Source organism: Lathamus discolor, chromosome 6, assembly GCF_037157495.1.
Source record: "Lathamus discolor isolate bLatDis1 chromosome 6, bLatDis1.hap1, whole genome shotgun sequence".
NCBI classification, from domain to species: domain Eukaryota; kingdom Metazoa; phylum Chordata; class Aves; order Psittaciformes; family Psittacidae; genus Lathamus; species Lathamus discolor.
The window spans coordinates 8,796,475-9,016,812 of NC_088889.1; the positions used below are offsets into that span (position 1 = coordinate 8,796,475).

Genomic DNA, 220,338 nt, shown 5'->3' on the forward strand with positions numbered 1-220,338 from the left:
CCCCCTGCCATGGGCAGGGCAGCTTTCACTAGAGCAGGTTGCTCCAAGCCCCGTCCAACCTGGCCTTGAGCACTGCCAGGGACGGGGCAGCCACAGCTTCTCTGGGCACCCTGTGCCAGCGCCTCAGCACCCTCACAGGGAGGAATTTCCTCCTAATGTCTAATCTCAATCTCCCCTCCTTCAGGTTAAAACCATTCCCCCTTGTCCTGTCACTACAGACCCTTATAAAAAGCCACTCTCCAGAATTCTTGTGGTAAGTTTCCAACTAGGTTCCAGTTTTTCTTGGTTTTGAAAAAGCTGGTGAAGGTTTACTCAGGGTAACAGTGCACACAAAATACATGCTTCGCTTTACCTTAATTCACAGTCCTCATAATGCTGAGATGCAAGGCTACGAGTGTCACATGTTTAAATATTCACACCTTTAATCAGAAACATTTCTCCTGCCAACCAAAAGCCTTGAAGACAACACTTGGGTCTTGAGAAGAGTTGGGCGAGTCCAAGGAGCAGGGAGGAAAAACCCAGGTGCTTGCCAAAAAACATCATAGAGATGACAAGGGATACAGTAATTCCTGGATGCTTAGAAGCTCACATTGACTGCTGTCAAGTACAGCGGCCTTAATGCAAGCAGCAGTGCTGTGAAAGAAGGAAGAGACCACAGGGAAACTCCAGAAGGCACGAAAGCAGGGTTTCAATGTTTTCCTCCCCTACCTCATTCTATCAGTGATGCTCACGAGCTGAGGAAGGAAGGAGTCATCGTTCCATACCAGAGTGCTGAACCACATCCTCATGCCTGGGATGCAAACGAAGTCCCTCACACGCCACTAGAAAAACATGATGTAAATAGAATTTGGTACAAAATGCCCGGAAGACCCATTAGCTTTGGAGTAACTTCACTTTCCTGAGGGATGAGGTGGGAGCTAAGAGGAGGGTGAAGATGGAGGAAACCCAGCTCATCATGCATGTCTCTGTTGTAGGCTTTGCAGAGGAGCAAATGCTGTTATACTTCACATGCAAACAGCATCCCTTTGGGTAGTGAGTTACCCAAGACCGGAAAATTTGTTTTTCCAGCCATTCCAGCAGAATTTTCCAAAGGATAGCAGGGAGTGCATCACCATCCCCTATTGAGCAGGAAGGAATGTGCCTGCAAGGGTCCCTCAGAGTTATAAGGTGTGTTTCAGGCTGAACAGTCAACAAGTAAGACAGAGGTAGAAGGAAGAAGCTGAGAAGCCTGTAAGCCTATCTGGGAGCAGAAACAAGCCAGCTTGCTCTACGGGGAGCAGGAGATCAGGACTGGCAGTGCAGTGGTCACAGGGCAGCATTTCCCAAATTACACTGATCCACATCCTGCCCCCAAGTGACTCTTAGCAATTTGTGCTCTTCCTCCTCCCAGCTGTGGCTGTCCCTGAGCTACAATCACAGTGCAGATCCCTGTTCCTTCTGCACCGAGCTGTTCCCACTGAGCTTTGTGTGCCTCCCCCACTGGGAAATGCTGTTAAAGGAAATACTTCAGGAATATGGGAATAAAGCAAGATACAGCCCTAGGCAAAGCTTTCTACAAACAGAACAGGAGGCAGCAAAGAGCAGATATCCAGTGGTGGGAAGGCACACAAAAGACGGGGAGAAGGCATGGGAGGAACACTACATTTGGACAGTGCAGTATTAGTATCCTGAATTGCAGACTTAAACAGCTCTAGGTGAAAACCCTCCTGCAGAAACCAGTTTATCTCCGCAGAACAGGATCTAGTGGCTGACTAAATGAGGATGACAACAGACTTTGACCGTTGACAGAAAGAGCAAACGGCTTGCAGGGTAATCAATCTCCCCTTGATTTAGATAAGGTGGACTCCAATTGATAACACAATAATTAAAAACAGATGTTAAAAGAATTCTGAAGGCACCATGAAACCGAAGAACCAAACCATTTGTAAGAAGTGGTTTAAGAGTTTGTGTGCCAGGGATAGCACAGTGACTGTACAGCCAAACAGAGGTACTCGAGCACAGTGTGATGCAAGTCCTTGTCTCATACACATGATTTTGAAGAGGAGTCGAGAGGATACTGGAGTGCTCTACTTTTATGTCATAATCCCACATGCTGGCTCTCACAACCTGTCTGTGCTGAGCAAGGACAAGCTTTTCCCTCACTTCTTCAATGCATCACTTGGCTTGGGACTTCTTCTCTCCCAGCTTTTTGCTTGGTTTTGCCATTCTCTAGGGTACTGACGATGAATCACAGGTAGAGAGAACATGTAGGGCAAACTGCTTGGGTGCTCATAATGGTACATTTTACCAGTGGCCTGGCTGGAATGTCCAGTCCACAAGCTTGAGGGTTAAATTCAGCATCCTTTTCCCCTGTCTCAAATACCCTGCAGTATTTGTTGAGAAAAGGTAATGGTTTTAATCACTTTTGCTTTCTGCAAAACTGCCACTGAAGTTTTTGGTCTTTAAGACTCAATTTTGTCACTGCTTGGTAAGACTCTATAACCGTGTGTGGCAGCAGGAAGAACGGGTGTTCCGGGGACCCTTCTGAACTAGACATCCCATGTAGGCTGAACTACAAAAATGTGTGTGAACGTGGAACAAAACAGCACCTTTTAGTCCCAACTTGTCAGATGACCTAAGAAAATTATCACTTTTAATCATCTTCAACAGTAGTATTATGCAGTGAACTGTATTTAACAACTTTGTAGTAATTGACAAGTAAAATGCTGTAATCAAATAGCAAGAGGAATACACGGCATGCCAAACATCCCCCAAACATACCAACATCTAGTTTACCATTCCAGCTTAAAACACAAACTCAGTTCATTCAATATTCTCTTTCTGCCACTAGCAAACACCTTGAGGTATTGCAGGAAAGTGACTTTCTGCCATCAATCGCTAAGACAAGCACACAACATGCAGTTGTAGTGAAAAGCTGCTCAGACTGAAACTCAGAACACCTTCAACGTGCATGTCCATTTTACTCACTTCAACATAAGTATTTCCCAGTGTTGATCACAAAACTACCTCCACTTCCTCCAAATAATTCCCCATCTTTATCTTTCTAGCAGTGATTCCTTCTTCAAATCAAGATATCAGAACAGCCATTGCATGAATTCTTCCTAATTCCTTGATTAATATCACAGAATCCCAGTTCTTCTATGATACATAGTACAAGGAATGAATCTGTTTAACTATTTACAGAAACTGAACTGGGTATGATCTAGCAGTTCATCCACTTCACTGCTGCATTAAATCTTCCTCAACTTTTGAGCCTGACACAAGCTTCACAAGCACTACATTTGTCACAACTTGTGATGCCATTTGGTATTTCTTTTGAAGACTAAATGACTTTGAATCTATTTTTATATCAGTTTTTAAAATATCAATATTTTAATCTTCCAAAAGAACAGCATGCAGCAGTACGTATTACATTTTTGCAATGTTTTTACCTTACCAATTCTTTTTTTCTCTTCTCCACTTTGGATTACAAATTGATGCCACTGTCCAGCAGCTTGAAAATCAAGACTGCACACAAAGAAGCCATTTCTACTCCCACTAAAAAAAATGAGGGGAAAACAAATGAACTGTAGAGAATGATGTCCCAAAACTATCAACTGTACTGAATTCAACCACTGTAGTTCAACTACTGCGTAATTACACACCTTACAACACTTGCTTCTGTTTTCTTGTGATGGGCTGCACACATACTCCAAAACACAAGACAATTGGTGAATACAGACATTTGATAAGGGTACAATTGTAACTGAAAGGTTACTAACATGATACCTGGAAGAATGTAGACACTAGAGCATTATAGTGAGCAGCACACACTTCCAGTTGCGTTTCCAGATGCGCACCCTCGGTGCTCTCTTCCCTAATCCTCTCATTCACACAGCTACATGCATAAAAAATGCAAAGACACCAATTTACATAAAATTATCTCACTCCATTTTATTTAAGATTTTCTTCTCCAGTTAGTAAAAGAAAGATGTGTCTCTCTTTATACATATGTACAAGTTCAGTTATAAAAATAGACAGCACATTCAAAGAGAAAAAAAGGCTTGGCATTTGTCTGATTCCCTCTAAATATCATATATACACGTGAATAAGAGGGGAAGGGGGAAGTCTTCATGAGTAAATTAAACATCAACTCCCCCTCACTTATCCCCTCCAAATCTGTTTAAAAATCAATCTAAGCTCAGTTCTGCTATTTTCAGGTGTGCAAATTAGAGGCAGAGCCAACAGGAAGCACTTGCTCCACACTGTAGGACGCCAGGCAAAGGATTTGGGGTTGGAAAAAATTATAATAATAAAAATAATAATGAAAACAAAACAAAAAAAAGTAATCTTCCACTGTCACAGCCCAGACCCGCAACTCAACTCACTTCTCTCTTAAGGGATGAAAGTGCCCCGGCAGAACAGCCTTTTCATTCAATGTGTCAGACAGAAGAACTGCCCCACACCTAAATCTCAGTGCAATGAAGACAACACTTACAGCAAAGCAGGGGACTACGGGGCGAGCTGTGCATTGAGAATGGAGAAGGAGCAACCAGAGACTGAGAACACAGATGGGCACTGTCAGAGCTGCCTTCTGTCAGCCTCATAGAACACAGCTACCGGTACCCGCACACTACAGTGAACTCAACCAAGCTAGTACGTGTGATGATCACAAAGATGAAGAGAAAACACACTGGAAGAATAGTCAGGATGGCTAGGATAAGAGACTTTTTCGCAGGATTTGGCTAGAAGGGGGAATGGCACAGTTCTCTATCTCTTTTTGTTGCTCCCCATGCAGCACTGCAAGCTGCAGAACCACTGCTATGGCTCGGTGTGAAGAGCAGCAGCAAACTCTTCCTCGGCACTTGAGCTCTCCATCTTCTCGGTATTTGTACAAATAGAACCTTACTTTGTTTCTGAGCTTTCAAGAGTTCTGCACACCTCAAAAGTGAGAGGAATCATTTTAAACACAAGCGTTTGTGCTGATAACTCTGAAATGCAAACCAAACCACTGGCAGCTTCTACTCTGTGAAGCAGAGGCAGTGCTGCTGCTCTTACCAGGCCTCCCGGTCTCCTCTGTATTCTGCAGTTCTGAGCCTTCTCCTGACAAATGGTACTGAAGAGAGACCACTCCCTGCAAACCCCCTGAGACACCTTCCATTGGATTTAGAACTTTTAAAGAACCCAGAGGCCCATGCTAGAAGAATACAAGATTTTTTTAATCACACATCATCTTCAGCTTAGCCCTCAGTTACCCCTGCATGTACATACTGACCAGCTGCCAGCATGGAATCATCTTGCAACTCTACAGGATACTCCAGGGGTTCAGATACTGATTTCATAAGATAAAACGAATGCTGGGTTCCACCTCAAGCTACAAGAGAGAAAGTACACTGGTGTGACTTCAAGCACACACAAAGCTGCAGGATATTGCATGGAGAAGCCAGATGCTTTCTTGGGAATCTGTGCCAGACGCATCAGTAAAACACAAACTGACACTCTCCCAGTTACCCCAGACTCCTCTCCCTCCTTCTTGCAGTGTCTGCAAAGATAGTTTTTTGGAATACAAATAATCAAAGTGCTCACATAAACCACCCACTCCAATTGTGCTTTGATTTTCTTTTCACACACGTGCTGGACAGCAACAAGGCATTCGTCTGCATGCCTTCAACTGGCAGGGTGGTCTACTCTGAAAGCCAACACAGTTCAGACAAGCTTTGGGGGTTCATTACTACTACCGACCACCTGAGGTGTGGGCACCTTTGCTTTGCTTCCGAATTGGAGTTTCTGATATGAGACTGCTGGCCAGGTTTAAGCTTTTGGGGGTCCCACACACAGTGTTTCCTTTGCTCAAATGGGAACTCAAAGGAGAAGAGGCGCTTGAAGGTCCAAAATCTGCAAGTCCAGAAGGCCGAATAATTGCTGTTTGCAGAGGGCTATTTGAGGACATGCCTAGTAATGGAAAAGAGAACCAAATTCCATGTGAGCATATATATTCCACTTATGATTCTTCCAACAACAAACAATATACTACCTGTCAGCCCTAAGACCACCATGAATACATGATTTATGAGAGTTTAATGAAGAGGTAAGTCCTTAAGATATAAACCGTCCTGCAGTCATACCCTGGGCCACCTGCAGCTGGTGTGAAGATGAAACTCCATCACCATGAGGTAGTGGAACCTGATGCTGTAACTTCAATGTAACAGCAGCGCAGGAAAGCCACAGCCATACCCATGGGATAAACATCACTATCCAATTTGTCTGGAAGAAAAACATTTGGTATGAGATAATTCAAGGGGCAGACAAAACTTCTGCAGGACTAGCCTCTCAAAGTCATCTGTGGTGAAACTGGCTATCCATTCACACCATTGCCATGTCACTTGTGTATTGCCCGGATCTCATAATATAATGGACAGGCAATACCAACAATACAGTGTTTTTTATCTATGTTTTGACAGGCTGTATACAACAGTCACCCCAAGTCATGTGGTTGGTTCTGCTGCCTCCCCTTCCCCACATACCTTTTGAGACACTGTACCCGTATGCTGCATACGCAGCTGCCGAGGCTGCTGCTGCTCCTGCTTTGGCTCCTGCCATTGCAGCTGCGCTTCCTGCTATTGACTTCCGGCTTCTGCCTTTTCCTGTGCCGCCTTTTGAGCCGCCGCTTGCACCTTTAGGACGACCCCGGCTTCGATTTGACTGGCCTCTCCCAGTGAGAGGAGTATCTTGCACTGAAACACCTTAAGAAGAAAAGAATGTTGTAACTGCTATAGTATTTCAGGTGACTCACAAATGAATACAGCATCATAACTACCTGCCATTGACATTAGTACTGCTCCTATCAACTGATACTTTTCATTTACATTAACAGGAACACTGTTAGCAAGCAGTGATCACATGAAAAGAAAGTATGTTTACATACTTCACTTTGTATGTATACAAAACTTCACTCTTCATTAACCACATTCTCACAAATTCCAAGTACTTATCATTATTATGAATCCAGTCCACAAACAGGTGGAGAATTCTGGGTTCTACTTCAGGAAGCGTTTTCTTACTTGAAGACAGATAGGAAGTTTCTTCCATTTGCTATCTCTACAGAAACTCACCAAAAACTAAGGTTCTACTCATGTCAGTGTAGAAAACCATGGTAGTTAAAAACATCCACCGTTATTTAGAATTACAGTTGCTCCAATCACCCACTGGAAATAGAAAACTAATTATTGGCTCAGCAGCAAATTTAACAAAAAGCTTAAAGATTAACAGCTCCGTGGCTGTCTGTAATTTGGTAGTATGAACATAACGTAAAGTGAGCCCTCTGTAACATGAGAACAAAGGACAACACTTTTAAGAATAACTGACACAGAAGAGAGGAAAGCACAGTGAATGAGACTATAAACACATTTCCTATCTCGTCAGAAGTAATTTCTCAATGAAGAGGCAATTTTTTTCCCCCATTCTTGTCAACCATGCATATACTCTGGTTAAAACACAGAAAATGTATCGCCTAGCCATATTACGTCGAGAGTACTGACCATTCACAGTATCTGAAACTGAGCCAGTAATGGAAGCAGGAGAGTTTGTTGCCCTTGACTGAGGTGCTGAAGAAGCTGGATCATCCACAATCACAAGCATATCACTACTGCTCTCATCGGGAGGGATAGAGCCCATATGTAATTCACTGCTGATGGATATCTAAATATGACAGAGAACAAGCTGTTAGCTTCTCAGGTTAGGAAAGGGCATGGTACAGTAATAAGATGATCTTTAAAAGACATGCAATCACAAGTAATTAACTGGTACTTCTGTTCTCTCTCATTTTCTCTATGTGAAGCTATATAATCTGCCTAATCACACCACACCCTCTATTTACATGCTGAGCAGCAGTAAAGACCTCCAGGAGCTATATCATTCCAATTCATGAAAGTACATGTTAAGAAGCAGGAGACTAATGGGCTCATCAGAGGTTTAAGGAAATTGCTGTTCAACTGTGCACCTTCAACTGCAAGAGGGAAAGCGATAGGATTCTTAACCTGCTATTACTGCTAAATAAAAAAACCTTGGTCAATAAGAGAACAATACAACTTAGGAGTCTTAATCAACATGGTATAAAAGAAAACGTATTTGCTGCCTAAACCAGTTTGCGATTCTTTACAAAAAAATGAAGTAAAATGTGTGCCACTGAGAATTTACAATTTAAATTCCAGAGGAAAAAAAAAACCCACAGTAATTCAGAACCAAGAAAGCAAAGAAGGCAGCAGAGGAGATGTAGATGAGACTAGCAAGGAGTACTTGCAAAGAAGCTGAACATCAAGCAGCTATTTGAGAGATACTGTTTAGTTCAGGAGCAGACAGACACTGTTCTTGCTATAGAAGGTGTTGGTATGGGAGAAGGCACATGGTTATAAATGTAAGCATGACAAAGGCAGGAAAAAAGGGAGAAAAAAGTAAGAAGTTTCCAGAACTGCAGATGGGAATGGAAAAATTCCAGTGGCTGAAAGGAAGGAGTCAGGGCATGAAGTCATTGTAAGAAAAGAGGGGCAGAGAGTGAATGAAGAGGGGAATAATGGAATGTCCAATAACACGAGGTGCTGTAAGACAACTTACTAGCAGCTATGTTTTCAGTATATTTCTTTCATTTCCATGGTTCACCTTTAAGACATTTCACTTCCTCACATACTCAAAGTTCTACACTAGCTAAAATAACAGAAAGTGAGAATCCTACAGGATGTAAGGCCACAACTGAGACAAAATGTGTTTAAAGCAGCAGTGAGTCTTACCTCACTGAAAGGGCTGGGCATGGCAGAGTCTACACTAATGAAGGAGTCATCCCCATCAGCAGACAGGTTGGAGTTATCAGCTGAGGGAACAAATGGGATCACAAGGTTCATGCCCTCTTTCTTTCTTTTCCCATCTAATTCATCTTCCTTCTTCTTCTGAAATAAGTAAAGCAATACCAGGTATGAAAAAGACAGCAAAACAGAAGAAAGAGAATAAGCAACCCAAAATCTCAACATCTAATGCAGTATTATAACTGAAGAAATGCCATGTCCAGAATTTCCCAAAAAAAGTTTCTGAAGGTCACAGTAACAGATGCCTTAAAGGCTCCTTCTTTAGATTTAAGTAGGGGGTGTTTTTATGTCATCCCCCCCCCCTCCCCCCCCCGCTTCATTTGTGTAATAGCTGGAATGATAGAGAATTACTATTAGAGAATTACTTTGATTTCTATTACCTTTTGGAGTGAGCTTGAAATTCTTTACCATTACACAACCAATTCTAATGATCTTTTTAAAACAAACTGACCTTCCTTTTTTCCACAGAAGCCACATGGCTATATGGGTTTTATCTGTGTTTGGTACTTCATGTGGTGTTTTTTGTCCTTGCAGAACAAAATCTGGATTAAGTCACCATTTTATGTGCCACAGAATGATCAGTTGATCACTTTGTTTTTTTCATGCATGAGTCCTCAAACTGTTTGTAAACTACTGGTAATCACTAGTGTTGGTTGGGTATGCAGTACTTCCTTAGTTTTCAAGTTGCTAATGATTAAAATACAGATAACTATGCATTATGTGTTTTGTAATATCCCTCTTCTGCAGAAGGAAGTGCCACAGACTGATGTTCAGTGGTGAAGGGAAGAAAGCTTTACTCTAATATTAGACTGCCTTTGCATAAAATGTTTCCAAACCACGTAACAGTGAGTCTGAAGCTCTTCTGGCTCTACCACTGACACAGGCAACCTTTTCGCATCAAAGTACCTTTTCAGCATATTTTTCCCTTTTACGTTTACGTTCCTTCACACGATTTGTTTCCTCTTGCTGTCGCTTCTCTTCTTGGCGCTGACGCACTGTCAGAAAACAAATGCAAAGTGGTTCACCACTGTAAAGATATTTCACATCCTTTTGTGAATCTTACAAGAAATTCCAGTTCTAACAGAACTGTGAATTAAAGTCAGCTGTATTAAAACTATTTGCATCCAGATTACTAAAAAGTCTTACAGTGAAATCCTTCTTTCAAGCAACATAAAACCATATATACAGCTTCAAAGGTATGATAAAATACAGCGTTTTTACTAGTACTATTCTTGTCATGACCTACATAATTCTTTTTAAAGCTCTGTCATTCAGGAACAATGTAATGATCCTGAATGAGTGCCAGTAAAAACTTTATCACATCATCATGTCTCTCTTGCACAACTTCATCTTTCAGCTCAGCAGTGATACGAAACCAGCTTGTACTAACAAGAGTTGGCAATACAAGAAGAGCCAGGAAACAGAAGTTGTTATCAGCAATACATGCATTTGTAAGAGATAAAAACACAGATTTCATAAGCTAATGAAGTGGAAGATGGAGTAAATGCTGCAACATGAATTTCACATACATTTCTTTTCTAGTTCCTCATCATCCAGCAGAAGGCTGACCACTTCTTTTGGCTTCAAGGTGTCAGGTTTGAAATTGCCACCTGAAATGACCATTCGTTGGATCTAGAAGGGAAAAAAAGGGAGGGAAAAAAAAGAAAAATAACTCACAAGAGCCATGAACCATTCTCACTACCGTTTACTGAAAGCCAGCCAAAAAAGGATGCCAGGACATCTGTGTAAGTCAGAATTGACTCAAATTCTCTTTTATACCAAAGTTAGTAGCAAAATTTCAGGGAAGATTAATTAAAAGTATAATTAAGAATATCAAATATGAGAAACAACCAAACTAGAAAGCAGAAAAAATTACATCCCTTGTGCAAAGTTTCACTTCTTCTAAAGCACAATGTACTAAACAACAAATTATAATAATAATAATATACTGAACAAAAAGAAAAATACCTGCGCAATATTCCTGTCAGGTCTATGTTACCAGGTCAATTTTTAAAGTAATCTGCACAGAGGATCATGCAGATCACATTCTTAAAGGGTACAACATTTTTAGTCACCTTGACTGAAAGCTAAATCTCATATTGGGTCAGTGTCTCAGTTTAAGGAATTCATTCAACCTCTATTACTGCGATGACATATATAAAGAAACCTCAAAGAGCTGTAACTTAACAAAGGAGAACAAGCTTTAGTGTAAGGAAATTGTGATGATTTGGATCACCAGCAAAAAAACTATGCTTATTTTTTCCAGGTTGGTGTCAGGTGACTCTAGTGCAGTATCCTAGAGAAAATGGCTAAGTCCCAACAAGGGAAATGTGAATGCATTCAGCTGGAGATGCTTCAGTTGCTGCAGCACCATGACCAGAATTTAATTAAAGCCAAAAGCTAAAAGAAACCTCATGTAGACAAAACATCTTCATGCTGTATACAGTATACCTGCTGTTACCAAAGAAAGTAAATCCGCTTAGATTTTTCTTGCCAATAAAGATTCACAAGGTTTCAGGTTTCTAATACACTTACTGCTTGATGCTGCAAGACACTGAGCTCTTCTGGCAACCCTCCCACCTCAAATGATTTTCACTTGATTACCTTCCAAATTTCTTTAAAAAATCAGCTGGGATATAACAGTTTAAAATGAGAGGAATAGGTAGCCCTGACACAGCAAAGATAGAAGGCTCTAGTCTTAAAGAAGCCCATGTCATTTTATTGCATCATAAGAAATAGCTTCATGAAGTCGTACTGTGAATGATTAGCTTCTTCCTAGTTCATACAATGCAGCTGCAGTGCTGCTGCATTAGGGACACAGGTTTACGTGAACAAGAACTTTTGGCTTCTGTCTCCCTACAGATACTTCTGTTTCTTACTCATTTTGATACCATTTCTGCAACTTCTTCTTCTTCCAGACCATTTCTTATTCCTACCTCACTTTTTTCCTTAGCCCTCTGTAAGATGCGCTCCTCAATGGTGCCTTTACATATCAACCTGTACACAGTGACTTGTTTGGTCTGACCCAGCCTGTGTGCCCGGTCCATGGCTTGCTGGTCTACTGTTGGGTTCCAATCGCTGTCATAGAAAATCACCTGCAAAACAACACCAGAACAGAAAGGATTAAATAAACCTACGCATTTAAAGCACCCTAAATAAATGAAAATCCAGTATCCTGATAAAACATACATTTCACAGAATTATCCCCCCTCTGCAGGCTGTAATAACTGAGTTTTGCCCAGTCCTATAAAGTCTTTTCCATTCCATTTCAGATAAATTCAAACTAATTGACACTGTAAATGTTTCAACTTCCACAGAATGTCTTCAATATCTTCTTCAACAAATCTGCTTCAGAGGCACAAAATTCCTATGTTTGCCACCACATTAAATCACTGTCATGTAATTAATTATAGGCTTGTCACACCATGAACCCATTTTAATGTTGCTTATCTTTAGAAAAAAAAAAAAAGCCCATCAAATTAGAATTTCACACAAAAGTAATACTTCAATTTATTTTTCTTTCAAACCTGGATAAAGTCTAGTCTAGCACTTCCGGCGCTTTTGCCACAAAAACCTGGAATGCCGCATTGCGTCCACATTGCCCTGTCATTCCAACAGTACTTTATACACAGGAAGCACGCAACCCAAAACCATTTAAAAATAAATTTGGACACCAAAGTATTGAGAAAGCTACAAAAACACAGAACTCGTGTTTTTGTAACAGCAATGCTCATGTGAGGAGCCTGCAGGAGCATGCCTGTGCTTCCATCTGTTTATTTCCTCTGCTGAAGCAACTTCAATCGAGACAACTTTTCAGGTCTGAAAACGCTACAGATACTTGCTTTCTTCTGATTTCTTGTAAGTGACAGGAAGATATGATGGGGTATTTTTAAAAAAGAATTATGCAATATTTTTGATTCAGAGTTCTTTGGCTTTGTGGGGCTAAAGACTACAGGCTCTCCTGGGGTCAAATCTGCATGCACACAAGCTATTGGGTTAGAAGAACAATAGCTGTTACTGCAAAGACGAATGGGTCATGTAAGTCAATATTCCTTCCCTAGTGATTAGTGACAACTGCTCCTGAGTGCAAATCCTTGCAATTCACCTAAATCCGTACGCCTTTACACCTTGGGTGAGTAAGGGGGAGGAGTAATTTATCCTTCCTAAGTAGCTGATACTCAGCTACAAAATACATTGTACTTTCAGAGGCATTGCTTCATTCTTCTGTGCACAGGATAAAGCATAACCCATACTTGTCCTACTGATTCCTTTGCAACTCAATCTTAGAGCAAACAGTCACACATGAAACAGCATTCACTGTATGAAAATGTCAAGTGCATCTGTAGACCCCTTCAGTCATCCCTCCTTTCTAGACTCTGGTACTAAAATATGTGTGGAGAACGAAGATACTTCCAAATACAACCCAAAACTGTGTACCATGTGTCCAGTATTCTATAACTTTATCATCAAGGTAATACTATATTGTAATTATGATCAAAGTAAGCGAGGTTATGCAATTTCATGATGTGGATGGCTGCACTGAAAATACTGAGCAGCACGGCTAAGAGTGCTGACTTTCATACAGAAAGACCAATTTTCCTGCATAAAAAGTGAGGCTGGGAGGCAGGACATGAGCAGCTTGGGAGGAATGGTGGCTGTAGGCATATGAGGCAGGGAAAGCAAAGAAATATTTATACTGAAAACTATACACTATATATATATAAATACTGGAGTACTGTGTACAGTTCTGGTGTCCTCAACATAAAAAGGACATGGAACTGTTGGAACAAGTCCAGAGGAGGCCATGGGGATGATCAGGGGCTGGAGCACCTTCCCTATGAAGACAGGCTGAGGAAGTTGGGGCTGTTCAGCCTGGAGAAGAGAAGGCTGCATGGAGACCTCATAGCAGCCTTCCAGTATCTGAAGAGGGGCTATAGGGATGCTGGGGAGGGACTCTTCATTAGGGACTGTAGTGGTAGGACAAGGGGTAACAGGTTAAAGCTTAACCAGGGGAAATTTTGATTGGATATAAGGAGGAAGTTCTTTACTCTAAGGGTGGTGAGGCACTAGAATGAGCCCAGGGAAGCTGTCAATGCTCCATCCCTGGCGGTGTTCAAGGGCAGGTTGGACAGAGCCTTGGGTGAGATGTGTCCTAGTGTGAGGTGTCCCTGCCCATGGCAGGGGGGTTGGAACTGGATGATCTTGAGGTCCTTTCCAACCCTAACTATTCTATGATTCTAAGACCTTTTAATTCTGTATTACTTTACCAAACTTCACTTACTGTATCTGCAGCTGTAAGGTTAATGCCCAAGCCTCCAGCTCTTGTGCTTAACAGGAACACAAAAATATCATTCCTATAGAGGAAAAAGATTTATATTGTGAGTGATAAACAAGAAATAATCACAGAAGTAAACTTTTTGGCTCACATAAAGTGATCAGGGCTACTTCTGTTACTTGAACACTTCAGAACATTATGTGCTGTTCATTCATGGTCAAGTAAAAAAAACTTATGAATGAGAGAAGTTAATCTACAAATCAGGACTGTTGGAACAGGCAAACATTCAATTTGCAATAGCATCTTATTAATCTCTATCAAAACAAACCAGGGCTTGTTTATCTTGCCTGAAACGGAAATTCAGATTTCATATGGACAAAGAACAATTCATTGTTTCACAGAACTGACCACTGTTGAAAAAATCTCGCCTGAACAATGCTCAATTGATAAGAAAGATAAATAAAAGTTGAAACTGTGTAGATGCAAGTTTTGTTCTAAATAGGGTGCTTTGAACAGAACAAACCAGGAGAGAGGTCTCTACAAAGGATGACCAAGTACTATTGAAAATTCAAGTGGTAACAGTGAAATCAGGATTTCCACAAAGGTTGTGAACCTCACTAGTGCAACTGGGGGGTCAGCAGTATTTAAAATCGTTAACCATAACCAGAACAACCAAATGGATCTGTGAACAGGTTGACACTAACAAAGCAGATGGTACCAGGAAGAAGTCCAAAGAGGATGACATACTGTACTTCAGCAGTGACAGAGCAAGGCCCTCTGCTTAAGAGAAGACACTCTGCAATGCCACGTCCCTTTGGTACCAGACTGTCCATATGCATATGGCAGTCCAAAATCTAAGAGTACAAAACTCCACCTTGACCTATGGACAGCTGGGAGGAACTGAAGCTGAGCTGTCAATCTCTAGACCTCAACTTGCAGGTACAAAGCCAAAGGAGCCAGCAGGTGCCTGCTCACAGTGTAGTTAATCCTTGGCCAGGAAATCTTTTCAATCTTGTAACAACAGTGAAACATGCAATACAGGCAGTCACCTGTAAAATCCTTCTGGAAATGCCATATGGGAAGGAAAGTGGATAGTGCTATAGACTAGGGGAACAAATTATCATTCCATAGCTACGTATTTTCTGCACCTTGCTAGGATATCCTGCAAGACAGTTTAGTCTCAGTCAGGCTTTTTTTCCTGGAAATATTTCTCATCGGTAAATAATGTATAAGAGGAACTTAACATTTTAATAGGAATCTTTGTTTAGACTGGCTGGCCTGTATTTCAAAGGGATTTCCTGTTGAAATGATTATTTTTCTTCATTTGTTCTATTCATTAATAAAAACACATTCTGTTCATTAATAAAAACAAATTTCTTCACTTCTCTTGGTTAAACGACCTTACAGGAAGAAGTGTCAGGATTCCAGGAGGAACCTGTTTCTGACATCTGGAAACAGGCAGAAAAATACTGCATGGTCCTCTCGCTTCAGGTATTTGGCATGCATTCTTTCCAAGTTTTACTGCTCTGAGGAGTTCACTAGAAGACTCATCACTGCAACATAGTCCTTCAGATCTTTAAGCCTGAAACGCTGTATACAGCTTCCCTCCTACTTTCAGCTATGATCCCTTGGGACCACTAACACAAGGAATATTCTCTAGTCTAAAATGTTGCTTTCACCCTGCAATAAACAACCATCTATGAACCTAACTCCTCTGAAAAAGAGAAGTTTTTAAAAGCTGACATCAACATCCAGGGAGGATAACCCTACTGTGAACTACCATACCAAAGTGACATTCTGTCAAGCCACTTTGCATGATTAAATGAAAACTTAATAACCATAAACTCTATCATTATAAATAATGTGCCCTAGTGGAGACAAAGTTATACTAAACTATATTAACTTCTAATAACATCATTACACACTTTTCTTTCTTGATGTGTTCATAAATGGATTGCAAGCATCCATTTTGGCTTACTAAATGAAAAGGTTTATAGCTTATCTTACTATCTAATAAAATCCCCATTTCACCACTTGTATATTAGTTTAAGGTTTCTTAATAAAACATGCTTGAATGGTTTGTTTTGCAGAAAAATAGGTCATTTTCAAAGCTCTAGCATACATGAGATTTTCAATCTCGTCTTCACAGTGTCAACTGTCAGGGTATATAATAACCAAAGAACATCTGCCTTTCTCCTGAGCTTCTTTATAAGCAACAGCATATTTGGAATGGCAAGAAGCACAGTAGGTGGGTACACTAAAATTGCTTCCAATACTGTTTCACTGATGACAAAATCCTAAACATCAATACCACTGACTACTGGTCAGCAAATCTCCTAGAAACTGCTTCACATGAGAGGCCTGTTTGATAACAGGAAAGATAATTTAAGTGCAAATTTCATCTATTTCCATTACATCTAATACCAGCTCTCTATGTACACACAATTTAGCACACGCTGTACAATACATTACCTGTTCTGAAAATCTGCTACCATGTCCCTTCGTTCAGAAATCTTTGAAGAACCATCCAATCTCATGTAAGTATGTTTCCTATAAACCATGTATTCCTGTGAAGGGGACACAGTAGAAAAATAGAGTTGCTCTTGAAACTACTCAATCTTCCAGAAAAACCCAATAAAACCAGAATTGCTAACTGAAAAACAAAAAAACACCCTAAATTTCATCAACATCAAATATTCATACAGAATATGATCTGACCCCTTATCACATGAACATAATGTGATTCTCACTGAAATTATGGACAACTTCATATAGGGGAAAGCAAACACATTGAGAAAAAACATAAACTTAAAAAGAATGAAATACACATCTGCATGAAGTAACACTACTTTATCCCTTTCTGTTGAAAGAAAGTAATTTTCCTCTTTGTATTTATATGTGCCATGTTCTAATGGCTGAATTAAGCAGCAGTTCTTCAGCTGAAGGCAAATCAAATAAAGATGGTCTTATAACTCTGTAAACAAGGTTTTGTGATCTCTGCCCTGCATAGATTAGGTTAGTATGATACCACAGCACTTACACTGACACAGCTAAAAGAAATAGGACATATTCTGTCCTTTCATATTCAAGTAGGCAGAGGAGATGTATTTTGATCTCTCGAGTAGTACAGCTACATCCTGGGCTCAGCAGTAGCAGTCATTTTTCTCCTTCTTAGCAGCTGGTGCAGTGCTACTGTATCTACTGCTATATAAATTTTGGAAGGATTTTCTTACAAACTGAGTCCTTACTTTATTTTTAGCTTGCTTAACTCCAGCTTGTTACATGGGTGGGAAGGAAATAAAACTTGCTAGGTGGCTTATCCAACAAATAAAGTTGAGCATTTAGGAGGTCAAATAGCAAAATGGTGTGCTCCCGAGCCTTTGAATGGAATGCTAACAGAAAACAGATTCCTTTTTCAGATCCAACCAAAACCTCAAACTTTGCTGTCTTCCACAAAAGCCCAGAGAAATAAAGGTATTTCTTTCTAACCACTGTAAGTATCACCAATAGGAAACCAAATTAATAGTTCTCCTACAAATGTCTCTTCAGACCAGCCCTTTAGTGGTATGGTTGCTAATCGAATAATCTTTTTTTTTTCCCCTTCTGAGGCAGACTGGCTGTATTTAAATAAAAACTAACGACTTAATTCCTAATTTCCTTCCTATTGTATAAGCCAGAGAACTATTATCAAGCTTTTGCACAGGATTAAGATGATAAAGGGAAACAGTAAAAGTCTGTGAAATTACAAGCAACATAAACAACATACAGTTATCGACTGTTCTCCCTCTTCCTTCCAACGAAAGGGCACATGAGCATCATATGAAAACACAAGGAAGCCGTTTAAAACCAGCAAAGAGTATAACTGAGCTATGCAACCCCTCTTGTACATTCTTCCCATAGCATCTGCTGTTGTACACGGCTGGAAGCATAACACTAGACTGGACCTTAGATCTAACTTTGTATGGCAGCTCTTATTTTTTCATATTAATGCATTTACTGTATATCCTTCAGTACAATTTTACGTCAGGTTTGCTGCATCCAAACGACAGTATTTTCTCCAAAACACTGTTGCTAAATTTGCATCTTCAGAATTTGTCTTCTACAGGCTACAGCTCTCCTACCTCCAGCAAGTCAATCATCCGTGTCATCTGGGAGTAGATGAGAACTCTGTGTCCTTGAGATTTCAGCCGTGTCAATAGAAGATCAAGAGCATGAAGTTTTCCACTGTCAGTGATCAGACTCTCTTTGTCTAAAAGAAATGGATGACAAGCAGGTAACTAATAAAGCCAGAATAGCTACATGCAGCAAGCTAACTTTTAAGTTTTCCCAGCACTTCACTGCATTATAATCCCTAAAGTAATGAGCTGTGATGAAAGAAACTGCAACACCCCTTCTGGCTGACACTTACAATCACACTGTTAACAATAACTTCTGTTTGCTAAGATGGGAGTATATGAATATACCCACATGGCAAAATTTCATCACAGATTGATTTTCTCATGAGTACAGACTCAATCTTTTTTTGGACAGCCATTTCCCTCATCTAAGGATTCTGACCACATCAACAACCACAACACGCCTTGACAGTTGAAGAATTTTTTTCCACTTCTCATGTTAAAATGCTGTCCTTTGGACATTCGCTGCTACCTGATGCTGAGCTTTGTATTCACCCTCAACAGATCTAGTTTCGAGATCAAACCCCTCACTAACATAGAAAGCGAAGGACAGGAACAGTTCTCTAGGGTGGTGAGGCACTGGAATGGGTTGCCGAGGGAGGTTGTGAATGCTCCATCCCTGGCAGTGTTCAAAGCCAGGTTGGACAGAGCCTTGGGTGACACGGTTTAGTGTGAGGTGTCCCTGCCCATGGCAGGGGGTTTGGAACTGGATGATCTTGAGGTCCTTTCCAACCCTAACGATTCTATGATTCTATGATTCACAGCACTGCCTTAACTCTTCTTTTTCCTCCCTGCCCTTTGCCTTTAAGAAAAAATAAAGATTGCCATCTAGAAACATTTCTTAAGTCACTTCAGATTTTATACTTTATGTCCTCTCTGTTTCAGCACTGCTCATGAAGTATTTTTCAGGAAGGAGATCTTCCTGTTTGTACATTCTGTACATAAACTTCAGTAAACAACACACTACCGCTGAAAGACGATAAAGAGACATTTTCTTCCAAAAAATTATCAGTTGGAAAGGCCACTGATGATTCTTTATTCTTTGGGATGTCTGATTTTAGGTTTACAGCCAAAACGGAAAGTTGACAACTGCAGATGGTGCAGGCTAGTACAGAACCCAAATATTTTCGACACGTCTAGCAGGTAACACTTCCGCACACTTCTTGTTGCACAGAATGAATTAACTCACGGGCTGAAGAAAATCCAGCTTTCTGGAAGGCAATTAACTGCCTTGCACAATATTCCAGCTACATTAAAAAGGTACATATAAAAATTAAATCATTCACCTGAACATTTTCATAGAGCTAAAACCAAGTCCATACTAGTGGAACAGAGGAGTACAGATCACACAACAGTGCTCCTACAAAGGGCTTATCAGCATGGCAGGCAATACGGTCCATGAGTACCCAAGTGCAGTGATGTGGCATAGAGGGCTAAGTTTGACTCTTGCAGGTACAACAAGGGCTTTGGTAAGAAAAGCAGGAATGTAGATGTTGCTCTATATTGAATTCAAAAGATCATTTTGAAATAATATGCCCAGGTTTAATACACCTTTCAGACAGGCTGTAAAAACTAGAAAACATTCAGAAAAAGTCCCCACTATTTCATTGTATTAAAAAGCTTTTCCTGCAGTAAGGAATTCAGAAACTTGGTTTGTTTCAATTTTTCAAAGGGCAAATGGCAATACTCAAGGTTCCTCTTTTGGACAAAGGTTTTTAACAACTGAAGTGAACTGTATACCAGCAGAGAAGAGCACAGTATCCAGTGACTTATTAGAGTGTAAAACCAAGGTAAACTTTCCTCTTATCCTTCTAACAGTGAAGAAAAACTAGTCAGGAACACTTTTATTCAGAAACATGGGAGACTCTTCATCACTTTAATATTTCAATCAATATTTCTTTCAAAAAACTCCTTTAGCTTATATATAAATAATGGACTTGATGCTGGAACTAGTAGGATCTACATTAGATGTCAGAAGGAGCCAACAATACTCCTTCCTGAAATTGAAGAAACTGAGATGTCAATAATGCTTAAAATTATCAGCTCTTCTATTTGCACTGTAAGTCAATGCTGTGAACTCTCTCTCCTGAAAGTTTAGATCCATGCTCCTGCAATTCACTAGCTAAGAATCCAAGACAAGAGAGCTCTGCTCTTTCTTGCTTGTCTGCCTATCCAGACAGACACTGTTTTTCCTCCAATTTGCTCTCCCTTCTGAGGGTGATCTTGTTGCTCTGCCAGGAGCAAGTGCCACCTCTTTGACTGAATCATTAGCAACCACCTCAGGGAATCCATCAACTCAGGAGCTAAGCCAAGGAGATACTGTAAAGAAAACTAGACCACAGCTCTGGATGGTATTTGTTCTAAGTGCAACATATTTCTAATGACACACTCATCTCTAGAGAAAGCTCAAATACATACTATTAACTATTGTTAATAGTTTCATGAATTCTTCTAAAGAAAAACAAGCTTAGAACTTAGGCAAGTAAGTAAAAATGGAAATTACTTGCAGTTGTTTGGTTTTAAAATACCAAAAAAACTCCAAGTCTGTGCAGTAGCAATGTTTACTCTATACAAAATGTTATTCTTTCCTTTAAATCCATAAAGCCACGGCATTCTTTTATTGTAATTGGTCAGCTTGGTGTTTCAGAATGAATTAAATTGAGTGAAGCAATATGGAAAGTCTAGATATACATGACAAACTAATATGATTATTAACCAAAAGCCATCTGACTGGAAGGAAATGGAGAACAAACAGGGTCTGTTCAAGTGTCAGTCTTGACTGGCTCAGATTAACATATTAGCAAGTTTCCAAAAGCAAAATGATGGTGTCTCTCACACAGGCATAAATAGGTAGAATTAAGTTTTGGTAACTGGAAATGATGGGTGTCCTTTGCTGCTGGCTCCTTAGGTCTCCATTGTGTAAGCTACTATTTTTAAATAGCAAGAAAATACAAATTACAAAGAAAATACAAAAGAACTTATTTGCAGATGGTCTTACAGTCTGAAAAGTTACCAACTTATTAACAGCTCATAATTTCTCCAATATCTCAGTGTCAGAGCAGACTGCACTGGTGAGAAAGTTGTGGGGTTTGGCTTTTTTTTATGGTTGGAAAGCAAAACAGAACTAACAACAACAACAAAAAAGATTTATCGTCTCTGGAAGAGAAAACCATTTGACTTTACCCTGGCATCTCTAAATGTGCTATCTTGATATCATTGCGTTTTGTAAGATCAAACAGTTTTGCATGCTTAAAGCCTGCCACCTAGTGCTTCAAAGGACAAATTCCGGGAAGTGGTAAGAGAAAATGTACTTTATTTATGCCATCTTCAGGAAACACTATGAGTATTCAAAAAAGAAAGTGTCTTCTACCTCTAGTTTCTATTTCTCATCCCCTTGTATCTTGGAGGACAAAAAAGGTGGTTTACTTCTATTTTTATATGGTATTTCCGAATTTTGCAATTCTACATTTTCCATTTTTAATGATTGGTGAAAAATTCTAACTACAATGTCTTTGGAGATATAGATATATGTAGATATATATATTTAATGTTGTTTTTCAATAGCATCAAAAGAGCTTTTGAAATTTGAAGCCAGTCAGGAGATAGAGGTCCTGGACTGCACGTGAAAAAACTCTCCCTAGGACGTAGTTTTTGGGTTCTTCAGCACTGCATGGAATAAACAAGAAAAGGGAACCAGGCCAAAAAGAAAGTAAGTGTCAAAGGATATTGTTTAGCTTTCAGTCTGAAATAAAAAGTCCCTGCACCTCCAGCTATGCAGGGATATGGACATAAATTATCTACATGGGGACGCAGGGGGATCCTACGGCCTGGGAAGAACAGTCACGAATGATTACGACTCAAAATAACCCTTGTCAGAAGCTCTGGCTGATGACTGTAGCTGGGCTCAGTGCTCTCTGGAGAATGAGAAAAAGTGCCTCTGGGCATGAAAATGCAGAGGAAAGAGAGATAAAGTCTGGGTTCCAGTTGACACCCCTGGTTCCCCTCCCGACAGTCTGCACGGCACAATGGGGTCAGTGAGGAGCTAGCTGACTCTCACAGTAAACAGCCAGTGAGGCCGGTGCTTTTTATCGATGCTAAAAGGACTCAGACACTTCCTGCCATTTAATCCAGGACCATTTTTCTTTCAAAGAACAGGAAAAGCCTCAAGAGATTCCCACAGTGATCGCAGCTGAGCCTGCTGCCAGGGTACTGGGAACACTGAGACTGGGAGAGGATAGATGAGGTTTTAGGAGAGAGATATCCCTTGGTTCTTCTTGCCACCCATTTACTGCAGACCTTCACACCACCCATTCCATATGACACTTGCTAGACGTAAGCCTTGTAAATGGTTCCTTCAGTGTATCAGTTGTTTTCTGTAATGCACTGTGCATGCTTCTGCACACACAAACACAGCTGTATGCAGTGGTATATGCCCTTTCCTTTCAGATTAAGTTTAGGTTTGAATGCTACCTTCCACCTAGCTAAAACACAGCTGAATGAAATTACTCTTCTTTAAATTCACTTGCAGTTCCAACATCTCCTAAATGCAGGCAGCTTTACATACACACTCATCCCAACCATCAAAGTCATGAGCTTACACTGAAGTCTTCTGAAGAGAATGCATCCCTCTCTCAATGCTACATCTGATACTTGCATTTCTCTGTGCATGCATCCACCTTAATTTATCCCTTCACTATTTCTCTCCTTTCGGCTACAACAATTCACTTCCTGTTCCCAAATAATGGATAATTCAAAGAATTCCTGAAAAAACTATAAAGTCATCAACTATCACTTAACACTATAGTCTAGTGAGAGCTCATGAAAAAGGGTTTCTCCATTACATAGGTACAAACACGCACGTGCTTCAAATGACTCCAAGTACTTATGAGGTACCTTCTTAAACCGGACTGTAGCAAGCAAAAGGCCATTTTCCTTCTACTGTACTAACTTCCCCTGCCAAACATCCTTGACCCAAAAGGGTCTGGGAATAACTTTGCATCTGGCAGTGTAAGCTGTTTTTCCTCTTGGCTATCTCTCAGATCTCTAGTACTTTCTGCAGAACTCTGCTCACTGCTCAGGACCATTTTCCAACAGCCAGAATGTGTCTGCCCCATGGAATTCAATGCAGTATTGGCAATCAAATTCTAGTAAATCTTGGATTACTTTAGTCTAATTCTAGGGGGGAAAAAAAAGACGTATATTTACAAGTACACTAGTACATTTTCCCCCGCTCAACCAGGAAATACGAGTAAGTCCTCTTTATTCCAACTGAAACTCCGTAAATCTCACACCACATGCCTTGCTGCCCAGGCCAATTTCTTCTAACTTGGTTCCCAAACCCATCCTTCTCACTGTACACTGTTACAAGTTGTTTTTATCTTTTCACTAGGAAGACCAACAAAAGATCTTTTAGGTCAATACAATGGCCTTCCAACACATTGAGAGGCAAGACATGACTGTTACTTTTCCTGCAATCTTCCTATCTCCAACCTCAAAACAGTATTTGGTTGTGAGAGAAGACTGCACTTCAGTAAGCAAATCCCTCTCTTTACAGTACTTTGGAGGCTAACATGCTAGGAGGGGTTTGTAAGCATTAGAAAAGTTTGTGTGAGGCTTTTTTAGTATCCATGGACAGCTTTATGCAGACAGAGGATGTGAAATCATGGTGTGTTTTAAGATACCAGGGTTAACTTTCACTCAGGAGGAAAAACAAACACATAAATACACAACCATCCCCTCATAAAGCCCATAACCAAGTGTAATTACCACCGAAGAACAGATGTCCTTATTTATCTCATCTCTGTTCCGTGACAACGTCCAAACTTACCTGGTATCCTGATAAAAGACCAGCCGTTCTGAGGCCTGATCCCTAACAGCCCTCCTGGATACTCTGGGAAGAACTGGGAGGATTGCTTCAGCCAGTCAGCTGCTAGCTCAGGGGCTCCATTGAGTACACACTGCTTTGCTTCCAGAGATCCTCCTTCCTTCAGTGCCCTGCGCTCGTATTCTGCACTTCGATCATTGCAGTAGAACTCCAGTGGCACAGCTGTTACCTACAAGTAAAATAATCATCAATATTCTTGTTCAGATTTCCTCTCATCCCTGGATCTCCAGTTCAGGTACCTTTCCACAGGATCAAATTTTAAGAATTAAAGAGTTACTGACATGTACAAATGGAAAAAATCTTAAGCTGGGCTTAAAATAAGCAAAGATGCAACACCTCCCCACACCACATAAAGTCCTGTGAACAACCAGGCACACACTACTTGCCTTTTGATAGCAATGCCTAATGCCAACTGCCACACAACTGGTAGAAAAGCTGAGAGGAAAAAGAACAGCATCCTTACTGCACCTTTCATTTTTGCCCTTCACAATCAAGTATTTACCTAGCAGAGATGAGACTTACGTATCGTCCTTAACAGAAACTCATGTGATAATTTAATTTTAGGAAGATACATAAATTAGAAAGGAAAACAAATGATCAGGGAAACAGCCCTATTTTGGAACAGCACATTTCTTGGGCTTGACAGCTGATCAGAACGGAAATGGGCCACAGGAACAGTGCCAGTGAGCACAGGGTGATCTTTTCCTTCTGGCTATTCTCCGAATTCCTTGCCCTATCACCTGCCTTAGTATATACAACCCAGCTGGACAGACCAGTGTTGCAAACACAGCAACTCCGATTTCATGCCATGCGAGCTATTCTGGAATGGCTCCATCATCACTTTAACTCCTTCTGCTCTGCCACATCCACCCAAAGCTGTACAGAATGTAGAAGGTGCATGTTAGCCGAACAGCTGTATGCCAATGACTGTAACATCCTCAGGTAAGGAGTCTGTTCCAGCAGACAGGGCTGTTCTTTGTACAATCCAGAGCTTTCTCTTACCTCACTCATACCAGGGCAAGGGACAACTTCAAGATACTGCAGTAATAAAAACCAAAAGCGGAACTGAGCCATGGTACACACCACAACAGCCTGGGTTTTAGTTTTGATACTTCACCAAGCAAATACACGTAGAACACTCTCACACAACTATAAATACACAACAGTTCACTTATCCAGCACAAGAATCATTCCAACAAAATGCAGATCACCAACTTCTATTTTTCCTGAATACAAATATGTTTTGGGCCAACGTTCTGGGGTGTTTACAAAAGCTGTTTATAAGCAACTTTAGACAAGCAAGCTGGTAGAAACTTTCACATAGTACCTAGAGACCTAATAATATGTTGAAACTCATCTAAAATTGCATCTAAACTTTAATATTAGACAAATTAACCTTACAGTACGGGCTTATAACAGAGAGAAGTTACAAACTTGCAATGCTTTGCAGGTTTCTTCACCAACATAGGAAGCAAAGGTATCATTACTTTAGAAGTCGTTGCTTTGATTTCAAAAGTAAAATAGGGAAAAAAGAAATCCATGTAAATCATGTAAGTTAAAAATACTGTCATGAATCCTAACAGTGTGTAAATGACATTACCTACGGGAATATGAAAAGCAATGTGACAAATGAAAATGAATGCAGGGAAAATCAAGCTTGCAAAAGTTTTCACATTATAAAAAAGGAAGCGGATCTGTGTTGGAAAAAATAGTATGGGGGTCTTCAGGTTTTGATAGGGAACAGTAAGCAGTGGAGTTTCTACACAATTGAGTAGGGGTGGAAATTAGTGTGATAATGGAACAATTGAAACATTAAACATTAAAAGAAGTATCTTTTTATTGCAGATTAAAAGTTTTCATGTATTTGGAGGGGTTTTAATTTTTTGTTCCAGCTTACTCTAGCATGACATAATTAACTGCTACATACTAAGAATAATAGATATGCAGCATTATATCATGCAAATGAAGTTATTTTAATGACTTAACTAAATGATAAGCAATAAAATAGTTTAAATACCACCAGTTTTAAATACTGTACTTCAGAGCGGTAAGGTAAAGGGAGCAACCCATACCTCAGGACATACTGCCCGATACCTTAGATGCTGGCTGCACCTCTCTGAATATTTACCAGCTAACCCTAAGTAAAGGGTATTGAACAAGATCTTCTGGCTGGAAGCTGTGGTTCTGTCCTGTTTTACAGGAGCTCTGTGGAATAGATTAATCTCACAGAGACTTCTCTTTGCAAGAGCCAAACAATTGTTTAAACAGATTCATGAGCACAACTACAGTACATATTGAAATAAAACTAAAAAGCCAGACAAAATCTTAGCAATAATGGTAAAGCCACTGCTTTGGAAAAAGCCAAGAGCTATTTTTAAACCAGTCTGGCTTATATGTCTATACATACAGCCCCGCAAAGTGAAACAGTCTGTGTTAACACTTTGTACACATTTCCATCACTCAAAATAGACTTTTAGGCTATCTTGCACTGTTATCTGCAGTCAAAGCATTGGACTGATTTTTGGGGAAGATGGCAAAATCTCTCAATTCAAACATGCAGCCCCAGCTCTCTCGGGCCTGTCTCCATAGCAGGGGTGCTCCATCCCTCTGAGCATCTTCGTGGCCTCCTCTGGACTTGCTCCAATAGGTCCACATCCCTCTTGTGTTGGGGGCCCCAGAGTTGGATGCAGGACTGCAGGTAGGGTGTCACAAGAGCAGAGGAGAGGGGGAAGAATTACCTCCCTCGACCTGCTGGGCACACTTCTTGTGATAAAGCCCACCATACAGTTGTCTTTCTGAGCTGCAAGCACACACTGCATCTGTTGAAACTAAACAATACTGCTTGAAACTGAATTAGTCAGCTTCCTGACCAGAATACAAAATCCACCCTCCAAGCTATATGTACCCCAGAAAATTGCCTGCACAGAAAGAAAACTATGACACTGACTCGCTCCTCACCATCCCATAGCTGCTACATAAACATGTGCTCCTATTTCTATCATTCACTCCATTAACTTCCCAAAATTCATCACAGGTCAAATGACAACAGAAGGCTATAGTTTCTGAGAACATATGTGCCCTTTCTGCTGCTTCAGGTCTTCTGCACTCCTGCCAAAAGTTTCTAACAAGCGTAAAATTAAGCCTTTGTATTCCTAGAAACAAAAAGCCATACTTCCACTTAAACACCAGCCAAGCCAAAACAAGTAACTTTTATTCACAAGAATAAATATTAGAGACGATCTCTCCTTGCCCTTCCCCTCCCCTTCATATGTAGCCTTCTAAGCCCCTTCTCCTCCCTTCCTGATGTAGGGGGAAGTATTCCACATATTCTTCATCTGTAATGCAAATTTAGGTACAAAGAGTGACAAAACAAAGGAATCTGAAGGAGAAGTGGCTTTCACAAATTACTCTGGAAATAACTGCTTGTTCTTGAACCAGGTAATCATGGAATCATAGAATGGTTTGTGTTGGAAGGGACCTTGAAGCTCATCCAGTTCCAACCCCTGTCACGGGCAGGGACACCTTCCACCAGACCAGGTTGCTTAAAGCTCCATCCAACCTGGCCCTGAACACTTCCAAGGACAGGAATATGTTGTGACCCAGAGGTGATGTGTGACTTTGAGAAGTTCAGTTTGGATTCCTGCCCCCTGGAGCTGCAGGCACAGATGAATTCAGCTCAAGCAACAGCATGTAGGTAATAAGCACAGTCTTACTTGCCATCTACCCTTCTCCAGATGCATACGTATAATTGCACGTGGGCCCATTTGATCAAGCCTACAGCAATAACATCAACAGTGAGTAAAGAATGTAACATCTGTACAGTCTGCTAATAAAAGTATGTTTTGCCCAATTTTGTCAAAATCCAACAACATGGAATTCAGTATCCATAGACTTCAGAAGGTCTCTTGTGTCAGCCCAGGAAATTACAGCTAAAGTAATTTCAAAATTCAATTGATAGGCGATGGACAATCCCAAGCAGTACCACTTAATATCCAAAAGATTTAGAAAATGCCAATTCAAGTAATTCTTACACAGTACAATTTGGTGTTTCCTTTCTGGCACGTAAGCTGATGCAATGAGAGAAAAATAACATCCTTTTCAAAAAAGCATTGCTCCTCAGCTCCCTTTTGTCATCAGTGTTGACCAAACAATCACCCCATTCTGTTCATAGCATACCTTCATCTCCCTCTTAGATTACTGGGGAACAATCTACTTAACCTCTTCTGTAATTTTACTGCTTTTGGTACTAGGAGAGAAAGTGAAATCTTATGTATCTCAGAACAGCTCCTGTGAGGTACATCTCAGAACTCTCCTTTTCCCTTCAGGGCACATTACAGTCATTTCCCCTACAAAAAAAACTACTATTGAATACAGTAGCAAAAGGATATCCTCACAACAGTTTTACCCAACCAAAAGAAGTAATAGATCATCCTGTTCCTAAGACACAATTCTAACAAGATTTAAAACACAATAGAAAATACATAATTTACAACTTAACTTGGGACTTACCCGTGGACTGGCTATGCACAGGAAGGACGGCAGCTCAGTCACCTGGCAGCACCGTACACATGAGGTAGCTGATCTCCTTCGATGTATGACATGATCCGAATAGCCAGTAACTGCTTTACAGTGGCTGCTGAACACAAGGTTCTGAAAACAAAATTAAAACTAGCAAGTTACTATGTCTATAAAGAAATACTCCTCTTAAATACTGTGACTGCCCATGAGAAAGACAGACAACCACTGACCAAGTATTTCTCTTTGTAAAAGGGAACTACACATCTTTTGCTGTGAGAATGGATAAGATGTTTGTGTAATTATCAGACCATCCAAATCCTGAAACAGTTGAAATCAAAATAGTCTGTACCAATACCTGCATTTATGCCCAGCTGGAACCAGAAACAAGTTTTAGGCTCTTTGAACCTTTTGACCTTAGCTTTTATAATGAAGGAAGGACAGGCACATTCTAGGCCTGCCCCTCAAGCTGTTTTCAAGGTAATCCTTGATGTATTCTGAAGTATAAGCAAAATGAAATTTAGAAGAGTAAAAAAATAAGATTCTAAATGACACTAGTCTGGTACCCTTGGACTTTCATCTTTTCCAACCTTTTCTGTGCAAAACAGCTCTGAATCTTAACCTGAGAACTTTCAAGATGGTTACTCATACACATAAGCACACCCATGTATAAATCCTGGAACTTGCCACATGTGTATCAATATCCTTTTGGTAGAGAAAAATGTACTGATTCAGAAGTGGGGGCATTGAGATGCCACAGCATTAAAAAAAAAAAGGAGAATTTTGAAGATGCTTAACCCCACACAGAAAAATATCAGAAAACTAAATTTTCTAGAGCAGGTTGCTCCAAGCCCTGTCCACAACTTGGCCTTGAACACTGCCAGGGATGGGGCAGCCACAGCTTCAGCACCCTCACAGGGAAGGATTTCTTCCTAATATCTCATCTCAATCTCCCCTCTGTCAGGTTAAAGCCATTCCCCCTTGTCCTGTCACTACAGGCCCTTGTGAAAAGTCCCTCTCCAGATTTCTTGTGGGCCCCTTTTAGGTACTGAAGACTGTTGTAAGTCCTCCCCTAAGCCCTCTCCAGGCTGAAGAAGCCCAACTCTCTCAGCCTGTCTTCATAGAAGAGGGTCTCCAGCCGCTGATCATTATGTATTATCATTACGTATAATTGTTTCTTAAAGCACGCAGGGCATTCTTCTGCATACTACAGGAAACAAGCAACAATTTTAATCACGTAAGAGGCATACCTCTCACTGATCACAGGATGTGCCCTCCTGGCATTTCTAGCAGTTCACTTAAGTAAAATGTGACTAGTATCTAAAGCTTTGGCATTGCTCTGCCCCAGTTCCTAATGCACCAAAATCAGCTGCAAGCTACTTTCACTTTACAGAGCCTTTCAATTTCCTAAAATCCCAGTGTCTGAAGTTCTATACAATAGGGTATATGACAGAAGCAGACACCTTGTCTATAATGTTATACATTTGATATATGCATTCCTCCATATTAAGAAAAACAAACTAAAACTATCCACAGCAGCAGTTTATTATGGATCATGCATTCTGGGCCCTTTCCACTTCCGTAAGTAAATTCACTGGGCAAGATGCAGGCGGCTAGCATGTGTAATTCGGAACCTGCTGACAAGGGAGAAATATACTCTTACAGTACATATGTGCTAGCACCATCTATGAAATACAGTCACTCCTAGCATGTAAGTGGGTCTTTCAGTTGCTACCAGTATGACTCGTGGTGTGGAGGTGGCAAAAATAAAGTGCGTATGCTCTGACTGAGTATCTGCTCCTCCATATAGAAGGCGAGTGCAGAAAGAGCTGACAATAGCCTTTCACTGACACACAGCAGGGCTAAAAAGCACAAGTCAAAGCTTGGGCCACACTGTATATGTGATCCCGAAAGCAGGCTTTACTTAGCTGGCAATTCTTCATCAGTAATGCTGGCTTAACAGAACTGCTTCACATGTTCACTCCCGTCCCCGCAGAGCCCCTTCTTGTTGACCTAGCTGTTTGCACTCCTTAAGATGCTGATCAAGATGAAAACAAATCCTTGCCCCTCCACTCCAAGTTAGTTTTGTGATCTGTTTCACCACCTGGTAAAACAGGCTGTGTGCTGAAACAGCAGAGTGGGAAATACAAGGCTGGGAGTACCTGGCTGTGGGCAACAGATGTGAATGGTGGCTTCTTCATCTGAGGACCAGAAGTGGTGACAACAAAGCACCAGCACTGCTGCTGAAAAGGGGGGAAATCCCTTTCATGACATCTGTGCCACTTCTTGCCCAAGTTTTATCATCTGCCTGTCCCTCCAGAAGCCTATTTAACTACACATGTAACCAAAGAACCAATTCAACAGGCATGAAAACAGTAAGTTTTCTGAGGTTGGCGCATACAGGATGTGACAGTGCAAGCCCACATCAGTGAAGGCAGGATTCAGCAGCTGGGAGTAAAGAAAGTACAGCAAGGATCAGAAGGGAAGAGTGACTTCCTTCCCAGTGACTTCCTTCCCAGCAACAGCAGGCTAGTATGTGGAGTCAGACCAACTGCCTTTGAGCTAAGCAAAGGCCCACTCACTGGGTGTACAACTCATTTTACAAAGAGGAATCAGCATTGCATGCAGTCACAAGAGCTTTCCAGTAAGTCTTACAACACCAAGTGCTGGCATACTGATTGTGGCCCTGGTCATGAGAGGAGTCTATTAACTATTTCCTGGAAAGCAAGAATACAAGAAATGGCTAACAAAGTGTAATCCCAAACTTATGCAAGTTTGTTATTTAATTCTCTTTTGGAAAACAATATCAAAGAGCCATCAAAGACGACTTTAGCCCTATTAGAAGTGCCCAGGAAGAAACATAAAGGAAAACTTCCAAGAAGGTATCAAAAATAAGTGAAAAATATTACTTTTGCATATATAGAGTATTAGATGTAGGTCTTGTACACGGGCATTAATCTGGTTTTCAGTGCTATGCTTCCTGTGTACAAATTATGAGCAGGTCACAAGAAACATCCCTCTCTGAATTCCCTGATATACGCAGCAGTTAAGTATTCATGAACAGAGCAGACACCAGATACAACAGGGACAGCGGAAACCAGTCACATACATGGAAAAGACTGGGTAAGGTTACAGAACTGAACACAGCCACAGCCTTGAAATGGATCCTATGCCTTAATACAACAAAGCCAAGAACTCAAGAGGATTGTTAAAAAGTAAGACGTACACATCTACTACAACTGTGCAATCCAAAGGAAGTATTGGAAGAGGCTCTTCCATACTGCAGAGCTCCAAGTAAATATGGGTGATTGCTACCAGCATCTTAAGCTCATTAACAATCCTACCTAATAGAAAGAAAATCAGGAAAGCAAAGGATAGAAGAGTTCAATTCAACAGATCAGATTTTACATTAATTTAAATAGAATCATAGATTAGTTAGGGCTGGAAAGGACCTTAAGATTATCTAGCTCCAACCCCCTGCCATGGGCAGGGACACCTCACACTAAACCATGTCACCCAAAATCAATGGATACAAATTAATACACATCTTCTGGAGGTGCTGAATAAGGGGAATGAAGAGACCTCACACTTCTGTGTTTATGTGAAGAAACTCATACTATATTTAGACAGATGTTACCTCAATTTCTGAAAGATCCATTAAAAATAAATGTGGGGTTTTGTCTACTGACTTATTTTCATGGTTTGTTTCTTGTATCGGAAATGCTGATCTGAGCAGTTAAGAAAAGCCTTTCCAGATTTATACCATTTCCTTTTTCCTCTGCTTCTCCCCCTCCTCACTCCCTACAAGTTACTATCTTATGAAACCCTAGAGAAAGCCTCAGGGAATTCTACATTGAAAGTTTCTCAGATCTGGGCTAAGACGAAAACAGTGAGTTCATTTTCACCCATGATGCTGCTCGCTGCTAAAAGGCACGTAAAAGGCAGCTTGTTCTTCACCCTTTTTCTTTTTTAAGAGGTTCTACATATAAGCTCTGAAAACAAAATCCTGCAAATACAGGTTATTTTCAATTTACTTCAGGTGGTAATTTGTCTAATGTGCAGGTTAGAAAATGGATCTAAAGAATCTGTCATAACTGTAAGGCTAAATGTCTTTAGATTTATTGGGGTTATCACCAATGCGCTGTATTGCACAAACTGATGAATTCTGCTTCTCAGCTGGCTGTTTTCTCTGTAAAAGGTAGTAGTTATACTAGTCACTAGTTACACATAGTCACAGCACTGGGACCTCTGAGGCACAAAGAATGACTTCCTCAAAGGACAGAAATTATTTGGAGAAATCAAATTATATGTTTAAGTCATGCTAGGTTGTGGCACATGTGGGACTGTAGCCTACCTATATGCTTTACATTTAATTTTTAATATTAAAACCTACATGTGCACATTCCATATTTCCTATTTAATGTCTTTAACATTAACTCACCTTCTGTTCTCTAAGAAAATTTAACAACTTAAATTTTTTAGTATTTATACACACTAACCCAAAGGGTATATAAAGATCTGTATCTTTCTACATACGTAAAAATGAATGCTACCTTTTATAAGGGCATACAACTTTTTATACCATCTTCTACTCTTTTACTGTTAGGCTGCAACATTTATGATGCCACACAAGTTCTCTTTAACCATACCAAGGAAACAACAAAGCTACAGTGCAGTTTTAGAGATAAGTATTACACAGTCACTATACCAACTGCTGAATGTAATCCCAAAAAGCTAACTGAAAGCAAATTCATACAGCACAGACATTTTATCGAGCTAGACATGGAAACATGGAATATTTGAACACCAGCACAGCCAGAGTTAACTGGCATACATGCTCAGTTGGCTTGCTCTTTGTTTGATAACTAGGAGGACTCATTTTGTTGGCTTTGCTGTTAACGCTGCAAAACATGACACCAAGTCCAAGGTTGGTTTCCTACTGCATATGCGTCTTCAATTTCAACTTCCTCTACATGCTATTCAATTGAATTCTGGCTATCTCCTTTCCCCTTCCAGACCCATGAACAGAAGCAATATTCCCTAGAGAAATTTGGCACAATCTGTTTCAGAAGAGGTTTTTTTACTGCATATCTGTTAACTGCCCCAGATGCTTTCCTGACTCTGTGCTAGCACTTTTGTGAACTTATTTCCCAGTGAAACAAATCAATGGAGCTATAACCTAACTCAGGAAATCAACAGCAATTTAGTCATAAAAAGACAAAACCTTCACACACATCCCAGGCAAAAGATTAGAGTATACGACCTTGCATTACACAGTAAGATGAAAACATCTGGAGTCTCTCAGCCAGCAGCAGAAGCAGATTTCGGAGAAAGAGACCACTGACAATACTTGTCCACCAACTCTGAAACACTGCTAGGCTGAAGTCTCTGCTTTCCCCAGTGCTGCAATAATGTACCGAATTTGATCTCTTTCAGTCAGAAACCAAGCACCTTACATGTAGAAAACATTACAAAACTCTTAAGCTGACACGTAGAATCCATCCCTGATATGTCATGAGTCTAGTTCTGCTGCTTCAGTAGCATTTTTAAGACTTCTAATTCAACTGATTTATTCTTTATAGAAGTTTTGAAATGCGGCACCACATGGGAGGAAGATAGTAGTTAAAATTACTTCTCTGTTCAGCTCTCTGAACCTTATTAACTGTATCTAATAAAACAGATAATAATATCATCCTGCTTCCAAGTTTGTTTTCCCCAGTTGTATAAGGACAGAAAGGTTTAAATAATTTGTCACTCATGAGGATTGGCTACTTGCCTCCACAGCACAAAAATGTTGCTTACCTGCAGCAAAGTGCAGCTGTGCAAGTTAGGGAAAGACAGCGGGAAATTTACATCAAGCAAGAAATCCCTGTTCCTCAGAAAACATGACCCCTGCTGTTTCTCTCCTTCAGTTTCCATCCAGGAGCGCATGTGATGGAGCCTGTAGGATGCTTTCAGAGACAGGAAGAGAGCTAGCCACCTGAAACAGAACACAGTACATACATTCATTCACTGCTTTGTGAAAGAAAGGCTTGAGGACATTTACAGAATAGCTATTTGATCATAGAATCATAGAATAGTTAGGGTTATGGAAAGGACCGCAAGATCATCCAGTTCCAACCCCCCTGCCATGGGCAGGGACACCTCACACTAAACCATCCCACACAAGGCTTCATCCAACCTGGCCTTGAACACTGCCAGGGATGGGGCACTCACAACCTCCCTGGGCAACCCATTCCAGTGCCTCACCACCCTAACAGTAAAGAACTTCCTCCTTATATCCAATCTAAACTTCCCCTGTTTAAGTTTTAACCCGTTACCCCTTGTCCTGTCACTACAGTCCCTGACACAGAGTCTCTCCCCAGCATCCCTATAGGCCCCCTTCAGGTACTGGAAGGCTGCTATGAGGTCTCCATGCAGCCTTCTCTTCTCCAGCCTGAACAGCCCCAACTTTCTCAGCCTGTCTTCATACGGGAGGTGCTCCAGTTCCCTGATCATCCTCGTGGCCTCCTCTGGACTTGTTCCAACAGTTCCATGTCCCTTTTATGTTGAGGACACCAGAACTGCACACAATGCTCCAGGTGAGGTCTCACAAGAGCAGAGTAGAGGGGCAGGATCACGTCTTTTGACCTGCTGGTCACGCTCCTTTTGATGCAGCCCAGGATACGGTTGGCTTTCTGGGCTGTAAGTGCACACTGAAGCCGGCTCATGTTCATTTTCTCATCGACCAGCACCCCCAAGTCCTGCAAATGTTTCTTTCAGAACATCAGGCTTACAGTGTCCTGACTTAAAAGAAATATTTTTTGCTAGACATTTTCCAATTACATTACTCTTTATTTTTTCCTAAGGTGGCTTAGGTGAAGTGATTAAAGCAGAAGAAACTTCAAAGCACTTGTTTGAAAGGCTTGAGTCCGAGTTAGCCACTGCTACTTAAAACTGCACCTTGATTTCTCTGTTAATTGCTCCATATATAAATTATTCATAACCTCCATAATGAATGCAGTATTTATAATACAGATCACTCAGACAGGTCCACAGAAACTGTCCACAGAAACTGGATTTATGTTACTGAAACACAACAAGAAACACTAGTCCCAAATAGCCACAATAAAAGAATATTAGCCCTAAGCAAAACACATTTATTAATAAAGACTTGCTCTTAATCTCAGATTTCTTACAGGCACTATCTAACATCAGTCAGAGTACTGTCCATTGCATACACTGTAAATTAAACATAGAGTTCACAATGCTAAAATTCCATTATCCTAAGCTTATGCCTTGGAATTCCATTACATATTAAAACCAGGTATGTGGAAAACAGACAACACGGTTTGCAGCTGAAGAACAACTGTCACAGCACAAGTGTATTCCGTGTGTGTTAAAACACACGCTCAAGAGCAATTGGTAACCACTGCAATAAACTGGCCTTCAGAAGTCTGAATTTCGCACTTGCTAATGTCAGCAACCTACAGTATGGTAAATAAACTCTTCTGTGTCCCTTTGGCAGTCTTGTGTATTTACAGTGTCAAATCTTTGTAACAGAGGTTTTCTTTTGACAGAGGCATACAAATCACCTTGCATAATGGTGCCTGTAATATTAGGTAACAATAGACAAATGGTAATATTAAGAAGCATAGAAAATGCATGTTTACAGAGATGCCTCTGACATCACCTTTGCTTTGCCTACAATTACTAAAGGGGAAAAAAACACCCAGAAAAGTTGTCCTCACCTGGCTAAATGTCCCTGATTCATGAGGTTTGCCATTTCCGCTGGAGAGACATCAATAAACCGGAGGAAAGAAAAACAGCTTTCTTCGTTGATGCCTACATCACAGAAATACTAAAGTTAGGTCAACACATTTCACAGACACTCAGCTGAAAACAATAAACTTACTCCATCAATTCAAGATACGCATTCTCTCACATATGACAAATCTAGGTGACTAAAGAGAGGATCATAATTTAACCTGGATCTTTTAGAAATACTGGAAATTTAATCTGAACCACTGCTGGCTGATCCCAAGTTCAGTTCATTTTCCAGTCTGGTCAAGAGAAAGGCATTTACCAAGACAGAAACCCCATTCTAGGCCAGAAAATCACGCAGCCAGTAGAGACATCGATTTCATTTTGTAAGAACAGACAGGTAGTGTGCACATCTGCGAATCCAAACACGTATCTACCAGACAGCTGACCAGAACATGCACATCTCAGGATGTCTGCCAAACATGCTCCCACTCACCCAGCCAGCCAGCCAAACAGGTTGGAAAGAGACGTAGGAATCCATAGCGGAATGTGCGTATGGGGAAAAGGATGTAACAGGTATGGTGGGGATGAGGGAAACACTGCAGTGAAGGGTAGGGAGCAGAAGAGATACCTTCCACTGTTAATAAAGAAAGCCTTTCAGGACCACCCATGCACACTGCGTATCCCCAATACCATTTGTATCTTTTTTAATTTCTACATAAAAACTATATTGCCAAACTTATTTTCCTTTAATGGCATGTCAAAAAGGGTCCCCAAGGAAAAGCCTCTCTCGTGAGACCCCGTTGGAGTACTGTGTGCAGTTCTGGTGTCCTCGACATAAAAAGGACATGGAACTGTTGGAATAAGTCCAGAGGAGGCCACGAGGATAATCAGGGGACTGGAGCACCTCCCGTATGAAGACAGGCTGAGGAAGTTGGGGCTGTTCAGCCTGGAGAAGAGAAGCTGCGTGGAGACATCAGAGCAGCCTTCCAGTATCTAAAGGGGACTACAAGGATGCTGGGGAACGACTCTCCACTAGGGACTGTAGTGACAGGACAAGGGGTAACGGGTCCAAACTTAAACAGGAGAAGTTCAGGATAGATATATAGAAGTTCTTTACTGTGAAGGTAGTGAGGCACTGGAATGGGTTGCCCAAGGAAGTTGTGAATGCTCCAGCCCTGGCAGTATTCAAGGCCAGGCTGGACAGAATCTTGCGTGACATGGTCTAGTGTGTGGTGTCCCTGCCATGGCATGGAGGTTGAAACTAGATTATCTTAAGGTCCTTTCCAACCCTAACTATTCTATGATTCTATGATGATTCTATGAATACCAAAACAAGCAGAAAACAGGATAATCAGCAAGATATACTGAAGTTAAAGTTACAGAGAAGCAGAGACTCCTATAGCTGCATCTGGTTCTTCATACTTGTAAAGGGTTTTGCATAACTGAACAGGGCCATACTAAGAGATTTCAGCATAGTAATGCAGCCATTATCTCTCTTGGTTTCCTCTCCCAGTTTTTCCCACTCTTACAGTCTGTCAGTCCTTCTCACTGACTAAGTTACATCACATGCAAGTGTGCACCCCCATTTGCTTCCCAGCACTGTAAACCTACCCTTCCTATGGAAGAGAGACTGCTGGATGTGGTCTGGTGCAAATGGCGAAAGTGAAACCCGTAACCACCTGAAAATGAAAGCAACAAAACCAAGTAAAATCACTAAGGTGTTAACACATACAGTGTTCAATTACACAATCCGCAGAAAATGCAGAGTAACCATTCAGTTCTCCACTGTAAGTATTTCAGCACTCTAGACAACTGGAATTGTATGGAAGTAAGAGAAAAGCATCATCAGCCCACAGGCACTATTGTTAATTTGGAGCCGAGACACGCCATCGCTCTGGAATTGCATTATACAGCGTAGAACAGTTAGTCTCATCTTCAAACATGGCTTTCTCATCTCTGCCCTGAGCACTCCTCAAAGCTGAATGCATACAAAATAAAGCAAGAACTGACACAGTTGGACAAAACAGGAAACTGCAGGCAGGCAGCTTCTATTCATCCCAAGTAAGCATTAAAAGCTGTCAAGGCATTAGTAGATGCAGAAGATATACCATGTCACAGACAAGCAGATACTGATAGCTTCCTTAAACATGAAAACTCATTGAAGTGAAACCAGGGCTTTTGGTTTTGTATTTTAAAGAATTCTTTTAAAGCCTAATTCTATTACACATCATCAGCAACAACTCTGAATTCCTCTTCCTGACTTTCGTATTCAAAGGGATCTTTGATAATCAGGATTCCACCAAGGGTAAGAATCAGGTATCAGATGCTTAACAGCTGAATGAACAAAAGAAAACTAGGAATGCATTGCTTGGCCAATGTACGATAACATACACCAGGTAAAGGAGTTAATTAGCACTTACAAAACTAAAATAAATCTAAGTAATAATATTAAATATGCTACACTGGAGAGGAAGTGGAATAGGCTTGCCTGTCCCGTGAGTGGTTGAAGACCCTGATCTGTCCATGACGGTAGATAAACTTTGAAATCTGGTATGGCTTTAGGGAGATGTGAAATGGAGACCAAGTTTCTTGTCGCTCAAACAGCTCTGGGTGATTACACACCTGTAAGAAAGAGAGCAAGTCAAACACTGGGAGGAATGAATTTAGTCAGGTACAGCATTTACATCCCAAATCAATACAACTATTGATCACTATAGTGTTGCACAGCTATTTTAGTGTATCTACCAAAATCTGAATACAGTATCATATTTTCCCTGTTCATGTAACAGCTGTTGCCTCTTCTTCCAAAGTGAATGATTTACACACAGTTTGGAAGCAAACCAGTTAGCAGATGCATGCACCATTTGGCTAAAGCTCTCCTACCCCAACATCATGCTGCACTGCATCAGAAACACAACTGAACTGCATTCAAATTTGCTTGCCTATGCCAGAATTTTTTTATATGGTGCTTTCTAGAAGCCATATTTTAGTTCTGTGCTAATGAATGATTATTCCTTTTAAAATAGCCTTACCTTCCTGAACTGCATGACTAGATTCATGAGACTACTAGTTGTGGTCTGTGCTTGCTGAGTAGTGCCCATTGAGGACTGCAAGAGGTCATCAATAGAGATTTTGTTTTTCAGGGCTTGGTACAACAGCTTCTGTCGACTTGTCTGCTGGCAGTACATAAGAATTTCAATCTGAAAAATAGTAATTAAAATTTAGCCTTTCGCGTCTCTGAAATGGAAGATGAACCACATCAGTACACACAAAGCAGAGAGAAATATATCTTAAGGAAAACATAACTTTCCCCAAAAATACACATATAGGTGGCTACATTCACAGCTAATTCAGGATCCAACCTAGGAAAGTTTAGGTAATGATGTAGGAGACAGAACTTTGAAAGCATGTGAGCACAACTAAGTAAACAGATTCAGAAGAAGCTCTGAAAATATCAGATCTGCAGCTGATCGGCTTAAAATCTGACCTCAATTCTACTATCCTACCGCTAAAATGCTACCCATTTAGAGCCGTCTTCAACATGTGTCAGGAGCCCATGACAGTGACAGATGCATCACATAATAACAGTATCTGTGGGAAGCTCTAGTTCTGAAATTAGTAAGAGCATCACAGCCACGTAGATGTCTCTTAACCAGTGGTCCCATAACCTGGGGACATGTTGACTACAGGATAGTCTACTACAGTATTTTTAACACCCACATGAAATTAAGAGACTAACAAGAGGGAAGAGTATGATGTTGACACTATGCGTTTCTTGCTCTGTAGAGACAAGCCAAAAAAACCCCTAAATCCATGCTAAACCCTTCACAAAGACAACTGGTGATGTTTATCACTCAATCACTGCTGTACCAATCTCCTTCACCTCAATTAGTGATATTTCTGTCAACTTAATCAGGCTTAAAGGTTTCTATTTGTAACCATTAACAAAAGGTTTTCTCTAGAAGAAAAGTTTATTAATTAGGGATTCTTCAGTTACATTCACATCTAATGAGACTGCTGGGATGTGGCGCCAGAAACCGAAGGTCTGTGAAATGTCTACAATCAAACTTCAGGTATGCAGGCTGCCAAATGAGTTTGCAAAAACCAAATCAGAGAACAGAGCTATGACAATGACATTGAAATACTCATTCCAGATAAATACTTTTTCTCACCTTATCTGACAGCTCATTTTCCACATCCTTCTTGATTCTTCTCAACATGAAAGGCTTCAGGATCATGTGCAAGCGAGATAGCTGGTCTAAAATAAAGGGAATGAGGAACAAGGAACAATTACTTCAAAGGAGAAAACTATATGGTGCTCTGCTACAAATTAAGTCCCTTACTCCATACAGCACATGAGTCCTTACACCACTGAGCTGGTATTTCTCTCTTGGTATTTCTTTTTCCAAATGAATGCTGTGCTACACTGTTTGACTTATGAATCTGAAGATCTGCATCAAAGAATGAAGTTCTAAAGCATTTTTTATGTTCTATATTCCTCTGGGGTGAGCAATATGGGCTTAAATTTATCATTGACTATTAGTGCAAAAGAAAGTTTCAGATGAGACATTGCTAAGTCACAAAAAGAGACCATTACAGTTTTGAATCTCACCCACCAAAATTATAGCATCACAAGAACAGGGCATGCCGCACTGACAGACAACTGCAGTCTTTACTATAACCTGTAAGAACAAAACCTCTGGGTACTTGAGAACTCTTAAAGCCTTTACTTTGTGACAAGTTCCAATTGTGCTGTGTTCTACTCCAATTACATATCAACTATCTTACTCAGCTAGATTTTTCTATCCCCTAAAATTTGCTGTTAAGATTTCTGCCCCCCTCCAATTTTTTTTGCTTTTCTTCTGCAGCACAAAAGGTGTTTGGTGCTTTGAGTTGCAGATACTTATAATATTTGTTTTCCTCTGTTTGGGAAGGAAGAATACTGGAGACAGGCAGCAAATCAACATTTTCACTAGAAGTTTTTCTATTCATTGCACAAGCTACATTACAGTCAGAAACACAAAACTTGTGCATAAACTGTGGACAACAATCCTTAACATTCCAGTCCCATTATGCACCCACTAATTTAGATGATGTTTCTCATACAAAAAATGAGAGATAAAGTTTAACCATTAGCAGTTGGGAAAGGTAACAGATTTTTTTACATAAAAATTACTGCAGTTACACCCGGCACTCACTCTCATCAATGGCAGACTTGTTCTCTGCATGACTCTCTATGTCCTTGGAAAACCACTCATTGAACTCTTCATGGGAATCAAACAGCGTTGGCATGATAAAATGCAGTAGGGCCCACAGCTAAAAGGAGAGGAGAAAGCAACAGATCAGCAAAAGTCATGCTACTGTGGGCAAGGTAACCGAGGATGTCAAGCCCTTGCAAGTGTTTATGAGCAAAATCACTTTACTAGAGCACAAGACATGGCAAAATTAAAAAAAAACCTAGCTGCATCCTCTTCTTCCTCACCCTCCTGACAAATGCCAGATATATCAACAAGACACCATTAAGAAGCAGTGAGAAACACACTACAGTGATTTCGGCCAACTGAAGGAAAAGCCACAAGAATTAGATTTCATCCTGAAATCTAGGTATTCCTCACCACCAGCTATCTTCAGTTTCATTTTTATTTGGATGTGTGGCACATTTCTGTATTTTCCCTCCCAGAGCTGCTCCCATGTTTGTTTGGCAGTGGTTTGCCATAATCACACAAATGCAACAGGTTTCTCAACTGTTCACATATATATTTAGTGTATATTCTTGTTATAAAGAGAAGTCCACTCCTGTGAGCTCCTGCATACCTCAGCCATCGTGTTCTGGATTGGTGTCCCAGTCAACAACAATCTGTTTCGACACTGGAACTGTAGTAGGATCTTCCAACGAACACTGACGAATAAAATTAAGAAAGATCATTAAAACTGATTTTTGTAGAAAGACATGAAACAAAGTATTTTAAGACCAATTGCTTCCAGTGACCTTGCCAAATGATTTTTGGAGGTCACTTGGTAAAACTATCACAGCTACTCCCCAGTCTTTCGAAAGACAATTACAGGAAGAAGGAGCCTTTAACCAATTATAAAGATACATGCATAATGTATTCTATTTTTCTAAGTGTCTTTTTACTTTTTTTTTAATACAAGTGCTTGGATATTAATAAGATCTTATGATCTGAATAATTAACTTCCAGAAAGAAACAGTTATCATAAATCAGAATGTCATGTATTTGTCAGACTTTACAACACTGATTGTATACTGTGGCAGGAATGCGGAGCTGTATGTTACAGTCCTCTTAGAAGGGCAGTTTCCAGAGAACGCTGAAGAAACAGACTTTGGTCAGAGTGAGTCTGCATCTAAAGCAATCTTCAACTTACTGTGTACAGTGGCAACTTGGACAAAGGTTATGGGAAAGCAATTACAGAAGCAAAGACGGACAAATCCATTACTTGAAAACAAATAGAAAACTTTCTGGCATCGAGTCTTATGACAAAGCTTGGGCTTTACTGCAGCCAACAGTATTCACAGGGCTCTGACCTTCATTTGTGCCTGGAAGTGCCACTGAAGAAGGAATCAAAATAATGCATTTAATGGAGCCAATATAAGCAATTTATGCTAAAGACTGTGGACTGTTCAGTAGGCAGAATTCTGAGAGTAGTCAGGAAAGAAGGTGAACAGAAAGAAGCATTTCACACTGTTCTGTTTAACTGTCCTGTACTCCATGCAAGCTTCTCCTCCACAATTACTTTTTAATTACATTTTACATATTTGGAGAAGGAAAATCTAAATGCAAAGAACTACTGGATTAATCCAGTGACAGAGAATTATACCGATACTTAAGCAGATTAGACAAAGGGTGTCAATTTTAACTTTATCAACTTATGGAATCCTGATGCTTTTGCGATATTCCTTCAAGAGGCTGATACAGAGGGCAGACTTTATTTCCAGTTAATTTATTACCTGGAGCTACTCTTGAGTGCTTGTGCTTCATCCAGTACCATATATTGCCACTTCACTCGCTGGAAATACTTCACATCCTGTACTACTAGCTGGTAACTGGTAATCACCACGTGGAAAGGAGCATCCTGAGTATACAATGTCTTCTATAAACACAAAATAAGAAACAAACATCAACATAAGGTAAATACATTGTAAATAGTTTGTGCACTGATTTCACGTTTGTGCACTGAAATTTCAGGCTTCTGTTTCATAATCTTTTCTCATTATTACTGCATTTTCCCCCAGCTGACTTTTTAAATTAACTACAGCACAGTTAATCAACTGGTGGATCTGGACTTCAGCCCATTACTCCCTGAACAATTTCAGATGCTTCTTAATGTGCCAGACAAGACCCAGGCACTGAACCCTACAAAACTGCTGTTAAATCAGGAACAATCTGACAGGCCTGCAGGGATGCTTGACTTGGGCATCCTGAGTTAGGTTACTCAAATAGAATGAACAGTCCTTGACACTGAAACTTCCTGCTTTATTTACAGAGCTCTAGTTTCTTCAGCTGAACTCCATACTACTGTATGGAGCCCTGTACAGTACTCCAGCACAAGAGAAGCCTTCTACCTTATTATCTTAATGAAAATACTACTCCGTAGATGAAGAAACAGAACTGGGTTGAAACAGAACACATTGTTCAACTTGGTGGCATGTAGCAACAGTTTCTGGTTTACTCTGAACAAATAACAAAGATGGCCAAAGTGCACAGATATGCTGGTATTACCTGACTCCAGAACTTCCTGATCACCTTCCTGTCATGGGGATTTCCCCAATAAGGGAGCACCTGGAAGAGTACAAAAGCAGAAAGACATTATTTCCAAATAAAGACATACATCCTCTAGATTTTTATACTGTGTATTCTACAGAACGAGAAGACACATCTCTTCCAAACAATGAAAAGTGATCTATCTTTATTAATAGAGAGAAAATTGGAAAGCACTTAAAAATACTTAGAAACAAGGCACTCCAGGCAAAGGCATCCAGCAACTTATGCCTAATGTAACGACTAGATCAAGGTATGCTGAGAATCTAAATGCCCAGTAGCATGTTACACCTTCTAGTCAGGCTTTTCTAAGAATTAAAAATGATACTTTGCTTATGGCAGAAAATGGTCTGCCCTCAACTGCTACAGTTAACCCTTACAGGACTAGTGAGCTCGTTCTCCTGTTTAACATTCCTCACTGTTCTCTTGTTTGTATTTCAGAACTGACCCCCAAAATCCGAGATAAAACATCTGGTCTCGACATATTTAATATAACAATTTTTAAAAAGTGAACATTACTGCCAAAGAAATCTGTCAATCTATTTAGAGCTCAACATTTCATGTGCCCTTATTACTCAGAACGTTTTTGCAGTGCCCTGAAACCAGTTACTGATTAATGATGTTGTACTGCCATCGTCTGTCTGATGACAGTACTACACTCAACCAAGACTGAAAGTGTTTCTGAGATTGCGAAACCTCTTACACATCACAGAATCACAGAATCCCAAGGGTTGGAAGGGACCTAAAAAGATCATCTAGTCCAACCCCCCTGCAAGAGCAGGGTAACCTACAGTACATCACACAGGAACTTGTCCAGGAGGGCCTTGAATATCTCCAGTGTAGGAGACTCCACAACCCCCCTGGGCAACCTGTTCCAGTGCTCTGTCACTCTTACAGTAAAGAAGTTCTTCCTGATGTTAACGTGGAACTTCCTATGCTCCAGTTTACACCCATTGCCCCTTGTCCTATCACTGGATATCACTGAAAAAAGCCTAGCTCCATCATCCTGACACCCACCCTTTACATATTTGTAAACATTGATGAGGTCACCCCTCAGTCTCCTCTTTTGCAAGCTAAAGAGACCCAGCTCCCTCAGCCTCTCCTCATAAGGGAGATGTTCCACTCCCTTAATCATCTTTGTGACATCTCCATCCTTCAACAGGCCAACTCCAAATTTCAAAGTGTCTTTTGCTGAATGTTCTTCCAGCTGTTCTGAAATAAGGATGCTAATAAAGAAGCAAACTAATCAAAAAGTGATCTGCCTTTAAGCTTACATATTCTGCCACAGACCTGAATAAATTAATTCATCATGATTTACTACAAGCATAACTGACTTCACACTTCTGAAGCAGGAGCAGAACTGTTGAAAAAGACTGATCAAAGTTTTAAACATGTGACAATCATAAGTTTAGAAACCTTTCTAAAGCATGTTCTGTTCGATGGCTGAGGTAAACAATACTATGCAATAAACCCAAAGAAGAGCTATATGCAGAAAAAGTTAAATTTTTAAAGTCAAAAAAGGGAAACTTATCCTTTCACAACCACCATGACTACATTTTTTATATTTTTTCTGTATTTCATTCACAAGGAGGAAAAAGCATAAACAACTGCTTGTCTATTCTGTATGATGAACTGATTAAAGGAAATGAGAAAGTAAGTAGGCAGAATGGCCAACTGCTCTAATGCTTCCACTCCAATGTTTTTAATCAGGGCCCCTATTATTCTGGACTATGCAAATACATAAAAGGATTATTTTTAGGCAAAGAACTCAGGAGAACAAAACAGTTTGCTTTTAAGAAAACAGAACCTTCTTGCACATTCTCCTTACCTTAAATTTAGGTACAAATCTGGCAAACTCCTGGTGCCAGTTGTTAAGAGTAGAGGCAGGTGAAATTATTAAAAAAGGTCCCCAAATGTTCTCTCTCTGGAATGCACACATAAATTAAATTTAACATAAAATTTAAGGAAAAAATGCATCCACAACTTAATTGAGGCGAAGGGATACAGCGACAGTTTGGTAACAGCTTTACAACAACTAAATGACGGCGGCTGCATAAAAGATGGAAATATATGCAACAGCAAAAATTCCTCCCAGCACAGCAGGTTATTATTAGCACATAGTACAATCAAATAGAGCAGATCTAATGTTTAACTAAGTATATTTCGTAACAGCAAATCTGTTCCCACAGTAATCTCCTTTGTGTCCAAGAGTTGCCACCTTCACATTACTAACAATCCCTGGCATTTTAGGAAGGAAAAGAACTTCAGGTGGCATTGGAAAGCTTTGCTCCATTACATCACATGAGAATGCCTCCTGGTGAATAACAAAGTTGATCCATTCACATATTGGTAGTTAGAAGCCACTTGCATAACTGAGAGCCAGAAAAAGTAAAAGCCCTGTATAGGCTTCCAAAAATCTCAGGTTGCTGTGCAACAGGGAGACAAGCCTATCTGTTATCCCTTTCATACAGATGAGCTCCAGAGCCTCTGGCTCTGTACAGCCTTCCAGTATTCTGGTTGATAGTGCCAGTGAACTGGTATCAAAAGGAACATAAATGCATGTAACTGTTGTTTGGTCACTACTGCAGCTACTTCTGGTCTGAGTATCACTTAGCTGGTATCTCCTATTTAAGACAAGTGACTAGATCCCAATCCTTTTTTCATTTAAATAAAGAATGTCTATTTCTCCACGACAAAGCAAGCTCCTGTTGCTTTTGCTGTTTTGTTTGTCTGCCCTGGAACAGAAGAATCACTATGTTTCCCAAAAAGACCCACCCACTGAAATATGGAACCACACTACCATGAAGCTCAGAATTTGGGCTTCATTTCCACAAGTCTCTCTGATTTGTAGAACTTGGTGAACCGTCAAGTGTATAACCTGTTCCCTCATCACACTTTCACATTCAGTGTAAGTGAAAAGATACTGCTCTGTGAATAAATGAAAAATTTTATTTATATATACATTTATATATAAACATATGCACACCCCCACACCAACTTCAAAGGCTCCACTTTAGAACAAAGGGATTTATCCCTTTTAACACACTTAAGCTTTATAATCTAGAACACATTGTCAACTGTGAAAAGTATGCATCTTCCATCAGGAATAAGCCACAATCCACCTACCTCTGCCAAATGTGCAAGGAGAGCAATACTTTGTACTGTTTTACCCAGACCCATCTCATCTGCCAGGATTCCATTGATGCCCTGCAAAAGAACCATAAATTAACACTTTCATCTTACTGCTTTTACTTGTTTCCTAAATAATCAAGAATACTAGTATGTGGCTTACACTATATTTCCCTTTCTTCTACAGACATTACAGATTGAGTACAGCAGATCTGTTTTTAAACCCAGTAAATCTTTTTGACCAAGTTTACTCTAATGACTAATAACCCTAAAAGTGTAAAACATTTGCAAGATGTACTAAGATACCTGCTCATATAGGTTGGCCAGCCAATTCATGCCTTTTAGTTGGTAACCTTTCAGTTTTCCATTGAAAATGGTAGGCTGTGGAATATCTTCTCCTGCTCGGATGGATGGGTTTGCTAAACTGTAGCTCTCTCCAAAGCCAGTACCGGACTTGTTAGCTGCCCGTAAAGCAGCTGCCCGACTCTCCTTTGCATCTTCATCAAATGATCTGGTCTAAACAGCAAGAGGAAAGCATGCGTAAGATGATGAACATATGTCAAGAAACTATAGTAAAAGGCTTTACATTTCACATTACGAATAGGATGTCTGCCAGAAACTAAGAGAAAACAAGCCTGTTCCTAAAGCCCAAGTATTTATACTCTGGGTTTCTACCTATTTAGCACAGAAAGTGGCGAAAGAATTAAATTCAGATCTGACACCCAGGATTCAACTTGACCTGGCTGCTACGAAAGATCCTGGTTCTGTGGCCTCTACCAATCACTCTGCTTTCTCTTCTACTTCACAGATACAAAAAACACATACCCGGGCCTGATGAATCTGGTAAGCATCCTCAGCATTCTTCAGAGCTTGAGCCTTGTAATAGTTACTGTCTGAAAACAACATCTCCAAGTTAGAGCTCTGCAGCAACAGCCTCCCCAATTTACACAAATTCCAGTAATTATAATAGTGCTTCTTACACAGAAGGATTTTACACTTGAAATTGTAAATTTGTACAATCATGTGGGGAGTACAGTAAATTTCAGAAGAGTGCACAGGAAGTATTGTAGATGAATCACTTACCATAATCTTCTTGGGTGATGTTGACTACTACTCCTCCGCCAATATCAATCTGCCTTTGGGTAGAGCTGTCTTCCAGTTTGCGCAGGATTTCCTCCTGTATTCCATCATGTCCCATATCTCGTTTACGACTCATAAAGTGGGCATATAATTCAGTTTGTGTGATGAGGAAGTTAAGTTTTCGCTGCTGTCTCTTAGCCTAGGAGAAGAATCACAGAATAGTTAGGGTTGGAAAGGACCTTAAGATCATCTAGTTCTACCCCCCCTGCCATGGGCAGGGATGCCTCACACTAGACCATGTCACCCAAGGCTCTGTCCAAACTGGCCTTGAACACTGCCAGGGATGGAGCATTCACCACTTCTCTGGGCAACCCATTCCAGGGCCTCACCACCCTCACAGTAAAGAACTTCTCATTGCACATAAAAACACTGACCACCACCATAAACATCTATATTAAAATATGAAATTGCTGTGAATTCAAAGCTCTTTTAAATTCAGTAATCATGGCAAACACCACCATAATTTAACAAAAGAAAGTTTAAAAGATGTGTTCACACTGAAAAATTTAAAGATTGACAAAAATAAAGAGGATTTTAGTTGTCCAAAGTGAAACAACTGAACAGTTAAAAAAATACTGTCGTGACAACCTAACTCCAACACTCTGTTATTTACCAGTAAAGAGAATTACGATAAAATACATGAAATACATCAGTAGGTAATACAGTTCAGATATTACCCTTGTTTTGTGTTCAGCAAGACAAGAGAACTGTTCATTCTTAGGTTTTGATTAAAAACTGCTATAGTTTGAAGTTGTCTATTAATCTAGCTCAGCTCCATCTCACTCACTTGTGAAGAATTTACACAGTTTGAAGGCTTTATTTCTTACCATCCCTAGCTAACATTTGATGAATTACAAGTTTTAAGATAGCAGAAGAAATGTGTGGAATACCACTGAAACAGAACAAATAACAAATTCACTGGCTGAATATAGGAATTCAAATTGTCCAGTTACTTCTGTGTCTCCTCAACAGATTAATTATCAGCAATCTGTTGGTTTGCTGTACCTCTCTCATCTCCTCATCCAGCTTGCGTTGCTCCAGAGCCTCTTTCTCAGCTCGTTTGCGATGTTCTTTTTCCACCTTTTCATACTTTTTCCAATAGAGAAGCATCTCCTTGGTAAGACGACGTGCTCGTGGTAGAGTTTCCTTACAGTTCTTCTGGGCCTGGATAGCAGCTCGGCGTACCTCCCTCATGCACTGATGGGCAAGCTAGAGAGAAACAACATTTTTGAAACAGTGGTAAAATGGGCAGCTTTTAAAGAAAGCCCATGATAAATGCCACCAAATGTAATCATAACCAAGTCCGATCCTTCAGTAATGCTTCCGAAATGACATGAGAGACAGGGAACTTCCAAAAACCTACCAGGATGGTTGAGAAGACAAAACCTGAAGACAGTTTTAGCATGGTGTGATGCTTAAAGGACTGATCTAGGGGGAGGTCCTTGGAAAAAGACTCGAGAGAGAGTTCAAGGCCTGCCTGCAACTCTGACTCAGCTATTCTAGACACTTTTGTGGTTCATTTCTCACTGTTCTAATAAGGCTGCTGCAGTTTTGGTGGAACACAATCCCATTCATATAAATACACTGAAAAGTATGAGAGTATCCTGTATTTTTCCTACCATCTTATAAAGAAGCACAATACAGTGTAATTTTTCATTCTAGTATAAACCAATCGATGCATTGTCATAATGGTCAAGGTTGCTTGGTTTGTTTGTGACAGGGTTTTTGTTTCCTCCACTAAAATTTGCACATCACCAATTCTAACACACAGGTTTCAAACGATCAAAGAAAATGAAAACAAAGGGGAAAAAAAGTGGAATTTCAAAGCCTCGAAGTCTGCTGCATCACTCACTTGCTAAAATGCAATTTGTGATACCTACAAATACAATAAAATCACAGGCTGTTTGCAAAGACAACACAAAGGAATCCAATCTCTGCTAGCTAAGGAGACCCATAAGAGAGAACCTACCTACAGCAAAGTTTCTTTCATATATACATGCAGGTTCTGTTTTCTGCATGTCTTACACAGAAAATGCTCCCTTTTTCCATTTTATATATACATTACAAAAAATTTTCTGCATCATCTCGTTTCTGATGATTCTTAGCCACACATTTAATTACCTTTTCATTAGCCATATAAATGAATCAGACACTTGAGCGTAACACTTGAAAACTGCACTGAAAGCCATCACCAAGTGTTCTTAAAGTAAAGCTTTCTAGGTAGAAACAATGACACTTCTCAGAGAAGGCTCTGATGAGGAATGAGATTAATTCCTTTTGAAATCACTTAAGCACAGAATCGTTCTATTTTTAATCTTATCTCCTATATATCTTTATGTAAATTAACACATTTAATATTCCAAGAGCTCCTTTGATTTAATCAAGAATGCTTAAACCAGCAAATTCTAGCTAGTGGATAGATGGGCAGTTCAGAAGCCAAGAGAGTGGACCAAAATCATTAATTTATTGTGTTAAAGATCACTAAATTAAAGATGTACAAACCAATATTACAAAAGCAAAAAAACATCTCATGAAAGAAACTCCTGTTGCTTGTTTCATCTGTTGCTTATGAAACATGCCAAAACAATACATCTAAAAAATGAAAAACCTTATACTAAATGACATACAGTGCTTCCTCCTATACTGCCCTGCTAGTAGAGTCAGTATTGTAAGAAAGAGAAGAAACATACAGAGGTTACAGTTTGCTTACTACAACCAGTACAAATAACAGTATACAGCTAAAAAGCACTTACCTTTTTGCTGTTGGTTAGGAAAAGGTTGCGGGCTGATGCTTTTTGTTTGTATGCCTGTAGAAAAATACAAACCATCTTAAAATTAGTTAAAGGGCAATGGCTTCACAGTGTTTTAAAAGATCACCATGCAGACTACAGCAGATACACATGCCACACTACTACAATTGGGTACAGGTACTGTGACCATTTTTAATTTCACTGAAACAGCTTTTCACCCTTCTGTATTCCAATTCCTGAAGGAAGCATGTAAAACATCTTCTTTTTCAGGACTGCTCCTTTAGTTACTACTATTGCAAAGTAGGGTTCTACTTTTCCACAGTTATCACTGAAGTAATCAAAAATTTCCACTGTCTTCCAAATACGTTTAGGCTTAATGGAGATCCTATGCTCCTTACATGATCAAAATCAGTGTTTTGAAACAATAAGGTCTATCACACTGCCTGGCTATCCTTTGCCTGGCTTCATAAGGGATGATACAGCCATCACTCATATTCAATTTCCTAGGATTCAGTCTGTTAACTGTGAACTCCAAAAAGCAGGTTCAAAGGTCCACTATGATCACATCTCAGAAAACCAGTGACACTGAACCCAGCTTTCTACTTCAAATGTGCCTGAAGCTCCTTATGTAAATAATACACTTTTCCCTAGACTGTTTCTGAAATAAGTTTCAAAAAACACACACGCTATTATGACTGAAACACTCCTTTCCTGAACTTCATGTAAACCTAGACACTCTTGCTCTGTGTTGCTATCCTGTAGACCAGTAGGAGTACCTGCTAGAGTCTACTGTGCTTTTCATAGAAAAGGGCTGAATAATGAAAGCTGTGGCAAAGCACCGCATGATCCACTTAAACATCACTGGACATAAGAAATTTGAACTACACTTTGCTTACAGATTATAGAGTATCAGTTTGGTCATTAAAGACCACCAGAAAAATAATCTCTTATTTCACTCTGTTTTTCCAAGTGTCAACTCCCCACTAAGCTTATTTTCTATTTCACTTTCTTGCTGTCATCATTGATTCCAGTGCCATCAGCCACTCTCACCTTTGGCAACTCCTTTTTAACGATGCTAAGCCACACTTTCCGCCGACGTGCATTAAGTTGCTCAATACTCAAATGCTTTTTCTTGGACCCAGGTGGTGGTGTATCTTGAGAAAACTTAGCAAAAACTTTGGTCTGGTGATGGTGGCATCGTGGTGACTCCTCTGAAGAGAGTTCTTCATCCCGTCTCCTCTTTTTCTTTACTTTTTTCAACTTGCCTGCATGGCAGCAATGATCATAAAATAAAATTTCTGTTTTGGGGATACATTTAAGTCAGGTATCTTTCCTGAATAAACTATTTTAGATGATTTATGCATGGAACCAACAAGAAAGCCAAACTGGTACCATCAATTTATCATATTAGGTATTTTCTCATTATTTTATAATACAAATATCTTCCTCTTTAATAAATAAAATGGTGAAATGTAATTTTTCCATCCAGGAAAATATGCTTTAGGAGCTAAAATGTCTGGGACCTGATGCAGTGATGCTTTGAGGTTAAACTGTACTTAGAAGACATGTAAAGGTCAGACATTTAAAGATAACAGCCATTAGCATTTGGAAGGATAAATCTCAAACTGAACTTCTCAGCAGCTGAAAGAGATAGGCATGTTATCATGTATTACAGATACCAGCTTTCAGAGGAAACTATTACTGGTATCAGATACTAAAAATATTCTTTGTGAGTATGCAAAGTCACTGATGCTGCAAGATTAGTGCAGGACAAGAAAAAAATACACAGTTAAAGGAACTTGCAGAAAGATAGGAAGGAAGGAAGCCTTAAACAGTCCCATTAAAACACAACTCAAACTGAAGTACTTGCACTAGAGAGGATTCACCTTACACTGACAGTTCACAGCCTTCTCTTCCTGCTTCCTTACAGATTTACAGCTGCTGCCAGCTCAATCAAGAAAGGAAGCTTGTAGTTCTCAGCAAACATGCAACTGCGAAGCTCCAGCTGAGAGGTTACAGAAGTAATTCTATTTGAACTCATACTGGACACCAGTTCTGAGTTCCCTCTGATTTCCAGAAAACACTTCCTATCATTTCTTGTTCACTAGAATTACGTATTCAGGAATAAAGGCAGCAGGTACTGGATGAGTTCTTAACATTTTCAAGGAACTATTTTGTTTTCAAACAACTCTGAGTAAAGGGGCAATGCTACACAATGGTCCATATGGATTCTGAAGCAAAGAATAAAGCTGTAAGGTACTTACTGAATAATTTCTTTCACTCTAGATTTGGAGGTCTACAAAGAAAATCTAAAGCTCTGAATTCTCAAATCACACTCTTTTTTTTCTCCCTAGCTTTCTAGAAGCCAGAAGATAGAGCACAGTATTTTCTAAAGATTTTCTTTGACAGAACTGGGTACCTCCATGCAAAACCCAAAAGTTTTGAACATATTATTTGAATAAATATTCAAAGGAAATAATGCAGTGAAGAAGTTTGATCACAACTGCCATTTAAAAACACAAGGTAAATGGCTTTACCTTTTAATTTTTTCTCTTCTTTAAACTTCTTTTTCTTGGGCCCTAGCAGGTGGCGCTGCTGCTCATAGTAAGGATCATGTGTGGACAGCAGTCCTGCACTGTAGTACTGATATTGCTGCAACTGAAAGTGGATGCAAATGAGCACAGTAATGGAAAACAGATATAGCAGATAACAGAGATAGCAGGTAAACAAGTCCAGATCTTGATCATAAATAAAAGATCAGAAAACACATTTCTCCATATTCAGCATCATTATCAAGGATCATACAGTGTCCAAAGCAAAACTACTCTCAGAAGTGGCCTCCAAGTTCTACACAGGGCGCGAAGCCAACCCAGTTAAATAAAATGGGAAGAACAGGCAGTGAATCTTACACTTTCCAAAGATACTGCTCTTCCTCTTCCATAGGGGTGCTGCCCAGCAAGATAGCACATTACATGAAGTGGTCCAATTATAGACCTTCTATTTATTTTGCTTGCATTCCCAAATTACATATGTGTTCTATTTTACCATTTCAAAGAATAAGTTTAGATTAAAAAATCTTTTCTTTTAAAAGATTTCCACAATGACAAATAACTTGGACGTTCAGACTGTCAAGTAAAAACAGTTGCCCCAGCATTTTTTTCCCCACATTATTAAAAAAGTCAGTATATTACAAGCATTATTCAACTAAAACATTAAAGAACTATATACAGGTTACCTATAAACAGGCAAGCTAAAGACAGTACAGGTCAGAAAGTAATCACTTAAAACCTAAGCATACCATTAAGTTAATAAAAGAAGCTAACACAATCTGGGTTTAGAACGTAACAAGTAAACAAAGGAAAGAAGCACACAGAAACAAAGACCTGGATGGGAAAATATTTCTTTGCTCTTCTGGAGGAGTTTCAAAAGAATATGAAATAAGATGACAAATTTTCATTTCAGGCACATCCTCTTAAGAGGACTTCCTCCATCTGAGACTACTTTCTGGTGCAATTCAAAATAGCAATGAAAATGGTTACTGCAAAAGTCCTTACAATTTGAAGAAATATGCTACAAAATCAAAATAGTCATAGAATTTGGCCTAATATTAAGACAGAAATGTGGCAGCCTATTTTCTTATAGGAAGGGAAAAAAGAGACTATAAGAAGGAAATCCAAAATAAAAAAGGTTAAGAAAGAAAAAAAGTCAAGCAAAATCCCAACGAATGACAGAAAACAGTAAGAAATACAGTTCCTAGGTTTCTTTCAAGAATGTAAACATCACCTTACTACTCATCACCTCAACAATGATCCAAGTATATTGCTTTAAGTTTAAATACACAATTTTAGTCTTAAACAGCAGCTACTGCCTGTATCAGAACTTAAGCACAGCACTTCACTTTTCATATATGTTATCCAAATTTTGCATTCTAGCACCCTGTTTTTGATCTACTGTCTGGGACACAGCACTGTGGAAGCTACACATAACGCATGTGCCAGTACCAGCTACATAAATTGACAGATTCTCAGCATAAGGCATCAACAGCTTTTCAGTCTATGTAATTAATTAAATAACACTTGTCTGAAACTGATGATAGATTGTTCTAGTCTAACAAACAACAGGATGTTTTCCACAAAATAATATGGGTTTTGATAAAAATGTAAGAGCAGCTAAAATAATGCAGTTAAAGAGAGAATAAAAATTAAGGAAATTTAAAAAATCTGGATTTTTACCTCTTTGTCTTTGCTATATTTACTTTGATGCAGTTTCTTATATTTGTGTAATCGCAGCATATCGTGAAGTTCCTCCCTTGAAAGGGAAAATTCTTCATCCTCCTCGCCATCCTCATCACTCAGTGAATCTGTGTCACTGGAGTCATCACTCAAAAGGATACTCTAACAAGAACAAACAAAAACTAACTTAATAATCACAAGTCCCTATAATGAATTGTGTATTTATGTTAAGCACTATTGAGCCTTTACCTAATAAACGGCTGTGGGTCTGACCCAACAACAGTACTTAGCATTTACAAAGTGTCTTCCATCTGAAACACCTCAAATGGAAAACAGTTTTCTGAGGTACAGCCCTGTGAAGCTGCAAATACAATATACATTTTCTGATCTGTGGGGAGTTCTCTGTTAGTTTGGTGATAGCTGCATGATTTTAGAATCTACTTTGTGGTTTTAGAAAAGCAGCAGCGAGGAAAGTCATGATAGCAGTAAGGGCATTTTGTGATGCATGGCTCCAGGTGCTTTCCTACCCCATTTGTAGCCTGTCCTGCTATTCTACCACTTCCCTCCTGCATTAGTTGCAGCAGGTTTGGCTCTTGTCTGACCTCTTGGCAACCTGCTTTCGGTAAATAAAGAATGCTACAGTACAGTGAAAAAGCAAGGATGGCACAAAGCCACCATTCCACACTCTCCTTCCTTCCCCATTTGGACCTTGCACTGAGTTAATCTTAGACACAAATGTTCAGCCAAGTCCCAAGGTCTGTTTAATATATTTCATAATAGATAATTTTAATTTGGACAGTGTACTAATATTACTTCAAGTTTCTGAATGCATACGCATTGTGAAATCAAACTACAATGCTGCTGCTCACCCAAACTGAAATGCCAACTCTCCATTTTGCTACACGATGAAAATGAAAGCTTCCAGTTTACAGAGACTATAATTCTATTTCGCTCTACCCAATATCTAATATGATATTTATTATGAACTATCACATACTCTCTTTCAGTTTCCAAGGTAAGAAGCCTCTGTAGAATGTATTTTTTGCTTTGGGAAGTGTTTTTTTCTTAATGTTAAAAAATACAAAGTAAAAAAAAAAAAAAAAAAAAACCAAAATCCCCATTCCTTTCTTTTTAGCAACGGACACTAACTCCAGTTACCTCCAAATAAATAGAGCAGCAAACAAGCAGCGAATATAGAACGAGACTAGAGAATTCATTTGGAGCCCTCTTTTCAGCAACACAAAATATTACCACATCTTTTTATCAGCTTATGACTCTTACAGTGTGAGATTTTGCATCAACTAACTTGCATCACATGGGCTAGGGCAGCTCTTAAAGCACATTAGTCTAGCTTTCTGTGGTCTCAGTAGGACATTTAAAATCAAATGGACTACTGAGATAAGAACAAACTTGCTGGATTTGAAAAATTAATTTGTGATAATGTACTGACTAGTGCTCAGTGTATATTCTTGTTGCTCTTTGCTTGTTTACGTGTTTCTACATCATGACCTACATCAAATGACAAAATGGAATTACTTATCACTGTTTACAGTGTGTTGACTGGAACTCTACTCACAGATTTCATAATAGCGGCATTTCTCTTCAGTGCTCTTACCTTCAGCCACTTTCTGCTTTTCTTCAGTTTGGAAAAGTTATACAGGCTTCCTTTTTCAGACTTTGGTTCTGTTTAGAGAAAAAATAAAGTTGTTAAGAAATAATGCTTAATGTTTTTCCCTACTTACCCCAAGGAAAACAGAGATTCAATCTAGTGCTTGTGTACCTGGCTGCAGCACTCCATTCAGGGAATGCGTGTTCAGCAGCCCAGAATTCCCTGCTCCAGAAGACTCCCCAAGCAAAGAGTTTGAAGGCTCTTCCTTAACTTGCATCATGGGATCCCCAGACTGAGGCAGCAAAGGATTGTCATCCAATCCATCTTCACTTTCATCACTGCAAGAAGACAGTCAATATGGTGACAATGAAAGAAAAATACTCAAAAGAGGTGCCCACACAACTTTCTTACATGTGGCCATTTTTCTAAAGGTTTGAGAATTGAGGCAGCTTCAGATCTGGTTTCATACATTAGAAATATTGCTAGTAATAATTTTCTGTTAACCCTTCAGCAGTAGTTAATCATCAGACCAGCCTGGCTATGCTACTAACCTGCACCTTCAGTCTTTAACTAGGCACCTACTTTGAGAAGCATGAACTCTACAGTTCCAAAACACTGACGAATTAAATGTAAACTGTCTTGGGACAGAAACATACCCTGATGACTAACTTCTCATTGCTACAACTTACCTACACATAAATTCTACATCTGACAACAATCTTCGCATTTCACCTATGGCTACAGGCCGTGCCCTTAAAAAATCAACTTTGTGCTTCTCCATACTACATTTTGCAGACAAAAAAAAGTTTTGACCACTCAACTATAACAAAGAGCTTTGAAACATCATGCTAATTTGTACACAAGCTGGCAATACACTGCATTATCAGCATGAGCTAAGACGGCACAGTCCAAAATCATTGAAGAAGAGTTTATAATGAACAAATCAGTACTAAATCCTTAATACGATGTTGTCTGGAAACAATATCATAAAAATGTTTGCCTTTTCATGGTATTCCCAAGGGAAAATGGAAAAGGTCTTGGTACCTGGATATACTCCTGTTAAAGATGGCAGAGGTCTGTCGTAAAAACTGATCCAGTTGCAGAGCTTTCTCCAGATACTGCAGATAAAGGGGTTTTGCCAGCTCTGAGCAGCTGCCATCCTTCCTGGCACCCAGCTCCGAGGCCATAGAACAAACTTCTCCTCATGCACAGGTGCCTCTGAACACACAGCTGTTAAGAAGAAACAACAACCATCACCACCACCTCCTCCAAAATGGACCAACTTGGTGAGCAGGCAAATCTACGGCATACCACACCAAATGCTAGTACTTCCAGTAAACATAACCAAGGTAGTTCTGGGCAAAAAGCTTAGGCTGCTGTTAATAGGTATATTAAACAAACAGAAATTCACACTAAACTTTTCGCCACAATATTACCATAGTCAAAAACTAGATTATTAGTTTTCTGTTTCATGTCTTCATGGATGCTGTTTGACAGGACCGAGCACTGCACTGACCTAGTAGTGAAATAAAAATTCAAAGTCCAATGAAGCCAGTCCTCGAATATCCAAAGTAAACTTCTACCACTACTAAAGACAGCATGTGTCCCTGCCCATGGCAGGGGGGTGGAACTAGATGATCTTAAGGTCCTTTCCAACCCTAACTATTCTATGATTCTATGTTTCACTCTGAATAGAGGGCAGCAACGTACCATGGAAATTGAATGAAAGCAAATAAATTATTATTCTGAAGTTGAATCATATATATAACCTTACTCCACAAAGGAATAATTACTGAAAATACTGATTCTGCCATTCAGTTCATAGCTGTAGTCTACAAAATACCAACAGGACTTCTCCTTTATTTTAAAGCAATTGTACTCTTAGAGCACTCAAAAGTGTTACCTGCTTACAAACGAGCTACAAATACTTGACCAAAACCCCCCACAATTCTAAAATTCAGCTGTTATCTTTACTAAATTAAAAACAACATATAATTAGCAATTTATTACATACTTTGATATTTACAAATTTAGAACCTATTTTAGCTTTAAGGTTTTTTTCAACTAGGAAAAATAGCCTGATTTTTATTTTCCCTTTGTTCTCAGGATTTTAGATTCTTAAAGAGACACATCCCCTCTGCAATATTTGCATAATACATACTTTAAAAACAAGGCTATCAAAACATTTTATTGCTTTGTCAACTGCAGTTTTATTTTCCTTCAACTACAAAAGATGTCATAACAACTGTTACAGTAATAGCTGTCAACTGGAATTTTATTTTCTTCAATCACAAAAGATGCCATAATTGTCATAACAGTGAGAAAGATCATTTTAAATTCCTTCCAAAGTCACAGTTGTTACCATGTAAATGAAAGTACTGTCAATATCCTAAATATTATAATATTTACTAATAAATAAATGCCTTAAGCTTTTTCTTCTGGTGGAAGACAAGAATAAAAGCAGTCAGCTTTTGAAAGACCTGAATTAATTGTTCTTCTGAAGGATTCTTCTGGTTTCTAACAATTCTTAAGAATACTACGAAACCTGAAGCAAATCTCACGTTAATTTCATGTGAAGCATTTTATATTTCATCAATTATTAAACTGTTAATGACTAAATTGTTTTAAGCTTATGGAAGTGAAAACTCAAGTTGAGCATCTGGCCTTCAAATTTGCTCACTCTTCATGTATACAGTCTGAAAAACAACATCTGATTTTTTCCAAGTCTTTTATCCTCAAAAATGATAGAACAGATTCAGAACTTATAGTTACAAAACCTGTGATAAGTGACTACTGCCTTGAGACTCTTGGCTGTGGCTGAACAAGAACAAATCTTAGTATTCCTTCATAAACACCCAACCTTAACATCTTTATCCATACAGAATAAATCAACGTGCCAGAAATGGTTAGAGGGACAAGAGCACTCATTTAAAAATTGTTTTTAAACTGAAGCTATGTAGGTTCAGTCTTCTACATAGATCTTTGTACTCTGCTCTTGTGAGACCTCACCTGGAGCACTGTGTGCAGTTCTGGTGTCCTCAACATAAAAGGGACATGGAACTGTTGGAACAAGTCCAGAGGAGGCCACGAGGATGATCAGGGGACTGGAGCACCTCCCGTATGAAGACAGGCTGAGAAAGTTGGGCTGTACAGCCTGGAGAAGAGAAGGCTGCGTGGAGACCTCACAGCAGCCTTCCAGTACCTGAAGGGGGCCTATAGGGATGCTGGGGAGGGACTCTTCGTCAGGGACTGTAGTGACAGGACAAGGGGTAACGGGTTCAAACTTAAACAGGGGAAGTTTAGATTGGATATAAGGAGGAAATTCTTTCCTGTGAGGGTGGTGAGACACTGGAATCAGTTGCCCAGAGAGGTTGTGAGTGCTCCATCCCTGGCAGTGTTCAAGGCCAGGTTGGATGAAACCTTGTGTGAGATAGTTTAGTGTGAGGTGTCCCTGCCCATGGCAGGGGGGTTGGAACTAGATGATCATGAGGTCCTTTCCAACCCTAACTATTCTATGATTCTATGATAGTAATGACATGATTGATCTCTGTTAGCAAACACTCTACTTCCAGCAGAAGTTAACAGAGAAGCACCTCAAAGCTTTCCCTATGATAAGGGTATCAAGAATAATGTTTAGCAGGAAACTTTCATCTACATACATGGTATTTCTTAACAGCCATCTGGAAAAAAAACCCAAACCCAAACCCACCCTGTCCTCCAAGAGACAAGGCCATGAAGAAAGTAAAGAGGTTAGAAAACATGAAACACGCATCTCTGATGGAAGAAATCATTCATGAGGAGATAGAAAAGGACACCCAGAGGGTGAAAGTGGCTTTCCTCCGGATCACCAATGAAAATGATACACATTATAAGCACAGGAATCAACCCCTGGTATCATATCAGTACAGTGACCTCTTTTACTATTCCATTTCAAAATGTATCCGTCAACAAGAGCATGTGTTATGTTAACAGGGTGTTATTTTACTTCCCCAGCCAAAATGTCACATGTGACCATTGTTCAACGGTTTTACTCAGAACCACAAGGCACCTTTCACCTGGCTGCTCTTTGCAGAAAATTGCTGTCCCAAAACACAGTGTTTACTGGCACTGTCTGTCCTCGAGACATTGCAGGAAAGAATTGTGCCCCAAGGAGCACCAAGTACACAGGACCTTATTTGGATTCAACAGACCAAATGTACTCTTTTGCCCTCCCCAGTGATCCCTGCCTTTACAGACACATGTAAGCTTAACAGCAAAATAAAGGAAAAGAATTACAATAGATTTGAGGTCAAGTTTTTAATTGCAGGACAGCAAATAGGCCAGAGACAAAACAAACACAGTTATATTCCTGATCTAAAATGAGTAACTGGATGCTTTTCCAGCTGCCCACGACACACTCGCCTAAGTGCTGGTCTACATGGATCTACCAGTCTGCTGTATCAGCTGCACCACACAGGCAATGGTGCTCATCTGTCTCCATGCTCATACAGTTTAGGAGATAACCCAAGCAGAAGATTATTTCTTTACTCACGAGATATAAATGATCTCAGGAAAAGAAGATGCTTTCAGATGTGTCCAGTAATTGGAAAACTAAGATATTTTCTCAGGAGTGGGTCATTGCTACTGCAGAGCTCCTAGGCAAATATGAAAGCAAGGGAAAACACCCTCTGCAATGACTGCAGCAACTGTAAAGCCTTGGTTTCCATTTCATATCTTAACATCTTATACCCCCTCATTGTGTACACTATGCTAAGTGTGGACATGTGGTATGTGGTACATGCTAAGTACCTGTCTCATCCATAATCTTTTCAGATACCTATGTTCTTAAATATTACTTTCCAAATCAGGAAACCTTACATTTCCACATTTAATAACATTCTCCTTGTCCTGATACAGTGCAAACACTCTGCATTTCACCCTTAGAAGAAGACATGTTTTTGCTTGTCTTCGTATTTTAGTTGTCCCATAAGGCTGCTGTATATACAAAGTTAATTATTCTTGTCCTCAAAACAGTTACTCCTCTCTGTGTAACACCTACCAAATAAACAAATAATCACAGAAGAACTTAACAATATTCTTAAGTGGATTAACAATGCCCCAAACAAATTTAACAGGTTACACAGGCATACTGAAGGGAGAATAGCTCAGCCACTGAATTCAGCCTCTCATTTATTTATATGCTAACAATCACACAGGGCTTCTCTGCTGATCAAAGTAATAACATGGAAAGGTAATTGAGAGATACTTCTTTATTCTCTGTTCTTTTGTTCTCATTCTAGGTTTTAAAACCCAAAGATTTCAAATGGCAAAAAAACTGCTTGAATACTGAAGCAAGAGAAGATGGGAGCAAACAAGCCAGAGGCACAAAACAGCCCAACCCACTACAGCAGGTAACAGTGTTGAGAACATCACCAAGGCACTGCTTGAGGGGATTTACATGGTTATTACTACTTCATTCCATTTTTCTTTGTCATTTATGCAATGTATCTATCCTTTTGCATACTCAGTTTAACGAATATTGCAGAAATACAGATTTTCAGTATGTATTCACTGCTGACAGTAACAGTTAGGTGAACACTTGTATGTTGCAGCTGGTAAAGTGACTGGATGCTGCAGAGTAATCCTTCTGCCATCAGGACTTCCTTATACACATACACCAATTTTAATGTTACCTTTCAGTAGTTATTTGCTTTCTCTCTTCATCTCTCCAAGAGTTGTAACAGTTTAGAAAATTGGCATTTGGAAATAAATAGTTGCTGCACTGCCTCGCTAGCACCTTGAATCCTGTAACATTCTTATTTAATCAGTAGCTCCCACTGAAACCATTTCATTGCATCATGTGGCCCTTTGAATTATTAAAAGCACAGGTAAAATATCAGCAGGATCTAAGTTTAGTTATATATATATATATATATACACACTAGCTTTATACAAATATCTTCTGTAAAAATACGTATTTTTTAAAGATGTAAGTTCAGCTCTGATGAAGCCTTCCTTATCCTGTTTTAAATCACCCTGCTTAATTCAATGTTAATGTAGGTGTAGGGTTTCTTCACACACTGTTTTCTCAAGTCTGTGCATTATAGTCTAGTCAGTAAGTAAACACCCAGCACTGGAGAAGAATTCTCCAAGGCCCTCCTCAGAGAGCAGAGTTTTATAACAAGGTTTCCAAGTTTCATACCCATGGACCTGCTCCACCCAAACAGCAAAACCACCACTCTCATGAACAGCCTAGCTTTCAAAGTAGGTTTTTCCCATTTAAACAAATATCTACTGTCTCTTTCTGAATGAAGTCCAACAACTATTTGCTACTGATATCAATTTATAGGAGAAGCCCCATGAAGTGGCAAGCGCACAGTTCTGCACTTGTGCCTAGCTGCATGTCAGAAAGGACCTCTTGTACAGCTGCTTGAAATAATACTTTTTCTTCCAGAAGTCTCTTGGTTTTCTCCTTTTTTCCTTCAGTTACTGGCATCTCTACAACTCAGGTAAGGCCCTTCTCTTTATGACTAACACTAACATCAAACATGGTAAGTAATGGTAGCAACTGCACTCCAAGCTGAGGGGACATGCACACACACAAGCGGCCATGAAGGTAAAAGGCACAACACACCAGCTCATTCATAGTACTTCTTCTCAGGTACATACCCATGACAAACATGAGGCAAATCACAGAGATAAAACAAACTCAGCCTCACCTGCCACACTTGAAGTGCATGTAGATGAAGTGTTACCAGCTCACAGATGAGTACTCTTGTTCAAATGCTGCAGCCCACAAAAGCAATCTCCTACCTCTGCTCCATCAACACATTTAAGCACACTGGCACAACATTCACACGGACAAAAACCTTAAATCCCAGTTGACACATGGAAAGTACGTATTCCTCGTATCTCTATCTACAGCACTGAAAGGGTCATCCATAAAGTAGGATTAAAAACTGGGAGCAAGAATACAACCTTCTACGCTATCTTAATTCCCTCACAATTATAGCAGTTTCCTGGGAGTTTTGTGCTTTGCATTTTGACACCAACTTACTAAGAAAGATTTTTCAAACTGATATGAACACCTAAGATACTTTTCTTTAGGAAAGTTACAACTGAGACATACAACTCTCATCAAAATAGCAGAATGCTGTAAGAATTTCCTGAAGTAACATCTCCAGAGTAACCCCTGACACAAACATACACAGATTTAGTCAAGATCTATACAGAAAACTTACATTAATACAGTAGTATAAGGTAGGTATAATTTTGTCAGATTTCTTTATAAGCATATAATCTCTAATACAGACAACTGTGGCATAAAAAACCTGAAGAGCTATCCTGCTTGGAGGAGAATCACACACTCTTCTTTCCCTGTCCCATTTTAGCTTGCTTTGAGCAATGTAAAGTTACACTGAAACCCTTTGTCCAGAGTACACTATATGCCGGGTCTGAAAGCAAAACACAATACCCATATAATGGGGTTTATGGCAGTGACTTAAACAGAACTTTCATACATAAGAAATTATTGCTTTAAAAAAAGCAGATAGGAGAGTATTTAAACCTAAAGCCCTTAGATTCCACTACTCAGGCTGAATGAATAAATGTTCATACAACTGTGAGTTCACATCATTTCTGTTCAAACTTAAGAAGCTTTAAGTGCTTTTCTAAGTAATGAAATCTAGTTAAAACTAGATACTGTCCTATATATAGTACTTCACAGTTTTGCGTTTGTGGTAAGGCTATATATTGTTTTCCAAGGAATGAGAACATTACATGGATCTCTGTTCCACCTTTTAGCTAATTTTAAATACAGAGAAGAGCCTGTGGGACACAGATGCTGAATTTTCTGGTTGCTGAAATAACTGTCACAGACAGGGCCTGATTTATTATTAAAAAAAGTAAAAAAAAAAAAAAAAAAAAAAAAAGTTATTTGGTTCTACAAAAAAAAAGTCAGAAGTATATACATAAGTGTACAACAGAATGCCTTAAAACACACGCAATGCAGCAGCTGGCATGCCACAGCTTTGCTTCCATATTTAAACTAGCAGAAAAACAAACCTAACCATTTATTTGTTCAATTAGAGTAAGTCTGGTCCCAAAAGAGCAGTAAACATCATTTACAGAGACCTCTGACAATGCCTCCATACTCTGTTCTACAAACCAGCACCAACTGTTACCCTCACCCACTGCCATTGCTTCACTCCTCCTCTCTGTGTACACCACGCAGAAACTGCACAGTTGGTTTCGGTTTTGTTTGGTTTTCATTCCCTCCGCCCCCAACCACAAAAAGGGAACTACGTCCAAGAAAGCTCTGAGAGGATCACTTTCTTCCTGCCATCTAGAACACTACCCAGCTTTTAATTTAGCTTGTCAAAGAGCACACTTGTTACAGAATTTACAGATTATGTTATACCTACAAAACTTCCTCATTTTAAGAAATCATAAATTCATAGAATGGCTGGGGTTGGAAGGGATCTTAAAGCTCGTCCTGTCCAAACCCCCTGACACAGGCAAGCACCTTCCACTAGACCAGGTCGCTCTAAGCCCCATCCAACTTGGCCTTGAACACTGACAGGAATAGGGCAGCCACAGCTTCTCTGGACACCCTGTGCCAGTGCCTCAGCACCCTCATAGTGAATAATTTTTTCCTTATATCTAATCTTAATCCCCCCTCTGTCAGGTTAAAGCCATTCCCCCTTGTCCTGTCACTACAGGCCCTTGTAAAAAGTCCCTCTCCAGATTCCTTTGCAGCCCCCTTTAGGTACTGGAAGACTTGTAAGGTCTCCCCAGAGACTTCTCTTCTCCAGGCTTAACTAGCCCAGCGCCCTCAGCTTGTGTCCAGAGCAGAGCTGCTCCAGCCCTCAGAGCATCTTTGTGGCCTCCCCTGGACTCACTCCAACAGCTCCATGTCCCTCTTGTGTTGGGGCCCCAGAGCTGGAGGATGCAGGAGGATCGCCCCAGGGCAGAGTGACAGGATCACCTCCCTCAATCTGCTGCTCACGCTGCAGCCCAGCACACGGTTGGTTTCTGAGCTGTAAGCACACACTGCTGGCTCATGTTGAGATTCTCAGAGACCAACACCCCCAAGTCATTCTCCTCGGAGCTGCTCTCAATCCAGTCTCTAGCTAGTCTGCAGCTGTGTTTGGGATTGCCCCCACCCACGTGCAATCCTTGTCCCTGCTGAACTTCATGAGGTTTGCACTGGTTTGCAAGGCAGTGTTTTAAGCAACTTTATAATGCATGTGCAAGAGAGACTAGAGGTGAATCACAGTGAATATCCTTAAACTCTGAGAAAAGTTCTGTATCTTGGCAGCCTCTGGATGTCATGACCTACTCCTATAGATAAAGGAATGACAACACAAATCTGATTCGTGTATCAGTCACATCCAGGCGTACGAGATGCGGTGTATATATCCATAGAGTAGATCTGTTCGTATCAAAGAACTTGAATTCTAGTAACGCGCATAAGAGACATTTCAGTATAAAAAAAGGAACTTGACTTGCACCATTTTCTTCATGAAAGATGAAAATAACCTAAAGGAATTTCGTATTATCACCTACAACAGTAAGGAGCAGGAGTCTTACCACACAAGATCAGCAACAGTCAGAATGTACTAAGTTAAATAATGGTAATTAAACCAGAAACTGTATCAGGCTGCGTGTCTGCAGTGAATCAGGAGTGACTTTCTTTACAGCGTGGCTCTGAAGAGGTGTTTTCTAGCGCACACAAACACTAAACCACGTCTCAGGTGGACTCTTGTCTAGGAAGCGACGTCCCCAGCAGCGGCCCCGCTTCGCCACGCAGCACGCCCCCGCTCTCCACTCGGAGCTCCAGGCCTCCCCCGGGCAGGGCGCCCCCGAGTTCCAGCAGCAGCGTCGCACCGGGCCTTGTCGGCAGAGGGCAGGTACAGGCCGAAGGCCGCAGCCTACACCTCCGCGCCCGGCCCAAGGGCGGCCGGAGGGTCCCAAAGCGGCGGTGGAGCCGGAAGGACGCGGCGCGCAGCAACCGCCGCCCGCGCCGCCGCGCCACCCCCCCCGCGGCCCCGGCCCGTTCCCCTCCGAGCCCGCGTCCGTCGTTCCCCCCCCCCCCCCCCTTCCGCCCCCCCCGCGCACGCGCCACCGCCCGCCGAGCGCACGTGCGCCCGCAGGTGCACGGCGGCGCCCCCGCCTCCCCCCCCCCCCCCCCCCCGCCCGGTCCCGCCGTTCACCCCCGCACCCTCCCTCCGCCGTGTGTTGGGGGAGTCCCGGAGGCCGCCCCGGTGCGGGCGGCGGCTCCTGCGGCGCTATATCGGGGCGCACCCGGCGGGCAGGGCGGGGAAGGGGCCTGTCTCTTTAAGAAGAGGCCCGGCTGCCACGGCCGCGGCTTGGCGGAGAGAGGGGGGGTGGGGGGTGTGGTGGGTGTGAAGCCGCGGCCTTGCCCCGGCGGGGCCCCGCTACCGCCTCTCGTCGCCCCGTCCCGTCGTGTCCTCGCCCGGTCGCCCCGGTGGCTCACCTGTGTGGCGGGCCCGGCCGCGGCGCGGCGGCGGCGGCGGGGGGCCGGGGGTGTCTCCTGGGCTCGCTCCCCCGCTCGCTCCCCCCGGCCTCTCGAGCCGCGTTGCCGGGGCTGGCGCTGCCTGTGTGCTGCCGCGGGGCGCTCTCGACTCCTGCCTCGCCAAGATGGCGCCCGCGCTGCTGCTGAGGAGGAGGCGGCGGCTGCGGGCGCTGGGACGGCGGCGGCGGCCACTTTCGCTCACTGAGAGGAGAGGAGCAGGGACACGGGGAGCCATGGCGGGGGGGAGGAGAGGCGCCATGCCCAGGCCTGAACAATCGATCCCCGCACACCTCCCCGCCACCCCGGCCCCGAGCGCCGGCCCGGAGGCTCCGCTCGCTTCGCCGCAGCCGCCGCGCGGGTCCCGTGCCCGCACTGCGGGAAACGTCCCTACACGGAGCCCGCGGGGGGCCAGCTTCCATCGATGCGCTCCTGAGAGCGATTGGTAGAGTCTGCAAGTGACGGAAATTGCCGAAGGGACTCGGCCGAAGAGGCCGGGTGAGCTAGCGAGTCTCGCGCGAGGCGGGGGGATGTGTACCGGAAGCGATGCGCTCTCGCCCTTGAGGCGCCGGAAGGGCGGTGGGGCGCGGAGGGAGCGGGGCTGGCATGGCGGGCCCTCAGCCCCCTCCCCGGGGCTGCTTCCTGCGGGCTCACCGCTCCCCGCCGCGGCAGGACTGTCACCGGGTCCTCAGCCCCGCGGGGGCAGGCCCGGAGCTGCCCTATCGGCCCGGCCGGGAGCGTGGCGGGGCAGGAGGTGGCATGTGCCCGGCCGCCACCGCGCCTGAGGGAGGGCTGAGGCGCGGACGGCGCTGGGGAGCGTAGGATCATCGAATCAGTCGGTTTGGGAAAGGCTTGCAAGACCATCAAGTCCGACCGTTACCCCAGCACTGCCAAGGCCACCACTAACCCATGGCACTGCAGGCCTCATCTACACGGGTTTTGAACAGTTCCAGGGGCGGTGGCTCCACCACTGCCCTGGGCAGCCTGTTCCAGTGCCTGAGCGCCTTTTGGGTGAGAAACTGCGCCTCATCTCCAGTCTAAACTTCCCCTGGTGCAACTTGAGGCTGTTTCCTCTTGGCCTATCGTTACTTGGCAGAAGAGACCAACCCCAACCTCCCTACAGCCTCCCGTCAGGCAGTTGTAGAGAGTGAGGAGGTTGCCCTTCTCTAGCCTAAACCTCCCAGGTTCAGTCCTTCCTCTTAAGGCTGGTGCTCCAGCCCCTTCTCTGGACCCACTCCAGCAACTCATTATAATGTCTTGTAAGAGTAGGGCACAATCATGGTTAACGTTACCATGGGCAGAAAGGGGGTACGTGGTAGAGGGAAGCTCCTTTTACCACATCCCCTTTGCCATGCATGAAGAATTGTGTCAGAGGAGTCTGGGACAAAATAGGTCTGAAAGGGAACTGTGAGGACACTTTGCTTACATGGCAGTGGGGCTAGTTGGTGTGGAGCAAAGCTTCTTCCCAACCCCAGCCAGTAGTGCACTTGAAGTTAATCATTAAATGAATGATTAAGCCAGATCACTTACTGCCTGAAGATAGAAATTTCTACTTTGTGACTAAGCTCTGTGTCATCCCAGCACAAACAGTAGCTACTACCGATACCAGGAAACAAAAATAAGGCCATGGCTATTGCCCCAGCAAAGCTTCACTACAGAGTTGCACTTAACTAGTCATGGTACTTACATCCCTAACTACTACCAGATTGATTGTAGAAGATTGATCAGAAGTGTACACGATTTTGTCACGTTATGAACAAACTTAAGAGAACTGAGTGCTAGCACTGAGCAGCATGAGAAGGTCTTACGGAGTGTTACAAAACAAAAGAACTAAAACCAGGCCTTTCTCTCCTTTAAGAAAATGGTCACTTTTAATCTTGTGCATTAATGAGCAATCACTCAATTCCAATATATTTCTTTATGCCATTCCCAAAAGAGAACTAGGCAAAGCCACAGCTATGTGTACCCAGGCAGGTTTTGCTACTTAAAGCAAGACAGTGGCACAGATTCAGTGATGCTGTCCAATTCCTGTCTGGAAATCCTTATTCCATCATAATATGGTTCCAGCTAGAGATTTGCTTCTTGGAAGAAGCTGAGAATGCAGCTCAGTCTCTCACTGAGAATGGAGCCTTCAGCAATTCGTTTGTTTCCTGCAGAGAGGCACTCTAGACCACTCTTCTACATTCCAAACCTGACACCTTCACATCCTTACTCCTCTTCCCTCCCTCCTTCCATTGTCTGATACATCACAGTTTCCTCTCTCTCTCTCCTAATAAGAGTGGGTGGCCCCAGATGATTTCAGTTGTGGGAATACAGCGTAAGTGCTCTTGAGCAGTCTGGCTCTGAAGAGCCTGTATGGGGTATCGTGCCGTACCTTGCTGCTTTGTGATAGCACTTCACTGCTTGGAAGAACCTTGCTCCAGATGAATGCGAAGACCTCCAGTGCTGGAGAAGGGCTCAATCCACCGCCAGCATCTCCTCACAGACCAAATGAAACACAGGCTCAATCTCCAAATTAAAAGTTGTAGGACAAACTCTTTTCAAACCTGTTTTTATTCTAAAGTGAACTGAGACAATGGAACTGTACACTTTGATTACAGAATACTGTTAAGGGTTTAAAAACAAATGTAGAAAAATGTACTGACAAAGAGCAAACCCTGGAAGTTATACCAATTTTTCTGACACTCCTTGTAGTAAGCAAGTATTTTCAAAGAAGAGACATATTTAAATACTGCTGGTCTAAGTACTGTCTTTGAAGAGGAAAAATAAACCAAATCAAAACAAAACCCACCAAAAAAACTAAGGCACATTTCCGCTAACATTATTCAAGAGAAATTAACACAGATCAGAAGCATCTGGTCACAACAGTTTACATCCAAAGAAAACCATCTCAAATAGACTTTATATGTACTCACACACAGCCATCGTATCCCTTGCAACCTGGTGTCATTACTAGTACCACACGTGCAGATTGCTCTGGGGCTGCAGTCTGGTGGGGACAGTGACTGTCATCTCTTCCCTCTTCCACTCTTCCTTATTTTATGTTGCTCACCAGTGTTCACCAATACTCACAAGCCACAACCCTGAGAACAAAACCTTCTTTATACTGCAGGGGTTCCCCACCCTGTCTGAAGCATCTGAATGGCAAAACATGCCGTATTTTTAATGTATTTAAATACATAACTGTGTATAAGTTCATTTCAAAACCACAGAAGTTTCAACAATCTTGTGCTTGCAAGTCAAATACAGGAATATGCCCCTTTCCCCTTCCTCCCCCCCAAAATAATTCCAAGACTCAGGCATGGCCTACATTAGTTATGTGACAGAATACCCATTGGAAGAGCTTTACTTTTGGTAATACCAGTGTTGTGGTTTAACAAAACAAGGGTACTGGAAATAAACTGGTTTTGCCTTGATATCTAATTTTACTTTGGGGGGGAGAGGGTGCTATTTGTTAAAACTAATTTAACTGCTTCCTCTCCCTCCCCCTTTACACACACTTGTCTATCTCCATACCACATTAGTGTTACAGTCTTACCCAGAGGAGTTTGATAGAGCAGTGCTGACAGACAACACTCTCCTGTAACCTTCAGTGGGAAGCTTCTTTTCCCAACCTAAAATAATTCTGACTTGGCAGAAAAGTCCTTTTGATTAGTATAACCTTGGTTTTGCCAGCACAGTAGTTCATTAGGGTGTGATCTTTTTCACTCTATGTTGTACACCTGTGCCAAGAGACTTATCTGTATGGAAACCAAGCCCACATGGGATGGCCAGAAGGTTTTTTAATCTTTCCAAGCCAACTCTTTCTAATCTCAATGAACAGGCCTCTTACAACCTCCCCTGTTTACATGTCTGGATTGAATAAGAGTTTTTACATGCCTACAACAGGCAACGAAAGAACCAATACAATTTAAGACATTGGTCTGATAAAGCAAGAAAACCAAAAGTCACTGTTTTAAAAATCAAAAATAGCTCTTGAAAAAGTGGATCTCAAAAGTAAACCCAGAGAAGAAGAGCAAGACACAGAAGGAATTTCCTTCAAAAGAAAGACTATTATTTCCATTCAACAATGGGTTTACCCATCATTGTAAAGAGGAACTTTGTTTGACCCTTCTGCTTGGGGGATAGCCCCTTTTTTCATTTGGATGTCTTCAAACACCCAGTTTAAGCCTATCAAGTCACTTGTTCAGCCAGCTTGAGGCCGGCTTAAGGTTCTTTCAAAGATTTACCTCTTTATTTTGATTTTTCAAGCTTCTCTTGACAAAGTACATCCCGATTGTAGAAGGATGCAAGATGGGACACCCCTTTATTTGTGGGAGAGTGATCTGTCTCTGTAGTTTCCATCCTCCTGTGGGTTGTTTCTCTTTTTGAATTCCATGGGAGCTGGTCTGACCAAAAGACCATCCTTGTTCATTTTGTAGTTTCTGACTGCTCTCTCTTTTCGCAGTGCCTGGATATCTAAGAGCTGACGCAGCTCCTTTGGCAGCTCCATGCAAGTGGGCTGATAAGGAAACAGGAAAAGAAAGAGAAAAGAAGTAAAATCAGTACATATGCCTACACATGCTCTACTTCTGTTAGTACCAGATAAGATCTCCCTCTGTAATTAGCCAATGAAACAGAACAATCATCTCTTAATAGATCTGGAATATTATACCAACTACCTGCTTACACAAACAATACCTCAGGGGGAAAAAAAGTCGTCCGTCCCCCCCCCCCTTTCTTTTAAGGGCAACCTAAAGGGAAAAATATTAGACTTGCATTTATTGTTTACTCCTTTATTATGAAGATCTTCAAGATTTAAGTAATAATTCACATATGGGGGGTGTTAGATGTCTCCTGAGAAACCTTTTGCACAATGAAGTTGTTGTAAACCCCCGAAAGAGGCATAACCAGTTCATGTTTCCTTGTAGGAAAGCTTTCCCAGCTTTTCATTTAAAACTACAGTATTCTATCCTAAGGGTAAAAGAAAACCTTTTGTAGAAGAAGCCAACATAGTTAACAGATCATTGAAACAGCTGCTTAGGAAGTATGTAAAAAAAGACACACTCCTTGATTTGGTCCTGAGCAGGGCATGGGATATTTTTCAAGATACTGCATTCAAAGATCTGCTCCTCAACAAGGACTGCAGTGCTGACCATCTTTGTAGGAACAGCAAAATCCACAATTGTGAACAGCTGTAGAAAGGGGAATTACACAAATAAGGAAGCTTGATAAAAAAATAATACGAGGCAGCCAAGCAAATTCAATCCTAGCAGGTAGCATGGAGACAACTTCAGGACAACATACAAGCAGCATAGGGTAAATGTGACCTAACAGCAAAAAAAAAAAAAAAACACAGAAAAAGTGAAAAGAAATTGGCAGGACTACAGATTAGGGGAATAGAGACTAAGAAGTCAGCATCCTTCAGGAAAGTAAAGCCCCATCCAAGTGAAGAAAATAGTAAGGATGAAGTTACAGAAGATAACCAAAGGGTGAGCCAGAATAACTTTATTAATATTTAACAAAAATATAACAACTAATAAATAAAGCACAAAATGTCAACCATTGCTGCAGGGTCAAGCAATGATCAGAATACAAAAGCAGCGCAATAAAAACCTGAACAACAGAAGCTGAAAAAGCTGAACTAGTAACTATCGTATCTTATCTTGTCTGAAATCTGCCTTGATACCCAGGGATTGGAAGATAGTAAATGTTTAGAGAAGGTCCCAGGAAAGATACAGGAAGTAGCATAATGGTAAGTCAGAAATCTATATGAGCATACTGGTAGAAACACTAAGAACAGAATGAGTGGATACACAGATATAATGCACTGGAAAAGACTTACCAGAGCATTTGTAAATGGAAGACGTTGCCTCACAAAACGTGCATCTAGAAGTGTGCACAGATCCAGAGGAAGGCTAAATAATTCGGGCAGGACTACAGAAAACCAGCAGACCAAGCGCTTGAAAACACCCCACCTTCAGTTCTGTTTAACCAGGAGAATGTGCATCCAGCTTCCTAACTGCTACAGTATCTTACAGTGAGAGGTAATCCATGCCCTAAACCATTTAAAGTGAAGTTGTATGGCCATAAAGATAAGCATATGTTGTGTGCAGTCCCACGTCACCTGCCAACCAGGAAAATTCCTGGTTCAGACACCTGATTATATTTAGACACAGAGGACAAAGTTTATGCCATCACATGTCATGAAGGTGTTAGCTGGTTATTATACACTGCACCACACCTCATCTGCTGCAGCTTTACCTTAAGTGCATTGGGAAATCAAGCATCAACTCCGCTGCACACGGGTGTTGTTTTCTCTCTGTTTTGTTTTTTTTTCCTTAAAACAGATTTAGCTGAACTCAGACATGCAAAGGATTCCCTTAAAGTTAACTTTCATTGCTTATCCAGTGAAGAAACTGAAGTAACAGACCAGATTTAACTAAACCAAACTCCATATTTGGAGTTTGAACATGTATGGCAAGCAGATTTTCAATGAGATAGAAGATACTTTCATTAGTGTGATCTTCTCACACTTTCATTAGTGTGATCTTCTCACACTTTCATTAGTGTGGTCTTCTCACAAGATACAGAAACAATGATTAATAGGGAAATGATGCTGAAAATGGCTACTTTTACTATCCACACTACAAGATTTCTAAAGCAACTGCAGGAAGTATGATTATCAGATGTGGTACCAAACAGATCTTAAGAATGCCATTTGAAATGCTCAGGATCAGATTAATTCCTTGGCTAATCTTATGGAATAAATGGATTTACAGAAGGTCTGACTTCAGCAACCTGAGTACCACTTACAGAACTTCTACAAATAGCCCAATGCAAACCAGAATTTGTACGCTTTTCACTTTAACAGACTGTTCTTTTTCCTGTGTCATACCTACTTTTGCATGCGTTCCACATGGGAAATGCAGATGTCAAGCTAATTTTTTTCCATGAACTATGAACAGCTTCTTTTTTTTTTTTTCCTTTTGGCAGCTCTCCTCTAAAAAGAAAAGGTTTTCAAATATGACCTCTTCTCTGCCTTCTATGAAGCAACTATGACCTCTTGTGGTTATCTAAACTAATCTAAATCCTTAGTAACGGAATTTACTGCTCTGAGCCCTTAAGTAATTCCCAAAGGATTCAAGTCTATGCTTGAGTGCTTTGGTAAATGAGGGCAAAGAAGAAAACAGTTTCTTTCAATGAAGGTAAACCTGCATTCTTTTTTCCTAATACATATTTTGAGCCATTTACAACTGCAAAAATGAGGCAGTAACAAGATTCGATCAGGTTAGTTCAGTCTCAGTGATGAATGAGGATGTCTGACCATTCACTTTTCACCCAAATTTAATGCCAGCAGTGTCTTACATAGTTATTGCAAGCCCCAAGATTACTTCATTGAGAAGACAGAAAACCCCCACACCAATAGCACTGCTTCTTTCCATCAGTGCAAGTAATCATCTCCTTTATCATCACCACCACCTCCCCCATATTAAAAATTAACAAGCAATTACACAAGAGTCACTCCAAGGTGTCTGGACATGCAGCACTACTGGTTCTGTGTAACCAACGATGAAAAGTAATTGATTTTATTTATTTTTTAAGATAACACAGTTGAGAATAAATTACAAAGACAAAATAACTCAGAGATGCTTCCACAGAAATAAAAATCTTTGGCCAACAAGAGATAACATTACTGAGAAACAGCCAGTATATGAGAAATAGCTCCGCAGTAAAGATAACAGAATAGGACAAAAACAGAACAAGATTTGGGGACTAAATGTTACTACCAAAACAAAACAACTCCAGCAGCTCCAGGCACCAACATTTCACAACTGCCTATCCCTCTTCATGCCCTTCACACATACATGGTCCCTGTTGAGCTCAGAGGTTCTTAGCCTGAGATGAGAGTGAACAGAGGGCACGTGCCCATGCCCATGCCTTAACACCTGCAGGTCACCATCCACAATACCCTGTGCTAATGGACATAAAATGCAGCTAAGTAGATACAGACATCATCACATTTGCTGCTGCACACAGGAAATGAGCTATGTGGCATCAAGTAGGGTGCGCAGTTGAAGAAAAGGAAGCTGCTGTAGCTAGATCCTCCAGAGTGCATCCATCAAAGACTTGGATCAACTCACTAACTAGAGACACAAGCAAAGATTTACCTACCTTTGTGCTCCAAAGGTGATCTCCAGACCCAGAGCGATAAGTATTCAAGTAATCATGTACTACAGCTGTTAAGTCAGACATCAAGTTCTCCATTAGAGATGAGTGAAGCAGCAAAAGGTGCATAGCCTTCAGAGCAAGTGCTTTAAGCAGCGAAGGTGGAAAGGGTCTCAGGAACCATATGTCAGGATTTTCCTGTGTTTCCCAATGCAAATGAAAACAGTTATTCAAGTAGCAAAAAACAGAGCAAAGCTTTTCATCACACTCTTCTGCAGTTTACAACACATCTCCCAGTGCTGATCCCTATTTTAAGTGCTACTGAATGCTTGCAGCTTCCAAGGCCATCTACGTACAAAGCCTGCGTATGTTAGAAAACAGGGAGTTTGGGAGGTGGTATTGCTTCCTTAAGAAAAAAACCACCAACAAACCAAAACCCAACACACACCTATTAGAGCATTTAATACTAAATTCTCTCTCACCCATCTGAAACAAGGCTGGATTCCTAAGAGCTGAGCTGAAAGATCTAAAGGGAAAAACCCTCCCATTAAGGAAGCCAGGGAAGCAGCTGGGGATAGTGTCTTCAGCCATCACAACTGAAACCAGAACAATATGAAAATAAGTCCCAGTTAAGCACTGCAAGAGTGATTTACACTGGTGTACTTACTACATACATATTACATGGTCATTTTCCACTTCTAGTCTTCAGACCAATAGAAGGATTTGGTCTGGTAAACTAATGAAGGCTCAGATTTGCCATACAGAATTCTCTACATTGAGGTTTTGAGAGTCACTATTATAGTTCCAAAACTTACATAAAATTAAAAGATGTGTTCAAATTAGAGGTTTCACTGAGTAGCTGTTGGAGCAATAGTGATTAACATTTAATCCAGGCTTTTGAGAAAGGTTTTGAGTCTATGACCAGGCAATGTAAAACCACACAGATTTACTCAGGAAGTTACAAGGCCAGTGTGAAAGGAGAAAAAAAATGATCTGGTAGGAAAGAAAATAGTTTCTATTCAGAAAAGAAATCCTGCATATATAGTGGGGTCTCTTGTTTGCTCCTCTCATGCTATGGGCATTTGTATAGAGGCATCTGAGCCGAGCTCCAAATGAAGCCGGCTCATTGGCTGGAGTAGCTGGAATATCTCCAGATTGCTCCAAGTATTTATTATAGGTGTTGGCAACTGACTGGGTGTGTTGGGATGGAATGATGTCCCCCTCCCCCAACATATCTAGTTTAAAGCATCCTTGACCAGTCTAGCAAGCCTCCCGCCAAAAACACTCTTCATCAGACCAGCTCCACCAGCCCCCAGTAGACCTGGCCTACAAACTTGGGTCCCGTGTTCAAGACACCCAAACCCCTGACTATGACACCACCCTTCTAACCATTTATTAACCTGGCCAATCCTCGTAGCTTTTTTAAGGTACTCCCCTGTATCCTGGAGAATTGATGAAAAGACAATCTGAGCTCCAGAGCCCCTAACCACCTCTCCCAGGGCTCTGTAGTCCTTCTTTATGTTCTCCAGGCTACTACTATCTATATCACTAGCACCCACATGGATCACTAGAAGTGGGTAATAGTCCATGGGACTTACTAGAGCAGGCAGCCTCTCTGCAACGTAAGTATACTTATGCAATGTAAGTATACTCATGAAGTATCTAGTTCCCATATTTCGTAGCTTCCTTGGAACTCTGTCTCCTGCCCCCCATCCCAGAAAAGCAATTAAAAACCCAGCAAAAGAGATGCCACAACTGGCACTGGCATATTTATATATTATTTAACTAATTTGATACCCTTCTATGATACCCTCTAATGGATGAAGGGAAGGCAGCAAATGTAGTTTTTCTGGATTTTAGTAAGGCTTTTAATACTGTCCCTCAGAGCATCCGTCTGCACAAGTTGCCCAAGTGAATATCCTGGTTTCAGCTGGGATAGAGTTAATTTTCTTCCTAGTAGCCAGTACAGTGCTGTGTTCTGGCTTTGGTCTGAGAGCAATGCTGATTACACACTGATGGTTTAGTTGTTGCTCAGTAGCACTTACCCTGATCAAGGACTTTTCAGTCTCTCATGCTGTGCCAGTGAGGGGCACAAGAAGCCAGGAGGAAGTAGAGAGGACACCTGACCCAAACTAGCCAAAGGGGTATCCCATACCACAGAACATCATGCCCAGTGTATAAACTGTGGGGAATTGGCTGGAAAGGGCTAACTGTTGCTCAGGGACAGGCTGGGCATCGGTCAGAGGAGGTGAGCAATTGTACTGTTCAACACATTTTTCTTGGGGAGGTGAACTGTGGCAAGTTCAATACATTTATCAATGATCTGGATGAAGGCGTTGAGTGCACTATTAGCAAGTTTGCTGACAATACCAAAGTGGGAGGGGTCAGACAGACTGGAGCATTGGACTATGATTAATGGGCTAAAATTTTAACTAGTCAAAATGTCAGATTTTTCATTTAGGATGGATAACACTGGTGTGTTATCCTAAAGGATTTCTCCAAGTTCTGTTGCAATATGAAAGAAATTTTAGGGTAAAATGCAGCTGCTACTTCTAGAAAGGACTGCAGTTAACATGCACAGAATCTACCCTACAGTAGTTCCCCAGGCAACCCTGTGACCTTGGCATATGCCAAGGTAAACTGAATAGAGAGTGGAGCAGAGTGAAGACATCGCAGCCAGGCTCTGTTACACTCCAGATAGTGAAGAGACCATGTACTGATAAGGCACCTCACAAACAAGGATTGTCAAGTGAGAGATTTTCACAAATGTGTATGACTAGAGCCACTGGAGCTCCATGGCATCTATCTACACTCTATAATCACATAGTTAAAATTCCATAGGTGTTTAGTTAAGAAACTGAAATTTGCATTACTGTGGAAGAGCCTGAACAGATGACAATGGCCTCTTAATGGGTCAGGAGACCTGAGAAACAACAGTGATTTATGAGAACTGATAGCTGGAGAGGCTTTGGCCTTGTGGGCAGACTAGGAAAAACAAGACCGAAGAAAAACAGAACTGAGGAAAATAAAACTGAGAAAAACAAGCTTAATGAACCTCTAATCAAGAAAAGACCATCCTTGAAGTCTGCTACATCCTGACAACATCTGGACAATTGTCAAAATACGTTTTTCATGAGTGAGGAGAAACATGATTAAATGTCATTCTGGTGAACTATCCCCCTTATAATTTTGTTTCAATACAAAAATCACATCTAGAGGTTAAAAGACCCCTGCCCAGGTTGGGAGAGCCTCCCCTGACCATACATAGCTAGGCATTAGTTATGTACTCCTTATGCAAATTAGTTGACCAATTAAGGATTGTGTAATCCTTATGCAAATTAGTTGTCCAATTGGTAAATGGTGGAAGGGTTACAGGCAGTTACTTATTTGAATTAAACTATATAAATATGCAAAACTAGGGGGAGGTGATTATCTGCTGCATTCAGCATTGGTGCAGCCTCACCTGGAGTTTTGTGTGCAGTTCTGGGCCTCACAATTTAAGAATCTTAGAATCACAGAATGGTTTTGGGTTGGAAGGGACCTTTAAGCTCATCCAGTTCCAACCCCAGCCACGTGCAGGGACACCTTCCACTAGAGCAGGTTGTTCCAAGCCCCGTCCAACCTGGCCTTGAACACTGCCAGAGATGGGGCAGCCACAACAAAAGAAGGATGTGAAGGTTCCTGAATGCATCCAAAGGAAAGCAACAAAGCTCGTGAAAGGGCTGGAAGGAATATACTATTAAGCAGTGGCCTGTGGGCTTGTCTAGCTTGGAGAAAAGGAGGCTGAGAGGTGACCTCACTGCTCTTTACAGCTTCCTGAGGAGGGGAAGTGGAGGGGGAGGTGCTGATCTCATCTCCCTGGTATCCAGGGATATGACACGTGGGAATTGTTCAAAGCTTCACCAGGGGAGGTTTAGACTGGACATTAGGAAGCATTTCTTTACCGAGAGAGTGGTCAAACACTGCAACAAGCTTCTTAGAGAGGTGGTCAATGCCCCAAGTCTATTAGAGTTCAAAAGGCATTTGGCATTAATAACATGCTTTAACTTGGTCAGCCCTGAATAGGGAGTTGGACTGCAAGAATCAAACAATTCTTGTACATCCCTTGCAATTGAAATAGTCTATTTATCAAGCTTATGTTCCCTAAATCTTAGGAGCTCATGGCCCATTAAATTTTCCTTTGCTTGTCCCCATCCAAAAGATTAACAAAACCAAAGACAATAGAGAATAATGATTTGGCAAATGCTGCTGAACTGCACAGGCAAGAAAAAATTCACCAGTCTCATTTTTTCATTCTAAGAGTGCTGGCAATAAAAGCTTCCCCTTTCCTTACTTGACTTGGGATTCATTTTAACCAACTTGTTCTGTTGTTTCAAAATTCACCAAATACATTAAGATATATTTTACCCAAGTTATATATATCCTCTGTTGTATAACAAGAACCTCTATTTGTGGTTCTTCAATACCTCAGTTTCAAATGAGCTATTAGAAAATACCAGCATAAGCACTGATGCCAACTAAAGCTTGCATGTCTCCCAAGCCAGTGTTAAACAATGTCCTTAACCACAGCTATCAGACCACTGCATAGTACCATGTGCTTAAAAACACCCAACAAACATCTCAAGATGGGAAAAACACAGCTCACAGTTGAGTCTTCACTCAATCACTCACTGAAGCCATCTGCTGCCTGCAGTTCATGATGGCATCCCATTTGGAAGGTATCTTCAAGTGCTCCATCAAACACTCCTCTAACATGTAGACACGGTGTGGAAGAAAGCCACCTGTTTCCATTGAGAACTGCAGAACATCAGCAACCTGTGATGAGAGAGATCAATATGCCATGACCAGTGTCTGTTAACCTGAAGCAAAGAATGTGGAAGTTTTACAGTGGGAATGCATATTAGAAGTACTGCAAAAAAATTAATCCTGTTTTTGACTGCATATAGATGCACATCTAGTAAACTGACTCCTTTGGCAGCACCCACTCAGCCCCTGCAATAGTGACCACAGAATTGTAACTGGCCTTTTCTGGGCTCCTATAGTAATAAGAAATTCCAAGACCCATTCCTAACTTGTCTATAAGATCTTGCAGGTGAGAGGGAATCTCTTCATGTTCAGTACCAAAGGCAAACAAGCTGGTATGATTTATTAATGACTAAAGCTGCCTCTGAGACATCAGCTAAATAGCTAACTGCTGCTTTCTCTGGAGAGAAGCCATGTATTTGCCAAGCTTATTAGAAGAAAGTGCTAAGCCAATCCATTCACTGAATTTCCAAGGAATAAAAGATTTTATGAAGGTACTATGAAGAAATGCAAAATGTAAAAGTGTCACAAGTAGAACAATCAATTTTGGACTAAGGAAAGAAATGTTGGACCTCCTATGCTCTGTGATAGGGCAGAGAATCTAGGGCTGCCTATATTTCTGCTGGGCTGACTACACTGCTGCAGTCCAAAGAAGTCTAAAACCACCAGGTGAAAAGGGGCAGGAAACACACCTGGGGAAAGAATCTGCAACAATTCAAACTGATGAGTTAACTGAAGAGAAGAAAATGGAGAAGGCCCAGGAAAAAGCTGGACTTCACTGGATTATAAACACAATCAACCATGTCAAGAAGAAGTCTCTATCACTCATTACTGAACAGTCCTTTATATTGTACTTCTGACCACTAATACTTTCTCTGGCTTTTCACTCTCAGTGGCAAAATGCAGATGAAGAGAAACCTCAAGAAAGACCTTCTCAAAGCAAGAAGTTAATTTTATTCCAAGTCAAACTAAAGATGATGTTCAAATTTATGGAAAGGTATTCCACTCTTCTAGATGGTTAGAGAGAGCATTTCTAGTAAAAAAAAAAAAAACAAACATCAACACTTTCCAGACAAGGAGAAAAAAGACTTAAATATTTAAACAAAAGTGAAAGCATCTTTGTGATCAATATTTATAAAAATACTCATCTGAATGAACAAGGTTATAGAATAAACTTGCCCACAATGAAAATAGAGTTTTAGCTTTCACTGTGAAGTTTCGTCCAAAGTCACTGCATGCTCATGGTTTGGATTCAAGGACAGAAAAATTACAGCACACTAAAAAGTAGTGCATGTGGAATCAGTGACTTCTTCACTTGTATGTTTCATGATTGAACCTTGCATGGACCTCTGTCTCATGGAAAATCTATAGCTACCAAATTTTCCTTACTCTTTCAGCACACGCCTCTAGGAAGAATTGTACTATTTCCCTTGGTAGTACACAGATTTGCAAACAACAGCATTTTACAAAAGGCAGTGATTTCAGAGTCTGGGAATGCTCTAGTCTCATGATGCAGGGTAGAAGTGTCCCAGAAGGCCATGTTAGGGATGCAAGCACTGACAACAGCCAGTTGCCTGGTCACTACGTGGCTTTTTAGGCTGCTGTAACCCAACAAGGTTCATGCCCCTTCTCCCTCCCAGGCAGTCAAATGTGAAATGGCAGTACCAGACTTCCACAAACATTATAATTCAAAGTTAGTTCAACAGGTGATGCTCAAGTACTATAAGAACATCAAAGGGGCAGACAGTGAACTTCAGAAACCTTTCACTGTCATCATCTACATGTCAATTATATTAGGTTACTTACTGCAAGGAATAAACAGTTGCAGCAACTGGCCAAAACCAGGGATAAGTAACACTTTTCAAATGATGCAGGTGGGATCCCATCTGCACTACAGTTTTTCATTCCATTGCTCTGTTTCTTAGAGTCTCACTTGTGCACACAGCCTGTTCCAATTTTAACAACACTAGGAAGCTGTCTCTAAGAAGCACTTCAAAAAGACCATCTGTGAGAGTTTGCTCAGAGGTATCTTCCAGTTACTTGGTCCAGCAGTAGAAGACAAGACAGCTTAATTCCACAGTATCAGGTACACTGCAGGGGAGCCACAACCAGACTACTTCACTAGCTTACTAACATCAGAAGTAGGATTCAGGCCAATGAATCAGAGTAATTGAATCTAAGTCTAGAGATTATCACTGCAAGGAAATCACGCATGTCAGCTTATACAAGACAGCAGAACAATGAGTGCAATTCTGTGTACTTTGGACATGAGGTTGGATAGCTCTGGTTAGTTATTTCCACTGATCCAGTTACATTCTAGCCAGTCCAGTTGAGAGCATTGGTGGGAATTTTCACCCCTACACTTTTCATGCAGTCAAGACTTAACAATGATACTGACTGATATTTCATCTGTAATGGAATAACATAATTTTTGGTGGCAAAAAGCCTAAGATCAGCAAGGGACTGAAAGAAACCTCTGCTCTATAAAGTTTACTACATAGCCTAGATTAGGGCCTTGAAGTGCTACTATATGCAGTCATATCTATGACATGAAAAGTCAGTATATACCCGAGGACAAGTCATACATAAATGCGTGCAACATATCCTTATCAACTGGAAAGATCATAGCCATGATGTTATTTTTTTTCCTCTAATTCTCCTGTTAGTCACACATTAACTACCACAACTTCCAGGGCCTGCACCAGCAAAAACAGACTTTTGTGGTAACCTGGCCTGTTCTCTCACTTTAACCACTGCTTTTATTATCAGGTGCTTGCAAGTGCTGGATACCTGTAGCCTGAATCTGCTTCTACATCTGAAAGGTGTAGAAAGAGTAACAAAGAATATAAAGCAAAAGCTGACCTGGCTTCTGTTTAAGTCACAGTAGCCTCAGATTGTGCCAAATCTAAGCAAGACCAGCTAATACATCTTAACCCCCCTCCCCCATCAAACTTGCTGCTAATATTACATATTAACTATTTTTTAAAATGGGCCTACAAAAGACTAACACCATCATCCTTGCCTGCTGGTTCTTTTTAGCTAGAAAAAAAACACTACAGTTACATGGCTCCACAACTGTCACATTCTAGTAATGTTAAATCTTCTCTGAGAGAATGCCCTAAACAAGGCGGAAGTTTCTCCTGTTGCAACTTTTGTTCCCAACCAGAATATTCTGAGGGTACCTGTGTATCAAAGACGTTGAAGAGGAGAACACCATACTGGTGGAAAAGGCAGTCTGAGATCCAGCGGCAATCATGCATGACCTGAAGCAAGAATGAGCTGTCAGGCAAACCCGTGTCCAACTGCAGCTTTTTTGGTGCAGCTAGATCATTACGGATGTATATGACCTCTACCACCACAAACATCCTTACTCACCCCTTACCTTCAAGATGTTTTTATCTTCCAGCAACATTTGTAATCCATTTTTGAAAGCCTGTGGTCCCAGAAGGAAGATATCAAATAGAAAAATGCGTCTCTTTGATGCTATCTAAAACAAATTCAGTTGCAGAGAAAATGAGTGAGGGACAGAACAACAAAGGATGTGAAAGTAGAAGAAAGTGTACTGTTACCCACAAGCCATAACTCCTGCATAGAGGTTGTTGGGGAGATCAGGTTTAGTTTCCTTAATGCTAATTCATAGACAAGTCTTGCTTTTTCCAGAGATGCTCAGAGACTCGCAATAGAAAGAATGTGCCTGTAGTCTATTATACAAGTTAAATACAGCATTCTGAGACATATAAAGAGCAAACACTATGCACAGTACTTAAAATAAATTCCTACACCTATTATGGTGACATTCTTAAAGAAACCACTTCCAACAAAATTCTTGTGCCCATGACATTCCTTTCATTGTCAAAGACCACTACCAAGAAAATAAAGAACATAATTTTCCATCCTAGCATTTGAAACAGGATCTAAAATTTAGGTTTTGCCTATGTTCAGATTCATAATAGTTTCATAAAGGCTGTCATTTGAAAGTGATTTAGCCATACCAAAGCAATCATTTTGTGGACATTTCTGCATAAACAAGTTAAGTTTGAAGGATGAACTCCTGGACAAGTTTTTTGTTTGACTAAACACTCACTTTAAAACCTATTTAAATATAAACTAAGACAATTTTAAGCTAACATATTAAGCTACTCCCCTTTCAGTCCCTTTCTTTTCAGATATTGATAATATTGCAGCTAATTAAGATACATGCATCTTTAGATGGATTTTACTCCTTCAATTACATTGGTGTTGTGATTAGGCCTTGCAGTTTTTCAACAGCTGTACTAGTATAATACCTCTACCTGTGTACACGTTTATAAAGATGGCAAACCAAATATGCTACTCTGCTATATACAAATGTATATAGTACATACAAGTTTAGTAATTTGCTTATTGCCTTATAATGGCCTAATTCTTTCCATAACAGGTATTTTACTAAATGCCTGATCTGTCTTGAAGAACATCATATCTAAAAACATTCACATAAGTCTTAAGCACAGGCTAATCCCCAGATCTTTCTCAGTTATGCCTTCGTTTAGTGGCACATATTGGGAAATACCTGCCTCTTACCTCAAGCCATGAGAGTTTTCCGTAACGACACAAATTAACACCTTCTGCTCCTATACTGACCACACACTGCTGTTTTAGGTGCAGCACCTAATGAAAAAAAAGCCGGGGTAAAGTAAGTAGTGCGAGAGAATGACAGAGGGGCAAATTGTAAACCTAGTACTTTCACAGACATAAAAGGTCTTCAGACAATTAAGATAAAGCCATGTGTAACACACAAGTAAAAAGCATAAACAGAAAGTAAAAAATCAGCTTCTTTTTCAAGTGACAGTTCATTTCCTCTGTAAGAAGAGAAAGCTCTTCCTGTGGCAAAGTGCTTCTTCCTCTGTATGTGCAACAGATTTACCATACTAAGAGCCCAACTCCCAACTGATGTTACTGCAAGACAAAAATGGCATGGAGGACCATAGCATTGCCAGTACACTTCAGGATCTAAAAAATGTTATTAAACAGAATAAAAATATCTGTCATTGGCAATGAGTTTGGAAACAAAACCTTTCTACCACATCTGCTTATGGCATACATGATTTAAGAAACAAGTCCAGGCATGTCTGAAGTTCCAAACACCTACAAAAACAATGCAATCAATTCCCTCTCCAAATGCCAACAAGTCCTCATGTTGTTCTCTTCCTAAGCAAAATAATTACATAGTAATAGTGACCCTTCACCTCAGTTACTGGTGATACAGTCTAAAAAATGGCAACCAACACACACTGATGCAGATTCACAATCACCCACTGCAAACTCACATTCGCTTCCTCCTTCCACCATCTACACACACTTTAAAAGTATTTTGATGCCACCAGAGATACCATTTCTACTTGACTTAAAGAAGCCAGTTACTACCTATTGCTCAAATTTCACTACAGTCTGCAAAAGTGATTTCCAGCATAAGAGGTGCTGAAAGCAGTGCTCACAATCCTGTCACCTAATGGAACTGAACAGGCTTAGAAGTCATATATGCTGCATAACAGCTTTTATCAATACTTACTGCTGGGCCAAATTTCTCTTGGAAAGAATCAATAACTGTGTACTCCACATTCTCTTCTTCCTTCTTCTCTAAAAGGAAGAAAAAAGAAATCATTAGATGCTTCCTCTACTCGAGGGAACTTTGCACAGGGTATGTACTTCAGGTGTATAATCACAGAATCACAGAATCACAGAATCCCAAGGGTTGGAAGGGACCTAAAAAGATCATCTAGTCCAACCCCCCTGCAAGAGCAGGGTAACCTACAGTACATCACACAGGAACTTGTCCAGGCGGGCCTTGAATATCTCCAGTGTAGGAGACTCCACAACCCCCCTGGGCAGCCTGTTCCAGTGCTCTGTCACTCTTACAGTAAAGAAGTTCTTCCTGATGTTAACGTGGAACTTCCTATGCTCCAGTTTACACCCATTGCCCCTTGTCCTACCACTGGATATCACTGAAAAAAGCCTAGCTCCATCATCCTGACACCTACCCTTCACATATTTGTAAACATTGATGAGGTCACCCCTCAGTCTCCTCTTTTGCAAGCTAAAGAGACCCAGCTCCCTCAGCCTCTCCTCATAAGGGAGATGTTCCACTCCCTTAATCATCTTTGTGGCTCTGCGCTGGACTCCTTCAAGCAATTCCCTGTCCTTCTTGAACAGAGGGGCCCAGAACTGGACGCAATATTCCAGATGCGGCCTCACCAAGGCTGAGTAGAGGGGGAGGAGAACCTCTCTTGACCTACTAACCACTCCCTTTCTAATGCACCCTAAGATGCCATTCACTCTCCTAGTTTAGCTGTTTGGATATTTTCCCCCTCTGCCTCCTGAACACACCCAAAGAGGTTACTGAACCATCTGATTCAGATATGTACAGTCTAGAGCATGACCCAAAATTCTGGTTTTTGACACAAAGACTGGCTGTTTAGAAGTGAGTTGCAGCATTACTTCTTGTTTTTATGCTGCATAAAGGAAACAAAAAAGTTTCCATTTAAAAAATTACATCTGGGGGTTTTGGGGGGTTGTTTTTTTTGTTTTTTTTTTTTTGAAGAAGGACCTAATTCCCAGGCTTGTCCAGGGAAGGAAAAAAATTAGAACAAAGACAAAACCAACAGACAGTGCCACATAGAACACAGGTAGCTAAGTGGCAAGGAGTTAGAGAGAATTTAATCCAGATTTTAGTATTTTAAACACCTGCTTTACAATGTCTAATGAACAGGCAAAGAAGGAGTCTCTTAAAAGATTCTCCCTTCTCCTTAGGTAAGTTGGAAACGTTAATAATAAACTCTAAAATAATAGTAAATTTAATGATGATAAGAACAAATGTTCAAAAGCTCCCCCAGATCACATTGACCCTTGCTTATTTTCTGCCCCACTACTCAGGTAAATGCAGCTGACCTTCCTTCAGCCTATGTGGGTCTTGCACTCTTATCACAGCTCTATGAGAACAGAAGGAGCTGATCACGTTTTGCGTCTGTACATGTATATTTGTATACAGCAGGAAGCACACAACAAAATCAATGCAATCACATGACAGCCAGCACAAAACCAAAGAGCAGTAGTCTTAGTGAGCATTGAGTTACCTATCATGCCACATACATTTCAGGAACAAGTCTAAGATTAAAATAATCACGAGAGGAATGCTTACTGGCTAAAGCACTTTGATTTCCCCAAAAGTTGTGCTGCTCAGCCACTTCTACAGTTGATGACAGCTACAGGATAAACATTCTAGGAAGCAGATGAGTTTCCTTCTGATATTGTGAACATTTCTGCAGGCAAAGAGCATGTCTGCCAATAAAAAGCTCTGTACCTATCTTTCCGTGACCACTGTACTTTCAGAACACATCCTGTTCTAGTACAGGCAAACCAAGAGATGACAGCCTCTGGGAAAGATGTTGTCTGACACAGACTAACTGCATTGCTTGACTAATATCCACATTACCTGAGAGGGAGCATTTTACCCTGTTAGAGGCTCCGAGTTGGCTCTCTACAGAAACAGGAGAACTACATGATCCACAACCTACTGGTCCTGTGTCTGCTTGTTTGTTCCCTTCAACAGCTGAAGTGCACCTGCATGAACAAGGCAACCATACATAGAGCAGATGTCAAAACATTGCACATTCCACCAGCATGGACATTTTAATAAAGAAAATTATTTCTTCCACTGCCATCTGCTTGTGACCAGACAATGAGCTGCTGCATATGATGCAATGTCCTTGTCCAGTGTGCATGGTTCATAAAGATCTTGAAGCTACCCAACAATAAGCTTATCTTGCACAAAATGGCCTTTATTTCTCATAAAATTTCATATTTATTCTGAAAGTAAAAGGTGAAAGCAGAACCCAAATAGATGTTTACTGTTAAGGTCAGCAATGGTTTCAAGGGAAGAGAGTTCCTGAACTGACTACAAGAACCACACAATTTAAATATTTGTGAGTCTATCACACTGAATCAGTAATATTTGATCCATTAATTACTGTAATTGAAGGGTTATTTTACAAGTTCACCAATACATAAAGCACTTATATCTGAAATTTTATTGTAATTGAATGGGAGTTATTAAATTATATAATTTTCATTATATTGATATAAACCCATCCCATTATTATTACAGAGCTCAAATTATACATATATATTTCAGTAGAATAAAAAATTAAAAAAGCCTTTCTGATGAGCCTTCATATATAGCTGAAGAATCTTCTACCTAAAAATGTATATTTAAAGGATTATCACAGAAATCTAATTCTGAGGTGACCATATTCAAGTATGTGTGAATGCAGGCTTACTTAACAGGGAGAAAGAAGACAGCAGCAAACAAGAAGATTGCTGCTAATCGAATTCTATGTGCCTTTTAACTATATTTTAAGGACTATTCAGTAGACAACACTTAATTCCTACTTCTTTTAATAGAAAGAATAAACTATTCAAATGTGCTCTTATGAGAAGACTCAAACCAAAGCCGTCTAGGAGCATGGGTCAGGAGGAGTCTGAACCATATTTTTACCAGCTTCCCAAAGTCACATTTATATATGATTTGAGAGCATCCGTGTAAGTCTAACCTTCCCTGTGCAATTGTCCTGGAACTGTTCCATCACAGAAGAACTGATTATGGGAAATCCTCCCTGAAACCACAAGCTGACAAGGAAACAAACTAAGCAAATTCTTCTACACTGGAGGTCTTCCACTAACCACCTCTGTAAAGCAGAGAAATACAAACTTAGCACAGGTGAGTCTGAACATCAGTATTATGCTAAATACAAGTGGTGGCTCCCTTAGCAAGTGCATCCCACCTCTTCTGCTACCACGAAAGGAAGGAAACTCTTCAACATACTCGGAGAACACTGTTGTTCCTTTCCCTGAATCTGGCTCATCCAGCGGTTCCACTGCAATAGAAAAAAACAATTTATACTGTAGTGCTGACAAGCACTTGTTATCTCCCCCTCCAAAAAAAGGGAACCATAACTGATACTTACCACCACAGGACATGGCCATACATGCAAAAAAAAAAAAAACCCAATAAACTGAACTCAAAGTATAGTTTAAATGGTTTAAAAATCACTCTGATGTACAAATCTATATAAAATAACTTCCATGGATAGCCTAGGCAAGGTGCATTACAGAATACTACCAGTTAAAACCAAGACTAATGGTTTAGCATCTCACCAAACAAAGTCAGTATCAAACAACAAATAATTACTTGAAAGACTACAATATTACTTTGAAGGTACAAGAAAAAAGGTAGAATGGAGTCAGTTAATCACTTGGTAAGTCCAGTCACTGCTTTCTAGCTACTTTCCCCTCAGAACTTTGCTCTTTATCCCCAGATAAAGGCAGATGTCAACAGAAACACACAGGACTTTCATACACTGAAACGTTTTTCTTAACGAATTCCATATTCTTATCACTAGTGAACCACAAAAAGAGGTTCAGATAAATAGACCATTTAATAGGGATGCTTTTGCTTGTGTAAGTAAAAAGAACTTTAAGCAACTTCACTTGCCAGCAGCACATTAATGAAAGTCTTGCATGTATAAGAACATACACAATGAATGTAACTTGCCTTCAGGATATAAACATGGGATGCGTTCATCTCAACTGATTACCTTCAGAGGGGTTACTTTTATTAGTGGTCTTGTTGGATTTTATTAATTATTTAACTAATAAGCTTTAGCGCAGTACCGTCACTAGACCTTAGAATCATAGAGTCATAGAATCATTAGGGCTGGAAAGGACCTTAAGATCATCTAGTTCTAAACCCCCTGCCATGGGCAGGGACACCTCACACTAAACCATCTCACACAAGGCTCTGACCAACCTGGACTTGAACACTGCCAGGGATGGAGCATTCACAACTTCCTTGGGCAACCCATTCCAGTGCCTCACCACCCTTACAGTAAAGAACTTCTTCCTTATATCCAATCTAAACTTCCCCTGTTTTAACCTGTTACCCCTTGTCCTGTCACTACAGTCCCTAATGAATAGTCCCTCGCCAGCATCCCTATAGGCCCCCTTCAGGTACTGGAAGGCTGCTATGAGGTCTCCATGCAGCCTTCTGCAGGCTAAACAGCCCCAGTTCTCTCAGCCTACCTTCATACAGGAGGTGCTCCAGCCCCTGATCATCCTCGTGGCCTCCTCTGGACTTGTTTCAACAGTTCCATGTCCTTTTTATGTTGAAGACACCAGAACTGCATGCAATACTCCAGGTGAGGTTTCACAAGAGCAGAGCAGAGGGGCAGGATCACCTCCTTTGACCTGCTGGTCACACTCCTTTTGATGCAGCCCAGGATGCGGTTGGCTTTCTGGGCTGCGAGCTCACACTGAAGCTGGCTCATGTTCATTTTCTCATCGACCAGCACCCCCAAGTCCTTCTCTGCAGGGCCGCTCTGAATCTCTTCTCTGCCCAACCTGTAGATGTGCCTGGGATTGCTCTCATTCAGGTGTAGGACCTTGCACTTGTCATGGTTGAACTTCATGAGGTTGGCATCAGCCCACCTCACAAGCATGTCAAGGTCCCTCTGGATGGCATCCCTTCCCTCCAGCGTATCAACAGAACCACACAGCTGGGTGTCATCAGCAAACTTGCTGAGGGCGCACTCAATCCCACTGCCCATGTCACCGACAAAGACTTTGAACAAGACCGGTCCCAACACAGATCCCTGAGGGACACCACTCGTTACCTTCACAGAGTTGGGAATGACTATTACAACTGGGGGACAAAAGTAGTGTAGTTTATATAACACTCGAATTCCTACTGATTTTAGAAGAGAGATGTGCAACTGAAGAATTCAGTGACCAAACAGTGGATTTAAATGAACTAAGAGCATGCACAATTCCTGTGCCCCAAAATGCAGTAAGAGAAGCCTCACCATTTATTATTTCAGGGCTAAAAAAAAACTTTATTCCTGGACTGCTTCTGCCAGTTTCCAAGTTCTTAACTGAAATGACAAAAAGACATACATCAAGTTCCACTTCCACTGTTTGGGAGCAGCTTATCATTTGCAAAGCAAAGCAAGAACACAGGACCGGGTAATACTATTAACTACGGAAAACAAACAAAAACAAGCAAATCAATAAATGAGCTGTTTTCTGCATCAGCTCTCCCAGTCTACAGAAAGTTTCTGTAGAAACACTGCATCGAGCAGGACACAGCTCAGGGCTGCTACAGCCGCACAGCCTCACACCTGAGCTCACAGGCAGCTGCTACCAATTCCTACTTCAGGCTTCGTTTACCCCAACGCTGAGACTTCCCGTGCCACAGCAGCGCCCTCCCCTCCGCGGCCAGGCTCAAAGCACGGGGCCCGCCCGCGTTTCCTTCATCCCCCTCCTCTCCTCACTCAGGCGGCCCAAGGCACCCTAAGGGCGGGCGAAGCACGGCCCTGCCCATACGCCGCGGCCGGCCCCGACCTGTCCGCAAGAGGAGGCTCCGGTCGGGGTTCACGTGGTGCAGCACCCCTTGGAAGACACCACATTTTAAGGTGACTTTAACGACCCTGCCCAGCAGAGGAGTGAAGGCCTCGCTGCTGAGGGCCATGGCGCAGCCCGAGCCGGCGCAGCAGCAACTCCCCCGGCAGGCCGCCAACAACACCAAGCGCTGCCCTGCCTGAGGTACCACACCGAGACCACGCCCCGGGGGCGGGACCGTCGTAGCCCACAGCCAATCACAGAGGGGAAGCGTGCGTTGGCCGCGCGTGCTGCGCGCGTGCGTGCGGGTGCCCGTCGTCGGCCGGCAGAGGGGCGGGGTGAGGCGGGCGGCGAGGGCCGGGCCGGGCTGGGCCCGGCTGGACGCGGCGGGCGGGGCGATAAGAGTCGGTGCGGGCTGCCCTTCCGCCTCAGTACAGCTGGGCGGCAGCGGCGGGGCCCGGGGTGGGGCGGCTGTGGTATCGCTGTTCCCGTTCGGCTACGTAACTCTGCCCGCTGCGGAGCTCGGCCCTTCCCGTACCCTGCGGCGGTGATGGGTTCCCGGGCGTCCACGCTGCTGCGGGACGAGGAGATCGAGGAGATCAAGAAGGAGACGGGCTGTGAGTGCTGGGCCGGGAGGTGCGGTGGGGGCTGGGCACCTGGAGCGGTCTGTCCGCCCCGTCGCGGCTGCGCGCCGAGCCCTGCCCGGGGCGGTTGGCGCTCCGCGGCGGGGAAGGCGAGCGCAGCCGCTGCGTTCACGGCTGGGCAGTGCCTGGTCCCGGCTGGCCCCGGACCAGTGCTTGGCTGTTCTCTGCTGCTGCGGGCGGGCATGTGGTGGAGGTCTGCGGCAACCTGGGAAGCGGCTCTTGGTTCGCCTGGTCGCCGCGTAGGAGCGTCCCTCGGGGGCTGACAGGAGGGCAGCTCCTCCGGTCTGCCGCTCGCTCGGGGTTGGCAGCGGCCGTTAGCTGTAAATACTGTTGTTGTCGTTTAGGGTGCTCCTCGGCTGTGCTGGACACGGCAGGGCCAACTGCGGAGGCTGGTGTTGTTTGGCGCACTAGAACGCGAAAGCTGCTGTCACCCAGCCCGCCGGGATCTGCGAGTCCCTTCGGGTTCTAGATGTGCTTGGAGCTGTAGGGGAGAGGGAGCCATCGCTGTGTGACCGGTTGTTCAACGGCAGCGAGATCCGGGTGGGGAGGGAGAGAAGAGGTGCTCCTGGTGTCCGCAGTATTGCGTTCGGTCAGAGATAACTCGTTGGGGTTTTGAAGAGTTCTCAGTTTCTGGTGCTGGAGTTTCTCTCCAGCAGCTGCTTTTAGCCTGAGAAGGGTCTCATAATATAGTGCTTTTTTTCCAAATGCTATTTGTTGCATAGGTTGTCACGAAAGTTACCTTAAGGGTATTCAGAATGAATGCTGAGTGACATTTAAAGCATAAAGGAGGTAACGCAACTTGTGAAAGTTGTGTGTACTTAACTAAAAGAAGTGAGAATCCCTGTGGGAGTCAACAACTGGGAGAGCATGATTGAATCAGGATTGCAGTGTATAGCTGCTTTACCTTGTAGTTTCTGATCGAGTTGTTCTCAGTAAATATGAAGTACCTTAGAAAATCAGTGTTGTTAATTTGGCCGATAGAATGGTTGCCTGTCTGAGTATTAGCAAAGACTGAATGATAATAAATGGAGGGTGTCCTTCTAACTGGGGGGAGAGGGGAGGTAGTAAATCATATGTATAGTTCTGCTGTGTCCCTCCCCTCTCAGGTAAATAAGGTCTTCCTAGATGAAACCTTTTTCCTGCTTGTGCTTGTTGATCTGTTCCTGCTACATGAAAATATCTCCTTCAGTTTTCTTTCAAACAGAAATGGCGTTATGTATTCCTTTTAGGTGATAGTTTATTTGTGTCAGGAAAACAAGTGGCTACAGAAAAGGAGTGGAAGAAAATGAAGACAGTACTGGCTAACGTAATGGATAGCTGAGCGAGTTAACATAGCTTCCATGAGCCTTTTTCCATCTGTCAAGAGAACCTTCTCCAGGAAGGCTGTGATAAACAAGTAGTAATATCCAAGTGTGCTTATCCAGCAAGAACTTACTGTTTGGTGGTTGTGAGTGTTTTTATTTTTTAATCATAAAGGTAGCATCCCCTTATTTAGAAATATGCTTTAAGAACCAACCCCCACATCTGGAATGTTCTTCCAAAAGGCTTCACTCTTTGCCTTGTGCCCATAGTTGATTCATTGTCAGTGGTGTTTCATTCCTAGAGTTTTACTTGCATGGTAGTTAAATAAATACCACTGAGATGGCTGTATAGGCATTCTAAGCAATAAAACAACTCAGCTCTAGTTGGCCTCTCATGTCGTCAAAGTGGGGAGCTTAACACTGTGATGAGTTGGGCTTCAGCTTTGTGGCCTGTATTTTGTATTACTCCATTTTGTAAGTCAGATCACTTTGTTAATCAAGCATTGCTAACCTGAGTCATGCTTGTTGTCTCTAACCTTATCAAATATGTATTTTATTTTTTCCCCCAGCCTGTAACCAGAGTTTAAGAATGTGATTTTCCTCTGCCTCTTATACTTCTCTAGGTAGATGGAAAATTCCACCAAGCTCTTAGCACTGTTATACACTTCACATGGGTGCAAATATTTATGCAAGGTACAAGGTAGGGGGAAAACCCCAGGATGCTGGCTTATCTGGAGCAAAGTTCATGGGGAGAATGCCAAGTTAGTGTTATTGACTGGAATATCCTGTGGTTTGTTAGAAACTTGATGCTGATGATACGTTACCTACTAGTGAGTTTGAGAAAGGAACCTCTTACATATGAAACAAACTGGCAGTACATGTCCATCCTGAACCCATGCTGTTCCTAAGGGTTACTTTTTTTTGGCCTCCTTACTATGAAACATGAGTCCATCAGTTCATCTGGGGTAAGTATTAAGTACTGAACAGAACACTTAACCAATTTGGTTGAGTAGAAGGGACCTTGGTGGGGTAGCAGTACAGGTAAAATAGTGTTTCAGTTATCTTTGAGCCTTAAGCTTTGATTTTAAGAAGCTGTCATAAATTGCAGATTTTTTTTTTTTCCTCTGATGGTCGTCAGGGAATGACAAAGTCTTTATTTTGTATGAGAAGGCTCTGAAAAGTGTCTAGTGATGCAGCTTTCATGAGAGATGAGAGCCAAAAAGGAAGCCATGAAAGAATACAGTGGGGGATCTGAATCATCTTCCTTTCTTTATAGCGATGATGTGCTTTTTGTCTAGTATGAGATAAACAAAAGCATTTCTTCTTCTGTCAAGAGTTACGTACTATTTATCACATACTAGCTGTTATGGAGGTGTTACAGAAATGGAGTTGCTGACATTAGTTTGAAATGGTACCTAAGCAGAATTTTCATCACCCTCTGTTTCCAGGAAGAAGTTGGGAGCACAGGGCTTCTTACTCCAGGCTATTCTGTTTTCACCATCAGTAGTTGTTATGGCATATCATATCTAAAATACTTAATCAGAAATGCAGAAGTCTTTACAATACTGGTGCCTGCTGTTTAGTGTGTTTCTTAACTTGCAATTGTGGAGTGTTGGCTTAGGTGGAGCTGATCAAATTACCCAACCTTGTGCAAAGAGTGAAAGTTGCAGAGGAGACAACGGAAGAGGAAAAATAAGCCTCACACAGTTGCTGGCAGGTCACCCTAAAGGAGGGAACAGCTGAACCTAAATAAATAGACTGGAAAAAGAACAAACCTGGGGGAAAGAAGAGAACCTAATAAAATGCCTCAGTTGTCACAGATCAACCGACTGCTGTGCAACCTGTTCCCATATAAATTTTACCAAGCAATTTTACCAAGTATTGTACATGTGCTGGTGAAGGCTTTTAAAACAACTGAATCTGCAAATGGCACAAGCTGCTACTTGAACATTGTTGAAAAATCACATCTTCACTGAGTAAACATTAACATTCATTTCAGTCTTATTTATTAACTTCATCCAAAGAGGCTCTGAAAAGCCAAGATCTTCTGCAGGGCATTCTTTCAGCATTAAAGGAATTCACGTTCTAGATAGGTTTAACCTGCTCCCATCATGGGATATCATCTAATGATCCAAGATATCTTGCATCTTGGGTTGTCTAATATCTTGGTAATGTTGACAGCATCAAGCTAAATTTAATACTGGCTTTGAAATTTGTGTTCAAATTGCAAACTTAGGTCTGCAATTACTTTCTGCTTTCTTTGTGTCCTAACCCCTTCTCAAACTTGTTTAGAAACAGGCTTTTTAATTTTTAACTCAAAGTCCTAGAAGCTTGGAAATTACTTTAGTGAACCCCCAAATGAGCAAACTGCTTAAATTCAGGCAGTCCAGTCAAAGAGGAAGAATGATCAGGTGTACAATCTCTCTGTCCATTCACTAGATGCAGGGAGACAGAGTACACTTTCCATCTTTAGGTGGAAAAAGACAACAGGAGTAGAAATAAGACAACAGGAGCAGAGATAAGTGAGAGAAGGAAAGATACTACAGCAGAGGCCTGCAGTGTCCTTTAGTGGAGGCTGTGTCCATATTATTTCTAGCTGTAGAAGAATTAAGGGAAACAGAGTGGAACTGTGACTCAAACACCTTTTCTTTTTTGTAATCAGTAGTTGCCATTACTGACTCAGATAACCAAGGGATGTTGGAGACCAAAAATATGAATGGGTAGAAGGCAAAGTTAGACAAATTTTTTAGGCTCATTTGTGGATTTTTGAATACTAAGATGCAATTTACAGCTCATAAAGTCACTGCTGATTGCAATGTGCTTCCAATAGAACTTGTTTTGTGTGATCTGTTTTTGAATGCAGCTTCTGGCAACAGTAGCTCAGTGTAATGAGATCTGATTGAGGAATGGTTCTGATGAGGAATCATTGCCATGCTAATTTGTATTTCTTTCTTTTTTTTTTTTTTCTCCTTCAGTCTCCCACAGTCAAATCACGCGCTTGTACAGTCGCTTCACCAGCCTTGACAAAGGAGAAAATGGCACTCTTAGGTGGGTATCTACCAATTCAGCTGTCCTTGCACTGACATATTACATATCTGTAATGGTGGCTTTGCCATTGCAGGATGCCTGCATGTTTTCCTCGTAGAGTGAATCAGTGAGGCTATTATAACAGATTCTTTCATGCCTACTGTCTACATGGATGTTCACATTTGTTCTCTTTTATGAAAGGTCAAGAGAAATCCCGTTGTTGAATTTAGGTGCTCTAAATACCAATTGTCTTTGCCGTAGTGCTGAAAGTTTGTAGCAGTTAATACAAGAAAAGTCAGATTTGGCATTCAAGGAATTGCAACAAATGTTCAGAAATGTTAAACCGCATTTTAGATCGTTATTTCTTACCTTTCTTTATATGTTGCTTCTAATAATTATTACAAGAATGATTCCACTATGTCATCTTCATCCTGGCTTTCATATAAAAAGATCATTTATATTTTTGGGAGCATGGGCTCTTAAATTGTTTCGGATACCCAGTGTCCTTTAACACTACTTTGATCTGCAAGCCATTTACTGTTGTTAACTTTACACCTCTTGTTAAACACCCATGTCTATTAGTATGCTCAAGAATAAAAAGAGCTGGAGCTGGGACCGAGTCACTGTGAATAAGCAAATAGATGTTTTGTTCTTTAAAACAGTAGTGCAGGATATTCCAAGGCCTTTGAAGTATTTGTCTTCTGTGTACAATTTGAAAACTACAGAAGTGGACTGGTTTCTTACAGCTTAATCAACTAAATAAAGATGAGGCTTCAACTTTTTCTGCAAAACATTTTTCACTTTGGACTGACTCTACTGGAAAGAATATTCTCAACTGAAGGGTAAACTAGTGGGATGACTGCCTGTTAAAATACATCTCTACCTGTGGCCTTTGTTCTGTAGCCTTTTCCACTCTGGTTATTGTACTGTGTGTTGATATTGCCTTGCTCTTTATTTAATGAACTAATTATGAATTCTGATTGTATTAAATTGCTTATTAGTCTTCTCCTGTGATGTTGCCTATGAATTGCGTAGTACTATGGAAACATGAGAAATTAGAGCTGTCAGTGATTGCACCAGTGAGCAATTTTGCAGCCAAGATAGTTGTTCTAAGACCATACTGCCTCTGGAAGTCTGTTGCTTTTCTATGTTGATGGTGGTATTCAAGGCTTATCTTTGGAAACTAACCTACAGCATTGAAAACTTGCCAAAAATACTGCAGAACCAGTGCACAGGGAAGCTGGAGAGAACACAGGAGAGAGTAGGAAGGGGAAAGGGACTTTAATATGAGGTCTGGCTGGAATAGAGATAATTTCTTTCATAGCAACTCTATTCCAGTCTTAAACCAGTAAACATAGATTCAGGGGTTGCCTGGGGTTTTGAATGTGATTGTAGGATGCACTATAAACCTATAAAAGCTATGTGTAAAGCGACAATCACTGCTTAGCAAGTGAAGGTAACAAGTTGTAAGATACACTGGTTTTGGCAGGACTACTGACTTACTGTAATTTCCTTTCCTGAAGGAAATGCGCAGCTCCTTCTGGTGCCACAAATTGCTAACTTCTCACTTAACATTTAAATAACTGGTTGTGGAATTGTGCTGTAAACAGGACTACTGAGTATTTCTGGTTAAAAATACTTTATCTCCCTTTTGGCTTGTGTAGTGCTTTTTAAGTATTTTTAAGCTGGCTGGCTCCAGTGACTGGAACTGTGGCTGTGCTGTAAATGTCTGGACTGCATAGCTGAAGGGATGACAGAGTCGATTGTGGGTGTGGAAACAGTTGGGGTGGGATGGGCAGGAACTCCTTAAGCCCATTCTGTCACCAAAGCCAATGTATCACGGAAACTGTAGCATTGGCTAATTGGCAATTGTGACATACAGATCAGCTGATGATACTGTAGGTAAGGTTAATACTATTTACGTCCCACTATTATATTACTTGAAAAAGAGCACTAACAGCCTCTTCAAACTTTGTATGTGGGTTTAGTCTTCACTGATGATAGCTGAACACTAGTCTAGTACAGTTTGAACCTAGCACACATTATTCCTAAACTCTCGTCTCCAACTTTAAACTCGCCTATTGAGCCTATAAAGTTTGTGTAAACTTCAAAGTGATTGTACTCGGTTTACGTAAGAGGAGTAATTAATTAAATATGCTGTGAATGTCTGTTGCACAATGCTTAGTTTCATAGTGTTATGGATGAGAAGCTGGACTTCTATTGTTGATAATCACGTGGTACTTGGGAAAGGAAATGAAGTTTGTTTGGAAAATCCCAGTAACTGTGCAAATTGTGATACCTTAACTTGCAGTCTTGGCCTCCCAGCATAGCCTGTTCCCAAACGTGCCTGACAGTGGCATTCAAGTTTTGAAACCTGCCCCAGCACCCACAATATGTGGAAACCATTAAGTAATAGAAAACTACTTCCTGAAAAAAAAACAATGAGGGTAGAGTAAGAACTGTAGCTTGGAAGATTGTAAATGTTAGTTTCTGAAACGCTGATCAAAGAGAATGCACTACTCTGAGGCAAGTGAGATGAAGTTACCACTTGCTTACTAGCAGCAAACAGTTTGGAAGGCATGTCTTCTGTTTGTTTCCTGTGAGCAAGAACAACTGTTTCCGTAGGGATGACTTACAGATCAGACATGACAGAAGTCACTCATGTGACTGATCAGGAAATGAAGTGGTAGGCGGTTCTTTATGGCATGAAATAAATCTTTAAATGTGTACCACTGTTCTGAAGAAGGGGTTTGGATCATAAAATGTTAGGGTACTGGAACAGTGTGTACTTCCATTCCTTTCCTCTAGCACTTCTATTTTGCATATGGTTTGTTTTCTTTCCATTGCTTTACTTTCCCTTAGCTCTAGGTAGCCCTACCCTTCTCATCCCTTTTGAGGGAACAGTACTCTGCTACTATTTAGAAGTAAAAAGGGTGAACAACCAGAAATACTGGAATAAGAGTCTAGTAGGTTTCTTGCAGCCTTTGGGGTAAGGCAGAGCCACCTTTACAGTAGGGATCTGCTGTGTGCTTTGGAGGATATAGTCATGCTTAGAAATACTTGCCTGTTTTAGAATGTACAAATTCCTTACTGCAAAGTATGTCTAAATATGAATGCACTGACATGTATATATAAGTGGTTTGCCTTCATAATGATAGCATGTAGTTAAAGGTTGCTCTGCATGTTACATTTAGGCAAGGATTTAATAGAAGCCAGATTCCTGGAAAGGTATTTTAGAAGAGCCTTGTTTCTATGGCACGTGAATGCGGAAGAAATAGAGGGCATCTCATTTCCTGTAAGCTCCAGCCTCAGCCAGGTGAAGTCGGTCCCTAATGACTGCAGGAATCCTTAGTTTATAAAGTGCAGAATAACTTGCCTCATGCATTCATTTACTTTTATGGCTGTTACAGCTATTCCAATTACAACACTTGCTCAGTAATGTGCTCTTAATAAGCAAAAATGGTCTACTGCAATCCTGATAATGACAAGACAAATAGATTTGAAACCTGGGGAATTGGTTGTGGTTAATTGTTAATCTCCTGTTAGAAAGCAGAATAACTGGAGGCTGAAATGCCAAGTGTAAATTGAGGCTGTATATCAAAAAGTAGTGATATTCAAGTAAAAAATTCTGAAGCATTAGGAGTTTGCTTTAAATGACAGAGAGGGCAGCTGCTGCTTTTAGCTTGTAAATGTTAGCATTGATGCTGAGCTCCTGTTGGTAAAATATTGTTACTAGGACACAGGCTTTCCACATCACTGCATCTTCTGCCTAAATGGCTAATGCATACTTTGCCTTTCAATTATAGCTTAAAATGCAGCAGTCCTGAAGGGGCTGGTAACAAGTTGATCATGTTATACTGATGGTAACTTTGCCTATTACACATAATTCAGACCTGGCCAGAGCAGAAGTTTGCTTAAATAGCATAGACACACAGTCAGGTCGCTCTGTTAAGAGGTCAAACAGTTTACCCATGTTGCAAACAGATTTAATATAATTGGGACTCCCAGCAGCACTGTGGTGTGACCGGGTGCAAGGTGTGCTTTAGAATGCATTTAAAACTAGAACATTTTGCTTCTTTGCCTTTCCCAGCCCAGACTAGTAATCAGGTTTGCCAGTTCCTTCTTTTCCCCTGTGTTTTAAAATGACAGCATTACAAAAGGCCAGTATACTTAAAAGTAATAGCAAAACCTCTTTGTGTTCACTTTGCCAGTTTTTTTGGTGTAATGACATCATGAATCAAATCTTGTTGCCAATTCATTTGTTTTCAAAAGTAGCAGACATTTAGTAACAAAGTTTGAGACTTTGACCCAAACTTCAAAACCAGCGGAACCGTATTTGACTTGAAGGCAATTGCTGATATTTCAGGAGATTGGGCAGGAAATGTCAAGTTACACATCCAGACAGAATTGTTTGGGTTATTTTTTAGGCTCACCCCAATTGCTGTTATGTTTGAAATTAAAAATATAAATTATTATGGAGTACACCTTGTACTGACTGATAAATTGGTGCACTCTGTCACAGAAAAGACAAGGCGGGGTGGGGGGAGGACCCAAACATGTTGACCACAGTATTCACTAAGACACACTTGGTGCATCTGTTTTGGTCACATCAACGTTGTCTCACTTTCCTGCCAGTGACTTTCTATTAGTTTGAAAGAAAAGAAAAATCAGTGCAGTTCTAGGAATAGAATGAACCCTGTGTTCATGTCACAGTGATCTAAAATGTGTTGATATCAATACAGCTCCTAACAACATCCAGATCAGAAGAAGCTATAAGAATGTAAGCATAGCTGTGCTTATACTGTACTGTCTACATACAATCGTGAGCAGAGAAGGGAATGGCTGGCAAAAGTATTGAGTATTTGCAGTGTACTGGTGAAGTTACATCTGGTGTACAGGCCCCTGTCAAAGTCTAAATTTTCTGCTTTAAAATAGGAGTGCTGCTTGGTTGAATCTAAAATCTGAAATTTGGCACTTATAATAAGGTATAAAGTTGTGCATAAATGAGAATTTCTATTAGAATATGCAAATCACCTGTGGTATGTTTGGAGGAGTATGGTATTGTCCCAGGCTCTGGACTAGGGCAGTCTGGACAATGCAAACTCAAATGAATCGGTACCAAAATACTTACTAAAATATATATTATTTTCATTTTGAAGCCATATTTTCCTTCAAAGCCATTTCAGAAGCTTTATGTTGCAAACTAGTTGGCATCTTACAAGGAAGTTTTCTAGCACAAATAACATCTGAGAAGCACTGTTAATGTGGTAAATGAGCACTGGTGGTCTGTAATGTAATACAGCCTCGACGTTGTCTTTTGTGCCATTAGTTGTAGAGAAAATGAGATTTAAAGAGTTACACCTTAAAACCCACCAAGTGTCTGGCTGTGACAATAGAGCCCAGTGGATGTTTTACTATGAATTCTCTTCAAGTAACTTTTTCTCCTCTGACTTCAACTTAACGCAGTCATCTTGTGTTTCTTGTTTTACTCAGCCGGGAAGACTTCCAGCGAATTCCAGAGCTTGCTATCAATCCACTGGGAGACAGAATTATCAATGCCTTCTTTCCAGAAGGGTGAGTTCTAACAGACTAGGCACAAAATGTGTAGTTCATCAGAAGTTCCAATGGGACTGAAATGCTGATAAATTAAAGCACAGATTTTGCATTTACTAATAATTGAACACCTCAAACTTGTAATGAAATGCGTGTTGGTATATTGTTTCCTCAGCATGTTTGTATTCTGTAATGAGAAACACCAACCTTACAAGTCTTCTGTGTGCTTTGTTAGATGACAAACTCAGGTTTCATGTCAGTTTTCTGCTCTTGCTGTGCTGCTAAACACTTAAAAAGCAAGTATGGGGCATGTATTTACTTTGGTTCTTAAAGCAGATTTATAGCAATGCTATTTTATGCTAAGTAGTATTGCAATTGCTATTCAGTTTCACTTTTCACCTTTTAGCCTCTAGGTATACCCTTGTTATTAGATCAGCTTTTTTGTTTTCAGTTTTTGATAACATTTAAGGCCTAGCTTATGGCACTTCTAACACAAATCCAAAGAGATTATCAAATTTGCAGTACTCTCTCTCTCTCTGTTTTACCTCTCTAGATTGTTCTATGCAATCTGCTCCTGTTCTTGAACACATTTGCCATTACTGATTCATGAAGATTGGGGTGACTAATCAAGTCATAATATAAGCTAATACCAGGCAGACTTTCCTGAATAGAAAGCAGGAGTCATGGAAAGTAGTTAGATAGCTGGTTCCCACAGTGTTAGAGAACTGTTTGTCAGAGCAGTGAGCAATGGCTACCCCACAAACATGAGCCAAGTGTGACAATAAAGTTGGCAGGGGCAATGTACTTAATGACAAAGGGCACAGCACCTGAACAAGAAAAGCAGAGCGGCTCCAGAGACTTGTCAGGTTGGCCAACAGTCCAGTGGTTGCCAGACAAGTTGACTGGGGTTCAGATCAGTAAGATATACTGCCAGACTTGGGCACAACTGCAGGATAGTTCAGGCAAGGTCCAAAGGTGAGGGCTTGAGCTTAAACAGAGCTTGCAGACAGGGACTGGGGAGTCCTCAACAAGACTTCTCACAGCTTCTTTTTTTTATACATCATACTTCATAACAGCGTGATCCCAGGTTGGAACTGCACTGTATCAGAGCTGGGTTTGAGCATAGGCAGTCAAACACTGGAGGGGTGGAAGAGTCTGCATGGTCTTGATGCTTTAGACATTCATACTCTACTGAAATATAGAACCCATATAAGCTATGCTAAAACTTACCTGCTATAATGCTTATGCAGAGAGGACCAGGTGAATTTCCGTGGATTCATGAGGACACTAGCTCACTTTCGACCTATAGAAGATAATGAAAAGAGCAAAGACCAGAATGGACCAGAACCACTGAACAGCCGAAGTAACAAGCTCCACTGTAAGAAATGTGAACCTTCCTATAGGAGCAATTATTTTTCCCTTTTTCTGTGAAGGGAGTAAAGGGCTTGGGGTCTTCTGTACAGCTGTTTGCTGTGGAAGGATATAGAATTACAGAATAGTTAGGGTTGGAAAGGACCTTAAGATCATCTAGTTCCAACCCCCCTGCCATGGGCAGGGACACCTCCCACTAAACCATGTCACCCAAGGCTCTGTCCAACCTGGCCTTGAACACTGCCAGGGATGGAGCATTCACAACTTCCCTGAGCAACCCATTCCAGTGCCTCACCAGAAAAGAAATTCTTCCTTATACCCAATCTAAACTTTCCCTGTTTAAGTTTTAACATGATTAAATGGCTTGCATGCAGAGCTATTAGAGATTTAGAAGCACCATCCTGTACATGGTCTTTTCTGCCATTTTCTCCAGTCTTCCATATAATTCAAGGCTTTTTCCGTACCTTCAGCTGAGTAATTTCTTGAGTGTTTGGATGACTGCCTACAGTATATGATCAGACTGCTCTTGCTCACTAATCAAAGTTGGCAACAGGCCTCAGAGCACTTAAAATTTCTGTCTTATCTCATGCAGAATATAGTCAAAGAGAATTAATGGTAATGTAAAAATGGTTCGCTCTGAGGCTGAAGTACTGAAGGTATCTTAGTGGTAATTATACTTCCATGACTTGGGGCTTTGAAGAAATACCTCTGCAAGCAGAGTGCTTCTGAAAGTACTCTTACTGAGCACTTCACTAAGATTTTTCACTTCTTGGCAGTAATTTTATTCTTGAATGCAGTAATAACACTTTTATGGAACTGAAAATGAATTTTTATGGGGAATTGAAATGCTAAGCTAATTGTCTTAAAATAACTTGGGAGCACTTTTATATATATATATAAAAATATATTGTTACAAGAAAAATAATAGCATTTGAATTAAACTGCTCATTCTTTTCTTCCCTGTAGTTGCTTTTCGGTTATATGATCTAGATAAAGATGACAAGATTTCCAGGGATGAGCTTCTTCAGGTAAATAGCACAGGGCTGCTTTGAATGACTCCATCCTGACCTTCTGTATGACTACTCACTTCATTCTAAATGCCTGTGGAGTTACAACAGTCTTCTCAAAAGAACTCCTGAAGGAATTTGGTGACTAAAGTCTCATACCATATCTCAAGCTTTAAACCAGAGATAAGCAATTAATCTCATTTGGTAGCCTACGCTGTTCTTTCAGACTGGGAATGCTAGACTCACATTTAAACCAGAGTGTTAGGCTAAGCAGATCCTATTGGAAATGATACCTTAATATCCAACAAATACACTAAGCCCCTTAAGAACTACCTTGTAATCTAACAGGACTTCACAGGGATAGTCACTGAGGTGGATTAGGTTGTTTTGCTGATCCTCTGTGCATCCTCTCAAGAGAATAAAACTTCTTGAAATTGCAGCAAAGGTAATCGAAGTTCATCAGTGCTGCATATATACATGAAACTAGGCTTCAGCTAGGAGTAATTACATGCTACTAATCCTGGGAAGTAGACATGGCAATTTGTGGTTCCTGCTGTAGGACAAGGATTTGCTTTTGACTGAAACTGCCCTCTGTCTGTGCAGGAAATACTAATTGTAAAGAATAACAGCAGTTATTGTTTGATACTTAAAAGCTTCCTGTAGGCAAGTATCTCAAACAGCAGATACTTGATTAAATGTTGGTATGTTTTGTGGGGAAAAATATGGACAAAAGCATTGGAACAAAATGTCCTCATTCCTAGTTCCAAAAGCTTTCTCGTACTCTACCTCATCTGCTGTCTTGTGAAAAGGGAGGAGTCTTTGTCGAAGGTGGCTACAAAAGGAAACTGTCTTTCCTGAAAGCAGTGATGTACAGAGGACAAATAGAAGTCTATCTAGAAATGACTTCCATGAAAATCCTCCAGGGCTGTTCTTGTAGGGTGTTACTTTGACAGGGTACACAAGAGAAATAGCCCTAAGAATACTTCTGTTCCTATATCAATAATGGTTATTTTATTTGCATTAAAAAAATTAGTAATCTGGGGACTTCTGTATGTTTCAGGTATTACGGATGATGGTTGGTGTAAATATTTCAGATGAGCAGCTGGGCAGCATTGCTGACAGGACAATCCAGGAAGCAGATCAAGATGGAGATAGTGCCATCTCCTTTGCAGAGTTTGTAAAGGTTGGTAGACTACATTGTTAATGACTAAAGGAAACTGCTCAGTAATGGGCAAGTCATTCAGACTTAAATGCAAATGGAAATTGAAAGGAAGTTATTCAAATAGTCCTGCCTGAATTTGGGCAAAGCAAGCTTTCTGCTAGCTCTTTTTCTTCCTATCTTCATCAGGACCCTTTTTTTTTTTTTTTTTATTGTCAGGATACTAATAATTAGTCCATATGTTTCTTCATGCTCTTACATAAAGAAACATATGCTGTAGCTCTTGCAAGCTATGGCACTGAATATACTGCAGAATTCTCGCTTTTTGCAACCACTTCTTTCTACAGAAGTAGCCTGACTATCACAGTTACAACACAGTTGTTCTGCTCTACTTGTGCTGATCAGTTTTCACTTGTAGATTTTTATCTGTTAGCAAAACAACTAATACTAGCATTCAAGTTCCTAGCTCTAGTCCTTTGAATTACATCTTTTGTTAGTCAGAAGTAGGTAATAGTAAGGAGCTATTATATAGTCAGTGGAGAAAGCTGTCCTATAGCAGAACAATTCAACTACCTAATGGGATGGCATTGACAAGAGGAACCAGACTTATCTTGTAGGTGGAGAAGAGGCAACAGAAACAAGTTGGAACATAGGAAATTCTGGTTAGCTATGAGGAAGACTTTACTAAGAGGGGATGATCATCATAGCTGCTGAAAATGTAGAACCTCCTTCCTGGAGAAACTTAACTGAACAAGGCCCAAAGCAGCCTGATCTAGCTGGGTCTGCTTTATGTAAGAGTTGAGGGAGTTGGATTAAAAAACCTCAATAGGACTTTTCAAATTTAAGTTACTCTAATCTTGGAACAGTGAAGTCTAATGCCTGAAACAGCCTGGAGCAGGCTGTCTCTGTACCTCTGTGTTAATAGCAATTCAGAAAATGAAGTTGTCAGTTTTACAATTATCTGTGTTAGTGATGCTGTGCTCTTGACTTTAGCTGTTCATTGACTGCTCATGCCCCTTTCTCTGCTCCATTCTTCCTTCTGTTTCCTGCCTGTGCATTCCCACACAATCTAATTTTGGGAATCCAAGCCTTCCTGGGCTTTTGGCAGACTGAAACTGCATTAGTTATGTGGTGGTTGACAGCCTTTGTCCAGCTTTAATGGCTGAAGTTTCTTTCCTTGGAATGACCTTAGTCCAGAATGAAAAACAGCAGTCTGTAGATGAAAGACTAGCATGCCAAATTGAAGACATCCCACGTTCCTGCCCACTTCCTCTACGCTAGGGTAAGAAACCTTGTAGGAGAGAAGTATGTACAGTAACTTAAGTAGCTGTTTCTGACTTTTATTGCAGGTTTTGGAGAAAGTGGATGTAGAGCAGAAAATGAGCATTCGATTTCTTCACTGATGGATGGAGAGCCTGTTCCTTTCTACCCCTACTGTATAAGTAGAACTTCATTTTCTCCTTAGCACCTTCACCCAGAGCGTTGCTACTGGTGCATATACACTACATCTCCAACCCCTCCCTGATTTGTTCTACCAATGTGAACATTCCCTGTGCATCAGGAACAAAGGGAAATGGCTGCCATGCAACTTGGAAAGGAGCATTTTTTTAATATTTTCCTTCAAATTTTTTTTAAAATCCTTTCTCCCTTGCCTCCTCCTGCACTACTGTTTCAGCAAAAATGCCTCTCCTTATGTACTGCTGTTTAATCTACAAACTGCTTCTTCTGAGCTCTGAATCAGAATGGAAAATGGGAACATGCCACAGAAATGCCCTCTGAAACATTTTGGAGACAAGCATCTACTCGAATCCTAGGTGCAGTGATAACAATTCACTTTTTGCTTCCAGTAGCAATACCGCATTACAACTGCCTTTCCTGCCTGTCGTCCCCCCCCCCCCCTTCCCATTTGGCTCTTTACATGCAGATTTGTTTCTTCCAAGTCTGTCTTTTACTTGAGGACTTCTCAATTTCTATGGCTTCATTGTACAACTAGCATTGAATGCATGATGGTAGCCTAGTGTACTTTAAAGTGCTGTGAATAGATTTTATTCTTTGAAGGATGAATTCACAGGGACAATAGGAGAATCTGTGGCAGAGACAGGCTGTGATGTCCTCAAAAAGAATAGGAATTCTGCACTAAGTTGCTTAAATTGTTCCAGTAGCACATGCAGAAACTTGGTTTTGTCCTTGACAGCCACTGGACCATGAAGTAACCTCTCCAGGTTACTTTGCTCTAGGATCCCTCCTCCCATCAGGGTTGTTTTGCCTCTGGAAGTGTAAACTTGTTTACCAGTGTACATAATGCAAGAAAAGTAGTCATGCCAAAATCTGGATTTGCAGCTCTGTCATTGCCCCTGGAAATGGTGTGAAGTGGGTTGGTTTTTTTGTTTGTTTTTTTTTTTTTTTTTTTTTTTTGATTTTGTTTTTTTCTTTTAATCATGGTGGCCTATAAATAATTATTTACGTTTTCCAGTATGGAAGTCCTGGTGTGTTAGATTTGTGTTGAGGGTAGAGGCTGTATTTATGAGAGCTCTGGCTTTCATAAATACGTAATTTGTTCTTTCCCAAATTATAATATATGTTCTTTCCCAAATTATAGTCTTATCCCAAATATTTTAGGATTTATTTCTACATAAATCTCTTAGCAAGTGTAAGATGATTTAATGCTGATAATGTAGTGCTAAAAGTTCAGGTGGTAAAGATCATTGAAGATTCAATAGTTCCGTAATTTTCTGTGGCTGTATTGGCAAATGATCTCATCCAGTTCACCTGAAGCATCCTACAGTCTGGGAGAGCCTTCTAATAAAACCAAAAAACCCGGGAGCTTCTTTGTTGAAGAATTGGTGTTATAACTGCTTCTCTATGTCATGTATTAACATTTCTATAAATACTTCCCAGTCTCCAACTACTCTCAAATGTGCATTTCCTTCTTTCTCAGTTCCTTTAACCATCACTTGTGTTAAAGAATAGCATGCAAGTGTCTGAAGGGTTTTTGATTTGTTTTAAGGAACAGAAAAGTGAAATGTTGCACTTCATTGTTTTGAAGAGTGCAGCACAATTCCAGGAAAAAAATGTACGTTAAAAACTTCTACTCTGGATGAGAGAGGAACATTATAGTTCTATAACAGTGTCATGTAAAATAAGAATTAACAATGTGAAAAGACTGAAAAGTTAAGTGTATTTTGGCTTTGTGATTTGCTTAACAATAGGTATTGCTCTTTTCTGGCTATATAGTTGTAACCTACGGTTGTGCCTTATTGTCCCAGTGAGACTGGAAATTGTATTTATCAATCCATAAATAAACCTTCCACTGTATAAACCCTATTCCCCCCCACCTATTCCTATGCTTTAATGATTAGAGAAGTTAAATACCAGTAGAGTGGTGCTAGCAGGCCTTACAAATCAATTTCTTATCAATAAGCTTATTTTCAGAATATTAATGATCCTTTGGCTGGCTGGTAGAGTGGAGGAAACTAGTGCAAAACGTGAACCCCAGAAGAGAGGGCACGCACCCATACTGCTGCACTGTGGATCATGTAACAATGGGAGCTTTACACCTCTCCATGGTTCCAAGCTAGGCTTTCTTTTTTAACCCTCTCCACAATGTTGTAGCATTGTTCTAATTAAAGGGTATAACAACAGTAACGATGTCTGTCTTTACAAGTCCCCACTTTAGACATCAGGTATTCTTGCTAATGTGCTTTAGGGTGAAAACTAATACGAGTTTTAGAGTTGAGATCTGCAATTTGTTAAAGTTGCTCAAAACTAAGCTATACATAAAATTTCCACAACAGTTGTACTTTGCTTGTAGAAATTAAGTCTGCTTAGGATAAAGGTCATCTGTGAAGCTTAAAGTCTGGAAGAGGAATAAGATTATCCTTATGGGTAAGTGTGGCATGAGGTCTGTGCAAAACAAAATACCGTATTCAGTACAGCATTTGACTCATGAAAACCAGGACTAAAAATAATGTTAGCTTCCGTAAGCTTACAATGGAAAATTACTTTCCAAGTCTGCTTTCAGTTCTTTTAATTGCCAACTTAGACAGAGCCTTGGGTGACATGGTCAAGGTTGAGAGGTGCCTGTGCCCATGGCAGGGGGACTGGAATGAGATGATCTTAAGGTCCTTTCCAACTCAAACTATTCTGTGATGCTGTAAGTGTGTGGATATAATACTGAAGTTGGGAGCAGTGTTTCATTATAAGCTGGCAGTCTGCACTGAAACACTACTTGGTAGCAAAGTGCGCATTAAATGGATTAAGATTTCAACTGAAAGGGCTTGTAGTAGCTGTCTGTGATGAATCACGGTGAGACGGGGGTGTTTCTCTAGAGTTTTCTGAATGGGTAAGTACTCCTTCACGCGGTTCAACGCAGCCACCCTTCAGTCTGCAGTGTAAAATTACCCCTGCTTAACGAACAGAGAACAATAGGTTCTGCCGCTGGCACAGACCCTGGCGCTCTCAATGAAGGCTGTCGTTCAGGCACCCGACAGCCGCGGGCGCCGCTGGGTCCGCCGGGAAGCGGCCTGGGGCACGTTGCTGCGCAGTGAGATGGAGGAAGGGCGAGCGGGCCGTGCCTGCGGGCCAGCAGCGCAGGGGCTGTGCTGGACATGGATCCCTTGCCTCGAGTGCCGGCCGGCACCGTGGGCGGGCGGGTGCTGGCAGAGCTGCCAGCCTGGGACCCCCGCAACCCCTCCGCCCTCCTGCCCGCCCGCCCGGCCGGGCCGCGGCCCCTCGCCCCGGGAGCGGCTCCTTTAAATCCGCCTGGAGGTCACCGCAGGCTTCGCTCGGACCGGCCCTGCTCGCGGGGCTCGAGCCAATCCTTTTCCAGGTGTGTGCGCTCCCCGGGGCCAATCAGAAAGGAGAGCCTTGGAGGCGGGAGGCCAGCCGCCGTGATGGACGGCTGTGGTGGCCAATCACTGCCCAAACTGGACGGCTGAGGCGTACGTACAGCACCCAATAGGCTTGCGGCTGAGTAGGCGGGCCCGGCGTAGCCGGGCGCTGCGAGCCACCCGCCCGGTGGCCGCGGTGAGGAGGGGAAGATGGCGGAGTGAGAGGGAGAGGCGAGGAGGCCGGGGCCGGCGGCGGCCCCGCGGCCCGGGCCGCCCTCAGGTGAGTGCGGCGGGGAACAACGGCGACCTTCGGCGCGGAGCCGCACCCAGCCCGGTGCCCGCTGCCCCGCTCCCTGATTGGGCCGGGTCCGGGTGCCCGCGCGCCCGCCTTCCCGTCCTGCTCCGTGATTGGGCTGGGCCTGGACACGTTCGCGCCCGCCGCTTCCTGAGGTGGGTGCCGCTCGCCGCCCGGTGCCGCGGCCCCAGGCCGGGCCGGTGAGCGCAGCTGCGCGCCCGTCCGTCCGCCCGCCCGCCCGCCCGCCTGCCTCCCTCACCTGGCAGCGCGGCCTCCGTGCCGGGGAGAGGGGGGGTTCGAGTGTGTGCGTGTCCGTGTGGTGACGGCGGCTGCGGCGGGGCGCGGCGGGGGGAACGTGCCCCTTCGACCCGGCCGCCGGCTTGAAAAGTGCGAGTAAGTTCGGAGCTGGGGCGAGGCCGTGAGCGGGCGGGCTGGCGGCAGTGCGGGGCTCTGGCAGATGGCTGGGAGGGAAGAGCCTGCCTCCCGCACGGCAGAACGTCCGGACTAGCTGGGAGCAGCCGGAACGCGCTTTCGACGAGCAGCTGCCGCTGACAGCGAGCGTGCAGACGAGAACCCAAAATGTAGCATCCGAAATTAGCCTGTTTGTCTCCGGCTGCAAGCATAGCGCTGGGTACAGTTTCTCTTCAGTTATCGTTGTTATTCCTGGGATTTGTGTGCTGGATGGATTTGGATAATTTGAACAGTTTTATCCTTCTTCTCTGATGTCTTTATGCTATAGTGACACAGGCATGCACAAAGGGGGTGGCTTCTAAGTGGTTTGACAAAATCAGAACGTGCAAGTGGTCTGCAACGCAATATAGAGAACATAGAAGGATTAATTGTAGCCTTATGAAGTCGAGTGATTGTTGATAGTGAGATAAAAAAGACTTTGCATGTGATGAAACATATAAAACCAGTGTCTCCTTTCCGTGTTAGTAACGTGCAGATCAGGTATGCCCTGAATTTTTCAAAACTGTTGGAGGTATTTTGTAATACGGAATGGAACTTGGTTTCAGTTAAAAAAGGAGGGGAGGCTTCTTACTAAAAGAATTACTTTCACTATCCTGAAATTCCTGATGGGCTGTACTTGATAACAAATCTTTAAATCTCGAGTTTGTAATAGAGTTTGAAGTGACTCCATTTTCAACGTGCATATCAGGTAGAAGTAAGAAATGGAAGTGGTTAAATGAGAAGCATGGTTTTAGATCTTGTGGGGCTGTGGCATTGTCGTACATAATGTAATAATGAATTAGTTTTTTGTAACTGGTGAAATAACTCAAAAGAAATACAGTAAGCATATTTGACACAACCAGTTCCAAAAGCAGTAGCTGCTTATGAGAAAAATTTCCTAGGGTATGTTTTACCAGTTTCATGGGCTGTATTATTCACACAGTAACAGTAATAGCAGCTTATGAGCAGCATAACATTAAGGCACAATATGCTGCTGCTGATGAATATTCCTACGTATACATGTCTGTGTATGAATTGGTAAGATATACCAGGGGGTTTGCCTTTGGCATATTGCATATAAAGATATTTCTGCTTCATGTTATCATTAAAAGAATAATAACCAATCAACTTTCTTTCAGAGGAAGCTGTACGCTATTTTTGCAGTAAGTAAATTCAGTTGGATTAATATTTGTTCTTAAATGCTTTGAATTCACAAGAGCTGCAAGAAGTAGCTTAGAAAGACAAAACAACAAAAATATAAAGAGTTTCCTGTTACCCTGGTCTGTGTCAGATCAGCTCTCTCCACTGCTTTACAGTCTTGCCCATAGTGCTGTGCGTCTGCAGTGTGAAGATTTGCACGAATAGGGTGGGCATCTTATGCTGGTGACCCGTCGTTCAAGGGTGTCAAAAACCGTTGGCCTATGTAGGGTAAAAATTCTGACCGAACCTGTGAAGACTCTGGAGTATCTCTTGAGTGCCTCCCACGTTCATTCTTAAAAGCTAGAAAAGGACCAGTGTTTGAAGCCAGCCCTGACATGCAGACGGTTATGTGAATGCAAGATGTGAGGACTCGTGCAGTCTTAAAGAGAAAATGATGATATCCCTAAAATAGGATGTGAAGGATGTTTCTTTACCTGAACAGTGTTCAAGGAGCATGTTACTACAGTGTGTGTGTCATGGGATAGGAGGCTCAGCTGTAAAACCGCCTTTCCTGTTTTCTCTGCCACTGTAAGAAGTACTGTTCAATTTTGTACTGTCAGTGTAACAGTTATCCATTGGAAACCTCATAGGGAGGGAAGGTGGTTTCATTAAAAATATAAAGCAAAGTATAGCACTCACTTAGGCTTGAAGTCTCCTGAGTGGCAGAATGTGTGCTATGCCCAAGATGTCTGTCCAGCAGACCAGCACCACAGCAGGGGTGTTCAAGCTGTGTGCCCAGTGGTCTGGTGCTGCATTGTTCATGTCCAGATGCTAAGTCTGAGTTCCCTTACAGAGGACAAGGGAAATCAGCTGGCAGGTCCTTATGTTTTCTGGCCTCTTCCTAGGCTGGCCACTATTCTAGGTTTCAGATATGTCTTTGTGTACTGTCCTGGGTTGAGCAGCAGCAGTCATTTTTCTCTTTCTTAGGAGCTAGTACAGTGCTGTGTTTTGATCTTTTGGCCTTGGAACAGTGGTGATAATGCCGATGTTTTCAGTTGCTGCTCGAATGTTTGGTCTGGCCAAGGACTTTCTGAGCCTCATGCTCTGCCAGGGAGGAGGGGAGGCTGGGAGGAAGCAGAGACAGGACACCTGACCCAAACTGACCAAAGAGGTATTCCATACCACAGCACGTCATGCCCAGGATGTAACTTGGAGTGACCCGGAAGGGGTAGGGGGACGGCAGGGTTGGAGGAGGTATCGGTCAGTGCTCGGCTGGGGGGAGTGGGGCGAGTTATTGGTCAACTGGTGTTGAGGTGTTGTATTCTTTCCTCTTGTTATTTCCTTTATCATTATTATCATTGGTGGTAGCAGCAGTGGTTTGTGTTATACCTTAGTTACTAAACTGTTCTTATCTCAGCCCGTGGGATTTGCATTCTTTTCGATTCTCCTCTCCGTCCCTCCAGGAGCAGGGGGAGGGCAAGAAGGGGGGGAGTGAGTGAACGAGGTTTGTGGTTGGGTTTAAACCACGACAGTTCCCTTTTGAAGGTGATAGTGGTCTCTGTCTCTAACATCCTGCTGGTGTCTACCATCCAGATCTGGTGTCTTCTGAAATTGCAGGGGGATGTGCTGGGATCTTGATGACCTGCTAACCTGGGTGTTGTTAACAAAAGTGCTTTTGAGAGCCCTATACCTGTTCTATGTTCCTTCTGGTGCCCCCACACTCAGGCACTCCTGTTCTTAATGGGGCTGGAGCACCTCCTGTATGAAGACAGCCTGAGAAAATTTGGACACTTCAGACTGGAGAAGAGAAAGCTGAGTGGAGACCTCATAGCAGCCTTCCAGTGTCTGAAGGGGGTCTATAAGGATGTTGGCAGAGGGACTCTTCGTCAGGGACTGTAGTGATAGGACAAGGGGGTAAACAGGAGAGGTTCAGGTTAGATATAAGGAAGGCTCTTTCTCAAGTCACACCAGTCTTAGCATTTCTATTATACTTCTCTTCTTTGGGTTTAGGTGGCTTGTTAAAAGTTAACTAGAAAGTGGAAGGAGCACAGAGGCAGCTAATTTTTTTTGCAGGACTGTAAGTTACTTCTGTTGTATTTTGTGCTTCTAATTCAAGCTTTTATCATTATCAGCTTTTCAGGTTAAATTTGACCCTTTTTAAGCCATGGGAGAGATCTTAGTGGAGTTGTGGTCTGTAGCACTAATTTTGCTTTTTGTATCTTCACATATCACCACAGTTAATTTTTAAGTTTTTGTGCCTTGGTCTTTTTACCTAAACCTGTTTCTAGATCTTTCCTTCCTCACATACTTCTCAGGCTGTAGGGAAGAGATTATCTTCTATGTCCCTGTTAATACTGCTTATCTCCTGGAGCATTTGCATGTGTGGGAGAGAAAGATAGTATTTTGGAAAGTTGGATTTGTTGGATCTGAGTTTCTGCTTACCAGTATAATTAAAACTAAGGGTACCTTAAAAAGTAGTGTGTGGGGTGGGGTGAAACTTAGTAGCATAATTGTAAGCTGTTGATTTTAGTATAGTTTCCAATTAAATGTACTGATTATGTCAGAACATTGAGTGTTTTTCCTCTTTTCTCTTTTCTCCCTTGGTGCATTGATCAGAGAACATGTGGATCTATCCCAAAAGACAAATGCTGCAGTTTTGGTGGTAAATTTATTTATGAGATACTTTGTCTCTTTTTTTGGCTTTGAAATTCCTGGAGTTAAGTTGCTTGTATCCAAGAAGTTGTCTATCTGAACGTGAGATTTGAAGTTCATGGAAACTTAGCCTTTAGTTATGGTAGTTAAAAAAAAAAAAAAGCATAAATGGGCAGTAGGCCAAAACTTAATAAAAATAAAACTTTCTGAATTCTTATCATAACAAGATTAATGTAATTTATTTTTTAGTTATATGATAATAATATAATTGAATTTTCATAAATATTTCATGTCCTGGTTCAATTGATAGTATGTTCAGTAAGGTATGAAACAAGAAAAATAGTTCTTTTTTTTTTTTAGTTCATAATTTCGATTAGCTTTTAAGTCTAGAGTTGATCTTGTCACGCTCACTTTCAGTGCCTGCTAATTTTCAGTAGCCTTGATTTATATCCAGCTGCGTTTGCAAGTTCTGTTGGTACGAGTGTGAACTCTGCTCCCACACAAGCTATGAAAGTCTGACAGAAAGCATATCAAGCAGAGCAGTTAAAACCCAGGGCATGCGAAGGCAGTGAACTTGTTATAATGAAAATTAAAAATAAAGTAGATTAAAGCCAGCTAAAATTCAGCATTGGATAAATCATTCCTTTGTATGAGTTGCTTTAAGTGTCATCTCCTGCTTTCTTATAATAAGCCTTACTATAGTATTTAGGTAATTCAGAGCTTTAGAATAAGTGAAAGACAACCCAACTTTTCAAAGATTGGCCTTGGGAATTGTTCCTGTTCCGATAGGTAAGTTTGGGGAGTTCCTGATAACTGTTCCTTATCAAATTAATTGGCTTGTGAATCCTTTGCTGTTTGTTCCTCAACCTCTCAAAGCCAAATAGTGCTTGGCAGGGGCTTGAGGGAGGATTTGAGTAGGAAGGGTCAGAAGTGATGAGAATCGAATAACTACCCTGAAATACAGGGCTAGGGGTTATCTCTGGATTTTCTGAAGGCATAGGGCCCTGATACTTGCAGAAAGGCTGTGTTTTGCAGAAGGTGCTTTGGTGAGGATACTGGGAAGTTTTAATAACGTAATTACTGTGTGATGAAATAGCTCTGCCTGTAGCGATCCATTATTCTTGCAGTTAGGTTGTCTGCTCAGCATCCTGGAGAACAGTCATTAGGCTTCCTTGCTACAGTGGCTTGTTATTAATGTGAAAGAATTTCCTGCCTTACTGGAGTCAGAAATTGTGTCTAAGTTCCTATGAAATGTGTGTCTGTTGATGGTAGCTTACCATAACAAGGGCATTTATCTTCAGAATATGCACAATTAAAAAGTTAATTTGGTAGTGGTGTATACTTCATGCTCCCGAGTCAGTGGAGCATGGGCTGTGCTGTTCTCAGTAAATAGAAAACAAGAAATTCCAGGGATAAAGGGAGTTTGGTACTGTGTAAACTACATTCTCTGGAATGAATGGCAGACATGATTTCATTCTGGGGAGCAGAATGGTTTCTGATCAAAAGCCTTTGAGGCATGTGCACCTGGAATACTGCGCTGAGTTCTGGGCCCCTCATTAAAAGAAAGACATTGAGATGCTGGAACAGGTCCAAAAAAGGACCATGGAGCTGGTGAAGGGTCTGGAGCACAACTCTCTGATGGGAAGTGGCTGAGGGACCTGGGGTTGTTCAATCTGGAGAAGAGAAGGCTCAGGGGGGACCTTACCACTCCTTGCAACTGCCTGAAAGGAGGTTGGAGTGAGGTGGGGCTCCATCTTTTCTCCCAAGTAACAAGTGATAGGACAAGAGGAAATGGCTTCAAGGTGCACCAGGGGAAGCTGAGATTGGACATTAGGAACTATTTCTTCACTAAGAGTGTGATCAGACATTGGAACAGGCTGCCCAGGGCAGTGGTGGCATCACCATCCCTGGAAGTGTTCAAAACCCATGTAGATGAGGCCCTCACTGACATGGTTTAGTGGTGGACTTGGCAGTCCTGGGGTAATAGTTGGACTTAATGATCTTAAAGGTCTTTTCCAACCCAGCTGGTTCTGTGATTCTGTATGCTGCCCCTCAGCCTGTTCTTAATTCAAGTTTGCTGTCTTGGGTCTTCCATGCTTGGGCCCAGTTCACTCCACCATCCTTTCCCTTAACTAAAGGAAGGGGGTGGCTATGATAATTTGAAAAGTAACGTCAACATTTTTTTCTGTAGAACGTTTGAAAACATCAACTGGTTCCTGGAAGGCGCGGCTAATCTTTTGTGTCTGTGCACATAATCATGTATGAATTGAATAGCTTCCTAGATGCAAATTTAATCTCATTTGTTCATCTCTCTCTAGGCTCAATGAAGAGAATGTGGATTGATCAAAAATAATGGTGAGTAAAGCCAGAGGTACTAAGTATCAGGTACTAAACTTGTCAAGTTTGTTGGTTGGTTTAGGGTTTTTTAGGCTTTGGGGGTTTTGTTTCGGTTTTTCTTGTGTTTCTGTCCGAAGAAGTCAGTCATTGGTATTTTAATATTTCATAGCACACTTTCAGAGAAGTGGAATGTTGCCACAGTGCCACCTTTCAGCTTGGCCTTCACTTGAAAGAACCTTGATTTATCATATATTCTAACAGGAATAAAGGCTTTAAGGTTAGACAGTTCCTGTCCCATGATGTCCTTTTGCTCTGCTAATAGACACCAGTTGTGTAACTGTATTAACTTGGAGTAGTTATCTTAAAAGTTTTATTTCTTAAACAGTAGGACTAAAAGAATGATAACACAGATGTCAGTTCTAAAATAGAAAGAAGTGCATTCAAAATGTCTAAGGTTGAGCAACAACCTGTGGAGTTTTATGTATTTTATTTTTCCATTGAGTGAAATAAAGATATTTTGGTAGTTAAGGTGTGTAACAGTGCTATATTCTGTTCTCAACTCTGCCACAAACTTCTGGCATGTTTTCTTGCAGCTCTCCAGGTCTGTTTTCCTCCATCTTCATAACAAGAATAAGACTTTCCCAGCAGTGTGATGGTGAAGCTCATGATCAGCTGAAATATTTGAGTGCCTCAGAGAGAATGTGATGGTGATATGTGCTCTATTTCCATTTCGTGATCTACTTGCCACTTTTAACATAGGAGTTGAAAATTGTCATGGGAAGATTATTTCTGAACTTGATCAACTAAAGGGTTAAGGTAATTAGAATAAGATAAGAAATACAGACAGAGAAGAGAGGAATGGGTTAGAAAATATGCTGTATCCTCATGTTCTTGTATGGAGAAAGAGAAACCAAAAGAAAAAATTCTCTTTCACATCTCTCATTGTAGTACAGGAGAATGATAATAAATATACCTGGCACTGGAGCACATGCCCGTTTCCTTCCAACCCAGGCTGGCATCAAACTTAATGCAAGAAAACAAAAATCATGTCTTGACAGCTACTGTGACTCAGTGGTACCAGGTGGGTGTCACTGTGAAGGGCCAGGAGATCAGGGACAAGATGAGTTAGGGTTACTAGTACCTAGTCTGTGTGATTTTCCAACTGTCATTTAGTGGTTTTTTTTTCTCTACAGCGCTGTCAGTTTTGTGGTTAGCTAGGGGATAGTTTATGGTGTTTCTTTGAATTGTGACCTGCCATAGGAGAACATACTTTGCGTATGCAGTGTGCTACCCCGACATTGTGACGCTGTGTGTTGGAGGCACATCTAAGGAGCCCTGTACCTAATTAACAGTGGTATATTTTTGGATGCATTGCTCCTGAGTGAGCATAGATTTCAGCGTTTCTGTAGCATTTCCTTAGCCAGTTTATGGAGATCTACAGTTACGTAAAAATTCTTAGAGCAAGGGATTATTGCAGTTTGGGAAGCCAGCTAATTTTGTCCATTAGTATCAGGCTTTTAAAGTAATAAACCAGTAGGCATGTTAATGTTGAATGTATTTTATTCTGATTGCTAAACTACCCCTCTTTTTTATTTTGGGATTCCAGATTCTCTCCTGACATTCAAGAAGGTGGTCCTGTTGCTTGCTTGTGGGCTGTGAAGTGTTGATGTTTCTCTTCTAGCAAGCAAAAACCTGTCCTTCACTTCCATGGAGCTGAACGAACAAAGATCTCTTCACTTCCTGTTTCAACCATCTCACCCAACATTTGAGTCACCAGATGACTTCTCCCACAGAAGTACCCCATCATTTTATCACAACTCAAAAGCAGAGTAACAGAAGTCAGCATTTGTTTCCCTGAAGAAATGTCCTCTGTGCAAGCTCTTCATCCAGCTTTTGGCATTCTGTTTTAAAATAAGAAATATTTTGTAATCAGGTGCAAGTGGAAGCTAGTATTCTTCACTGATACCTCCTTCATTTTAGGAAGGTTAAGTACTTCACTGTGTCATATTGGAAGTCCTAGCAGATAAAGTGTCTGCATGCATTGCTGTGTCAAGCTGTCTTGATATACTTAAAAAAATGCAGTAGGAAAAACAGAACGTATTTTCTGCTCTGACATGAGGAAGAAACTTACCAAGCAGTTGGAGACGTCCCATACAGGTATTTTCTAGTCCAGGACCCAGGCTTGACTTTGGAGATAGATGTCTTTGATGTCATCTTGCATAAAGCAGCTAGTGCAGAGGAGCAAATGCAGAATTACCTTGTCTATAGCGTGTAAATGCATTGACTAAGTCTGTGATCAAAATGTATATTTGCCTGTCTAAACCTGATGTAGGTGCTGGATATGAAGAGCTTTCACCAGAAGGAGAAATTACTCTGCACCATTTAATTTTTGGCAAAGGAAAGTGAAGCTTTAAAGGCCTCTGGGGTAACAGAATAATGATTAGGTTTATGTTAAATCATTCCCACCTTTGTCTTTTCATGACCCCTTAGCAGCAAAAGGAAGAAACCCAGGAACATGTGGTAGAAGAGATGGGGCAGAACTTCTTTCTTTATTAAAGAAATTAACTTCTGGTGGGATAGAAGAGACCAGAGAGGTAAAGTTGCAGTTTATCCACTTGACTTCCTTGGCACAATTTGAGCTTTCGATACTTCTGTGACTGAGAACTGATGTGACCTGTGTGTTACCATCTTTAAGGTAGAAACAGGCCCAAGAGAACAGGCTGTTACCATGTAAGAGGGGTGATTTGAGAGAGAAGAAATACTTAGGATGGGCCTTTTTTGGTTCCTCTTATTCTTTCCCAAACTAAGACACAGTCTGTTGTTCTTACGTTTACACAAGGTTCTTTGTCTCCATCGTTTGTGAATTATATAGGATGTTTTCTGTCATTCTGAGATGGGAGTGTATGTTGGTTATGTGCTCCCTGCTGTGGTATTCTATATGGGAAGTAAGATTTCTCGGCAAAAAAACCCACGACTGGGATATGTATTCTGTTCCACTTCAAATCTGAAGCTCTTCTTAGTGCACCTTATTCCAAGCTTGTGATTTAGCAAATGTGACTTACTAGCTTAAAGCAGTATTTTCAAATCTGGATCAAATAAAGGTATATAAGTTCTGTTAATAGGTTTTAGGAGATGGTAGAATCATTGGGGGTGGGGGTGGTGTTTTAGATTTCTTCTTTTCTTCTGTTTTTGCTTTTAGAAAACTGCTGGAGAGAGTCGGACATCCTGAAAATGGCTGACAAAGCCAACAACTGAAATCCTTAAATCTTAATGATGGATTGCAAGGGCAGTATTCTGATACTTAAAATGTAGTCACATTTTATGGGACCAAGTTCCATAGCAGAGTAAGGGCAAGTGCTGATGTTGATCCTCCTTTTCAGAGTTAAGTCTGTGTTTAGACTTGCATTGTAACAATACAATGTAACGACGGCTTTCCCATTTGTTGTTTCCATGAAGAAAAGAGCAGACATGAAAGTGGTGGGCAAGACACCACCTATCAAAGTAATGCCAACTGTAATGAGCACTAAAATTTTGTGTAACATTGCAATGAGCTATTTGATCACAGTCATGTTGATCTTGATGAGGCAACCACCAGCTTGGCCTGACTGCTTTTAGAAATGTATGATTGCTGAATGTGGTCTGAATTTTCTGCCATTGGAGGCCACTAGAAAAGCACACTTCCTTTTAAGGCCTCCTTAGGTTGAAACCAATGGGATTTAAAGTAGATGTCTGTAGAAGCAGGATCCATCTCTAAGTGATGGAAAATACTGTCAATATCGTAGGATTGTAAGTGGTTGGGAGGTATCTGGTGTAAAAAAAACCCAGCTGATTTTTAGGTTTGGGAATTTCCTTTTCTTCCTTCTGGTGTTAGGGCTAGCAGTTGTTTCTTGCATAACTTGATGGCAAAATAATCGGGGAACAGGAAGGTACTTTTGTTTCCCGTGAACATGTACAAAAACAAAGCACTTGTCCGGCTGGAGAGTAGCCACTTTAAGCTCTTTGATTTATTTTTCCATAGAAATAATCCTCGCCATTTTGTAACCCTGCATTGTAACAAAAAATAGAATTGCTGACTTTTCCTGGCTCTTCTCCATGGCAATGTAACATTAGTTTTCAAGTTTCATTTTAGAACAGAATATTTCTAGCGGGGCTAAGGATCTGTGGCTTTCACAGAAGTAATACCCATGCATGCCCAGAAGAGCCCCACTGCCATACATTTCTGGCCAGCACCTTACCTAACTGCTGTGTTGGGAAATGCTGCCTCAGCCTACTTTTTATTGTTCCACTTTTTTTTTCTCTGTTGGTTGGAAATCTTCCCATGTGAAACATGACAAGAACAAGGGGCAAGTGCAATAGAACATATATATATACATATATATATTTTAATACTTGTGGACAAAATGATGTTACAAGTTGTTTGAAAACAACAAAATCACCAATGTCTTCCATTTTGAGATGTGTATAGTTCCATAAGCATTAGTGCTTTGTAGCAAACTGTAGTGCCATGTTAGGATCAGTGCATGAGCCTAGTAGTATTTTTACAATCTGAGTGACAAATTTATTAATAAACAGTGATAATAATGTAATTAACAATAGAAAGGATACAATAGAAATGTCACAAACGTGGTCTAAACATGCAGTATCCTCCCTTTGACAATGGCAACGCTATCTTCAGGAATGAAATGCCTTTACCTAATGGGCTTCATAGAATCATAGTTGACTTTGTGCTTTTAGTCTGTCTGTTCAACTGCAATAGTAAGCTGCTGTATGTAGGCATCCAGGATTCTCATCTCTTATTGGTGGGATTCTTTTTAGTCTTTGTTTAAGGTGTTTTCTTCCATGTGCAGCTTTTACAATTTTATTATTACCCATCCTGTTATAGACTCAAAAGTATGAATATGTTGATGAGTTTATGTGCATTTTGTGCACATCCCTGCTACTGTGAGATCATCTACAATATCTCTTGAGTAATTTTTTTCTTCAGTTATGACTATATAATCGTTATAACTAGTTAAACATTAACCTCATTATATAATAAGTTGATATTTGCAAAATGCTATCTGCATAATGAAAGTAGAAGGCTTGTATCCATCATTGCAGGAATGGGGAACCTTTCTTGACTGAAGTCCTGTTGAATTATTTAGTACCTGTGGTGGATCCTGCATTTACATACATTGTAATAAAAGAGATTGTATTAAGGTCAAGGGCTGTTGAAAAACAGCACTGCAGACTGTATCTGTGCAGCAGGCTATTTCAAGCCTATGGGTCAGAGATTCCCCACCCCTGTATTACTGAGAAATCAGTATCGTGTATTTTAGGTAACTTCTAGTGTTGCTTTCCAGCTCTAAGCTCAATTTTAATAATTTCTGTCTCTCCCTCTGCTTTTTTCAGAAGAAAAGTTTAGACCAGGGGAGGTCCAACTGATTTTGCTGTCAATGGGCAGCTTGGAGTGGTATGATTCCAGATGTGCAATGCTCTGTGGATGGCATCCTCTGATTTCCTAGGAGAAAGTCTTTTATTTGGTGACAGTATTGCTCTTCACCCATTTCTATCTTTTACAAGAACAAAATTCTCCTTCAACTTAGAGAGGATACTGCATCTTTTTTTCCTGAGACCTGCCTGTAAATGGCCTTTAGGGGGAGGGAGGGAATGGGTAGCTTGGTTTTGATAAGATGTATCTCTAAAGTGATTAATCAAGAAGCATGTTCTTTGTTGCAGAAACAGTAACCGGGCAGACTTAATGTATGTAACAGGGAAAGCAAACAAATAGAAACCCCTAAGCAACCAACCCTCTGCATCTAATTGATTTCCAAGAAAATTGGTCGGGGGGCCATTTACAGCAGTGCTCTGGGAACCTTTGCTGAGAGTTAGGTTCAGTTTTCTATGGAAGTAGCTGTACCATTAAATATAGTAGTTTAGTGCTTGGGAGAATCAATTGAAAAATACCTCTGAAACTGGAATGCAAAATAGCACAGTATGTAGGGGGAAGAATCCCTGATGCAAACAAAGCCATAAGATGATTTAATAAGAAAATAGAACTTTAGTAGCAATAACTGTTTTGCATGTGATAGTAAATAACTTGCATTAGCAAGACTGTACAGTAGAATAAGTGGGTAATAACCAAATAAGTTTGTGGCGCTCTGTGCTGCAGGGAGTTGCGTGAAGAGTCTCTACCTGAGAACATGGGTGAATTCCTCTTCTGTTCCTCTCATTGGAGGGAATTTAGCACTTGAATACTTTGTTAATGAACCTGATGCATATATATGTATAAAAAAACAAAAAAGCTCTGTGACAGATCTGAAGCACTGCAGTGCGTGCTGGGGAAGAGCAGACAGTTCTTTTTGAGAGGATAGCTGAAGTTTTCCTCTAGTTTTTTCTCTTTTGTAGCCTAGCACTTCTGTTTCTCTGAGAAGCTAAACCCTTCCAAATACTAGAGTGTGATGAGAACCTGATTCTGAAGTTAAAAGCTTTTATTGTGGGAAGTACTTTTTGTTCTCTTTGCTTAAAAAGACCAATCTGAGATGGTCTTTAAATAAGAAATTAGAGAACACTTGACACTCAAAGCATTTGTTACAGGCCCAGAACAACTGTAGAGGTCTAAAAACGTTGCTTTACAGGAAAATAATTTTAGCCTTGCTAAACACTGTTTGAAACCATAATTGATTTCTTTTGATGCCTGAAGTTTTACAGAGGCAAGTACTGTGGAGCCTCTGGTAAAGGGTTATTGATCTACAGCTGTAGCCTCTGCACCCAGCAGATATTTCCTGTCAAAGGGTTACGTAAAAGAGCCACAGGAGTTCGAAAATGTTCATAGTTGATGCTGCTTTCAGTGCAGATAGGTGCAGAGACAGCATGGCCTAACAGATAGTAACTCTGTTCAGAACACATTATTACATCAGAGGTTTGAATCTATCTGTCTGGATTTCTTCTAGGAAGCTGAGGGAATTTGAAGCCTAACTTCCAGCTGAAAGGAAGCTTCTAGTGTTCTGAAATTATGGAGGTGAAGCCCTTTGGCTCTTCCGAAGTTGAGAATGGCACTGTGAGGGCTGTGAGCACTTTTGCAGTATAAAGTAACCAAGATAAGCATGAGAATGTCTAAATTAAGTGTTGGATAATCTGGAATATGTGTATGAAAAGCTAATTGATCTGGGAGGTTGTAATCCACTTAAATTCCAGCTAATGAATTATTGATCAAATTGGCAGCTGCCCATAGGGGACTTTAATTTGATTGTTATCTGCTTACATTAGAGAAATTATAAATTTATTCTGGTCTGTGGTCAGCAAATACATTTCCATGATAATGAAAATATGGTCATGCTCCTGTTTCAGAAGTATGAACTTTGTGGCTGAATAGAATTCAAGGGTTTCTTCATTCAGAGAAGCATAAGGAGAGTGAGGTAAAGAATCAAGACTGCTGTAGCCAGGCAAACTATCTGCATATTCTTCCCAGATCAGCCTTATTATAGTGGTATGTAGTCTGTTGTCTACTAGACTAGAAATCACTGTTCACAGCAGCAAAAGGAATCTCTTTGCCTTTCAACTCTTGTACTATGGCATGACTTTTGCTCCAACCCCCTTTGGTACCCCACACTGCAATGTGGCTGCATCTAGCACTTTCATTTAGTTTTAGAAGCAGTGTAATAAAGGTGTAATGACCAGTGCTGACATGCCTTTTCGCAGAGCTAAGCCCAGCTGATTACAAGTGCGTGCTGTTTCCACCTCCATTAGTGCTGCCACAGAAGGTCTAGCCAGAACTTGTGTTGGGAATTGCGCCTTCAGGAATTACACCTTCTGCAAGTGAGGATAATTGTCAAATTCAGGACAAAAGAGAAAGTCTTGCAAAGGCTCCTTGATAGTGAGAAGAAATTGTACAGAGCTTCAGGACACTGACATGTTACACAAGGGTTACACTGTCAAGAGCTCGCACTGGTTTTTGGGCAGGAAAAGGAAAAATATGGAAGAACAGTTTCTGATGGATAATCAGGCTTGGAAATAACTGCTTCCTGCATCCCTAGGAAACTGGCTGGTCTTCCTCCAATACCAAGGTTCCTGCTTGCTGTTCAGGTAGAGCTGCATAATGGCAGTTCAGGTTAGATTCCATTTCATTTCTTTTACTGAATGATCTAGCATTGTGCCCATGTAGTGCTTTGACTGGCAGACACACAAAGGCCAACAGTTGAACCAGGGTGTCTCGTTTAACAGTGCGGAACACCAACAATGGATTCTTATGTCTCTTCCCTTTCAGTCTGCTCTATACTTTCTCCTGAGTTTTGGAGAAGGTGTCAATGTTCATGATGTAGGCAGGGTGTGTTTCTGTGTCTGAGCCTATGTACCAGGTCGTAATATAGACAGGTTCCCTATGGCTTTACAACATCTAAAGGTAAAGAGTAATTTAGTGTTTATTGTGTCCTATGTAAATCCTGTGTGCTTCTCTCCACTTCCCCTCCAAGTGAGTGTGCTTGAAGGTCAAATTAAAGGTGTCTAGTTCATAATGCCTTGGGCATGAAGAACTGCATGGAGAAACTGAAGGCAAGTGGCACAGGCCCGCAAACCAAATCTTAGAGCTAGTATTCTAATTATGCATGATTCAAAATGTCTAGTGTAACGTAGTTATTACCAGTAAATTGAGATATGCATTTATACATAATGAAGCAATAGGAATTAATATACCAATAGCTTGAACTTCCTGCTTTGATTCTCAGATTTTGGGTTTTTTGGTTTTTAGAGAATGTGCTGCCCTTTTAGAGAAAGGGGCAGAATGTATAGGTAGGGACAGAAGCATGGCACCAAAACTGTAAATCAGGAACTAGGATCAGCAGAACTCGCCTTTATAACCTCTTGTCTGGTTCAAAGTAGTGTCCTGAGCATGTAAAAAGCAGGGCATGGACTAAGCATGTTTAGGGGCGAGATGAGGTTTCTCACCTGCTGCAGCTGTAGCAAGGCAAAGGGTGCAGAGTTTCTTACAAGGTGCAGGGGGGAGCAACTGGTGGGGAAAAAACAACCAACAAGCAAACAAGTAATGGAAATCACAGATTCAAATTGAGTGTAGTATTTACCAGAGAGTAGATAATAAACTTGCTTGTGGTGAGAGAAATTATTTGAAGACTGAAATTAATAAGCACAGTACATACATTTCAGGTGTTGAATAGCTTTTTAATAGACAGTATTTTCAGGTAACTCTCTAGCCACATAGGCAGCTGTACTGAAGCATACTAGTACCGGCCAGCAATAATGGCACCTGCAGGAATGAACCCGAAAATACTGGTAATCTTCTTGTATAGTTTTTAAGTTCTTTAAAGAGATTTTTAAAAGCAGTAACTGAGATTTGAGCACTGAAGGTCTTTCTCTTCTGCAACACAGGTTGCAATAGTGTTGTTTTTCCTTTATTTCACTTACTAAATAAAAGGGAATTTGGGTGCCATCTTTCTGTAGGCTTTTAGTGTGTTCTCTGAAATACTTCCCCAGTCCTTCAGTGGACAGTGAAGTGAATTTCTGCTGGCAGTTTGAAAATAACCTAGACCATGTGGCATAGCCTATGTCACTAATACTTTTCCAAGTTTAACCTTGTATTCAGACATGTAGAATACTAGCTTTTAGTGCTGATTTCCATACTTCTAGCTTAGCTTGATTTTGTAGGTGGGCTTAACTTGTGCAGAACACTTCTCCATGTAGAGGGGCACAGTCTTCTTAAATAGAAAGTGTCTTGGAGGAAGAAATTGTGTGTCAAGTTAACTCCTGTTCATGCTTCATAGCCAACCATCCACAAAGCACCGTGATTTGGGTTAGAATGGGGGTTGTGTTTTTCTTATGAATGCTCTTTTTAGACTTAGAAGAATTGCCAAATGAAGCTAGGAATGTTCTAAGAGAAGAAGACTATTTTATGGCATCAGAAGTTAGACTAAATGAAATCCTTTGAGCCAACTTCTTCAAGCAAAAAGGGAATTTGTAGAACAAGTTTAGCTCAGCGGTTAACCATGGTCACCTAGTTTTTAGTGGGTATTCTTTAGAACACTTTGCATGCTTTTAAACTTTCATGTTTTCTTTGGTGTGGTGAGTAAGCAGTTGTATCCTTTGTTAATGCTTATTCCCCTCAACATAAAACCTGGGAATAAGCTACTTTAGGATGTCAGTGAAGATGATCTCCTTTTCAAAAGCATGGTACAACAGCAAAGGAGAAGTATTAGTGTTAGATTCTTCAAGATTACTTTAGTACTTAAAGAACAAACTAGAAAATACTTCTTATGTTGAACTTCTGATGCTGTGCTCACATGGGTTAGTAATTATTGGTGTCGCTAGGAACTATGTATTCCCGTTGCACATGTTTTACATGGTAACAGTGAAAGAATGTCTCCCTGCAAAATCTGATGTTTTTCCAAAAGGCAGCTTGCTTTTATATCTATGCATCTTTGAGGATTTCAAGATAAGATTTTATTCTTTTGACACTGTAAAGAGGAACTGTTTAAAAATGAACTTGGAAACTCTGCACCTGTATACAAATTTTTTAGCAATAAAGCAGCACAGGCTGAGAATGCACTGAAACCTGGATGTGTCATTTGTTCAGAAGATAAATTAACCAACTTGCTACACAGTGTGCTTCTGAGATGTGTTTGTACTTGCACCTTTGTGCAAACCCAGCAATTTGGGCTGAACCTACACAGGCTGCGTATCTGCTGTGGGTCCAGCTGTCCCAGCAGACCTCGGGCACAAGAGCCTCATGACTTCTTGGAAGGCAGATAAAGTTACTCCGCTCATACTAAGATGGGCAACGTATCAGTTCAAGCTGTAAGGGCTTTTAGATGACTGCAGAAGGCTTCTTGCTTGCACAGACTGGCTACATTAATAAGCCCTCTAGAAAACTTCCATTTATGTGGATTGTTTGTTGTTTTGGCAACTCCATGTCTGAATAGTTCCTCCTATGGCTGGCATCTCACAACCTGCAGGGAGGCACAACTTCCCCTTGCAGTTTGTGTCGAAATGCTGTAACACAGCAGGACACCAGCTCAGGACTGTGCTGAAGAAGCCATTGGCTCCTAACCCTGTTACAACCTTTCCAAGACCTGTTACAGATTGCTAACCCTTAAGCTAGTTTGTGAAAGATTTTCAGTATGACTGTTACTTCAGTAGCATGTTCAAACACCTTTGTTTTATTTTCCATTTGGTCTTGTCTTCAGATTCCAGAGAAGATAGCTCTTGGTGAGGCCTGACTTGTTCTCTAAGTGGTTGTATTCACTTAGAGAATCCATCCCTTCAAAGCCAGACCAGCCTGCATTTAAAGCTGGAATGCATTTCTCAAGATGCCTGGTTAGTGGAGATTAGGTCCTACACTAAAATAGGAACAACAAATATTCACTGATCAACCACAGATTAAAAGGAGCTTGAATCTGGGACAGGCTGTGGGACCAAATGCTGAATCTTTCAGGAATAAGTTTATAAGCATCACTTTGAATTACTGAAGAGAATTAATTTAAGTGAATGGTACTGCTTTAGCAACTTAAACCTATGTATTTTGATCTGTGGCTTACTTAAAATGCTGTTGGAACACTGCTGCTGTGAATGTCAGCAGGTACACCAGGCAACAGTGCCAACAAAACCCACATCATTTGACAAATAGACATGAAGGACCATGGCTTGACTCGCCAGGGTCCTCCCAGTACCAAAGATTAATCTAGTTTAAAAATTTCCCAGCTATTATTTAGCACATGCTCATTATTTGTTTAAATTCATGCTATGTAATGTAATATGAGGAACCATTAATGTAATGCTTCATAATGAACCAGGACCCAGCAAGATAAACTGATGGGTTTTTCTGCAAACATAATCTAAGGAAAAGAAGTGGGTTTGTGACTCATGATGCATCAATGATCTGCACAAAATACATCTCTGAATTTCAGCTTTTATTTACAAATTCTTTTCTTTGCAGCTGTAAATACTAAAACCCAAAGTAACTGACAGCTTTCTTTTCCTTTTAGGGGAGGACACTTAGCTAAATGAAGCAAGACAGTTTAGCAGTATCATACACAGTACAGCTGTAAAGTATACAGCAAGGAACTGTCTCAATGTGGAAACCAGATTGAAAGGGCAAAAGGGAGGAGGCCCATTGTCAATGGATGGAATAACAAAAGGGCTGTCACTTGGAAAGTAACACAAAGGTGAAGTTCTACAATGGAAAGCATCTACCTGAGATGCTTGCACAAAATGAGCTTAAGTCACAAGACCTTAGTTAAAGACCACCAGGCCCTTAACCATAATGCAATGCAGAAGACAGTAAACAACACTACTGTAAGGATGTCTTTGTTCTTAATAATAAAATAATCAAATACAACAAATCCAAGCTGTACATTCACACATGTGGAGACAACTCTTACGAACAACATTCAAGTGACGGGTTCAGGATAGAGCTCATTTTAGAGAAGTTACCATTTGTCATTACGGACAATGAAGCAGATGTCACAAGAGTGTAACATTTACTTTGAGTAGGTACTTTTGCTATCCTGAACTTAGCTGTTGTTGAAAAGCGCTGTATTTCCGCATTTACGCACATCAAATTTGTAAAACTAACAATAAAATCATTTACATAGCATACAGTAGTAGAATTTAACAGAGAGTACCCCTCTTCTCTCTGCAGAATGGCTGATGGTATTCCAAGTTATTGCTTCATCAGAACGAACTGAGACAATATGAACTCTGAATGAAAAAGCAGAAGCAATGTAGGTACTGGCTGGCCACCTGAAGCCTCTGAGGTGCTTTACCGTAAGTTTTGTCCTCTCTGCTCCAAGGCCACTACAAGAGTTATTTCACAAATACAACAATTAAGACCATGAAATACAGGGAGTACTGACAGTAGCAGCGAAGGGGAGTGCAATCTGCCAGTCATATATGGAAGCAGAAGTAAGGGGATGAAAAATTGCATCACTAAAATTAATGAAATAAATACAGTCCTCTCTAGACTACTACATACAACTACTAAATTTTATGGAAGGTTTAAAGCATCAGTCCTTTAGGCAACAAAAGGGAGAGAAAACTGACCTTTAATTTTCCAAATACCAAGAACTGGGGTTAAAGATACTCTGCCATGAAACCAACGGGTGTTCCTTCTTTTCCATCAAATTACTTTCTAGATGTTTGGAAAGAAGCAGCACCCATTAAAAACAGAGAGAAATACTGGTGGCTGGCACATGTATTGCCCTTGAATATGAAATCCAAAAATTTGTGCTCCAGCCAGCATTGTGCCACTTGGTGCAGATTCATGCACCAAGCACTCTGCAGCTTCTAGGCCATGCTAGCTTGCTCTTTTTGCAGGCCACACACAGAAGCAAGTCTAAAAGAACTCATCAGGAGACCCTTTAGTAGTGCCTCACATACCAGATGTGGCTAATGGCAGCAGCTGGCTGCCATTAACACAGTATCTCTGTGAAAGGGTAGGACAAGAACTTTAGCTCTCCATAAGAATGTTCAGTTTATAATAGCTCCTCTTGAATATCATCTTCTTAGTATGTTTTGTATGTTGTGGAAACCTAATTTTTGTATTTCAAAGCCTGGTTTTTCCCCTGAAGTCATGAGAGAGAATCACTCTTATACTGTCTTGGAGAGCGATGTGATGCACAGGTGAGCTATTCATTTTTCCAAGCATATCTTCAGGATGTCAGATTTTCAGGTGTTCCTCTTAGACTGAAGGGATGCACTTAAGCATCAGTTCTTTCTGTGCAGAGGTAACATGACAGGTCAGCCCTCAAAGCTGTTCCGGTGCATTAGTTCATCATAAGGAATAAACTCAGCAGAGATGCAGAAACAACTCCAGCAGTTCTTGAAATGGTATATTAGCTGACCCTCACTATTGCATATCCTGGCAGTAGTCCAGCTGCATCTGATGCAGGGCTCTGCCTTACTGCTCATTGTTTTTCTCCTCCAGTTCCTTCAGCATCTTCATCAGTGATTCTACGCGCGTGTGGCTCTCCACAAGCTTTTCCTTCAGCTAGAAAAAAAAGAGAGAACTAAGAGTATTCAGACTACAGAGAAATATCCTAACACTGGATCTCTGAATGATCTGCACCCCACTTGCAGTGGTTGAAGAGCAGTTGACTTTCAAGACAGAAAATTACACTGGGCTTTAATCTCTGTACTGCGTGTCTAGTACAGCCAAAACCGGCACCCAAATCAGGCCTGTGCTACAGGGAGACAGATGAATGTGTGGCAGCACAGCACTTCCAGGGATGTATAGAAATATTCAAGGAGACAGACTTGCTGGAACCTTTTTACAATCAATCCAATATTCCCTAACTCTTGTTTTTACACAGCCAGAGACCTTCTTTGACAATATGAGGACAGACTGTTTCATCATTAGCTTAGGAAAACAGGTGGACAGTCCTTCAAAAATGCCATTTCCAGAGCCCGGAGTTTAAGTTAACACATCAAAAGCACAAGAAGAAAAACCTGCTGACATTGCGTCTCAAAAAGCAAAGACCAGAGTCTTGCTCTTGTTCTACTCAACAAGCAAACTCCCCACAGTTACATGAGTTGTGTTTGCAATCAAGTACTACTGTTGTTTTACTTCAGAATAATGTGTCTCAACTTTAAAAGTCTTGCCTAGATAGAATTTTTACATTTCAGCCTCACTTGACCTATAAAAACACTCATCTTACAGTCAGACACTGGAAGATGACTTTAAAGAGGGCAAAACTTAAGAAATGCCATGGGCCCGTTTCCATGCTTAGAACAGAAGCTAAAAAGGAACAAGTTAATGTGAATACTAAATACATGTGAATACTGGATACACTGTCTGTCTCCTACACACAGTAACTCTGAGCTATGGGACAGACAATTTACTAAGACAACAACTAACCACGTTACAGAAAAACACATCCAATTTAAACACGTCTTTTCAAAGTACAGAGATGAAAGGATAACACACTTTGGAAGAAAATAGCTAGAACTGAATATGGTTCTAGAAGTGGTTCTAGAAAATGTTTTGCATGTCTTACACATTTAAGTCAGTCACTGTGTTATAAGTCAGCATTTCCTCCATCTTGTGCACTTAAAAAGTAATTGTATCAATGTTTTTGGACTTATCTAAAAAAATATTTTTTTTATATTTTCCATACAAATTAATGTATAAACTTTACTTTCTGCAGTCGTTCCCATAAGGTCTCAGAAGGAAAAATCATCTTAGAAGCTTCTACTATGATTTGGGATTTCAAGAGGTAACTGGAAAACAAAAGGAGAAACAACACCAAGAAAAGCAGTTAAAACACCCATAGTTGAATTTAAATCATAGAATGGTTTGGGTTGGAAAGGACCTTAAGATCATCCAGTTCCAACCCCCCCACCATGAACAGGGACACCTCACACTAAACCATGTCACCCAAGGCTCTGTCCAACCCAGCCTTGAACACCGCCAGGGATGGAGCACTCACAGCTTCCCTGGGCAGCCCATTCCAGTGCCTCACCACCCTCACGGTAAAGAAATTCTTCCTTATATGTCATGGTTTAAGCCCAGCTGGTAACTCAGAACCACGCAGCAGTCCAGTACCACGCAAGAACAGTCCAGTAACTAAGGTATAACACAAACCACTACTGCTACCACCAATAATAATAATGAAAAGGGAAATAACAAGGGAAGAGAATACAACCGCTAACCCTAACCCAGCCTGACCTGAGCAGCGATCTGGGCCTTCCCGGTAACTGCCCCCCGTTTATATACTGGGCATGATGTGCTGTGGTATGGAATACCTCTTTGGCTAGTTTGGGTCAGGTGTCCTGTCTCTGCTTCCTCCCGGCTTCCCCTCCTCCCTGGCAGAGCATGAGGCTCAGAAAGTCCTTGGTCAGACTAAACATTACTGAGCAGCAACTAAAAACATTGGTGTTATCAGCGCTGTTCCCAGGCTAAAAGTCAAAAACACAGCGCTGCACCAGCTACTAAGAAGGAGAAAAACGACTGCTACTGCTGAACCCAGGACAGTATCTAACCTGAGCTTCCCCTGTGTAAGTTTTAACCCGTTACCCCTTGTCCTGTCACTACAGTCCCTGATGAGGAGTCCCTCCCCAGCATCCCTATAGGCCCCCTTTCAGATACTGGAAGGCTGCTCTGAGGTCTCCACGCAGCCTTCTCTTCTCCAGGCTGAACAGCCCCAACTTCCTCAGCCTGTCTTCATACGGGAGGTGCTCCAGTCCCCTGATCATCCTCGTGGCCTCCTCTGGACTTGTTCCAGCAGTTCCATGTCCTTTTTATGTTGAGGACACCAGAACTGCACACAATGCTCCAGGTGAGGTCTCACGAGAGCAGAGTAGAGGGGCAGGATCACCTCCTTCGACCTGCTGGTCACGCTCCTTTTAATGCAGCACAGGATATGGTTGGCTTTCTGGGCTGCGAGCGCACACTGAAGCTGGCTCATGTTCATTTTCTCATCGACCAACACCCCCAAGTCCTTCTCTGCAGGGCCGCTCTGAATCTCTTCTCTGCCCAACCTGTAGCTGTGCCTGGGATTGCTCCGACCCAGGTGTAGATCCTTGCACTTGGCATGGTTAAACTTCATGAGGTTTAGATGGATTATTTAACATTATTTTAAAGCAGATACAAAGTTGTTGCCAAAAGAAGTCAATGCACTATGAAAAGATTAAAAACATAACAATGGTTTTACTTGGAAATCATAAAATCCTCTCATCACCAAGTATAAGTAATTTACATTTACTATTGTCAAGTCCTCAGGCTATCACCTTACGTTAGCTTAGTGAATCTGTAAGTGAAGGAGATTTCAGTCTTGCAAGCACCTAAATTTAAACCTCAATGTTACATGAGGCCACTGAAGTCAAATGGAGTCAGGCCAACACCAACAATTAAAAATAGAGGCTATTAAAACCCCACATCAATGCACTCGGTCAAAAGGAGCTGTAGATTAGTTGTACACCCTGTTGTAATGACTGACAAACTGCCACGAAATCACGGGCCATAAGAACAGAGCATGCTCACCAGAGGATGCTGTCCTTGAATAAACAGAAGAAGCCTCGAAGATACGCCAGCTTCTTGGAGGCAGAATAAAGAATGACGCCCACGGTCAAGCCACACGACTGACAGGTCAATGTGTTGTAAGCACTAAAAGGAGCAAGGGGAAAACAGTATTAAACAGAAGCCTCTGAAACCATAGATAGAGCACGCTTGGGAGAGGAGAGCAAACCTGCAGTTCTATTGGGACAACAAACCGAGGCATAATAACGCTTTCTCCTTAAGGAGACACAACATACAAAAAGAACATGAATGTAAAACGTTTGGGCATGTTGTGCAAGAAATAATCTGTGTAATAAATGAAGTTGCAATTAAGGGAGAATATAGATGTCTTATTATCACAGAGTGGTTTAGGCTATAGTACTCAAACAAGATTTAAGGGGTAAAACAACACCTATGCCAGATCATAGATGTGGCATTTCCTCCCGATACAGCAGATTATTGCCTCATGCAGAGAGAGGAAGAAAAAAAAAGGAAAAATTAAAAAGCAAGTCGTATATTTTAAAAGTTCCTGGGCCCTATAATTAGTAAAATAACCTTTAATGCCATGTAAACAAACTACGGGTTCTGTAAGTCCTCAGGTGTCACTTATAACCTTTGCTTCAGACTCATCCCAGTTACCAAGCCTGTTGCTAACTGTAGGCTTGTGAGCAGAGCAGTAGAAGTTAATAATATTCAGTGTGTGTATATATATACACACTATGCTTTTTTATACATATATATATATAAAACATAGTGTGTGTGTGTGTGTGTATATACATATATATACATAAAACAACGAACAACCAAACCCCGAAGAGAGATGCTTTCATCTCGGTAACAGACCTTCCAGGGGAGAAGAGCCCCCCAGGCCAGGCTGCCTGCTCAAACGCTCCTCTCCACCAAGGACAGCAGCGAAACTTCTGATTTTGACCACACGAAAGCCGCACCTTCGGAAGCTCCCTCGCTCCGCAATGGGTGAAGCACGGCTACGGGCGGCGCTCCGCACCTCACCCATCCCGCAGCACACCCCAGCCCGCTCAACGCCCCGCGGCGGCAGCTCCCGGCAGGCCGGTGCCCGGAGGAAGCAGTAGGCGAGCTACGCACCACCCGAGCAGGGGTCCCTCCAGGCCGATCGTGAGCGAGTCCTCCCAGATCACGTCCTTTGTAACTCCTGAGGGGAAAGACGGACCCTTGACACCCGCACCCCCCGCACCCCCCGCTCCCTCAGAGGCCCCCCGCCCGAGGCGGGCACTGACTGTAGCAGACGAGGAGGCCGAGCCGCCCGTCCTCGAGCACGCAGAGCTGCAGCGAGTCGCTCAGCACCGCCCAGCAGCCGCGGCACTGGAACACGGCGCACGGCTCCAGCAGCGGCCCCTGCCGCTCCGGCAGCGGCACCAGCTCCGCTGGCTGCGGCGAGGAAGGCGGCGAGACCCGGACCGGCGCGGCTGCTAGGGGCGGCGGCTGCCGCTCCACCACGATGGCACCGCCGGGCTGCGAGTCCTGCAGCAGCTCCTGCAGCTGCCGCCGCACCGCCATCGTCCCCCGCCTCGCGTTCGAGCAGCGAGCCCGCCGTCCCGATTGGAGCGCGCTTCACGAGTCCGCGCTGCCATTGGTTACTGCTTGCGTCAATCCTCACCGCCTGAGACTATTGGGAAGTGCGCCGCGCCGGGTCATTCCGCCTCCCAATCACGTCTGGGGAGGGCGGGGCTTCCTTGCGCCTTGGCGAGCCTATCGCGTTTGAACACTCAAAGCACTCCCCGATAGCCAGGCCGCTATTGGCGGTTTCCCTGCCCTTAGTCCCAACCCCTTTTCCTCACCCAGCCAATGGCATGGCGCGGAGGGCCAGTTCGAACGGCGGGGGCGGGCCGAGGGGCGGTGCGTCCGTTGGGCGCGAGGTTTGAAGCGCGGCGGTTGGGGCGGCGGGCGGTCGTTGCGCGGCCATGGCGCCGTCCCCGCTGCGGCTCGAAGCGATGAAGTACGCCGAGCTCCAGCGGATCGCAAAGGCCGCCGGGCTCAAGGCCAACCTGCGGGTAAGGGCGGCGGCAGCACTCCTGAGCGGGCGAGAGAGGCGGCGACGGGGCGCTCCGGGGTCTCGCTCTCCCCCTAAAGAGCGAGCCCGGCCGGGAGCTGAGGGGAGCGGCTGCGGTGCGGGGAGCGCCCCGTCCCCGCGGGCGTTGTGCCTGTTTTGGGTACGGCACTGGCGGGGTCGCTGCCCGGGCCCGCGGGAGCGGGGGGAGCTTCGCGCTGGAGCGTCCCTGCTCCCTGGAAGAAGGTCCCGGCCGCTGGCTCCCTCCGCGGGGTGAGGAGCTGTGCCCCGGTGCCCTTCTGACGGGCACAGCCCCACAGGAACAGCTGCTTGTGCGGGCTCCGTCTAACTGGGGGGATTTAGGAGGGGACGCGCGGCCCTGCCCATGGGCTGGCGCATTGCGAGGCTCACCCGCGGCAGGCGGCTGTGTTTTGGGTTCATTTTGTTTGCTTAAGACTCGGAAGAACAGCGACACCAGGGTGCCGTGAGGGACGAGGCTGTGTGCGTGCGTTTGTTTGCCGGCTGTGGTTAAGAGCGAGGGATTTAAGCGCTCACCGGTGTTTCTTCTCCAGAGCCACAGGGTGATGCCCGTGCCCTGCCCTCGCCTGGTGGGTACCTCACCCGCGGCAGTCACTGCTGCACTGCCGCGGCGAGAAGACATAGAGCCTCAAAGAAAGAGGATCCTTGTCCGCTGCAGTGGACAAGGGGGCTCATTGTGCTGCCAGGACAAAGGCTTCACCCAGGGGTTTTAGCTCTGGGGGCTGGAACTGGATGATCTTAAGGTCCTTTCCAGCCCTAACTATTCTATGACTTTGTTCTTGAGACTCTAGTTCTGGTTTGATTTTATGCTGATCTTTCCCAAGTGTCTTTCATACCCTAAAATATCAGCAGAACGGTTTTGTTGTATTTTACTGCTGTTACTGTTGAATAGATGCAAGGGGTGAGAAGAAGAATGCTTTGCACGTACTTTGGGTGAGAAAGCAGTTTGTGCGGATATTTGGTACATGCTCGGTTACGCAGTGCTGCTAAAACCAGTCTCATTCATCCCTGAATAATTAAACTTCCTGGAAACCAGGCAACCAGGAAGAAAGCTGGGTAGGGAAAACCCGTGTCTCTGTGGAGAATATGCTACGTATTTATCTGAGGCCTTAAGCACTTTCTTTCATTGAGAATCACGGAATGGTTTTGGTTGGAAGGGACCTTAAAGATCACCTAGTTCCAACCCTCTGCCACAGGCAGGGACACAATTTCACTGACTTGGATGAAGCTGTAGTCTTCCATTGGATTCAGGAACCGTTCTGCTTGTTTGCTGGATCAATTGATAGGACACTGGTTGGGTTTATGCAGTGTTTTGTTTGATGATTCAATGCGGTATTTGGTTCATATGTTGTCTTGGTTTCTCTCCAGGCAGACAAACTGTTGAAAGCACTGAAGCAACACTTTGATGGAACAAAGGAAGAAAGTGCAAGTATGGTAAGGGATGATAAATAGGCCGCTCTTATTAAAAGATAGATCTAACCGTGACTAGTAGAACAGGGCACGTACTGAATGTTAATTTTTACCATGATAAGAACTGTAATAAAAATACCTTTTTTCTTCACGGTGCTTTTAGTTTAATACACTCTGGTACTGATGGGAACAGATGTGCTGATGTTAGCTTTAAGTGGCCTCCTATCTACCCAAAGCTGATTTCCTTTCAGCTGCCAAAATGAACAATGTATTTTTCAGCATGAGTACAAAGTTATTCTCTGTGAAAACCAACATTTACATTTCCATGGAGCAGATATTAACTCTTACCTTTGTGACTGCAGGTGGTAGTCAGTACCAAACATAAACATATCTTACTCGTTTTACACGCCTAGATTAAAGGGATTAGATATTCATTGGAAAGCGTTTTGCATTGACTAGAGTTTACTTACACTGACACTATAATGAGAGTGATACAACTGTGATGTCTCCTTTGTCTCTTCATGTATTGGTTTCTCTTTTAAGTTTTCTCTTCTGTAAACTGATTTATTTCATTGGCTATGGTGATGGCTTTTAAGTTTATGATAGCAAGTAAATTGGTATTTGCTTTTTCTAAAATACACCTCTAAGTGCTTCCTTTAAAAATCTTTTTTTAAAGGTTTGAGGAGCTGGTAGAATCCTTGTGAGCTTATTCTTAACTATAACAAGTATGGATGTGCCTCTGAGTATTCCTTTTGGTGAAGAGCATTCCACAGAAACATGAATCTGGGAGGGTCACAGCATCCTGCAGCCAGGTTTTAAATATGAAGTATTAGTCTTGTAGACTCCTACTAAAATGCTCTATATAATAAAGTGACTCTTAAGCCTTCTTTTTAAAGCCTTCAAAAAATAGGCTTTGATATTTAGGGAAGTCTAGATAGTGCCAATTTCTTTATCACTACACTGTTAGATGCATGCTACTGTTTTTCCTCTATATGAAATACTTCTAATAATAACAGAATGGAAACTGTCTCTTTGGAGTATCTAACTGATGTTTGTGTCAGATGTTCCACATTACAGTATTTTTCTGACACAGGACTCTGAAAAAAGTGTGCCTAGTCTCATCAAATCAGATGAACTGAACAATGAGGAGGAAATGATGCCTGATTCAGTGGCCTTTATTACAAGAAGATGTGGTAAAGAAAAGAAAGTAACCAGAAAAAAGAGGAACTCCACTGAGGATACTAACACCAGTGAGGAAAATGCAGAGCTTTCTCATGAGAAAGAGGTGATTCACATTGCTTGGCTTTGTGTGCTGACTGTCCCCTTCCCCCAACATGATGTAAACTCTCTTGATTTTTTTCCTACCACCATATAGCAGGTGGTATAAATGTTATATATGTGTGTCTGTGTGTGTATATACATGACTTTTGTATGCAAATATTCTGGTACTGGCTTTCTGTACCTTGTAGTACTGATTTTTGTCTATCTTGACTGTGCTATTCTATAATGAACAGGGACTACTTGCTAGTCACAGAAGTAAATTAAATTCCTCTAAGAAAGAAGTGATATTCCACACCCTTCACTATTCATTACAGTGTTCTAAACATTAGACTAGTTTCAGAATTTACCTAAAAATAAAGCTGTTCTCTCTTTATATAGAAAAAGATTCATCAGGAATTGGATGATTGCCTAAACCTCACAATTTTTAACTCCCACTCCTCTCAGTGGGTCTTTATTCATGGGTTGTATGGCTGAGGGAGGGGAAGATTCAGTGTGAGATGGGGTGGAACTGTTTTCTTTTAGCATTACATGCAATTAGTGGGTAACTAAGAACCATGTGAAAGAACTTCCTGATTTAGAATGAGAGAAAGGAAATAAGAAATGAGGAGTGTTAGTCTGTTAGTGCTAGACTTGTACAGTAACCAGAGCTACGATAGTAAAAAGTAACATAGCCAGGGAATTAATTTTTACTTGCAAACAATTAAGTTTGTCAATAAAGGTAATTTTACACTAACATGTTAGAGCTGTGCAGGTAAAAGCTTTCTAATATAGTTCTGTTAAGTAACAGGGTAAGTATTTCACAGGTTAATTCAGGTTGGACTTCAGAAAGTCTCTTGCTCAGCCTCCCAGTCAAAGCAGGGTCAACTATGAGGTTAGACCACAATACTTAAGGCTTTATCTAATCTAATATAGAAAACCTCTAAGGATGGAGCCTGTTCCACTGACTGCTTTCAGAACAACAGCTCTTCTTTATATCCAGCTGGAACAAAGTATTTAAATCAAGTATGTTTAAACTGCAGGTGCATTTGGAAATGAAAGAAAATGAGGTGCCTCGGGGTGAGCAAGGAAAGGGACAGAAGGTATTACAAACTGAGGAACAAGTAGCTAAAAAGAGAGCTACTGAGAGCACAGGGATGGGTACCGCTCAGAAAGAACGGCCAAAGAGGACTTCTACTAAAATTGCTGGAGGTGAATGTAAGTAGGAAATTCCAAAAAGGAAGCTTAATGATTTGTACTACTTGAAATGTACCCTTGGTTATTTTGTTGTGCAAAGAATCTGCAAAGATTGCTGTGGCCTGTCTGGTGATCAGCACCTTATCTGAGGAGACCAGGAAAAAGATAATGATTTTTGTCTGATCTTACTGCCTCAGGTGATGCTCTTCAGGCTGGAGGGAAGATCCCTGTATATGCAGGCCGTGCATCTAGGTCTGGGAAAAAAGGAATGAAAGCTACTACACCAAGTAAGCCACCCTACCATCTTTAGAAATAGATGTGCTGTCTGTGTGTGAATGGTTTTTTACAACCCAAGTTCTATTTCTGTCTGAAGAAGAAACCAATTTCTCTTTAAAAAGCAAGGAAAGAAAGAAAGGTCTCAACAGTTACACTTTAAGGTTTATCTGCCAACTTGTAAGTTCATAGTAGTAAATGACTCACATATATGTTATAAAACTGGTTATCAACCACTTAGGTGTCTTTTGGATCTAATTCATGATTATCAAAACCGCAAAGAGCAGGAAGATGTGCTGTTACACCTTTCACTTTATAAGCACCATCTTTGGGCTGCATTGCTGTGTTATTAGCTCACTTTCATCACTTCATAAAATACATTAGTTCGTTTAAAGTATGGAAGTATCTGTATTTTTTCTTTAATTGAAGAATGTGGGGGTTGGGCCAGATGATCTTTAAAGGTCTCTTGCACTCCAAACCACTCTGTGATTCTGTAATTCTCCAGAGCACGCACCAGCTCTCTGGCGATGTAGCTGGTGGATTCTATTTCATACTGTTTAGTTACCTGGGTATACCTGACCTTCAATTAGAGGGTTACGTTATATTTTTCTGTATCAGATATGTGACTCTTCTTTTTGGAACTTCTTAGACTTTAGGAAGTTGCATGAGGCTCACTTCAAGAAAATGGAATCAATTGCTGACTACATTGAGAGGAAAAAGAAAATTATTGAAACCTGCAGCAGTTCTCTCAATGATGTCAAGGTAAGTGACAGAACTGGAAGATACACGTTGTTCCCCTATCCATTGATTTCCAGAGTCTCCCTGTAAAAGCCTTGTAGAGTCTCTTTAGAGGAGTAAGTACATGCAGTGTAATGTGATGGTCAGTGAAGTTTAACTGCAGTCCTATATAACTAGTTATAGATAGCTGTTATGTAGTCATAAGTTTATAGATATTAAGTGTATGGTTATAGTTACAGAAACCAACAAGTAACTTGTCAGTTTTGAGTAAAACCTAATTCTGTCACGATTACTGTCTTGGAGCTTTTGTTTGCAACTGTCTGAATTGCTGCAGAGTCTAACCAAGGGGGTGGGTTGTTTTTCAGAGTAGGAGCTTAATATTAAAGTTCCTCCTTTGTGCCTTAAAGCACCATTGTCCAATGACTGCGTATAACTGTCTTTTAAAATACATGTGTGATACGTTGCTCTCTGTAGCCTTGATTCTCAGTGCTTCTATTTTACACCTGCATGGGTGAAAGCTGCTAACGGGCCTCTGAGAGTGTCAGTAACGTATCAATGAAGATATGAATAAATATGTCAATGGACATGGAATCATAGGATTGGTTAGGTTATAAAAGACCTTTAAGATCATGAAGTCCAACCCTTAACCTTGCACTGCCAAGTCCTTATCGAAACAGTAAACACTGAAACTCCTGAACTACATTTCTCTTTCTAAGCTGCGCATTGTAAAAACGTATGCTTAAGACAAATGACTCTTGGCAGGTGCTGACCAAAAAATCAAGTAACTTAAGAGCATCAGAAAAAGGCACTCCTTTCAGCACTTCGAAGGTATGTGTTTTCAGATCAGTTTTATTAAAGTACTTATGTTTTAAAGAAAGGGGAAAACTGAGCAGACTGTGTCTATCTGATTCACTATTGTCCCTTCCTCTTAGCTGCTTTTCTGATAAACGTTTAGCAGTCTGCTAACTCGGGATTTGCTTTTCCCTAGAAACAAGCCAGCAGCAAAACGTTCTTATTCAGCCCAAATCCAGAAAGAGGCAGAATCTCCACCACCTGCACCCCCAGTAACCGCTGTCACTCACCACGCAGTTCTCTGAACACCGGTCGGAGTATTTTATCCAAGAAATCATCATTTAACCCTTCTGTCCTTTCAACAACCAAAATGAACGTCAGGTAAAAAGAACAAACCAAACCCATCAATGAGTTATTTGGTGTGATAAGCATGAAACAATTAATGCTGTGACTTCAGTTCATTACTTCTGTTCCAAGCATTACCTACATGAGACTAATTCTGGTTACTAATGTTCAGCCCAGCTTTAACCAGGTTAAACCAGCCCTACTGTGCTGTTACAACCATGTTTCTTCATTTTGACTTATGGCAGAGGAATCTTGCACCTCTTTCAGCTTTCAGTTTCCTGAACCAACCGAGCCTAATTATTTTTCTTAATGTGTTTTCTCTCTTGTCAGGCAAGCTAATCATCTTTTATATCTGAATTCCTAATATTACTTCCTGCTATTAATGATGGCTCATAACTTGAAAATTGCCAGTGAAGTTTTTAATGTGGTTTATGCAGAAGCTGTGAATATCTGTTATACTTTCTACCTGTAAGAAAAATAGAACACAGGACCTTCTGTGTTCTGTCATGTTGCTTCTATTCCTTGTAGATTACTAACTTTATTAATAACTTCCAGGTTCTCAGAAGCCACAAAAGATAATGAGCACAAACGCTCCCTTACCAAGACTCCATCTAGAATGTCTCCATACCTGCAGATATGCACACCTGAGAGCCACAGGAGCTGCAAATCAGCAAGTCAGAAAACCAGTGTAGGAAATGCAAGAAATAACGATTCGACTGCAGCAAAGGGTAAAGGCGAGGGTATTTGGCTCTTTCAGGTCAAGACTTTTCTTTTACTGAATTACTATAATTTTTTTATAATCTAATGTCATGTAGACCTAGGGTTTAATTTAATTCCTCATTTACGACTGATTCTTTAGGAACTGCCTTAGTTTCTTTACCAAGCAAGTTAGGTGCTAAGACTTAAACATATGGTACTAGCTACCTAAAGAAAAGGGGATAAAAATAATCTTGCAGGGATTTTAGGGGCTATGTAGCTAAAGGTTTGTTTAACAGGCACAAGGAGATCCTGTGTGTGGCAAGAGTTGCCCCTGATGCCTTTCAGAGGTCTTGGCCTCCTTGTGGGTTTGATATGTACCAGGCTTCTAGCTGTGTTTTAAGACAACCTATTATTATCAGCCTTACCAACCCTGAGTAACTCAGGAACTAAATCTCTGTGAGAAAAAGCAGAAGCTTAATTGTTACAGATTTCTGCACTAGCACAGGTCTGCTACCTAACCACTGATGTACCACAGGTACATCGGCACAGGTCAGGAACCCAGAGTTGCCTGTCTTGCTGTATGACAATACTGACCTTTTTTAGGGGGAAAGAAAACTCCCACTGCTGATAAAGCTGGTGTGTTCTAAAACACTTCCTGTTTTAATGGAGAAAAACACTTGGTTCCAAATAGTCACAGAGGCTGGCAAACACAATTTGTTCTGAAGGACTAGAAAAATATGTGGAGGTATACGTGCAGGGGGTTGGAATGAGATAATCTTAGAGGCCCTTTCCAACCCAAGCCATTCTATGATTCTATTGTACAGCATAATTGGAGCAAAAGGGCTAACACTCTACAACTCTTACTCTCTCCAGACCTGAAAGCTGCCATTTCAAGTGAGCTGTACTTGTGCAACTCTGTTGTGAGAGGTAGCAGATGGTATCATTTAGTGGCTCTTTGGTCTTGATACTTATAAGGTGGTCTTCACACATTCTTTCTGACTTCCTATGTCAGTGATGCTCTTGCTACTATAATGAAGTAAGGTATTATCTTGATGCCTTTTGTAGCTGTCACCCCCTTCAAGTTTTCAGCTCACCCTGCAGAACCCACAAGCGCCAAGAAGATGTTTGATCTCAAAGCAAGTCTCTCAAGGCCACTTCGGTATCAGCCGCATAAAGGTACTACGATCCTTTGCAGTTTGTGTTGGTTACATCCCTTCTACTCAGCTGCCTAAAAGGCATTCACACAAACCATGACAATGAAGTTTTCAGTCTCTTTTCCCCATCCTTTTCCCTTTCTCTCTGGGTTCCCACATAGTTTGTGGACTAACATTAGATTTCTACTTAACATATGCTATAAGAGCCTCCCTACTGAAGCAGTAACCTTTATGACCAAAAGCCCATAAGAACAAACATCCTTGTATTCCATTGTGTGTACAGGAAACATTCCTCACACAATTAAGGTTATTTTTAGGTTAGTTTATTAAAGCATACTGTTGCGTGAGAAGCTTAACTTTGTGTGCTGAGTGTTGCTTTTAAGCACAGATAGCTGCTACTACTGGTATGGAATGAGCAGGTGAAAGTGATAGTACAGCTGAAGAGGTCTTTCATCTTCAGAGTTGACCAGCAAAAAGCACTCTAGCAAGTATAAAACTCACAACAAGAAGTAAAGCACACAACTACAAAACTAGTGATTCAATAGTATCTTTTTTTTTTTTTCCCCCTGAACTTGCAGGACGACTAAAACCTTGGGGAGAATCTAAAGAAAATACTGTTCCAAATAAGCCTGGCCGCAACATTTCTTCATGTAAGAAAGACTACAAACAGCCCCACCTTCAGACAAGGTTAGTACACCACTGGCTTTGCATGAATATTGTTAAAATAATATGGTGACTCCTTTGTCTTTTTAGGATTTAAATATGCAAAGAAAGCTTTTGTATTAAAGTGATCTTTGCCTCCAGTAGTCTGGTATCAGGGAGGCCAACAAAGAGGGCAGCTCCGAATCTGACAGACTCTTATTCTATGAATGCTACTGCCTCTAAGGTTTGAAGGTTTGCCTTCCCCTTGGAAGAAGCTGTGAATACTGATGTGCTGTTACCTTGAATGTTAGACCTGTATATCTAAGCAGAAGTCTTTGCTTCAGTGTCTGAAATCAGTCCAAACCAGTACCGCTCTGCCTGCTATTGGCAAATGCAGCACACTGGCTTAATGGATGCTAGGCCTTGGTCAGATTCCTTTGGCTGCTTGTGTGTCTGCCTTAACATAATTTCATGTGGTCTGTCTCTTTCCCCTTCAGGGAAGAAAGGCGGGAGAAACATGAGCGAGAGAGAAAGAAGAAAAAGGCTAAGGTTCTTGAAAATCGCAGAGGAATATCTGTGGATTAGGAGGAATAAGAAATATCTAAGGTATCACTGTAAATACTAGTCCTGTCATGTAAATACATGTGCTGTGTGTGTAGTTCAGCTTGCTATTAGCTAGTAGAATCCAGAGAGCACTGAATAAGACTTCAAAGTGCATCTGAGCGTGATGTTTCAGTGATCAACTCCGATGAGATGAGAGTTCTAAACTTTAAGGAGCTTAGAACTATCTCTAGTTGCCTCATGTTTTCATTTAATCAAAAACATGTTAAAGGAGAAAATGTAAGTGGGGGTAAAAGAAGATGCTCAAGAAGTCTCCTTGCAACGTAGGCCAGACTTCACCTGAATGCATGTTACTGCTAGATGCATGCTTTGGATAGCAAGCTTCAAGGTGTTCCATTGGCAAACTACAATTAATTCAATTGCCCCTTTCTCCAAATCAATCCTCCAATCCTGTGACAACAGTGACAGCAATTATTCAGTGTTTCTCATTGCCTATGAGGTAGTAGGGAATTTCCAAGAGCTAAAACATGCAGCTTCTCATAGTTTCCAGCATAATCGTTAACACAGTGTATTAAAGTCACAACTGAAAGCGGGCTTTACAAATGACCAGTGGGATACTTTGAATGGTCTATGTTGTTTTGTTCCTTTCTGTGCTAAATAGCAGCTGTTAACAGAATTCTTCTGCTTTTCATCTCTCTGATGCTTAAAAGAGGTTACAGTAGTATTGAGGCACATTCAGTATGTTAGACTTAAAAGCCTTTATTTTTACCTTTAAAAAATACATAGAGCTGTCTGGATTTATGATAGAACTGGAAAGGTACTTAAGCAGTTTTAATCTCAGCTACACCTCTGTGCCAATAATTCTCAGTGAATTCAGTGTCCTATTGAACATATACTGAAATGTCAAGAACAAGCAATTGTTCGTTTTTAAAAAACTTTATGTGGAGAATAAATGTTTTGTACATATTGTTTATCACTTATTCTATCATCTAATGTACTATGTGTAACTACCCCCTTAGTGTAGCACTAGTCCTGTTCACACTTTTTTACTACTCAACTTCTTTTTGTGACAAGTTTTCCTTACCACTGAGCCTGCCTATGACTTTTTATGAAAGCACTTTGTGATTTCATAAAGCATTTTGTTTGTCCTGGTAGCTTTAGAAATGACAACTAACACTCCTGCTTCGATGCAAGGGGAAAATAATAGTACAAGACACTGCTTCAGCTTGCCTTTATGGTGGCCTCTTCCATATAAAATATAGGTATGTTTAGTATTTGTCAGGTATACTTAAGGTCACTGCAGGAGAGCTGAGTGCTTCAATTAGACAAGTTTATGATGAGTGAAGTGGAACAATTTGCAGTTGTACTTTGAAGTGGTTGCCAGGTCACCAAAACCAGACTTCTCAGAAAGAGGAAGGCATTAAACCTCTGTGCCACCAGCTGCAGCTCTAACTTCTCCCAGTATAGGCATGTGAAGTTAATTGCTCACATCAGAAACATAAAGACTCTTAGAAATACAATCTATAGCTCCCTGAGGAGACAACAGGGATGGGGGCTTCCCCTAACCCCTCCATGGAGCACTACTTCTGTTCAGCTGTAGGATCATCATCACCAGCTTTAAATAGGAGGGCAAGCCTGCTGTGGAGCTTCAATTTTGGCAGGGGCAGCTTTTTCTTAGTTATTCAGAGAAGCCAAAGCTGAAGGCTGAAGTACTTTTGCCTCTTCCACTTTTGGGGCTGTTCTCTGTACATTTCACCACTGAGTCCCACACTTAAGCCCCATCCCTCAGGGTATTAATTCTCCTCGTACTTTTTCCGGTTTAAAACTAGTGGATACAAGTGTTTCACAATGCCCACAAACCACAGAATGTAGAAAATAAAATTGTGAAAGAAAAAACAAACAAAAAAAGAACTACAAGAAGCTTGTGAAATACTTTTATTTCTGTTAAAGTCCGGACAAAAGCTAGAACTTACCCAGTCACCAGTTCCTACTGGGTCACCTTCTCCTCAGGCTGTATTCCAGTCCATGCATGTAGAGTCTCTCCAGGATCCTGCATCTGGCAGCTTGAAGACGCCAAAAGTGTCACTGTAATGTTTACTTAGAATCTTCAAGCTGTGATAAGCCACGCCTTCAGAAATGTTTTATAGAAATAAAGCAGCTGAAGGATGTCCCAAAAGCCACCTGCCCAGCTTAGAGTGGAGGATTCTTTTCATATGTTTCATAGGCAAATTCTTCTGTATGAGCTCTATCATTCAGCAGGCCAATAAAATCAATTTCCAACTGGAATGGACCATTTACTTTATCTCCAATAGTGAATCCCAGGGTACTAATCTAATGAAAAGATACATGCATTAGAACAGTATGTATAACATTACAAGCAAACACAGTTGTATCTACCACATTTGTATTTTACAGTTCATGGCCATCTACTTCATACTGGTATCTGTTCAAAGTGCAGCAGCATTTCTTAAGGCTTGAACATTTCACGGTTGTGTTTCCACGCAGCTCCCAGTGGGACAGTACTTCACACCTGCCTTTCTACTGCTGTGTAAAGCCCTGTATTAGAGATAGCCTGAGCCTAAAGCAACGCTGCAGTTTTTATCCTTCAAGGTTTGTGTGTGGCCAGGTTCATCATGACTGGGTGTACAAACACATTTTCATACAGTCTGTTACAATCTTTCATGAGGTGGAAACGGTGTAACAGAGGATGGAGGGGAATGTCAGCTCTGGATCAAGTCCTATACCCGATATAGCGCGGAAGTGCACCACATCAGACGTTTTAAAACGCACAAGTCTTTGTTACCAAATTTTACATTAAGACACGGTTCTTAGGCACTCTTTCCCAATTAGAATAAGATTCTTAAGAACATTCCTTATTCCTTTCCCCTAATGTTCTCCCCCACAACTATTAAATAACAGAAGCCACCTGAACTCCCTGCTCTGCATAGTCTATTCACCTGCAAGCCTGCAACAGATTGGCTATTTCCTGACTATTTCTGCTTAAGAATGCCTTTCCTGGTTCCTGGGAAAACATAACAGCAGTACAATGAGGGACCAAGGCATGTTATCAACATTTCTTTGATGCCTTCACACCACTTCCCTATTTTCAGGTTTCTTTAACATATATTTGTACAACTGCACTTAATATTTCACAGTAAAACCTGTGCATATATTATTAAACATAAGGCAACAAGGAATGAAAATTAAGTAGAGGATGCTTAGCTCAAGCACTGTTCTGTCCCTGTAACTCCAGGTAAATATGCTTAGCACCCCACATATGACTTGGTTTTCATTTACATTTTGAACGAATCTATATTTCAAATCCTGATAAAGTCTTCAGTGTCTTTATTTAAACACAGGCCTTTTATAACAGCTTTCTTCCAAACACCTATTTTAGTTTTAGTTGATCCACCCTCCTCACATCATCCACACTTTCCTCCTACAGCCTCAGCTTCCGGATTAGAACAGATTTCTGTCAATCACTGAATTGCCCTCAAAGTTTTCCCAATTTGTTTGCTTTTGTACTTTTGTTACACAATTAGGAACCAAATGCAACATTATCATAGAATCATAGAATGGTTTGGGTTGGAAAGGACTTCGAGATCACCTAGTTCCAACCCCTTGCCATAGGCAGGGACACCTCATACTAAACCATGGCACCCAAGGCTCTGTCCAACCTGGCCTTTGAACACTACCAGGGATGGAACATTTAACTAACACAATTCAAGTAATGGGTGTTTTATTTTCTCCCCATGTATATTTCTAATGTGTGTTTTCCTGATGGTAGTCACTGGACATTAAGCTGCCCTCAATTACATAGAGGGGAGTCACTGAATTTTAAGAGATAAACACTATTTTCCAATGTCTCCCATGAATCAGGAAATTAGTTTACTTATTTGCAGAGAGCAAATAAAAAACACCACATTTATTTAATACTTAGACTAGTATTAACGCCTGGAAAACTAAAAAAGAGCCTATAAATCTATCCATTTACTAATCACCATCAAGGGCACATCCTCAAATAAAATGTCATGCCAGTATTCTATTGGGAAGCACATTTACAGTACTTCTACAGCCCAGTGCCAAGTGGCATTTGAGATTTCTCAGTCACTTTGATCATTCCTCAAAAGAATCTTACTAATCTTTTTCTTTCAAAAGCCAAGTGAGCTGTTTCTTGGTTATACAGATCTCTTGAAAATATTTTTGGAGCTCCTTTGAAGTAAATTGACACTGCTATCACAAAGTAGGATAATGTAAATGCAAAGATGAGCATACAGGGGAAAGTACTTTATAACAAGAGGCCTTTCATTTTCAAATTCACAAATATTAAAGGATTCGTAAATTATATCATGACAATATAATCTTAAACACCATTTCAGACAGACAAAGGCTATAGAAAACTTGCCTTGTCTAGCCAGATAGGATGCTGGTCATCCTGGACTCTTCCCCGACTGGAGATGAAGAATTTGGAGAATGGAATCTGACAGAAACAAACCAAACACAGACTTTAGTGTCACAAATACATAAAACAAAAGGCTTAAGAAAAAATTAAAAGCCTGCCTTAAGTAAATGAAGTAATGCTACATGTGGTCCCAACACTAGCAGGTACATGGAGCAGTGGGCCGCATTAAACCATTCAACCATGCCAAGTGCAAGGTCCTACACCTGGGTCAGAGCAATCCCAGGCACAGCTACAGGTTGGGCAAAGAAGAGATTCAGAGCAGCCCTGTGGAGAGCTTCGGGGTGCTGGTCGATGAGAAAATGAATATGAGCCGGCTTCAGTGTGCGCTCGCAGCCCAGAAAGCCAACCGTATCCTGGGCTGCATCAAAAGGAGCGTGACCAGCAGGTCGAAGGAGGTGATCCTGCCCCTCTACTCTGCTCTCCTGAGACCTCACCTGGAGCATTGTGTGCAGTTCTGGTGTCCTCAACATAAAAAGGACATGGAACTGCTGGAACAAGTCCAGAGGAGGCCACGAGGATGATCAGGGGACTGGAGCACCTCCTGTATGAAGACAGGCTGAGGAAGTTGGGGCTGTTCAGCCTGGAGAAGAGAAGGCTGCATGGAGACCTCATAGCAGCCTTCCAGTACCTGAAGGGGGCCTACAGGGATGCTGGGGAGGGACTCTTCATCAGGGACTGTAGTGACAGGACAAGGGGTAATGGGTTAAAACTTAAACAGGGGAAGTTTAGATTGGATATAAGGAGGAAATTCTTTCCTGTGAGGGTGGTGAGGCACTGGAATGGGTTGCCCAGGGAGGTTGTGAATGCTCCACCCCTGGTGGTATTCAAGGCCAGGTTGGATGAAGCCTTGGGTGGGATAGTTTAGTGTGAGGTGTCCCTGTCCATGGCAGGGGGGTTGGAACTGGATGATCTTGAGGTCCTTTCCAACCCTAACTATTCTATGATAAACCCTTCACTGACCACCCACAGGCAGCCACTGGGTTTGTAGTCATCATGCAGGGTTGTTACCCTGTGAGGACACAAGGAGAGGCTGCAGCACAGAAGCTGCTGCTCACATCCAGAGTATCCCCTTCCAGCATCGACAACATAAAATGGAAGTTAAAAAATCTAGCACATACATGTGTTGACAGCTCATCTGTATCCAAGTTGCCTATTTCAGAGTGCAAACTTCATACTGAGACATCAGTATTCTAGGGTAAGCTGTTCAGAGTAACCTAAAAGCACTATGAATGCAGTGGGAGCAAGAAAGAGGAGGGGCTTTGATAACAGGTAGGGAACAAGAGGGTTGGCTGATGAGGAGAGGAAGACACGCAAGCCAGCAACACCACTCCTGACTCCTCACCTGTGAAAGAGTGGGCTGTTCTTACATGACTGGATACGGTATTATGAAGCACTTGGTGCCAGTGCATAAGGGTGTGCAAACCCCCTCAACACTGCCAGCAGCAGATTATAGACATTCCCCAATTTTGATCAGAAAAGAGCCAAAATTCCCACAAACATGTCACAGATTCAAAGGCCAAGAATGACAAACCGCACCGAGTCTGACTGACTCCAGGAAGTCAGTGGGTTTAGCAAATTGTGTCACAGGGTCCAAATCCTACCCCAGCCTATGTCCATTTGTACTACATGGTTATCGCAGAGCATGCTCATGGCAACACCTGCTAAGCTTCAATAGCAGCATTGATTCCATCACCCCAGTAATAGCTCTAGCAGGTGTTCCACAAAGTGGGTCAAATCTTTAGTACAGTTTGTAAGGTGTGCCCTCCCACAGCCCAGCATGGGGAACTCCCAGGCCAAAGGCATGTGCCAGTTGCACAAGGATCCATAATAAACAGCAATACCAACAAGCTGTGACTGTGGAAAGAATTCCCCTTCCAGGGAGCCAGGACCCCAGGAGAGTCTCGTTAGTTTGAAGACTCGTTAATTCACCTTTATTTCCTCCCAATACGGGCCACCGCGGGTGAACATGAAGTAGTTGTAGAGGTCTTCCTTTTGGTGAGAGAAGTAAGGGTCTGTGTAAATGTTCACCATCCAGGGTCTGCCATCACCACGCACACGTAAATACAGACTGTTGAAGTTTGACCAGTCGTGATACTTCTTCCTAGCAAAAGATCCCTACAAATTATTAAGAAATAAAATTACTCCTCCTTAATAAAAGGAAACAATGAAGAACAGAGCACTACTGCTTTTAACACTGCCCTTGTTATAATGTCAAATAGCATCCACTGCGACACAGTGAAAACTGGGATACTCTTACATCATACCAGCTGCTGATCTCTCTGAATTTCCTTCAGCACTGTATCAGAGCACACAAGTAGCAGTATTACCACTCTGCTGACTCCTGCTTTAACTATAAACCACAATCTTGTAACGATCAGAGATTAGACTCCCTTCCTAGGGCCAAAATCCCTAACAGGCAAATACACAAACACTACCATGATGGATCAGTAGTGACGCAGTTCATTAAGTTTAACGGTCTGTGGTCAGTACTAGATTATTCAGAGGTGATTACAGGACATAGAAGAAGTGAGATAATTTATCCCCCATGATAACTTTTCCTACTGAAGACTGATATAAGCACTGGAAGCACTTAATGCTCTCCAACACTTTATGTCATTAACTGTGCATAATAATTGCAAACATGTCTAATTATTTTCCCCCCTAAGATCTTAAAAGTCCCAATGTTATGATTTGCACACATGCAGATCCAAGAGTCTTCAGAGAGTTTCACTGAAGTCATCTGGAGCTATGAAAGGCAGGGGTCAGGGCTATTCTTGACCAGAATTGCTTAAACCAAGTCAAAATGAGCACCAAAACCTCAAAGGTTTCCCCTTTATTTTACAGAACTACTACAGTTACCTATCAGCCGTTCTATCAACCCACCATATAGGTAATAGGATGAGTAGATCACCAATAATACAAACAATAATAAATACATTAACATAACACCTGTGGCCATTTGATTTTACAGTTTTGTCAGATTTGAGCCTTTTTACTTAAGAAAAGCCTTTGTATTTATGTTTTTACCATCTGATTTTAAACCACATTATAAAGATGGACTGATACACTCCACTGCTTCAGAATCAGGAGGTTACAGTCAGTCACCTGTGCTCAAGACCATGGCAAGATTCAACTTGCTGTTCCATTCCTCTGACACAATGTCACCATTTTAACCAGTGTTCATCTGCTTCTCGTTTGCCCATTGATCTTGATCGCTCATATTCTCTGCACTTCAAGATTCTGGCCCAGAAAAGATTTTACCTGTCTACCTGTGCCAAGTCACAAACAACAGAACAGACTAAAAACTTAAGCACTTTATACACAGAGTCTAAATGTTCCTTTTCTCTTAAAAGTGCTTATATATAATAAAACAAGCAGTATCAATAATAAACACATCCATTTCTGGTTCTATTTTCCCCAATTCTGGGCTATCAAAGATTTGCCTCTGGCTTTTTACGATGTGCATTAGGAACCACGCCTTTAAAAAGTATGTTTCAAAGCCGTATTCTCTTTCTGGGAGAAAAAAAGATGAGCTCTTTCACCTAAACCACGTTTGATGAATATACCAAGTTAAACCCCAGAAAATTTTTCCTTATGACACATTCTTCAAAGTTAGACATCTATTAAGCAAACCAATTTTGGATATAAATTTCGTTACAGGTCCTTCATTTGCAAGGAGACTACAAACAGGGCTGTCTGATTGAGTGGTGCCCTATTGTGCATAAGCAAACAATCAAACATTCCTTTTCTAAGACAGGAAAAGAAATTCCAAGACAAAGTTTCAGTTCCTACCAGGTCAGAGGATACAGCAGCAATTACATCCCTGAAGAAATATTTAATACCCTTGAAATGGACCAGTTCCAACTTCAGCGAACAACGACCCAGTTGCTGTCACTTGGATTGCACAGACATGCCCTGGGATTCAATAACAGAAGCTATGCAAACACAAGGCTGTACTTACCACTAGTGGTTTAGATCTCATACTACAATATCCGCTGTATTTTGTCTCCCCATCACGAGGTACTTCTGTATTGAGGATTCCGTGCAGCAGGGCAGTCTGGTTATTCCTACCCAATCTGAGGTAAACTTCACTTTTCCCTCCAATCTCTACATCAGATGAAATAACCCATTTATTTAAATCTTCTTCGCCCCGAAACTCCCACACCACCCTTGTCTGTTCCACCATGTAATGGGCTAATGACTGGCCTCCAGGTCCAACTAAGTGATCTTCGGTCTCCTTCTTCAGCATGCTTAGCTGGGTCTTTAAGACTTCAATGCTCTTCTTAAAACTGAGATCCACATTTTGCCAAGTTGTTTTTTTCTCAGGCTGTGACCCTGGCCTCCTGTAGCTGCTGTATGATTTTGACACGGAATCACCGAGAAGAGGTCCAAGTAAGGGCTGCAAAGCTTTGTGCCTATAGCATCTCCCACAAAAGTAAGCGTTGTACAGCAACGTGGCAGCCAGAGCCATATTGGTACACTTGAAGAATTCACTTCCAGTAAGGCAGTTAACAGGTTTGAAACTGAAATTGAAAACAACAAAACTAGTATCCAGAACTACCTTAGTTTATCCCCACCTTTAATGAAAAAGAGAAAGATTTAAAAATTCCACATGGGATGCTTGTAAAACTGTTTAATTTTTAAAACAGATACTAACTAGAAATCTGAGCCACTGGAAAAGGGAATAACATCAAGTATTACACTTCCTTAAAGTTCTAGTTTACTTAATGATTTCCACCCTATGTGTTCCCCTCTCCCTGTGATATGATACCCATGCAAATAAGAAAAACTGAGTAAAATAGTTCAAATAAAACTGAAAATAGGAAAAAAGGCATTCCCATTTACCCTTTTACTGTAAGTTTAGGTATTATAAGTAACATCAGCAAAGATAACCTCAAGAAGAAGGTTTCTGAGAGATGCCATCTATATAGCTATAAAATAGCATTCCCTGCAAGGAAATCACAAATTCACAACAGATAGAGCCTGTTGCTGTCTGGACCATAACAACAGTCTCATCTGACAGTCATGGATGACAAAGGTTTTGACATATGAAGTCCTACAGCAGTATATGCAGTCCTATATACTCCTTTCTTAAGTCATCCAGCCCTTTCCTCCCTCGATGCATCTGGCTTGGGATCACAGAGGCCTGTAGAGACCAAATAAATTCACAGAATCACAGACTGGTTTGGGTTGGAAGTGACCTCAAAGCTCATCCAGTTCCAACCCCCTGCCATGGGAAGGGACATCTTCCACTAGACCAGGTTGCTCCAAGCACAAGGGGGTTGGAAAGAGATGATCTTAAGGTCCTTTTCAACTCAAACCATTTTATGATTAGAATCATAGACTAGTTAGGGTTGGAAAGGCTCTTAAGATCATCTAATGATTCTATGAAAGACGTAAAAAAGCACTGACTCACCCTTGCTTTCTTCCCCCTCCTCGCCCCCCAGGTACCATGAAGACGAAAATGGGACATTTTAATACACTTCTGCCCGCTTTTCGTCCCTATGCAACATTCTACCAGCACCGATCCACCACGCAGCAGTGCCAAACCTCACCTTCCAACGACGACCCCCCTCACCCCTCACAGCACCCCCCGAGCAGCCTGAGCACCGGGCTCAGCTCCCGCCCCCCGAAGAGCGGAGGCAAAGCCAACAGACGGCAGTAAGTAATAACGGCCTCACCACAAACGCAACCACCTCAAACCCCGCTCCGTGACCGACTCCCCAGCGCTGAGGTAACAGCGGGTCGCACCGCTTCCGGGCCCGGCGGGGCAACACGTACCACCCCGCTCAAGTTCCGCCGGCAGCTGTAGACACCGAGCTCCCCACCCCGACCGCGGAGGGGAAGTATTCCTTCGGAGACGCCGCTGCTCCGTGCAGGCTGTTAAAGTGCTCGCAGTGCTGCAAACCCACCCCGAGGGGGAAAGGGCACGGACTAAGCGGCGGCAGCGGTCTATGCCCCCCACACCCCTCGCCCCTCTCAAAGGGGCAGCCCCGCCTTTCTCCCCACCCTTCTTCCCGCCCCGGCGCGGTGCGCATGCGTGGTGCCCTTTGTGTCCCGGGCGGGCGGGCGGCGCGGGGCAGGCCGGGCCGCTGCGAGCGCCGCCGCGCCGCCGCTGCCGCCGAGGGCGGGGAGGGTGGGAGGTAGTGAGGCGGAACAACCGGCTCCGCCATGGTGAAGAAGCGGAAAGGCCGCGTCCTTATCGACTCCGATACTGAGGATAGCGGTAGCGAGGAGAACCTAGATCAGGTGCGCGGGGCAGGCCCGGCCCGAACGCGGGGCCTGAGATCTCCGGGCCCAAGCAGGGCTTGGTGCCACCATCCCTCCCTCGTTCCCTCGCTCCCGCCCGGGGGCCGAGAGCAGCCGTCCTTCTCCTCAGCCCCATGAGGGACCCCGCGGGAAAGAGGCCCGTTCTCCTCCGCCGGATCCCTGGCGGGTTTCGGGGGGAGGGGGTGCTCTCCGTAGCTAGGCCCGGTGCTTGCAGGAGGGCGGGACGGAGGGGGCGATGCTCTGCAGCGGTTCAGGCCCGAAGAAGGGGGGAAGCGAGGCCCGGCTGCCGTCACCCCTCGGGTAGTGGGGGAAGAGGCCCAAAGGGCTGGGCAACTTTTCAGTGCTGCTTTGGCGCGGCAGGAGAGCAGCGTGTCATACCAGGTCCCTGCGTCCCGGTGAGCCCCTCGGGGCAGGCGTGTGCCCGGGGGGGTGGTTAATGCGTGTTCAGTGCTCCCTTCCTCAGTCTTGGAGCCTGAGCTCTATTGGTGGCAAACTGCACAGAGTTATGAGCCTGCATATACAGTCACATAATATATGTACCATCACATGTTACAAGAAGTATTTACTTGTAAAGGCATCTCGGATTGGAAGTGCTACTTCTGGTGTCAGTTCATAGAATCATAGAATGGTTAGTGTTGGACGGGACATTAAGATCATCCAGTTCCAACATGCCTCACACTAGACCATGTTGCCCAAGGCTTTGTCCAGCCTAGCCAGGGATGGAGCATTTACCATTTCTATGGGCAACCTATTATGAGGTTTAACCCTTACAGACCTTCAAAGGGTGTGCCTTCCTCTTTGGAAGGAGCTGCTTTCAAAGACTTATCTCTCTGTGTATGAGGTGTTGATGATGCAATTCAAATGGTAAATAAAGACATTATAGGTGAATAGTGTTACAGCCTGTATGACAGGGCTTGTTCCAAGAAGTTTGGCTGGTTAAATATGCTGAAGCCTACATGTCAGACATAATTTATGTGCTGGACCTTCAGGGTTTTCAATATAGAAACTGTTGCTAAGTTGCAATAAAAAAGCCTTCCCAAACACTTAAAAATAGTTTTGCAGCTCGAAGCTTCAGAAAAGTCAAATTGGAGGCTCTGTCAGACAAATACACTGGAGCAGAGCATGCCCTGATGTTGATCTTGCATGCCTCTAGAGTCTAGAGCTGCCAGCATCTCACCACTGGTATATTAGTTTGGTAGTTTCTTCAGAGCTTGAAAATAGAAGAGTTGGACTAGCTCTAGTGTAGATCAGGCAATCGGAGTGATGGTGGCAGGAATAAACTCATAGTTCTGCTTTTGTGCCATCCTTTACTGGAAGCATGCATCTGCAGCTGTACCTGAGTACCTGAGGTTCTTCCTCCTCCGCTGAGCTGTTTGTAGTAACTCTAACAGCAGGGATACTTAGGTGCAAGAGTGAAGATTAGGTAGAAGGGAAGCAATGATTTTGTGGTATAGTTGAAAGATGAGAGTATATGACTGAGGCCCCTGTAAGTTAAATGTTTGACAGCTTCCCTCAGAGATCTAGGCTTTTTAAATCCATGGGGCCTTTCTAATATAGTATCTCAGTAAACAGAACAGGGGTAGAAAGAAGGAAAATTGCTTGAAATAAAAGTAGTGGTAAATATGCTAAAATACCGTCCAGGGAGAAGATAATCTGGGTTGAAGGACTGCCTAGAGACAGTTGTGAGAGAATTTCTGGAAAAGTTTGTAGAAAACATCAGGAGCTTCCTAAACGGTAGTTTTACAGATGTGCTCTGATATTGCATGCCTTCTTCAGAGAAAGGCTTGTAAAATGCCAACACCAAAGGCAGGTTTCTTTGTTGGTGAGTAGCCTAGGCCATGAGTTTCTGCAGTGTTTATGTTCTCATTCGAGGTACTAAATTCTAATCTGTTTGGAGATAGTCTTCCAGTTGTGAAACTAGTGCAAACAGATCTAGTGTTGACTTCCCAATGCTGCAGAAGTTGGTGTGACTGTATTTCTACGCACAGCTAAGGTTCAGCCCCAGAGCAATGTTTTTAAGAATAAATTATGTCATGGACTACAAAGACAGTACTGCAGCTTCAGAAATGGTTGTTTTATACTGCTGTTTCTGTCATCTGAACAAGGTATGATCAGCAGATTATGAGATTATTTGAGAGCCCTTTAGTTCTTCGGGCTGGTGTGTGTTCCCTTTGAAAGTGCTTCCTTTAGAAGAGAGCAGCTCTACTTAGTCTCAGAGAGTTTGATCTTGACGCCTGCCCTGTGTCTGTCCAAGGCTTTAAGTGCATTCTGTGGTATGTAGGGACAGTGAAAAGGATTTGAACAGGCTGACAAATATTATCAGCCATGACATTGTGGTGATTTCGCTTTTAAATTGTTTAATTGCAAACATCTCTTACTTAGCAGAAGGAGCTGCTTTCTAGTGGGATTTGGCTTTTTGGTTAATGCTGCACAACTGTAGGTCAGGCGTTTTTGAATTATTATTCAATCCAAATAAAACAGATCTGGACATGGCTTTGAAAGTAATCTGGTTTATGTCATAGAATCATAGAATAGTTAGGGTTGTAAAGGACCTTAAGATCATCTAGTTTCGACCCCCCCACCATGGACGAGGACTCCTGACATGGTTTAAGCCCAGCCAGTAACTCAGAACCATGCAGCCGCTTGCTCACTCCGCCCCTTCTTCCTTCCCCAAGGTGGGGCAAGACAAGAGACTTTTCCCACTTATTCCAGACTGCCTTCCCAGAGAGCCAAATAGTTAGGCTTAAACCATGGCAACTCACACTGTACCATGTTGCCTAAGGCTCTGTCCAGCGTGGCCTTCGACACTGCCAGGGATGGTGCATTTGCTACTTTGGGCAGCCTGTGCCAGTGCCTCACCACCCTCAATGTCATTTATACTAAGAGGTTAATTATGGTAGTATATTACAGCATTATTTACTTATTACAGCTTGTTATCCTCAAAATCCTTTTGTAGCATCCAGTAGTATTAAAATCGTGTTTGTGTGTATATATATATGTTTGTGAAACACAAGCAGACTGTCCCTTTGTCAGTGGGGATAATCCTGTTGCTGGGATGTGCTCAAATATCACAGAGAAGGTGCATATGTTCTGACCTGGATTGGTAAAACTGATTGCAATGTTTTAAACTAAGTGTGGTTTTCCACACCAGGAACTCTTGTCGTTGGCCAAACGGAAGCGTAGTGACTCTGAAGAAAAGGAGCCACCTGTGAGCAAACCTACAGCATCTTCAGACTCGGAGACGTCAGACAGTGATGATGAGGTGAGTTTGTCATGTTATCAGTGAAATTGCCATGGGTTAGTTGTCTGCTTGTACCTAAGCAATGAAGGTGTATTATACAGTGTATTTAGCCCACTGACTTCATAAAGTGGGACTGGCCATCAGTGGCACTGATGGAGATTCATTAAGCACAGAGGATGTGTACTCAGAAATACTTTATTTATTTATTTATTTATTTAATTTTCATTCATATGCAATGAATTGTAACTGCATGCAAAATAGGCTGTGTGTCTGTAGAAAAGATGACTGCCTGTTTAATCCCATGTTCATATGATCTGAATGGTCTGGTGATTTACCTGCTTGAAACTAGGGTTTTTCCTGTGTAAAGCTTGGGGTTGAAGTAGCCATGACCTGCTTGCTTGGGGTTGAAGCAGCAGCGAAACTGCTGAAGTTGGACTCTGAATTAAGGGAGAGAGGTTCTCAGCTTTAGAAGAGAGGTTCCTTCCTCAGGGAAGAAAAGGGTCAAGGCAGGTGGTACTGTTTTACGCGTGGTAAAAATCTTCTGTTTAGTTGCTTTGATCTCCAAGAAGTCGGCTGTGAACTGGCTTGTCTGGTCACGTGAACATGCAAGAGTGTGTTTTTATTGGCATTTTTTAAGAAAGCAAGGCAAGGAAGAGTTTAGCATTACTTTGTTCTAGGGTTTAGTAAATTCCTTGTATAGTGGTGCTTATCTGCTAGATCTGGTTTTATTATGTTTTCTTGGTACTCTAGAGCTGGTTAAAAGTCTCTGCTTTCATCTGTAAAGGAAAATGGAAATAGACTTATTAAAACAGAGGAACTGACAAACAGGTCATGCAGGTATTTGAATAAAACCACTCTCTTGAAGGCTTACAAATGTCTTTTGCAAGGTTTCCGCACATGCAGTGAGGTCATTTATACATCTGTTCTTAAAAATTCATCAGGCAGCTGTTAGAGGTGGATTTTCTTCCCCTGAAACTACAGAAAATGACTACTGTCATTGTGACAACTTGAAGACCAATAGGGTGGGCCAGTGAGAAACTAGTAACTATTATGCATTTGATACTGTAGCAGAGTTCTGCCAGTAAGTGTAGAGAATGTGCATTAATTCTCTTCCTGAGGCATTTTTGGAATAAATATACTTGGAATTCTTGTTTCCTTCAATCCTTTTCTTGTTTTTTAAAACGTGACTCTTTTATCTAATATATGCTTAAGACTTAAGAAAAGATAAAATTCCGACTGGACTGGGTATGTTAGATTTGCTATTAGGTGACTGCTCAGACTGTCACGGTGCATGTTCAGATTTGCTGGCGTGCAGCTTAGTTATTCTAAGCTGTGTGGAGACCAGCTTGACTGGAAAAGTAGACTTAGGTGTGGAAAGTATGTCAGTGATAAAGCCTTCTGTGTTTATCTCTGAAAACTGACAGAATAAATAATATTCGAGTTATTTTTTAGCTTGTGTAACTACAAGACCTCCCTTTTCATTTATGTTGAATATGATAATGTATCTCTTCGCAGATTTGCACAGACTTGCAGATGCAGTAGTATCTCTGTTGCACCACGTGCATTTGATACTCTTTCTAATCTGTGTATAATTTCTAATTGATACTCTGTTCTTTCTGACCTCCATGCAGCGAGAGGAAAAGATTTAGAGAAGAGGTAATTAGGACACTTGTTTCTATTCCTGTGCCTGAAATATGAATTCTGAACTGCTGCTTGTCACAGCAGGCTGAGACAGACTAGGTTATAGCAGTTCTGCTTCTGCCAGTCATTCAGTTGTTTTCATCCCTAGGCTTGACTACACAACTCCTGCTGGACTACTTTGGTTTTATCAGAGTTCTTGTGGTTGGTCTGAGGTTTGGTCAACCCTGGAGGCTGGGAGAGGGGGTCTGAAAATTGAAACTGTCTTGCTGGACTTCCTGCAAGATGAGGACCTTGAGGCAAAAGCATGGAAATGTTACCTTGGGCAAATGTCCTTAATCATATCCATGTGTTTCCACACAGGTTTTGTAGTGTGTGCATCCTTTTTGCTTCCTACACTACGCATTCCAGGATAGTTGCATTGGATAGTTGCATCAGATAGTTGTACCAGAAAGAGCCTAAATCTCTGCTTCAGGGGCAAATGCTGCTCTTCTGCCTTTTATTAAAAGGGAGAATGTTTGTGGGTGTAGGGGAGAGAAATTGCATTTTGAATGACAGAATAACAGCATGTACAAACAATGCCACGTCTATACAATGGTGCCCAAGTGATTTCAGTAGACCTTTAACGTTATATTTCGTGTGTCTTGGTGAGAATGCACTTTGTGACAGCTGTTATCCACATCAGGTATTGATGTGGATCTCAGTTTCTGTAACCCTCTAAGGACCAATGCGGTTTGAATCGAATTACTTAGCCAAGGGAGTGAAGGTGAATTGAAGGCAATGAAATAGGAAGGATGCTCTGGACCATCATCTGGTGTGTCTGTGGAACATGCATGACTGAATTGACTATGAACTGTTATTCAGAGAACTAATACCAATGACTGCAGGGCTTTGCAATAAGAAGTGCTACGTTTACAAAGAGATACACTAAGCCAGATGCAGATGTGAAGGTAGACAGCTCCTTTATCTGTGGAGCAACATGTGGCTGTGACTACTCAAGAGGTCACCATCCCAAACTGTTAGCCTGCTGGCATGTAACCAGTTTGGTGTTGGCCTTGTTACTGTTTGGGCTACTGTGCTAGAGGTGTATGTTGTGTCCACAAAGTACCCTCGTTGCTTATTGAAGACATTGTGTGGATGGTGTTCTTTAGTTGCAGTGGGTTAATTCTGGGTTCTTGCTCTTCGTTTTACCCTGGCGTTGTTGTTTTCAATACAACAATTCTTTCTGTGGCATGGTGAAGCCTGGATGACTTCTGCAACAACTTCACTACCATCAGTGTAGGTTAGACAATGCTGTAAGAGCTCCTGTTTTGTTTCTCCTGAAAGGTTTGTTGTTAGCAGTGCTGCCGTAAGTCTGTGCGTCCTTTTACACTCGTCCTAATGTGGTGCAGGGTTTGGTTGTGCCTTTTAACAGCTCTAGGGCAACAGCAGAGGATAATTCCAGGACAAGAAAAGTTCTATCAAGAATGCTTGGTACTAGAGTGAAGTTTAGCAAGGAATATCTATTTATGCCTTTATTTGCAAAAGTGCAGATTCAGTAGGAGATGGCATAGCTGAAGATCTTGTCAATGGGACAGAGGAGGAAGTGATCAGTGGTCATGCAGCTAGTGGGGAAATCAGACTCGAATAGGGGCCTTTTGCTCCTGTTATGAAGAAATGACTTGGAAGTTTCGGTCTACTTACTGCACTTCAAATTAGTAAACCACAGATTAGCAGAAAACTGCGTATGTTCCTTCTGCTTTGGGGGTGTCTTTTGTGGATCTGTAGAGATTATGATGCTGAATGTCTTTCCCTTTCCCCAATGTGTGCTTTTATTCCATAATACTGCTTTAATTAGACCTTCAAGAACAAGTGGGTTCTCCAGTCCTGTGAGGCCTTTGCCATACATTTTTTTAAGCTTAGGAAATTTGAAACGGGCTGTGCTTTAATCTTCTTACACACAGCCCTCCAGCATTACAGGCTGTGTGCTTTGTAAATTTGACTCTTCTTGGAAACAGTTTCCTTCAGCTGTTAATGGGTGCAATAGCAAAGCTTTCCTTAAGGAAGAGAGGTGCTGTCGCTTCCCCCACCCCAAACAAAGTGCAAATTTGAATAGTGCAGGCTCACTGTATGGAGGCTGGAATGTCCAGAGTAGCAACGTGAACCAGCTGTGGACAAAATAGGTGCAAAATTTGGTCTGCAAGTAGCTTCTTAAAATTGCAAACTAGCATGGGGATAGCTTCAGGGGTTATGTGTTATGATTTATGTGTCATGAGAGTCTGCAGAAGCTCTCAAGTGGAGCAGGTTGCTCCAGAAATAGACTCATGAAAGTATTGCAATTGCATATGTGATTTTGTTTAAATTTTTTTGCTAAATGAACTTTTTCTTATACCCAGGGAGCAGTTCTTGCTGAGGCAAATCCAGTCATAAGCAGCCTTCCAGTATCTGAAGGGGGCCTATAGGGATGCTGGGGATGGACTATTCATTAGGGACTGTAGTGACAGGACAAAGGGTAAAGGGCTCAAACTTAAACAGGGGAAGTTTAGATTGGATATAAGGAAGAAGTTCTTTACTGTTAGGGTAGTGAGGCACTGGAATGGGTTGCCCAGGGAGGCTGTGAATGCTCCATCCCTGGCGGTGTTCAAGGCCAGGTTGGACGAAGCCTTGAGTGGCATGGTTTAGTATGAGGTGACCCTGCCCATGGCAGGGGGTTGGAACTAGATGATCTTGAGGTCCTTTCCAGCCCTAACTGTTCTATGATTGTATGATTCTATAAGGCACTAATACGTAGAGAAGTCATCAAGCTTTTGTTAGTCCGGATGATGCTTGCTGGCTGGTGATATTAGAGCTATGCAAGGCGCTCACTGGCCAAGTGTTTTATGGCTGTTGCCATCTCCAGCTGTTTGACCCAGGCTTCCTAAATAAAACACTGTATGTTTTCTTAGCCAGTGGTATCTCCAAGTTTGTTTTGATTATGGAGAGTGTTTCTGCATTGGCATTCGGTATATACCACCTCAGTGTTGTCACTCAGCAGTTCATGCCATTTTTTGCAGTACCTGGACCTCATAAAATACTTCCAGGGCAAATGCTAATTTTGCAGTTTAAACTGAATTTATAGCTATTATAGGTTTCTTCTTTTGTTTGGTTATTTGTGTCTGGTCTTTTTTGCTGGTGTGTTTTTGTTTGTTTGTTTTTTCCATAGTTACCTTTCTGTGAGCTCCTTTGAGTGTTACTCAGGTGGAGGGTGGATCAAGTGTCTGATGATATTTTGGTGCATGAAGCTTTCTTTCAGCCAGCTCTTTGAAAAACCTCTTCTGTGTTTTCAGAAGTTGTTCCCTTTATTTTATATAATCATAAAATGGTTTGGGTTGAAAGGGACCTTTAAGCTTATCCAGTTCCAACCGCCTGCCATGGACAGGGTCACCTTCCACTAGACCAGGTTGCTCCAAGCCCCCTCCAACCTGGCATTGCACACTTCCTCTGCTAATCTTTGTGATGATCCTCTTGACTCGCTCCAGCAGGTCCACATCCTTCTTACTTTGGGGGCCCCAGAACTGCATGCAGTACTCCAGGTGGGAGCAGAGTAGAGGACGAGAATTCCCTTCTGGTCATGCTTTCCCTTCTGGTCATGCTCCTTTTGATGCAGCCCAGCACACAGTTTGTAGCTGGGCTGTGAGTGCATGCTGCTGCATCATGTTACCTGCCAGCGAACACCCCCAAGTCGTCCACAGGGCTAGTGTCAGTTCATTCTCCACCCAGCCTGTGTTTGTGCTTGGGATTGCCCCAAACCACGTGCAGGACCTTGCTTGTGGCCTTGTCGAACTTTGTGAGGTTTGTGCTGGCACACCTCTCCAGCCTATCCAGGTTGTTCTGGATGATATCCCTTCCCTTCAGTGTGTTGACTGCACCACACAGCTTTGTGTCATCAGCAGACCTGCTGAGAGTGCCCTCGATCCCACTGTCCCTCGTCGCTGACAAAGGTGTTGAACAGCACTGGTCCCAATACCAACCCCCAAGGAATGCCACTTATAACAAGTCTCCACCCCCAGTCTCCAACATCGATCTGTTGACCACAACCCTTTGAGTGTGACCTTCCAGCTAATTCCTTATCCACTGAGTGGTCCATCTGTTAAATCTGTGCATCTCCAGTTTAGAGACAGGGATGTTGTGGGGAACAGTTGTCAAATGGCAATATTACTGTCTTTCCATTTTGGTTTTAACATCTTGAGTCTCCTATTTGTGTTTAAAATGGTCTTATAAATCTCCTAATTGCTCGGCTGTTGTCACTGTGAAGGTGTTCGAGGTGTCAGAATGACCAGTGCAGACCCTGAAGGGCAGGAAAAGTAATGGAACTTTTTATTTAGCATTTAGTTTTAATAGTGGTGGTAGAGACAATTTTCCTCTTTGTAGCCCTTGGAGTGCTGTCTCCAGAGCTCTCCCGACTTTGAGAAACCCTGAGGACAGCAGATGCTGCCTTATCTTCATATCTGTGCTGTTTCCTGGTGTCTTCAGACAGGCTGAAACTGCAGTTTGATGACTTGCCTGGAGGACTGCCTTTTGTTTTCCCGGTGTGAATGGAGGAGAATGTCTGAAAGTTTGTAAGCTGGGCTAACTTTATGTACCTTGGTACTCTTAAACTGTATTCTTGTCATGGCCTGTAAGTTTATCTGGCGTAGGAAAGGAGCACATTCATAGGGGACCTGTTGTGCTTTTGAAGTCATGGCTTCTAAGTTGCTTTTTGCTTACAGAAGCAATATCCAGGAGGGAAGGGTGTTGCAGTGACAGGCTGCCAACCTTGGTTGTACATCTTTCTGGTTTGATGTAAAAGGGGAAAAAAAAGGGGCAAGGAAAATACTTATTTTCAAAATAAAATCTCAGTGGATAATGGATTTAGTCACTGTGTTTCTCTATTCACACAGTACCTGCCTGAGCAGCGGGGGGCAAAACAGTTCCACTGCCTTCTGTACTCTGAGCTCACTTTTAGTTTTTTCTCTCCTTTTCTTTTCCCTCGGCCTCATTTCATCTCCTTAGTGAAAATATGTTCCAGGTTTGCTGAGCTATAAATGGTTTTTTTTCAATCATTTTGTGTAGTTGCTTTTGTAGAAGCTGATTTCTAAATCTGGCAAATTTCTAACGTGGTGGAGTTTAGTTGTTGCTTTTGGCAGTCCATTCTGGGTACTGTGGCTTAACTTGGACTTCTTAGAATCACAGAATCATTGAAGTTGGAAAAGGCCTTTAAGATCATTGATTCCAACCATTTCTTGGGGGAAACATGCAAGCTGTTAGCACTGTGAACCTTGAAAGAAGAGGAGGATTTGAAATGCTCTTCTGGCTACTTTCTGTGACTGAACCATAAAGCTCTGTTGTTCGATAGTACTAAACAATAAGCAGAAAGCCACGTTGCAGCACACTTCTGCATGGGGTTATTAACTTGCTGTGTCTGGAACCATGGAGGGTTCCAGATGGTGGCTAAGGAGGCAGCAGTGAATAGAGGAGCTGTTATGGGAAGCATGTGAGAAGTGTTGACTGGCTGTGCCTGACTGGAACACGGAAGAGGGAATCTGGAGAAGCTGCAGTAGAAGGCATATTTTGCTCATTGTTTGCAATTTGAGATGCATGGAGTAAAGGGGAACAGAGCAAACAAGTGCTTCTGACTAACTGTGTGTGTTTTTACTAGATGTTACATGCAAATATGTCGTTGCCTTTGTGATTTCCACTGGTTTGTCAGAACTTGAGGAAGGGGCTCAAGACTCTGGATTGGACTGCAGGTTGCCATGCAGTTCATGCCTTTCCAGTGTTGTCATGTTCATGTTTTCCCATGTGTTGTGTCCTGTCCCCTCCCCAGCCTGCAAATCTCTGTTAATCTTCCTCTGCTGTTGGCTAATCTCTCTCAGAACAATACAGAGTGGTCATTCAGTATCCAGATGACAACTGATGTTTCTTGAGCCTGCAGAGTGATTTGTAAACCTAAAAGAGTATCATGCCAGCCATGTCCTTCACTGATTTATTTGCCCGTAAAGCTTGCTCAAACCCTTGTCTGGTCCTGTAGTGGTACCAGAAATGACCAGGCATTCATGAGAGATTGGGGTAGCTAAATAACCCCTGAGGCACATGAGTTGGATGAGGAAAAATTTGGCTGACAGCGCTGAAACTAGGAGGTGACGACCAGTTATTATGACTTAAAAGGCATAGAGGTCACTTGCATAAACAAGCGAGATGAAGTGTAACCTTCAGGGTGAAATTGAAACCAAAGCAAAATACTCTAAATTAGGGCAGGGTTTTTCTTTGTTACTTGTTTTTTGTCCTAGAGGTTGTCACACAGCTTTCTCTTCAGTCCTGGCTTCTTGGACCCAGCCTCTCTCCACAATTCCACTTGTAAGTTAAAGACTGAGAACAGTGATCTGTAATACATGTATCTACAGCTATTAAACATTCTATTGACAACTGAAGTCACACTGGTTTTATCTGATCTTAACTTCTTTCATCTCAGCATGACCTCTCGAGGTCTTGATAGAACTGTCGTGTATGTTATGGTTTTCCCTGTGCTTCCTTCTTGCTGTACAGCATGCTGACACAAGGTATAATTCAGTGTTAAAACACTGAAAAGAAGTGGCAGAACTCTGGGAAGGAGACACTTCTGCTTCCCTGGGTCAGAGGGCTCTGCTCTTCACTGCTAAATGCTCCCTTTCTCACTGGTGTGTTCTCAGTGGTGTGCTGACAGGAGGTGAGCTCTGGAACAAATAGCGCTCTTCTGTAATACCTGGGAGATGTATTCTTTAACATTGAGGTTTCAGCAGATTCAGGTGAAGTACGAGCTCATTCTTAACTGATTTACTTGGGCATGAACTAGGAATGTTATTAGGCAGCAGTATTGTAACACTGAACAAGTAAAGCTTCAATGTGGAATCTAACAGAGACTTGAATGCAAGGTCAGGCTATATGAAGTCAGGTGCTTTCTGTGTGGTTTCTCACCTGTTGTATGGACCATAGCAGGCTGGGGTAACTGCATAGGGTGTGGATTGCAATAAGGGCTCACCACTGAGTAGCTGTACTTCCGCCTCAGAAAAGAAAACTGCCTGGTCTTTGGCTGACACTTCTGAATACAGAGCTGGGGCTTAAGGATGATTATGAAGCAGTTGGCAATGTGGAAGGCACAAGGCTGGCTGTGAGAGTAATCAAACCGAAGGAAATTCTAAAGGTAGTAGGTCAGGTAGTAGCCTCTACCTACTTGGATGAGTTTCATTTAGAGAGTTTGAACACCAGGGCTCTCTGAAGATGGTGCCTAATCAGGTAGAAATCATCAGATTTGATGGGATGATTACTGCCTGCAGAAATTGACTTGATTCATCCCCTAGGAGAGGGTGAATAGATGAGAAGGCTGAAATTTGTGTTCACCTGAGATCCAATCTAGAGATTTCTTTTTTGTTCCTTTCCCCAGTTGGAGTAGTTTTGATCTCAAGGTCTCAGTTATGTAAAGAAACATTTGCTCACTTGAATTAGGAATATATTTTTGTAGTAGACTGCATGGTTGTGATGTGCATGAAAGATGGGAGTAATATACAGGTACAAAGAGGGTAACAGTTTAAATATATATATATTTAGAAAGAAACTGTTTTATCCCTGAAGGTCTTATGCCTGAAGAATTTCTAGGAGAGGTAGTGAGGTGCAAAATACTGTGAAGCCTTAAAATAATACACAGGCAGTCATTACAGGCTCTGTTCCCTTCTGGCTTTACCCAGTTAGTTGGGACCATGCAGAAATTCTGATAAGAAATCACACTGTAAGGTAAATAGTTCTCATCCTGGGACTTTGGGATTTAAAGTTGCTATTTGTGTGTGTGGTGGGATAAGTCTTGTACTTGGAAACTGAAGTCTAAATTAATTGAAGATATAGTATTAAGAGAAAATCAAGACTTGACATTTGGTTGTTTTTTTCTCAACTTCTGTGATTCTGATATGATGCTGGCTTGTGTACATAGATACAGGCAGTGGCATTACCATCTGTGGGCGAGTGTGCTGCTGGGTTCTTGCATGAAAATACAGGTGCTGTGTACTTTTGGTAAAACTGAGATTTTTGCAGAGTGCCATGTATAACTGGTGTGCCTGCGTGAAATCTCTTAAATATCATGAGACCCCACTTGGAGCACTGTGTGCAGTTCTGGTGTTCTTAATATATGGAGGACATGGAGCTCTTGGAGCAAGTCCAGTGGAGGCCACAAGGATGATCAGGGGTTTGAGCACCTCCTGTATGAAGACAGGCTGAGAAAGTTGGGGCTGTCCAGCCTAGAGAAGAGAAGGCTGCGTGGAGACCTCATAGCAGCCTTCCAGTATCTGCAGAGGGGCTATAGGGTTGCTGGGGAGAGACTCTTCATGGGGGACAGTGATAGGACAGGGGGTGATGGGTTTAAACTTAAACAGGGGAAGTTCAGGTTAGATATGAGGAAAAGGTTCTTTACTGTGAGGGTGGTGTGGCACTGGAACAGGTTACCCAAAGAAGTGGTAAATGCTCCATCCCTGGCAGTGTTCAAGGCCAGGCTGGACAGAGCCTTGGGTGACATGATCTAGTGTGAGGCATCCCTGCCCATGGCAGAGGGCTCAAAACAGGTGATCTTAAGGTCCTTTCCAATCCAAACCATTCTATCATTCTATGAATACCATGCTCTTGAAGAAACTAGTTTTGGAAACACATCTGTTGCTTCTCTTGAATAGTAGTAAACTGAAGCTAATCTTTACAAATGCAGTTGATCACTTGTTTAAAATCATTTTCCTAGGAAAATATTTTCCATACCTCTTTTCTCCTGGTGGATATTGCAGACTCTGAAGTCTTAATTTTTGTTTTTTAGTTTTAAAAAATAAAACTTTTAACTTTTTTTAAACTATTTAGTTTTAGTTTAGTCTTAAGTTTTGCTGTTTAGAGGAGTGTCCTACCAACTCTTGGCTTGCATTGATAGCTGTTTTTTAAGAGAAACACAAAACTACTCAACACTCCACATCCCCCAAACTTCAAAGAACCTTTTAAATGCTTTAATTTGAAAAGTTTCCTATCTTTTGCCTTTTATTTTTTTTCCCCCTGTGTGATTGATTTGTCACTGTCAGGTCACTGTTTCTCAGTTGTTTTTACTCCACTGTTTTTGGGGAGGGAGAAGAGTTCATGTCTCATGACCCCTTTCTTGGTTCTTTCCTTGCAGTGGACTGTTGGAGGTTCTAAAAACAAGAAAAAAGGCAAAGCGGGTAAGGCAGAGAAGAAAGGAATCATGAAGAAGCAGACGAACAAAGCTGCCTCTTCAGGCAGCTCAGATAAAGACAGCTCTGCTGAGAGTTCGGCACCTGAAGAGGGTAAGATAACACATGTGCATCTACTTACAGTATGAAGTCACCCCTTTGTGCACACTGAAGACTAATGTTAAATGATGAAGTTAAAGACTGTCTTCAAAGAGTTTTCTTTTTGTTACTGGTAATCTGGATGACTCTTAAACTTGCCATGGTTTGAAGTGCATATATTTCAGTATAGCATTGTTGTAAGCACTCTGTTACAACTGCCACACTAAATACTGTTTCAGCTGAAGGATGTATAATGTGTCTCACCACTTGACTTTCTCCTGGAAAATTCTTTTTTTCCTTCTAGCATGTCCCATCTGTCGTGTGGGTAGCGTTTTCTTTTATTCCCATTGACGTATTTTTCCTCTCCAAACTTCTTGTAATGACAGAGGGTATGGTGCTGCACAATGCAAATAGCTTATCTTGCATGCGTTTGCTCTGGATTGGAATTCTTGCACATTTACACTGACATGGAAGAAGAAAAATCATTAGTATGACTTTGTCAGAATATTTTTTAACATAAGTATTGAATCTTTTCAAATGCTGGGCAGAATTCCTGTGTTCTTTCCTGTTTTCATCATGATCATGAAGGTTTGCAGGGTGTTAGTTGCAATTTCAGTTGATACAAAAAAACCCGGGAAAGTTGAGAAAGTATATGAAGGAGCCTACAGTTTTAAGTATATTAAGCACAGTGGAGACAGACCAAAGCATGAAGTGATTGAAGGGGGTATATATCAGCACTTACAAGTCAAGTGTTTTCACAGTGTAAGCTTGCAAAGCTGGGAGTTTCCAGAAATACTGAGACCAGAATGAAAGTAAGAGAAAGAATCCTAATGCCTGCTTTTGCCACTTGGTGCAATGTAGTAAATTAACTGAAATAATCAAAGCACCTGGACTTGGATCAAATTTAAAGGTGGTGTTACCCTGTATTCCTGGGGAATCAGCTGTTTCTTAAGCCTAGCTGGGAGGGCTTGTTACAGCAGTGAGGCATCATAGCCTTGCCAGTCCCGAGGGTAACGTGTTTGAACTTTATCTTCTGATGTAGCGACTTGTAGTGTTGCAGTCTTCAAACAACAAATTTTAGTTTCTCAGATTGCTGTAACTGGGAGCACTGATGGTGATTAATAGTGGGATTTGAGGTGCACACATGCACTTAAAGTTATGGATGTATAAGCAATTTCTCAGGGACATAAGCATATCGGCATAGAATTCTAAACTTAAGTCCCTGACACACCAGCTAAAAGGCTTCCTGAAATTTGCTTGTTCTGTTAAGAATTTTTACTTACAACCCAGTTTGTGTTCACATGTAATACCACTAACTTTATCATTTTTTATCATGCATATCTTACAGTAATAAAGTATTTCTTTGTCAGGGACTGTAGTGACAGGACAAGGGGTAATGGGTTAAAACTTAAACAGGGGAAGTTTAGATTGGATATAAGGAGGAAATTCTTTCCTGTTAGGGTGGTGAGACACTGGAATCGGTTGCCCAGGGAGGTTGTGAGTGCTCCATCACTGGCGGTGTTCAAGGCCAGGTTGGATGAAGCCTTCTGTTGGATGGTTTAGTGAGAGGTGTTCCTGTCCATGGCAGGGGGGTTGGAACTGGATGATCTTGAGGTCCTTTCCAACCCTAACTATTCTATGATTCTCTGATTCCCTCCTGGGTTTAGTTTTCATATTAAGCCTGGAGAAGGGAAGCTCTGTAGTGACTTCATAGCAGCCTTTCAGTGTCTGAAAGGGGCCTACAAAATGCTGGAGAGGGACTCTTCATCAGGGACTGTAGTGATAGGACAAGGGGTGATGGGTTTAAGCTTAAACAGGGGAAGTTCAGGTTAGGTATAAGGAAGAAGTTCTTTGCTGTGAGGGTGGTGAGGCACTAGAACAGGCTGCCCGAAGAAGTGGTAAATGCTCCATCCCTGGCAGTGTTCAAGGCCAGGCTGGACAGAGCCTTGGGCAACATGGTCTAGGGCGAGGCATACCTGTCCATGGCAGGGGTGTTGGAAGCAGATGATCTTAAGGTCCTTTCCAATCTTAACTATTCTTTGATTCTATGATATGTATGCTTTCAGTATAGTGGAGGAGGAGTGTAAAATTTATTTTTGGTATTCTTTGCTAACATGCTATGGTGGAGTGCTTGGGCTTGCTCCAGTTGAATCTTGCTGCCTTGTATTTTTGTTTTAGGAGAAGTCTCTGACTCAGAAAGCAATAGCTCCTCATCTAGCTCAGATTCAGATTCTTCATCAGAAGATGAGGAATTCCATGATGGCTATGGAGAAGATCTGATGGGAGATGAAGAAGACCGAGCTCGTCTGGAACAAATGACAGAAAAGGAGAGAGAGCAGGAGCTGTTTAACCGGATAGAGAAGAGAGAAGTGCTAAAAAGAAGGTGAATTTTATATCTGTTGATATCTGACAGCAGATTCATACAGGCTGTATGGAGACTGCTCTCAGTTTTTGGGTCCAAGCATTCAGCACTATAAAGTGAATTAAGATTCATTGTAGGGTGGGGTTTTTTTTGGCATAAACTGTCCTTGTAGCAAGTTGAGAAGGACACAGCAAGAATTCTGTATGTTCTTGTAAAAGTCAGCGTCTGAAAGTTACTGTTGTAGCCGTATTGCTGCATTTTAAAACGGGAAAAAATGAAAACCCAGGCGACTACAGACCAGTCAGTCTGACCTCAGTGCCTGGCAAGATCATGGAGCAGATCTGCCTCGAAACTATGCTGAAGCAAATGAGTAGTAAAGGGGTGATTTGTGACAGCCAACGTGCCTTCGCTTTGGGCAAATGGTGTCTGGCAAATTTGGTGGCCTTCTACAATGGCTACTATAGCATTGGTTCATAAGGGATTGGTTGGATGGTCACACTCAAAGAGTTATGGTCAATGGCTCTATGTCCAAGTGAGTGTTCCTCAGGGGTCTGTTTTGGGACTGGCGCTATTCAACATCTTTGCTGGCAACTTGGACAGTGGGATTGAGTGCACCCACAGCAGGTTTGCTGATGACACCAAGCTGTGTGGTGTGGTTGACACCAGAGGGAAGGGATGCCATCCAGGGCGACCCTGATGGGCTTGAGAGGGAGGCCCATGCAAACCTTATGAAGTTCAGTAAGGCCAAGTACAAGGTCCTGCATGTGGGTCAGGGCAGTCCCAGGCACAACTACAGGCAGGTGGAGATTGAATTGAGAGCAGCCCTGGGGAGGACTTGGGGGTGTTGCAGTTTCCTTGTAGTAAAAGTATTTTTCTTTCCATGTGTCTGAAATGATAACTTTGGCACATGTAGGGCAAGTTTTCTCCAGTTGCTTCTCTCTTCAGTGACTTCCCTCTTTCCTCACTTGCTGAGAAATTTCTGTAGAGGACTGACATCTGAGTAAATCTTGTCGATACAAGCTACAGTCAGACCATTTGTCCAGGCCGTAGTTAGTTAAAGCCCTGCCTGCCTGTGGTTTTAATACAGCTTTCAACGTCTTCTCTAGTCTGCTGCTATCCTCAAAGGGATCAGAATAAGTGAAAGATTGGATTTAGATCATGTAGAAGGGCACCATATTTTTTCACTTCGTTCACTATTCCATGGTAACTCAATGTCTGTCTTTTAGAATGAACACTGGAAAATACTTGATACAAACAAGCTTGAGTTGCTGATTGAATATTAAACAAGTTTGCCCTATTCTCTGTAAAGGGGCTGGCAGGTAGAAAGAACTAAGGAGGGGGGTGGTAGTTATTTAACTCTGTGGTAAGTTGGATCTTTGAAAATGCTGTCTAGCTTTTTGTATGTACATTGCGCTGTGAGTTCATTTGGATTACAGCAGGCACTGTGATACAGTGCCTGTGCCTTGTATAATGTGCTTCATGTTAAAGTCATAAAGGGCAATGAATTCATCTGGCACTTCAGTTTCTTGTCTACAAAATCCAGGTATTAAGGACTGAAGAAGAATGGACTGTGTAATATTCATGTGGATAACACATTTTGAATTTCAGTTATTGGAAGTTAAGTAATCTTTCTTCTTGTGTTTGTCTGTATGCACACTTCACTAAAGCAGTGACCAGTTCATGGTGCAGTGGCATCTCAGTCACAGGACAATTCTAGTGAAATCACTACTCCTCTGAATACAGTGGCTGAAAATAATATTTCAGGGTGAAATATTTCATGAAGGTAGAAATGGTAGTCCTTATATTGGACTAAGAAGCTGCCCAAGTCTCACTGGAATGTAGCTACTGAAGGAGGACTCACTGTGACTTCTTTGCAGTCATTCTTATACAGACCGGTACTAGTAGAAAGCTGGAGTTTAAGCACTGAAAAAGTTAGCATGATAGTGGCTTTAAACACCCACACTTTTAGCTGTTGAGATGCAAATGATGCAAAATAGCCAATTGTTTTTAGAGTTGGAGGCAACATGCAATGGTCACTACACTGGAGAAGATGGAGTAAGGACAGATTTCTGGGGAGTAGCCATTACTATGTGGTTTCATCAGCGCTAAAGGTTAGCTGCCTGTTGTCTGCACTTTTCTGTCCTCAGCTTTTCTTCGCCTTATTTTTCTTGGGGAAGGAAGGGGATGGGAATAGGGGCAGGATAGTGTTAAAGGGTTATCCACCTGGGGCAAGCAATGGAAGAGTTCCTTACAGCCTACTAACAACTTAAGCTGTGATAACATCTGAGTGGTACTTTGCTCACTCAGGGAGAGAGCATTCTATTATACATTCTTTTTGTTTCAATATCTGCCACTAGGTTTGAAATCAAGAAGAAACTAAAAACGGCAAAAAAGAAAGAAAAGAAAGAGAAAAAGAAAAAGCAAGAGGAAGAGCAGGAGAAGAAAAAACTCACACAGATCCAGGAATCCCAGGTAGGAAATAAAATTGTCCTTAGTAACAAACCTTTTTCCCCTGGCAATAGGAGATAGGATGCTGCCTCTCTCTGCCCCTAATGTTTCCCCTTAATGTCAAGCAGTGTGGTAAGCAGGTCAGAATTTAGTTCATTTATATGCTCAAGCTATCTTTAGCCTTTCCAGTTCATCTAAAGAAATTAACATCTTTGGTCTGCTGAGGGGTGCACTGGTAACTCCTTGTAATGAAAAATGAAAAGTTGCAGCTGTATCTAAGAGTTGCTGTGGTAGTCCTTCCATATGAGAACAGGAGAGCAACCTTTTGCAGTTCCTTTAGCCAAAGTTGTCATTCAGTCTGAAACATTACATGCTGTCTTTCTTGCAAGTGAAAGCTTCAGAGAACAGGCCAGACAATGATGAGCTGTTGTCTTAATTACTTTGCATGCACATACAATGGAAAGACTGCTTATTTTCTGCAGGTAGGGGTGTCAAGAAAAAGCTTGAAAGCTAGGAGGAGCAGAAGGAGTTCTATAGTTCATCCACCTCCAGTAGAAAGAGGATAATGCCAGTTGTGGGATTGAGGTTTCTGTAATAGAACTGTAGTTTCAACTGGCTGAATTGGCTGTGGTTTCAAATGGTTAAGACCATGACCTCAGCTATTTATAGAGTCTGGGCAGATAGGCTCCCAGAATGGGATGGGTTTCACCTGACTTTAGCCATCTAAGAACTAGTTGCTTATTTGCACTTGTTGCCTCTGTGCAATGGAGGAGGGCACCTCCAGCTGGTAGTTCACTCCATCTAGTGAAATAGATGTTTGTCACTTAGGTAAAATTAGGTGAAATGAGTTTTCCATTATGCACGTGTTAAGTGGGGTGAATCTCATCTCTTTACCCTCTCAACTCCATATGTATATATATGTGTATACAGTTATGTAGTCCCTTATGTAATACACAATGTGTAGATGTGTATACACATATGCATATGTAGAAGGATCTTTGCAGAGTTCTTTTACAGTGCCTTTTAGGAATTACTTTGACTTACCTCAAATGACTGTCTCTTATGCTTGTTATAAAAACTACTTCCGGTGCTACCTGGTATTCCAGGTAGACCCATTAGAAACTGAAAAGATTAGAGGATTTACGGCATTCAAGATTTGGATCCATACTGCAGACTTTACACACGACTTTATTTCTGCTTTAAATATTTTTTAACACAACTTTTCTCTTTGCAACTGAATGAGAACAAGTGTCTTGATTAGACGAGAATCAAGACTTGGAAGAATATTCACCCAGGTTTTCCTCATTACTTGTTGCAGAATTACTTCCATTTTATTTCTCTAGTTCTTTTTTAACTTTAAGTAGGAGTTTTGAGACTAAAACTTGGTGGCAGAGACATTGAAGTGTAAATATGTTCATTGAAGTAGAAAAAAGAAATATTCTTAAGATTGATTTCACTCTCCATAGCCTCTAAAAATGAACTTTGGGAAAAAAACTATTTCAAAATGGAGCTTTTGAAGTGTGCAAACAGTCTTTGTTTTAATGCATTTCAATTTGTGGATTGCACTTGGTGTTGAGGGATCTTCTGTGCATATTTTTAGGTCATGTCACATAACAAAGAGCGGCGATCAAAGCGGGATGAGAAGCTAGACAAGAAATCTCAGGCAATGGAGGAACTAAAGGCAGAAAGAGAGAAAAGGAAGAACAGAACAGGTATGAAAGTGTGTTGCTGTTGCTACAATTTTGAAGGTGTTATTACAGCTTTCTGAAAGTGCTACGTCCTGTCTCTAGTTAATACAACAGCCCTACACCTTGTAGTCAATGAATTGTGTCTGTGTTTTCCTTGGTCTCTTGCTCAGCATGATAACCTTGGGTATTGTTTGGGTATCACTGATGCTGTGTTTCTCTGCCTCGCCCCTCTCTGGAATGGTCTGAAAAGAAAGCAGACTTTCATTGCAGTCCATTGAATGGCACTTAGTAATGTTTATTTCATGGATTTGAAGTGGTTGCTTAGTTTCTGTTATTTAATCTTTAACCATCCAAACTGTGCTTAGGGTACTTTTGCTGCCTTGTCTACATTTGCTTGTTTCTTCACTGGTACATCATCTTGTCAGTCTTGCCAGACTTTTGATTTAACCTTTTTTATTACTCTGCTGGGTGTTATTGTGGTCCTCTCCAAACATGAGATTTTTTTTTCCTCGCAAAATAACAATGAGTTGTCTGATCATAATAGTTTTATCTTGTATATCCAGCTGTTACGCCCATCTTGTATCACTATGTGCAGTCAAGTTGGAAGACTGAAGATAAGTGCAGCTGAAATTTACGATGCTTTAAAATAGTTCGATTTCTCTCTTTGAATGTCTAATATGGAGTGCTTAGTTTACTAGTGGATTTGAACATGCGGCACTTGGATCCAGTGTAAAATAAACAGCTGCCTGCCTCTTTTTTTCTGTTTTAAAAACAATAAGATTTCAGATCTAAGAGGAAGCTTTCATAAAAAATTTACAGCTTATTTTTCCTTACTCTCTGTCCTCCTTAACCCAGCTGAATTGCTTGCAAAAAAACAGCCATTAAAAACCAGTGAAGTATACTCTGATGATGAAGAGGAGGAGGAGGATGATAAATCTAGTGAGAAAAGTGATCGCTCGTCCAGATCGTCATCTTCTGATGAAGAGGAAGAGTAAGTAGTAAACACTACACTTGTAAGTGTATATTCATAAAAAGATCTACTTCATGTAGACACATGCTGTTGTAGAGGATTGTCTGGGGGCAGTTCAGTGTCTCTAAAGTGGTTTTGGGTACACTTGCATTGCTCAGATTTCGAGTCCTTGGCTTCTACATAATGGTGTATGGGACTGATTTACTCTGAACAAGCTTGCAACTGCAGTTCCCTGCTGTTACCTTGAGCCCCATTTACACTGTTGTTTACAGATGTGTTTAATCCTAGAGCTGAGCAGCTGCAGAACCCTGGCATACTAGCAGGGTAGAGATGTGTGCTAGCTTATCTTAAAGCATTGGCCTATAAACTGCATTGGTGTTTGAGTCTGCTTTGTGGTATCAGAGATAACAAGTCTGGGACTTCACATTAATCCGTTCTCATGAATGCTAAATTCACATACCTACAGTCAACTAGTGCATGATAAATCCTTCCTTTGACTAGCAATTTACGTAGTTATTACTCATACTGCACCTAGCTCAGACCCCTCTTCTGGTGATTATGCCTCTACTTTCTTTTCTTTATTCTTTCTCACCTTTCCCATATCAGGAAAGAAGAAATTCCTCCTAAGTCCCAGCCAGTGTCCTTGCCTGAAGAGCTGAACCGAGTGCGGTTATCGCGACACAAGCTGGAGCGCTGGTGTCATATGCCCTTCTTTGCCAAGACAGTCACTGGCTGTTTTGTCCGAATTGGCATTGGAAATCACAATAGCAAACCTGTTTATCGGGTGAGTTTACTTCCAAGGGATTTAGTTCTTTTCGTAAGACTGTAATGTAATATTTGCAGCTTTGCAACTCTTGGGTGCCTGTGATTGTTTGAATAATTGCTATAAAAAGATTGATTAAAATAAGAAAATGTAGTTGCTGCTGCTGAAGTGGAGGAGACCAGCTAGGTGAAGAGAGAGATTTAGTGGGAGAGACAGAGCACTGACAAAGCCTGTTCTTCCAGCTTTGGTTCATGCTGTCTTGTCTCATCATTTGTGTTGCAAACAAGAGTTCAGGAGTCTGCTTTGACCAAGTAAGGATGAGTAACATTTACACCTTATTTCTGGGAATGTTCCCAAGTTATTGTCTGGTTTCAGTTCTTTTTACAAAGTGTTTCTACTACATCAGTGTGCCTCAGAAGAGAGCGTGATTGAGAACACAGTTTTGATTTTCTGTTTCATTGCTGTAACTGCACAATCATAGGATGCAATAATTAAAATCGCATTATAAGAAGTCCCTAGAGGAGCTGTGTTTAGTATATGAGCAGCATTGGTGTGTTTCATTTGGGACGTACGCTAACCCAAACCTATGTTAATTGAAAAGGAAATAGAAAAAGTAGAAAAGTGAACACCATTTGGTCAGGAAGGCAGAACTGAAAGATGAAAAAACTACATCAGGCACCCAGATGATATAATTTGTCAATTCAAAGGTGATACATGCATTCAGATGCAACTAATTCTTCAGTACCTGATAATGTACACTGAAGAATCTTGCTTTCCTTGATCTAGTTAGAATTGTTAGATTAAGGTTTTTGATCTCTCATGAAAATGCTTGGATATGCCAGATATATTCCAGGACACAAAAAAACCCCTCTTTGTTTATTTTACTCTGTGATACAGGTTGCTGAAATAACTGGTGTGGTAGAGACCGCAAAGGTTTATCAGCTTGGTGGTACCCGGACAAACAAAGGACTACAGTTGAGGTAAGATACCAAAGTAATCCTCATCAGTTTGTGAATCAGTGTCCTCTCCGTGCCATAGTGTGTGGTTTGGAGATGAGAGCTAAAAAGCAGACTGGACCATATCACAACATCTACTGCCAGAATATTGGGGTTTGGTTGATTGATTTGTTTGTTTTTCCCCTTGGGCATGATGGAAATAATGAGAAAAAAAGAAAAAGCTCATGCAGGGACTTGTGTTTGTGTTGGCATCTGAGCAGTTTGTACCTCTTGAGCTTCACAGTGACTCGTATCTTTGTCTCTGCTGCTGTTATCAGATGTGAGAAAATACATATCATTTAAAGGCATACATGATTGGGTCTGGGATACGTGTTACAACATAGAATATACTTTGGAGGGAAGAAGTTCATTGGTTTTCTTGGTTGTTCTTACGGCCATTTGTCACGGTCTGACTGGATAAAGTGTCAGACCTAGTGTCAGAAATGTTTTGTTTGTGATCCCCAGAGTGAAATAAAGACACAGGTGAGGTCAAGTACCATAATTGATCAGTTGGTTTATTATAAAAAGAGATAAAAAGTTGATGATGATGATGGTTATTATTAAAAAGAGATAGGACAGATCTGGGAAAAAGGATAGAAATTGAGCAAGAATTCGGAGTGCAGAGGCGTAGTCACCACTGGGTATCCAGTGGCGTCCTGAGGGTCTGTAGTTATCTTCAGTGGTGTGGGTGTCAGCCAGGGTCAGTAGTTGTCATTGGTGGTGGGTGACCACAAGGGTCCGTATTCATCATCAGAGGTGTGTGAGGATCATGGCAATTACCTTTTTCCCCTTTTATTATGTGTAGGGGGGAGTACCTCTGTTCTTAATGATCACGTGCATCCAGTTTTGCTGGTCTTGCAGCCAGCTCTTCAACTGCAGTCCCTGGGACAATGGACAGGGGAGTCTTACCTCAACTCCTTCCACCCATCTCTCAGGCAACGGATAGTGTGGAGTCCCATCTCAGCTTCTCATACCAATCTTTGAGACAATGGACAGTGGAGTCTGATTTCAGTTCAGTCTCTTACATCCTCATAAGAATCATGAGGTGAAGGTTAACAGTTAAAATACAAAACATCCTGTAAGACAAAAAGACATTAACCATTGGGGAGAAACAGGAAGGCATGTGGAGAATGTCTTGTCTAAATCCAGCGTGATGACATTCAGTAACTTCTTAGGCTACCTCAGGAGAGAGCCCCATGCTTTGAGTGAAATTTACACCATGACAACTAGTTTTAGTATTGCTAGTAGCAGTATAGTAGTGGTAGTTAGGTGGCAGTGCCAAAAGCAGTGCTCCACAGAAAATGTTCAGTGATTTCGGGCTTTTGCTTGACCAACAAAGGAAAAATTAGGTAAGGGCTGGCTCCAGCATTGTGTAATTCATTACTGCTTAAAGGTTACTTCTACTGCTCCAAACATGAAAGAGCTTTGTGTTTCTGAAGATCATGCCATGGACCACCAAATATAAGGTTTAGGTGTGAGAGAGATCTGTTTGTTTCCTCTTGAGGGTTTTACTGCCACAACTCCACAACTGTTTCCTGCAGCCTCAATGTCTGTATTCCTTTGAATTACTACAAATAGCTGATCTATGCTCCTGACCTGTTGCTGACCTGACTGAAGTCAGGAGTAGATAACATGTGAGCCACAAGGGTAGCCTAAGCATCTAGTTTTGGGCTTCTTGAGTCAGTTTACACCTATAGATCCAAGATCACAGCCCTGCACCATCAGAGAGGGTGTTATTACTTTCTTGTTGCAGGCATGGCAGTGATTCACGTGTGTTTCGTTTGGAGTTTGTCTCAAATCAGGAATTTACTGAAAGTGAGTTTATGAAGTGGAAAGAAGCGGTAAGTTTGCCAGACTTTAGTTGCTTCTTAGCAGCCTTTTGCCAAGAATATTTAGTAGAAAGTAACCTCTTTGTCTCTTGTGTGTAGATGTTCTCTGCTGGGATGCAGCTACCCACATTAGATGAGATAAACAAGAAGGAAGTGTCCATCAAAGAAGCTCTCAACTACAAGTTTAATGATCAGGACATTGAGGAGGTAAACAGTGCGTTGTAGTGAGGCTATGGCAGTGCTTATAGGTGACAGGAACTCATAGAGTAGAGCACTAGCTGTTACAAAGCAAAATGATCATAGTATTTGCTCCCTAAGAAGACGATAAAAGGCTCGAAATGAAGTTGCATAACTGAACAGAGTGGCTCCAGCTGTTGTTTGGTGCTCACTCCTGTTTTGCTTCATCCTTTGTGCCCTGGTACCTCCTCTTGAACTTCTGTTGCAGAGCTCTGAACTCCTAACCTGAGTATGGAAATTTAGTTCTCAAGTTCTGGAAAGCTGACAGCTAACATGCATTTATTGCAGTTTCTGCAGTTTAATACTTGCTTAATACTGACCAGTAAAAGATTTTTGTAGGCTGTAAGTAGGGGTAATGGGGGTGTAACTCATTACCAAGTCACAGATTTAAAAATGTAGCAGAGAGAGCATGAGTAAAAATTCAGTGGCAGTAAGTACGTTTCTAAAGTGATATTGATCTACTGCTTCTAGTGTCCCAAGTACTGAAATAGACATTTCATATTTGCATCTTCTTGTTTCCTCTGCATCTTACAGATTGTGAAAGAGAAGGAAAGGTTCAGAAAAGCACCTCCAAATTACGCAATGAAGAAAACTCAGCTGTTAAAGGAGAAGGTGAGAGATGAGATGATGCCTGCAAGCTTAATGCAGTCTTTGATTTTGAAGAACTCATGAAGAGCTCATCTGGATTTTGGCAGTAGTCAGCAGTAAGCTTGACTTTAACTCTGCAGCTAAAAGGTGGATCTCAAGGTTCATTGATGAGTTCAGACCACTTAGAACCCAGTTAAAGCTATTGCATTTTTTTTTCCTAAGGGCAATTGCCAACAATTATAGCTGGCTCTTTTTGTGTCCTTTAAACAAGAAGGTCTTAAGCTGCTTTAGAAACCTCTTCCTTTTTATTCTTTTTCCCCCAGAGTACCCCATTTGGAAGTCCATTTCCTATACTTTTAAAAATAGGGGAAGAAAAAAAGTCACGTTAAATTTTTACACCCCTTTTACTCAGGGGTGACCGAATTGTCAGTTTATATTGCAAAGAATACATTGCCAAAAGATTTACTTGCCACTGAACTGTTTTACATGTAGACCTCCTGTTACAAATAGACCTAATAGTCCTGAGAAGCCGAAGCTGAGAAGTCAAGAAAACAAAGTCTTCAGTACCTCTGAAGACAGGCATTAACTATTTGTGCAGTCCTTTTACAAGACATTCGTGTATAATGTACAGTAAAAAACAAAGAGTTTGTCTTAATCCTTAGTTTTACATTTTCTGGTTTAACCGTATTGTTTGGTCATCATTTTACTATGCACAAATATGTAAATGGTTAGTTTTCCATTGCAGAAAGGTGCAGTTACTGCTTGTGGTCACCAGGTGGCATAATAAGCTGATGTTGTTGGTCTGGTGGTGGAGCAGGGGATTCTCCAACTCCCTGAACGAAGTGGCGATTCACAGCTGCAGAAATGATAACTCTTTTCCTGAGCGGGAAAGTAGTGATGTTAAATCATCCAGCTGACTTGCCCTCCTCATGCTGGGACTGGTGTTCGTGTGCCTTCCTTTGTTTAAGGGGTTTCAAAGGTTTTCAGAGTTCTTCAGAGTAAGAAGTCCTGTTTTGCCTTCAGCTGTAAGGAGTGTTTAGCTCTTTGTTTTATTCTTACCATGCAGGTTAGAGCATTTGCAGCTGGAATAGGGTTAGCTGCCTGATCCATGGGTCTATCCCTTGTTTCTCTGACTAGCTCTGAGGTAAGGAGTAGTGCCTAATGAGTTACTATTTGATTGAAGGCTATGGCTGAGGACTTGGGGGACCAAGATAAAGCCAAACAGATTCAAGATCAGCTTAATGAACTTGAAGAGAGAGCAGAGGCCCTGGATCGTCAACGAACAAAAAACATTTCAGCAATCAGGTAAGAAGCAGATATTGCAAACTTCCTTTCTTAAATTATATCAGTCAAAATACACAGAGAAACTAATGCAGTAGTGAATCAATGGTCAGATTTTGTCTCTTCTTTCCTGTACAATATATTCATGAAAGGTGTATCATGATGGCTCTATTAGTGTTTGCTTGTCTCTTGTCATTCAGTTAAAACTGTTAAAGATGTAAATCCTCTTCCACGTACTCCAGATAGCAGTTGTGTTGCAATAAGAGTAATTTGTGATCAGGATGAAGCTGCAAGGGTGCTATCAGGCGTTTTGTTGTGTAGGGATTGATAAATGACAGTCACTTTATTTTTCTTTCCCCCTACCCTCTTTTTTTTTCCCTTTCTGCAGTTACATCAACCAGAGAAATAGAGAATGGAATATCGTTGAGTCTGAGAAGGCTCTTGTGGTAAGTAGTGCTGAATTAATACTTCTGTACAAGTAGAGATGAAATGATGCAAAGGAGGATGATTGCATGGTGAAGTTACTAATTTTTCTAATGATCTGTAAACTCTTTCATGTAGGCAGATGACATGATTTTAAAGCAGACTGCTTTCTCCTTTTGATCAACTCAATTATCAGCAGATTACTGACTAATAATGACATAGTGCATTTTATCTGGGAAAGAAGTCAGAAAGGAGACTTCAGAGAATAAAAGTAAAGGAAATATGCAGTTCTCTGCAATGACACTTCTAATAAGTTAAAAATAAGCTTGTTTAGCAAATCCTGAGAGTTGTGCACCTATTTGGTATGTTATATTCAACAAGGACAGTTTTGCCCTGTGAAGCATAGGACAGTAAGTGTGTTCAAATCTTTCCAATCTAATGCTGTTGCTGGTTTTCCTCTGATCTTGATATTATGGGTAGCTGATGAATGCTTGCATGGGCAGGGTGCTGTGGGATGATTTGCAAGGGTACAAGCAGCTAACTGAAAAACCATGTGCTTTTTCTTCTTCAGGCTGAAAGTCATAGCATGAAAAACCAACAGATGGACCCCTTTACTAGGCGACAATGCAAGCCCACAATAGTGTCTAACGTGAGTGCAATACTTAACGTGCAATTGAGACAATTTGCAGAGAAACAGAAACCAATGTAATACAGAGAGCAGGCAGGAAAATGTTTGTATTCATTTCCATCTGTGCTATATGCTATCAATGCTCCAGATGCCAGGGTGAGATACAGTTGAGTGAGATCCTGGTTTCACTATCCCCAAAGAAGGAAAAGGTACTATTTTTTAATGCAAAGTGAGAAGGACATGGGTGATGTGGGTGTGTACACAGGGAAGCAGCTGTGGCTTAGACTTTTGTCTAGTCAGTTCTTATATATAGAATTACTCAGATTAGTTAGCTCTGGGGAGACAGCTTGCTTCAGATGTGAGTTTCACTTTTTGTTAGTTGAAACTTTCCTGAAAGATCTGTGAAATGAGAGGATACCAGGCATTTTGAGCCTGTGATGGATAAAATAGTTCAACACAAACTTCCCCCCTAACACTGTTGCAAAACCTGCTACAGCAGTCTAGCTGTATAAAAGGTGGTCAGCTCCTGCTTCTACATAATCTGACTTTGTTGAGGCTTGTTCTGGAATAGTATATGGTTTTGATATCGGTACTTAAAGAAGAACTGGTCAGGTTGGTTCTCATCTGTCTCCATAAACTGGCAAGGGAATAGAAAAGGAATCTTACTGCAGGGTTTGAATTCAATAGTCATTTCTGAAACAATTCTTTATTAGAAAAGAATCATAACTGAGTAATTTTATTATGGTAGACAACTGTTATGTAAAGAAAATAGGCTTCTAAAGATTTTTTTTTTCCCAGTAGCCAGAACTGGAAGCTGAATGCAAATGCACCTAGTATTAAGAGTGGTCATGGCAGCAAACCATATCAACAAGAAAAGTTTTTCTCATTTTCTCATAGAAAGACTTCCCGAAGAATAGCTTTTAGTTTGTTACATTAAACAGATATCAGGATGATTTCGGTTGTGTCTCAGATCTTGAAGATTGGGCTAACTGATCTACAGCCTCTTATGGTTCTAGATTCATAGATGTGAGCCCTGTTTTAACAAAATGACAGTCTAGGTTTTGTGGATTTAAATACAGTGATTTTTTTTTTCCTTCTTTCTCTCTCATTTTTTGTTTTCTGTTTTCCCCTCTGCAGTCCAGAGATCCTGCTGTCCAAGCTGCCATTCTTGCCCAGCTTAATGCAAAATATGGGTCTGGTGTATTACCAGATGCTCCAAAGGACATGAGTAAGGCAAGTTTCCATTTTTGTCTGTGTTAAATTTCTCCCCCATCATCATTTTTCTCTAGAAGCCTATGACTAATAGTAGATGTGCATGCTTCAGTGCTAGAAATAGGTATCCTACAGATCATTATCATAGAAAAGAGGCAGCTTTTTCTTTCTTGGGGAAAGAAAATTGTATTTCTCTACCAATATGAAGGCTAAACTAAGTGTGTTTAAGTGTGTTTGTGACAGAAGTGGGGGAAAAGCTTTTTTCTATCTCTGTTTCTCTGGTCAGGTAAGGACTGGAGACTTATCTGTAGTTTTTATTTCAGGGTCAAGGGAAGGATAAAGATGTGAACTCCAAATCAGCCAGTGACCTCTCAGAAGATCTTTTCAAAGTGCATGACTTTGATGTAAAGATTGATCTTCAGGTTCCTAGTTCAGGTAGGTGTTCCTGCTGAATCTGGGGTGTGATTGTCCAGCTCATAATGGTAGAGCTTACTTCTTCCAGAATAGTTCTTTCAAAATCCTTGGTGGGCTTTTGAAAATGGGAGCAAAGACTCCATGTTGTCTTGATGAGTATCTTGAACTGAGGAGTGGGTGTGTGCTAGTGACATCCATTGAGAAAACAAGAACAATTGTATTGTGTGTCAGTGAAAGCTTGTAGATCCCCATATCCTTGTTCCAAATGCCTAGGGAGAAAGGTAATGAGTGTTTTCTGATGTATTCTTCCAGTCTACAGTGTGTATCTACAGACTTGCATAATCTTTGGGGAGCAGACAAGAGTATTGTATTTAATAAGCATTGATACCTACCTTGATACTTGCTTTGTTAATTTGTCTAATCAAAGCATATCTGTCCTCAGAAATGGGTTTCTGATGTCCTGTTCCATAATCTGTGTACATGCTATGTGGATACTGTTCCCTAACATTGGTATTGCAGATAGTATTGAAGTAAAATTTTGGAGGAACCAAAATGCTAGGCAGAGAGTGAAGGTATGCTTATAGGCACAAACTTGCTGACCCTTTCTCTTTGTGATCTTGATTTTGAGAGCCTGGGATGTGTGGCAAGAACAGTTTCATATCAGTAGAATTACTTAGGTTAGAAAAGACCCTCATAGAGTCCAGCTATTAACCTGACACTGCCAAGTCCATCACTAAACCATGTCCCTAAGCACCACATCTGCTTGTCTTTTAAGTACCTCCAGGGATGATGACTCAACCACTTCCCTGGATGGCCTCTTCCAATGCTTGTCAACCCTTTCAGTGAAGAAATTTTTCCTAATATTCAAACTAAACTTCCCCTGGTGCAGCTTGAGACTGTTTCCTCTCATCCTGTTGAGCCGTTTTCCAGTGGAGGGAGAGCATGGGGGTGTACCAGTGCAACTTGCAATTTGACTCATGAGGCTTATTCCTTCTTGCATTACTAGAAGGATTAGAGCTGTGAAGTTTCTTGGAGGACAAGTTAGAAAGTACTGTAAGAATTCACAAAGACTTAAAGCCTTGTCAAGAAGGGAAAGTAGGAGAGGTTGTCTTTCCAAACGAGGTCAGGATTGGAACTCTGGGCATAAGACTACAGCATGAGGTAGGAGACTTCCTAAAGCAGATAGTGAGAGTTAAAAACTTCAGAGAGTTAGCAGGCAGATGCTAGGCATTAGGCACTAAAGGACACTGAAAAGCAGGAAGGGGACTGAAAAGAGAAGGATAAGAGACACACAGTGTAGCTAGAGGTTTAAGCATGGTTTTTTTTCTCAGAACCCCATTTTGGCGTTTTGGTCTGTGCAGTTTTCTTTCTTAACAGAAAAGCCTCGGGTTTGGTTAAAATGTGCATTGTAGACATGGATAGGAAGTTCTGCTTCTCTCCGCTTATTATCTATCTTTGTGCTTGCTTTTCTCATGGGATAAGGATATATCAAAGATCCCAGAAAGGCCCTGAAGGCTCTGTTTGTATTGTGATTTCAGTGTGCTATAGAGTAGTTTTCTTAAGAAATGAAAGTATACTTATCAGCAGAAGGCTGGATTAGCAGAGTCAAAATTGCACATGCTTTACCTATGAAGATAAGCTACCAGATACTGCCTGTATTAACTGAAGGTCTAACCTGATTTGTATGTGGTTCTGTGGTGAAGTTGTTAGCAAAAGCAACAAGTACAAGCCTGTAGTTTTCATGTATTTCGATCCTCATTCTTCTGTTATCCCCAACAGAATCTAAAGCATTGGCCATCACCTCCAAGGCTCCACCGGCAAAAGATGGTGCTCCTCGGCGATCATTGAACTTGGAGGACTACAAAAAGAGGAGGGGGCTTATTTGAGCATGCCCACTCTGCTGCTTCTGATCCTGCATGCTCCATGGCGATGTCCTACCTTTTCTTCCTCACTTTTCAGTTCTTCCTTCTGGGTTGGAGCAGCAATGGAGCTGGGAAGAGACTCTTTAAAACTGCCAGTCATCTGTAACATAAACCATTCAACTATTTACTGTATAGACCTCCCTTCTTGCCCTTTCCTCCTGCCCCCCTCACAAATGTGGATCTGTGCTATTTGGGGTCTCCCCATCTCTTTTAGTTTGAGTTTTGTTTTTATTTTGTTGATGCAGCTCGTTGGTCCACTCTGTGTTCAGTATTAGCCTGAGGTCTGGATTTCCATAGGAATGTCTTGGTGGTTGCAGAATCAGCACTTGGTGATCTTCCCCCAGATACCACCACAGGCACGATGAATAAACATTGGCGCAAGACCTTTGTGGCTGGAAGGTCATCTGCACTTTCTTCCTCTTCTTCTTCCTCCTTCATCCTAGCTTTGGAGAAGGGAATCTTCAAAAACTGGCTTAGGTTCAAAGTGTAAATTTTTTTGGGAGGGTCGTGTGACTTTTTTTCAGGTGTTTTTTATCATTTTTAAGCTGCAGTACTGTTTGTATCCGTCTGTCACAGTTCTTTACGGCTGTTTTGAATTTCTACCAGCTGTACTTGAGCATCTGAAATTGCAAGAAAGAAACTCATTAAATGTGATTCTTCTTACTAAAACGGCTTGGCTGATAATAGCTGTTTAACTTCATGTTCCCTTTCTTAATTGCACGTAACTGATGAGAGAGAGGCACGCAGCTCTTGATGTGGGACTTGTCATCTATAGCACGTTTGGAGTCTCCAGCTGTAACTGAGTGGAGTAGCTTTTTCTGGGATGGCCCTGGGGTGCTCATTGATTGGGCTTTTATTCCTTCTCCAAGCCTCCAGTATAATGCATTTGTAAGTCATCATGTCTTCACGGGGCTCCAGCTCACTTTGTTTCTTGCTTTGTGAACCATTGAAACAGGGCTTCTATAAACAAATGAACAAACAAAATCACTTTGTGTGGAAGGGGAAGGACACAGTAAGGACATAATAGAAAGGTCAGTGGGTAATGTATGAGAGGTAGCTGATGCTCATTTTGCATATGTAAACTGGTACAAGAGTGCAACGCTAGCGCAGGAATTGTATGGCTTTATGGAATATTTGACTGGACACAAAGTGACAGCTAAATTATCACTCAGGTGTAAAAAAAAAAATTTAGAAAATCAAAGTGTAAATATAAGTGACATTTAACAAAGAACTTTTCCAAACAAGATGCAACTGAATATATGGGGCTAAGAACTAAATTAAAAGAGAATTAGAAGTCTAAAAGGTTAGAGGCCCTCGTTCAGGTAAGCGTGCAAGCACGTGTTTGTTCCTACTCAGGCCAGTACGTATCTAATAACTTAAGCACTGAACTGGATAGGAATGTTTCTGGGGGACCCTGAAGAGGGAAAATGCTGATGCTCTTCTTGTGTCAGAGCATTACTGTTTTTCTGAAATCATTCACTGGTTGTGTTTAAACCTGTGTTTGATACTTTCTTGTTGGATTCTTAATGAAACTTTAATCTAGTTCTTATTTAACTTTCTCTTCCAGTTTTTTTTTTTAACAGTAGCTTTAAAGAAACATGTAATTGTGTGCAGATTGATACTATGAACTGTGTATAAAAATGAAGACCTATGAAGCAGCTCTTACCTACCATGTAAACAAATAATCCGAAGTCCTCCAGTACTTATTTACTGAATAGTCCATGTTTCTAGGACACATGTGGGTTATTCTGTAAATATGTAAGCATAGACTGTTTTATTTGGTGGCCTATTCTAGCAGCTTCTCTGGAGTTGTAGTAGGCTCAGGTATATGTACTTTTAACTTTTTAAGAGTGAATTTATGGAATCTGCCATACCAACTTCATAGGAGACATCATGATTCACTGTGTACATATGCATTTGATATGATTTTGGTGGTGGTTTTTTTTTTTCCAACAGCTTCAATGATGTTACAGATTTGTAATAAAAAAAATATCTAAACTCATTTTGCAATAGCCAGTTTTCCAAACAATCACTCTCCAATGCTATGCAGAGATAATGCCAAATCAGGAACTGCTTTTACCACAGAAATGCCTCAGAGCTCTGAGGCGCAGTGACAAGTGGTCTCAAAAGGTAAAGTTAACTCCAAGTCAATACTTTTAATATGCTTGCCCTTGATGTATTGGTTTTAGGTAACTTCTACACTTGGTAACACAAGAATAGGCTGTGCTACAGCCAAAATGTCAATGAGACCCGTGCGGTGTTAACAGGTAATTTTTAGTGGAGATAGCCAGAGCAATGAGTTAAGAATGCAGACCTGAATGATGAATTAATCTTGGTAATCTGCAGCTATGAAACTGCCACTTACCCTCTCAAAATCTCTGGATTATGTTGAGATACTGGTTTTAAGAGAGGTAACAGTAAATTACCATGCAAACCTCTTGTATCGAGAATAATACATCAAGAAATTACTCTTGAATAGTTACAGAACTGTGTATGAAAGCTGTATCTTTTTTCCTTTAAGTGCATGTAAAGGTGAGTGACTACACCTCCCACTTGTTAGGGAGAGATTTGTTTGCTTTGTTTCACTGGTGTCCTAGCATAGTTCATCACAATTGTACAGACTTCTATAAATAAACTTGGTTTGTTGGTTTAATAAGGTTGATTGTTTATGCCTTGATCTGAGGTGCTAAAGGTTTCCTGTCTGGACATTCTTATTTAAAATACTAATAATACTGCAAGTAATGAAAAGTAAGCCTCTTGTTTTGCAAGGGTGACTGTTGACTCCTAAATCACTCTCTAACAACTCTTAACTATTCCTAGAATCTAGCAGAGCCTCTCCGAAGGTCAGTTCACTTGTACCTCTGCTGCATCTCACTGAAAGCACAGACATTGCTCATCTTGTGCATATCCAGACTACTTTTGTAATCAAAGATGCTAAAGCACATAGCTGAACTTGAAGGAGCTATGGAATGAGATGAAGCAAGGCTGTTCTCAGGGAGTGCTTGGTGGGAGGGTGAGGCATACAACAGGCATAACTTGAAATGGGACAAGATCTGTCAAGAAGTAAGGAAGAAAAATATCACTCTTAGGACCTTAGCTCTTAAGGTCCCTTTTCAGACCTTAGTCAGAGAATGGGCTAGGTTGCCCAGAGAGATTGTTCTGTCTATTTTGAAGGTTTTGAAGAGAAGGCTGGATTAAATCATGAATAACATGGTCCAACCTTGCAGCTCAGCCAGCTTTGAGCAGGAGGGTGGACTAGAGACCCCCCTGAGCTCCCCTCTGACCCAAATGTTCCTATGATTCTAAAAGTAATTTCATACTGCTTTCCCCAGTTTTGTCTGTCAGCCCTGTGTGCATTGACACCATCCCCATTCCTACATGCACACACAGTTGTCTTTCAGACGTGGTCAATTACCATGAGCTGTGTGGCTTTTCCCAACATACAGATACTTTCTGGCATGCTCTGGGTGTGTGTCTGTAGAGCTCATACTAGGGCTGTCCATGAAACAAAATTCTCTCCCTAGATTTATCACTGACCAGGCTGAAAGACTCAGCTTGTTGCACTGTGGAGTGAAGAGCTGTAAGTGAGATTTGATGGCGAAGTGTTCCTGTGATGCACTTTGAACAACAAAATGCATTTTGAGTCTTGCACCTCCTTATGACCTTTTTTTTGAATGCATGTGCAAGGTCCCAGATCTTCAGGGGATCTTTAGGATACAGGGTCTTGAGGATGAGTTGACTGTTTTAACTGGCTTTGGGAAGGATGATCAAGCAGAGGAAAAGATGTGCCTCCAGGGAAGAGGATGAAAGAAGAATGAAGATGGAAGTGCTTCGTAGCTTGTTCATTCTGAGCAGAAGATGGAAGCAGAAGAAGGTGAGAACAGAATGAGGAGTCTGCACAAATGCATCACCGATTATACAGACTGGGGAGTAAAAAGGCACGTGGAGGTCATCTCAAATTTGGCCTTTGGCAGCTTTGGTTTTCCCTCCATCTTAACTAGAAGATCATTACACTTGTTCAGACAATTATAAGCATTGAATTTTAGGGTTCTTAATTGTGGGAAATGTACTGTAAATTCTGATATTTAAACTGCTGATACATATGCAACCTTGCTACTTTCAGCACAGTAACTTGGTCTTTTAGAGGGAGATGCTTATATAGCCAAAAATGGGTGAAATTTCCCCTTTTTTTCTTAGTTATAGCTGGTATAGTTAAGCACTCGCTGGTTCTACCTTACAACCATCATCAGCCACTTGAGATTTTAGCCCCCTTCCTGCTCAGCGGTGAAGGAATATCAATATATTAGCCATTTCTTTACTCTTAGACAATGTGGAGTTTCCTGGGTTAAAAAGAAAAAGGCAGCTTTCTTTTCTGCTTTGTTATTTGGACTGCAGAGGTATAAATACGCACACTTGTGACATCTTGAACTTTTCCAGCTGTTTGAAGCCAGCCATTAAATAGTTCTTTGAGGTTCTGTATGCCTTGACAACTGTAGGCTTCTACGGCCCTATGGAGTCAGGCCATAATAGGTAGGTATTTCTCATGTGACAGCCTTTAGACACTTGACCATTTTTCACTAGAGTTCTTCCTACTGAGTAGAAGCAGTATCCCAGCTAAGAGAATGAGCTAGTAAAGCAGGAGCTTCCCTGGAATAGCTAATATATTGCAGTTACCTTTGAGTAACAGAAGGCAGGGTGAGTATTGATAGTACTCATGATGGTGTGTCTGGCATTTTGTATTAGACCAGGTGTAGAGCACTGTGTCCAGTTTTTAGGTTCCCCAGTTCAAGAAAGATCTGCACTACCTGGAATAAGTTTAGTGAAGGGCTACCAAGATGGTCAGGGGTAGTGGTGGTTCAACTGGAAGATGGCAATGATGTAGCACTGTAATACCATACTACTGTGGTTAGTAGTGGGCCATACGCTTAAGACTGAGTCTGTAAGGTGAAAATAGCAAGGTATAAACAAGATCTGCAGTGTAACAGAAAAGGCAGCTTTAAGAGAAGCTAATAGCAGCCTTCCAGTAATTATGGAGTAGTTGTCTGCTTTGTGTAGTAATTGTGTGTGGTGGGAGAATGAGACAACAGCACAGTTTGAAACTAGATTTTCTGATTAAAGGTAATGAAACCACTCTGGCTTCTCTATACAGTCTATGCATAAGTTTCTTAATTTATATCTTTTAATTGAATTGAAAATGTAAAGAGCAGTTCTGCTGCTATAGCCCACTGCTGGTGACAGTGCCTCTCTCCTTAAGGAGAACCTGGAATTTAACAACTGGATCTTACTAAGTTCTCATAATCCTGCATTCCAGCAGTCTGTGGGTGATAAAGGGTGTTTTCTGTAGAGAAAATAATTAATGGGAGTGTGATTAAGTTGGGTAGAATGTATTCTTTGTCATTACCTTTGCATTCAGTCTTCAGGAGTGAAACATGAGAGGAATTACTGGAAATGGAAAAGGACCATGTTCTCTTTGGAAGTGCTGGCACCTGGTGTCAAAGAATGAGCTGAATCCTTTAAAAGACTTAATACCCTTACGCAGTATGAAGTAAGGCATTGTAATTTGCTTTCTTAAAGATGAATAGTTATGGAGGGGGTTTCTCTGGGTTTTTTTAGTTTATATTTATATTCATATCAGACTTAAAAAGACTAAAAATGACTGACTTTCCGTATGTTTTTTGATCCTGACAATAGCTGATGTCCCTAATTCCTGACAGCTGGCTGCAGAGTCTCTTCTCTACTAAAACTATTTATATGCCATTCTGAGCTGCTGTCTCTCCACAGCCTCATAATCCCCTGACAACAGAAGAAACACAGAGCCCCAGTGAGGGTGGAAAAGAGTGGTCATAACCCGGAAAGCACCAAGAATCTTTGATCCTTGAGGACAAATACTATGTGAACTTCAAGACATAATATGCGCTGCTGTCTGATAGCTAGCTTCCAGTCTCTGACAAATGTGGCACCTGGTTTGAATGAACCGTGTTATTTCCACCCATGTTGCAGAAAACTATCATGTAGTGATGGTTTCTGAAATGATTTTTAAGGGAGGTTCAAGTTTCCAAATGGGTTGATTGCGAAACTGGTAGTTACTCATACAAATGCTTGCAAGCGACATCAGTAACTTAACTGCATGTGCATAAATTACCATGGATCCTGCACAGGTTTGATTGGTCTTCGTATATGTATAACATTTTGCTGTATGAGTACTATGTTTTTGAGTACTGTTGTGGAGAAATTACAGTAGGCCAGAGCAGAACCCCATGATCACAACAAAGGAGGGAAGGAAAAAAACACTGGGAAAACCTTGCTGGAAGTCTCGGGTTAATGTCCTAAATATCATGTTAATTCTCAAATAAAAATATCACATTTCCTTATTCTTCCTGGTGCAGGTTTTTGGTTAGTTTGGTAAACCCCTCTTAGTTTGTTCTGCAGAAAATGCAAGGGTACATAGGGTAACTATGTACCCTCGTAAAATTACATTTACTATGTACCCTAGTAAAATTACACTGCACAAAAGTAACTTTGCCAAGTTGCTAAAGCACCTTCAAGATTCATAAATACAGCTTAATACTAAATAATGTATGTGAAAACAAAGGATACAGGTTCTTCTTTGGCACAAATTTATATATGCACGATGACCAAAATGCATGAAATCTTTGGGGAGTTTAGGTTTGTGGTTCAGTGGGTTGGAGGAGGGAGCAGTACTGATTAGAAGGTGGGAGTGATTTACCTTTGTAAGCAGCATGAGCAAGCCCACTGTGCCTTGTTTCACTGTGCCTTTGAAGGAAAGAACTGAAAGAAATTCAAAAGATCTTCACTTAGGAGCAGGGAGGGGGAAATCTCATGAACTCTGAAATGTGCCACTAAATCAAACAGATAAAACTTTATCTGAAATCCATCATGATTGTGACTTTGTGCTTTATGAAAGGACTGTTCTCAAATCATTTGTTTGCTCTCCTTCATGACTATGGTCAACAGGCAATTGCTAGGTAGTCCACCTGGGGCACAGGAGTATTTCCCTTGAGTGCAACAGCGTAAGTGGTTTCGGCTTCGTCCCTTCTATATAACGATTCCTGGTGGCACATCTGCCAACAGGTAACTCACTTCCGTTATTTGTCAAGGTGAATTGCTGTGTAAAAGATCAGGTATGAAAACCAGATGTGCAGCTGTCAGTTTTTAGGCGTTTTACTGGAAGTGGAGGAGTACAAGGTGACGTGAAGTCTGTGCACGCCAGTGACTCGGCAGCCGACGTGAACACTATCTCAGTCCTAGTGAAGCCTCTGCTGCTTACCTATACCTGGTATTTCTCATCTTAATCATGCAACAACTGACTTAAAATAATTATTGGTATGGCAATTAGAACAAAATTGTTCCTTCTATCCCATACGTGCTTTAGAAGATTACTATGAATAATTGTGTCTTCTCCCAAGAGCTGGTCTTAATGCAGTGGGGTTTTTGGCTTCAATTAGCACAAACACAAGCTCAGCAGCTGGTTTAATATTGTTGGCTTCCTTGATTTGGTCAACACTCCCCCCCTCGCCCCCCCCCCCCCCCGAATCTACGAAAAACAGCTCATGAACAGCATAAACACGAGAAAAATACAAGTTTTTGTTTCATACTTTGCTCTTGAAGACTTAATACTGGCCATGAAAAACTGAGAGTAGCTATTCCTTGTGTAATGAAGCTCTGCCCTCGGAAGTATAATGGAGGCAAATTGTTTTTCCACTATTAAGGTAGACTTGAACACTTGAATAAATGCTGTCTTCCCCTGAAAAAGACTGGATTAATTTCAAATGCAAAGCAGTCATTTTCAGTTTTGCATCAGGATTAGTTGATATTTAATGGATTTTTATTTCCATTGCAAACTTCCATCATATTTTCCCAAATGACCAAAGTTGACGGTAGCAAAGTGTGATGGCAAGTACAATTTAAAGTAAGCTGAGAACAATTTTAGCATTTTGTAAAATTGTTTTCTTCCCAGTAAAGGATCTGCTGTGAAGAGTTCTGCAATTCAGCTTAGCAAAGTCTGGGAGTAGGAACGAACTGTTGTAACAGCATGGGATAGATGCTCTTTAACAAAAAACTCTCACCTTAAGCTAAAATTCCTTTGCTGCTGTCCTGGGTTGAGCAGGGTCGGGCTCGGTTAGTACTAAGAAGGGAGGGAGTGAGTAAAAGAGGTTTGTGGTTGGGTTTAAACCACGACAGTTGCTTAGCACAGAGCAGCTTTTAATATTACAACATTAATGTCACAGATTGCACTCCCGGGTTTCCTGTCACTGTGCTGCCTGTTTCAACAAGTATGATCTGTTCGCAGCAGCTAGTACTCCTCCACAGGCAGGTAAGGGTAATGAGGAGGAGAAATGATGTTTATATATTGTATCCTGAAACACTTTAGGGATGAATGGCCAGAAGCCTGAAAATGCACAGTCCCAAATATCGTATATAGATTGTTATAATCTATTTAGCCCCTGTTGCAGTGGATGGGAAGACTCTGTGGGAGGCAGTGGGAATTGGATAGAGTGCTCATGAAGAGTACTGTCACTCACAAGTGACCTGAACTGTGAAGTCAGAGGACAGGACTGTTCCTGTGGTGATTACTTGGTGTTAGTTACTGAAACCTGGGACTGACGTCTTTGTAGACTGCCACACTCTGGAGTTTTGAATGCTGGGCAGAGACAGCCTGGGTCTGCCTCTGTTCCTGCTCTCTTCATGAAGTGATGCGTAACGGGACACACTCTAATCTACCATAAAGCGAGTCATTGCTCATGACAAGGTTGTTGATGCCTTACTAACCATAAGGTATAAGATTAGAGAGCATTTAAATTCTGAAGGCTGTTTATTGCCTCTTTGTTTTATTGTGTTCCTGCTCAACTTTTGCCATGAAATAAATTCTTCATTTTATCCTAATATTTACATTGGGTATTAGTTCCCGTTTTGAAGGGAACAATGATGCTAACCTACCCTTGGAGGCAGAAACCAAGTCCTGTTCATTCAAAAAAGATTTTAACCCATATGTTGGGTTTTCTTTACATGTACTAGGTCTCAACTAACACTGTTCCTCAAAGTACCTGGGTATTTTTGGCCTGACTTGTTGGGGATGGTAGCAGAGGGCCACAGCAGAACAACAGATGGGTTTTGCAGATGCTAAAAGAGGGCGAGGTTGACGTGTGAGTTTGTCAGGAATGTAACTAGATATCAAATGTGATCTCAACCTCAAATTTGAATAGGCTAGCAGAGGGGCTGAGTGGCTGTCAAGAGGACAGAGCGAGTGGTCCATGCTGTATGACAGCATTTCTAACTCTTTGGCTGAGTATGGGCTTTCTCAACACCAAAAATGAAGTGTGGGGTCTAAGCCCTACTACTCTCCTATGCTTATTCACTTGAAATATGTGACGAGGTGGCAACAACAGGAACCAGGAGGGAGGCACAGCAATTGTTCCTCAACATTTTCAACTGTCCCTTCATTCTGTACCTTTCCCCCTCCGCGATGGGGGAGCATGGGGCTCAGCGAAAGCAAGGTCTGGTGTGCTGAGATGGGGTTAGGGGATTTAGTGATGCTGAGGCTGCTGTGCCCAGGGAGCAAGGAGAATGTCAAAGGCTGACCCCAATGTCAAAGGAGAACCTCAAAGGCTGACCCATACAAACCTGGGAACTGTTCTTCAGAAGCAGGGCCTGGCTTTGCCTGCTCCACTGGTGGTCTCTTGACTTGTCTTCCCAGTTTCCTGGGTTCAGGAGAGCAAGAGGCAGTGCTGCTACTGAGTATGCTCATAAGCACCCTTCTCCACACGCCTTCGCTGGCTTTTGGTGCAGGTTTGTAATAACACAGCTGTACTTGGGAAGAAATGTGCCTGGAGTTTAATATTGCCTTTGGTTTCTTTATAAGATAATATACATATATATATATATTCCTCCTCTTATTGCCATGGCTGAAAACTAATCCTGGGAAAAGATCAGCATGGTATTGTGGAAAGTCATTCAGTATTAAAAAGAATCTCTTTGTCAAGTTCAGGGAGGCAAAGCACCGTTCAGCCATGGCAGGGAGCTATGGTAACCATGCACTTGGGCAAGCACATTTGAAAACATCCCTTTGAGGAGCACAGAGGGTTTCTCTTAATCTCTCTTTAAAAGAAAAAGAAGAACTAAAATAACAAATGGCCACAGAATGCACTCATCCAGGAAATCAACCCCGTCAGGAAACCCGAGGTTCTTCAGTAAAGCAATTGATGAAAATATCTTACCTGGAACTCATCTCTGTAAACAGAAGACAACGGAAGGCTCAGCATTTAGAAAACCTGGTGCCTGTTCCAGAAGTCCTGTGGCTGAAATTAGACTGTTAAAATCTGAGACGAAGCTACTGAGTGTGTTAGAGTAGCTATTAGTGAGCAGAAACAGACACACACACAACCAAAATCCAGGGAGGAGTCGTTTTTTGCCAGTGGCCTGAGCCATGATTTGACCAACTCTCCTTTTAGTGGATTAGCACTCAGGCTGTCGTTATAATGCCAGGTGCTTTTCTAACTCTAACATTGAGCAAGGATAGCAAAAGCTGAGTTTCTTGCGGGGTTTCTCTTGGTGTGGGAGGATTAAGATTGCAGTCTTTGGATGTGAGTGAAACTGTTGGGTTTGACTGCATGCCTGTGGAAAGAACTAACAGCTCTCTTGCTGAATGGGTTGACAAAATGTTTGTGTTCTTTTGATCTCCTATGTCTTGATCCAAGACTTTACTCTCAGACGTGAACACAAATGTAAGACAAATGTAATTTGATAATGCAAGAAGGTCCCTATTTGAGTAAAAGAGGAGGAACACTCATTTGTAATGGTAAAATACTTCAGGTGAAATTTCCTGTTCTATACAGTAGCAGATCACAAAGCTACAGAGCTAACTGCCACCGGATGCGAACACTGCAGTCAGTCTCCACATACTAAACACAGATACTCCTGAAGCTGGTAATCAGGCTGGAGGGACAGGACTTTTGCAGGATAGTTTCTTTCTGATCTTTAAATTTATTTGAGATTAATTTAAAACAGCAGAAAGCTCAGGAGGATCTCTGAAAATGTAAACGTTTCCTGAGTGGGACAGACACGCAGCTACCGTAAGCATTACTTTCTTATCTGACTAGGATGTAAGAGGTTGATCTCTCTCTTCTCTATCAAGGGACTGAAAGTTTCACAGTAAAATCCTGTGGTGAGGGAGAAATAGAGTAGGTTTTCTAACAGCTTCCCAACAGGAAGGACTTATAAATCCTGCGAATCTGTTGAGTGGAGAAACAAAGATGCCGGGTGGGGAAGGGCTCCCACAAGAAGGCAGTTAGACTGACAGAAGTTTTGCCAGGGAATACTCTATCACTTCTTTAGAGGGAGAAGCAGCATTCCTCTTCTAGGTGGGGAAGGGCTGCCATCAGAGCTGCCCTGCTGAGCCTAATCAAATATCCCTTTGGGCCATCATCGTGTCTCAGACAACAGCCAGTGTGGGATGATTAGGACAACAATATAAGAATTAGGGCATAAAGAAAGTGCTCTTTCCCTTTGAGATCTTCTTCCAGCTTCTCAACATCCACCGTTCAGGGACATCCTGAGGCTGTTTTGAGACTCATATACTTAGTAACCACCAGCAGACCTAGCACCTTTGGGTTTGTTCACCATCCCTTTTGGAAGCAAGAAGAGAGCCAAGGGGCAGAAACCACCACATTTTTTACAAGCAATAAACTCTGAGAGACATGGAGAAGAGCATGAGATCTGAGATCCACTGATAAGAGTCTATTGGAGGATAAGAAAGGGTCAAGGAGAAACTATGACGGTCTTCACTGTGTCCTAAATCTGCAGAGGAACTGCATAGTGTAGGTGTGATTGTAGACTTTAAAGTAGCCTATGTGTTGCTAAAAATCTTGATTATTTTTCTTCCTTTTTTCTTTTCCTAAGCAATAAATAGGCGAAAAGGAACCAAGAGAGTAAGTGGTACTGGGGGAAACAGATGTTTTAAGTACTTTTCATTTGTGGTAGTACAGGTACGTTTGTGGTGTGCAGATGTCAGTGGTACTTTTCAAAGCCTCCACCTCTTATCTGGAACAAGAGAACAAAGGACAATGTGAGCCATGTAGGAGCAAAGCACCTGCCCAGCTGGCTGGTGTGTGTTCCCTGCTGAGGTGTGAGCAGAACCTCTACAGGGGTTTTGCTGGTGAGGAGCAGTGAGCACCATTCCTCTGGCAGGCAGCTGTGCTCACAACTCTGCTGCCAGGGCTGAGAAAAGATTGTGGAGAAGCTGTTATACAGCCCCAAGACATTGCCATCTTTCTTAATTACAAGACAACTCTGTTGGGGACTTGCCCAAAATCTTGTTTCTTGCAGTTAGGTTGACTACATACAATCCGCTTTCTTTTTTGAGCCTTTTTCTGGCATATACTCTTCTAATTACATCAAAGATTGGCTATATGCCTTTGTTTTTAAGGCAGTCTGCTGTTTATCCCCACCCTACTAATTACCTTTCACCACTAATGAGATACCAACTCCTGCCTCTAATCTCTATGGCTAATTTAAACATCTTTCAGACAAGCTCCTTCATGCTTTCTACCGTGCTGCTCCTCAGGTTTTGGAGGCACTTTGTGCAAACAGTGTCAAGGGTCTTGAGTCATTCTTCTGTTTCCTGATTAAAATGTTTGAGTTTTTTTCCCCAAAATCTCAGGATGTTTTTAAGGGGGTTACAAGAAAAAGGTTAAAACATACAATTTAAGGATCTGATTGGCTGAGGAACTGGTAGCATAAATCATAGAATAGTTAGGGTTGGAAAGGACCTTAAGTAAACTGGGTGAGTTCATTTTACAACCACCACTCAAATAGGTAATGAACATATGGGTTAATTTCAAGGATACTGATGTCTTGTCTGCTAGTGTCAATCCAGTTTGGAGCAAACAAGTATTTCCACTCATATCTTACCAGCACAAACAAGCCCATAGTGGAACTCTTGTAAGAAGTGTCAGATCTGTATCACAGAAAAGGCACAATGACTTTGTTCAGTACTTGAGAATTTTTACTCATGCATTTATCATCTGAATGAACAAAGCAAATATCTTCTGGGAATGTATTTTGTGTGAATCAAATCTATGAGTTGATTGCTCTTTCTTACAAGTATTCATTCCAGTCCTTCCATGCATATATCATAGAGCTTGAAGGAAAACTTTTGTCTTAAAACATTGCTTCTTTTATGTTTGTGCCCACTTCCAGCATCCTGAATAGGCATCTTTGTATGGACGGAGGACATTTCCCAGTGCAGTAACTAAGGCTAGTTGTGGCATTCTGTGGCTTTGGAGGACAGTGCTGTCCATTCAAACTCCAGGCACTTTAACATATCCATTAAAACTATGAAAAAGTTAAAAAGTCATCATGAAGTTTTTATGATTAGAGCTCAGAGATTACTGCTATAATAAAGAAAAGTAGCTACTTGTCCATTGTATCTCCTGTTTGGAAGGACTCATACCAATGAAATTTGTAATTTACTTGATTTTTTGACTGGTTTATTGCAGTAAAGCCAAGACTCCCCTTGGATTAGGCAGTAAACATCCATCTTCAGTCAGCTGTTAGAGCCCTTGTGTAAGCACAAAGCCATGGAATGGTTGAAGCTGGAAGGGACCTCTGGAGGTCATCTTGTCCAACCCTCCTGCTCAAGCAGTGTCACCTACAGCAGGTTGCCCAAAGCCATGTTCAGGCAGCTTTTGAATATCTCCAGGGATGGAGACTCCACAGCCTCACCCTACAAACTCTTCCATTGCTCAGTCACACCCACAGTAAAAAAGTATTTCCTGATGTTTGCAGAGAACCTGGTTCCCAGGATTAGTTGTTTATCCCCTTCCCCAGGATCAAGGTGGTGCTGGCCGGCCTGTGGTTCCCTAGGTCTCCCTTCTCCCCTGTTTTGAAGAGAGGAGTGATGTTTGATGTTTACTCCTGAGCCACCTCTCCCAATCTAAATGACTGTTCAATGGTAATCAAGCAGCCTCACAATGACATCAGTCCTCTCCCTAGCACTTCTTCCTGGTCAGGTGGTCTATAGCAAACACTCACTACTATGTTACCCAAATGTTTCAGCTTATCCATAGGCTCTCGGTTGGCTCATCATCCATCTAGGCAAAGCTTCATGCACTCAACAGTCACGCTCCATGACTGTTCTGTTATATAGAGAACAGCCTATCCTTCCTAAGAGCTTGCATCCCTCCACTAGAGCACATCAGCCATGTGGGCCATTCCACCATGTCTCTGTGACCTCTAAATGATCACAGCCCTAAAAGCTTCACGCAGATCTCTGATTCCTCATGTTCAGTCCCCATGCTCTATGCATACAGGCACTTTGCGGGGGGGCACAGTGGCTTGCTGGTGGGTTTTCCCATAACAGTGCCATTTACGCACTTCCTTGCTGACATGCAATTGCCTGTAGGCAATTGAGATGACCTTGCCTAACCCTTTGTTGTTGATTTTATGTTCCCTTACATTCACGTCACCCTGGGCCCTTCACTTGTCAACCCTGTCCATCACTCCCTCACAGGGCTGCTGGTTAACTCTCTGCTTTCCCAGTCATCACACACATAACTTTCTGTTCCATCCACTAGAGTAGCTGTTCTGCAGAACTGCTTGTGCCTCCTGGAAAAACAAATCCAAGACCAAACCAAATTTATTTTAAGAAAGCATGATAGGGACAGAAAATTCTGTCCTTGTATATTTATGCTTACTGGAATTGCTGTTTCTTGTCATGCTCTACAGGAAAGACTACACAATGTGTGCATTGGTGCTAAGTAAAGGTAGCTAGGAGGAACTGTCTCTTTAACGCAAACAAATGTTACTCAAGTCTCTTCCAAAAACCTGAACCACACAATAAGCTTTGACAGAAGAGAAATAGCTCACTATGTTCACATGTTTATGAATATTTCTGAATAAACTCAAAGGTCATACAGTTCTCAAGTGGTCAAACAATGGTATACCACAGTGGCTGTTTCATCATCTCTCTCTCTCCTTCTGTCTCTCTCTGTCCAAGCCTGAACATGCTTTCAGCTTCACACCATAGTCTAAGTGAAGATATTAAATGTGTTAGGGTGAGGACTGAATGTTTCTGACACACACAATATGAACTTCACAGAAAACTGAGAAATAAAGAAAACTATGACTGTCCTCTTCAGAAATCTGTCCTTTTAGATTCAACGGAGTCTGCAGTCCAAGCTCATGATAATAGATTAAAACCAATGAATAATCTGATCTAGAAAGAAGGAAAATGGTGTTACAGGAAGATTTACATTTCACTCAGGAGAAGATGAAACCCTGATGCAAAAATGTTATGACAGCCTGATCCATTAATGTTATGATCTGCAATAGCTTAGCCTCTGTTTACTCTGGGCTAACATGGTGCTGGTGAACAGTGCCTGTCTTGCAGCCCTGCAGATGAAAGGCTTTTGTCCATTCAAGGAGCACATACTGTGCTCCCATGGTTGCTTCATGGCCCGGATGCCAGGTGCCCTGGAAAGAGGAAACCTTGTGGCAAGAGGCACAGAGACACAGGGGTGCCCTGCCAGCAGAGATGGTATTTTCTTATTAAAGGCTTTTCTTAACTCTAAGCCACCAACTCTGACTTCATTCTAGGTACCATAGAAAAGCACTCCCTGGTACCAAGGGCTTCATCCTCATTAGCAGCCAAGCACAGGCAATTGTGCCAGCAGCAGAATAGGAAAAAGAGTGTGTCAAGAAGCTGCATATGAGGAGAGGGAACTAAAAACCCCGAGTGTCTCAAACTCCACAGGACTGTAGCAGGCAAATTGGAGATGCTCAGGTGCGAGTTGTGTCTTATCCTGAGCTCCCCAGAGAACCATGTGAAAAGGAAGTAATGCATCTGTCAAAAACACAAGGAAAGTTAAGAAAGGTCAATTAGGTACCAAAGAACACCGAATTTCCAGAAAGAAATAAATACAGTTAAAGTGCTTACAGTACAACTGAGTAAAAAGATGTTGGGAAGAGCCTGTCTGATCCAAGGATGCCTTTCAATAGGATGTTGACATCCAAAACTGTGGAAAATACAGGTGGAATTTCCCAATTTAAACTTAGAGAGGAAAAATCAAACTGCACCAGGATACAAAATAAAACCAACAAAGTTCCAAATGTTGGAAGGGGAAAAGCCTGTATTAGCTTGGATTATATTAAACAAACACCAGGAAAAAAACAGCAATGAAAATGGGCAGAGGAGAATGGAAGTTCAAAGGTCCAAGAAGCAGTCTGCCAAAGACAGTGATCATATACTAACAATAGGGAGCAGTGCGTTGGGCTACACAAGGAAATATCAAAGGCTAAAGCAGCTGCCAATATTTGCAAAGAGACAGATCAGGAGCAAAACTATGTTAAAAAGCCCAAAAGCAAGGACTGAAAATGCTCACCAAGAAACCAAGTAAATGTATTTTGTACAACGCATTAGAAATATTCTGATGATATTCTATGATTCCATGATTAAAGGGAGTGCTGTATCAAGAGACTGAAACATCTACTTACTGGCTGAAATCTCAATACACATTTACCAGGCAGTAGGCTATGAAGTTAATGTGCAGCAAGAAAAAACAATGAGAAAAATGTATTCTTGTTAAACATGATTCACAATGTGCAGCAGAGAAATAATTTCCCAGGCATAAGTAGCTTAGTTATAGAGATGAACGAAAATCTTGGAAATAAATGGCTTACAACTGGTTTTGAGATGCAAATATTTATTCCATGCTTGTAAACATGCCAAGGCTTGTCAGGAGGATGTGTATATTCGGTAGACATGTACTCACAGACACAACAATCAATTTAGAAATATTTTAAAGTGCAAGAAGGAAATTGATGTAATATAAGATATAGTTGTACTGCCAAAAAAAAAAATACCTACAAATGTTTCCTTAGTGCTCCAGAAATAATGTAAAGAGGAATCTGATAAATAAAATAACAAAGAAAAGCCTATTAAATGGCTTAATTCTGTAGTAATTGTGGAAAATGAAGGTGTCAAAGTCTGCTTAGCTTTAGCTCCAGTATACTGTTAGCCTGAAATGAATGTAGGTGTAGAAGTATAGCAAAGAATGTGAAATGTGAAAAAAGCAGAAATGTCCAAGAAAAGTTTGTAATGATAATTGCAGAAACTTAAGATCTGCAGTTGAAAATGGCCTCGATCTGTGTGCATGTGCTTGAAATTCTGTACTACTCTGGATTACTTTCTCACAGAAATAGTATTGCTCAAGTACAAAATACACAGTCTAACTTACCCCCCCCTAAAAAATATCTGGTACGTTTGTGATGCCATACAAATATGATAACTGCATATAAATGGTACCCAATTTGATTCTTGTAAGTTCAAATGTTTTGCAAAAGGATATGGCTGTACCTGTTTTCTATTGAGTATAGGATATCCACAATCTAGTATTCAGTACAGGCATTTTAAAAGACTAGGGGGCTAAGCCCAAACTCTTAACTGACATAGCTGAAAGTATTTGAAACTGGGAAGGGTTCAATGAAAAGCTGAGAACTGGACTTCTGTACAGAACAATGGGCAGTATTAAAGGTATGAATATTGTGGTCTGTTACTTGCACAAAGGAAAATAAAACTGAAAATGTTCTGGAAAAAAGCAGACTTGAGACAGTGGCAAACACGGTGGAAAAGACTGGAGGCTTTTCTAAATTGAGATCAGGTCTCTGCAAGATGATTACTGAACATGATCAGTTATATAAAAGGCATAATGAACATCTGAATTCTTACACAGAAAGGGAAAGGAAAAAAAAAAAGGAGAAGTAAGAGTTTCTAAGTTAAAAAGTAAGACAGGCTGTAAAAATTTGGCATATTTGAGGGATAGGAGTGAGGCAAACTTTGCAGCAAGAGAGTGTTAGGAGCTGCTCTGGAGAGTCATGAAATGATAGAATCATAGAATCATAGAATAGTTAGGGTTGGAAAGGACCTCAAGATCATCCAGTTCCTACCCCCCTGCCATGGACAGGGACACCTCACACCAAACCATCTCACCCAAGGCTTCATCCAACCTGGCCTTGAACACTGCCAGGGATGGAGCACTCACAACCTCCCTGGGCAACCCATTCCAGTGCCTCACCACCCTTACAGGAAAGAATTTCCTCCTTATATGATGTATGAAAGTGCCTTGTCTAATCTTTTTTCCCTTATGGAAGACAGAATTGTAAACATAATTGTGCCTTTATGAAACAGCATGATTGATCCAGATCAGCTGGTACGAAGCAGTGGAGGATGTACCAGGTTTCTGCCAATACTTCATTCTGCCCTACTCTCCTTTTTTCCCTCCTACAGTCTTTTAACTCTGTGTTAAAAATGCACCTTTCTTAAAAGTCAAGAATAGATGGGATGGTGCAATCATTTATACAGAAAATAAATTAAGCCAAACAGTCTAAAATTAGACCATGTTAATTGGATTATCCATGAACTGGTGGGTTGCTTGTAACAGTTGGGTGTGTTAAGTTATTTCTGTCTTATTACTCACACTCTCCCCTTTTCCAGTAGCATAGTGGGAGCGAGCCCTGAACAAACAAGAAAAGGAACAGAAAATAAAGATTTTAAACTCGAATTGCGAACTGAACATTTCAGAGGCTTAACTGAGGGTCTGTTGGAAGCTGAATGAAAAGAAAACACACAGTTACGGCACAGCAGCACGATTGTTTCCATTCACCATTTATCTGAGTTTCTCCAGCAAATGAGATTAAAGCTACAACAGCAGATACGGAATTTTGTCGGAAAGGTCACTTTTAAAAATTATTAACTCCGTGTGCATGAGAGAACAAGGTCTTGTGGCCATTTCCTGGGAAACCAAAGCCCCCAGAGCCTCACCAATACAATAGTTGCTGCAGCACCGCAGGGAAGCCATGTTGTGAAGTCTGTTGCAGCCGCTGAGTTTGTGTTAACCAGGGTTTAGATGGAGGAGTGCGTGGCGACCTATGGAGAAAACAGTCCATAGATTATTTTCATCCATAAACCCAAGGAAGCTGCAGCTCCCGGAGGTGAGAGGGATCCTCTTGACTCAAACACCAACCAACCTGAGCAAAAGGACTCAGCTTAAGGAAAAGGTTTCTCACAAAGTGCAGCAAATAAAGTAAAAGAACACCAAACAAGCCTTGCATAAAAGAAAGAACAGGAGTATAATAAGCAGAAGGAGAGGAACCTCAACACTGAAGTTGCAAGGCTGTCAGGGAGTGAAGGCCCACGGCTGCCCCGAGCAGTGGTGCCAGCTGAAGGCTTCCCTCACACGGTGAGGGCCAGGCCCGGGGGACACCACAGGGTCCTGTGATGGCCCCTCAAGTGGGGCCTCCCCACACCCATGGGCCCTGTGTGAGTGTAGCCCAGGGCCCTCAGCCCCTGCCTGCCCCGTGGGGTGCTGCTCCGCAGCTCAGCTCTGCCTGGGGAGCGCCTTGCTGTGAGCCTCCACCATGACTGCTGCTATGGTCTTGTCCCCATGGCTGTGCAGGGAAACTAAGGGTACTTCCTGGCACAAAGACATGTTAAGCATGCATGGTAATAGGAATATCAGGATACCCATGCATGTTTGTGAGGAGGGGTGGCTCTCAAGACACTGACAGGCAGACTGCTTTGCCTGAAATTCTGTTCCTCTTAACAAGAAACTTCGTGTTTTCTTCCCCAAAGAGTATCCAGTGCTCCTTAGACTAATGAGGGAAGCTTTCAGTCTAACACTTTAGACTCCATTCTTGATGAGTCTTATACCGGAAGATCCAGCTCAAGTTATTTATAGGAAAAACTTGGTGAAATGTCTGTCTGATATTAGTGATCAGCACAAAGAGGTTTCATTGGAGTGTAACAACTGCTCCTTTAATTCACTTTCCTAAAAACACATTGCAGAGCTTTGCATCCTCAGAAAAAACGTGGTAGTCACAGTCCCATGAGTCAGTTCTGACCTATCTTTGTCCAGTGGTTCAAATGGTTTATTTACAGTACCACATTTCTTTAAGTTATGTACCAGTTTTTATGGAATAGCTGGACCAGGAGAAACCCAGAAACTACAGCTTCTGAACACGTATCAGGTTCAGAAGAGCAGGATGCCTGAAAGTCTCCCTTATTTTTTTGCTCCAGGCAGATACTAGAGTTGAGACTCACGTAAGAGGCAGAAAAACTGGCAGAAGATGAAGATAGGAAGATTGCCTAATCCTGTGAGTAAAACCATCAAAACATCATTCTTGCATTCCTGAGAACAGGAAGACTCTCAGGTAACTTTCCTTTTCACAGCTAACATCTTGTCAATAGGCGCTTGCAATGTTTTACTGCTTCAGGATTTTCCTTAGGGTGTGGGCACCTATGTGCAGGGCAGACTTTCTCATCTCATTGTTTCTGTATTTTTTCATCTGCCTTCCCAAATCAAGATTCAGACAAATCCCTGCAAACAGTCTGAAATCTTAATCAGACTTCCTGTCTTTTTTTCCGATTGGAAGCTTCTTAGGTGTCTGGTATCTATCTTAAGGACAGGGGAAGGATTAAAATCAGTGCTTAGCCTGACTGTCAATTATTGACCCAGAGCTTCCCAAGAATTTGGGTGCTTGAATGTCTGATGATTGCTCAGATCCTCCACATTGGTTCTATTAGCTACATTGCTTCCCATTAGGGTAGCATAGACACTGTGCTTCGTATCAGATACAATGATTAGCAAGTCATCTTGCTCTTTGCAGTCCCAACCTTCACCTTCTAATCTTGAAGCCAAAATAAATATCTGTTTTTCCTCCTTTAGGAGTGCTTCTGGTACTAGTTCTTCAGTTTTGTTGAGGTTTCTGGCAGGGAAACAAGGGTACTTCCTGTGACAAAGATGTGTTAAGTATGCATGGTACTAGGAATATCTGGATATCTATGTATGTTTGCAGTATTTATGTCAAAGAGAAAAATGAGGCAACATGGGATCTTTTCTTGCAGAAGCTGCTAAGTCCTTTATAGCAGTAGTTGATGTTGGCAGCTACAAGGACTCTTCAAACTCATACTGGACTGTATACACCAGACCACAGTAAGCACCCTGAGTTTAGAATGCTTCTCAGCAGCATAGATGCAGCCTTGTTTTCCAGTCCTACAGATTTTGTTATGAGTATCAGAGTAAAAATAATGAACCCAATTTCTCAGACAGTTGCTTATGCATTAGACTGCCCTGCTCTTGCACACCTTCCACGTCCTCCTGCAAAGGCTGAAGTCTTCTGTGTAGCACTGTTTAAGGTTATAAAACTACATCCTGACAGGGGTGATATGTGTAAGGCAAATAAATTAATCCTGATCTTCTTCCAAGTTATGAAATATGTGAGTTGTAAGTGTATAGTGGGCTCTGAGAATAGGTTGCACAATGGCTGTGTCGTACGTGGTTGTACAGAGATACTATCAGAAAGCTGGCAGTAAACTTGCTCTTACTATAAAGCAGAGGAAAGGAATCCAGACAGACTGTATGAAAACCCGTCAATGTAGCTGATGGTAAGTACTGGCACTGCACAGCATAAATGATTTGATTTAACCCATCAGCTTGTTCTCAAGTATACAAGAGTACACTTGTACTCTTGTACAACTGTACAAGTTGTGCAGCAAGAGGCTATGGAAAAGATTGCAGGACAGTCAGATATGTAGATATGTACCCCCTGCCTTTGAAATGGACATAATGACCATGCTGGTATTAAGGTAAGTGCACAGACTTTCTGAGGAGGTGTCAAAAAACCCTGTCCTCTCAAATGGGGACTGGTGGAGATGGTCAAGAGTAAAGGCCTGGATGACTGTTACTGGAGGTGGTATGGGTGCAGTACTTTCCTTGTGTATCAGGGTTATGTGAAAAACTTTGTTAGATTGGATTCTGAACAACTTGATATAGTTGAAGATGTCCTCGCTCATTGCAGGGGGGATTGGACTAGGTGGCCTTTAAAGGTCCCTTCCAACCCAGACTATTCATTAAGCACAATTCCTTCCTGAACTTGCCGGAATCTAGTGAGTGTGAACTGATCCTTTCAGTGTGAACTTTTTCAGTGGGATAACTTACTCTGAGTGCCAGGGAGAGCTTCCTGTTAGCAGTTTCCAAACCTTCTAGATGACAGCCTTATCTGTGATTACACTTCCAATCCCACTATACTATTTTCACAGCTAACACTTCTACTAGCAGTGAAACATCATCTGTGACCCTTCATGAGGCTTTAAGTCTTAGCTTGGAGCACTTGTTTAGGTGAAAACTTTATTACGAAACAGAGAAAAAGATAGCTATTGTTTAATATTGCCTGTCTTAACACGTCTTGTTCACGTCAGATTTGTGTTGAATGATCCAATTTGTTCTGTGATTTTGTTAAAGCAATGATAAATGCACAGCTAATGGGCGTTCTATATTGCAAAGTATGTAAAAGATAAACAAGGAGATTATTTTCATCAGCTGTCTTCAGACACCCTTATGCTGTATTACAAAGACTAGAGAGTAGAAATACATGTGATCAGAACAGTATCCAAGGGCTTTTATCTTCTTACCGTTAATACGTCTCAGTGAAATGTTCCAGTGAATGAACACACTGTTTGATGTGTAGTAGTACCCTCCTGTGGTTCCCTCTAACTTGCTGTGCTTCAGTTTTTCAAGACTTATCATAGAATCACAGAATGGTTTGGGTTGGAAGGGACCTTAAAGCTCATCCAGTTCCAACCCCCTGCCATGGGCAGGGATACCTTCCACTAGACCAGGTTGTTCAAAGCCCCATCCAACCTGGCCTTGAACACTTGACAAAACTGTGGGTGGTCTGATCTGGTATCAGTGATTGTCCCACTTTGAGGAGGAAGGTGCACCAAGTGACTTCCAGAGGACTCTTCTGATCAGCCCTTCATTTTTTTCTTCTTGTGATTTCATAGTCTTTGATTTATTACCTATTAGCACAATGGCAGGGTTTGAGCAGTGAATGCAATATTCCAAGAAAAGCATGCAGACTATCAGGAAACTTTGGTTTCCGAGTTGATAAAAGTATGTAGACAGTTACGGCAATGAGGAAGCTTGTTAAGAAAAAAAAACAACACCCAAACAAATTTTGTGGGCAGATAAAGAATTATGGTCTGAAGGCTGGGATCCAAGCACTGTTCGCCTACACTATATGCTCTTGTGGCCAAGAAGGCAAATGGCATCTTAGGGTGCATTAGAAAGGGAGTGGTTAGTAGGTCAAGAGAGGTTCTCCTCCCCCTCTACTCAGCCTTGGTGAGGCCGCATCTGGAATATTGCGTCCAGTTCTGGGCCCCTCTGTTCAAGAAGGACAGGGAATTGCTTGAAGGAGTCCAGCGCAGAGCCACAAAGATGATTAAGGGAGTGGAACATCTCCCTTATGAGGAGAGGCTGAGGGAGCTGGGTCTCTTTAGCTTGGAGAAGAGGAGACTGAGGGGTGACCTCATCAATGTTTACAAATATGTAAAGGGTAGGTGTCAGGATGATGGAGCTAGGCTTTTTTCAGTGATATCCAGTGATAGGACAAGGGGCAATGGGTGTAAACTGGAGCATAGGAAGTTCCATGTTAACATCAGGAAGAACTTCTTTACTGTAAGAGTGACAGAGCACTGGAACAGGTTGCCCAGGGGTGTTGTGGAGTCTCCTACACTGGAGATATTCAAGGCCCGCCTGGACAAGTTCCTGTGTGATGTACTGTAGGTTACCCTGCTCTTGCAGGGGGGTTGGACTAGATGATCTTTTTAGGTCCCTTCCAACCCTTGGGATTCTGTGATTCTGTGATTCACTATATAAGTAAAGTGGGGAAATAAAAGATTACACCAACTTCTGACAGCCACAGTCTTGATTACTACATTTCTGTCACAGTTAGTAAAGCACTGTCAGAAGCTTTCTAAAATTATTACACTTACTGGTGCCAGCGTGTCGTGGTTTAAACCAATCCACACAGGTCGTCCACTCACCCCCCCCCCCCGACCCTCCCCACTCATGGAGGGATGGGGAGGAGAATCAGGAGAATGTAACTCCCACGGGTTGAGATAAGAACAGCCCAGTAACTAAGGTATAACACAAATCACTGCTGCTACCACCAATGATAATATTGATAAGAGAAAATAACAAGAGAATATGATACCACCACCGAACGAGTTCGACCCCCCCGAAGAGAGAGAGCCTGCCCTTCCGGGTAACTCCCAGTTACCTCCCTGGGCATGACGTACTGTGGTATGGAATACCTCTTTGGCTAGTTTGGGTCAGGTGTCCTGTCTCTGCTTCCTCCCGGCCTCCCTCATCCCCAGCAGAGCATGAGACTCACAGAGTCCTTGGCCAGAATAAACATTACTTAGCAACAATTAAAACCAATCGGTGTTATCAGCTCTCTGCCCAGGCTGGAAGTCAAAACACAGAGCTTGCACCAGTTACTAAGAAGGAGCAAAACGGCTCCTGGTAAACCCAAGACACAGCACTATTTTAATTTCTTTTTAGTTTAGCCACAGCTGATTGAACTTTAAGAATTGAACTGCATCTATACCTTTCTGTAACAAGTCTTCTCCCTTTGCACTGGAGCCCGGAACATTTCAGTGGTCTGATTTCTTAGCAGCAAGAGAAACCAAATTATTCATTATTGTAACTTCACTACAGTTGACACAGATTAAGCTTCCTGTGGAGTCTAAAAGGGTGGATAGAGGGTAAGTTGCAGGATATTTATCCCCTTTCTGTGGCATATCCCAGATCTTCTGCCTAGTTGACAAATGCATTCTCTTCATCTGTTGCATAATACACCCGGTGGTATATTCACATATGTAGAGGTATTGGATGAGATGATCGTCTTAGTGTGCTGATAGGTGATCTTTGTCATAATTATGACCCCTGACTTGATTGAGAAATGCTCATAATGCTGGAAAAAAGTAAAGCTTTCTTTTCCTTCATGTGTGCTTCAGGCTTTTGGAAGCACTCTACTAACAGTTGTTTGCATCAAGGATTAAAGTCCTTGTTCTTGTCTGTCCCTGGCCGCTGATACACCTATTGCGTGGTATTCACCGTCGAGCATGAAAAAGCAGCAACCCTGGTGTGCATGTGTGGGTGTACATAGACTTTCCATACAGAACAGACTCTTGGCCCCTGTTGTAGGATACCAGGGCAGAACAAATCTCCTTTGTATGGTGAAGTAATGATGGCTCTCCAGAGACAGCTCTGCTGCTGCTATACTGCAGCTACATGGCTGTAGCTGGGTCTGTAGCAGAGGCTGGGGCTAAGAACAACACACTCTGTAAAAAGACACTCCTTTCTCCCTCAAGAAAGTGAAAATCAAAGCCAAAGCTCTCTAAGTCCTCCTTGGTTTGATGGAATCTGTCGTGAAGTGCTGTGTCCAAAATTGAACAAAACATATGATAATGTCAGGAAATCATGTCAAATATGTTGCCCCAGATGTTTCAGTGCAGGAGTATGATACCAACGTCTCATTATTACAGTGTGAACCCTTCAGAGTGTAGCCTAACAGTGGATACTAGAATCTCCTCTCAGTCCTGGTTTGTTTGTGATGCAAACATAATCCTATTGTGCAACCGACTGTGGCTCCCTTGGGCCATTTAGAAAAAACCCTAACTATAACATTCAGCAAACACACTGAGATGCAGTGATTATTAAAGAAGGTTAGTATTTTAATTAGTGAGAACTACTTGGAGTATGAAGTTTCGGAGAACGGACCATTATTTCAGTAGCTCTTTCCTGTCTCCTTCATTTTCCTGTGGATGTTGACACATGGACACATGACATATGGAGGAACATCTGTATTCTTCATTTATTTGAAGAACAGAGAACACATTTGTGCTATTATTGACACAATTAACTGCCCTGATATGCCAAAGCTAAAGAACATTATATCTTCTTAATTGTATTCTCTTTCCTTAGGTGAAGATTGTCCCTATTACAGCATTATAGCTAAGATTTTACATGACAAGAAGTCATGTATGCTGAAGAAGATTTCAGTTAGCATGCCATGCCTTTGAACGTCCTTTGGAATAACATTTATGCATTGGCAGTCAAACCACGTTGTAATGGCTTTTTTTGTGACAGCTAAGCAATTTATTTGTTGCAACCTCAGGTTTACATTTCAGAAAGTGTCCCAGGGTTCCCCAATATCAAAGGTGCTACTGCAGAGCAAAAAGTGTCAGGCTCAGTGTACAAAACATGAACTCATCCTGAAAAAAATCAGTGAGTCAAAACCTGCTTCTTAGATCTACCAACACTGAAATTTAATCAAACCTTATTGCTTTATCAGCCTTTTAGTAGAAATGCCAAGTATTACTGAGTAATATCAACAGTTCAGCAGAACAGTGACTTCTGCGCCTGCAGTCTGGCACCTGTAGTGCAGTGAAATTCCATGTGGATGTGAATGTCTTTCAGGTACACTGCAAAGATCTGTGGAAGGAACAGGAAACTGTTTATGCAGAGATGACCAACCCCATCTCGGAATAATAGACCATTGTGTGTTCTTTCACCACTTCAATGAATAATCCTGAGAAACATGATAAAAGAATCCACAGAGTGAAATATATTAACGTTAAACATGTCTCACTTTTGAACAAAGGCAAAGTTAAATCATTGCAAGACTGCTCTGACAAACTTCAAAGGTTTTCTACATTAGTAGATAATGACGGAATTTAATAAGTAATCTATCTGTGCTCCAACCTGTATCAGTAGTCAGCAGTCAGAAGACTGTTGCTTATGAAAGTCATACAGGAGCTCATTAATTGCCACAGGGCTATTTGAACTGTGTTTCTATTTTCCTAAGAGAACTGCATCTTGGGTTTCTTGTGTTTTATTTAGCTTAGTTTTTCAACTTAAAATTACTAACTACTAGATCTCAGAATTTAGACAGTAGAATAAAGACAGTAAAAATGTCTGGAAATTTCTCTGTAGAAAGTCTTTCTTTAATCAGTAGGAGGTTTCTTTTGCCATGTCCCCATGGGAAAGAGTAAACAAATAAAGAATAGGTACAATTGCTCATTTAGAAAAGTCAAAGTATAACTGAAGTGTTACAAAAAAGACTTGGAGAACACATAAAATATGTACATACATTTAAAAGTGAACAAAGAAAGGTAGAGGAACAAATCTATTCTTCCCTAATTGCAAGGAAACATGAAAAATTCATCCTTAAAACAATGTTAGTATATAAACCAAAGTTTTTTATTGAATGACCCCATATGGAGGCTTACAGTTCTTATCTTTATAGAAAAATGAGTAAAGCACGGGTTTGATCAAGTTTGCTTTGCCTGTAAGGATTCAATCAAAAACTTCTTGAAACTTGTCATTCTTGATCTTTTCTCTGAAACAAACCCCAGCAGAAGGGTAAGCTTATCTGATACTTTCTGCTATATGTTTGGCACTGTTTCTTGCTCTACCTGTTTGTTGGCTACCCTGAAATGTGTGACTTCTTTAAGGAATGAGGTTTTGGATACATACTTGAACCCAGAAGCATTCCCCTAACACAATGGTTGTAAGAATATCCTAGAGGAACCTTAGATATAATAGATAATTATTTAACTAAGAGTTTATCAAGTGGATGTTAGAAAGTATATGTTAAGAAGCGCAAGTAAAAGCAGAGTCATAGCCGTATATATGATCATGGTATAAATACCCCCAAAAGGCAGAAACAAAATTTACATGTGAACTTCTGAAGTTTAGAGGAAGCTTTTATTCAGGATACAGCTTTAGTAAGCTTGCTATATCCAGGCTTGAACAAGATGCTTACACATCTACATGCCAATTAATAAACACAGTTTGTGTATAGGTAAGCAAACAAAGCATTGCATAAATGTTCTTTTGAAAACCTGTGATAAGCAGCTGTATCTATTGATTACTGATGCTCTTTTGGTCTCTGTTGGCCCACAGCAAAGGAGAAAATAGCCCACAGAGACTGCAATCACCCCATATCCAGAGGTTTAATTCTTCCAGAGGAAGGAAACACTAATTAGGAGATTTTTACCTATACCTGCTAAGGCTTTAGTCTTTGGTGCCGTTCATCTGTTAGTACTTGAAGACAGGAAATTCTCTAAGATCCTCAGATGAGCCCTGTTCTGGCTTTCTCTTGGGGCACTGAAGAAAAATGCCTTTTATTCCTTTTTTTTTTTTGTAACATATTCATATATTTTAGCTTCTATTAAGGAAGAATAAATTCAAATTCTATGTAAGGAGAAAACCCCATGATCAGTCAAGTGCATATGCCAGTTCCTTTCGTATGTGTACACAGGGACTGACAGAACTTTGAGTATAGGGATATTACCTTTAAGAGAATTCATCACTGAGTTAACCAACATGGCAAATTGTTTTGAAGATCAATAAAGCAGAAAATCTGAAGTGGAAGCCTCTATGATTATACTAAATAGTTCAAATGAGAAGAAAGAATGCATTCGTTTTTCTTTTCAAGCCAGCCAAAACACTTCAAGTATTTGAGAGCAAGTCTGCGGAATGCAGGCGCTTTGCCCACATTGAAAATTAAGTTATAGTGAATTTTCTTTGAACAGCTATAGTACTGTCAAGGCTATGGAAAATGATTTGACTTTGATTTTTCTTTTTGATTAATGGAAACTGCTCACTTTGATCAAGTAAGCCTTTGAAAAAATGCAGCTTTCTTATTAGCAGGATTGTTAGATACCCAGATCTCAACATACAAATGCTTTTGGTGCTAGTGGGTAATGGGCCATGCTCAATCCACTGCGGCTCGATTGCTTCAGATCATGCATTTTACAGGACTATCAGTTACTCTTCTAGCAGATACTGTACCTGTATTAAAGAAGGACCAGGAGTGGCAGGAAAACTGATCCAGGCAATGATAGGGCCATTAGTCTGACTCAACAACATGCAAAGCTTTAGAATAGATTTTAAAGAAAAGAAGTAATTAAGTTTTGACAATAAAATGGAACATACGTTTCTCTAAAGGTAGATCACGCTGTACTGATCTGATATCTTTGATGGAGGAAATTATCTAGTTAAGAGAAATGGTGTTGATTTAGTTTGCCTGGGCTTCAGGAGAAACTGCAATGTAGTACCTGTTTGAAAATCTTGCAGTAGAGAGAGCTGCACTTTGGATGGACACAATAAAGACATACAGGGTCTTCAGAGCCATTGATGTGTGGTGTGATCAAAATGTAGCACAGAAAAGAGAGAGTGTATGTGACAGACTTGAATTACTGAGTACAGCAGGGTAAGGCTATATCTACAAAGGCCTGAGAAGAGGCAGTGCTAATAACTGATGTGTTAAGGGCAACAATCTAGTTAGGTGTTTTATTTTTTGAGACATAGTAACTGAGGAACTGTGGAGGTTTCTCTGTATATTCTCTTTTCCTTTTTATGTTTTTTACATTTCTTATGTAATGAATATTGCTTTTTTCATGTGTAATAATTATATGCTACATTCCCTCCTTTCACCTGTCAGGAGGGAAAATATATCTCTTCCATACCCAGATCAGAGCATCAACAGTTGCGGAACTTGCTTATAAAATACCAAAATCAAGTATATTTTGCATTGTTTATTTAAATAATAAAATTTAAATAGCTTTGAATTATGGAAAAACTGGGTGACAAATCAACTACCTTGAGATGAACAGAGTTTATGCAGAGAATGCAGCCCAAGCACTAATCCTGCTATCTGTTTCCAGAGGTCTTGTTGGCTTCTTATTAGGTTATCCTGTCACTTCATCTATTTGCCTCAGCACTCAAACATATCAGTAACATATAGAGGTATTACTGTAATCTTATTTTTTACGTGAAAAATCTTATCTTCACATGAGCTGCTGAAGATCACCCTGTTTGACTGTGACCAAGAATTCTCCCTGCCAAATATTTGTTTGAGACACACCTGCACTTACAAACGTATCTACAGATGATTTAAATACATATCATCCATTTTCATTAGTTTACTTGGGGCAAATAATACACTGGTTTGCTTATAACTGATATTATTATGCTCTGGGCTACCACGAGAATATAAATGTTAATGGTTATCCACGTATGGAGGTAAAGGGTGCCATATGTGGATAATCCTATATATAAATTTATACAACTCTTTCTATTGTAAGAGTTTGTTAATTATAATCTTTCCCAAATTTAGTTGTTCAGATTGAAAATGCGCAGGTTTAATTTTTACTTGTTACTTTTTGCAATTTAAACTAGAATTAATTAGGTATTTCCAAAGCAGGATTAGTGTATTATGTTGCAGGTCACTGTTTTAGACGATAAAAGAGGAATAACTAGCGCCTGCCACAAGCCATCAGGTGACAAGAGTGTATGAAGTCAGCCCTTTAGGCTCCTGTTTGTTACATTTTAGGAAAATACGCATTTCAAACATGGACTTAATGAAGCTGAATGTCTTCTCTGTGTTACTGAGGGGTATTCTTTCCTGGCACCAGCTCCAGTACTTCTGTTTGTACTTTATGGATGATTTTAAAGACTGGCAAGGGTCATAACAATAATCAAAATATCTGAAACATGTTTATGATGAGCAAATTTCCAAGTCACCAGCTGCTTTTGCACCTTGCAGACCAAAGTTTGACTGCAGAAGCCTGTTCAGTCTGTCCGGAGAAATGTTTAACAAGTTGTAGTGCTGGTGACTGACTTCAGGCAAATTCAGGCTGGGGAAAAAAGTGAAAAATGTTTATTAGGAAGAAAATGAGCAGTGGTGAGTTAAGATAGGTGAACTGAGGATGGACTCCTTATTAAAACAAGCTATTTTCTTGAAAAATATGTTTTAGTCCAAACCCATGGATTTAGTTTCAAGCAATAACTGAATCATGTGTGAACTCTTCAAGGGACTAGGTGAGATAACTGAAGTCTCTTGTCCCATTAGATCAAGAAATCTTTTCCCCATACTAAAGCTCTTGGTCACTTCACTAGGAATCTCTCATACATCCATAATGTGAACTGGAAAGTTATCAATGTTGTGACAGGAATGGGAAAAGAACTTTGTGAAAATGCATCCATATTTGGATGCTTTATATCTCTCTAAATAAGTCTTTTAAGTCATAGAATTTTTCAGCTATATTCTTCAAGAACTGTGCGTATGGCAAGCAGGACTTCCCAGATTTGCAGGAGCTGTGGGATGCTGTAATACAAGGTACCACAGCTGAAAACATGGGCACTTTTTTCCTTTGCTGTAACTTCTCCTTTTCCCACCACAGGTGGAAGTTAGAGTGAATTTAAAAAGAGCTCTACTAGAGAGAGCAGCAAAGTTACTTGAAAGACTTAAAATATCCTCTTCAGTTTGCGCCATGTTATTCTGTATTATCAGCATTTGCTGATCTCTCTCACGTCTGCAAGTGTAAGCAAGTTAAAACACTTTTTTGTGATCTGCTGTTCCTTTTCTGTAACATAAATATATACCCCCATGCTTTTGATAAAAACATGAGAATGAGATAAAAGAAGAAAAGCCCCTCTTATTTCTCTAATACTAAAGACACTTACTGTGATATGTTGGAAGCTTCTGCTTAGGCTCCCTAATATCAAGTGCACTCCATCAGGATCAGTTCACTTTATTAGTACGCCTTTTAATTTAGGCTTTCTGGGTGTGGATTTGCTTCCTGTTGTACTTGAAGATAAGGACAACAAGCTTCTGATGATTCTCCAGGTATTTCTGTCATAAAAACGTACCTGGTGATTGTTATCTGTATGTCGTACTTTTGTCACAGTTGGTTTGGTTGATAGTTTATGAAGTTTTATAGGTAATGTATAACTGATGCCCTTCAGGTTTTAGTTGATGAGGTGTTGCTCTGCCAAACACGATACAGGACAAAGACCATCTGGAGATTATTCAATCTTAAAAGCTTATTAAATTGTGATTAGCCAAAATAATTAAAAAAAACTGGCCTTCATCCATCAGAGGATAAATAAATCATAGACAATGAAAC

The 220,338-nt window shown here is 41.5% G+C and overlaps 7 protein-coding genes and 1 long non-coding RNA gene across 15 annotated transcripts; 4 read left to right on the plus strand and 4 right to left on the minus strand.

Moving 5' to 3' along the window:
- Positions 1–3,907: 3,907 nt before the first annotated feature.
- Positions 3,908–67,633, minus strand: INO80 (INO80 complex ATPase subunit). Its single transcript, XM_065686524.1, has 36 exons — positions 67,545–67,633; positions 58,112–58,297; positions 57,239–57,405; positions 57,074–57,141; positions 55,459–55,620; positions 53,764–53,884; positions 52,277–52,491; positions 51,230–51,283; positions 49,482–49,685; positions 48,420–48,615; positions 48,162–48,229; positions 47,643–47,852; positions 47,334–47,414; positions 46,036–46,131; positions 44,169–44,228; positions 43,397–43,539; positions 42,244–42,328; positions 41,628–41,745; positions 40,602–40,687; positions 39,462–39,629; positions 38,918–39,051; positions 38,041–38,108; positions 36,414–36,507; positions 34,486–34,663; positions 28,678–28,818; positions 24,112–24,337; positions 18,231–18,358; positions 16,582–16,676; positions 14,116–14,188; positions 11,771–11,929; positions 10,364–10,466; positions 9,741–9,829; positions 8,763–8,918; positions 7,518–7,677; positions 6,504–6,722; positions 3,908–5,931 (listed from the first exon to the last, which is right to left on the minus strand). The coding sequence occupies exons 2-36, from the start codon at positions 58,252–58,254 to the stop codon at positions 5,714–5,716; spliced, it is 4,686 nt and encodes a 1,561-aa protein (XP_065542596.1). The 5' UTR covers positions 58,255–58,297; positions 67,545–67,633; the 3' UTR covers positions 3,908–5,713.
- Positions 67,634–70,115: 2,482 nt separating this feature from the next.
- On the minus strand, positions 70,116–92,145 carry EXD1 (exonuclease 3'-5' domain containing 1). Of its 2 annotated transcripts, XM_065686526.1 has the most exons (11): positions 91,962–92,145; positions 91,424–91,492; positions 89,389–89,440; positions 88,000–88,127; positions 86,080–86,147; positions 85,092–85,178; positions 83,914–84,018; positions 83,714–83,794; positions 80,400–80,543; positions 75,735–75,926; positions 70,116–72,081 (listed from the first exon to the last, which is right to left on the minus strand). In XM_065686526.1, the coding sequence occupies exons 1-11, from the start codon at positions 92,086–92,088 to the stop codon at positions 71,887–71,889; spliced, it is 1,248 nt and encodes a 415-aa protein (XP_065542598.1). In that variant the 5' UTR covers positions 92,089–92,145; the 3' UTR covers positions 70,116–71,886. The 2 variants fall into 2 exon arrangements, with proteins under 2 accessions (XP_065542598.1, XP_065542599.1); XM_065686527.1 differs by lacking the exons at positions 91,424–91,492; positions 91,962–92,145 and adding an exon at positions 89,531–89,564.
- Positions 92,146–92,366: 221 nt separating this feature from the next.
- Positions 92,367–109,661, plus strand: CHP1 (calcineurin like EF-hand protein 1). Its single transcript, XM_065683480.1, has 7 exons — positions 92,367–92,575; positions 96,879–96,951; positions 102,424–102,504; positions 103,734–103,861; positions 104,821–104,882; positions 105,922–106,044; positions 107,370–109,661. The coding sequence occupies exons 1-7, from the start codon at positions 92,509–92,511 to the stop codon at positions 107,421–107,423; spliced, it is 588 nt and encodes a 195-aa protein (XP_065539552.1). The 5' UTR covers positions 92,367–92,508; the 3' UTR covers positions 107,424–109,661.
- A 1,326-nt stretch (positions 109,662–110,987) lies between these two features.
- LOC136017990 (uncharacterized) lies at positions 110,988–128,262 on the plus strand. 4 transcript variants are annotated; one of them, XR_010614175.1, is made up of 5 exons: positions 110,988–111,129; positions 117,705–117,741; positions 118,317–118,539; positions 118,672–118,804; positions 119,330–128,262. It is a non-coding gene; the product is annotated as an uncharacterized LOC136017990 (long non-coding RNA). The 4 variants fall into 4 exon arrangements; XR_010614173.1 differs by lacking the exon at positions 118,672–118,804; XR_010614174.1 differs by lacking the exons at positions 110,988–111,129; positions 118,672–118,804 and adding an exon at positions 111,315–111,537.
- A 1,736-nt stretch (positions 128,263–129,998) lies between these two features.
- On the minus strand, positions 129,999–136,264 carry OIP5 (Opa interacting protein 5). The gene is made up of 5 exons (XM_065686801.1): positions 135,958–136,264; positions 135,806–135,872; positions 134,687–134,809; positions 132,843–132,924; positions 129,999–131,695 (listed from the first exon to the last, which is right to left on the minus strand). The coding sequence occupies exons 1-5, from the start codon at positions 136,235–136,237 to the stop codon at positions 131,606–131,608; spliced, it is 642 nt and encodes a 213-aa protein (XP_065542873.1). The 5' UTR covers positions 136,238–136,264; the 3' UTR covers positions 129,999–131,605.
- A 310-nt stretch (positions 136,265–136,574) lies between these two features.
- NUSAP1 (nucleolar and spindle associated protein 1) lies at positions 136,575–149,150 on the plus strand. 2 transcript variants are annotated; one of them, XM_065683817.1, is made up of 13 exons: positions 136,575–136,731; positions 138,135–138,200; positions 139,270–139,461; positions 140,477–140,651; positions 140,828–140,917; positions 141,553–141,665; positions 142,404–142,469; positions 142,630–142,814; positions 143,334–143,506; positions 144,543–144,653; positions 145,210–145,318; positions 145,771–145,879; positions 148,340–149,150. In XM_065683817.1, exons 1-12 carry the CDS (start codon positions 136,642–136,644, stop codon positions 145,856–145,858), a joined length of 1,458 nt encoding a protein of 485 aa, XP_065539889.1. In that variant the 5' UTR covers positions 136,575–136,641; the 3' UTR covers positions 145,859–145,879; positions 148,340–149,150. The 2 variants fall into 2 exon arrangements, with proteins under 2 accessions (XP_065539889.1, XP_065539888.1); XM_065683816.1 differs by lacking the exon at positions 148,340–149,150 and having other exon boundaries at positions 145,771–148,120.
- On the minus strand, positions 147,756–156,266 carry NDUFAF1 (NADH:ubiquinone oxidoreductase complex assembly factor 1). Of its 3 annotated transcripts, XM_065683818.1 has the most exons (6): positions 156,078–156,266; positions 155,357–155,442; positions 154,258–154,819; positions 152,226–152,411; positions 150,240–150,314; positions 147,756–148,165 (listed from the first exon to the last, which is right to left on the minus strand). In XM_065683818.1, the coding sequence occupies exons 2-6, from the start codon at positions 155,419–155,421 to the stop codon at positions 148,025–148,027; spliced, it is 1,029 nt and encodes a 342-aa protein (XP_065539890.1). In that variant the 5' UTR covers positions 155,422–155,442; positions 156,078–156,266; the 3' UTR covers positions 147,756–148,024. The 3 variants fall into 3 exon arrangements, with proteins under 3 accessions (XP_065539890.1, XP_065539892.1, XP_065539891.1); XM_065683820.1 differs by lacking the exon at positions 155,357–155,442; XM_065683819.1 differs by lacking the exons at positions 155,357–155,442; positions 156,078–156,266 and adding an exon at positions 155,978–156,071.
- Positions 156,267–156,385: 119 nt separating this feature from the next.
- On the plus strand, positions 156,386–191,160 carry RTF1 (RTF1 homolog, Paf1/RNA polymerase II complex component). The gene is made up of 18 exons (XM_065685114.1): positions 156,386–156,545; positions 159,718–159,828; positions 170,612–170,759; positions 172,923–173,127; positions 175,464–175,578; positions 177,155–177,266; positions 178,098–178,233; positions 178,819–178,996; positions 179,873–179,955; positions 181,724–181,811; positions 181,899–182,006; positions 182,571–182,648; positions 183,808–183,929; positions 184,294–184,351; positions 184,900–184,977; positions 186,094–186,189; positions 186,492–186,603; positions 188,362–191,160. Exons 1-18 carry the CDS (start codon positions 156,468–156,470, stop codon positions 188,466–188,468), a joined length of 2,013 nt encoding a protein of 670 aa, XP_065541186.1. The 5' UTR covers positions 156,386–156,467; the 3' UTR covers positions 188,469–191,160.
- Positions 191,161–220,338: the final 29,178 nt, after the last annotated feature.

What these genes read in the sequence shown, in the direction of transcription:
- INO80 (XM_065686524.1), bottom strand. Translation starts at nt 58,254, where the DNA reads ATGGCCTCGGAGCTGGGTGCCAGGAAGGATGGCAGCTGCTCAGAGCTG. An exon ending in TCCTAACCAACAGCAAAAAG is followed by an intron (nt 49,686 to 51,229) that starts GTAAGTGCTTTT and finishes GTTTCTCTCTAG; the next exon opens with CTTGCCCATCAGTGCATGAG. An exon ending in GTCTTTTATCAGGATACCAG is followed by an intron (nt 18,359 to 24,111) that starts GTAAGTTTGGAC and finishes CATTTCTTTTAG; the next exon opens with ACAAAGAGAGTCTGATCACT.
- EXD1 (XM_065686526.1), bottom strand. Translation starts at nt 92,088, where the DNA reads ATGGCCCTCAGCAGCGAGGCCTTCACTCCTCTGCTGGGCAGGGTCGTT. An exon ending in GGTAAAATGCTCCCTCTCAG is followed by an intron (nt 86,148 to 87,999) that starts GTAATGTGGATA and finishes TCTTCCTTTTAG; the next exon opens with AGAAGAAGGAAGAAGAGAAT. An exon ending in GAAAACTCTCATGGCTTGAG is followed by an intron (nt 84,019 to 85,091) that starts GTAAGAGGCAGG and finishes AATTTGTTTTAG; the next exon opens with ATAGCATCAAAGAGACGCAT.
- CHP1 (XM_065683480.1), top strand. Translation starts at nt 92,509, where the DNA reads ATGGGTTCCCGGGCGTCCACGCTGCTGCGGGACGAGGAGATCGAGGAG. An exon ending in CCAGGGATGAGCTTCTTCAG is followed by an intron (nt 104,883 to 105,921) that starts GTAAATAGCACA and finishes TGTATGTTTCAG; the next exon opens with GTATTACGGATGATGGTTGG. An exon ending in CCTTTGCAGAGTTTGTAAAG is followed by an intron (nt 106,045 to 107,369) that starts GTTGGTAGACTA and finishes CTTTTATTGCAG; the next exon opens with GTTTTGGAGAAAGTGGATGT.
- OIP5 (XM_065686801.1), bottom strand. Translation starts at nt 136,237, where the DNA reads ATGGCGGTGCGGCGGCAGCTGCAGGAGCTGCTGCAGGACTCGCAGCCC. An exon ending in GAGGGACCCCTGCTCGGGTG is followed by an intron (nt 134,810 to 135,805) that starts GTGCGTAGCTCG and finishes TGCTCCTTTTAG; the next exon opens with TGCTTACAACACATTGACCT. An exon ending in TATGGGAACGACTGCAGAAA is followed by an intron (nt 131,696 to 132,842) that starts GTAAAGTTTATA and finishes TTTTTTTTCTAG; the next exon opens with CTGAAGGAAAAGCTTGTGGA.
- NUSAP1 (XM_065683817.1), top strand. Translation starts at nt 136,642, where the DNA reads ATGGCGCCGTCCCCGCTGCGGCTCGAAGCGATGAAGTACGCCGAGCTC. An exon ending in AGGAAGAAAGTGCAAGTATG is followed by an intron (nt 138,201 to 139,269) that starts GTAAGGGATGAT and finishes TTTCTGACACAG; the next exon opens with GACTCTGAAAAAAGTGTGCC. An exon ending in GTTCTCTCAATGATGTCAAG is followed by an intron (nt 141,666 to 142,403) that starts GTAAGTGACAGA and finishes GACTCTTGGCAG; the next exon opens with GTGCTGACCAAAAAATCAAG.
- NDUFAF1 (XM_065683818.1), bottom strand. Translation starts at nt 155,421, where the DNA reads ATGCATCGAGGGAGGAAAGGGCTGGATGACTTAAGAAAGGAGTATATA. An exon ending in ATAGGACTGCATATACTGCT is followed by an intron (nt 154,820 to 155,356) that starts GTAGGACTTCAT and finishes TTTCAATTTCAG; the next exon opens with TTTCAAACCTGTTAACTGCC. An exon ending in CGTATTGGGAGGAAATAAAG is followed by an intron (nt 150,315 to 152,225) that starts GTGAATTAACGA and finishes TGTTTCTGTCAG; the next exon opens with ATTCCATTCTCCAAATTCTT.
- RTF1 (XM_065685114.1), top strand. Translation starts at nt 156,468, where the DNA reads ATGGTGAAGAAGCGGAAAGGCCGCGTCCTTATCGACTCCGATACTGAG. An exon ending in GCGAGGAGAACCTAGATCAG is followed by an intron (nt 156,546 to 159,717) that starts GTGCGCGGGGCA and finishes TTTCCACACCAG; the next exon opens with GAACTCTTGTCGTTGGCCAA. An exon ending in CGTCAGACAGTGATGATGAG is followed by an intron (nt 159,829 to 170,611) that starts GTGAGTTTGTCA and finishes CTTTCCTTGCAG; the next exon opens with TGGACTGTTGGAGGTTCTAA.